Genomic DNA, 285645 nt, shown 5'->3' with positions numbered 1-285645 from the left:
CACCCACCGGCGGCCCCTTCGGGACAAGTCAAGCTGCCGGCAGGAGTGCAGCAAAGATTCCATTCCAAGTCATGCTGCTCCCACAGAAAGCATTCCTGGGCCTGACCTTCCAGCAGTAAAATGCTTTTCCAGTGGCAGACGAATCTGACCAGATGGCCAAACGGAGCTGGTGAATCTTAGGGAATGAAGACTTATTTCAGTTCAAGACAAAAAAAAAAAGATACTACCCAAAACAGACTCTGCTTCCTACCCAGTTCGTGAGCACTGATGATAGGGTTTATCTCTAACGCACTTAAGAGTAACGCGCACGGGGTGAGGGCAGGTAATGCAGACACCCACCAGGATCCCAGAGTGGGCACCAGAAACCCCCTCAACACCGCAGATGGCAGGTCAAACACATACAAGCTCACTCCAGGGCCACAACAGGCACGGGACTTTGAGGTCAGGTCCCCCTCAATGTCTTCTCCGGCCAACTTCAATCGTCAGGATGAGGGAGGGGCATCAAAACTGAACCTGCTGACTGCGGTAGCGCATGGTGTCTCTTTAAATGCCACCCCTGCTTTGTGACAACATTAGGTAACCAGAGTATAACCTCAGCTGCTTCTCTCATCCCAGCCCTCATAGAGAACCCACAGACTTGTATGGTTCAACCAACAGCATGCAGCAACATGTCTTTTTTATTTAAGTGAGAGGAGGGGAGACAGCAGGACAGACTCCCACATGCGCCCCGACCAGGATCCACCAGGCAAACCCCCATCTGGGATGGATGCTTGAATCAACCAAGCTATTTTTAGCACCTGAGGCTGACATGCTTGGACCAACCAAGCTACCCTCAGCAACCAGGACCGATGCTTGAACCAATCTAATTGTTCTGGGAGTTGCACTCCAAGAGGGAAAAATTCACCTAGAATGCAATGTGATTTGTGTACCCTGAAATTTAAGAGCTCTACTCTGGCAAGTCACAAAGGGCTTGGGGTCTTACAAAAGCTCTTTGAGAGATTACTGTGATTGCTCAGTGGGAAACACACAACCCTCCCTGGTGGGCTGAGGCTGACTTTGTGGGGAATGGGGTCAGCAAGAGATTGATGGACACACATGAAACAAACAAAGATCATATTTATCAGTCAGGACACCAAGGCAGGAGACCGTGGAAGAGTCCTCCCTCATGTCCCCTGGTCTACCCATGGTCCTGTCACCCGGCACCTGCCTGCTTGGAGACTAACCCTAGGGGCACCGAGGACGCAGGAGCCCAGAGAACCAGACACTCACTCAGGAGTTAAAGAGCAAATTCCAAGGGCTGACGTTCTCTGGCCAACAATGACTTCACATTCTTGGGAATAAACTATTGACCAGATGTGCAAAGAGAAGACCCATGTGCAAAAACAAGCCCAGAGACAGAGAGGACTCTGAACCCAGAAAGATTTTCACAGACAAGCCTGCCCTATGGGACACAGCTGCCAAGCCCTGGTCCTCCAAAGCCCACCGAAGAGCAGGAAGGGTCACACCTGGCTGATGGCGGAGGGAGGGGGTTGTGCTTTGGACACAGCCCCAAAGGCAGTGTGTCCTCAGCAGATAACTTCCAGGAAGGTAATACCTTTGGGCTCCACGTACTTGGAAGTCCAACTCAGATATAATCACTGTCTGGAAAACTGGCTTTTTCTGCCCTGGCAAGGGTCCTTTCTGTCTGTTTTAAATTTAAAAAGCAATAAGTGTCCTAGAATGTTTAGAAAATATAACTGTATATCCCCTTCCACGGGTCACAGCTTCAGCAAACCTGAAACAGTTTGACTCTACATCTTGCATTGGCAGCTGATATCTACAGAAAAAGAAACTGAGGCAGCAATTAGGGAAGAAGGTGGTGGGAGTCAAGTGTTTACCAACAAGGACTGGGATTTTCAGCTGTGAGCTCCTTGGGGGCAGGATGTGTCTTGTTCTTTTCATCAATAGCATCACGGTACCTAGCACTGAGTGGGAATTTCAATAAAGGTCTGATGAATGAATGAATGAATGAATGAATGAATGAATAGATAGATAATACGGCCCTTGATAACATCTTCTCTCCTGCAATTTCCAGCCTAGGCCTCTTCCCTGATCTCCATTCCTGCATCTCTAAATATTCTCTAGCCTTAACTCATTGGGTGAGCTGGGATTATTTTGAAATTAAATCTAAATTCATCGATATCACATCACCAAACCAGCCTCCCTGCCACAAAGTCACTACTTTCTGTAGAAGGTGCCATCCCCTTTAACAATCACCCCATAAAAAACCTTAGAAAAATCCCCTTAATCTCTGACCTCCCCTGAACCTCCACATGCAGTCCGGTACCCAGGCCTCCTGTTTTCTCAGAGCACCCCGTTTGCCCTTCCCCGTCCTGCCTTCTGGCCCGTTCCCATCTCCAGGCTGATGCTTTATCCACTGTGCCACCACAGGTCAGGCCTCGCTCCCATCTCCATCATGAACCCCTCACATAGGCATCACTGCTCTGCCACGAGCCCTGTGCCTGGCGTCCCACCTACAGAGTCCTGTTCTCAACCCGTGGAATAAAGGCCAAACAGCCTACCCCGACAGTCAACGTCCTTAAAATTCCCGTGCCAACTTACCATTCCGGTCAACCTATCTGTCCTTCTCCGGTCCTTGCAAATCTGCCCGTTACAACGATCTCATCTGTAAAAGGCACGGCCTCTCTTCTCTGTCTCTGGAGATGAAACCCTCACTGCAAAACTCAGCTCAAGCCTTGCCTCCCTCTGGGACCACTACCCTGGACGGGACCACTCCTATAGGGAACCCAGCCCCATTGCATCTTCCCCTCCATGATGGTGCCAGGGTTCTCACCTTGCATTCTTACGCTCTGCCTCATCTTTGAGCCCTTTGGTCCTCTGTGTTCACTGTGATGGTATTGGCTGGTCAGTCCTAGCTTAGGTCTGATCTCTGGGGTGCTGGCACCAACCACAGTCATTGGCATCTTGTCTTTGATGGGTTATTATCCTGTGACTACAGATGTCTCACATTCCTCGGGGATGTGATCTGTACTAGATCACTTACCACACATTTAAGTAATGTTTTTCTTCTCCGGTTGATGAGAAGCTTCTGAGTACAGTGATTCCCTCTTATCTTTTTATCCTCAGCACCTAAGCAAATAACACTTGTGAAGTAATCATCACAGATACCATTTCTTCTGCGGACAACATCCTCCGGGCAAGCTGGCTGCTAATCCTCTCAGCCCCTCGGGCATTACTGTCATTCTCTCCATTTCACAGGAATGGAAGCTGAGTCTCCTGGAGTCTAAATACCCTGCCCGCCGGGGAGGTGGGGTTCTCATCCAGGCTGTAAGTGTCTGACCCTCACTCGTCCCCCTGCACCCCCTCTTTGCTGTCCTCCACCCTCCTCCATTTCCCTCGTGCTCAAGAACAGTATTATGCTCAAGCAGAGGCACAGAAAACCATATATTCAGGTCACAGAGGCACCTGCCAACACAACGTGACTTGAGGGACACAGCAAATGCGTGGTTAGGAGCCACTGTCCCACAATCCTGTGTGTGCACTTTAACTGACAACAGGTGTCACCACCAGAGGGTGACGTTGTTGGTTAACTAACACATAGGCAGGACTTACCTGACACCTTGAACATTCACTGTCACCCGGTCATAAGAAAGACAACGAGAGGGATAAATTTCACTTCTTTAAACTTGACCTAAAGGTTAAGCTTATACCCAGACAGCTGTTGATGGATATCAATTTACTAATCTACAGACATTTTCATCTCCAATTAGAATATTAGTTTCTTATTAGTTGAGACGTGAACCTTCAGGGACAGTAGCTAGCTTCAGTTATACCTGCTTTAGTTACATAAGCCTATTGTCAAAGAGTTCATGAAAAGCAAAGGCCGGAATTACACAGAAAAATATAAAAGTAAGTGTGAAGAAAAGCTCAAATTTAAATAGCCACTTTGGATGTCTTTTTTTTAGACAAATGTCTGTTTCAAAACAGCTGAATTGTTTCTTAACCAATGGCAAAAAAAAAAAAGAGAAAATGGCTGTTTAATAATTTAGTACTTGCATACATGTTTGCCCTTTGATATTCTAAAATACATTATACTTAAGAAAAATGTGGTTTATTTCACCGGATTAACTGACCAGATATGTGGTTTAGTAATGTTTATAAACACATGCTTAAAAACCTATCTATTTCCACCAGCTTTTCAGCATACTGTATTGCTGCTATCATTGCCAAGAATTCTGTAACGTTTCTGATTTGTTTAACCAGCAGTGAAAGAAGCCATTGCTTTTTTATCCGTGAAAACGGCAGGACTCTGGAGCCCTTGTCTGTGTGGTGAGATGGTGAGGTGGTGAGGTGCAGCAGGGCTCTGGAGCCCTGTCTGTGTGGTGAGATGGTGAGGTCATGAGAACGGCCAGGACTCGGGAGCCCTGTCTGTGTGGTGAGATGGTGAGGTGGTGAGAATGGCAGGACTCTGGAGCCCTGTCCGTGTGGTGAGATGGTGAGGTGGTGAGAACGGCAGGACTCGGGAGCCCTGTCCGTGTGGTGAGATGGTGAGGTGGTGAGAACGGCAGGACTCGGGAGCCCTGTCCGTGTGGTGAGATGGCGAGGTGGTGAGAACGGCAGGACTCGGGAGCCCTGTCTGTGTGGTGAGATGGTGAGGTGGTGAGAACGGCAGGACTCGGGAGCCCTGTCCGTGTGGTGAGATGGCGAGGTGGCGAGGTCGTGAGAACGGCAGGACTCGGGAGCCCTGTCTGTGTGGTGAGATGGTGAGGTGGTGAGAACGGCAGGACTCGGGAGCCCTTGTCCGTGTGGTGAGATGGTGAGGTCGTGAAATGGCAGGACTCTGGAGCCCTTGTCCGTGTGGTGAGATGGTGAGGTCGTGAGAACGGCAGGACTCTGGAGCCCTTCCTTGTCCGTGTGGTGAGATGGTGAGGTCGTGAGAACGGCAGGACTCTGGAGCCCTTGTCCGTGTGGTGAGATGGCGAGTCCGAGTCACAGAAAGAGCGGGGTGCCTGTGCGCGGGCGCCGGCCGGCGGTGAAGACACGTTAGAAAGCAAACACAACAGGGGAAATACTGGACGCCGCCCTGCATGCTGTGATCTAGTCCGGGTAGCTTGATCCCGCTCCTGCCACCTCACTCTAAGTCAGGATCCACCTGTGCCCACTGGAGGTACCTTCCAATAAGCATCTTCTCATCCTTAAAAGACGCTCAGATTATGAAACTGTTCATGGCTTCATGACCTGCTTCTGTGTGCTGCGTGGATAGATTTCCACACTGGCTGAAGCACTGGAATAAATGCTCCTAAGATTCTTACTTAGCAGTGACACGACTTATCCAGCGATAACTCCTTAGCCGGCAAACAAGAACAAAATGCGAAGCTAAGCCTCGCCTGAGCTGGAGCTTTGTCGCAGGTTGCGACAGGAATATCACATGCTTGTCTAGAAGCTCGAAGATTTCCAAAGTACCCCTGAAAAGGTTACTCATAGAAATAAATTACTAAGCTCCCGGAACATAAGCCAGTTGTCTCAGGGTTAGCGGGACCTGTCTGGTCAGGGCTCTCTACGACCAAAGGTGCCAGCAATTCAGACAAAACTCTCAGAGAAACACAGGGATCCATGGTTTCCAGAGCATGAAAAGAAAAGAACGGAAGGGAGGCTTTAAAGCAGCCTTAAAGAACAGAGCCTAAGGGTCAGAACGGAGCCCCGTGGATTCTCCTCCTGGCTCAGAAGAAGGAAAGAGGCTGAACACCAGAGGTCTCAGGAGACTTCTTCCTGAGCTTCGAGGCTGTCCCCACAGACGACTGTCCCCCTGCTGGAGGGGATCTTCTCTTCCCAGGAGGTCCTGTCCCGGCGCAGACAGACCGGCCACCTCCGCCACGTGCTCCCGCAGAGCAAGTCTGTCAGCCCCACGTAACTGACACGAGACGGGCCGGCTCCCTGGGCCGCCCGTCGTGGGTGTTTCTGTGCCGGTGAAATGCAGACCTCTGGGCAAACCATGCCCCGTGCCCATCTTTAAGATTGGCCCTCCAGCCGAGAGAAGAGGCCTCCGCCTGCCCCGGTGCTGCCCGGGCCTGTGCCCCCGGCGGCCCTCAGAACGCAGCGCATCTGCCATGTGCCGGGCACAGAGCTGAGCCAGGTGAACGAGTTCCCAAGTGCGATGCTGTCCAGATTCACGGAGTCAACGTCCTGAGGCTGCTGTGCGACTGAATCGATACAGACCCGGGAGAGGGAAGAGGTGCATTTTCACCACACACAACATCCAACAGACAAGAACGGAGAAAATGTCATGACCGCTCATTTACCCATGATCCAGTGTCAACAACTATCGCAGTCTTTTGCTGATCATTCTTCATTTTTGCACACACTCCTCCCTCTCCCTCCCTCCCTCCCTCTCTTTCTCTCTCTCTCTCATGTGCAAGCAGGCGCGCGCGCACGCGCACACACACACACACACACTTTCTTCTGCACTATTCTAAAGCACATCTCAGACGGCATGTCATTTTGCTATAAACACTTCAGAAGTCATCTCTGAGAGCCCCGTCTGTTCCTGTGACCACCATACCAGTGTCACGCTCAACAGAATTAACAAGGGTCCCTTACTGCCAGTTGGTACTGTATCTACTTTCTATTCAGATTCCCCAGTGGTCTCACAGATGTCATTTTCCATCAGTGTGTTGGAATCGGGATCCAAAGTAGCCACGTTGCTATGGTCGCTGTGTGTTAAGTAACTTACCATTCCTCTTCCCTCAGCTTCTTCCAGTCCCACTGCTAAACCCAGAGGTCGAAGCAGCACAGGGTGCTTACTGTACTTGAGCTGGAGACTTTAACTGTTCAAAGATGAACTTGGTGTGTACCCTTCACGACATTTGGGGAATTACACGGTGTGAACAAAACTGGAGACCCGTGCTCCTCACAGCCCTTCGCCTTCCGCTCTCTGTCCATTTCCCCACGACGGACGTCCAGTGGTTCTGTCCAGCCGCCAGTCTCTGCTGGCCGGTGCCCTGGACATGTTTCCAGATTTCCTCCTTTGGGCAACGTCTCTTCACCGTGGCTTCCCACACCGACTTCAGAAAGGGATGGGGCCGATGCCCAGGACGTCTGCACGGTGGGTGGGCTGGGCAGGAAACGTCCTCCTCGTGTTCACACCGAGAACCGAGCTTCTGGAATCTCAGCGTTGCCGAACAGAGCAAGCAGCAGGAAGGCCATCTGTCCGCAGAGACCTGTGGTACGCTGACGGGGTAGGCCCCAGGCAGAGCCTTCTGTCCCCACCTAAACCGGCAGTGCAGCTCTGATCCCGAGCCCGTTGCCGCCGGCATCGCTGTCTGTCCCGTGCCTGCGCCGCTGGCTGTGTGGCAGGGCCAGGCGCCACCTCCGTGGGGCTCAGTGTCCATGGGCTTCTGGCATGGACAAACCACGCCATTTGTTGCTAAGGGGATTTATAAAGGAGTTATACTTGAGGCTCTGTTGTGACTTAACAAACCACTGAGGTTTGTTAACAAATCTCTGAGGAAAGGCCACAACCTTCCAGATGGGCTGAAGTGGCTGTCAAGTGGCTGAGGCTTCAAATGGCAGTGAATCTGGGTTTAGGATCTACTTGGTGCTATTATTAAAATAATCCCAGCGTCTGGTTTTCATTGTTTCATTTGTTTTTCTTTAAGGGAAGCATTTTGCCACATTTCCCTCTGGTCTCTTCCCTCTACGGTCGCCGGGCGGGTCCAGGGCCTCCGCCGCCTGACGCTCGTGGCCCACCCTCCGCGCCATGCCGGGCGGGTCCGGCCCGCCTGACGCTCGTGGCCCACCCACCGCGCCATGCCGGGCGGGTCCAGGGCCTCCGCCGCCTGACGCTTGCGGCCCACCCTCCGCGCCATGCCGGGCGGGTCCAGGGCCTCCGCCGCCTGACGCTCGCGGCCCACCCACCGCGCCATGCCGGGCGGGTCCAGGGCCTCCGCCGCCTGACGCTCGCGGCCCACCCACCGCGCCATGCCGGGCGGGTCCAGGACCTCCGCCACCTGACGCTCGCGGCCCACCCACCGCGCCATGCCGGGCGGGTCCAGGGCCTCCGCCACCTGACGCTCGCGGCCCACCCACCGCGCCATCTTGCAATGCCATGTCCACACGGCGAGTCCTCCCTGAGTCTCTCTGAAAATAAAGGACACTGATGTGTGGTTGTCCGCCCGGGGCTGTCACTCCCACATAGAGCAGCTTCCATTGGCCTTTCCTGGTGTCACACTGACATAACAGGATTAAGTTGAGGAAGGCTGTCCCCTCTGGAGCTGTCTGTCCCTTGGTCCTGATGCTCCTCTAGGCCTCTGAGCCACTTCCCAACAGGAAACAGAAGAAGCCCACCCTGACACCGTCCCAAATGCCAAGAAGGAAGAGCTGTTCGTAGGCGGCGAGGAAGTCGAAGGCATTATTACGCCTTTAAAACTCCATTTCCCTCCACATCCAGATCGAGCCCAGCAAATAATTTATTTTGAAGTTTTTTAAAGTTTCCAATTAAAAAATCTTGGGAAGTAGTTGACCGATATTTAGTGTAACCATGTTTTCCAAATAAAATTCCAGACTCATGGTCTGATAAGCCTTTGTGTACCTACCACGCTATTTAAAAATAAAATGTATTTTTTTTTCTGTTTAAAAATAGTAATCCCAAATGATGTGGAGATGTTTACTCAAAATCTGGGTACGCTTGTTGATCAATGTCACCCTATTAAATTGAATTTTTCAAATAAATAAAAAGTAATCCATGCTCATTTTACAGACGAAGGGAAGGTCAAAGAAAAAGCAAAGCGTCTGCAGACCCACCACCCAGAAATAACATCTGTTAACATTTTGATCCAGATTTCTCTTTGGTTTTTATCTATAACTGAAGATAATTTTTATTAAGTAATATGCTGTATCTATATAATTTTGTATCCCAAATTTTCCAATTAAAGTTGTGTCACAAGCATTTTCTCATGTCATTGAAAATTCTGTGTAAACCTTACTTTCAACAACTGTATAATAGTCTGTCTTTGCAAATACCATAATTATTTTTACCCACTATAGATACCGTTGAAAATTTAGATTGCCATCATTTTTTGCTATTAATAAAAATATGGTGATAAACATTCTTATACATATATCTTTGTTCACACTTCTGCAAATTTCCATAGCATATCCAAGCAGCAGAAATGCTACATATGGGATAAAATCTTTTTAAAATCTCTCCACAGCCTGACCAGGTGGTGGCGCAGTGGATAGAGCATCAGACAGGGATGTGGAGGACACAGGTTCGAGACCCTGAGGTCGCCAGCTTGAGCGTGGGCTCATCTGGTTTGAGCAAAGCTCACCAGCTTGGACCCAAGGTCACTGGCTTGAGCAAGGGGTTACTCGGTCTGCTGAAGGCCCGCGGTCAAGGCACATATGAGAAAGCAATCAATGAACAACTAAGGTGTCGCAACAAAAAACTGATGATTGATGCTTCTCATCTCTCTCTGTTCCTGTCTGTCTGTCCCTGTCTATTTCTCTCTCTGTCTCTGTAAAATAAATAAATATAAATAAATAAATAAATAAATAAATCTCTCCACAAACATCACCAACTTTTTCATGGAAATACCTATCAACTTATACTTAACACCTGTTCCTGACGGTACCCACAAGAAAATGTTTTAAACCAGCACTGTTACAGATAACTTGAAAAGTTGTAAAAATATATTTATCAAGCACTTACTATGTTTTACACATGCAGGAAACGGGTGACCGGCCCATATTATTCAGCCAATCCATTGTAAAGCTAAAGGTTACACCGTGCAGTCTGCTTTATTCTGACGCTGACCATTGTGCCACTCCGAAGGTTTCTTAGCAAGGGTCCCAGCTGAGGGTCTGTGAGAGGATCAGTAACCCTCAGGACAGAGCCTATGCTGCCGTGCGTCTAGGACAGACAGCTGGCCCTGGCTGAGACCCCCGTGCCACGAGGCCAGGGACACCCCTGGCCAATGCCAGGCTCTCAGCAACACTGCTGAGCTTGGGAATGGCAGAGAGAAAGGACACCATGGCGAGCCGGGTACGCGGTCATTCTGGAGGGGCCCCTGCACAGAAGTATGGGATTTCGTGGAAGGAACAGAGGACTGGGGCCTTAGAAGACATACTAGTGGACGCTGAGGTCGCTGCAATCCAGTGAACCGAAAGCCATCATGACCTACCAGAGGTCTCAAACTCGCGGCCCATGGGCCGCATGCGGCCCGCCGAACAATTTTGTGCAGCCCACAGACTAATCCACGAACTACAGTTTCTGGTCGTTTTGTGACACTGAAAAATGTTGCGTAACAGTTGCCTTTTGTAGACCTAGTGCGGCCCGCCGAACGGCTGTAATCTTGCTCTGCGGCCCACATGCTGAGTTGAGTTTGAGACCCCTGATAAACAAAGGTAACTTTCACCTTCCCCTTTAGAGGAGTGGATGTGGGGCTGCTCAGGGTACTCCAACTCTGGACGCTCTGCAGGCTGTTCAATGCTGCCGGCGTCACTCATGGCCCAGGGGGGATACGGGGCCCCAAACCCCCCCTGAGCTCCATTTGCCAGGCTGAGCATCTCTGTGCTGTATCCACCCCCCATATGTCTCAACCTCACACCCTACCCCGACTCCCCACTGCTCCCGCAGCTCAGACAACACTATCCCATTTGCCACTCCTCAAAGACCTGGTCCCCAAGTGTCTCCCTTCTCAGTGTCCACCCTGTGAACAATTACCATTCCCAATCCCCCCACTAAACCCCCCCTCAGTGCCCTCCAATGTGATTTTATCTGTTTTGTTTATTGATCAGTTCCAAGTGTCTAAAACACTCCTGGCAAACAGCTCTCAGTAAGTATCCGTTGAATTGAATGAAATCACAAAACGGGTGAACTATGGAGCTGATTAAGATGCGCTGGCTACCTTTTACAATGTGGAAGCTCAGAGCTCGAGAGGTGAAGGGACTTTATCCAAGATCACCTGCAGGTTTTCTCTCCCCTAAGTGCCCTAACTTCCATCACTGGCCCGGAAGCCCTCCCGCCCACACAAAACTCTCCACCAGTGAATCCAATGCCAGAGCGGTCCAGATCTGGCTCACATAACGGACAACAGCTATAAGAGATGACTAAGCAATCCGCTTCCAGGGTCAGCTCCAGATCAACCTCCAACTCCAACCGCGGGACAATCTCTTTCTGCGCAGCCAGCGGACTATATACCTCTCCTTTCCCACCCTCCCAAGAGCAACTATTCTGTCTAACAACCACAAAGCCTAACCCAAGAATCCACCTTGTGAATAGTTCAAACCCACCACTGACCCGTCCCCTCTTCCCTTTTGCACGTGGCTGGACACTGGAAAAAACCACGCCAAGCAATGAGACAAAGTGAGCTGCCCCCGGGGGTGTAGGGGGTGTTCAACCCACAGCTCACTGTAAATGCCCCAAGGTCATAAACACCTTCCTGAAATATTTCCCTCTTCCCTCACTGAGCACTGGCGGAGAACAAACACAGGCAATATACGATTTTGGAGCAGACTTATTTTTTTCCATGATCTCTGCTCTCTTTTAACAAGCAACTTATTGTATAGGTTAGATATATACAGTATAAAACAAAATAAAATCCTGACATTTATCAAAATTGAGAACCGCAAATGTAAAAGCTATAATATAAGTGTGTATTCTGGGATTTCAAATGTAAGGTCAATAGTCTCTAAGAGATCAGTGTGTGGAATTCAGTGGTCTGTGAACCCCATGAAATTGTATACACACGTGTGAATATATGAAGATACATAGATTTTGGGGGGGGGGTGCAAAGGGATCTTTCAAAAAAAAAATCTTTGAGAACCAGTGATTTTTGATACAGTCAAAAGTTTTAAAACCCGAATGAGTGTGGGTCAAACTTAACTTCTTAGTGTGCAATGCAAAATTTGTCATAATTATACTTACAACATTAATTCTTTCTTTTTTGAGAGGTGTCAGTATTGAGACACAATATCCTGGCTAAATACTTAGTTTGGTTAACCATAAACAGAGAGTAATAAGTCATTTCCCAACTGCAATTCCTTGTTGGTCATGGGACTCTCCTGTCAGCCTTTACCCTGGCCTGTCTCTGCTTCTCTCTCAGGCTTATGCAAAGCAACACTTTGCAGAGCAGATACGCTGAACTACGTTTTTTGGATAAAAAGCCTGAGACTCAGAGAGCTACGTAACTTATTAGGCCCTTTGGCTGGTAAATATAAGAGCCAAGATTTTTAACACAGACCTAGCAGGTCTTGAAGTTTGTGGGTTTTCTGACAAGGTAAACCATTATCTTTTGAAGTTCATATTCTGTTTTCCAAAATCAGGATTTTCAATTCAAGTTTCTCCTTTAACGGTGGGTGGTTAAACCAGAATATTTTGTACCAGCAATTCTATTCACCAACTGTATTCATGAAAGATTTTAAAACATTGCTAGTTCTGACATGGTAAAAGTCGTCGTAATATATTTTCTCTAACTTTGGCTCAGAATAATGAGTCCAGGGCGGTCTAAAAGCTGCAGGAGCCGGTTCGGAACTTCCCCTCCCGAGGACCCTCCCTTTGGAGCCACCGGAAGCGGCCTAACGCACGTGAGAACTTCTCCGAGTCCAAAGCGGCAAGCTCGGCTCGGCCGCTGGCTTTCCGGAGAGATCCAGGGGACTGGTGCAGGCTCCTGTTGCCCCTTCCACAAAACGGGAGTCCCACCCTCCCACCGGGACGTGTGGGGGCAGCAGAACTAGGGCCTCCGCCTCCCCGGGGGCAAACGGCTTAAAAGAAAAGGGAGAATCGCGTGTGCGTGACATGAGGGGAAGGCTCCCTAGGAGAAAATGATTGGGGAAGGGAAGGAGACATTATCAGTAGCTTTAAGACAGACAGTATTCGAGATGGGAAACAGCACGCTGGTGGCTCTCTCCACCCCACTGCCGTGCTCACGGTGGCTGTTCTCGGGGTGCATCTCTCTCTCGGGCCCGTGAGGCCTCAGGCATCCCTCAGGATTCATGAACTGTAAGTCACGATCACAACTTCCAAGTCGCTGGGAAGCATTTAATCCCAGACGCAGCGATCTGCTCATTTAGCAGGAGAAAGAAAGGAAGTGGGAGGCTTGGCTCCGCGGCCGGGGCTCGGGACGACCCAGCACACAGGGCTCCAGAGACGTCTGCCTTGATGGAGATGTTGGAAAGCACCGCTTGCTCTGCCGTGGCCAATCACAGTTTCCAACACGGCTTCCAAAAACCCATCTTGTGTATTCGCTGGCAGGCCCGCTGCTAAGTTATTGGATTCTAACACACTCAGGTCAAATATCAGTGTGTGTCCTTATAACTGAGTCACCAATGTCGCAGGCTGCCAGAGTGGCCCAGCCACCTCCCACCTCCTCCTACTGTGTCACTCACTACGTGGGGACAGCCTCATGAGAGTCCAGGCAAAGGCTGGCTTGCCTTAGTGTGCCCCCTCCTTAGCAAACTTGCTTCTTCACACACAAATGGGACTGTGGACATTTCCTTGCCAATGACAACTCTCACCCATGTTGATCTACCCTGGAGAAATGTCATTTCTAAATCACCACCAAGAGTTTAACCAGCGTTCTCAATGGAAGGAGACCGCCCCCTAGGGAACAGTTTGGAAATTTGTGGAACTTTTTTTTTTTTTTTTGGTAATTATGAAGATTAGGCGTTGTGGCATTTAGTGAGTGAAAGCCAGAATGCATGAGACAATTTTATTCAACTTTTCAATTTTCCACCAAACAGTTACATAGGTGAACTTGTTTATAGTTCTCTGAGCCTGGAACCCAACTCCACTTTTACATATAAATAGAAAGTATTTTGCACAGTTTTAAAAGACACTGAATTTTTCAAGAATGCAACCATCATCTAAGTCAAAGAGAAAACTGTATGTACATCTTTGAAGCATTACCAAAGGTCATTCATCATTTCAAAATATGGCATCAACAGCAAACCAGATTATAGCCCAGCAGTCGCTAATCCAACAGTCGTGTGTCTGTGTGTGTCATTAGCAGCCACATGTAATATGGAGTTAGTGTGAGCCTAATCAGTCTTTTCATGTGGCTGTGTCTAAGCACTTCCTTCCATATGGAAAACAAAACTGTATTATTTTATTATACATTTTCTTTTTATTTGTCCTTTATCACCCAGGGCACTATACTGATTCTTTAAATTAAACTGTGTAGCTGAGTGACATGGCCTATGAATATGAGATAACAAAATATTTGTTTATAAAAGAGTCTTTGTTTGAATCAGATTTCAATACTGTTGTGAACCATGAAAACTCCTTTAGGTTAAATGTTAGCTAATTCAATGGTCTTTAAGGATTTTTAGATAGAGTGTGAAATTATTCCTATTTAATGGTGCCTTATAAGGAGCAATGTTATGACTTTCTAATATTCAACCACATGTACCCATGAGAATACTATGGGAGGTTTTTTTTTTTTGGGGGGGGTGCATTTTTCTGAAGTGAGAAGCGGGGGAGGCAGAGAGACAGGCATCCACATGAGCCTGACCGGTATCTACTCAGCATAGAGGACGGTGCTCTGCCCATCTGGGGCATTGCTCCATTGCGGCCGGAGCCATTCTAGCGCCTGAGGCAGAGGCCATGGAGCCATCATCAGTGCCCGGGCCAACTTTGCTCCAATGGAGCCTTGGCTGCGAGAGGGGAAGAGAGATAAAGAGAAAGGTAAGGAGGAAGGGTGAGAAGCAGATGGGCGCTTCTTCTGTGTGCCCTGGCTGGAATAGAATCTGGGACTTCCACATGCCGGGTTGACACTACACCACCAAGCCAACCAGTCAGGGCTTTATGGGAGGTTTTTAAAATTTTTCCAATATTTGACCTGACCGGTATTGACACAGTGGACAGAGCATCAACCTGGGACACTAAGGTCCTGGGTTCAAAACTCCAACGTACCTGGCTTGGGCGCAGGCTCACCATCTTGAGCACAGGGAACATGTCTATGATCACACAGTTGCTGGCTTGGACCCAAAAGTCTTTGGCTTGAAGCCCAAGGTCGCTGGCTTGAGCAAGGGGTCACTGGCTTGGCTGGAGCTTCCCAGTCAAGAAACTGGGAAACTGATGAAAAAGCAATCAATGAATAAAGTGCTGCAACAACGAGTTGATACTTCTCATCTCTCTCCCTATCCTGTCTGCCTCTCTTTCTCACATACACATGCACACACAAATTACCAACATCTGAATCCCTACCCTGAAAAGCAAAATCAAAATTTAAGAATCAAATGCACGTGCTTGAACCTTAAGACGAAGCCTAGCGGAGTGATTCTCCCTGCTGATCACATATTGGGCGGTGCCTCCGAAGGCAGCAGCAACCCCAGTAAGAAAGTCAGAGTGAGACCCAGGCCACGTTATTTTCTCTCAGTACTTCCAGCCGATTCTAACCGATGACCAGTGTTGAGAATCACTCTTCCATACAAAACCCGGGCTCTGAGAAGGTGAGCCGGCGGTCACGGAAGCCGAGGCACTCTGGAGCTGAGTCCCCGCCCGGGCTTTGCGTCTGAGCCACCCACTCACCGCTCTGGGCCCAGCTTGCCCCGCCCCCCGGTCAGGGGAGGACCACAGCAGCACCCGCCTCATTGGATGATGGCATGCGGGGACTGAACAAGTCACTGCACGGGAAGCCTGCGAGCAGCACCAGCTGTCCTTCGCTGCCGCCCACTGGGAATCAGACACACACCGGAAGACCGCTCGCTATTGTCCCACCCTCGGAAGCAGCGTGCAGTTGTCACAGCTTATTCACATCGGCTTCCACGATGATGTCCTATTCCGACTTAAAACTGCTTTAAAGCGACAAACAACCATCTTTCAAATGTTCATTTCTGTAGCCTCGCTCTTGATTTGGTCAGACTACGACACTGTCAGGCCAGGCACCCTGCGCCCCACAGTGCTCCGCTGCCCGCCTCCGCCCAGGGCCAAGGTCCGGAGCTGGGTTAACCCCGGGAGGAGCCTGCAAGAAGAAAGTGCCCCGCAGTCCTTTTCAAGGAAGCTTCTCAAGCATTTTGTTCAGTTTCCAATACATTTTTTTTTTAAAGAGCACGTTTCAATATATATGAGGTCTGAACAAAAAATTAGGTCTTTTCGACAATAGAGAGATGGAAAAAACGAGACTGCAGGAATCTGAGGCCGCGGGGACTCCAGGACGAATCTAAAAGGGGAAGATGTCTACGCTCTGTGCCCAGCTTGCCCTCCCCTGACCGGGACGGGACGCACGGGGCTGACTGCACGGAGGAAGCCCGTCCGGCGGCCCCTACCCCGTGCATGACTCTTCAGGACGGTTTTCCTGGCACTCCGCGATCCACTCCCCGGACCTGAGGACATCATCGAAGTCCTCACTGATGCTGTAGCCACGCTCACCCGGGACAGGAAGATGAGCCAGGGCCCCTCGCATGTTTAAATCCCATATTGCAACAGGGACAGTGATTCGCATTCTCTTCTTCACTTTCTCTGTTTTAGTTCGCAGCAGCGTGTATATAATTGTGTGTGTGTGGTGTGTGTGTGTGTGTGTGTGTGTGTACAATTTTATAACCTGAGTGGTCTGCACCTCCTAAGATCATAGGAGGGTCATACACTCTGCTTTCCACCAGGTCAGCGTGACACCCCAGAGCAGGAGAGGGTCACATGCTTGCCCAGGACCCAGCACCCACCCACTCCCAGGATGGCGAAGCTGCTATTTTCTTACATGTTTGACTTTCCCTTATAATGTGACTCCATTTCTTCTAGAATAAGAGTTGGCAAACTTTTCCTATAAAGCTGGAGATAGTAAATATTTTAGGCTTTCTGTCTCACAGTCATTCTCTTTCCTTTTTTTCTTTTTAACTTAAAAATATTTCTACTTCCAGAGACATACAAAAACAGACGGCAAGCTGGATCTGGCTGCGGGCTGTAGTTTGCCAACCCAGCTCTAATGGGTCTACCACTAGAGCCCGGGACTGAGTCAGGGCTGAGGTTTGCACTGCTGGCTGAGCAGAGTATGGAAGTCATGGAGACTGAGGAGAAGGTGGAGACGGCAAGGACAGCCAGCAGGCAAGGACAGTATCTGGATTTATAGTCCGGAGGGGAAATCCACTTACTGCTTACTTTCAATCTGTCAGCTGCTGTATTTTTATTCGACTTAGAGAAGGGTGAGAGGAAGGAGGGCTGGGAGAACTGTCCGCGTACATCACACGGCGCGTACATCACACGGCCGTGGACACAGATAAGATCTGCTCTGAGAGGAAGGGCAGGCGTGCTGCCCACTGCGAAAGATCTGGGTCCTAAACTCAGGAGCCTCTCCTAAAATGCAAGCCACTGCAGTAGGGGTGTCATCCTGACACTTTGACACTGCCCTTTGAGAATGGGGCTCAGGACTAGTGCAAAAATAATGCTGATGGTCTGGCTACTGCTGTTGGTAAGAATAACAGAGTCCCATGTCTCTGACCCAGGAGGCTCGTGTCTCTCTGGGCCTGGACCTGGAACAAAGGAGTCTGCAGAAAAAGGAACTACGAGCCGGGAAGTCACTCCCCAGAGCATGCTGGGACATCTGCAGTTGTTTTTATACTGATGACAGCAATTTCATATACTTCTCAGGCTGTCCTCTTGAAAAGAATCAGAAACTGTGAGACATGTGAGAGCAGTGACTGTTTTGTTCACATTGGTGTCTGATCCTAATGTAGAGCCACACCCGGCACATTACAGCTATTTAGTAAATATCGGAGAAGGGGGGAGGAACAGAGGGAGGGAAAAAAAGAGGGAAGGAAGGGAGGGAGGAAGGGAGGGACAGAGGGGAGGGAGGGAGGAAGGAAGGAAAGGAGGGAGGGAGGGAGGGACAGAGGGGAGGGAGGGAAGAAGGAAGGAAGGGAGGAAGGAAGGAAGGAAGGAAGGAAGGAAGGAAGGAAGGAAGGAAGGAAGGACAGACGGGAGGGAGGGAAGAAGGAAGGAAGGGAGGAAGGAAACCCCTGGCCACTCTGGCTCAGCCTGGGATTCCCCCCCACTGCCCCCAGCAGAGTCACCATATCCCATCCTCGAAAGTTTGTATTTAGCTCCAGTTCAATCCACCAGGGTGAAAACTCTGTACTTACTCAGGAATATCCCTGTCTGTAAGAACAGAAACAAAGATTCGTGCTCATGCCCGTCCACATGCTGTTCCCGCACACCCACCCCAGCCTGAGCCGCCACCCACTGGGGGAGGAGTCCGTGCGCCGTCTGACCAGAGGCCACCCAATTCCAGGAGCGTGGCCCCAACCCACCTCCTGCCAGGTAAGCAGCAGCACGCATGCTCTGGGTTTTCTCCAGAAGACCAGCTCGGCTCCAGGTCACAGCAGGGACGGCCCGGTGTTAGGATCTGAGCAGAAACAGCTCCCACGGACGGGGCACGTGGACAGCCAGCAGCTCTGAGGTGGCCCGGACCCGGTTTCTCTCCTTTGTTTCCACCCCGCGCAGTCAGAGGACCTGACAGAGAGCAGCCTCCCACGGATGGGGCACGTGGACAGCCAGCAGCTCTGAGGTGGCCCGGACCCGGTTTCTCTCCTTTGTTTCCACCCCGCGCAGTCAGAGGACCTGACAGAGGGCAGCCTCCCACGGACGGGGCACGTGGACAGCCAGCAGCTCTGAGGTGGCCTGGACCCGGGTTCTCCCTCTGCTTTGTTTCCACTCCGCACAGTAAGAGGACCTGACAGAGGGCAGCCTCCCGGTTTTGCTTCGGAGAGGGGGAAGAGATGTATGAAGAGGACAAAGGGACAGAGGAACAAGAAAGTGCCACCAGGAGAAGGCTGGGCCCCAATGGGCCAGGGGCAGGACCAGGGGCAGGGCCAGCAGCAGGGCTGCTGCACGCTGAGCCCCCTCCGCCTTCTGAACTGCGGGTGTTGCTGAGAGGCCGCGCCTCCCCCTTCCGTCTCCACACTGACAGCGTCGGCAAGGTCTGCTAGGCCCACATGCCCTCAGTACATGGGGCTTGGTTCAGTTTGGTTCGGTCTGATTTGGCTTAAATGCAACCCTCTCTGTGGACTAGAGAATGTGGGAGGCCCCTGAGCCCCTCAGGGAGTCCTGACAAGCTTGTGAGGCCGCAGGGCTTCCAAAAGCAGGAGAACTGGGCATGCCGACCACCTGTACCAAGATCTCCAGCCGACGCGAGGCCACCGCTGACATTTGTATCTGTATCCACATATGAACTCAGCCATCTCCACAACAAGCAAAGCTGGAGGGGTTTCTGGCTGTGGTAAGGTTGGTTCAAAACATTCACGCGAAGGGGCGTCCTGTGGGAGGAAAGGAAGGTGGCCCCCAGACAGCAGCGGCATTTCAGGGTGGTGAACGAACACCACCTGCAAAACTCAGCGCCGGACACGGCAGCTTGGATGTGGCTGGGACTCCGCTGGGGCAGGCATGGAGGAAGGGGAGGAAGATTCTTCTTGCTGCTTCGGGTGACAGCCACCCACTGGGTGTGCCCAGACAGGTACACCCTTCTTCTGGGAGCCGTTTCCCCCCACTCCACCCCCACCGACATGCTTCCCACGGGCACGTGGGTTTCCAGTGACCCACCCGCCTGGCGCAGCAGCTGTTAGACACGGAGGTCCGCAGCCAGGTGGCCCCGGTTCCTAGAGCGCGGACGCCGACGCGCTGGCTCGCCGAGCAGAGCAGAATGTCGCGTGATGAGCAGGGAGGGGAAGGGAGTCTGCACGGGTTGAGTCTCTGGGTTCTGGTTAACCCTGCGACCCCGCCCTTTTCCTAGCCGTAGCTTTGGGACGCCCCACCTTTCTAAGTCAGGTAGCCGTTGTCTGCAGCCAAGCGGAGTGCTGTCTAGCACAGTTCATCTGAGTCCCCGAAGAAGGAAGAGGAGAGAACCCAGCACAGGCGGAGAGGCTGGCCAGGAGGCGTGTCCCAGCTGAGAGACGGCGGCCGGCACCGTGGCTGTGACGGTGAGAATGAGCAGACCCAAGTGGAGCTGGAGGAGACCAGGCCGCGGGAGTGTTAATAGAGCAGAGAGGTTCCCAGCACCAAGGCGCTCCCATGGTAACGTCTGCCCGAGGCACCTTGGTTGGCTGCAGCGCTTTTATCGCAATGATGCAATGATGGCGTAACAGCCTCAGCACCAACCCAGGGGCTCTCAGGACAGGGCTAAACCACAAAACAGAAAGCCAAGGGCATTAATGGAGACTCAGGGGACCTATAAATTAACCCAAAGGGAAGACTTGACCCAGCCTTTCCAAAAAGGAAATTAAACAATTCAGCTACCAGTTCACCAGCAGGTCCTACTTTCTCCAAGTAAAAGGACAGCTGCAACTCCACAGGGAGCACCAGGGCCTGTTCCCCAGAGGCCCGGACCAGAGCTGGAGTCTCTGGTGTCCAGCGAAAACTGACCACTGAGAGCTAAGTCCTGGGCGGCACCATGGCAACAGCAGCTGGAATGCATCGAGTCTGGAGAAACATCCCGGTCCAGCAGACTGCAGCCTCTGTTTTCTCACCGCCTGCACAAATATCTGTGTGTTCTTCCCGTCATCCGGGCTGATGATAAGCTTTTGGGAAATTCATAAAGTAATGACCTCACAAATTTCTTTGTACCCATCTTTCCTTTAATTAAGATCCTTGAAATTAAATGTTAGAAATATAAAAGGGAGGCCCTGGCCAGTTGGCTCAGTGGTAGAGCGTCGGCCTGGCGTGTGGAAGTCCCGGGTTTGATTCCCGGCCAGGGCACACAGGAGAGGCGCCCATCTGCTTCTCCACCCTTCCCTTTCTCCTTCCTCTCTGTCTCTCTCTTCCCCTCCTGCAGCCAAGGCTCCATTGGAGCAAAAGATGGCCTGGGTGCTGGGGATGGCTTCTTAGCCTCTGCCCCAGGCGCTAGAGTGGCTCTGGTCGCGACAGAGCGACACCCCGGATGGGCAGAGCATCGCCCCCTGGTGGGCATGCCAGGTGGATCCCGGTCGGGCGCATGCGGGAGTCTGTCTGACTGCCTCCCCGTTTCCAGCTTCAGAAAAATACAAAAAACAAACAAAAAAAAGAAATATAAAAGGGAGTCTCTTGAACACTGATTCCCTCGGGGCCTTTTTTTAAAAAAAAGCTTATATAGAAGCCTGTCATTTCATGACCTAAATGTCATCACTGTATTTCCCCATGTATAAGACGCTCCCATGTATAAGACACACCTTAATTTTGGGGCCCGAAATTTGACAAAGAAATGTATTACATAAAGTTATTGAACTCAAGTTTTATTCATCATAAAATTCATACAACTCCTCGTCGCTGCCAAAACTCCCATCCATTAGCTTGTCCTCATCTGTGTCTGATGATGAATCACTGTCTTCAACAATGAGTGCAAAAAGAAGCGCAAAAAAGTGGGAAATGCAAGTAAAAAAAATCTACAACTACTGTAGAAGACGCACCCAGTTTTTAGATCCCAAATTTTTTGGAAAAAGGTACGTCTTATACATGGGGAAATACGGTATCCATCAGTAACTTCAGGACCTCCAAAAGAAAACATGACTGCCCAATAAAAAGAATTCAGGCTACAGCTGAAGTAAACCCGTTAGTTCTTAGGTCTCCCAGCAATCACTCTCAAAGTACCATATAAACATTTCAGCTTCTGCACAGGGAGAGGCAGAGAGTAGCCCAGATCAGTCAGGATAGGCTATATGTAACGCTGCAGTAACAAAAGATCCGCACAGCTCAGGGGCTCACACAAAGGTTCCTTTGTTGTTGGTGTTCCGTGTCTAACACAGGCCAGCAGGGGGCGTCACTCACTACAGCCCCTCAGTGGCCGCGGCTAATAGACCAGCCACTGTCTCCTGTCTCTGACTGCCGCGCCAGAGGGAAGGAGACATGTGGAAATTATCTCACGGTCTCTTACTGCTTCCACCCAGGAATGACACATAACAATTCCACTCACAGTTCATCAGCTCAAGTAAGTCATGCGGCCACACCTCGCTCTAAGTGGGCAGAGGAGTGAAATCCTACCCTGCGTGCAGAACGGGAGAGAACCAGAAATGCTCAGTGGAAAGTGCTAATGACAACCACAGCGCCCGTTTGTGGAGACAATCTAAACACGAAACCGTCAGGGGACTGATTATACATGAAAAGGGGGTTTAGAAAAGAGCCGGGAAGAGCTGAGATTTCAGAGGAGAGCCGGACCCAGCTTGGTGTTCAGGGAGGGGCAGGAGCTGGGTCAGCTGTGAAGAAGGCAGGAGGTCAGCTGGGGAGGGCGCAGTGGCTCAGAGGGCAGCCGGGACGTGGCACCTGCAGAAGGTGGTGAGGCTTGCAGTGCTCGTGCTACCGGGACTCTCGTTCCCTAACATCTGTGGAGTACACTCTGCACCCCCGGGGTACACTGTAGAAGAAAACGTTTAGTTTAATCTGACCCATAGAACACGAGAAAAATATGCCGTCCTGTTTTGTTATGCTTATCTAGTACACAATAAAAAGGAACATGGCTCCTAGCATATGGGGTAACCCGAACATATGTTCCAGCCCCCCCCCCACTTCTGCACTGCCCCAAACCTCGCGGCGACATACTGTAAGCTGTTAGGACCCACACGGTCCAGAGATGTAAAAGGAGGAGAGCTTTCTATGTTTCTCTCCAAATACTCATCTCTTCTTGTGGGTTTGGGGACCTATTCGTTTGTAGTCTGACAATCCTAGATGTAGGGACAAGTATGCCCCCTAAATCTATTCCCTCACCGAAACCCAGCATGTATTCATCACATGAGTCAAGCAGAAATAGAAGAAAGGCGAAGAACGCCGTCCACAGTTCTTCCACTCGACCCTAATCACAAAGGGAAGCTACAGAGGGGACGTGCAGAGAACCAGCAGCCGTCCCTAACTCGAGACAAGAAACTGCAGTCTGTTCTTAGAAAGAGTTGAAAATGGCACAGTGGGAACTCGGGTTTGGGCAGATTAATCTGAGAGCAGTACGCAAGCGGATAGGGCGGCGGGAGTCATGGGGACCTCAGAGAAGGTGTGTACTTAGACAGGGAGCACAGGAAGAGAAACCAGAGAACGTCACTTAAAAATAGACAGATGGATGGGTGCACAGATAGATAGATAGATAGATAGATAGATAACAGATTTGAAGAATGAAGGCAAGTGAAAGATGACTCAAGGCTTTCCAACCTGCGAAAGTCATCTTGACCATGAGGAGATGTGCAGAAGGCAGGGGTTCCCAGTCCCGGAAGACAATTAAGATATTCTCACAAAAACAGTGCAAGCCGGGGGCAAGGAGCCATTTTTGCATGCAGGCCACTCGGAAAAAATTAAAGTATTTACACATTTTATAAAATAAAAATAATTGAGTCCAATTATAAATGTCCATAAATATATACATGTATGTTCTTCTAATTTAAGAGATTTACTTTATTGCACAGAAAACGAGTGAAGGTCAAGTTTTTGTCTGTTATTAGAGTGGGAATATCAGCAGCACCCTTGAGCAGTAATGCAGACGCACACTGCTGGCCACTCACCCAGCAGACCAGCTCAGAGACCACACCAGGAAGTCGGGTGGACAGAACATGGACCGAGAACGGTGGGAGCTGCTGATCATCAGAGGGAGTATCCATTCGGTCACGGCCTACCCTGTACTGGAAGGCTTCCGTGGACACGCCTGCACCCCGAAGGGGCTGCCACAGGCTGCACAGGAAACAGAGACACAGACTCTGGTCCCTGCCCGAGTGCTTCAGGGCCCAGTGGGACAGGGAGAGCGCTCTGAGCCCGCACCAGCCACAGGCGCCGTGGCGTACACAGGGCAGGCTGAGGAAGGAACGAAACACGCAGGGCAGGCTGGGGAAGGAACGAAACACACAGGGCAGGCTGGGGAAGGAACGAAACACGCAGGGCAGGCTGGGGAAGGAACGAAACACACAGGGCAGGCTGGGGAAGGAACGAAACACACAGGGCAGGCTGGGGGGGAACGAAACACGCAGGGCAGGCTGGGGGGGAATGAAACACACAGGGCAGGCTGGGGAAGGAACGAAACACACAGGGCAGGCTGGGGAAGGAACGAAACACGCAGGGCAGGCTGGGGGTGGAACGAAACACACAGGGCAGGCTGGGGGGGAACGAAACACACAGGGCAGGCTGGGGAAGGAACGAAACACACAGGGCAGGCTGGGGAAGGAACGAAACACACAGGGCAGGCTGGGGGGGAATGAAACACACAGGGCAGGCTGGGGAAGGAACGAAACACACAGGGCAGGCTGGGGAAGGAACGAAACACACAGGGCAGGCTGGGGAAGGAACGAAACACACAGGGCAAGCTGGGGAAGGAACGAAACACACAGGGCAGGCTGGGGAAGGAACGAAACACGCAGGGCAGGCTGGGGGTGGAGCGAAACACGCAGGGCAGGCTGGGGAAGGAACGAAACACGCAGGGCAGGCTGGGGGTGGAACGAAACACGCAGGGTAGGCTGGGGGTGGAACGAAACACGCAGGGCAGGCTGGGGGTGGAACAAGGCAACAAGCAAAGCAGCGATCAGTCCGGCCCCGGGGAGCAGGAGGAGGGCCTTAGGGAGGAAGGTCATTTCTGAGCAGGACCTTGAAGGAAAAATAGATATGACTGCAGTCCGGCCTGAAATGTCTCACCGTCATCCACTTGAACCAGCGGAAGAAATCCCCGGTAACACCATCTCAGAGCTGTTCCTGTAGGGACCAACGAAAGGGCCAGTGAAATTCTTCTTGTTGAATAAAACAGCAAAATAATTCTTATGTTGGAAGACTAATGGACATCAGATCGTTATTCAATGAGAATACTGAAACCAATATTATCTAAGTACCTGTAGACAGAGTCTTCCAGATCGAGGAATGCCAACCTGGACACTCCCTGATCCGGGCGGTATTTGCGTTGCTGAGACTTGTGTTTTCCAAGTTTTCAAGCTGAGAGCAATCACTGTGTAAAAGAACTTGGAAGCCCTTTACTAACAGAAAGAATGTGACAGTAGGTCTAAAAATTACGCTATCCCCTCCACGTTACCTTTGCTTTGCCTTTTCTTTTTCACTGGGTTATATTTACACCAGGTATTGCGACTTCATACTCTGCCCGCCTCCCCGTCTTTAACACAGAGCGTCTCTAACAAATAGACTGGCTACAGCCAACTCACTGCTCTTACGCTTAAATCGGGCTTCTTTTCCTCGACTGGTGGGTTAGACATCTAATTTTCAACGTTGACTTTCTACAGTTGGTTCCCACACGGAGTATTTCAGAGTTTAAAAAGTTTGGCCTCAGGGCAGTCTAAATTCTGCTCAAGAAGAAAAAAGGGCACAAAATAAGCCAGACAGTACATAACTATTTCTGGGTTCAGCTCGATGAAACCTTAAGTCTTACTCGATGACATTTACAGAGCAATTTCAAGAATGCTTAAAAGAACAGGCTTTGGAATGTCTTTCTTCATCTGTGGTACCCATTTATACATTATCAGTGTGTAATTATAGTTCAGTGCTAATGCTAAAAATTTGGCAAACTCCTTCTGTGGGCTCAATCAAGTTGAGTTACCCAGGAAACAGCCCTGGGGAAAGTACGAGACGGAATCCACCGAAAGTGTTTGGACCCCTCCCTCTATAAAGCTGGATCCCAGATAAAATGGACTCTATGCTACTTTTTTATAGGGTTAGGTTCTAGGAAGCAAGGGAAATCTCCAAGGACAAAATTACTTCTCTAAAAATGTCTTTGAGGCCCTGGCTGGTTAGCTCAATGAATAGCGTGTCGTCGCTGTGTGCTGACGTCGTGGGTTCAACTCCTGGTCAGGGCACATACGGGACAACCAATGAGTGCACAACCAAATGGAACAACTAGGTGGAATGATTTAATGCTTTTCTCTCTCTCTTCCCCTTTTCCTCTCTCTCTCTCTGTCTCTCAAATCAATGTGGAAAAAACGTTTAAGTCTTTGAGCTGAAATCAGAACAGGGAGCCATGAGCTTTGAACAAGGGCATCAGGCAGGGGTGACAAGAACAAGGGGTGACAGGACCCTCCTGTTACTCAGTGCACCTGTTACTCATGGGAAAGAGGAACTTGAGATCGCAGCATCAAGCCTGACAAGCTGAAGACACCACAGTGCCCTGGGTCCCCCTGGGTCCCCTGGGTCCCCCTGGGTCCGGCAGAAGCAGGAGTAGAGGCACATCTTCTCTGGAGGAACAGCCCCAACTGGACCCTCGAGACTCCCCGACGTGGAGATCAATCACATTCGGGCTCACAACCAAAGACCAAACTCATAAGGAAGACATGACCACGGGTACGAATTAACAGAAACAAATACAACACATTTCGGGCCCCACCCGAAGACTTCAGATATTAAAATCATCAGACAGAGATAAAGTTGGTCTATAGTCAGTGTTTGAAGGAATTCAATACAAAATCATTAAAATGAAAAAGCAGGAAGAGAGTATTAAAAATGACCAGACAGAAATTTTAGATATTTTAGAAATGAAAAATACAGTTGTCATAAATAAGAAATTGCAGTTCTCACAAAGATAATATAACTAGGAAAGACAGCGTCATATGAGCAAAGGGGGTGAGAGAGAGGTCCCTAAGAACAGGGTGTCAACCACATCTTGAGAATGAAGTCACAGTACAGATTAATAAGCACCTGGCCTATGTTCAGAGCTAGAATTCAGGTGATCTGGTGACAGGCTTTCAAAAACAGGTAACAAGTAAGGACTGGAGGAAATTGGGAAGTGGCAGTCACTTATTGCTGGGGGGAGGGAGTGGGGGGGGAAGGAGGAGAATGGTTTCCCCAGAAAGTTGTTTCGAGGAGCGTGCAGTGCAGTCCACCTTTCCAGAGGAGCTCGAAGCCAGAGAGCTGGCTCCTGGCGACTCCATTGTGCCCCCTGTTGGGGAAGGCTCGCATTCCAGCATCTCTCCCTTGTGGCCCGGCAGTACTTTCTTTTTTTTGTTTTGTTTTTTTTTGTTTGTTTGTTTTTTTTGCATTTTTCTGAAGCTGGAAACAGGGAGAGACAGTCAGACAGACTCCCGCATGCGCCCGACCGGGATCCACCCGGCACGCCCACCAGGGGGCGACGCTCTGCCCACCAGGGGGCGATGCTCTGCCCCTCCTGGGCGTCGCCATGTTGCAACCAGAGCCACTCTAGCGCCTGAGGCAGAGGCCAAGGAGCCATCCCCAGCGCCTGGTCCATCTTTGCTCCAATGGAGCCTTGGCTGCGGGAGGGGAAGGGAGAGACAGAGAGGAAGGCGCGGCGGAGGGGTGGAGAAGCAAATGGGCGCTTCTCTTGTGTGCCCTGGCCGGGAATCGAACCCGGGTCCTCCGCACGCTAGGCCGACGCTCTACCGCTGAGCCAACTGGCCAGGGCTCCGGCAGTACTTTCAAATAACTTTTACAGGACTTTCAACCTCACACCGGGTTGCCCTCTCTATTTGATTGGTATTTAATATATAACTTTGAGATTAATAAAGCTTCCAAACATGTTTATGACAAAAAAGAAAAAAAGAAAGAAGGAGGAGGGAGGAGGTGGGCAAGGAGGCATGTAGCTCGGGGGACTTACTCGTTGGGCTCTCAGACCTCCGCCCCTGGTCTGGCGCCCTCCACGGACGCCTGGACTACTGAGCACTGCTCCTCCTGACATTTCTGACCATCCGTCCACCACAAGAGCCTCGAGCACTGCTGAACACTGTGGCCCTTCCTTCCTCTCTCGTCTGAAAAAGGGCTGCTTCTGAAAGCTGGCTGGCTGGAGGGGAGGGGAAGAGCCACGGGCCCAGCGTGCCTTTGCCCTCTGTCCCTTTTCCTGTGACAAAGCCCTGAGAGGTGGCGGTGGATCCTCACCCAGCAACGCTGACACCTACGTGACTTCATGCCAGGAATCGAGCAGCGGGTCCCTACACTGTCTGGAGCCTCTATCTTCCAACTCTGCAGGAGGGGAGGCAATGGGAGGGGCATTTATCCAAGAGCATTTGTAGAGACGTGGTTTCATGCTGTCAATCTGCTCGTGCCCAGCACTGCCCCAGGCACCGGGGGGAGTTCGAAGGCGCAGAAGACCTGGCCTTCGCTCAGCAGGCTCCGAGTCTGTCTGGGAGCGTCGGCTAGGATGTGAGTCAAGGTCCAGTCAGGAAAACGAAGCCATGTTTCAAGGATGAGGGCTTTAATGGGGATTGGACTTCACACAAACGTGGGAGACACTAAGTGAGTGACAGCTCGGAAGGCAGAGTTGGAGTGTCACCAGCTAGTGCACTTTAAGTGGCGGCTCTGGTGGGAAGGAAGTCAGAGCTTCCAGGGAAGCCTGAGGAGCCGAGAGTGGGCAGCCCCAGGTGAGACCGCCAAGGGGCTCACGAGGAGGGGTCTGGGATGCCGTCCCTCCACGGCGTCCTCCGTTGTACGTCCACAACCTGCTGGAGGGTTTGGGAATGCCATTGGCCAATGGGGCCAGCAGCGGGAAGAGGTGCTGGACACAGAACGAAGGAGGCCCGGCACAAGCTGGGAGCCGCTGGGCAGCTCTGCATCCATCTGTCACCAGACATGCCACAATGAACTTCTGAGGGTCACGGCCACTGCTTCGCTCCTGCCTTCCAAATCTCAGGCCAAACTCTTCGGACCGACCCTAACCCAGGGAAGGAGTTCACGGAACCATAGCTCCTAGCTGGACCATGTTGGCCTGGAACAATCTAGCACAGCTGACAGTGGAGGACCGTCCCTGAGCCTGGAGAAGACAGAGAGGAGAGAAGGCGGACGGAGTTCCCGGGAAGCTTCGCCTAGGAGGCCCGGCACTCACGGAGACTCGAGGAAGACGGGATTCTGAAGATGGGGAAAGGAGTGAGCAAATGTTTTCTGTACAAATGTGGCTGCTTACTATATTCCAGTGTGGGTCCAAGTCTAGACAGCTGTCCCAGGACACTGGCTGAACTGGGAAGTGGCATGGGGACAGAGAGACAGATGAAGAGCCCTGTCCCAGGCTGGACTTTGACCTTGGGAAGAACTGAACCAAGGTCCTGCTGCCTGGACCCACCAGCTCAGCCCAAGTGGAGAAACGGGTCCATACAATGACCTCAGCTTTCCAGCCGCTGTTTCCGTGTCTCCGTGGAGACCTTTTGGCATGACTGCTCAGTTACAGAAGCCTGCTTTGAGAAGAATACATTCAGTCTGGTTGCTTTTTAAGGGCAAATTTCAAAATAAAGACAGCTTTGAAAACAACTAGTTTTGTTCTCCACTGACCCCAGGGGGCATGCCTGTCGGCACCAGTACCCAGTAGCCTGGATCGTGGGTCTGATGAGCTGGTGGCACCTGGCAAAGAGCAAGCAGTTCAGGAAAGACATGCAGGACTGGGAGCTTTCGCAGCAACAGAAGGAGGAGCTGCCGCCCAAGGGGTTCTGCCGGGGTCAGAGGTCGCGGTGGTGGTCCCGGTGCCTTGCAGGGGGAGGGGCTTGGCGAGAGAGAGGGGAGCTCCTAAAAGAGGAGGCGGCAGTCAATGAAGGACGGGCCCCCACAGAACTTCAATCCTCGTCAACTGAAATCATCCCTGTTATGACGTGTCCTGATAGCTCAGGGGCCTTGGGGTTAGGAAGCTCTTTCCAACAGCTAACCTGGCATGTAGGAATACAGGGACCCCTCCTGTTCCCATCCTGCCCTAAACTGTGCCTCTTCATTCAGGAGAGGAAGGGTTGTCCCAGGGCTTCCACAGAAACATCACAAGGTTTCTTCTAAACTCGCTTTCCATTATTTTTAGATCTCCTCTAGATCTTCAATGTCTTAATAGTTTGCTTCAACTATGGCACACAAAACTGAGAGGAGATTCTTCACCTGCTCCTCACCTCCACCTGAAAAAATTGCAAGAAATCTCTATGTTTTGGAACACGGAACTCCAACTTCTTAACCCCTGTGTTCTACAGTTAACGCCCAACATCAGCCCGGGACGGTACCCCAGCCGCCACCTCCCCAACTCTCCTGCCCTCGTTTCCTGATGAGCAAAAAAGATCCACGATGGTCACAAAGGAAGTCACTGGATAGCACTCAAGGGTTCAGACCAGGAGAGCTATATTGTGAGTGGGCAGCTCAGTCCTTCTCATACGGTCAGGGGTGTCTCCTTTCCATTCTTTGGGCCAGTGCTTGGGATCCCAGGACAGGGTTATTCTTGTTTTTCAAGCCTTGAGTCACAATGAGCTCTGACTTCAAAATGACTTCGAGATATAACAAAATATTTTTCCTTTTGATTGAATTTATTGGAGAACACTTTCAGATTTAAAGTAATAGTGATAGAGTCTGTTGACCTTAAACAAGCAGCCAGCCAGCCATTTCTCCAGCAAAATGGGTTTATTCAGGAAAAACAAACAATTGCAATTGGTGACAGGCAGCCTAATGGTGAACCACAGGGAAGCAGTACAGAGAAACAAGGGAGAGCCCTGCTCTTTTATAGACTTGGGGGAGGGCTGTTGCAAAGGAAGATTCCATTGGAGGAAACCGAAAGGTCAAAGTGTAGTGACTTCCCATTGGCCGAGTTCTGGCAGCCTCTCATTGGCTGAGCTATTACTTGGCGAGGAGGCCTCTTTCCTTCCTCCAGCTGAGGTAGTCCAGCAGCCTCACTTCCTGTCGGAGATGCAGGTGCCTCTCTTCCTGTGGGGTCAGTCTTGTGTGTTGAGTGACGCATGAGTGAGAGTTCTCTCTTCCAACCTCCTGGCTCCAATTTTATTTTATTTTTTTATTATTTTATTTTTTTTCATTTTTCTGAAGCTGGAAACAGGGAGAGACAGTCAGACAGACTCCCGCATGCACCCGACCGGGATCCACCCGGCACGCCCACCAGGGGCGAAGCTCTGCCCACCAGGGGGCGATGCTCTGCCCATCCTGGGCATCGCCATGTTGCGACCAGAGCCACTCTAGCGCCTAGGGCAGAGGCCACAGAGCCATCCCCAGCGCCCGGGCCATCTTTGCTCCAATGGAGCCTTGGCTGCGGGAGGGGAAGAGAGAGACAGAGAGGAAAGCGCGGCGGAGGGGTGGAGAAGCAAATGGGCGCTTCTCCTGTGTGCCCTGGCCGGGAATCGAACCCGGGTCCTCCGCACGCTAGGCCGACGCTCTACCGCTGAGCCAACCGGCCAGGGCATGGCTCCAATTTTAAATGAGGTTTAGTTTGCACAAGTCTAACTAGATAGTGCTTTTTCCAGATCTCTTTGTGGAAACAATGTCTTCACAATTTTCCACTCTAAAGAGTTCATTTTTGGAGCCTCAGTCCAAAAAGAAAACATTCGATTTGTTTTGTTAATAGGTGCGCCTGAACACACACTTGGACAATCTGAGTGGCTCTGGTGAGGGACTCCACCGGTCAACCGGAGGCAATTCGGTTGAGAAAGGGGGGTTCACAATGACCACAGAAAATGAGTAAATGACTTGACAGCCACAAAAGGAACAAATAGGGTTTTTTTTCATCACAAGATACAGTAAAAGAATTGTTAAAATGCACAGGGAGAGGTGGGTGATAGGATCCATTTGCAATAATAATGCTGTTCAGAAACAAAATTAATCTAACATAAGCAGCCTGAAATATTTTCATACGCAATGAAAAAAATGGAAATTATTGGCCCCTGTAACTCCTCAGGGATTATTTGTGAGCAGCATATGAAGAAACCTTTGGAACTGAATCCATATTAACAGAAAACATCTGTTTGGGCATCTTTCAATTACAATATGTTACAGGCGGGGAAAAACTGAAATTCAGAAACACCAGTCTGACATTGTAAACTGACCGTTTCTGATTTAAACACTTCAGAGACTCCCTTGGCAGAAACAGTATGACAATTCTTTAATTTGTCTCTTTGTCTTTTGCAATTCTTAAAAACCTTTGTGTCCCTGTCTTCTTGTGTGGCAAATAATGTAACCAGACATATAAACAATAAATAAGTGTGAGGTCAGGATTAAAAACATTTTCCCATTGCCCTGGCCGGTTGGCTCAGTGGTAGAGTGTCAGTCTGGCATGTGGAAGTCCCAGGTTTGATTCCCAGTCAGGGCACACAGGAGAGGTGCCCATCTGCTTCTCCAACCTTCCCCTTCTCCTTTCTCTCTGTCTCTCTCTTCCCCTCCCACAGCCAAGGCTCCATTGGAGCAAAGTTGGCCCGGGCGCTGAAGATGGCTCCATGGCCTCCACCTCAGGCACTAGAATGGCTCCAGTTGCAACGGAGCAATGTCCCAGATAGGCAGAGCATCGCCCCCTAGTGGAAATGCTGGGTGGATCCCAGTCAGGTGCATGTGGGAGTCTATCTCTCTGCCTCCCTGCTTCTCACTTCAGAAAAATTAAAAAAACATTTTCCCATTAATATGTAATAGGAAGAAAGAAATGGAACAAACTGGGTTAGTAGCTAAAAAATCTTAGTCATATGACATAAGTCACTGATGGTACTTTTTCAGGTGGGGGGGTTCAAAGAGTGATGGGGTAAAATATGGCATCCTTCAGCTCTTAAAAAGTCCGACACACACACACACACACACACACACACACACACACACACCCTGCTGAGGCCGTGCTCCCTCCTTCCTAAGCTCCCAGCCGTACTCTCACCCAATCCCAGGCACTCAGTTCCTTTTCCTTACAATCCGCAGAAACTAGACGTTTCCCTCACAACTTTCCAAAGTTACCGATGATGTCCTGGTGGCCAAATACAGTGCATGGAACACAGAACACTGTGACTTTTCCTGCTCTTCCCCGAAATTCTCTCATTTGGGCAGTTGTTTTGTCTTCTTCAGATTTGTCACTTGCCTTTCACCTTTAGCTATTGGTGTTTCCCAGAGCTATGTCCTCTGTCCCCTGCTTCCACCCTCAGGAGGTGTCTGATCGGCCCCTCCTGCTCCATTCCCAGCGTCCCCGCATTGGTTCGGGCCTCATCCTTCCGCCCGAATGGCTGCATCTGCCTCCTCAAAGGCCTTTCCCACACCAGGGTGCATCCTGGCCCCAACCCACCTCCTGACCATTCCCCAAAGTGCAGCCAGGACCATGCCTGAAGAAAAAGTCTGTTGCATCACTTCTTCCCAGCCTTAAAATCCTCCAGTGGCTCCCCTTGGCTCTCAAGATAAAGCCAAATTTGTCAGCTTCTGGTTCCCCGTTGGGACTCCCCTGGCCCGGCCTGACTCTCATCCTGCCGTTCCCTGCAGCTCCCTTCCACTCGCCTCTGTCCCCGGGACCAGCTGTAAAAGGGCCCTTAACCCCGTACCCTGAACCTTTCATCACCGTCCAACTCACTCTGTTCCTTTCAACCTCAGCCTATTGGTCCCCCTTTTCATTTCTAATACTGACATCTGTACCTTCTTTTAGTTTTTTGGTTGGTCAGTCTTGCCCAGGATTTATCGACTTTATGTATCTGTTCAAAGAACACAACTTTTGGCTTTGCTGATCTTCACTAGTCAGTTTTTTATCTCAGTATTTTCTGCCCGTTTTCCTAGTCCCTTTCCTCTACTTTCTTTGCACTTCCCTTGCCTTTCTCTTTCTAATTTCTTGAGATGGACAGGCAGTTCGTTGAGTGTTTCCTACTATAACATATCAAGGTGAAGATTTCCCTTTAAGCATTGCCTTTGTTACATCCCACCTGTTTTAGAAAAGAGTATTATTTTTATTGAATCTTTTTTTTACCTGTGTGTTATTTAGATTCTTCATTTGTATACAGGCAGTGATTTTCCAGTTATCTTTTTGCTTTTGAGCTGTGGTCTCATTGCATACTCTTGTCATCTTAATCCCTTGAAATTATTGAGACTTGCTTCACGGCCAAGTTTTCGTAACTGTTTTGTGTATAATTGAAAACTAGGCACACTCTCATGTTGACCCTTGGTGTTTCAGACTTTTCACTATGTTTTTGAAATGCTGTACAGCCTTAGAGGTACTTTTCCTGCTTGACCTACCCATGCCTGAGAGAAACCTGCTAGAAACTCCCGGGACGGCTGTGGGTTTATCATATCTCTGCTCGGTTTCCCCAGTCACTTTTTCTGTCTGAGGACATAGAGAGGCTCATAAATTCTAAATTATGTTATCTTCTTGATGAGTTCAATTTCTAATCAATAAAGAGAGATTTAAGGTTGTTTTAATTTTTATGTTAACATAGATTTACCAGCTTTCCTGTGGCTGCTATTGACAGAGTATAATTTTTTCTACTCTTATTTTCAAACATTTTTCATCCTTATATTTTATGCTTTGAAAATAGAGTATAATTTGGCTTTAATTTGTAATAAACCCAGGAATCTGTCCTTTAACTGAAATATTTAATCTATTTACACTTAATATAATTACTAATATATTTGACTTTAAATCGACTATCCTACAATACACTTTAAATTTTTCCCCCTCACTCCATGTTCTTTTCCTCTCTTTTCTTGCCTTCTTTTCCATTTTTATCATTCCATTTTATCTCTTTCTTTAAGAGAACCTTAAGAGAAAGGTTCGATTGCATCAGGCGAGTCGGAGAAAAGACGATGAATGGTGACCCATCACATGGACAGGATCTGCAGGGTAGCGTGGGGGTCTCCAGCATACACAGAGGAACAAACACCACTTAGAACGCTGACTTCTCACGTTCAAACTCACAACAATCGTGTTACTCTGCACCCTTTGTTGAGGCTTCAAGGGCCAGGCTAAAAGTTCTTAAACTTGACACTCAGTACGGAAATATACTCAGAAAATCGCCATGTCTAAGTCCTTGTTTCAAAGACCCTATACCAAGCGCTGGCCCCCCTGTAGATCAGCTCCATCTCTCATCTCCCAGGAGACACTTGTCCCCTCCCAGGGGAGCACCTGTCAGCTCCATCCTTGGTGGTGGTGGTGGGGGGACACACAAGATTGAGCTTGTTAAAGAAAAACTCCAAAGTCCCTTTATAGATACCTTCAAAGGAACCACCAGCCTTCAGTCCCACAAACTACCACCGTAGTTCCCTCCCCATCAAAACAGACATGCTTCCATTGAGAAATCTTAAAGCCCGCGGTAAAGAATAAGTCAGGTAACTTCCCACAATAGAGACACATACTTGCAAATAAAAAGACGCAACAGTAAATGTCAAGGGGCATTCATGTCCCCCATAATTTCCACCAGCATTCCCTCCAATGCCCACTGCCCTTCCTAACACCCTTCTCCCATCAATAAACAATCTAAACTAGCTGTTTGCTATGGAAACGTATTTGTGGAGAGAGAGGGAGAAAGAGAGACGAGAGCAATGTAGCAAAGATGATAAGCAAAGTAGACAAGGGATAGAAATTCTCTGTACTGTTCTTGCAGCCTGCCTATAAATCAGAGATCACTTCAAAAGCAAAAGTAAACACAAAACCCAAAGCAACAATAATAAATCCTGGGGCTTCACTTTTAAGTCATGAGCTGAATAAATACAAACCTCCACTCTCTAGCTCCTTTTAAAAGAAGACACCACAAACAACATCGTGTTTTACGGGCAAGTTACAAAACACCCACCTCCGTCTGAGCTCCCTTCCTGTCCTTCTTCTCAATCATCCTTCCCAGAACCTCCTCTTGTTGCCATGATTACACTTGGGTGCAGTCCAATCTCCATTAGTGACAGGTTGACAAATCATCTCCTTAGGTAAGGAGTTTCTGCAGATGCTTCTAAGCAAAAAGAAAAAAGAGAAGAAAAAAAAAAAGCTTGAGAATGAACAAAGTTATGTTGATGAAGAGAAACCAAATGTCCGGACAGCTCACTAGAAGATGTGTATTAGCCTGTCGTTAATGTTTAGTAGCTACAGGTCAAGTGATGAAAAGAAGAATGAGACATTGCTGTATACCAAACTGTCACAAAGCTTAGAGATGTAGCAATGAGTGTGGCTTGGATGCTGTTGTCTCTGGCCCAGTCTTGCTCAAGGTCGGGCTCTTCTACTGAGCTCTGCACCCTGATTCTGCTGTCAGGCCCCTCCCTGCTGGTCTGCATCCTTCAAACCCCAGCTTCAGAGAAGAGAGAGCTAGATTTCCTTATCCACAAATTCAACATTTCCCTCGTGAATGCACACACTCTCAGTGTCGGCGACACAGGCTTCACAAACTCTCTTTCGCTCCATTCTCTCTTCCGCACAAATTCATCAAGTGCGAGACTTGCTGGAGGTGGAACCCTCTCCAAGTCAAACCCCCTTGGCAAGGGGCCCCATGCTTGCCGAGCCCACCCCAGCGTGGTCGGGGTACCAGGCCTTCTTGGGCTCTGACGGAAGAACCATGTCCTCCATGCTGAGCCTGGCTGGGAGGTTAGCTCCTCTTCTCACACTTCCTTTCTTCTGTGGCTGCCTACTGTCTTTCCTAGGGCTGTGGGAAAACCCACTTACTTGCTAAATATTTGCCTTGTTGGACCTCTGAGCTTTCCTATTTTATTAACTCGTAATGTGGGTCATGGTCACTCAGGAAAATGTGTCAACTGTCTGCAACAGAGCTGGCACTGGGATGGAAAGGACAAGGGTCGGCCACAAACGAGACCCAGTTCCGGCTGACAGACAGCACACCTGGTCCCGGGAGTCAGCACTTCGCACACTGTGCCCACTGCGGAGGAGGCTGGGTGTGGGCTCAGGGGACCGTGAGAAACACACAGTGTCGTGGTCAGTACACCTGTCCCTCTGGAAGGGCCTGTCATCACCGACCACTCACTCCTTCCTTACGATGACGCTCTGCTAAAGACTATCCCGGTGACTCCACACCTGTCCCGAGTGACAACAGCTAAGACTCCAAAGGGACCCCCACATCGCAGGCCTGACAACGGTCTGTTTCCAGCCCCGAACCAGGAAGGGCAGCAAGCCCGGCTGGGGCAGCAGGGATGCTGACACCAAGGGCATGGTTGAGAGTGTCGGGGCAGAGACACTCCCCGAAGGGGGGCCCACGTTCCTGCTGGAGCGTCTCCTAGCCCGACTCCGTCCAAGGGCCAAAGGGCTCGCAGCTGACCGAGCTGCCCACTGCATCAGGACCACCAGCCCGCGCCAAACCCTGGAAATGACGTGAGGTGGACAATTAAATAAAGACTTCAGTGCTCCCGTCTTGGGTGGAGGGCCCCCACTGCGCGACCCAGACACCCCTGCTGGCCCAGGTCCATGGAACGGAACGTCGGAATACGCGAAGGGGCAGCAGCTGGGGCGGCTGACGCGGGCACAGGCTCTGCTTCGGGAAGTGCCACTGAGGCAGCCCCGGAACGGGCATTTGTGAGGCTGCTGCCCAGCCTACAGTCCCCTCCGGGGGCCCGCCTGACCCCGTGTGCCCAGTCAGAGCGGGGCCTGCTACAGCAGCGGGACGGTGCCAGGCTCAGGTGACGACTCTTCTCTTTCAGAGACGCAGCCTCTCTGGGACAGCAAAGCCGGCCTGAGCTCCCGCTCCGCCCGCCGGCATCTGGCTGGGCAGCCAGGCCCAGTGCCCACAGGCCTCTCTGACCAGGACCTCACCCCTGAACACCGCAGGTCAGGTCTCTCCAAGCCGGCACAGCGGGGACGGGAAGAAGTGAGAAGGAAGAGGGGAGATTTCATTCACACGGGTTCCTGTTCAAGAACAGGGCACTCTCCCTGTGAGCAACCCCCACCCTGGACGACAGCAGTCCGCCCTGTCCTGCTACACCCCTCAGGGTCAGGCTCTCCAGGAGCACCCCGCCCTGGACGACAGCAGTCCCGTCCTGTCCTGCTACACCCCTCAGGGACAGGCTCTCCCTGTGAGCAACCCCTTCCCTGGACGACAGCAGTCCCGTCCCGTCCTGCTACACCCCTCAGGGACAGGCTCTCCAGGAGCACACCCCGCCCTGGACGACAGCAGTCCCGTCCTGTCCTGTCCTGCTACACCCCTCAGGGACAGGCTCTCCAGGAGCACACCCCGCCCTGGACGACAGCAGTCCCGTCCTGTCCTGCTACATTCCTCAGGGACAGGCTCTCCAGGAGCACACCCCGCCCTGGACGACAGCAGTCCCATCCCGTCCTGCTACACCCCTCAGGGACAGGCTCTCCAGGAGCACCCCGCCCTGGACGACAGCAGTCCCGTCCTGTCCTGCTACACCCCTCAGGGACAGGCTCTCCCTGTGAGCAACCCCCTCCCTGGACGACAGCAGTCCCGTCCCGTCCTGCTACACCCCTCAGGGACAGGCTCTCCAGGAGCACCCCGCCCTGGACAACAGCACAGCTGCACCGAGATGCCACAACAGGGCCCCTGGCCTGAATGCCCCACAGCGGCTCGAAGAACATCTCCAGGATACCGATGCCCACCGTGCGGCCTGCCCTACTGAACTCTCATCTCCGGTTGACGGGGAGGGGGAGGAGGAAGTATGCCGGCTTCCTCAGAAGCCCCTCGGTGACTTTTAGAAGCTCCCACATCTTCCTGTGCACTTGCCCCTGAAAACGCACAGTGACATATAGTAGAAGCGACCATCTCTCTGTTTCATAGGGAAGGAGATGGGGCAGGGTTGAGGGGGTGGAGGGATGGGTTTGGAATGCTCAGTTGCAACAGCGTCTAAAAACATCCTCCTCATAATGGCATTAGATGAGATGGGGAGAGGGATAGACAGAAGGAGGACTTTTACAACAGAGTGACTGTTCTGCACAATACTGTGTTACCCATTTGTCAAACCATGGAACTGTCGACACAGAGAGTGCACCCCAAGGTGAACGCTGGACTTTAGTTAATAATAATGTATCAGTATGGGCTCATCAGTTGTAAAAATGTTCCATGTTAATGCAAGGTGTTAATGAAAGCGGAAACTGGGAGCAGTGGTCCACAGGAACTATACTTTCTGTTCCACTTCTCTGTAAACCTAAAAATGCTCTGAAAAATAAAGTGTAGAGCCCCAGACTGGAGTTATCCTTCGGGGAACCCCGGTGCACCAGAGCAGCCCCTCCGGACTTTATAACCAATCAGGGCGTTGGCTGGTCCACTGTGCTCAGGGGAAGCCCTCCGTTTAGATCCTGAAATGATGTGTCTGGGGCGGACACTCAGCCAACAAGGAGCATCTTCATCTACAGCGCCACGCAGAGGTGGACAGCAGAGTGAGCGAAGACTGGAGTCCAGAGATTGTCTTTGGGGACCAAAATGTTCCGCCACTACCTGAGACTGCCGCCCCGCCCCCGCCCCCGTCCCCCGGGGGCCGCTTCCCCCCAGCACAGCGGGCTCCCCGCCCAGGGCCGCTTCCCCCCAGCACAGCGGGCGCTTCCGCTCAGCGGCCCCTGGAGGACCCTGCACCACAGGGCGGCTCCTTGCACACGAACAGTCTTGCTGGGCAGGCAGCGCGCAGTGATGAGTGCAGATTCCCCACGCCGACAGCCACGTCCCGGCCGAGTGAGAGCCCACGGCGCCTGTCCGTCAAAGGCTCGAAAACAAGAGCTCTCGGGCCAGGTGAACGAGAAAGAGGAACCTTTCTGAGCCCGTGTTCTCACCTACCTGCCCACCGCAGAGGGACGTCTGCAAGGCCAGGCAGAGGCTGCGTGGGAGGTGACACTGGGAAGATGACTGCGTGCTGGGGGAGAACCTCAAAACGCTAATGCAGGTAAGGAAGGCTATGAACGTGTTATCCTCTTAACTAGATGGGGCAGATTTAGGGCCACTGCTTAATTAGTTCCCTAAAAAGAAAACAATCAATGACCATCTACCTAGAACGAGAAGCAAGTTGGGCTCATGGTTGACACACATTTCCGACATTCTCTGCCAGTAGCAGGTGGGTCTCCGGCCGCTGACGGCTCCTCCCAGCCCGGGCTCTGTGGGCACGATGTTCTTGATCGCTCTCCCCGCCCACGGCCTTCTGCAGCCACTTCTTCTGAAGGGATGTTTGCATCTCCCACCTGCTGTTTTCCCCTCTTGGCAGTCTTTGTAGATAAAGGTTTGTAGGATTTCCCTGCCTTTTTAGGAGAGTTTCGACAGAAAAGGGTATGCTCACCTAGCTCATCTGCCACGTGTAAGTACGTAGCTGAGTGGCACGTTATGCCTGACTCCTGATTCCGTGCTGCAGGTGTGGTAAGCCTGTGACTTTCCGGGGAATGCCTGCTGCTGGAAGTGAGCGTGGTCTCCGGAAATACCGAGGCACCAAGACAGGAACCATCTGCGTTCTCTACCCCGGGAGATGATGGCTCCGAACACCCCAGGCTCAGACACACAGTCAGGCCAGGACAGCAGGGCTGCAGCAGGGGAGCTCAGGGAGTGGGGCTGGGGACCCTTCCACCCCCACTAACTCCACTGCTCGGCAAAATGTCCCCACCCAGCTGTTCGCGCCTGATCACTTCCCCCATCACCACGGACTTGGGCAAGCGAGCCCCCTGGAGTCCCTTCCCCCTTCGCTGGTTGTTTCACCCACTCAGTTAACATTACCACGCACTTCCTGGGTGCCACAAACCGTGCTGTGGACGGTGCTCACAGAAATGGATAAGATTTCACCACCGTGGCACAAGTATTGTAGCTGGGGAGAGAGGTCAGCACATGGTGTTGTCCTTGTGGGAGCAGAGTGGCTGGGAAGGTTAGTTCTACCCAGAGTGGCTGAGGATTTCTTCAAGGAGAAACATCCTTGAAGAATGAGTTCAAATGAATCAGAGAGAACACAAAGGAACAGTGGGCAGAGACCACAGGTAGGAAAAACCAAGGACCCCGAGAAAAGCTGCCTGGATTACACTATAGCCCCTCAGCATGAATTATGATTAATAGTTTAATAGATAGTCTCCAGTAAACAACAGAGGACAGGGGCTTAAGAAATGAAATATCTACATGTCAGTAAATATGATGTGTAGAAACAATAAACAATAAACTCTTAACTTTATATAGTCAGCTTTGGTTAAGAGTACAGTTGACTCAGTGGATAGAGCATCAGCCTGGCATATGGATGTCCCAGGTTTGATTGCCAGTCAGGGCACACAGGAGAAGCAACCCTTTGCTTCTCTCCCCTCCCTCTCCCCCTTTTTTTTCTCTTCCCCTCCTATAGCCATTGGCTTGATTGATTCAAGTGTTGGCCTCGGGCACTGAGGATAACTCAGTTGATTCAAGCATTGACCCTAGATAGGGGTTGCTGGGTGGATCCTGGTCAGGGTCTATGCAGGAGTCTATCTCACTATCTCCCCTTCTCTCACTTAAAAAAAAAAAAAAGTACAGTTGAAAGCAAAAGCCACACTTTCAACAGACCTTAAGACAAGGAGAAAGCTACTGACACAAATATTTCGAGACTACAAAGCACTGAGCTCACAATGACATCTCATTAGAAAGTTACCACAGAAGGCGAAGGGCATTTATAAGTCAAACACCTTGAAGACGCTCAAGGGTATAAAAGGTCACCAGTATGACATATTCTTATTCTCTGTCTTGTCAAACTGAGTCTGGGCTAAGTTGTTTGCAAAAATCCTCCTGTGACCTGCATTTGTAAATGCTGAAAGCCTTGTTACTGCCCACTCGGAACGTCATGCTTCATCTCTCCACTGTGCTTGCTTTGCTCAGCTGTTTACGGAGAGCTGCGTGTCCTCGCTATTTGCTTTGTTTCAGGGAACGGTACTTGTTCTAAGATGTTTATTGTTGGACATTTCATTTACTCATCTAAATTATACTGTAACATCAGCACTGCGGTAATTCACTATCATGACCTCACTAATTTTTTTCTGGAAAGTTCATCTGTATATAAGCAGCTTAGCTTTACTTATGAATCAGAAAGTATCGAGAGTTTGTCTTGGCTTTACCCTAGGCTGGTCTGAGAAATAAACAGGCTCTGATCAGGTTCGTTCCTTTAAAAACAGTGCGGAGTGAGTTTTCCACAACACAAATACAGACAGAGTTCAGATGAGTAATGCTGGAGACCAGTTTCACAAGCCACTCGGAACTACACAGGCTTCTCCGCACCGTAACTCAGGACTCCTGCCTCCAGAGTGCAGACGCCTTTGCCCCCTTCTCCTGGGAGGTGCGCCAGGCTTTCCTTATCTGCACCAGGATTGAACTGAGCGGGAGAGAGGTCAGTTCTGCAGGTCTCTCCTCGCCCATGACCAACTGCGTGACTAGAGCTGAGAAAGTGGTACTTCTTAGCGTCACGAGGCGACACACCCACTTGTCACTGCTGGACCCCCAACAGCTGCAGCAGTGCTTGGCACATACAGGGGGTGCAATAAACACGTGCTGATTGAATGAGCTGCGTGAAGAAGCTGATTCCACCTTCACTTCCTGTGGTATGTGTTGACCTGTAGACTGCATCTCGGTTCCTTTATCGCCGTGACACGCACACCCCATCTACTGTGATGAAGAAAGCGCTGTGTAATGGAACTGCCAGGTCACACAGTCAAACAAATCTCAGTTATAACTGGTCATTGCCCTCATTTTACTGACCATGACACACAACCCACGGAGAAGAGACGGCTGCCTCGGACTTTCGTTTTCTCCACTGAACACCCGCTGGGAATGGGACACGAGGTCAAATGCTGGGACAGCACACGGGAAGGGACAAAGCTCCTCCTTCACAGAGCTTGCCGTCCAGTGAACACAGAGGTTCCCAGGTACTGGTCCTCAGACCAGGCCAGGAGAACACACCAGAATCCCCTGGAGCCTTATTAAGAGTAGAGAGTACCCATCGATGAATGCCAAGCTAGTGGAAACTCGTTTTGTCTCAAAGCCTCTCTCTACAAGACACTTACTAATTACAAAGGGTAAAAGCACTTCACAGAGGAGACACCTGGCAGGAACCTCCTTAACCAGTGACCGAAGCTCCCGGTGCCAAGAATGGAACTAATCGACTGCAGGGCCCTCGGGACTTAATTGACAGAGAAAGGCGCGCCATCACGCCTTTGCACAACAGGTGGCCCAGAGTGCACAGCCCGGGTCCAATCATAAGGAACGTGGCACACCCAGCAGGAGGGACATGTTGTAAAGTCACTGACCTGAACTCTTTAAAGATGCCGACGTCATAAAAAAGAAACCATGCTCAGGAAGTGCTCCAGGGTAAGAGAGGCTAATGAGACACGGCCATGCAATGCAAGGCCTGGTGTACTTCTTCTATAAAAACCACTGTTGGACTATTGACAAATCTGAATAAAGTTTTTAAATTCAGTAACAGTATGTTTGATGTTAACATCTTGATTTTTGATCATTATATTGTATAAGTCCTGATTTTTAGAAAATAAAGATATTTAAGGGTAAAGAGACATCATGTCTGATATCTGTAGCTTTCTCTTCAATGGTTCAGAAAACACACACTAAAAGGTGTGTGTGTGTGTGTGTGTGTGTGTGTGTGTGTGTGTGTGTGTTTGCTGAGACAGAGAATGCAAATGTAGCAAATGTTGACATTTAGGTCACCTTGGTGAGGTTATTCAAGAATTCTTTGTATGATCCTTGCATCTTTTCTGTGCCTTTTAGAACATGTCAAAAATTTTTTAAATTTAAATAGAAATGCTTGTCTCTCCCTTGGAACTTTTGATTCAGTAAACCAGGAGTGAGTCTGGGTGTTTCTGTTTTTCATAAGCACCCAGGAAATCCCACGCAGCTTGCCTAAGGAAAGGGGTTTGGGAAGCGGAGTGCCCTGACATTTGCCTCCAACCACACAGCTAGTCAGGGACCAAGCAGAAACCAGAGCATCTCTTCCCGTCCCACCCAGGGCTCCTCCGACTCATCATATTCCTATTAAAGTAAGATTGCGCACATTCTAAAGATTCTCTCCGGTCAGTAGAAATCAAAATTGCCAAACTAAAAATAGAAAAGAAAACAGCAGCAGCCACTGCCTGCAGACCGAACCCACTCGATGTCAGTGCCAGAATTCAACTTCTCATTTCCTAGCCCCAGAAAGTCTGCCCGTCTTCCCGATTCCTGCTGAGTCATCCATACAGTCATCCACCCACTCACCTGGGCCAGAAACCTAGGAGAATCTGGAGCTTCCTGCTTCTCAGTCACCCTCCAAACCCTTCTCCCGAGAGCCCAAATTCTGCTGCTCTCCCTGCCTGACCCACTCCCTCACTTCAGGGAAGGTTCTCACCAGGACAACTGCAAAACCTACTGACTGGTCCCCTACCTCCATACTCCCCTCTCCCCACCCCCCATGTACTAACAGAGCAGGATTCTCAAATGCAAATCTGGCCAGCCTAGAAGTCCTCATTCTGTCCTACCAGCAAGTAAAAAGCTAAAACAAACTAAAATGAACAAGTCTTCTTAGAGCAATCAGAGAATTGAAATCACAGGGCAAACTGTGGCCTCAACAACTGGAGAGGAAGACAGGTAGATACTGAAAATCACAGCTTTGTGGACTGGAAACCTCGGCAGGAACCACAGCTGGATGCACGATGTCAGGCTTGCAACAAAAATTACAAGGCACACTAAAGGGCAGAAAACACAATTTGAAGAGACAGAGCAAACATCAGAACCAGAAAACAGAAATGTCAGCTGGGGATTTAAAATAACTATGATTGCCCTGGCCGGTTGGCTCAGCGGTAGAGCGTCGGCCTAGCGTGCGGAGGACCCGGGTTCGATTCCCGGCCAGGGCACACAGGAGAAGCGCCCATTTGCTTCTCCACCCCTCCGCCGCGCCTTCCTCTCTGTCTCTCTCTTCCCCTCCCGCAGCCAAGGCTCCATTGGAGCAAAGATGGCCCGGGCGCTGGGGATGGCTCTGTGGCCTCTGCCTCAGGCGCTAGAGTGGCTCTGGTCGCAACATGGCGACGCCCAGGATGGGCAGAGCATCGCCCCCTGGTGGGCAGAGCGTCGCCCCTGGTGGGCGTGCCAGGTGGATCCCGGTCGGGCGCATGCGGGAGTCTGTCTGACTGTCTCTCCCTGTTTCCAAGCTTCAGAAAAATGAAAAAAGAAAAGAAAAAAATAAAATAAAATAAAATAAAATAACTATGATTGATATGGTAAGGACTTTAATAGAAAAAATAGACAATATGCAAGAAAAGACAGGTATTGTAAGCAAAGAGATGGAAATTCCCAGAAAAAAATGAAAAAGAACTGCTAGAAATCAAAAACTGTGACAGAAATGAAGAATGCCTTTGACAGGCTTGTTAGTAGACTGGACATGGCTGAGGAAAGGATGAACTATGAAGCTGATAGACACTTCCAAAACTAAAAAGCAAAGAAAAAAGACTGGAAAAAAAAACCTAACAGAATATCAAATAAATGCACATCTGAACAGGCCACTGGCCATGAACATCCACTAATGGTCCCTTGTAGCAATTTCAGAACAAATTCAAACACTAGTCCACAGAATTTCATGCTTGGACTCCTGGCCCTTTTTCTGATTTCTCCCTGTACTTCCCACTCACTGTTCACCACAACCTGATGGAATTTGGATGGCTAATGGAAAAAGCAATTGAAAAAAAAATCAATACTTTTTTTGGTTTGTATTTTATTGTATGATCCCTTCTCCCCATTAGGTCAAAGGCATTTCTAACTCAAGGTTTTCAAGCCAGCTGGAAAAACATTTGTTGAGAGAGACGAAGAGGTAGCCATTTGGACGCTTCTTCCTTATTTTGATCCTTAAGTTCACTCTTTAGCTTTTATACCCAGCCCATGTTGTTCCTGAAATACTATATTGCTACAAAGTTAAAGTTTTGTTTTGCAAATAGCTAAAGGTAAATAGAAAAATTCTGGGTGTTTGAGGGGGTTTATTTGTTGTTTCTATTATTGTTATTGTTATGGTTTGGTTGGGTTGGGTTATTTGAGAGGAAAATCTTGAAAACCATAAATATATCATCAGGTCATTTTCTCTGAGCCATCAACAGGCACCTAGAATCCAATTTTGAGGAAACATTTATCTTTGTTTTACAAAGTGTATTGTGAGTCAAAAACTCTAGGAATCTACAATAAAAACCAAACAGAATATCAGACAAAGCCCAGGACTGGTGATCATAACCTTCATCTATTGACTTCATCTCTGTTCATTTTTTCCCGTATTCCATGGTTCCGATCATTCTTCCACAATTCATAATTGCACCAACATCTTCAGAACATTCCCGAGATTCAAGTTTGTGAGCCAACTTCCCCTTCAGAATGAGCTCCATCCTGACTGTCATTGTCTCACCCAACAAAGAACTCAATTTGTTCTTGTTAAAAAATAGATATTTGGCCCTGGCCGGTTGGCTCAGCGGTAGAGCGTTGGCCTAGCGTGCGGAGGACCCGGGTTCGATTCCCGGCCAGGGCACATAGGAGAAGCGCCCATTTGCTTCTCCACCCCTCCGCCGCGCTTTCCTCTCTGTCTCTCTCTTCCCCTCCCGCAGCCGAGGCTCCATTGGAGCAAAGATGGCCCGGGCGCTGGGGATGGCTCTGTGGCCTCTGCCTCAGGCGCTAGAGTGGCTCTGGTCGCAATATGGCGACGCCCAGGATGGGCAGAGCATCGCCCCCTGGTGGGCAGAGCATTGCCCCTGGTGGGCGTGCCGGGTGGATCCCGGTCGGGCGCATGCGGGAGTCTGTCTGACTGTCTCTCCCTGTTTCCAGCTTCAGAAAAATGGAAAAAAAAAAAATAGATATTTGTTTTCAGAGCCTCTGCTCCTACTGCCTAGGAAGAGGTTACGAGAATGTCTCACTAACCTTGCTCAACGACAGTTTCCCCAGCAGCTGTTCAGTCTTTGAGGTCCATTGAGCTCTTCTATCTGCATTTACAGTTTTCACCAATTCTGGGAAAGTTTTGGTCATTATTTTTTCAACTGGTTTTTTTGTTGTTGTTGTTCTTCCCTTCTCTCCCTCAGAAACTGCAATTTCACATATAGCAGGCCACATGAAGTTGTCCCACAGCTCTTTTCCCAGTTACCTGTGGAGTAAATGTTGTGTGTGTGTGTGTGTATATATATATATATATAAGCATGTGTGTAAGCATGTGTGTGCATGCACACCAGGGATTCTTGAGTCCAGAAACATCACTATGTCTCAGCCTGTACAAAGAAAGAGCAGCCTACCAAGGAGCCTTGTCAGGGGCCCCAAACTCTGGGGTTCACAATCCATTCTAAAAAAGAAAAGATTGGGTCCTGGCCAGGTTGATCAGTAGATAAGAGTATCATCCCAACACGCTGAGGTTGCAGGTTCCAACCCTGGTCAGGGCACATGCAAGAAGCAACCAATAGGTACACAACTAAATGTAACAACTATGTGATGCTTCTTTCTCTCTCTCTCTCTCTCTCATCCCCACTCCCTCAAATCAATGGAAGGAAGGAAGGAAGGAAGGGAGGGAGGGAGGAAGGGAGGGAGGGAGGGAGGGAGGGAGGGAGGGAGGGAGGGAGGAAGGAAGGAAGGAAGGAAGGAAGGAAGGAAGGAAGGAAGGAAGGAAGGAGAAGGGGAAGGGGAAGGGGAAGGGGAAGGGGAAGGGAAGGGAAAGGGGAAAGGGAAAGGGAAAGGGAAGGAAGGAAATTAGATTGAAGTCTTGTCAACACCCGAAAGATTCTGATGTTGACTCAAAGATCATTAGAATCTTAAATTTTTACAATGAGAAGTTTTTTCTGAAAGAACCTGGCCTCAAACCTCACTAATTTTTATAAACGGATAGAGCTGTTCTGGGAATTGATAAACTTCTCAGTCACAGGGTTGAACGGAAGATGAAGGTTCCAATCTCAACCCTGCCCAATATGATCTCAAAGGCAACTTGCTGGAAAGAAAACAAACAAGCCATGGACAAACTAATAGGATGTTTTTTCACCCTTAAAAAAAAGAGAGAGAGAGAGAGGATTATGATTGTTTTTGAACTTCGGCATCCTAACCAGCCATGGTGAGTGACTGAAGTTCTGTGAAGTGGATTTACGGCTGGTGATGACAAGTGACGGAGAGGATGATGGTTGTTTGAAGAAAAAATAGGAAAACAAGGGATCTCCCTCGGGAGAAAGGGGACGATGACACGATGAGTTGTTGTTTCCTGTAACAGATGCTGCCCGTCCTGAGCCAGAGGACTCAGCAGCGGCCCCCACCCTGGCCCGTGATGGGCGGAGAGGGCACCTGCCTCTGCTCCAGGAGGCCAGGAAGCCGAGCGTCACGCTCCCGGGGCCAGAGGGAGACCGTGCAACCCCTCGAGTTTCCTCTGCCTCCTTCACTCCTCCTCTGAGCCGCAGGTCCTCCGGCCAGACAGAGAAGAGAGAGTCCAGCAGAGGACTTGCTTCACAGCCGGGGCTCTAAGTATAACGAGAAAACCTCAGCTGGGAGTGTGTGCCGTGCAGAGAACACGGGACTGAGGCCCCGACAGGAGCCCATGGGCAAACATGGCGGCCACCATGGGAGGACCGAGCAAGAAGGCCCCAGTCTGGATGACCCATCTTCCCCTGTGCCCTCGGAGCACTGGGGACCTGCATGTCCCTCTGACCTGACCTGCAGGGCCTCTCAGGCTTCAGGGAAGAGATGGCCACACTCGGGCCCCCGCTCCAAAGCCCTGCATGAAATCATCACTATCCCCGCTTTCAAAGGGAAAAGTCCCTCTCTGGAGTGGGACTTTGCCAAATCGCTTCGTTACCAAGCGCGTGTGTGCAGTTATACTTACTAACCCGGTCCTTCCCCGTCCTGTTCGAGTCGCCAGAAACCCTGTTGGTTTACTTCCCGCCCGATGGTAGGACCAGCTGCCAGAGGGGCTCCTGCCTGAGAGCTGCCGGGGTTGCGGGGACGGGGGGCTGTCCCCTGTCACAGGCCACTGTCTCCAGCAGCCCTGCGAGCCTGTCTCAGGCCGTGCTTCCGTCCCCTCTGCCCCCAGCTCTCCCACAGACGGGTCATGAGCACCCCATGTCCCAGATGCCCTCCCGTGCATTCGGGGAGCCCTAACGAGAGCTCTGACGACCTTGCAGGCTCCACTCCAGCGACATCACACGTCTTCATTGGGTTCATGCTCACAGTAATCCTACGGAGAAGATGAACGCAGTGGAGACACAGCACTTTAAGTGAGGTGACCACTGTCACACTGGTTGGCGTGCTGGAGCCAAGACTGGAGCCAGGAATTCATACTGCCCTGCCCATGCTCTCGAGCCCCACGCTGCGATCATCCCTCGGGACTCATGGGCAGAACCCGCCCTACGTCGTTAGCTCAGGACAGTCAGGTGACGTGCTAGACATGGAGTCAGGGAATGGGGGGCGGGGTGCAACGGGCTGGCTTTACCTGGGGTCCTCTGCATCGAAGAAGTGAGATCCCTCTGAGCCCTGGAGCCGTCATGGCAATGTCTAAGCCGGGGGTCTCAAACTTGCGGCCTGCGGGCCGCATGCGGCCCGCGGAACAATTTTGTGCGGCCCACAACTTCGTGGATTAGTCTGCAGGCCGCACGAAATTGTTCGTCGAGCCGCATGCGGCCCGCGGGCCGCGAGTTTGAGACCCCTGGTCTAAGCTGTGCCCCAGGGCTCAAGACCAGCTTCCAGATCACAGTTGTGAGTGACCGAGGATCGGCCTCCACTCCGTGTATGCGTGGACGTAGCCCTGATTTGGCCCCTGCTCTGTGGGCTGGCTCTGTGCCATCCCCGCTCCCTTCCTGCTGCAGCAGGGGACCCCCTGCTCTGTGGGCTGGCTCTGTGCCATCCCTGCTCCCTTCCTGCTGCAGCAGGGGACGCGTCATCGAGAAGAAATGCCATTTCTGTCATCGAGAAGAAATGCCACTTCCGGCGGCAGCCCGGACTCCCACTGCCGCGGAGGAGCCTCAGGCGGGGTTCCCTTTGCAGTTACAACTTTCCCAAGCTCCCCGGTTGTTGAGCTCCTGCTCTGGGTCCTGGCCCTGCTCCCCACCTGCCCTCTCGACCACAGCAGCCGCCGCTGTGGACACACAGCGCTCACTCGGCACACGTTTACCAACCCCTACCATGTGCCCGGCACTGACCCAGGGGCTGCCAATTCTGCAGTGCACAAAACAGGGGGAAATAACTGCCCTCCTGGCCATAGTGGACGGTGCATAATGAACAAAATAAAGTAGTGAAATACTCTCCTTGCTGTTCAAATCGGAACCCGGTTTCTAAGTTCGGAGATGGAGAATCAGATACGGGCACCGCCTGCTGCAGCGTGGTGGGCCCATCAGTGCCGGATGCAGAGATGCCAGGCAGGGGAGGGTGAGGGCGCAGGGGCGGGCGCCGTGGTAACAGGTCTGGAGAGGTTTCAATGAGAAGGGGACCCCTGAGTGCGGGAGGGAGTGACCCATGCAAATAACTACAGAAAGAGTACTCTAGGCAGAGGATCAGCAGGCGCAAAGGTCCTGAGGCAGGAGGGTGTCTGGCGTGCCGAATGTCAAAGGTTTTAGAGGACCGCACAGCGTTCCCTGTGCGCACAGAGCCGGGGACTTGAGCGGCAGGCAGCAGCGGGCTCTGCCATCTTGCTCTTTTTCTTACCAGCCATGTAAACGTGAACTAATTCCTTCACCTTCCGAGTCCCCTCCCAGTCTGCCACATGGGAAGCTGTGACAGACAAAGTCAACAGCACCACGCTGGAACGAAATTAATGCTGTCGCTGCACATGTGATTCGGGGAAAAGGAGACCCTCCCTTTATTCCGGGGCACCATTTGGCTGAGGGGGGCCAGTTTAGAAGTAGTGCTCTAGAAGTATTCCTGGCTTCCCTCACAGCCTATTAGAGACCTGCCACACCGGCTGCCTGGGGGTAACAGTAATGACAGGAACGTCACCTACTACCAGGGGAGGAGTTGCAGGCCACTAGCAAAGTCCTGCCTGCTGCCTTGTTGCAACACCTCAGCAACCTTCTCCAGCTGGGAGAGGATGACCCTGACTCCCCTCCTTGCATATGGAGATGCTTGAAATGCAGAGATAAGTGACTCAACCAGTCAGTGACTGAGCTGGCAGGTCAAGGCCACAACATGGGACTTATTTTAGGGCACCCAAAGATAACTGGCCGGCCCACCAAACAGGGGGCCTGCTTTTATGTTTTTTCCCACGCAGGCAAGAAGTGGCTGGCTGTGAGAGGGGCGGCTCCCTGATTGGGAGCGGGCAGGGACACAGATGCAGGCCCCCAGGAGGCAGAGAAGACTTGTCAGCATGAGGACGGAGCCCAGGCTCCCGTCGCCCGGTCCTGTGGGGTCCTGGGAGCCAGGGCGGGGAGCAGCGTGGGAGTCTGTGTGGGTGCTCAGGGGAGCAGCGTGGGAGTCTGTGTGGGTGTCGATGCTCAGGGGAGCAGCGTGAGAGTCTGTGTGGGTGTGGGTGCTCAGGGGAGCAGCGTGGGAGTCTGTGTGGGTGTGGGTGCTCAGGGGAGCAGCGTGGGAGTCTGTGTGGGTGTGGGTGCTCAGGGGAGCAGCGTGGGAGTCTGTGTGGGTGTCGGTGCTCAGGGGAGCAGCGTGGGAGTCTGTGTGGGTGTGGGTGCTCAGGGGAGCAGCGTGGGAGTCTGTGTGGGTGCTCAGGGGAGCAGCGTGGGAGTCTGTGTGGGTGTGGGTGCTCAGGGGAGCAGCGTGGGAGTCTGTGTGGGTGTGGGTGCTCAGGGGAGCAGCGTGGGAGTCTGTGTGGGTGTCGATGCTCAGGGGAGCAGCGTGAGAGTCTGTGTGGGTGTGGGTGCTCAGGGGAGCAGCGTGGGAGTCTGTGTGGGTGTGGGTGCTCAGGGGAGCAGCGTGGGAGTCTGTGTGGGTGCTCAGGGGAGCAGCGTGGGAGTCTGTGTGGGTGTGGGTGCTCAGGGGAGCAGCGTGGGAGTCTGTGTGGGTGCTCAGGGGAGCAGCGTGGGAGTCTGTGTGGGTGTGGGTGCTCAGGGGAGCAGCGTGGGAGTCTGTGTGGGTGCTCAGGGGAGCAGCGTGGGAGTCTGTGTGGGTGCTCAGGGGAGCAGCGTGGGAGTCTGTGTGGGTGCTCAGGGGAGCAGCGTGGGAGTCTGTGTGGGTGTGGGTGCTCAGGGGAGCAGCGTGGGAGTCTGTGTGGGTGTGGGTGCTCAGGGGAGCAGCGTGGGAGTCTGTGTGGGTGCTCAGGGGAGCAGCGTGGGAGTCTGTGTGGGTGCTCAGGGGAGCAGCGTGGGAGTCTGTGTGGGTGTCGGTGCTCAGGGGAGCAGCGTGGGAGTCTGTGTGGGTGTGGGTGCTCAGGGGAGCAGCGTGGGAGTCTGTGTGGGTGTCGATGCTCAGGGGAGCAGCGTGAGAGTCTGTGTGGGTGTGGGTGCTCAGGGGAGCAGCGTGGGAGTCTGTGTGGGTGTGGGTGCTCAGGGGAGCAGCGTGGGAGTCTGTGTGGGTGTGGGTGCTCAGGGGAGTAGCGTGGGAGTCTGTGTGGGTGTGGGTGCTCAGGGGAGCAGCGTGGGAGTCTGTGTGGGTGTGGGTGCTCAGGGGAGCAGCGTGGGAGTCTGTGTGGGTGCTCAGGGGAGCAGCGTGGGAGTCTGTGTGGGTGTCGGTGCTCAGGGGAGCAGCGTGGGAGTCTGTGTGGGTGTCGGTGCTCAGGGGAGCAGCGTGGGAGTCTGTGTGGGTGCTCAGGGGAGCAGCGTGGGAGTCTGTGTGGGTGTGGGTGCTCAGGGGAGCAGCGTGGGAGTCTGTGTGGGTGCTCAGGGGAGCAGCGTGGGAGTCTGTGTGGGTGTGGGTGCTCAGGGGAGCAGCGTGGGAGTCTGTGTGGGTGCTCAGGGGAGCAGCGTGGGAGTCTGTGTGGGTGCTCAGGGGAGCAGCGTGGGAGTCTGTGTGGGTGCTCAGGGGAGCAGCGTGGGAGTCTGTGTGGGTGCTCAGGGGAGCAGCGTGGGAGTCTGTGTGGGTGTGGGTGCTCAGGGGAGCAGCGTGGGAGTCTGTGTGGGTGCTCAGGGGAGCAGCGTGGGAGTCTGTGTGGGTGTCGGTGCTCAGGGGAGCAGCGTGGGAGTCTGTGGGTGTGGGTGCTCAGGGGAGCAGGGCTCCTGCCAGAAGTGTGAAGAGCAAACAAAATAAAATTAAAATTAACCTCTTTCCTAGTTTAGCTAAAGGTCAACCCTGTCAGTAGTCAACTGAGACTGTTCTAATTTTGTTAGCGAGCCTTGTTTTCATCTCATTTAATGTGTGTTCTCACACTGCCTGCCCAGGGCTCTGCACATCTATCTATAGAGTCAGAAGTCACAGAAGTTCCAAGTTAGGGGGAGTGTCTGAGGTCACTCAGGCCACCGCCCCCCTTTTACAGGTGACAACACCGAAGCCCAAGGAGGAAAGATTCCAGGTCACTCCCCTCTCACAGTAGAGCGGGGATTGAAATGCCTCTGCTGTTCTGCGGTCTAAACTGCCCTCTACTTCCCGAACACTTGGGGACCCGCTATTGAATGTCACGGCTATTTTTGTACTAAACATAACATGCCCAGAGATGGGTTGCTGAGACTTCTACACTTGGTTCACCATTTTTCTTCAAAATGTCCCATTTCCTTCTCCCTTCTTAATAATGGTTTCTCTATTTGCTTCTGTGATTTTCACCCTGGGGTATTTTTTATTGCCTCTTATTCCCACTCTATCATAAAAGAATTCCATCTATTTCTAAATGTGTCTTCTGTCTTTGTCGGAGTCCACTGCCAACCGTCCTGCGACCGGAGGGTCTGCAGTACCAGTCCTGGGCCACAGCGTGTGCCACGAGGGCCTGTGGCGTCAGCTGGTACAGTGAGCTGGAGACAGAGCCGAGCTGAGAGAAGACTAATGATGATTACACATTATTTACTGCCTGCCTTGTTCATTTGCTGAGAATCATGTCGAAATCTTCTCGGGTAGGAAGTTGCTTGTTACTGGAGGTTCCTCGCCCAGCATGCACAGATGTATGCAATTTTCCACCTCATTGACCGATCGTGTGCAATACACCGAGCAGGAGCCGCCCGACCAAAGAGGCGTCCAAGGACCCGAAAAGCTGCAGTCTCTCCTTCTACTTGGCCCCACTGCCGAGAACTCCAAAGGCACTGGGTCCAATCGCAGCAGCGCCTTCGTTAAGACGGACAGGAAGAGCGCCGCTTCCTTTGTAAACGGTAATCTAAGAGCAAGCTTGTCATTACTTCGAATGACTTCCAAGTATTTAACAGCTGTGTCATTTTGTTTATTGCGAAGGCTCAAAGGAGGCACAGAGAACTCAGCCAAGAGAGTCAGGATGGTGGGGGAAGGAAGGACTCTAGGAATGCATCCAATGAAAGGGAGTCTTGAGAACATGGAGGTGTTCACCAGTCAAAGAGCGGGGAGTAGGGGGTCCCAGGCCCAAGCAGCCCACTGGGCGGCCGCAGGAACATGACACAGCGCAGGGTGTGAGGGGCCCCCAAGGTTGGCGGCTGGACGGCGATGCGTGAGGCTAGGAGGGGGAGAGGAGGCGGCCGGCAGGTGCGGGCTGGGCTGTGTGGTCCTTCCCTCCCAAGGGACGGGGCTGAGCCCACAGACCAGCACGTCTCAGGGGCTCACAGAGGGAGTTAGTTCTCTGACATCCTAACAACTGTCTTCAAAATGTCTGTCTCTCCATCTTTTTCAAAAATGTTTCAAAGGCAGAGGTGACTCCCAAATACTTTTCAATCCACTGTTAGCAAGGATGAGAAGCCATGGACATGTTTTTAAGCCACCTGACCATGTTTTTCAGTTCTCCACGGGGACCGTGTGGAGAAAAGACCCCGGGAGGGAAAGGCTGGGGCAGAAGTGGGAAGAGAATGAAGAGGGCCGTCCAGGGGCCGGAGGGCGAGCGCTGAGCCGGACACAGCGGGCGGGGACAGCGGGGGTGCGGAGCCGGGCACGGTAGGCGGCCAGGGCAGAGGAGGCCGGACGCTGACCGCGTGCAGGGAGTGGGGGGACGAGAGGACTCGGACGTGAGCCCCTACGTTTCCAGCTCAGGTACAGCACTGGCAGTGTCACCGAATGAAGTAGATGTCCCGGAAGGAGAAGCTATTCTGAAGAAAAGATGATAAACGCAGCTTCAGACAGTCCACACTTGTCTCCTATGGGGAAAGACGTTCAGAGACGATTAGAATGTGTCCAGAGTTCGTGCGGCGACCAGGAAAGTGCCACTCGCATTTATTCGGGCACCGGTGAAATGACGACAGTAAATAGAGTCAGGAGAACACGCGGCAGGAGAATGGAGGAGAACAGAGCTAGGTGACAAAAGCCTGCGACAGGCCACATCAGAGAGCGGAGAGAAGGGTTGTGGAGGAAGGAGAGGAAGGACGACAATAAATAGAGTCAGGAGAACACGCGGCAGGAGAATGGAGGAGAAGAGAGCTAGGTGACAAAAGCCTGCGACAGGTCGCATCAGAGAGCAGAGAGAAGGGTCGTGGAGGAAGGAGAGGAAGGACGACAGTAAATAGAGTCAGGAGAACACGCGGCAGGAGAATGGAGGAGAAGAGAGCTAGGTGACAAAAGCCTGCGACAGGCCGCATCAGAGAGCGCAGAGAAGGGTCGTGGAGGAAGGAGAGGAAGGACGACAGTAAATAGAGTCAGGAGAACACGCGGCAGGAGAACGGAGGAGAAGAGAGCTAGGTGACAAAAGCCTGCGACAGGTCGCATCAGAGAGCGGAGAGAAGGGTCGTGGAGGAAGGAGAGGAAGGACGACAGTAAATAGAGTCAGGAGAACACGCGGCAGGAGAATGGAGGAGAAGAGAGCTAGGTGACAAAAGCCTGCGACAGGCCGCATCAGAGAGCGCAGAGAAGGGTCGTGGAGGAAGGAGAGGAAGGACGACAGTAAATAGAGTCAGGAGAACACGCGGCAGGAGAACGGAGGAGAAGAGAGCTAGGTGACAAAAGCCTGCGACAGGTCGCATCAGAGAGCGGAGAGAAGGGTCGTGGAGGAAGGAGAGGACGGAGGAAATGGCCCAGGAGGCTGAGGAAGATCACAAGACTATGAAAGCCGTCAGCTTTCCCCTGATAAGGCCTGGAAACTAGTCACGGGGTTTGGCAAGTGGAAGGTCACCGGTTACCATTCCAGCATCCTGATTGAGATGGAAGAAAAAATGGTTACGAGTTTTTTGTTTTTTGTTTGTTTGTTTTTTTCCTGAAGCTGGAAACAGGGAGGCAGTCAGACAGACTCCCTCATGCGCCTGACCGGGATCCACCCGGCACGCCCACCAGGGGGCGATGCTCTGCCCCTCCGGGGCGTTGCTCTGCTGCGACCAGAGCCACTCTAGTGCCTGGGGCAGAGGCCAAGGAGCCATCCCCAGCACCCGGGTCATCTTTTGCTCCAATGGAGCCTCGGCTGCGGGAGGGGAAGAGAGAGACAGAGAGGAAGGAGAGGGGGAGGGGTGGAGAAGCAAATGGGCGCTTCTCCTGTGTGCCCTGGCCGGGAATCGAACCCGGGACTTCCGCATGCCAGGCCGACGCTCTACCACTGAGCCAACGGACCAGAGCCGGTTACGAGTTTTAAACGTTTGAAAGGTAATCAAGAAAGATTGGGCATCTCAGTTCATTCAGGCTGCTCTAACCAAACACCAGAGACCACGCGGCTTGCAAATAATAGGAAGTTCTTCCTCACAGTTCTGGGGGCTGGAAGTCCGAGGTCAGGGCACCAGTAGGCTCAGGGTCTCGCGAGGGCCACTTCCAGATGGCAGACTGCCGGCTTCTCACTACGTCCTCACACAGTTGAGGGGGGGCACTCTAGGCTCTCTGAAGGGCACTGAGGCCATTCATGAGGGGACCACTCTCATGACCTATCACCTCCCAAAGGCCCCCTCCTAACACCATCACGTTGGGAGTCAGTTTTAAAAATATATGAATTAGGGGGGGGGGGGGGGGAACAAACATTCAACTCTCCCAGTCCCTGGCAACCACCACTCTACTCTGTTTCTATGAGTTTGGCTTTTTCAGACCCCACATTTAGTAAAATCACATGGTCTCTGTCTCTCGTGTCTGGCTATTCCCCTTAGCAGCACCCCCCCCCCAGGCGCTGGGCTGGTCTCGCTGTTGTTGTTACCGCAGAACAAGCAGTATCCTTCATACTTACTATTTGCACACTGTAAACCACTAAGTTTCTAAGACATGTTCGTTTATCATATTCACACCATACCTTTCTCTTTTTTAAAAAAATTGTGAAATGGACACAACAATTCTCCAACCTCTTTGTCCTTCTATTCTTGATCTTTCTTAAGTAGGGGATAGTTTTCATCACCGTTCATTTTATTCTCTCTCTCTTTCCTGTCTCTTTTTAGCTCAGTTAAAAACAAAAATGTGAAGTCCTAAGTCAGCTCTGACTCTCAGGAACCACACTGAAAGTGACTGTAACGGAAACGCGATTTCCCGGCTTTTGGAAGCAGGCTTCTTTTTCCATCGTTGCGTTTCTCCCCGCTGAGCCGTACCTGTTCAGTCTTTTCCTTTGTGCATACGTGGTGCTATTTTTTAAACTCATTCCTGGCAAAAGTTGTCCTTTCCATCCCCTCTGAACCATCTGTCTAACTCATCCAAGTACCTGAAGTCTGCATCTCGCTTCCAAGAAGCTATCTCCCCCGCCTCACTCGGCGACATCCCGAAGCTAGACGGGTGTGCCCCCTGCTCCTTCCCCCACGTCAGTGACAAAGAAATGAAGCCACACAGACTGTAGGGCCAGCCTCTGGCAGGCCGTGGTCTCAGCAGGGTGATCGTAAACCGTGTGTGGATAGCTCGGCTCTACATGCAGAAGTGTGTGGTCATCAGTCAACTATAGCCCCGTGAAACCCGCCACCAGCAGGTCAGGGGCTTATGCGCAGGAGCACTAGCGCCTGAGCTGAAACGGAAGCTCCCTCCCGGAGGGAAAGGCACTTCCTGAAGGAGCAGGGGATGTCTTAGTCTGTTCAGGCGGCCCAGCTGCCTGCGCTGCATCCATCAATCACAGGGCTTGGACGGTTTCTCTCGAATGTTAACCATCTCTCCAGTTTCCTAAGGAAGACGTACAATGGCCCACATCACTAATCGTCAGGGAAACGCAAATCAAAACAACAATGAGATAGCACCTCACACCTGTCAGGACGGCCATCATTTATAAAAGCAAAAGATAACATGTTGGAGCAATTCAAACTCTTGCACACTGTGGATGGGAATGTAAATTGGTACAGCCACTATGGAAAACAGTATGGAGGTTCCTCAAAAAATTAAAAATAAAACTACCATATGATCCAGCAATCTTTCTTTTGGGTATTTATCCAAAAGACTTGATCAGGATCTCAACCAGATACCTGCACTCCCGTGTTCATTCACCCAAGGCTTCAGTGCCAGGTGAATGGATAAAGAAAATGTGGTACACACACACAAGAGAAGGTTGTTCAGCCTAAAAGAAGAAAGCAAGCTGCTATTGGACAATGTGGATAGACTTGGAGGAGTCTGCAAGTTTATAAAGCTTGCAGTGAGCTCTATCAGATGCCAGAAAACTGGTAACAATAGTTGACACATGTATATATATCACCAGCCGCACTTCCCAGAAACTGAAGCTTCACAGAGGGAAATAGGTTAGAGACACCTGTGAATGCCTCATGAAAGCTCTGGACCCTCTGTCCAGGAAAACACACATTCCCATAGACACCTGGAATGTGTTTCAGAGGACGCACGGACTCCCCGCTATTGAGGCCCCCACCAGTGACTTTTAGGAAAATGCCTATGAGAGCTGCTTCCCTTTGATTTAATGATAAAGTGGAAAATTACTTCCTTCCTATTTCAGAGAATAAGCCAGGAGCTTGGCAGGAAGAAGTAGCTAAATGGCCAGCCCATCTCTTCCTTTTCATTCACGTGACATGATGGGGAGATAGATTAAAGGAGTCAGTAGAAGAATGGATGGGACCTGGAGGTGACCTCTTCATGTTAAAGATGCAGGTGCCGATTAGTTTGAATAACCAGGGGTCTCAAACTCGTGGCCCGCGGGCCACATGTGGCCTGCCAAACAATTTTGTGCGGCCCGCAGACTAATCCACAAAGTTCAAGAAAAGTGTTGCGTAACAGTTGCCTTTTGTAGACCTAGTGTGGCCCGCCGAACGGCTGTGATCTTGCTCTGCGGCCCACATGCTGAGTTGAGTTTGAGACCCCTGAAAGCATAGTGAGTAAATATCCAATTACTGAGCTGGGAGGCAGGAGTCACTGGTCGTAGGTCACAGATCCATGGACCAAGACCTGTGAAGTACCTGCACTGAGATGAAATGTTAGAACAGTTTGGATTCAGTTGTTCTCGATGACTGTTTCTCAGTGACAGCAATATAGAAGCGAATAGAGTTAGGAGTCTCTTTCTTTTAAAAGCTTACTTCATGAGATTATCTACATTTTTAGTGTTTGGATTTCTTTAGTATTGTTTTCATTTTATAAGTATGGCTTGAAAAATTCATGGGTATTTCTGGATTTCAAATAGGCATACATTCAACAGTTCAGACTGCTGTCCCCTGGTGGCCAAGTGCCAGCAGTGTAGATAGAGAAAGAGCACCTGTCAGGGTCATAGGTGACAGACGCAGCTTCAAGTTTAGAAACTACAGATAAAGAGTTAAGTGAGGGCAAAGGTCCCACACTGATTCGACACTTGTCCTTCCGACACTGTACCATGATCTTTCCACGCCTGCGAGGGTGCTCACATATCCGTGTCTCTTTACTCCGGGAGGGGCTCGCTGGACGCTGTGCCTGTGCTTGCAGCCTGGAGGGAGGCTGGCGTGCTGGACGCTGTGCCTGTGCTTGCAACCTGGAGGGAGGCTGGCGTGCTGTCGGAGCCCTCCGGAGGTTTCTGTGACAGAGAGGGAAGAGAGACACTTCTGAGAAAAGTGGTGGGAAATTGCCACACACAAATTAGTTGCCAAAGAAATACTAAGATGCACGACAAAGACCAGAGGAGACAAAAGGTGGAGAGCAGGGATCTCGGGCTGCGGGACCACCTCTCCCCTCGTTCTCCACGCCTCCCACCTGACCTTTCTCACTCCGTGGCTGCAGGCACACTCTCACGGTTCGCCTGCCTTGAAGGCGTGTGACCTGAAGTAATGACGTCACTCCACACGTGCGGCCCACCCACAAGGATGCATGATCAAGGTGACTGCGCCCCACCACGGGTCAAGGGAGTTGACTGAGGGCACTGAAGAGTCCATTCTGGGCCTGATCTCTGCAGTAGTGTGACCATGGCCCCAAGTGAACAAGGGGCCTGAGGGAAGTTCGGTGGGAGAGCAGAGGCCAGGGAGGTTAGGTGGGCTACCCACTAGAGACACAGAGGAAGTCCAACCGTTGTGCTCAGGATCAGAACTCATATGGCACAGGTGGGCATGCAGGCTGGTGGGGACAGTGCATCGTCGGGAAGTGACTCTGTCTACGGTCCCTGGCGGGCAGTGACCGTAGCTGCAGCTCATCACCCTCAGAGAACACTGGACAGGCTGCCTGGGGGGCTCTCACTCAGTCCAGAGCTCAGAGGAAAGACGGCTGGGCAGACGGCCTCGCCTGCCAGACAGAAAGGAACAAATCGTCAAACGAGGCTGATCTGGAATTGGAATTAAATGTGAAAAGAGGCCCCAGGACTCCCATAGAAATAAGACTCCTCGTAACAGGCTGACAGACAGGAGTGGAAACCTTCAGGCTGTGGGGACTCGTTGCCAGGCCCTGAATGACAACGTTAGCAGCTCACATGCACGGAGCGCCTGCTCTGGGAGCGTGACGTCGAGAATCTATCTTCTCCTCCTGTTTCCCAGAGGAGGAGGCTGAGCCTCAGAGGGGTGTCTGTGGTGACTTCGCTAATATGCCGCGGAATCAGGATCTGAACCCAGACAACCTGACTCTAGAGTCGGATGCTTTTATTTCCCAGCTTTATTGGGGTATAACTGACAAATAAAAACAACATGTATTTAAGGTGTACAACATTGTGACTTCACATGTGTGTACACTGTGAAATGATCACCACGATCAAGCTAACTATCCCATCCATCACCCCACGTACTCGCCCCGTTTTTGTGTGGTGAGAAGACTTGGCACATGTTCCCTTAGTGACGCGGTGCTGTAACTACAGTCCCCGTGCAGATCCTGGGAACCCCAGAACCTGTTCATCTCAGGACTGAAACTTCAGTGCTTTTAATAACGTCACTCTACCGCCCCCTGCAAGGGTCCTCCCCACCGCCTCCTCTCCACTTCAGTCACTTCAGAAGTGAGCCCAGGCCGCCTGCCTGGGAGAGGCGGTGTTCCGTGTTCAGTGTCAGTGGGGAAGTCGGTTTGGGCCCCGCCCTCCCCTCCAGCTCTCTCTCTGACCTGACGCTGGGTGGCACCTGCCTCTAGAAGGCACACTGCCCTTGCTGCTAATGTAGATAATCTCATGGAAGGTTAAGGGAAAGGTGAGCCATCTTACAATGGATGCGGGAAATGGACAAAAACTGTCAGGAAATTGATTTCTATGAAACTGGGAGGTCGACAGGCAAGAGTGACTGGATTTATTCTTAGCAGTTGAAGTCACTGCTTTGTCTTTTTTTTTTTTTTAATACGTGTTCATGGTCAGCTCTCAGCACCGGCGCCCAGTTCCATGAGAGGCTGTTCAGCTGCGTCCCTGAGAGCACAGGGCCTCTTGGGGGTAGGATGTTAATCTCGCCGGCCCCCACGCTGGCCCCCACACCGGGCCCCCACACCGGGCCCCACGCCGGGTCCCCACGCCGGCCCCCACGCCGGCCCCCCACGCCGGCCCCCACGCCGGGCCCCCACGCCGGCCCCCACGCCGGCCCCCATGCCGGGCCCCCACGCCGGGCCCTCCCCCCAGCCCTCCTCAGACACTGAAAATACATCACTTCTATTTCCATGTGTGGCTCGGAACACTTACTGTCATCACGCTGTCACGTCTGCTGTCAACATTGGTGTCCTGGAAAAGCAGCCGCCCACACCTCCTCAGGCCGTAGGGGGTGGGGGGCCGGCCCTGCTCTCTTCCCACCCGTGTGGTCGCCTCCCTTTCCTTGCCCCCCCCCAGAAGCTTCGGGACTGCGGGGAATCTGGACGTGAGCACATCCCTGCCTCGCCAGGGAAGTCCGGGTCACCCCAGGAAGGTGCAGAAACGGGACTCGGGGCAGCGCCTGCTGCGGCACTGCCCCTCCCATCCCGGCCGCAGCCCGTGGCCATCACACGGGAGGGTGGGGAGGCCCCCGTCTGGAGCGGGCGTGCAGGGGCACCGTCCACTCTGGAGCGGGCGCGCAGGGGCACCGTCCGCTCTGGAGCGGGCGCGCAGGGGCACCGTCCGCTCTGGAGCGGGCGCACAGGGGCACCGTCCGCCCTGCGGCTCCACACCCTCCCATTTGGTTCAGCCCGCCCGCCGGACTCCAAGTGCCCTCAGCTGTCCAGCCGCCCAGGGTGCTCCCTCCCCATGTCCTTCCTGAATGAGTGAACAGAGAGCGCTCTCGTCGTGAAGTGTTTTCAACATTCCAAAGAGAAGAAAGAATACTATAACAAACGCCATGTACCCATTGCCCAGATTTTGTAAGCGCACAGAAACGACTGGGCTGGCGGACGTTCCACGTCAGCTCTGCAAGTCACCACTGCCCCTGGCTTACTGCACTGCCTGCCTGGTGACATTGCGGGGTACGACGTCTGGGGGTGGTATCGGCCGAGACGTGTAGACAGCATGTATAATCCTTCAAGCTGGTGGGAGGCGCTGCGTCATCACGGCCTGCCTTCTCCTCACTATTAGTGAGCTCACTCCTGCTGTTCGCACCCGGAACCCACACAAAGTGCCAGGGGTTCCAGGCCCTAAAAAACTGTCACCTAGTAGCAAAGGCACCATAATGTTGCTGAGTGCGGTGATCACAATAACCCTAATTTATGAGTGAGAGTAATCCCAAGGCCCACCAATGCAACCCCTCGTTTCATGGAGAGAAATCAGGCCTGGACCCTCATCCTCCACTGCCCTGAGGCTCGTGTTTTTTCCATCGTCACAGCATTCTTTCATGAAACATGAAGTGAAATCCACGTGTACTTGCTCTAACCACGGCCGGGCTGACTTAGGAAGCAAAGGCGACGTCTGAAGCACCTGCCTGTCCTCACAGTGTGTGCGGGTTCCGAGGGCCCCAGCTCTCTCCTCGGCCCAGAGCACCGCTCTGCGGTTCCTCCCCTGGGCCGACCCCACCTACCCGTTGAACTGGGTCCCATCCCCCCGTCCTCATCTGTGCCTGGCTAGTCTGAGCAAGGAGCTTTCCCTGGCATACTGCGCTGGTCTGTCAGCCCGCCAGCGGCCCTCAGTCCCGCAGCACTACACCAGCCCTGACTGGACACCAGTCTCCTGCCCACCTCCACCAGGCCCGATCAGTCAGCTGGGCCCTCTCCCGTCTCCTTCCCTTCACCATTGAATAATGTCAGTGCACTGTCCCAGATGCAAAAACATAAAGAAAAATTAATACAGGAGACTAGAGCAGGAAAAGACTGGCCTCATCCACTAACAGAATAATCCAACACCGAAGAATAAAGCATAAGCTACGATTACCATCCTGCTCCCGAACAGATTTCCAAGTGACCAAACTTCCCGAACGAACGGTTAAGACAGTGAAACCAAACCTGACACACCAAGACTTTCCCACCCACACTTCCATGTCAGGAAGAAAGAGGCATCTGGACTTCTAGTTGCCTGGGGACTTGAACTCGACCCGAATCCAAATGGTGTTTCCCAGAGGCCTTCCTGAGCGGCCCCAATCCACAGTGACGTCAGTGCCCGGGCTCCCTGCAGCCTGGAAGACGCATAGGAACAGGGGCCTGGTCCAGAAGTTCGCCCGGGCACTTGGGGCATCCTGACTGGACCACCCCGGGGCTCCCCAGACGGCCCTGAATCTCCTGCATCTTGGAGCCTGGCTCCAGACACCTGGCTTCTGGCTTCAGGTGGACCCAGGCATGAGAGTAGCCGAATGAAACATTCCTTTTACCTTCAGAAGCCTAAGACAATGATTTCGAGGTTACTTCTCTGCAGAGCTGGGGCGACTGGCATTCCCAGAGGGGTTTCCCTGCTCTGGGCCCAGTGGGCCCTGGAGGATTCCCCAGTGGTCCCGAGAAGCCTTCCTTTCTTCGCCTCACCTTAGTTCCCAAGTCCTGGCGCTGGAGGTGAGAAAAGAAAGCACACACGTCTATAAGAAGACCTGTGAATCTGCCGGCCACTGCAGCTGCCGGCCCAGACGGCGGCCCGGAACAGACGTGGGGCCAGGCTGGTCTCTGGCCTCTCTGCGTGCCGCAGGCCGGGCACAGCGCTCCTGGTCTCTCACCCACTCGGTGCTCTTCAGAGGGGCAGATTCGGGGTTAACGCTGCCCCCAGAACCTTCTAGGGTAGTTCACAGAGAGTAAATGAGAAAATAGATTTGACGGTCTCGGCATAGCACCTAGCATACAGTAAGCAGGCAATCCCTGCCGTTATAAGGCACCGGGGCCTCAGAGAAGCACAGGACAGAACATCACTGGGAACTGGATGGTCCAGGCTCCAGGGAACGCAGGAGAAAACACACACCGGGAAAGAGCCCCGTTCCAAGTTCGTGCCGCTGGCTGGTGCAGAACACAGGTCAGAATGTGTGTCCCCAGCCGGCGTCCAGTGTGTCCCATGCCCCTCACAGCCTGAAAGCGGGTCTCTCTCTCAGCCTGTCCCTTTTCTTAACAGCCACGCAGCCATAGTGAATGTTTACTTGTCCTTCATTAAACCACAAACGGCACGCTCCTGAGTGCCCTCTGAGCCTGACACACTTTCTAGACGGACCTTCTGACTGTGCTGCATTCACACAGTATTTTTATTCGTTTCTTTCCCTCTCTCTCTCTCTCTCTCTCTCTCTTTTCTTGCCAGCCCTTTAAATATTCATCAGAGCCTCATCTAAAACATGCTTCAGAAATCCACACACTCATAATGACTCAACATCAAAGAGCTTTCCCCTCACCTCTCATGAATCACAGCATCCCTGCTGACAACTCATCTGTCCTCGAGAGGCGTGGCCGGGTCCATACACGTCATCGCAGGGACAGAAGCTACCTTGGGCCTCGGCACCTGGGCCCCGCCACAGGGAAACAACTCACACAAGGAACATTTTACAGCTGAGTGGGAGAAGTGGGTTTCTGCTCTGGAAATGAATTTGATAAATAGGCTTTCTTACTAGGCGTCCCACCCAACCACCCTGACACTTCTTGTCATAAGACACACTTGCTGTATCCGTCAATCCTGAGTCAGTTAACCCTTGGAGTAGTGAGTTTCTTTCATGCTCGCTGACCCCCGGGAGTGAGTTTTTTTCAAAAAGTGAAATTAGTTCCAGTTTCAGTTTTAGTAACTTGAAATCATGTTTGTTTGATAACCAATTTATGGAAACAAGAAGAACACACATTGCCCTTTTTTTCATGTTAGGCCTTACACATTTTTAAAATAAATCGATCGTACTCTGGAGGTCAGGAGGCACGAGGACGGACATGAACCTTCGTATTACTCAAAGGGTTAAACTCAAGGAATCCTGAAATAAGCTTGCTGAATTCTTGGGTGAAAAATGAACTAGAAGCAGTGCCACAATGTACAAAACAGAAACTCTATCTTCAAAGTCCTTTCAACTCAACACATATAAACTCGGTGCCCTCTGTGAGCCCGGCTCCCACTGGGCGTTCTCGTACACACATCTTGTTTATCCTTCACAGCTGCCCAGCGAGTAGACTTTGTCCTGTGTCGGCGAGCAGTTCACGAAGACTAAAGTGGACAGTGGCACTGCCCAGGGTTAGCAGCCAAAAAGAAAATGCCTCTGTCATCAGTTCAGTGTGGCATTCCTACACTTCCCTACTTAGATCACCTACAGAATCAGTGTTCCATCGGTGGAACTACTATCCCATCTGGTTTCAGCGGTTTCATTCTGAGCAGACTAACTTAAGTTGAACCCTTAGCTACTATTTTTATGTGCGTTGTCCTTGAGGAGGCAAGGTGAGCGGTAGACTCAGAGGGTCGACCGTTACTCACCAGAGACGTTCGGATTTTAATCGTCTGCTCAGTGTGAGCACACACAGCAGGGCCGGGAAGGGGTCTCCGGGGGATGTTAGATGTGACTGAATGCAGGGCGCACACAGATCTCTCCATTGCTCCACGGTGTCGGCATGGAGGGCTCATTGTGTCCCTGGGGTGGTGATCTCACACGGTGACACGAATTGTGAAATCCCAGATAGACCCAGTGTGGGTCGACATCTGCTCTCTCGATTGAAGTGACCCTCCTCACTGCCCGGTAGCCTGTAACTCACTGTCTGACCTCCTGCCCTGGGACCAGGTGCTGCAGACGGCTCCCATGCGACAGAAGCCCTAGGGCAGTCACCGTTCTCATGTCGCCACGTATTAGAATAGGGAGGCCCTCCCCATCCGAGCTGCTGGGTGTCAGCAGGGTTCTGTCCGCGCTGGGAAAGCTGGACCTTGGGCCTGCTGGTAAATGAGGAGGCAGCTCCGCGTCATGGGCAGTGGGCTAGCCCCTTGGTGATTGGCTGGCACACACCTGAGCCCTCTGGGCAGAGCTGAGATGTCCCCCCACAGGCTCAGTGGGGACAGAGAAGGGCACTCCGTACCCCAAGTCCGCGCTCACCCAATAACCTGCTCCCCCTGGCTCCTCCTGCCTACCTTCCTACAGGAGGAAAACGGAAGCTCTACCTCTCACCGTGAATTGGCATTTTAACCAGCGGTTTCTAGCCCACCTCCCGCGAGTGTCGTTACAGAGAGTTGGCTCCCCTGAGGTGATGGGCCAGGGCCGCACTGGGGCGCAGGCCTCAGGAGGAAGAGAACCCTTATTAGCAGCCCAGGCGGCTCTGTCTGAGCTGTTGGCCAACCCCACTCTGTGGCTGAAGCAGCCGTGCCGTGTGCCCTACAGGGCCGGCCGCTGGAGCGGACCAGCTATTGCAGAGGGCAGCCAGCACGCTCTGTCCCCCCTGCCCGACAGTTCACGCTGTCCCGGCCCCTCTTACAGACTCCACTCAAACGACCCCACATATAATGTACCAGCCAATCGGCTGGGCTCTTCATTAATCACAACTTCAGTGCTCTCATGTGTCTCTGAGTCAACCTGATCAGATTGTGTGACCCCCAGTCTCTCAGCCCTGGTCCCCAGTCTCACTGCCCTGGTCCCAGTCTCACTGCCCATGTCCCTGGTCCTCCTGCCCTGGTCCCCAGTCTCACTGCCCATGTCCCTGGTCCTCCTGCCCTGGTCCCCAGTCTCACTGCCCATGTCCCTGGTCCTCCTGCCCTGGTCCCCAGTCTCACTGCCCATGTCCCTGGTCCTCCTGCCCTGGTCCCCAGTCTCACTGCCCATGTCCCTGGTCCTCCTGCCCTGGTCCTTGTCCGTCCCAGGTGGCTGGGCACCTTGGGGAAAGTGCCCATTTATAAATTATTGGGAAATCATCCTTCCAAAGCAATCTTATTTGCAATGAAATGTGTCACAGTTAGTCAGGGGGTGGGGGAACTGAGAAAGCTCGAGGTAGGACACAGGCAGGACTTCCAAGTGAGATGATCAGTATGGACTCGCTCGCACGACGTCAGCATTCGAGTGAAGGCTGCACTTCCCCGCAGCGAGGCCGCGCCTGCGCTTAAGGAGTCTGTCCTCTAATGACGGGAAATTTCCAAGCAGACACACAACAGACTGACGTCGTAAACGACGGATGAAAAGATGTACGTAAACGGCAATGAAAGAAAGAACATGCCAACGCTAATGAGATACTATAGATAAGCAGCTCTGGTGCCCCCAGAACAAAGACAGGGCGGTGAGAAAGGAAACTTATCTACACTGGATGCGTGAGGAGGAGGCGGCGCGGCGAGCCCCCGGGGGCCAGCGTGACAGAAGGACTGTTAGAAAAGCAGACGGAAGCCCTGGGCACCCGTGCGGGACGGAGGAAGTGGGAGGAGGGCACTGTGAGAGTGGATGGAAAGAAAGCAGCTGGGGTGACGTGACAGAGGGGTCCCTGGGGAGGAGAGGGAGGAGAGACCACGGGGACATGCTGCTCTCGGGGGTGAGACGCAGCGCGTTCTCTGAGGTGCACGGGAAGCGTGACCAAAGTCAGGGTTCAGGGAAAGGCTGAGAGGGAGAGATGGGGGCTCCGTGCCCACCCCCGTTCCCTCTGGGAAGTGGGAACTAGCCACGCGCAGGAATGAGGGGTAGGAATCGGGCAGGTCAGAAGAGCTCTGGAATGAGCGCGTGGAGAACTGTGCTCGTGGGTTGAATGAGAATAAATAAGAAGGGGTATCGGCAATTAGAACCAGGAAGCCCCCATTCAGGACTTTCCCCAAGGTGCCCAGCCACCCGGGACGGACAAGGACCAGGGCAGGAGGACCAGGGACATGGGCAGTGAGAAGACAGAGTGCGCGGCAGCTCACGGGCTGCCAGGGCCACCTGGTAAACCAGTTAGGCTCAGTAGTGTCTGCAGTAAAAACCAGTACAGCATCATTAGAAAATAAATAAAATGACGGGGGAAACATGACTCAAGTTTGGCTGGAATGCCTTTCGAATCTGTTTTAGGATTTTGGCACTGGCACACCTAATTTAATTTGGCCCCGGACCACCAACATTGTAGAATAGTTCATAATCAGCTAAGCGGGAACAAGAGCAAACTGCATAGTTCTTAGGAAAATATAAACATAAGCATATAAACACTATCTCCATAAAGTACAGCATTTGACAAGTTCACCCTAAACAAATGCAAACTTGGGATTGAACCAAAGCAGCCCTCTTCACAATGCAGGCAGGGCAAACGGAGGGGCACAGCGTGACTTCGTGAAACACAGGGTTTACTCTGGTATTATTCTTGGTTCGTTACTGCATTATTTCCCATGCGAACAACTGGAAACCTACTTCTGCCGCCTGTGCATGCACCCAAGCTCTCCATTTTGAAATGTGTCAGAACCGACAGCGTATCATCTGCTCACTGAATTCTAATGGTTTATCTCCCTTAGACCATGTTTCTTACACAAAATATTTAGGGTTTCCAAAACTAATACTATTACAATGACTCATTTATGTATTTAAAATAAACTCTTCTCTGTCCCTGGGCAAAGGGGACGGACACATTGGCCAACGTTTCGCTGGCACGACTCTTGGAGTATTCCGGGCTGTGTGGAGGCAGGGGAGGTGGGAGAAGGACTCGGGCACTTCGTGGACTGGGGAGGGTGAGCCCAGGAAGAGGTGGGGAGGACGGTGGTCACGAAGAGCAGTTCCCCGCGGCAGTGGGAAGACGGGAAGACACGGGAAGTAAGAAGTATCAGAGAATGACCTGGACTGGAGGTGGAGGGCACTGGGGCCGGAAGGCTGAGTTGCTGTGGGCCCACTTCTCCTCCTGTCTATCCTTTGTAAAGTCAGCACACCAATCTTTCCAGTATCAGAACCTGAACTAATCTGTTGCATGTTCGACAAATAATAGACACTATCTAGGCCGTTTATTTCAACTGATAAAGGCTTGCCCATCCTTCCAGCCTCTGCTGACGTGCTGACCTCCTCTGAGGACCCCTCCAGGGCTCTCAGACGGAGTCTGGCGTCCATGACTCCATAATCCCACGGCTTGGTACTGAGTGTCGTCAGCACTTACTGCTGTGCTGCCAATTCCACAGCAAGTCTCTCCTAAGATACAAAATCCTTAAGGACAAAGAGGCAGACTTATTCGTGTCTGTACCCCAGTGCCTAGCACAAAAGAGGGCACATTCCAGGCAAAGAGAATGCTGCGTGCCCAAGTCATTCAAATTTAAAGTAGATGGTTTCAACAGCGGCAAATGGCTGAGTTTTCTGGGAGGACATTTTTCAAAATGCAGCATCCTATGGATTTGCTCTCAGGGGCTGCCTTTGGCAGCTGTATTTTGGAGACCCTTCCTCAGACGAGCCAGAGGCTGCCCGCGCCTGAAAGCCTCTGCCCTGGAGGTACTGCTCCAAGTTCTAGGCCAGGGGTCCCCAAACTATGGCCCACGGGCCACATGCGGCCCCCTGAGGCCATTTATCCAGCCTCCGCTGCACTTCCGGAAGGGGCACCTCTTTCACTGGTGGTCAGTGAGGAGAGCATAGTTCCCATTGAAATACTGGTCAGTTTGTTGATTTAAATTTACTTGTTCTTGCCCTGGCCGGTTGGCTCAGTGGTAGAGCGTCGGCCTAGCGTGCGGAGGACCCGGGTTCGATTCCCGGCCAGGGCACACAGGAGAAGCGCCCATTTGCTTCTCCACCCCTCCGCCGCGCTTTCCTCTCTGTCTCTCTCTTCCCCTCCCGCAGCCAAGGCTCCATTGGAGCAAAGATGGCCCGGGAGCTGGGGATGGCTCTGTGGCCTCTGCCTCAGGCGCTAGAGTGGCTCTGGTCGCAACATGGCGACGCCCAGGATGGGCAGAGCATTGACCCCTGGTGGGCAGAGCATCGCCCCATGGTGGGCATGCTGGGTGGATCCCGGTCGGGCGCATGTGGGAGTCTGTCTGACTGTCTCTCCCTGTTTCCAGCTTCAGAAAAATGAAAAAGAAAAAAATAAAAAATAAAAAATAAATAAATTTACTTGTTCTTTATTTTAAATATTGTATTTGTTCCCATTTTGTTTTTTTACTTTAAAATAAGATATGCGCAGTGTGCATAGGGATTTGTTCATAGTTTTTTTTTATAGTCCGGCCCTCCAACGGTCTGAGGGACAGTGAACTGGCCCCCTGTGTAAAAAGTTTGGGGACCCCTGCTCTAGGCAGTCGTGTTATTGACATTGCCCGTAAGGTCTGGAGGCAGAAGGTCACCACAAAGAACCCAGGTTCCGGAGTCAGATGGATCTGACTTCAATTTGTAGCCTTAGTTTGTGTGTCTGTTGCCAACCAAGCCTGGGAACTTGGGCAAGTTCCTACACCTCTCTGGGCCCTGGCTCAGCCTTTACAACTCGGAGGCTGTTCAAAATTAAAAGGGACTATGCAAAGTACAGAGCAGACATCCGAGCTGGTCCTGATTATATCTGGTAATAAATCAAAGCCTTGGGCATTCAATCCTGTTGATTATAATAACGATGACCTTTTGTATATTTGCAAAGCTTATTATTCTTCCCACAAAATATTCATGTTGTGACGTCATTTATACCCCTTAATAACTTTCTACAAAAGGGGGCAGAGAATGTCTTGTTTACTCACTTTATAGATAAAGGAATTGTATAGCACGGAAGTGTAAAGATCAGCCTTGAGCACATCCGAATGTCCCAACCGGAACAAACACCTTCCTGCTCTTCTCACTTGGACCATCAGCTCATCAGTGCAAGGCCGCCCTCTCCCCAGGTAGTCACACAGGTGTGCGGGAGTGGGAGGCTGGGAAGAAGCCCCAGGCCTACAGCCATTAGTTCAGTCCTAACCTGCTCAGGAGGAGAGGAAAGCAGCATGCCAGCAGAGGTAAAACTTCTGTCCAGAAAGACAAAACTGCAGGCAAAGAGAATTCCACATGCCAAGGGGCAGAGGCAGGAAAGAGACAGGTCTGTCCTCAGAAGCAGCTCGTGGTTCATTCTGGTGAGTAAGGGACTGTGCGGGCAGGAAGCTTTCGGCCAATCATGAGGGACCCTGGATGACATTTATTCTCTATTTGTTCGGCAATGCAGAGTCACTGAAGATTGTCAGCAGAAAAATTAATAGTCTCAACACTCTATCCCACGCTTTTGAATGGATTAACATGGGGATAATAATAATTAAATCCTAAACACACACAGGGCACTGTCCTAAATTCTTACAAAAATAAACTCGTTTAAAAAAATAAGAAAATGAAACTAAGCTCACAGATACAGAGAAAAGAAGAAAGAGATTAGTCGTCGCAGAGCTGGGCAGGAAGCAGTCCAAAGGTCCAAACCGCCAGCTCTGAAACAAGGAAGTCCTGGAGGGGTCTTCTACAGCGGGGGACCTTGGAGAGCTGCTCAGAGTGAATCTTAACAGTTCTCATCACAAGAAAAAAATCTGTATATTAACTAGACTTAATCTCAATTAAAAACATAATTAACTCATTTAATCCTCATAGACGCCCCTTAGGCAGGTCCTATCATTTTTTTCATTCTACAGATGAGGAAAAGAAGGTGAAGAGATGTTAAAGCACTTGCCAGGGTCACAGAGCAGGTGAGTGGCAGGGCTGGGATTTCCTGGTGCCCAGTTCGCGGGGCGAAGCTCTGAATTACCTCCGGGTGTCTCCCACGAAACAGAACAGCAGACAGAGCAGGTAAGAGAGGGTGGTCATCGGAATGAAAAGGAAGGGAAAGAAGACTTGACTTAGAACGAATGAGGGTAGACTTTTAAAGATTACTATTTAGTATCTGTAGAAATCTGCCTTCCAGAAAGATCACAAACGTCTCCCATTCGACATTTTTGTGAGTGGAGGGGGGTTGGTAGGAAGGGCTCATCTTCATCTTCATCCATGTTCTACAGGTAAGGAAGTGCCCAGAGGCGCTATAAGAATGCGCCTTCTATCCGCCGCGCCCAGTATTTGGTCTGGTGGGACCGATGCCTTATGCCCCAGGGACACCAAGTAACAGTCCAGCAAAGAGAACACGGGACAGACAGGAGCCCAGGCTGTGTTTGCTCTGAGCCCCCTCCGCCTTCAGAGGCCATGCTTTCTGGAAGACACTTGGCAATAGGAGACAGAAAAATATAAAGACTGTAAGAGTTAAAGAGAAGGATCAAGAGAGAAAAGAAAACCAGAACTGAAATACTTCAGTGATCTTTGAAAATGACCAGAGATCTAAAAGCATTAAACATTTCAAACTTGCAACTGCACTGGAAACAAAAAGCTAGTGCTAAGTGCAGCGTGCCCAGAGCATTGCCTCAGCCGTGCGGGTGTCCTCCCGGGTGCGCTGGGGTCTCCGTGCAAGAGATCGGTCCCAGCTGGCTCCGGGGGACGCCTCCCTAACCTCGTGCTCTCTCACTGAGCTCATCTTGGCCGGCTCCGCGGAGAAGAAATCTTGTTTTATGTACTCTGATTTATCAATGTCACTGCATTAAATTTAATAATAAAAAATTTTTTAAAAATCATGTTTGATGTGCTGCCTTTACTATCTGCCCTTGTTTCTGACTTTTCTTTGCAAAACCTCACAGTAGCTCCAGCCTCAGGCTTCCCCCAAAGGCCCTTCAGGACCCGCCTATGCTTCCATCCGTAGGTTTGCCCGAGCTCCAGGTGGAGAGTGTGGGCGGATGATGCAGCCATTTCCAGGCTGGGCCGTACCCCCTTCCAAACACAGTGTGCGTCCCGCTTCGCTCACATGGTCTGAGTGCCGGTGAGACATCCGGATCCGTGGGCCGGGAGCTCATGACACACTCTGGAGCTGTGACTGCCCAGAGACTGGGGACTGAGGGGCACCGAGGGCAGACCCCTAAGGACCACCAGCTCTTCGTAAGACTATCCCGAGAAGCTGCAGATATGCTCTGAGAAAGAAAGAGAGGAGCGGAGGAGCAGGGGGAAATGCTCACGAAAATTAAGGAAGGAGAGTTTCCAGGCGGCAGTAACTGAAAGTGGCAACTGTTACTGCAAGTTCAGTACAATGAGGAGAAATCAAGGTGTGTTAGGTCTGCCGGTGCCAAGGTCTTGGACAGCATTTGTCAGCCGCTGGTGGGCATAGGGAGAGGGGGAGGGGAGAAGGGAGACAGGAGAGGGAGGTTCGGGGTGTACAATACAGCCGGGAGAGCTGAGCTCTGAACGAGAGGGCAGAGATGCAGACAGGCTTGTAGACTCCCCATACTTACTAAGAAAAGGAAGACGAGAAAACCCAGCAACAAGACAGAAGAAACACAGCAACCGGGAAAGGCGTTTTAATGGGAAGACAAAGCAAATTAGAAAATAGATCTGCACTATCATCCTGATTTTGCAAGTGGGGAAAAGGGTGGATGGATAAAGAGAAAAGAAGAGGCAACACACGTACAAAAAACAAAAATCCAAAAAATAATAACACAAAAACGTTCAGGGTGATTCTCTTCCGCCAGTGGTAAGCCCATGTGTGGGTTTTTGTTTTCTTCTGTGTAATTTTCTGCATTTCCCAAACTTTCTGCACTGACTCCTGTACTGCACAGGTAACAGTTACAGGGGCTGGGTGTCGGCTGTTGGTGGCAGAGACTCAAGGAGGTCTGTGAGCAGGAGACCAGAGGGCAAGAGGCAAGAAGGGCAGCCGAGAAGCCCGGCTCTGAGGACGGTGGGAGCGCGGGAATCCAGGCCCGTGGGGAAAGTTCTCGTCCGATACTTTATTTTCTCAAGGCCACCGCTGAGGAAGAAGCAGGAGGCATGGGCTGGAGAGCCCAGACTCGGGAGTGGACAGAGCGTGGAAACAGGTGGTCAGCACGGTACCCGCCACCCGGCTCCCCCAGTCTCCTGCAAGCAGCTTCCAGTCTGGATGCCCGGCCTCGTTTCCTCAGCCTCAACTGACACCCTGGGGCCAGGCCCCGGGCTGCGGAGCTGAACTGCTCCCTTCCTTCTTTCAAAATGTACTGTCCCCGTCCATCCCTCTGTGACCCTCACGCTGAGCTGACATCATCACCCACCCCTGCAGGGAAAAGCACCTCATGAATTAACTCATCCCTTGAAGCTGACAGTGAAGAATGACTAATACTATTCCTTCCTACTGATGAGCAACTGCACTGAAACAGAAGACTTTTCGAGTCATGCATTTTAATCAAGAGGTGGGCATGTCCAGCACTGTGACACTTGGGCAAGAGCTTTTCCTTTGTTTGTTTGTTTGTCTGTCTGTTTGTTTGTTTGTTTGTAATGGAAAGCTTTGGTCCAGTTTCCTGTAACCCACCATGTAGGGAAAGGTGCGGCTTATCCAATGTGAGGACAGCCACACTGATGGTTGGATTCCAAATATCACCTGCTACACATCACTTTAACAGAAAGATAAATAATGGCATAAGGAAAGAAAGTCTGTATCCATCAAATAGATTTTTCAAGGCCCAGGATAAAATAAAGATATTTCAAGAAAAACAAAACCTGAAAGAGGTTCAGTAACCACAGGTCTTCACTAAAGGAAGCCTTAGGGCAGCGGTTCTCAACCTGTGGGTCGCGACCCCAGCGCATCGCCTAAAGCCATCGGAAAATACATAAAGCATATCAGACATTTACATTCCGAATCATAACTGTAGCAAAATTACAGTTATGAAGTAGCCACCAAAATTATTTTTTGGTTTGGGGTCACCGCAACATGAGGAACTGTATTGCGGGGTCACGGCATTAGAAAGGTTGAGAACCACTGATCTAAGCATTTATTTCAGGGGAAAGAAGAATATTATCCCAGATGGAAAGAATGAAATGCAAAAGAAGTTAAAAACAAAGAAAGGGGGAAATATGTCAGTCAATCTAGAAAAACATTGATATTTAAAATAAGAAGGGAAAGAATGATATGATGATAATAATGTTTTTGGGGAATGCTTTTAAAGTGGAATTAAAATACACACAATTGCACAATGTTAGAAGGGGTGATTAAAACTGAACAGCACTTGACAGATTTCAGGTTTTTTGGAAAGAGGGTTTAGTATTGATTAATTTCATATTTTGATAAACTATGCATATTAAGTTTCTATAGTAGCTATGAAAATAGAGATAGAATGCATAGCTTTTCAACTACTATAGGAAAAAATGAAATGAGAAAAACTAATCAATCAAAATGAAGATAAGAAAAAAAGAAAAATATGTGAATGGTAGAATAAGTAGAAATCACAATATAACAATAAGGGAGCTATACACAAACATTTTTGTAATTACAATAAATGTAAAGAGATTAAATTCTCTGGTTTAAAATGGCAATTAACAGATACTTTTTAAAAGAAACACATCGAGCCTAACCAGGCGGTGGCGCAGTGGATAGAGCATCGGACTGGGATGCAGAGGGCCCAGGTTCGAGACCCGAGGTTGCCAGCTTGAGTACAGGCTCGTCTGGTTTGAGCAAAAAGCCCACCAGCTTGAACCCAAGGTCTCTGGCTCCAGCAAGGGGTTACTCGGTTTGCTGAAGGCCCGCGGTCAAGGCACATATGAGAAAGCAATCAATGAACAAACTAAGGTGTTGCAACGCGCAATGAAAAACTAATGATTGATGCTTCTCGTCTCTCTCCATTCCTGTCTGTCTGTCCCTGTCTATCCCTCTCTCTGACTCACTCTCTGTCTCTGTAAAAAAATTTTTTTTTTTAAATAAAAAATAAAAGAAACACATTGAGCCTGACCAGGTGGTGGCGCAGTAGATAGAGCATTGGACTGGGATGTTGAGGGCCCAGGTTCAAGATCCCGAGGTCACCAGCTTGGACCCAAGGTCGCTGGTTTGAGCAAGGGGTTACTCGGTCTGCTGAAGGCCCATGGTCAAGGCACATATGAGGAAGCAATCAATGAACTAAGGTGTCACAATGAAAAACTAATGGTTGATGCTTCTCATCTCTCTCCATTTCTGTCTGTCTGTCCCTATCTATCCCTCTCTCTTATTCTCTCTCTGTCTCTGTAAAAAATAAACAAATAAATAAGAAAATAAAAGAAACACATTGAAAACATATGGATTCAGAAACATTGAAAGGAAAAGATAATAGAAGTGCAGGTAGATGCTAGTCAAAGAAAACTATTGTAGTTACAGTAATTTTAGAAATGATGAACTTTAAAGCAAAAGGTTTAATTTCCTAATAAGTTAAAATAATTCTAAACTATTAGGCATCTAATCACAAAGCCTCAAATTATATAAAGCAAAATGGACAGAATATGGAAAATAGATAAGTCTACCACATTGCAATAGATGTTCAGATAACACTCTCAAAATTGTAAGTCCAAGCACGCAAAAAATCAGTAAAGACATAGATCCGAAATAAAGCACTTAAAAAGTTTGACCTCATTGGCAGATAGATGACTATTACACTCAATAGCTATTCAGAATGTTTATAAAAACTGACTATATTCAAAACTGATACAAAATAATATTGAATGTAAACTGTAATTGAAAAATAAAATTTTTAAAAGATGACCATATACTGTGGCATAAAGCAAGTTTCAACTCGTTTAAAAGAATGATTATAGAACACATTTTAAGACAATGGTATCAATAAAAATAAATTAACAAAGAGATCACTAAAGTTGCCATATGTTTAAATTTTTAAACATACTTCTAAATCATTTATAAATCAAAAAAATCAAAATGAAAACTGAAAATATTTTAACTGAATGATAGTGAAAATACTACACATCAAAACTTTCATGCCCTGGCCAGCTGGCCCAGTGTATGGACATCCTGGGTTTGATTCCCAGTCAGAGCACACAGGAGAAACTACCATCTGCTTCTCTCCCCCCTTCTCTCTCTCTTCCCCTCACACAGCCAGAGGCTTGACTGGTTCGAGCATTGGCCTTAGGGGCTGAGGATAGCGAGCATCAGCCCCAGGCACTAAACAAATAGCTTGGTTGCTTTGAGCATCAGCCCCAGACAGGGGTTACTGGGTGGATCCCGACAGGGGCACATGCAGGAATCTATCTCCACTCCTCTCACTTAAAAAAAAAAAAAAAAAAAAAAAAACTTTCAGAATATAGCTATAGCAGAACTTAGATGAAAATGCATGGCCCTAAACATTTAGATTATTAAAATGAAGGGCCCAGGCCCTGGCCAGTTGGCTCAGCGGTAGAGTGTTGGCCCGGTGTGTGGAAGTCCCGGGTTCAATACCCGGCCAGGGCACACAGGAGAAGCACCACCCATCTGCTTCTCCACCTCTCCCCCTCTCCTTTCTCTCTGTCTCTCTCTTCCCCTCCCTCAGCCAAAGCGCCATTGGAGCAAAGATGGCCCGGGCGCTGGGGATGGCTCCATGGCCTCTGCCTCAGGTGCTAGAATGACTCTGGTTGCAACAGAGCAACGCCCCAGATGGGCAGAGCATCGCCCCCTGGTGGGCATGCCGGGTGGATCCCGGTCAGGTGCATGTGGGAGTCTCTCTGCCTCCCAGCTTCTCACTTCAGAAAAATACAGAAAAATAAAAGAAAAAATGAAAGTCCCAAAATAAATAATGTAAGCCTATATCTACAAAAGATAGAAAAAAGAATTGCAAAATAAATTAAAATTCAGTGTAAAGGAGGAAATTATAAAACTAAAAGAAGCATACAAGAGAGGAACAAAGTCAGTCCCTTGAAAAGACTAATAAAATGACAAGCTTTGAGTAAGACTGATGCAGAAAAAGAGAGATCACAAACACAACTGGGAACATAGCTTCAAGTATTGCCAATATTAAAAAACATAAGAGAATATCAAGAACAATATGTAGGAACAAAGTTGTACAAATTAAATATATAACATGCAATAAAATATTCAAATTCCTAGAAAAATATAACTCACCAAAACTGAGTTCAGAAAAAAACAGTCCAATAAGCATTAAAGAAATTGAGTCAATATCTCATTTAAGGAACAAATAACTACATTTTAGCAGAAATTTTCTGGAATACAAAAAAATAAGGGAATGCCTGCTAGTTTATTTACTGAGGTTGTTAGGACAGAGGTCGGTGAAAGTGAGCAGGAGGAGGAGAGAGAAGGTAAAGCATGAGTAAGATGAAGGGTTACAGCTGACCGTTAGGCACACAGGTTACAGCATTGACCTGGGATGCTGAGATCCCAGGTTCAAAACCTCGAGGTCTCTGACTGCATGTGGGATCATCGACGTGATCCCATGGTTGCTGGCTTGAGCCCAAGGTCACTGGCTTGAGCAAGGGGGTCACTGGTTCGGCTGGGACCCCCCGGGTGAAGGCATGTATGAGAAGCCATCAAAGAACAGCTAAAGTGCTACAGCTATGAGTTGATGCTTCTCATCTCTCTCTCTCTCTCAAAAAAAAAAAAATGCGGGTTCTAGAGTTAAGCACTTAACTTCAATTTTTTTATGTGTAAAATAGGTATTTGAGACTACCATACACTACAGATTTATTGTGAGGATTAGATGAATTGAAAAAGAGCATCCAATAACATATTGCTGTTATTATTGCTATTATTAGCTGTTGATAACAAAACCTGGCAAGGATTGTATGAGAAAGAAAATTACAGGTCAATCTCAAATGAAAATCGATACCAAAAAAACCCCAAAAAACTAAAGATGTTAACAAAAAGAAAACAGATGAGATAAAATAATATCATGACAAAATAATATGATCTAATTGCATTTATTCTAGAAAATCACATTGATTTCATATTAGCTCATAAATTACTATAACTCACCACATTAACAGCTTAAAGGAGAAAATCATACACTTATCTTAATAAAGTATCCTCTACAATAATCAATATCCCTTCATGATTAAAAAAATAATTCTCAGCAAACTTGGAACAAAGTACTTCCTTATTCTGCTGAAGAGAATCTAAAATAAAGCCAATGGAAACTTCATTTTAATGGTGAAACTCTGGGATTTCTTTAGGATCAAAAATGAGATCTAGATAGCACTACTGGAAAATTGATCACTGCTTCACCCACGTCACAGTGGACTTGTGGTCAGGGCCATGGTTGTTATCGGTCACTCGTCCCTGCTGGTGGCAGGCATGGAGCCAGACTCCAGAGCAGCGGGAAGAAAACTAGAAAGTTTTCAAAGCCTGGTGTGAATGGAACCGGGACTTCCGGGGCCTCACAATCTCACCACCCCCAAACAGGCAAGACTGGCCACCGCCGAGGTCTCGGGGGGCCTTGAAGGCCTGGAGCTGTGCCCTGCTTCCTCCTCATGGCCACCGTGCAGGGTGAGCTTCATTTCACTGAGGGGACACACGGAAGCAAATCATCGGGACTAAACAGCATTTCACTCAGATGTCGGGATGTAAAATGACTAAGTCTTTGTTAAGAAAGTTGAATATTTACAACTACCCAAGTAAACAAACAATCTTAGTGGATTGACTCATCGCCTGAAAGGTCCCAAGTGGGATAAAACTTGTTTGCGTCCTGGTCTCCAGCGCAAGGTTTGTTTTTATTTTTTCTATTGTATTTTGTCCTTGTTAAATTGTTCTAATATGAGGCAATGTGTTCGCCCATCTGAAATATCAACTACTTATATGTGAGTGAACATCCAGGCTAGAGCAGCTTATTTTAAAAAGTGATGTCGGAAATGGAGTAGAAGGTGGAGATCCCTGTGCTATCTGACAACCTGAGCGAGTGCCTGAGGCAGGAGCCTGTGGTCGCCCTCGGCAGGCAGGGGCCAGGGACGTCAGCCGAGTGCTTCTGACAGCCTCAGGCGCTCAGGCTGAGTGCAGATCCGTGTGGCTCCGAGGGGGCGTGGGCCCCTGGAAGGGTCCTCTGTCCCACACAAGTTATCACTAAGACAGATTTCTCCTCTGTATATGCCCTCTTCTCTTTTCTGTCACATTTAACTTCTCGTTTTTAACAAGCCTCAGCACAGCAGTCCTGTCACATCCCATCACTGTGCCTCTCTAGGGTCTCCCTGTCTTCTCAGGGTGCTGTTGGGAACTCAGAGCTCTCTCCAGGCTTCTGTTCCAGGGGACTGTCCATCTCTGTTTCTCCAAAATAAACTGCTTCTTTCCTCAACCTTTTCCCTCTCTTTGGTCTTACCACAGTAAATATTAACCATTGAATCCAGATTCTTAACCGTTAGCTGCCAAAAAAAAGAAAAAGAGTTGCCTTATCCCCAAAGGCAGAAAGAAATGAATTTTTTTAATCCCCTTAGAAGGTAGAGAGAAATACTTGTGTTCCATCCTTCTAGTGCATCAAAGAACGAACAGAAAAACAAAACTGTTCTGTGGCCTGTGAAAATGGTCTGAGCATTCATTTGCTCACTGTGATCACACTGTGTGCTCATGAACGGTTACTGCAATCAGAGGTGTGGGAGTCTTTGCCACGGCGCCCTCCTGCTGTTTGTGGGTGACTCAAGGGAGGGTGTAGTGATAATACACCTCCATCCTGTGGTTTGTGCTGCTAAGAAAGCCTGGGAGGGCATATGCGCAGGGGGTAGATTCCACAAAAATCATACTAAACAGAGTTCTATAAACTTTTTTCCACTTAAGATACATTGTTGACATTTTCTCATCATTAAATAATTTTCAGCACCTCTTTTAATGGCTGCTTAATCTGTATATGTGCAAGACTTGATTTCTTACCAAACAAGCCCTTACAGTTAGATATTTTCATTTTTCCTTATTTCTAGCTATTATATGTATTGCTTCAATTCCTTGTAAATAAACATGGTTTGCATCCTTGATATTTCATTTGGATGTGTTCCTAGAAGTAAAATTGCCCAGCCAAAGGATATAAGGACTTTCTTTTAAAAACTAACAAGCACTATCAAAATGCCCTCCAAAGGGCTTGTGCCTGTTTACATTCCACTATCAACAGAGCGCTCTGCTGTAATTCTCAAAAGGCAACGTCTTTGTGCTCATGAACTCGACCCTTGGTCTAACGAGGTTTTCCTTGCAAGCGTCTCTTAGTAGGCTGTTACCACAGCCTGTGTGCTCTCAGAAGGCACTGGTTTCTTCTGTTCCAAATTCAAAGTACTGCGTTTAAATAATTTCTAAATTTGATAAATGCTAACAAACTGATCTATACTATGCATTCTCATTCAAATGAATAATAAAAGCTAATTTGTACATATAAGACACTAATCTGAGGCACAGACTTTAAACGGCAGAGCTGAGATGAATACCCAGGCACTCGGGCTCTAGAATCCAGTCTATCCACTATATTTTATTACCTCCTTTCTGTAAATATTAGCTAGAAATCAGCCTCTTAGAAATAACACAAATAACCTTTTGGACTGGTTATTCCCTAAACATCAAGGGCACGAAAAAGCAGCCAACGGAGAAATAACACACCATGTGGATAGTCCAGCCCAAGAAGTTCCTCCCGCCAATCCATGTCCTCACAGGCAAGTGTCTACCCGGATTTAGGTTTGCTGCTCTACATCTTAAACTTTGATTTAAATATATATTCTGTCCAGATGGCTCTACACCGTAGGCAACCTTGTGAAGTCTTGCCCTTCCCCAAACGCACCAGCAATGCTTTCCAACGTGGACTCAGTTAAGGAAGGTGAAGCTTCACCCCAAGTTGCTCTGGGGCCCAGCGGGCCTGGTTCCTATCTATCCACGGAGGGCATTTCCCTGCAGGCAGACACAAGGCTGGTTCTGGAAAGGGCAGGGGGTCCTCCTCTACGGTCTTCACTCCAGAGAAAGTAAAAGCTAGCACCATGAAGTAAGGCACGCGGGTCGGGACGCAGTGTGTTTGGAGGTTCCGGGTGGGAACTGTCAAGCAGCGTCCACCCGGGACGGCCCTTCGAAATCTGACTTGGAGACTGCTGGGGGGAGGGAGGAAGTTCTGCAATCAGCACCGAACAACCGTGAGGGAACGCTCTTCCCTCTAAGAGTGACACCAAGAGCAAAGAACCTTGTGTTTTCTCATTCAAGCAGAGATTTTCCTGTTTTCTGGTGTGAGTGATTTTTGATTGTATCCTGGAGACTGCGAAGTTTATGTTGCCAAGAAGATGTGATCTCAGAAATGCCTGAAGGTGCAAAGCAGCGCCAGTGCTATGCTGCACCGGCGACGGCTCTCAGATGTCACCAGTGTCCTCAGGGTCCTCACCAGGATAGACACATCCACCTCCTGATGAAATCTTCAAGGTGGGATGATCACAGGATAAGGGTCATTTGTTCTTCCCTCTAATGAATGGCAAATATCAGAAGAAAAAACTTAAAAAAAAAAAGAACAATTTTAAATTTCCCCCAAGCTTCTCAAGTTTGAAACACATATTCCTCCCCCCACCAAAAAAAAAAAGCTGCCTGTTTCTTGTTTCCACCTCCAACCTATAAAACAGAGAAAACAGAGTCTGCCAGGCCTTTTGCTAAGAGCTATTTATTATGACAAAGCCAGTTGTCATTGTCCACATGAAGTCATCTGGGCCCGAGCATGTTAGGCGCCTGGCTTAGGAGGTCGTGTCATTCCTTGAGCTATAGAATATCGTTCTGGCAGAAAGGCAGCTGGCTGTCTGCTCCCCCCTCCGGAAACCATCCAACGCCTCCCCCTCCAGTGCATCAAAGCACGCCATCCGCCATCCGCTCAGTCACAGCCCTGGCCCCGGACATCCTCTGCGGGCAGTCTTCTTCTGCTAGGAGGGGGAGGGGCAGGAAGGGATCCAGGTGACATGGCCCCTGGAGAAGAAGCCTCCTCTCCGTGCAGGAAGACACAGGGGGGACTACAGCCCCGGTGGCAGCCCGGCGGCACCCCCCAGAAGGGCTGATGGTGAAAGCCCTGCATCCAGGGGCTCTCAGCAGGGGCCCGGGGCGCGGAACCGCCCCCAAGCAGAAGGGCTGTGTGCCTCCTGCCAGCTTGTTCTTCTGCAGCTGATTCTACTTGAGAGCGAACTTGCCAGAGAAAATGGAAAAACACATCTCAGAGATAAATCAACGTCAGCTCCAAGTTTCTGTTCCAGTTGTTTCTGCACTGTGGTCCGTCCTTGCTCGTGACTATGTGGCAATGACCTAGTGGTGAGTGTTCTCTTGGGTCAGAGGATGAGGTCTGCTCTGAGACGTAGCTGTCCACCTGGGTGGTCCGTGGTAAGATCTGTCCCCCGTTAGGGAATCGTAGGATTTTAGGGCTGGAAGGAACCCTGCCGAGCTCCTCTCCGGTACACGACTCGTACTGATGGGAAGACGAGGCCCAGAAAGGCTGGGTGACTTGCACAGGCTCCCACAGCAATCCAGTCACAGAGCCGGATCAGAGCGGAGTCTCCAGAGGGTGCGGGGCCCTTTCTGTCTCAACATGGCGACTCTCTAGACTCTGTGACTTTTGGTTGAGCCTGACTTCAAAATTGATTCCAAATATTTTAACTGTAAATGGAGCTGTTTAAAAACAATTCAAACCTCTGGGTATTCTACATTTCTTTACTTCAGGTGGAGGAATGAATACAGTTGACTCTTAACCAACCTGGGTTTGAATTGCGCAGGCCCACTTGCATGCAGATTTTTTTTTCAACAAATACTGGTATTGTTTTTATCCACAGTTGGGGGTCCACAGATGAGGAGGGCCAGATATATACACAGATCTACTCCGTTTTATATAAGGGGCTTGAACATCTGAGGATTTTTATATCCGCAGGGGGTTCTAGAACCAATTCCCCATAGATTACCAAGGGATAACTCAAGATTTTGGGGAGTCAAAATTAGGCACAGACTTTTTAACAGCATAGGGGGTTGGTGCTCCTGACCCCTGTGTTGTTCAAGGGCCAACTGTATACTATTTTAAAATTTAAGCCATCAAAATTTGATGAATGCTTAACCTAACCCTATTCAACCAAACCAGGGGTCGGGAACCTTTTTGGCTGAGAGAGCCATGAACACCACATATTTTAAAATGTAATTCCGTGAGAGCCATACAACGACCCGTGTACATTACGCATTATCCAATAAAAATTTGGTGTTGTCCTGGAGGATAGCTGTGATTGGCTCCAGCCACCCGCAACCATGAACATGAATGGTAGGAAATGAATGGATTGTAATACATGAGGATGTTTTATATTTTTAATGTTATTACTTTTTTCCTTTCGGTTTTGTTTTTTTTTTTTTTTACAGGGACAGAGAGAGAGTCAGATAGAAGGATAGATAGGGACAGACAGACAGGAACGGAGAGAGATGAGAAGCATCAATCATCAGTTTTTCGTTGCGACACCGTAGTTGTTCATTGATTGCTTTCTCATATGTGCCATGACCGCGGGCCTTCAGCAGACTGAGTAACCCCCCGCTCGAGCCAGTGATCTTGGGTCCATGCTAGTGAGCTTTTTGCTCAAGCCAGATGAGCCCGTGCTCAAGCTGGCAACCCCAGGGTCTCAAACCTGGGTCCTTCCTCATCTCAGTCCAACACTCTATCCACTGCGCCACCGCCTGGTCTGGCCGTTATTACTTTTTTTTTTTTTTTTTTTTGTATTTTTCTGAAGCTGGAAACGGGGAGAGACAGTCAGACAGACTCCCGCATGCGCCCGACCGGGATCCACCCAGCATGCCCACCAGGGGTGAAGCTCTGCCCACCAGGGGGCGATGCTCTGCCCCTTCGGGGCGTCGCTCTGTCGCGACCAGAGCCACTCTAGCGCCTGGGGCAGAGGCCAAGGAGCCATCCCCAGCGCCCGGGCCATCTTTGCTCCAATGGAGCCTTGGCTGCGGGAGGGGAAGAGAGAGACAGAGGAATGAGGGGGGGGTGGAGAAGCAAATGGGCGCTTCTCCTATGTGCCCTGGCCGAGAATCGAACCCGGGTCCCCCGCACGCCAGGCTGACGCTCTACCGCTGAGCTAACCGGCCAGGGCCCCGTTATTACTTTTTTTATTAAAGATTTGTCTGCGAGCCAGATGAAGCCATCAAAAGAGCCACATCTGGCTCACAAGCCATAGGTTCCCAACCCCTGAACAAAACCAAAGGCTTATAGACACTGAGATGTTTGGAATGGTATTTCAAGTCAATTTCTGGTTTGAGTTTAGTACAGTAAATAAACATGTTGTTTTTGTTATTTCCTGTGATGCATTTGGAGCCTGTGATTTCTATCAAACTATCCATGCTGCACCTCATCCTCTTAACAGGAATCAAACCATCATGGTAAAGACGGTACTGGCCTGTCAGATACACTGATGACATTCTAGACCAATAAGACAAAGTCAAGAAAGCAGTGACTACATAGGATATATGTTCAACCTAATCTAGAACACCACACAGGCGGTCCTGGGTCTTGTATGTTTCACATAAAGCAACAACTGGTCAATCCCTATACAAAAGGAAGGTAACTTCCTTATTTCTTAAAGAATATGTTAAGTAAAGGCCAACAGCTCATTGAATAAAATCTTTCACTGAATCTGTATTTTGGAGCCAGTACCTTTTCCAGACTTGATATTTGATATCAAAGACATTGGTACCTGAAATGGGTTGAACAATGGCCTCCAAAAGATATGTCCACCCAAGACCTGTGAGCGTGACCTTCTCTGGAAATAGGGTCTTTGCAGGTATGGTTAAAGGGTCTCCAGCTGAGGAAACAATCCTTGATCACCTGGGGTGGGCCCTAACTCTGATGTGTCCATAGGAGAAGGGAAGATGACCCTGACATGGGCGAGAAGATGCAGAAGAGAATCTCATGTGAAAACAGAGGCAGAGATTGAGTCATGTTTTCACAAGTTTATGAATGCTGAGAGCCACCAGCAGCTAAATGAGGCAAAAAAGGACTTCCCTCCTAAAACTCAAAGGGCAGTGGTCCCTGCAGACACTTTGATTTTGGCCCAGTGGTGCTGATTTCAGACTTCTGGCCTCCAGAACTGTGAGAGAATGCATTTCCTTGGTCTGTGGCCACATCATTCCAATCTCTGTCCACCATGGTCACACCTCTTCTTTTCTTTGTATGTGTCTAAGTTGTCCTCTCTCTTTCTTATGAGGACACTTACTTAGGATGGCATTTAGGATTCACCAAGATAATCTAGGATAATTTCCTCATCTCAGGATTCTTAATCCATACTTGCAAAAACCACTTTCCATTCATAGGTTCCAGTGATTAGGATTTAACAGCTTGGAGGTGGGAGGCATTAATCTGCCTGCCACAACCCCCAAATCTCATTGGCTTAACACAGGAAAGACCAGCACGGCCTCCATCTTGTAGTGAGCCCTCCAGAGCACCTGGCTGCCCAGTTCATAACAGCAAGGAAAGAAGACAGATGGGAAAGGACTCCAGGCTCTGATGACCTTAGCCTGAAGTCAGCTCACATTCATTCTGCTCACAGTCCATGGCCAGAGCTAGTCACACGGAGCTAACCTAACTACAAGGAAGGCTGTCATATAGAAAGGGGGGAAATGGATATTCGGTGGGACTAACTGCTTTGCAACATACTAAGGGAGGTAATAAAATTATATGGGATCTGTGCCATGGGAGACAACCACTGCGTCTGTCACCTACCACTGACCCCTACTTCCTCTAGGAGAATCCCATGCCATGCGGTTCCAGGCTCAAAGGTAGCAGCATTATGCGGTCTGCCTAATAAAAGTCTCCGTGTGGACTGACCAGGTGGTGGCGCAGTGAACAGAGCATTGACCTGGGACGTTGAGGACACAGGATCAAGACCCCAAGATCACCAGCTTGAGCATGGGGTCACTGGCTTGAGCATGGGATCATAGTCATGACCCCATGGTCACTGGCTTGAGCCCAAAGGTCGCTGGCTTGAGCCCAAGGTCATTGGCTTAAGCAAGGGGTCACTGGCTCAGCTGGAGCCTCCAGGTCAAGGCACAGATGAGAAAGCAATCAATGAACAACTGAAGTGAAGCAACTATAAGTTGATGCTTCTCATCTCTTTCCCTTCCTGTTTGCCTGTCTGTCTGTCTCTCTCTCTCTCTCTCTCTCTCTCTCTCACTTAAAAAATAAAAACTCTCAGTGTGGAGTTTTCCATTTTGATGCTAGGAGGCAAAGATATCTCTTCCTTTGCCAAGTTGGCGTGATGCAATTCTGACACTGCACAGAGTTAGGTCAGATTTCACAGGTAAAGGGCCCAGTTCTCTATAGATCACCTCGGCTGACAGCGGCTGCATGCTGGGGGGCCGCAGTCCATCCATATTTCTGACCAGCTGCTACAAATTCGGAAGTTCCCACCACCTTCTCAGTAGAACAACTCACAGGACTCAGGAGAACACCACACGGGGCTTTGTTAGAACAAAGGACACCAAGCGGGACCAGACCAAGGAAGAGACACAGAGGCTGATAGGTGGGAGGGTTCCAAACGCAAAGCCCCCGTGTCCTCAGGATGTGCCACTCTCCCAGCACACTGATGTGTGGTCCCCAGAACCTTGACTGGGGTTTCACTCTGTACCTATGATTGATGGCATCACCAGCCATGTGATTGGACTCAGTCCCCACCCTCCTTCCTCAGGCTGGAAGTTGGGCTGACACCGCCTGGCTTACAGCCCTAAGTCTCTAATCACACGGTTGGCCTTTCTGGAATGGCCTCATCCTGAAACCCTCTAGGGGTCCAACCGTGAGTCACCTCATTAGTATAAACTCAGGTGTAGTCCAAGCAACCCACGATGAATTACAAAGGCACTCCTACCACTCAGGAAATTTCAGGAGTTCAGAGGCTTTCCCCAAGCACCGGGGACCAAGGCCAGCCAAATCCATCATACAACAGCTGGGATAATAAAAGTATGTAGCCGTCTGCTACCGGGTCACCTGCTCTCTGCTCATTCCCTCTGCCCACCCCCGTCACCTACCACATAGAGGAAAACCCCCGTAATAGGAGAAAATGAAAGCGACACAAAGAGCAAACGAGATGAGAGAAGAACGAGCCCAACAGCACGGTGTGAGCCCCGGTGCAGCCGCCCTGCCCGCTCGCAGGAGTCGGCAAACCCCAGCCCTGCAGGGCACACAACTGCCATCGGTCCCGTGAAACCCAAAGCCACCAAACCCGGCCCTGAGGAGCACACTGCTTGACCGAGGGGTGAGAGGCACAAACGACAAATTAAACAACTGCCAGGAAATCATTTGAGAATAACCACCCAGCCGTTTCTGAGGAAGCGGCAAGGGAGGGCGGCAGACGGCTCTTCCCCAGCAGGGTTCAAGGGCTGACACCCACTCTCCTCCTGTTCCCTCTTTACTCAGCAACATGCCGAAGCTCGAGACGGCAGGACAGCCACTCTGAGACAGAGCAAAGAGCAAGAGGAGCACGAGAAAGAGTTCCCAGACACCAAGTGCTTCTCGTTGTGTTCGAGGGAGGGGAGGCGGCTGGGAATGAAGGGGTGCCACAAAATCCTGAAAATACAATGTTCGCAGGATGTGTCCCTCTCCCAGCACTTGATATAATGCTGATTTTAAAACTGAGAACCAGCATTGCCCTGGCCAGTTGGCTCAGTGGTAGAGCGTCGGCCTGGCATGTGGAAGTCCCGGGTTCGATTCCCGGCCAGGGCACACAGGAGAGGCGCCCATCTGCTTCTCCACCCCCACCCCTCCTTCCTCTCTGTCTCTCTCTTCCCCTCCCGCAGCAAGGCTCCATTGGAGCAAAGATGGCCCGGGCGCTGGGGATGGCTCCTTGGCCTCTGCCCCAGGCGCTGGAGTGGCTCTTGTCGCGACATAGCGACGCCCCGGAGGGGCAGAGCATCGCCCCCTGGTGGGCAGAGCGTCGCCCCTGGTGGGCGTGCCGGGTGGATCCCGGTCGGGCGCATGCGGGAGTCTGTCTCTCCCCGTTTCCAGCTTCAGAAAAATACAAAAAGAAAAAGAAAAAAAAAACTGAGAACCAGCATTAAGTTTCAGTCACTTTTTTAAAAATGTTATTTTATATCCTCCAAGGGACACTGAAAGGTGTTCTTCAATGAGAGAAAGGCGGAGAGCCATAATGGCAGATCACACAGGGACAGCCTCTCCCACTCTGAAGGCCCCGGAGTCACCACTTTATCCAGTGGGCATGTTGCCAAGCCGCTGGGGCGCTCCACGGTTGGGCTTCTATTGCACCGTTGGTCACCGTGGTTATTTCAGAGCGGCGGTCTGCGCCACCCCGGCCGGCCATCGGCTGCACAGGACGGCCCCACCAGCCCCAGCTGGGTCAGCAAGTGAGGCGAAAGCAAGTCCCGAACAGACATGGTTTCTCCAATAAACATGTTTCGTGACACGGCAGGCTCCTAGGTCCCCTGGGGGTGTGGCGAGTAGACACAGCCTGGCAGTCCCACTTCACACACCTCACCAAGTCACACAGAAAGCCTCCCCCCAGAGAAGGTGGCTCGGTCAGCTTCCCTGCAGATGGGTCCAGTCCGGAGGCAGGCACCACTGACAGCATCATTCACGGAGCTGTGACAAGGCGCTTTCGCTGAAGGGTGGCCCTGACCCTGAGAAAGTGGAACAGGCTTGGAAATGCCCGGAGGATGGGTAAAACGGAGTGTGGTTGTGGACAACTGATTAACTCAGAGACTAGCATGTAGCATCCAGGAAACTACCCGCTAAATGAATCCCTCCGGCTACGCGCTGGGGTGGCCTGTTACGGAGCAAGGTGTTATGGACTGTAAATGGCAAAACCTTTGTAGATTTGAGGCTTAGCAAAAGGCTAAGTTCTCCCCCCTCCCCCTCCATATTGGCTGTGATGCTGAGTATTTGCACCCACTTCACTTGCTTGCTTAAGTTGCTAGAAGCAATTTACATGCCCTTCCTCTTACTCTTTGTCCAGATGTTGGTTGATTTCGCTTATGCATGGTGGGGGGATTCCTGTTTATGCCTTGGGAGAGTTCCTGTTTTTGCTTCAGATGTGTAACTTTGTAACAAGGACTTCCTTGATTTGCATATGGCTATATAATAAAGCAAACTGGGGCTATGGGGCACTCGGATATTACCATCAGCATTGGAGAGTTCTCCCGATCCCATCCTTTATTCTTAATAAGTCTGTTTTCTTAATTCCGCACCGTTCTCACTCAAAACCCAGAATTAGGAGCCGCGCTGGTCGCTGGTCCGCGGCAGCAAGGAACTTTTTGCTAAAATGGTATTACCCCTGTGGGCCTGTAATTTGGGTAAATTCTAAATGCTGGGAATAATATACCTCTCATCTCCCCAGCTGGTATTTCAATAAGCCAGTGGTGAGTTTCCATGGTGACCAGTCTGAAGATTTTCTGGGACTTGGGAGATGTCAGAGAAAGGGGAGGAGTCAAGGCCACTGCAAGAGCTGGAGCGGAGGGAATGCGGAAGGTGCTGCGTTTCCCGAGACGGGAGCCTGGAGGGAGAGCAGGAGCGGCCAGAGAAGAGGCCCAGCGCTCTGTCTGGGTGCCTTAAGTTTAAGATGCCAGTTGGACAACCCATAATCAAGCTGGCTTTGAGGATGGAGAAGGTGGATTTACGAGTCTGAAGTTTGGTGGAAAGGTCTAAGTAGGAAGTCTAAATTTGGGGGTCTTCAGCACATAAACGAGATGCAGCCATGAGACAGAATGAGACTCCCTGGGGAGAACACGGGGTATGTCAGTGTCTGACGTCCAGGAACCCAGCAGGACCCCACAGAGAGACCGAGAGGCACCCTCAGTGTTCCGGGAGGGGGAGGAGAAGCCGAGGAAAAAACTGCTTGTAGACAAAGGAGTGGGGTCGCGAGCGCAGAAGAAACAAGAATGGGGCGTGAACATGGAGAAGCAAAAAAAAAAAAAAAAACACGGAAGATAAAACCATGAAGCAAGTATTTCATCTCAGAAATCGGAGGCTTAAAGAAAAGGATGGATTAAAATCCAAAAAGGAAGAAAAGACCCCAGTGCACTCAAGGGAAGAGAAGGGCCCCAAGAGCCTCCTGTTTATTCTTCTATGGAACACACAGCCAGACCCACCTTGCCACGTCCTGGCTGATACCAACCTTGGCAACTTTTCCTTTAAGGCCAAATGGAATTTAGTGCAGTCAGTGATGGACTGTCTCTGTGCGAGGCGTACCCTTTGTTTTTTTTGTTTTGTGGGGTTTTTTTTATTTTTCTGAAGCTGGAAACAGGGAGAGACAGACAGACTCCCGCATGCGCCCAACCGGGATCCACCCGGCACGCCCTCCGGGGCGACGCTCTGCCGCGACCAGAGCCACTCTAGCACCTGGGGCAGAGGCCAAGGAGCCATCCCCAGCGCCCGGGCCATCTTTGCTCCAATGGAGCCTTGGCTGCGGGAGGGGAAGAGAGAGACAGAGAGGAAGGGGGGGGGGTGGAGAAGCAAATGGACGCTTCTCCTATGTGCCCTGGCCGGGAATCGAACCCGGGTCCCCCGCACGCCAGGCCGACGCTCTACCGCTGAGCCAACCGGCCAGGGCCGCGAGGCATACCCTTTGTATAACTGACCCTGTAATGGCTGAAACTGAGAAGTTGGGGCAGAAATACTAAGTGCCTCTTAGGATCGTCAAGGACCCAAGATTTGAATGATTACCATGCACACACAGGAACTATGCAGATGACGGCTTAGGACTGAGAGTAACCCAGTACAAGTGTTACATTATGGCCACTGGTTGGCCATCAGGAGGACCCCTGAAGTCCTCACCGTGTCCATTTCTAACCCTGGGTACAACACTGAGTGGGTGCCTGGTGGTTCTGGAGCCCTGAGGTTCTGGTTCTTACAGGGCCGAGTCCCTCTGCTTTCTTCCCACCACCTTCCTGTGTTGCCAGTTCAGTCAGCATGCCACCGCCGAGTTAGGGTTCCACCTACCCCTCTGCTTTGTTACGAGCCGAGTCTGGGCAAACATATTCTTTTTGATGTTGTTTGGAAAAGGATCTTTTGTATTGTTTTAAAATTTGTTGCACCTTTTTATAAATCAGAGGACTGCTGACAAATTTTAAAAATAAACACAAAGGGAGTGGCCAACTCTGTCAAATGCTGATGAGTCAAGAAAGGAAAATGACCCACTGGCTCTACTGGCACGTCTGGGACTAAAGAGTCGTTTTAAGTGGAATAAGGGCATGAACACCTGCCTAGAGAAGATCAGAAGAAATCTGAAGGAATGGAAAGAGAGTCTGTGAGTCGGGGCCACCACTTAGAAGGGTTCTGCCCTAAAGGAAAGAGAAATGGCGCTTCCAGGGCGGGCGATGCCTCAGGGGGGTTGCCTGAGCAGCCTGTGTGTGTATGGGTCAGCAGACGGAAATCTGATTTTGAAGAAGGGGAAGGGTGACCATATAGGTGAAATCCTTAGGAAGTATGAGAGCGGACCAGTGAACAATTTCGAAGAGGGAAATTTGGGGAAGAACACAAACGTCTCACCCCTGATCTCTGCTATGTAAAATGGTAAGTCTTCCTGGTTAAGGCATTTTACTTGGGTTTTTTGCTATCTGTAGACGAAACAACATCTTAACTGAAACAGTTCACTAGTATACCGTAAAGGATTACCAACTGACTTTTAAGATCAGTCAAGGTACAGGCTTTAGCCCTGGCCGGATAGCTCGGTTGGCTGGCATATCATCCCCCAGTGCAGAGGTTGCCAGTTTGATCCCAGTGAGGGCACATACAGGAAGAAATTAATGTTTCTGTCTCTCTTTCTCTCCCTTCCTCTGCCTCTAAAATCAATAATTGTTTCATTGGCCAAGCATGTGGATGTCCCGGGTTCGATTTCCCATCAGGGCACAAAGGAGAAGCGCCTATCTGCTTCTCTACCCCTCCCCTTTGTCTCTCTCTTCCTTCTCCTCCTGCAGCCATGACTCAATCAAAGAGTTGGCCCCAGGAGCTGAGGATGGCTCCATGGCCTATGCCTCAGGTGCTAAGAAGTGCTCAGCTGCTAAACAACAGAGCAACACCCCAGATGGGCAGAGCACCATCTCCTAGTGAGCTTGCCAGGTGGATCCCAGTCGGGGCACATGCAGGAGTCTCTCTGCCTCCCCTTCTCTTACTGAACTAAAAAAATATATATTTGTTTATTAAGATAAAAAATGTACAGGCTTTAAAAACAAATAGACCAACAGAAAAAGCAGACTCGGGACCTTCAGAGCAGTGGGACTCTAGCTGCCCTGGGAGGAAACTAGCCTGAGGCTCCCAGCAAGAGGGTTTCAGAGGCTTTAAGAATTGACTGAACTGTTACCCACCTGTCTGAACCTAATGACCCTCCCAATTAAAACAAGGGCTGCCCCTCTCCCAGGGCACTCGTCCTGTTCTGGGGTAATTCCGTGGGAGCAGGAAGCTCCCTTGGAAGCGGGTATGCTGCTTGGCAGGATACAGTGAGGAGGAGTCCACATCCCTGACAGCAGAAGTCCCCCAACTCCTACTTAAGCCCAGTGGGGTTCCCACAGAGACACGTCAGTTTTAAGGACAGGTTTAGCATCCACAGTCTCCACAGAATTTCGGCCTCAACTCATCTTACCAGGCAATGACAGCTGGTTAGACTCCTGTCCTTGGCCCCAGGCTTTCCCCTCTCTGTCCCGAACAGCGCCTCCCACTGGCTGAGGTGAGTGAGAGAGCGGCTGCCTCTGTTGGGTGAGTGATGGGTTGTTGTGCTGGAAGGAGGGCCTTCTTTGTAAAACAACACAAAGGCATGGTTTTAAAATTCCAGTATGTGAAGAAATTTCTACAGAAAACGGACAACGGATTCTGGCACGTAGTCCCACACAGATAGAAAGTGGAGCTGGGCAGAGCGGTGGGCAGAGCTTTCAAACGTAGGGTGGAATTGTCATCTGTCTTCAAGTGGAAAAGAGAAAACCACCTGACACATATTTTGTCTTAATAATAAAGACTTTCAAAGTTAGGTTACTGAACAGATTTTATTTACATTCTGAAGTACTGCAAATATAAGGTCTACCGGAAAGTTCTGTCCGTCTTTGGAATAAAACAAAAAGCAAATTTTTCTTACCGTCAATAAACTTTATTAAATAATATATTTCCACACCAATCCTATCTTCCGAATATGGTCCGAAATGGTTTGCTGAGCTGAATTAAGCCTTTCTGCGATCTCCGATGTTGTCAGAAAAGGATCTTGCTCCAACATGGTCTTAATAACATCGTCATCAATCAAAGATGGTCGCCCAGAACGTGGCTTATCAGAAAGGTCGAAATCACCTGTTTCAAATTTTTCGAACCATCTTCTGCATGTCCTATCAGAAACTGTACCTTCACCAAACACTTTCAATAAATTTCTACATGCTTCTGTAGCATTTCTTCCTTGTTGAAATTCGTATACAATACAGTGGCGTAAATGAACTTTATCAGTAGCCATGGGTACACTATCGCTTCACACATAAGACTAACGTGAATCAACTTTGTTTTAGTTATTTTGCTACATCAGTATGTATACGTTAAGTGATAAAAATAGAGAGGCACACATGTGCCAAATAAACACGTGCTTACGTGTCGAAACTTGTTGTGATAGAAACGGACAGAACTTTCCAGTAGACCTTATAATAACCTGAATTCACAGCTACCAAGCAAACAGCGGAGATTTAAGGAACGTTCCAGAAGGGGTTATTGCTCTGAAAGACAAGTTTGAGAGTTAGATAAAGAGAGCTGAGTATGGAAACTGCACACTTTCAGTTTTAAGCATTTTGTGTGGAGAGTTCTGATAGCTCAGTGGTACACCATTTGGGGAGCACAGCCACAATAACAGGACAAGTCCTCCACGGCCTCATCACCCAGCTCCAACAACTGTCAGCACACTTGCGGTCCCGTCCTACGTGCCCTCCCCACCTTAGCCCGCTCCGGCCACACGGGGCAGATCCCAGACCCTCCGTCCATAAATCATCTAATGCATGCTCCACAATGATTAGCAGCAGTTCATTGAGATTTACGGTTTAACATAACCACAACACTACAACCACATCTAAAAATTAATATTCTTTAATACCGCAGTCACTGTTTGAATTGAGAGTGAGTCTTTTGAGAGAATTCCATACAAATAATTTAAAACACTTTGTTTTAAAATATTTTTACATTAAAAGAATATAAACATTGTGTATAGCCTGACCAGGTGATGGCACAGTGGATAGAGCGTCAGACTGGGATGCGGAGGACCCAGTTCGAGACCCCGAGGTTACCAGCTTGAGCGCGGGCTCATCTAGTTTGAGCAAGGCTCACCAGCTTGAACCCGAGGTCGCTGGCTCAAGCAAGGGGTTACTCGGTCTGCTGAAGGTCCACGGTCAAGGCACATATGAGAAAGCAATCAATGAACAACTAAGGTGTCGCAACGAAAAACTAATAACTGATGCTTCTCATCTCTCTCTGTTCCTGTCTGTCTGTCCCTATCTATCCCTCTCTCTGACTCTCTTTCTGTCTCTAAAAAAAACAAACAAACAGAGCGTCGGCCTGGCGTGTAGGGGACCTGGGTTCGATTCCCGGCCAGGGCACATAGGAGACGCGCCCATTTGCTTCTCCACCCCCCCCCTCCTTCCTCTCTGTCTCTCTCTTCCCCTCCCGCAGCCAAGGCTCCATTGGAGCAAAGATGGCCCGGGTGCTGGGGATGGCTCCTTGGCCTCTGCCCCAGACGCTAGAGTGGCTCTGGTCGCGGCAGAGGGGCAGAGCATTTCCCCCTGGTGGGCAGAGCATCGCCCCTGGTGGGCGTGCCGGGTGGATCCCGGTAGGGCGCATGCGGGAGTCTGTCTGTCTCTCCCCGTTTCCAGCTTCAGAAAAATACAAAAAACAAAAAAACAAACAAAAACTAACAAACAAAAAACATTGTGTATAAATGATGCAGAATGCAAAATTTGCATGAACTTTTTTGTTTTTATACTTTTAAAAATTTTCTTCAAACATTCATACATAGAAGTTTACATAAAACATAAAGGCAGTAATATAAAATAGGGTTTTTTTTCCTTAGACTCCTTTTAACCATATAAATACGCAATCTAGTGTCTACCTAATTGTTTTCCCCAAGTTTATACTGCTCCTCTAAGCATTGTCAATTATGTGCTATTTAAGTTTACATTCGAGAACTGCATAAACATGTATCTAAACATGTACTATGTAAATATACTGTGTACATATTAAATATGGTTTTCTGAATCTAGATTTTCTTTTTTGTGTTTTTGTGTTTGTTTTCGTTGCGGTAAAATACACGTAACATAAAATTTACCATTCTAATCATTTTTAACCATATGGCTCAGTGGTATAAAGTACTGAATCTTGACTGTCTTACTCAACACTATCAAATCACTGGTTCAGCTCTATTCATCCTCTTTAATGCTTATATAGTGCCACAAGGTATCCGATAAACTGACCATTTCTCTGATAATCACTATTCCTTTCATTCACATGTTTTGCCACTGTAGAGATCCTCACACACGTAAGTGACAGCTGCTATTTTTATTTCTATAGATTCTATTCCTAGAAGTATAATTGCTGGGTCAAAGGATATATTATTTTTATATCCAGAATATATAAAGATTTGTTTAAAAAAAAAAAAAAAGATGATGACAAAGACGGGATAATAGAGAGGCATACAAGAGCCAGTGAAAGAATTTTCACCAAGGATGGACGATCAGCTGTGTCAGATTGGCAGTCCAGGGCAGAGCTGAGTCCTTTCTAGTTCTTTCTGCTTAGAAGCATTTAAAACAAAACTTTTCCTTTTATTCTTAAAGTTCTACAATTTTACCAGGAAATTCCTGGACACATTTTTTTCTCTTCAAGTTGGCTTAGACTCTGGTTCATTCTTTTGAAAGGGAATCTCCAAGAGATAAAGACGAGCCACAGAGAGAAAGAAAATATCCATAAAACACATATCTGATAGAGGACTGTTATCCAAAACACACAAAGAACTCTTCATACTGAACACTAAGAAATGAACAACCTGATTTTAAAATGAGCCAAAGATCTGAATAGACAGACACCTCACCAAGGAAGATCTAATGATGGCAAACAAGCACATGCAACTTAAATTTAGCGATAAGATACCACTACACGGGTTAGAATGGCTGAAATGCAGAACATGGACGCCGCCGAGTGCCAACGAGGGTGCGGAGAACAAGAACTCTCACTGCTGGGGGGACCGCAAAATGGTACAGCTGCTTTGGAAGACCAGCCAGCACTTTCTTACAAGGGGAACCCTACTCCTCCCTACAATCCAGCAATTACGCTCCTTTATATTTACCCACATGAACTGAAAATTTCTCTCCACATAAAAACCTGCACCCAGATGTTCACAGCAGCTTTATTCATAATTGCCAGTACTTGAAAACAACTAAGATGTCCCTCAGTAGGTGAACGCATGAACTGTGGTCCATCCAGACAGCGGAATACTATTCAGCTCTAAAAAGAAATGAACCACTGATGTGTACACGATGAAGGGTGAAGATGGTATGAAAAGACATGGACGAACATTAGATGCGTATTACTAAGTGAAGAAAAGCCAATCTGGAAAGGCAATGGTCTATATCAGTGGTCCCCAGCCCCAGTATTGGTCCATGGGCCATTTGGTACCGGTCCGCAGAGAAAGAATAAATAATTTACATTACTTCCGTTTTATTTATATTTAAGTCTGAACGATGTTTTATTTTTAAAAAACGACCAGATTCCCTCTGTTACATCCGTCTAAGACTCACTCTTGACGCTTGTCTCAGTCACATGATACATTTATCCATCCCACCCTAAAGGCCGGTTCATGAAAATATTTTCTAACATTAAACTGGTCCATGGCCCAAAAAAGGTTGGGGACCACTGGTCTATGATTTCAACTCTGTGACATCCTGAAAAAGGCAAAACTGAGGAGACAATGAAAAGATCAGTGGCAGTAGGGAAGGGAGGGGAGGGGAGGGGAGGGGAGGGGAGACTGAGCACAGAGGATCTGGGGGCAGAGAAGCTATTCTGTTTAATACTACAGTGGTGGATAATGTCATTATACATTTGTCCAAAGCCACAGAAGGGACAACACCAACAGTGACGTCCAAAGAAACTCTGGACCCTGGGTGATAATGACAGGTCAGTGTGGGTCCATGACTGTAACCTCGGTATCACTCGGTGCCGTACTAATAGAAGGAGGCTGCGCATGGCGGTGGGGGTGCATTTATGGGAACCTGGCTCCATTTTGCTGTGAACCTTAAATTATTCTAAAAATAAACTATGTTAAATTTTTGTTGGATAAATCTATCATTTCTTACAAAACCATTCTTTTGGATTAACTGGTTATAGGGATAGCAAGATACTGTGAGTGCAGCACAGCACTCAGGAAGCACATGCTCTGCTTCCTGAACCGAAGTTTCAGTTACCTTGGATCCATCATCTACAAGGTACTTGCGGTCACTGACGCTGCAAATCCTGGTGCAGACGCCGTGGAGGGAGGAGTCGACGCTGAGGGGCAGAGCAACTGTTGATAAGACTACAAAAGTTCCTTTATGGGGCTTCATTTCTTGTCCCCTCCCCCACAAAATGACTCTACCTTAAAAGAATCAAATCGCCAAATCACTCAGCGCTGCTCTGAGTAGCAGCAGCGCCCAAGGGGCATCACACCTGGTCCCTAATAAAAGCAATGCCAGTGCTGAAGGGATCAACCCCCACGCGCACACAGGACAGAGACACCAGGGAGGCAACAGCCAGAGGGAAGGGGGTGTGGCGTAGGTGGAGGTGGGCAAAGGAGGGGGACTGGGGGGCAGAAAGAGACTGCTCGGGGCAGAGGGTGCACGATGCAGGGGAAGATGGTGTTGTATTGAGTTGCCCACTGAAAACCTGTATGGTTTTGCAAACCAGTGTCATTTCAATTTTTTTTTTTAAAGTGATACCTGTGCAATGCACGTTTTACACCACAGGTACAGGGAACAACTCTCATTTTCACTCCTGCATGAGAGTCTCCTAAAACATAAATGCGTTCATTCCATCAAGTCCTTCTAGATGGTGTTACTGCTGTATACTTGTTGGTGGGTCACTTTCTGGGTCATGTTTGCTTTTAAGGGATTTCCCAATACATCTCCAATATTGCTTTCGTATAGTGTCCTTTTCTTTAGCTAGGATTTCACATGACTCTAATGCTTTATTGAGAATGTCTTCCTTGTTGTCATATTGGTTTTCTATATAGCATATCTTCATAGATATCCACAAGACAGGCAATTAAGCAAGGGGAACAGTGACTTGATTATAAATCAAGTACAGGGAGTCCTCGGGTTACGACACAGTTCCGTTCCTACAACAGTGACGTAACCCAAACATTGGCGTAAGTCAAAACCACCCTAACCTAAGTCACCTACCTATTCTGACACTGTTGTAAAATCATAATCTAGAACATAAAAACACAACTAAGCCACAGAAAAAGGAAAAGGACATAAATATACTGTACTGTACACTGTACTGCGTATTCTTCTGTGCTGCACGCAACCAAACTAATTCGCCCACAGAGTCCGTAAGTAAGACACGAACACGCTAATGGTGTAAGCCGAAACACTCGTGTCTCAATTTCTTATGGGAGTGAGCGCTGTAAAATCGGAGCACCCTTGGCCGAGACTATAGTAACCCAAGAGCTCCCTATAAATGACTTCACAGAGTGGGACTGTATTTGGAAAGACCACAACCCTGCAAAATCCCTTTCAAACAGCTCCGTGCACCTTCATCACGCGGTGCTAGTTTGATCCTGTCCAGAGCGTACTGGACTTCTCTCTCCAATGCAGCACAGTCGCTGTAGCCAGTGGGGGTTCGGGATTATGAAGTATATTTGGTTCCAGAGTTATTTCTCACGTCCTCTTTAAGAAGTTGGTCTACATACTGCCAAACATTATCCCGAAGTTTAAGTCCTGACTAACCCACTGTCGATGTTGCTAAGCATAATTCTCTGCATTCTAAGAATATCAGCAATAAACTCAAGCTCCTGTGATGGATCTTTTAGCCATTCCATGAATACTCGCCTAGATGCCAAACTTGATAGTTTTGGGTCTGTTCTTCAATTACTGCAGTGACGAAGTTTATTTCCTCATGGAGAGCCCTTTGAAGTGGATTTAAGACAACCCTCTGAAAACGCCACCCTGTATAACTGGCTGCATTTAGCTCACTAGCATCTCTGGTTAATTTAAAAGCTCATCACTTCTTTCATCACGTTGCAGAACAGCCCGGAAATAATCATAAACAGCTCTAACTGTTTCATACAGTGACCTGGACCGGAGGCTTGGGGCCATGTCCTGCAGCACTGATCTATATTGACGCGCTGTGCTCTGTCTCTGTACAGGGCACAGGTGGGTGAGTACAGGCTGAGGGGCCCACCATCTACTGGGACGCCACCGCTTCTCCAGCCTCGGTCCCCATCACTTCTTCTTGCTGCTGCTGGAGGGGAGGGAGGTCCAGCTAGGGTGGTGGTGGCTGGGGCCTGCTGGGCTCACAGCCCTGTGTAGCCTCCCTGGCCCTCAGTGGCCACCATCCTGAATCTTTTAAAAAGGAAAGAGTCTCGCTTTCCTACAGGGCCGCGGGCAGAGTAAGTTGAGTTGGGTGCTGTGGGCCACGCGGGTCTTGCGGGCCTGGCGGCTGCATCACGGCCCATTGCCCACCTTTTCGAGATGCAGCGGAGAGCCTATGAACTGAAGATGAATGAAGGTTGGTGTCACGATGGATATTTTCCAAAAATTTATCACGGAGGATGACTAAAACCCTAGGAGCACAACTGTATGTAACAGGATACCAAAGCATGTAGGTAGCTGCAGATGAAGGAATGTTCAAGTTCCTAGCTGTGGTACTTAAGAATGTCTCATTGCCCACAGGTGTGGTATGTGACATTTTGGGAGGAAAAACAAAGACATGGTCAGGAAGATATGAATTGAAGCAAATGATGAAAATTAATATTTAACACTGATCACCTTGCAACAAATTACATAGAAAATACATGTTTGAATACTATTCATTGCTGGGTGATAAAATGTTTTCTTTAAAAAAAAAAAAGTCTCTGCCATCTTCAACAGCTGATATTCCAGTTCATGCAAGGAGTCAACATCCAATGAGCAGAAAGGAGAAAAGACCAGGCTCTTGCACAAAAGGTTTCACTGGGCCAGGCCTAGAGAGGATCCACACTGATTCCACTGTCCAGAGCTCCAGCATGTGGTCTTACCTTACTGCAAGGGAGCCTGGGAAATGTAGTCTAACTGCATAGCCAAGAAGAAAAGGAATCCAGTTTATGAACATCTGGCACATCTTCCCAGAGAGCCCTATTTGTGAAGACACTGTACATGTAACCCTCCAAGATTCTCTATTCCCAAACTGGATTAATTACCCAGACCTCCAAAATTAACAAATGATTACTCAGATGTGGGTTTTTAACAGAACACATGTGTTTTATAAGTTTCCTCGTTGTTATCAACTTCAAGGCATGTCTTGCATGTATCAAAAGGATTAATAGAACAAAAATCCTGAATAGTAAATGTTTTCAACAAGTAGGGTATTATTTATGGAACTTATTATTAAAAGTTTAATAATGTACAATGGGCCTCTGCATACGTTGCATCACTATAAAAAGAAGGAACATTAAACCAAACATAGTAAGAGTCAAAGCAGTCAACTTTTCCAAGAAAGTAAATCAGGACACTGCTTGCCAGAAAATGCCAGACCAGAGGCACAGGCTTGTGTCGTAGCCCGCAGCTTAGCAGCCTGATGTCTTTTGACCCAAGATGCATAAAAATAGCATACAGGGCCCTGCTCTGGTAGCTTGGCCAGTAGTTCCACATCCCAAGGCTGCGGGGAGGCACCTCTCTGGTCACCCTTTTCAGTGGGAGCCAGGAAGGTATCCCAATCCCTATCCCTCAACTCTGAGGTACGCATTTAGGTTTTACTTTCGAAATGGAGCTCCAGCCTGGCCTGTGGTGGTACAGTGGATAAACCTTTGGCCTGGAATGTCAAGGTTGCCGGTTTGAAACTCTGGGTTTTCCTAGTCAAGGCACATACAACAAGCAAGCAATTAACAACATGAAGCAACTATGAGTGGACACTTCCCATTCCATGCTCCCCTCTCTCTCCTGTCTCTGTAAAATCAATAAATATTTAAAAAAATGGAGCTCCAGTCCACCCACTTCTTCCCTCCTCTTCCTAGATCATCTTAATGAAAGCCATCATTATCTCATCTCTCACCTAGGCCATGCACTGGCCTTCTAAGTAGACCCTTACATTCATTCATTCCATCCCGATTAAAACACATCAACTTCCCGTTGCTCCTAGAAAGTAACTCCAAACATGGCCAGACAGCACCTGGGTGGCTTCTTCCTACACTGCAGCTCCACGGTCCCCAGCTCGCCCCGCCCCTGCGCTCAGCCATACCTCCCCCCCCCCAGCCCACCCCAACTGTGCTCAGCCACACCTCCCCCCCACAGCCCCCTCCTGCGCTCAGCCACACCTCCCCCCACAGCCCCCTCCTGCGCTCAGCCACACCTCCCCCCACAGCCCCCTCCTGCGCTCAGCCACACCTCCCCCCACAGCCCCCTCCTGCGCTCAGCCACACCTCCCCCCACAGCCCCCTCCTGCGCTCAGCCACACCTCCCCCCACAGCCCCCTCCTGCGCTCAGCCACACCTCCCCCCACAGCCCCCTCCTGCGCTCAGCCACACCTCCCCCCACAGCCCACCCCCACTGTGCTCAGCCACACCTCCCCCCCCACAGCCCCCTCCTGTGCTCAGCCACACATCCCCCCACAGCCCACCCCCACTGTGCTCAGCCACACCTCCCCCCCCACAGCCCCCTCCTGTGCTCAGCCACACATCCCCCCCCACAGCCCCCTCCTGCGCTCAGCCACACCTCCCCCCACAGCCCACCCCCACTGCGCTCAGCCACACCTCCCCCCACAGCCCCCTCCTGCGCTCAGCCACACCTCCCCCCCCACAGCCCGCCCCCACTGCGCTCAGCCACACCTCCCCCCCACAGCCACACCTCCCCCCACAGCCCCCTCCTGCGCTCAGCCACACCTCCCCCCACAGCCCACCCCCACTGCGCTCAGCCACACCTCCCCCCACAGCCCCCTCCTGCGCTCAGCCACACCTCCCCCCCACAGCCCGCCCCCACTGCGCTCAGCCACACCTCCCCCCCACAGCCCCCTCCTGCGCTCAGCCACACCTCCCCCCACAGCCCCCTCCTGCGCTCAGCCACACCTCCCCCCACAGCCCCCTCCTGCGCTCAGCCACACCTCCCCCCACAGCCCCCTCCTGCGCTCAGCCACACCTCCCCCCACAGCCCCCTCCTGCGCTCAGCCACACCTCCCCCCACAGCCCCCTCCTGCGCTCAGCCACACCTCCCCCCACAGCCCCCCTCCTGCGCTCAGCCACACCTCCCCCCACAGCCCCCTCCTGCGCTCAGCCACACCTCCCCCCACAGCCCCCTCCTGCGCTCAGCCACACCTCCCCCCACAGCCCACCCCCACTGTGCTCAGCCACACCTCCCCCCACAGCCCCCTCCTGCGCTCAGCCACACCTCCCCCCCAGCCCACCCCCACTGTGCTCAGCCACACCTCCCCCCACAGCCCCCTCCTGCGCTCAGCCACACCTCCCCCCCACAGCCCGCCCCCACTGTGCTCAGCCACACCTCCCCCCCCACAGCCCCCTCCTGCGCTCAGCCACACCTCCCCCCCAGCCCACCCCCACTGTGCTCAGCCACACCTCCCCCCACAGCCCCCTCCTGCGCTCAGCCACACCTCCCCCCACAGCCCCCTCCTGCGCTCAGCCACACCTCCCCCCCAGCCCACCCCCACTGTGCTCAGCCACACCTCCCCCCACAGCCCCCTCCTGCGCTCAGCCACACCTCCCCCCCAGCCCACCCCCACTGTGCTCAGCCACACCTCCCCCCCACAGCCCACCCCCACTGTGCTCAGCCACACCTCCCCCCCACAGCCCGCCCCCACTGTGCTCAGCCACACCTCCCCCCCACAGCCCGCCCCCACTGTGCTCAGCCACACCTCCCCCCCACAGCCCGCCCCCACTGTGCTCAGCCACACCTCCCCCCCACAGCCCGCCCCCACTGTGCTCAGCCACACCTCCCCCCCAGCCCACCCCCACTGTGCTCAGCCACACCTCCCCCCACAGCCCCCTCCTGCGCTCAGCCACACCTCCCCCCCACAGCCCGCCCCCACTGTGCTCAGCCACACCTCCCCCCCCACAGCTCGCCCCCACTGTGCTCAGCCACACCTCCCCCCACAGCCCCCTCCTGCGCTCAGCCACACCTCCCCCCCACAGCCCGCCCCCACTGTGCTCAGCCACACCTCCCCCCCCACAGCTCGCCCCCACTGTGCTCAGCCACACCTCCCCCCCCACAGCCTGCCCCTGCTGCGCTCAGCCACACCTCCCCACCCCCGAGCCCGCCCCCCCTGCACTCAGCGCCCCCCACAGCCCCCCCTGCTGCGCTCCGCCCCACCAGCCCCACTCCTGTCCCCTGCGCACACCACATGCCCTGCCCTCTGCCTGGTGCTCTCTTCTCCCTCACCCCGCCTCCTGATCCCAACATAAACCTCCTTCCCAGAAGAACCCTCCTCACAACCTGGAGCAGGTCTTACCCCTCACGTGCTCTCATCATGCAGTGCGTGTGTCCTTGCCAACACTAAGGCCGAAACAGAAAGCAGGGAAAGGAGAGAGACCCATGTACCAAAAACCCAAGTTCATGCACTTACTTTAAGTGAACGTTCAAAATCACTGTGAGCTTTCTGGTCATTTTAGCGAACAAAAAGAAACATGGTGGGGTCTGTACTCTGCAATAACTGAGAAAAGAATTCACACTCTTTCAACATGAGAGACTTTTTTCTGAGAGACAATCTCTAAAATCCCTTTGGGCAAGGGAGTTTACAGGTGCTCCAAGCAAATAGCAGTACCTCATTTCACTTGGCTAGACTCGTTCGCATCAATTACCTGTTATTGACTATGAACTTCACCTGACGCAGATATGAAACCAACCCTTGTAGCAAAAATAAGCACTACAAATATCTAAGAGATTCAAAGTAAAGCTCTGAGTCAATGCTACGTACTGCAGTGGTCAAAATTACAGGCTCTGTGGTCAGAAAGGTTGAGAATTGTTATGAATAGTAAACAGATCTAAAAAGTTTACCATAGAGCCCAGGATATAGTCAGCTCTTAATAAACCATTATTTTTAGCCTGACCTGTGGTGGCGCAGTGGATAAAACGTCGACCTGGAAATGCTGAAGTCGCCGGTTCGAAACCCTGGGCTTCCCTGGTCAAGGCACATATGGGAGTTGATGCTTCCAGCTCCTCCCCCCCTTCTCTCTGTCTCTCCTCTCTCTCTCTCTTCCTCTCTCTCTCTCTCTGTCTCTCCCTCTCCTCTCTAAAATGAATTAAAATAAATAAAACCATTATTTTTAAAGAATGGGGCACTTACATTTCCCTTTGGAATGCTGTAATACAAGTCACAGCCCACCATCCCACTAGCTGTCTCATAATCCAGGGACAGAAGGCTCTCTAGACCCAGACTTCCTGGCGACAAGCCTGGGCTCCACCAGCTACAAGCTGTGTCCGCGGGCAAGTCCTTTAACCTCTCTGGGCCTCCATCTCCTCACATGGAAAATGGAGATAATAATGGTATCCACCACATGGACTGTTGTAATGATTAAATGAGTGCATCTATGTAAAGCACTGTGGGCAGTGCCTGGCCCATCATATGGGCTATTTAAGTGTAGTCATCACCTCAGAACAACATTTAGATCAATGACAGACCACATATACAATGGCGGTCCCATAGATAATAATGGGCTAGTGATATCCTAGCGTTGTAGCATGGTAGCACAGTGCACTACTCAAGTTTGTGGTGAGGCTGGTATAAACAGACCCACTGCGCTGCCAGTAGTGTAAAAGTATAGTACATACAATTACACACAGTACATAGTACTTGATAACTATAAATGGATGTGTATTTACTACACTTTTTAACGTTATTCCGTGCTCTTTCTACTTAGTAATTTTTTAAGTGAGAGGAGGGGAAATAGTGAGACAGACACCCACATGAGCCCCAACTGGGATCCACACCAAAAACCCATATCTGGGGCTGATGTTCAAATCAACTAAGCTATCCTCAGTGCCTGAGTCCATCACTCAGACCAACTGAGTTATCATCAGTACCTGGGGCTAACACTCAAACCAACTAAGCCACTGGCTGCGGGAGGAAAAGAGCGAGAGAAAGGGAGGGGAGAGAAGCATATGGTCGTTTCTTATGTGTGCCCTGACTGGGAATCAAATCCAGGATGTCCATATGCCAGACCAATGCTCTATCCACTGAGCAAACCAACCAGGGCCAATTTTTTAAAGTTTTTTGTAAAACAGTATGCCCTCATATGCTGGCAGCAGTCTCATACATCTCATGTTTATTGTGTCTCGTGTTTGCATCATTTTCTCCTATAGTTGTTTAACCACGTTATTTTGACAGTAAAATGCCACACAGGCTTGCAGCTTAGGAGCAATAGGCTATACTGCATAGCCTAGGTGCGCAGTAGGCTGCTCCGTCTAAGTGTGTATAAATACATCTATGACGAGCACACAGAATTGCTTAAGGACACATTTCTCAGACAGAATCCCCACCACTGTTCAATGGTGCATGACTATTATGGCTGTTTTGCAACAGAAGAGAAACCAGGCCAATGAATAAAATATATATCCAAAATACTGTATATTTTGGAAGTTCTTTCCCAAGGGAAAAAGAGCCAGGAATTGAGGTAGGAGCTTAAATAATATTTGTGTTTTCAATAGAGGTTTTAGTTTTAGACCAAATAAAATGTCCATATTCCAAATGCTGAGTTTGAGTTCTGTAGCTGAAATTATTTCCATATTTGAATAATTCTTGAGACAAACTTAGAATCCTATATGAACATACAGAACTGTTTTCGGTTATTAATGAACAGAAACTTAATGTGGTCAAATGGAAGGGAACTTCATTTTCTTTTTTTTCCCCAAATACTTTACCTGCCACAGTTTCATCTACAAACCAGCCAGCCAGAGAGCCATCCTGTGGTTAGCAGTTCATCAACAAGAAGTAACCAGGCACCTTCTCGCGAGCAGACCCACCCCACTTTGTAGACCACTGGGATGCACTATGGTGTCCAACCAGCTTGTTCATCTTTCTGACTCTGGTTCTCCTGCTATGTAACTGAAACAATCATTTGTGCCTCACAGGCCACTTGCACAATGGAATGAGATTACATGTGAGTGAGACTCCTCCCTGCACAGTGCTCAAGAGTGAACACTTGAGAACTAAGTTTCCATCTCTTCCCTTTCCTACCAGTACGTGGCCTCTTCTAGGAAGTGAGCCTTGGGGAGTCAGCCAATCTGAACCCATAGGAGGCTGCGGGGCCACAGGGCAGGACTGAGCTCGGACCCCACCCAAGTGGGTCCGTGGGCCCCAGGAAGGCCCACGCCGACAGAGGAGCGTGGGGGCAGGGTCTCTGGGACACTCTCCAGAGGGACGGGAGGGACGGGGTCTGCCTCTAGGGTGGCAGGGAGGCGGGCCGAGGAGCAGAGCGTCTTCGGGGCGTTCTGAAACACTGTGGAGAGGTAAGAGCACACATCCCACTCCATCCTGGTGCTTTCTCACTAGTCCCGTGAGTCCGTCAGGGTCGCTGAGGTTACTTCGAAAGGAAGCACTGCAGAAGTGGGTGGCTTTCTGCTTTCACTGTTGGGTGACTAATAGAGCAATCTTGTTTGTCCTCAAGCAGGATGTTCTGTGAAGATTTTAAGAAAAAAAATAAGAGACTTTTTCACACAACCCAAAGCCAGAAGATCCCGAGAGAAAATCCTGCTCACACCTCACCTCTCCATTCCACCAGAGCAAGAAAACAAGGACACCACCGGCCACAGCGTCATGCAAAACGGGGACACCGACTTCATTCACGATTGTTAAAGCCTGGCCTGAAAAACCCCCAGGGGCACACGGCTCATGTGTCCACCTTGGTCAGTGGAAGAAAGCAGAAAAGCAGCGTCATGTGGTGACACGAAACCCTTCGAGACCTGTGTGCTACACAGTACGGGGGGTCTCCCGTGGTGGATTCCGCTGACGGAGCTGCAGGAAACCACCAAAACCTGGGTGGGGAACCGGCAGGCAGCAAGGCCCCGTGCTACCCGGGCACGTGTGCACCAGTCTGGGTGAACTTCCCAAAGCTAAGCAATGGCTGAGACGTGTTGCCTCTGTTCCCAGGATCTAACTCTCATGGTTGGGGGTACAAGCATAATTCATGCATCCGGAAGGGAACCCGTGTTCATGCCACAGTTAAATTTATGTTTACTCATTCAGAGCTATAATAACCTCGTGATTGCTACAAACAAGGTTCAGATCAATGAACTCACTGCTGTGGAGACCACTATCTCTTGTGGGAAACAGTCCTTTTTTGGTGGTCAGTTTCTAATTTAGTATTACTTCCTTCCATAATCACTTAAATTGGAAATTTGATTTTGAACATTCAGTAACTTCCAAAGGAAGTCTGGCCTTAATTCCTTCCCTTATTTTCCAAAAATGCCACGACATGCCCAACGTGTCATTCAATCAACAAGGGCTTCTCGCATGCATACCGAGGAGATGGAGCCAGGAACAGAGTAATGTAAACAAAACATAAACACATGGAAAGTTCAATAACAACGCGAAACCATGAGACTGGAAGTACAATAAGAAATCTCTGTTTAATTCTCGAATGCTCTGGGAAAGACAGAGCCCAGAGTTCAGTGTGGAGAATCAGTAATGCTGCCTGGAATGGGCCACGAGTCTTGTGAGAGACTTGAGCATTGATTTGAATATGAAAAGGCTGGAAAATCAGAAAGGCTTGGAGAAGACATACCAGGGCTGAAAAATCATGCAAATAAAGGTAAAAAACCTGGTCAGTGTTGCTGTGGTTTCCTAAGGAAAGCTTCATCCCCTGACACCAGGGCCCACCGCTGATGAAATTAACAAATGAAGTTCCTCTGCGTCCTCCCTCCTCTCCTCTGTGGCTTCCCTGCCCCCAGGCCCCGCCTGCAGGGCCAGCTACAGAGTTTGCAGAACCCGGTGCAAAGGAAACGTGCAGAGCTTCAGGGGAGTGGAGAAGTGAACCTCCCTTTCCTGCTGGGACCCACAGCAGTAGGTGGCCCCAGGGGAGTGCAACCTCTGGGTGGGGAGGTAGAGGGTGGCAGGGTCTGAGGATACAGTTGGGCAGGACAGGCGACCGAGAACACGTCCAGGGACACAGTGGAAGGTCCCCACGCACATGGCCTTGTCCCATTGGTCTTCACTTTGAAAACACAAACTCAGATAAAATTATGAAGAATTTCCAGAGAGCAACCACGGAGGAAGGGCCTCTGAGCGCCAAAGCCCAGGTGTCTGCCCAAGTGTCTGGTCTAGGAAACCAGCCCTGCTGCCATCCTGCAAGGACCTGCCCAACCCAGATGTGTCCCCACCCTGCAGAACTCCCTGTTCATCCCCACCCAAACGGACATTATGATCACATTCTCAACTAGTCTGGAAACCTCGTCCTAGCATTCCTTTACGAGCAGGGGCCCCCACTCGCACTTAAGCTGCGCTCACCATGTGAGTCAGACTTGTCCAAGCGTGTCTGGGCACCAGGAGCAAGGTGGCCAAGACTGTCTCCCAGAGAGAGCGCAGAGCCTGCTAGGAAGGAACTTGTGTCCAGCGGCGACACACAAAGTCCCAGGAAGAAGAGCCTGGGGATCCCCACCGTCAGGGGCCCGGCAAAGGCTCACCTGCAGCATCCACAATGACTGGTGAAGGCTGAGACAGTTTCTTCTTGTGCAAACGTGAGTCACCCTTGAAGAGTCCAAGAAGTAGCTGAGGGAAACTTTGAAAGGAGCTGGAGGTGCAACAAGTTCACTGAGTCAGAGCAACACAGTTGGTGGTGAAATGGTGATCTCAGTCTCACCTCTCTGTTTCATGTTCCCAGGGGTTTCTGGAATTCTGGGCAACCTACCTACCATTTAAATAAAGGTCTTCTGGAGGCAAAGGTTTCTTAACACAGAGTCATGATTATTGGTGGGAACTTGAGGCAATGTTGCATTTTGGTAACAAGATTCATTTTAAAAATAAGTGTTTATGCCTGACCAGGCAGTGGTGCAGTGAATAGAGCATCAGCCTGGGACACTGAGGTCCCAGGTTTGAAGCCCCAAGGTTGCCAGCTTGAGCACGGGCTCATTTGGCTTAATCACATGGTCGTTGGCTTAAGCATAGGATCATAAGCATGATCCCATGGTCGCTGGCTTGAGCAAAGGGTCACAGGCTCAGCTGGTGCCCCCCAGTCAAGGCATGTATGAGAAAGCAATCAATGAACAATTAAAGTGCTACAATTACGAGTTGATGCTTCTCATCTCTCTCCCTTCCTTTCTCTCTCCATCTCTCTTTCTCTCAAAAACAAACAAACAAATCTTTATATGCCATCAAATATATAGCAGAGGTGGCCTCCAATTACAGGAGTGTTAATGCTATGTGACACAAGGGACAACATCCTAACCCAAGTGCTCCCTCCTTTGCCGCGGTGGGAGAGTCAATTCACACATCCCCTTCCCACGTGCAAACCCTCGGCCCAGCCGCGCCCCTTGACTGTGATAAACCCCCACCCAGTCTCCTTTCTCTCTCAAGATACTTTCAGACCGGCTGGGCAGCCTGCTGGCTCTTCCTCAAGCTTCATGATGTGTGTGATACACTTTCCATACACCCTCCTGGTGTGGGTGCGGCACCATCTATCTTGATATCCAAATCGACTTAAGAGGCAAGGGGAGTCCAACCAGCTTCTTCAAAGTGGCAAAAACAAAACCCAGGAATCCATCACACAGTACTGCTCAACACTGCAACAGAAAGACTGGAAAGCAGTTTGGAGGACTGATGACGCAATGCCCGATGGAACAGCTGGACCCAGGATCGGGGAACCCCACCATCCAGGGGCCACTCAGTTAGACTCCAGCTCCCTCTTTTACAACGTGATCAACAGAAGAGCCATTGCTCACAGCGCTGCACCAGCAGTGAGGACTGAGACCGATGGCAGCTGGCCATGTCCTTGGAAAATTATTTAATAATATAAAGCGGTTCTGAATTTCAAAGAGAAATGTTAGTAAACTACAGAAATGACCTCATGTGTAGGGGGCTCAGAGGCTAATAGGGGAGGTGGAGAGGGGTTACAGAGCACTGGCCAGCGTAAGAGGTATGAACTAACATCCTCTCACTTGGCGAAATAAAATGAAGGAGTATCCACCTGGAAAGCACCTTGTTCTGTGGTTGGAATTAGTTTTCTCTGAATCACTCACAGTCTGCAGGCTCCGCCTTCTCAGAGTCAGGAACCACCACGCCCGGCTGTATCTTGACTCGACACACCATTTGGGGCTTGTTTGGAAGAAATGTGCCCCGGACTGTAGGACGGGGGCTTGGGTCTGGGGTAAGCAGCTCCGTGAAGAATGAGAAAACACACCCTTCGTGCTGGTGCAGAAAAACAGGGGGGAAGGGCCAGCAAGGAACATCAGTGACAACGAAGAAAGGACGAGGGGGCTGGCTGCAGCCCCTGCCTCATAACAGACCCCAGGAAACTCATTTAACAGATCACTTCCTCGACTTCTCCTCTGGAAAAGAGTGAGGTTAACATGAAGGATCTCTAAGTTCTGGAATTGCTGCAGGTCCATAATTCACAGTCTCTAAATCAAAAGCATCAGGCTTAAAAACTAGGAAGGGGGCAGGCGAGGGACGTGGCCAGGTTTAACTCCCTTCCAGTGCGACTTTTCTTCTTAGCCTGAGAATTCATCTCAATGCGATTCCAAGTCAGACCCTGTAAGACCCCCCAGTAGGTCCTGGGGACCAGCAGCCTGGTATTTCCAGGGCAGCAGTCCATGCCAGTCTCCAGTCTCTGCCGCACGCCCTTTGAAACCACACCAGCCAGAGGCCCCTGGGAAATAACTCAATCCTTTCGGCTCCTGTGGACGTTAGACAGGCTTTCTCCGCTGGGGCTGCCAAAGATACTACGCGGCTTTCCGCAGTCTCAGGTTGCTGGTCTACAAAGGGAGAGGGAGACGAAACAGGAGAAGGGCCGCGGCGAGGCCAGCCCGACAGGCCGCCACGGCTGGCCGGCCGGAGGCTGAGCTGAGCCCACAGAACGCGGACCAGGAAAAGGCGGGGTTCCTCTCCGTTTCTAAGGCAAGAAAGAAGCTACTGAGAACCGCGGAGGCAAGCTAAGAATGCTTCGAAGTATTCGTATTTTAATGTCTTTTACATTATGCTGTTGGCTAGCGAGCCACCTGGAACATCTGTTTCTAGCTGGAAACTTGGTGGGAAACACCCCACTCTCCCTTCAGTCCCTGTCCCTCCCTCGGGCCACCCCTCACCTCTAGGACTTCGTGTAAAGCGAGGCATAGGTGCCTGTCCTTGTGGTAAAGATGAACTGAGCTAGGTTCTAGTAACTGAATTGAAGACCCTGCAAGTAACCATTAACTCACGTCTGAGCTTCAGTTAATGCACCAGGAAATATATAAGTTAAGCTTTGCCTCCTGGACATTATGAGTCTCTCTCCTTTGTGCCCAATAGCATACACCCCGAACACAAGCCTTGACCTTCCCCGAGTAACGGACATATGGCTATAGAATTAGCTTCTCACTTCTTCCCTGTAAAGGGCAAGGTGTTCCCCAAACTGTTAACCCCCCTCCCCGCCCCTCCCCCACCTTGTCTGTGAAGGTCTTCACCCACACGGAATCGGGTGACAGGCATGGAAGCTGAAGGACATCGTGCTGGGCTGAGAGATAACCCTTTCACTTCCAACCGCAGATCCACCCCAGGATTAGTAGTATTCCTGCGTGCGTGCTCTCCACAGAACTCTATAAAACCAAATACAGAAAGAACACTCAGTCTTTGGGAGGCCAGAGTGAGAGATGTCCCTGTAAGAGGACCCCATGGTTTAGCAGCCCACCTCGAATGGGAAGCTCCCTTTCTGGCAAGACTGCCCTCCACGCACATGCCAGTCAGAAGAGCAGGCCCACGGTTTGTAGACAAAGGATAGCATCGGAACATTCAGCAAACACCACACCCCGTTCGTCCTGGGGGTGGCCAGGTGGTTGTGCTGGCCCTTCTCAGGACCAACAAGAGACAGGAAGGGGAGTGTAATGAGGCAAGGAGACCTGTGAGGAAGAGAACGAGATCAAGCTGCCCCTGAAAATAGTGATTCCTAACAACAAGACAATATGGACGGCTCTAAAAATGCCATGTGGAAGTAAATAATCCACAGGTGCTGTCATTAACCAACTCGTCTCTCGGGCCCCTCCCAGCCCTTCACCAGCAGTGGAGACACAGGCTCTGGTGGCCAGGACTCCAGAGTGTCCTCCTCTCGGCACAGTCCCCTTCCAGCTCGCCTCCTTCCACCCACACTCAGACTGCCACCTGTGGGATAACAGGAAGTATACAGGCTGGTCTCTGCCCCTGGTTCCTGGCTCAGAGCGCCCAAAGCCAGTGTAAGCTCCTAAGTGGTAAAAGCACCAGGAGCATGGCTTGTCTACAGAGGTCACTCCGCAGGGCTCCTGCTTGGCACCTGGATGGGGGCAGGGCATCAGAAAGACCAAGCCTTGGTGAGAACCTGGGAATGATCAACGTCCCCCACACACTCCTCCAGAGAGGAGGCAGGGGCTGGAAGTGGAGTTCATCACTGCTCGTGCCTGGGTGAGGAAGCCTCCATAAAACCCCCACAGGACCCGGATTAAAGCCCATCCACACTGACAGAGTGACACCCCCGGCTCTGCAGGACAGAAGCTCCTGGCTCAGACCCCTCCCAGACTTCCCCTGTGTGTCTCCTCACCTGGCTGTCCATCTGCATCTCACCGTGTCCTTGCATTTCCCTGAGTTCTGTGAGCCACTCTAGCAAGTGAGCCAAACCTGGGGGGCAGGGGGGGGGGTCCTGGGAACCTCTGGTCTGCAGCCAAATCGGACAGGAGTCGGGGGCAACCTGGGACTTGCCTTGTGATTGGCAGCTGAAGTGGGGGCAGTCTCGTGGGACTGAGCTCTGAACCCGTGGGAGCTGGTGCTATCTCCGGCTACAGTATCGGAATTGAGTTCAATTCTGTAGGACGCCCAGCTGGTGTCAGAAAGAACTGCTTGGTGTGGGGAAAAGCTCCACACGTGTGATAACCAGAAGTCAAGTGTGCGTGGGTGGTAAAGGAGACTCCCAGGAGGGAAACAGTGAAAACACTCAGTGTTTCTCAACACACTATCTCCCTAGACTCCGTCTTGACGTAGGCCCCGTGTCACCCTCCCACTTACACTAGGGTCAGTGGAGATGGCGCTGCTCTCCCACCCCCACAGGAGCACCTGTCCTGTCCCCTTGTACAAGGACTCCTGTGGGCTCTGCTGCCAGCCAACATCCCACCCCGCAGACCCCACGTCACACACTGGCAGCCCAGGCCCGCTCTGGCCGTCAGAGGTGTATACTGGACCACACACTCTGTTAACATCCTTCGTTTCCAAAACTTTCAGTCAGGAGATTTTCACACTGAATATTAACTCCCAGACTATCTTGAAAAATCGGAAGCTATGGCAACATCAGGCTGGCCTTTTTCAAAGGCGGCTCCCTTTAAATGAGCGCTCGTGCCCAAGTGGCCAGTCTCCACCTGCGGGCTGCACTCACAGAAGGTCCCCACTTGGTCCCCACAGGCGCTGACACTGCCACCTTGGCCGTGGAGAGACACCTGGGCAGGATACATAGGAGCAGACACGTTTATTTCCCACTTTGTGGATGTCACAAACACAGCACCCAAATGCAAAAATCATGCGTGAGGAAGGAAAGGTATAAAACACTTGTACTAAATGGTAAACTAGAATGACAAAGTTCACAGTTCTGCACTGAGAAATGCATTCAGCCTTCCCTATGGTCTCCTCACCTGCCCCAGTTCTCAGAACTAGGGTTCAGCCTTCTGTGCACTCTTCAGGGTTTTTCTTCTTAAAAGATTTGTTTTAAAACACATATACTGACACACAGATTGTTGGCCACAGCACTGTCCTTTTCTGCTTTTAAATCAAAATGGTATGAAAAGTACATCACAAAGAAATTTTGAACCTTAAAAAAATGAGTATTTAAACACATGTTTTCAATTATATTGGAATGAATTTAAAGCGACGGAGCCCCAGCTTGGCACACTGAACAACTGGCCTGGTGACCGTCCCCACGGCTTTAATCATGTGATACAAACAAGCCTTCCAAACAAAAGCCTTCTGGGTCAGCTTCCAAATGTCATCTGGCCCAACCCAGACCTTTTACTAAAAGAGGAAAATATGTATTATCTCTCCTTCAGGTTCTTACACCAGTGAGTAAGTCAGGACATGCAATTCGCCGTCTCGCTTGTCCTGAACGGAGCGTCTCAGGGACACCGCCTGCCTTCCTGCCATCCTGCCATCGTCCAGGTTTTACTCCCCATTTGAAACGGAAAAGCCAACTACGGTAAAACTTTGTTCTTCTCCACGTGTTGTCTGAGAGGATGGTTTGCTTTTAACACCCAGCTAGGTTGAGTGAGAGTCCTTCCTGAGTCAAAAATGGCACAGAATTATTTTATGGTTAAATGTAGCATTCTTTTAAGGTGTTATAGGCAAGAGAATTCCAGCGGCCAACACTAAACTCAAAGGACAGTTGAATAATCCAGGAGTCCAATTAGTGTGTCGCAGGTGCATTCCAGGGAGTCACTCCCGTCCACGAATGGCTTCCCAACGATCCTTTAAGAGGCCAGCAGTTCCACAGAAGTGCTCACGCACTGCATAAAGGAGGACAAGCAGGAGTGAGGGCTCAGCTCCCAGGCCAGGCTGCAGAGAGGGCAGCTACGTGAAATCTGCTTTGACCGTGGCCTACAGCGAGTGCGGTTGTATTTAAAGGAGAGTCTCCAGGCCAGGCTGCAGAGAGGGCAGCTACATGAAATCCGCTTTGACCGTGGCCTACAGCGAGTGCGGTCGTATTTAAAGGAGAGTCTCCAGGCCAGGCTGCAGAGAGGGCAGCTACGTGAAATCCGCTGTGACAGTGGCCTACAGTGAGTGCGGCCGTATTTAAAGGAGAGTCTCCAGGCCAGGCCGCAGAGAGGGCAGCTACGTGAAATCCGCTTTGACCGTGGCCTACAGCGAGTGCGGTCGTATTTAAAGGAGAGTCTGGTGGATAAAACGCTGCTTGAGGAGAAATGACATTCAGACAACTGAAATACCACCCCCCAAAAAAAACGGTTTTTTAACTTTTTTTTTTTAAACAGGTTTTTTAAATAGGTAGCACATATGACCTAATATAATTATACCTCACTATCCAAAGCTATTTGCTTCCTGAATTTAGTAACAGAAATCCAGATAAGACACACTGGCTACTTCTATTGAGTGACTGCTACCAGGCTCACAGTTCACAATGAACCTTCAATAGATTGTATAACTTCAAGCTTTTCACATTTTAATTGCTAAACTTCAATCGTGAAACTTAGGAAGGACTGATTACTGCCCTCCAGGAAAAGGGTGTAACTGAAACACTCCACACATCTGACCCACGTTCAAGTCACATCCAACACTCACACCCCAAATCACCATCCCAACAAGGAAAATGTTAACAACGTTCACGAACACTCGGATTTCTGGTCGTGCATGTAGGCAGTGATTGAAAACAAAAACAGCTGGTTACTCCTGAGTTGAAAAATTGACTTATCCATTATAAATGTGAATACCCCTGTAAGTTGACATCATTAGTCATTCTCAACCACTAGAAAGTTAGGTAATTCGGCTAAGCAAAAAGATGAGCTCAGGGTCCTAAAGGAATGGGACATCTCAGGGCAAGGGGACCCACTGTAAGCCTAACAAGCATGTTTCTCAAGTCTAAAACTAGAACTCACGATTGAAAAATTTCAACTGTGCTTTGGAGAACACTTACACTGAATACGTAAAATCAGAGTCATCTTGGCCTGACCAGGTAGTGGCGTAGTGGATAGAGTGTCAGACTGGAACGCAGAAGACCCAGGTTCGAAACCCTGAGGCCTCCAGCTTGAGCGCAGGGTCACTGGCTTGAGCGTGGGATCATAGACATGATCCCATGGTCGCTGGCTTGAGCCCAGAGGTCGCTGACTTGAGCTCAAGGTCGCAGGCTTGAGCAAGGGGTCACTCACTCTGCTGTAGCCCCCCAGTCAAGGCACATATGAGAAAGTAATCAACGAACAATGAAGGAACCGCAACAAAGAACTGATGCTTCTCGTCTCTCTCCCTTCCTTCCTTTCTGTCCCTATCTGTCCCTCTATTTCTGTCACAAAAGGAAAAAATAAAGAATTGTCTTGGAATGTTCTGATTCTACACTTGCCAAAAGCCCTGAGTCCACGTGGCAGGTGTGGAAAGCTGGGCAGGAAACGATGATGGAAGGCGGAGCCAGGACGGGCAGGCACAGCCTCCCCCACCCCCCACTCGTCCCCTGTGAGCCCTGAGCTTCACAACCGCTCGAGGTGGGGAGCCGAGGCCCACGAGGCCACTGCACAGGTGCTGCCCACGCCGAGAGCCTGCCCTGCGCTGCTCAGGACACAGTGCTGGAGCCAGTTTCTAAAACTGTCCCATAACTCAGGAGGTCCAATATACTTTTTAGAAACATCATCAATTTCTTACTTTGTTTTCTTTTTTGAAAAACATAGAGATTTCCTTTGAACATTTTCAGTCTGACCCAACACCACTTAATTCTGTAACTATTTTCAGGTCAACACGAGCAGATACTCTCCGTGAACCAAGCAGCAGCAGTCCCTTGCTCGGGGGCGGGTTGAGAAGAGGAGCTAACAGTAAGAGCAGGAGTAAGCTGAGGCCCAGAGAGTGACCTGGGCCAGGGCGACAGAAGATGGGAGGCGAGGCTATAGGCAGAGAACGCCCCACCCACATGGGCCTTTCCCCGCCTCAGCCAATCAACTGCAGCTTGTGTTTAAGGTTGTTCATGTTCTTATTACCATAAAAGACAAGTGAGGAGAATTTTGAGCTCTCTGAAGATGGATTTGAGAATTAGTTCTCCCAGCTTCTTGAGTGAGGTCTTCTGGAACAATAAACCTTCCCTTGCTCTGCCCCCCCCATAAAAATAAAAAAGATAAGGAAAGTGTACATCCTTGATTCTGGTTAACTCCACCCTCTACGATCACAGTCACCCCATCCAGGGATGGACGGACTCACACAGGCCAGCACCTACTCCTGGGACTGCAGTGTAGATATCTGCATTTAACTAGAGAATAGTCATGTGCTGTGACTTGCTCAAGTCATCACGTAGAATTATCAAAACTTTGTAGCTAAGGAAACTAAGTTTTTGGTGAAAGTCCAAAGGAGGAAAAAATATCAAGATCTAAATAATTCTATTTTTTCCTTTATTCTCCCATTTTATGAAATCACTTGTTTTCCTTCTTTTTTTTGTCTTTCATTTAATAATCATTTATTTAATCACCATGTCCCCCAGTGGGAAAGCCAGAAGACCTCAGACCCTAGAATGAGGGTGGGAGTTGACATATAATTTCCAGACACCCATCCTGGACCCAAAAGACCTGTCAAGATGTCTAATTGCCCCATAAGTCATATATATGAAGCCATGAATCCTTATTTCCTGGATCTGGAAAGTGAATTTTGTCAAGAAAGCCTTTCCAGTACGATAATTAAGTCCCTTCTCCAGTTCAGCCAAACACGAGGCTCACAGGCAAAGGGCTGAGTCTCAGGCTGCGAGTGACTGAAGGAAAAAGTTGGAAATTGGTAGTCGATTCTCAATGGCCCTGAGCTCTCGGGCCGCAGACCTTAGGTCACAAAGGGGGCACAGGTGAGTGCCCTAAACGGCCAAAGGGAAAAGACAGTAGAGAAAAAACAAAATGAAAGACCGAAGTCTCAGCACGTTATTTTATCACATCAACCTCAGGGAAATGTGCTAGATTTCTGGGGTTGGTTCAATGAAATGCTTCTGTAACTAATGTTTCAGTTGCATTCTTCATTTCCTTTTTCCTACTGGTATTTCAATTCTCTTGATTAACTTAACGGTGTGAGGCCAGTGCTATGGAACCCAATAAGCGTGCATAGTGGATGTCACAAAAGGCTGCGTATCAGTTCACGCCTTCACAAATGTTAGCATCCTCATTTTAAAATACGAAAGACAGAGACGGAGAAAAGCATGAATGAGAGCAGAGCAGAAGCTTCCCTTAGTTTCAGATGGGAAAACTCAGGGTAATGAGGGGGTGTGGAGGGGGGGCAGGGAGAGGAACTAGGGGGAGAAACCATGGGGAGGGGTGGACAGCAGGGTGAGGAACAAGGAGAACAGCTAGGGGAGGAGCCAGGTGGACAGCTGGGGGAGGAACCAGGGGGAGGGGGTGGACAGCAGGGTGAGGAACAAGGAGAACAGCTAGGGGAGGAGCCAGGTGGACAGCTGGGGGAGGAACCAGGGGGGGGGGGTGGACAGCAGGGTGAGGAACAAGGAGAACAGCTAGGGGAGGAGCCAGGTGGACAGCTGGGGGAGGAACCAGGGGGAGGGGGGTGGACAGCAGGGTGAGGAACAAGGTGGACAGCTAGGGGAGGAGCCAGGTGGACAGCTGGGGGAGGAACCAGGGAGAGGGGGTGGACAGCAGGGTGAGGAACAAGGAGAACAGCTAGGGGAGGAGCCAGGTGGACAGCTGGGGGAGGAACCAGGGGGAGGGGGTGGACAGCAGGGTGAGGAACAAGGAGAACAGCTAGGGGAGGAGCCAGGTGGACAGCTGGGGGAGGAGCCAAGTGGACAGCCAGTGAGGAACCAGGGCAAAGGGGTGGACCACCCAGGGAGGAATCAGGGTGAGGGGGTGGACAGCCCTGTGAGGAACAAGTCAAGTCATTCTTCCTGCATCCCCCCAGCCAGTGGCAGGAAGTCATATACCCATTCAGTGGGTCCCTGAACGTCCCAGGTGGGACTCGTGCATTTCATCCAGAGCACCATCTTCTCTGGGGAATAATGTCTCAGAGCAAAAAAACCAGACAATGATTGTTGATCTTTTCAAAATATGGACAAAGAAAAACAGAAGGTGGAGAAGGAGACTTTGCATATGAAAGCCAGATTTCTACATCTCCTATTAAGAGTTTTTAAAAGATGATATGGTCTTAATATGACACATTAACGAACACTTGACTGTCAGTATCACTTCCCTCTTATAACAATATCTCCAGACCTGTGAGCCTGTGATCCCAGGGAAGCTGTAGAGTTATTGCCTTCAGGCAGAAAATTTCCATGTCTAGACTAAAAAAGAATAAATAAGTCATATATGTACCACTTTTTCAAATGTCTGTAAATGCTTTATAAATAATAAAATACAACTTCATAGAAGCATTACTAAATTTATATCAGCTTTTGTATTTATATTTTTTCAATTATTTGACATAAAAAATATGTAAGTACCATAAACCAGATGAACTTGAAACGTCATGTTTCTTTATTTTCTTTCAGTCAACCTACTTCCGATTCTGAGCTCCTGTCCCTCTGGACAGGCAGGAAACCAAGCTGTCTTTCCACAGGTTCCGTCACGCACGCATGGTGCTGGGTGCTACACCGCCAGTTCTCCCCAGGGATTCTGTCGAGTGTGGAAATCTTCAGTGAGGCTGGGTGTCAAGTGCAGGGATCCAGTCCTGCAGCTACAACCCACCGCTTCTGGGGGCTGGCACCTGGCAGGGCCAGGACCACAGAACTCCCTCTCCTCTCGGCTTCAAACAAGAAGGAAGTAAAATATACACGGGAACAAACTCAGTATTTCTATCGATTACCCTACTATTAACTTGTTATCAGTGAGGGTCTAATTAAGAGACAGAAACTATGTAATAATTTTAACAGGGACATATTAATGTAAAAAAATTATTGGCCCTGGCCAGTTCCCTCAGTGGATAGAGCGTCAGCCAGTGTATGGACATCCCAGGTTTGATTCCCGGTCAGGGCACACAAGAGAAGCGACCATCTGCTTCTCCACCCCTCCCTCTCCCCCTTCTCTCTCCCTCTTCTCCTCCCGCAGCCAGTGGCTCGACTGGTTTGAGCATCAGCCCCGGGCACTGAGGATAGCTTGTTGATCCAAGCATCAATCTCAGGCACCAAAAATAGCTTGGCTGATTCGAGCATCAGCCCCAGACAGTGGCTGCTGCATGGATCCTGATTGAGATGCATGCAGGAATTTGTCTATCTCCCCTCCTCTCACTTAAAAGAAAATGAATTATCGCCCTGGCCAGATAGATCAGTTGGTTTGAGCATCACCTGGAAGCACAGAGGTTGCCAATTCAATTCCTGGTCAGGGCACATACAGGAACAGATCAACGTTTCTTTCTCTCCTTCTCTCACTTACATCAATATAAAAAAGAATTATTAACTATAACAAAAGATTAACTATAAAGGGTTAAAAAAACTTTTTTAATTACCCAAGAGATGAAGGATAAGCCTCACCAAGGCTGTGATTCAGATCTCCCTGGAAAAGGTGTGGTAGCAACCCACCAGGTGGTGGGAAATTTCTCTAGGCTGACCTGAGCCAGAGCTGGACCACAGTGTCTGCCCAACGGTGAGAAGGCAGGTAACATGGGCTGAAACTGGCAGCCTGGAAGCCTCCCACTGGGGTGACAGTCGACCAAGCTACAGCCAAGGAACCACAGCTGGGATTGGCAAGCTGGAAACAGCCCACCTCAGAGTGTGGGAGACTCAACGCTGAGAAGCCAACCAGTCGAGTGTCTACTGGACTCACTGAGGATCCACCTGCAAGGATGCTACTGAGACTCAATAGAGGTGAGAGCACCCCTGGACGTCTGCCCCTCATTCCACTGGCAAGAAAAAGAAGGAAGAAGAATAGAATGCACTAGAACTAGGAAGTGATGCCCATCCTCCTTTGCTGTCAGTCTAGCGCCCTCTGCTGACAGAGCTGAATGAACAACATGACAGCTGAGATGGGGAGATGCTCACAAGGTCCCATTCTGCCATCACAGAGCAGGCGATCCACCATCCACAGAGGAGTGGAGTTAGTGCTGAGACCGCAACGTTAAAATGGTAATAAAGCAATAACTGTCACACACATGAAGGCCTTGAAAATGTTTTATGTTATAACCAGGACCTCATGTTCACAATGTTCGGGAACTCGTGACCAACATTAAATAACAGTCTGTTGCTTTCCATCCTGTTAGGCATTTCTGAGGCCAGGGTTCCATCTCTGGTGGAGGTCATCTCTATGGACCACAGTTCCCACCTTTCCAGAAAGACCTAGAGCAGTGATTTTCGACCTTAAACTAATTACTAAAGAAAAAGGGGCCCTGACCTCTTCTCCCTTAGCAACTAATTTATTTGTGCCATGAGATGAAAATGGTTGTATTTAGTCAGGGCACTGACCTTAGTAATTAGTGTGTGTTTGTGCCATGAAAAAAAAAAAAGGTTGAAAGTCACTGACCTAGAGCAGAGGCTTCTGTTTTCTCTTCCAGGACGCAGTCCTTGTCTCACTGCCCCCAGAGACCAGCCTTGTGACCTGCCGCCGAAACCCAACACATACAACAGTTCTCCAGTGTGAGGATTAAACTTCTGCAAAGTCTGTCTGGGGATCAAAAGGCAAAGACTACAAAAATTCGTCCATATCACCTCACCAAATAATCAGTGAAATTTTTATTAAAAATTGAGTTATGTTGAACCACTGCAGGTATCCAATAAGAACACACTTCATTATTACATATGGTATTCTTATCTACCCAAATGTATTAAATTAGTTCTCATAGAAATAAAGTAAATTTTGTCACACTTTATATTTTGAATTAAGTCTCCACTGAATTACAAAATGCTTATGATTTTACTGAAAGAAATATCACGAATAAAAGAGAGAAATCATTATTTCAAACAACACAACTCTATATCATGAGCAAAAATTCAGGTTAAAAAAGTAGAATTAATGAAGGTTTTCAATAAAGTGATCAGAAGTGACAATATTTAAATAATTTTCCAACTATGGAAAATTATGAAGCAAAGGAGGAAAGGAAAAAGCAGGAAGAAGAAGGAAATAAAGAAAAAAATTGGTTTTGGGAGTCTCTTTCTGGCCAGTGGTGGGGAAGTTGTTCAAAAACATAATTGAAATATATGTATATATGTGTTCAAAAGCATAAACAGATGTTGGAAGAGGATTAATAACTTAGCAATTTGCTGTTTTGAAACTTAAGTTCTACATAGATCCCTCCTTTAAGTGAAGTAAATATATAGAGAAAAAAATAAGAAGTCAGGTCCTAATTTGCAATGGACAGCTGGGAGGTATGACCAGAACATTACGATGAAGGCAGAGTTCTTTCTAAACACACACACAAAAATGCTTAGAATTGTACATTTATACTCAGCAAAGAAGAGTCCAGCTGTTAACACTCAGATTTGAAACACACTACTGCTTTGGGATTTACTTTTTACTGAACTTTGCAAATTGCTAAAACCAGGACTAACAACCATTCCCCTTGACAATGATTTTCTTCTTTTCTTAGAAAGCAAGCCTGCAAGAGTGATGCTGACCTGGCCCCAGAGAAGCCCTCGACCCAGCGGGCAGCTTCCGGAAATGGACAACAGCATCTTCTCCCCGAGTACCATCCGGTGGATCAAGCATTTAACTAGAAAGTTCATCCAACTTTTTCCACTGATGCTGAGGAGATAATAGTACCTACCTTCTAGGGTTGTCATGAGAATTAAATGAGTTGACAGGTGTATAGCGCCCAGCTCTGGGCCTGACACACAGCAGGCACGTCACTGTGCGCCCTGACCCGACTGTGCTGGCCTGGCCAATCTATTCGAAAACTTCACAGGACTATTCTCAGCATTTCCCAATGCTCCTTCCAATGGAAATGACCCCAGCCACCAGCAGCTTCCAAAGCTCATCATCCTGCAGTGTTACATATCCCACAGGAACACTAGGAATCGGTACTAACAGAGATCTTTGAGCGACTGAGATGCACACACATCTCTAAACAAATCAGCTGGAAAGAAAATATCAGGCAACTGTCAAATCGGTTTTCCTACACCTCAGCACACCTGCCTCAAGCATCTACAGGGGAAAACCCTTGTTGCTCAAAGAAAACAGCTTTTCAAAACTCAGACCCCCTCAAAAGTCTATGGTAATTTCTAGTGAAGAAAAACAGTCAAGTCTTCTTTAAAGTCAAAGTGAGCCGTCTGAAAAAGAGTGTGGAATTTCTTTTGCATCTGCACAGTCTCTTCTACTTATTCACCCCGGGGAAATATTTTTTCCCACAGGCCATTAACATGTTTTGAAAGGATGACCAAGGGAAGAAAACAATAAATGTCTAAGTTGAAATAAGATGTATAAAATGGAAATGTAAACATGCCACCCTCCGTTGCACAAAGAGCAATACTGTATGCACATGGCAGGGGGTTCTTCACTCCTCCCCCCCCCGCCCCGGCCAGACTGGGGGTGCAATATTCTCTAGTCAAGGTCCAAAAGCAATTTGTCATCAGGTTGTCAAGTCCTGCACCAGCCTGCTGTGGTCAGTTTACTACTATACATTCCAAAGAACTTTGGGGACATCTTATAAACAAATGACAGAAGATCATGAGGAACATTGTATAGACAAGGGAACGCTGTAGACATCAAGTCACCGCTGCTCGGAGCCTCCGCCTCCTGCTGCTCTTCAAACAGTCCTTAATCTTTCTCCTCTTTGCGAATATACATCTTAATTAACTCATCCAAAAATATGAAAAACGAGCATGCATCCTTCCAGCTTTTACAGTGTTTACAATAGAAAAAAAATAAACAACTTGAATATACAAAAGTTGAGGAATGCTTAAATTATGGTATGCCAACCGAAGAGACTACTGTGAAAACATTTAAAATAATGGTGCTAAAGACTCTGGAAAATGGAAAAATCAGAGCACCTCACACCCCCTGAGCTACCGGGCAGCCACAGGTCTGGATACACAGACAAATCAACACCGCAAATGGCGTACTGGTATTACAATACATGATATGTGAAATGACACCACACGTCGTTACGTTTAATGTCTTTTCTCTCGGTACAATGCACAGGCAAACTGCAGTGGACACCAGGCATTAAGGCAGCATGTCCTGCAGCCCCTGTACCTGCAGGTGATGCGTTGCCTTCGATGATCTATGTCTCTCCGATTTTCACTGGCTAACCCTGTGCTGTTAGTAAATCCCAGAAGTAATCAGGCAGTCGCTCCAGTAAGCATGGAGCCCTCTCCCGTTGGCCACATCATCCTCTAAGGTTTAGGAATTTAACCATCTAACCACTCTGAAGTAATGGGATGACATGTTCTCCTGGTGGAAGCATTCAGTGACCTTCCCAGTCCTACAAGTGCAGGCATTAATTGTTGGTCACTTAAAAGTAGTCAAATGCGTCAGACAGTTGCCTGTGTTACCAGACTTTACGGGGCCCCTGTCTATGGACCCAAGATTCAGACATATTGGTCATGGCTTTAGCACTCTCCAGGGGTCTCTGTGCTTTACGGACCAAAAGCCTCCTGGAAGAAGACTCATCTTCAAGAAGAAAGGACTCGGTGTTTAGAAGCTTGGTTCAAAAAAAACTTTTAGGTTAGAGGAAGGTATAATTACGAATACAACCTATCTCTCTGATTATCCCCAAAAGGGCTCCTCAAAAATAGATTTTCCTGGACCTTAGAGAAGGCAGGGCTATGAATAAAATGGACCAAGTTTCTATAAAAATCCTGGAAAGCCTGACCAGGCAGTGGCACAGTGGATAGAGTGTTGGAGTGGGATGTGGAAGACCCAGGTTCAAGACCCCGAGGTCGCCAGCTTGAGCGAGGGCTCATCTGGTTTGAGCAAAAGCTCACCAGCTTGAGCCTAACATCGCTGGCTCAAGCAAGGGGTTACTCGGTCTGCTGAAGGCCCGCGGTCAAGGCACATAAAAAAAAAATTCCCAGAAAGATTATTGTCACACAGTCACGCTGTCTTACGACCACATAACAGAGTGTAGGCTGATTATAATAGTGTCAAACCCATCACACACAGGGCTATGGCCCCAAATATCCTCGGGAAACACAAACACCATTTGACTAGCAAAACCTTAGGAGGCTCATATTGAATGTCAAGAAATATTTGAGATTTGCCTACATAATTATTTATGAACTCCAAAATTACAATCACTTTCTCCCCCTTCTGATACATATTCCATCCTCATCTCAACAGATACTGCAGTGCCTGTGAAAGGGAGTGGACAGAACCTTCCAGGTAAGATTACCATAAAATTTATCACCCAAACCAGGACACTGCTGAGGATATAAAGGAGCACTCTTGGAATTACACCAGGACAACAGGTGTAAGCCAGGACTGTCCCAGGCAAACCGGTACATCCGATCACCGTATGAGTCTACAGGTTGTGGGACAGAACGTTTGTGCCTCTAACTTTAGCCTTTTGTTCAAATCGGTTTTTTATTCTGCCACATGCTCTTGCTCTTTTAGACATATCTTCCATTACCCAAAGCAAAAACCCAGGCTTTCCAAGACATCTGGATGAACGCTGGCAAACCTAAATAACAAATCCTAGATGTACATATTCTTGGCCGTTCCCACCTGCACCCTACTTCACAGAGATATTCAGGGACGCATGGTTTCTAAAAGGATGAAATTAGCCATTCAAAACCATCCTACCTTAAAGAACTGCCTCTTGTTCATTACTAACAAAAAAACAAACAAAACAGGTATTAGATGCCAAGCACCCTTCTAGGTACTGGGTGATACAGGTTTTAAAAAGACAGGACCATGGCCCTGGCCGGTTGGCTCAGTGGTAGAGCATCGGCCTGGCATGCAGGAGTACCGGGTTAATTCCTGGCCAGGGCACACAGGAGAAGCGCCCATCTGCTTCTCCACCCCTCCCCCTCTCCTTCCTCTCTGTCTCTCTCTTCCCCTCCCGCAGCCAAGGCTCCATTGGAGCAAAGTTGGCCCGGGCGCTGAGGATGGCTCTGTGGCCTCTGCCTCGGGTGCTAGAATGGCCCTGGTTGCAACAGAGCAATGCCCCAGATGGGCAGAGCATCGCCCCCTGGTGGGTGTGCCAGGTGGATCCCGGTCGGGTGCACGCGGGAGTCTGTCTGACTTGCCTCCCTGTTTCCAACTTAAGAAAAATACAAAAAAAAAAAAAAAGACAGGACCATCACCTGGCTTGCTGGACCCTACATTCAGTGAGGGAGGCCGACAATGAATGAGCAAGCAGAGAGATCACTGCGGGGCTTCCTGAGGCACTAATCTCCATCCGGGGTGGAGGGAGAGGCCACCTCAATAAGAGAGGGCAGGAAAGACATCTCTGAGAAGGCGACCTCTGATGTGACTGTATGACAGGCCCTGGCCCGTGTGACAAGCCCCTTTCACACGTCAATGTTAATCGTTTCCAGCTTTTTGTCTGCTCCCAGTTTGTGTAGTCCACACGTGTTAATACCAGTGGGCGCGACACCTTGATGTTTTCTCAGGAAATGGAATGAATACAGATGAAAAGCAAAAGAGGCTTGCTTACACACACACACACACACACACACACAGGCCAACCATGGGGAGTGGAATGATCCCCACCAGCCAGCATAAGGTCGACACAGGTACCTGAAACGAGATGTTCTTTAATGTGGCTTAACCATCAACAAGGTCCTGACGCTCCCCGAGTCGTCGTTGGTTTGGGGATCAGTAAATGGAGTCTAAACCCAGAGAAACACTCAGCACAGACAGGAGCTCGCTGGACTGAGCTGATTACAGGCCTTTCTCAGGGCCGTTTTGAGCTAATGTTTATGCTCAGGCCTGCCTGAGAGAGGCAGTTTTCTGAACCCACAATATTCCCAGCATCAGTCCTAGCTCCCGTTGGCCGCGGGTCCCACGGACCAATTCATTCTTGTGGTCAGGTCCCTCCCGGTGTTCAGTGTTTATTCCCCCTGCTGGCAGTGTTACACTGTGATTTCTTATTCCACTGTTCGGGACCAATTAGAATAATCGAAGCTTCTCTCTTCCAAACATGAGCCACAGGCTGCTAAGTCAACACCAAGCTGGTTTGGTTGCTTTATCATTAAGTTTTTCGTATTCCTCTTTTTTTCCAAACTCCAGGTCAGGACTGCTGCACTCCTCTCAACTCCATGCAACATGTGATTTTTGGAAACGTAACAAAAAGAAAGTCTGAATAGGCTTTTTTTAGCCGGGGCCCAGCAAGAGCCAAAGGAAATGGAATAATGAAGCGTGTTCTGCTGTTCAGGCCAGGTTTGTTACCATGCCCAAGTGTGGCTTTGCCTTTTATGGTATTTAGAGCCTATCATTGACTCATGTTCCATAAGAACCAATTTGATTTACCCGTTACAGCCCATTCCAACCCGCACTTTCTTTCTTCCTCCTTCTCTCTCCCCTTTCTTTCTGTGAACCTTCCTTCTACCCAAAGCCAGGTTTTTATAATGGCACATTTGATCGTACCATTGTTCACAGATAATATGCCTAATTATTTTTTAATTAATGCTCCTTTGTTTTCAGATGCTTTTGCTTACTTGTCAAGATAGGTAGTGTATTTTTCATTCCTCGTCTACATATAAAATACTATTTGCCATATTATTTGGGTACACGACAGATTTTTTTTCAGGTATTCTTACCACCTGACATGCAGGTCATGCCCCAAAATAAGAGCAAACCTTTACATAGATAGGCCTTACAATACTCCAGGCACTTGATATTTATTAACTCATCAAGCTTGATCAGTGGCAGTGCAGTGGATATAGCCTCAACCTGGAGCGCTGAGGTTGCAGAGGTCGTCAGTTCGAAACCCTGGGCTTGCTTGGTCAAGGCACGTACAAGTAAGCAATAGACACCTAAAGTGAAGCAACTATGAGTTGGAACTTCTTGCCTGACCTGTGGCGGCACAGTGGATAAGTTATCAACCTGGAATGCTGAGGTCGCTGGTTCAAAACCTCAGGCTTGCCGGGTCACACATGAGAAGAAACAGTGACAAGTTGATGCTTCCCATTCCTCCCCCCACTCCCTTTCTCTCTTTCCTCTCTCAAAATCAATAAATAAAATCATTAGTTTTGAGGGTTTTTTTCTAAGTGAGAAGCAGGGAGATAGACAGACTCTCACATGCGCCCCGACCAGAATTTACCCGGCAAGCCCCAGTAGGAGGAGATGCTCTGCCCATCTGGGCCACTGCTCCGCTGCTCAGCAATCAAGCCGTTTTAGCACCTGAGGCAGAAGCCATGGAGCAATTCTCAGTGCCCCAGGGCCAACCTGTTCCAACGGAGCCATGGCTGCAGGAGGGGAAGAGAGAGACAGAGAGAGAAGGGAAGGGGGAGGGGTGGAGAAGCAGATGGGCGCTTCTCCTCTGTGCCCTGACCAGGAATCAAACCTGGGACATCCACATGCCAGGCCAATGCTCTACTGCTGAGTAAACTGGCCAGGGCCAATAAATAAAATCTTAAAAAAAAAACAAAACAAAAGAAAACTTATTAAATCCCCAATAACTGTAAGTAGGTATAGTTAGAACACTAGCATAAAAGATAAACAATGTGCCTACCAGAAAGGGAAACTCCAGGATCAGCAAGATGTAGTGGCCAGTTTCGAGCCAGCGTGTCTCCAGTTCAGAATGGGACATATTCTGGCACAGAGGTGGTTCAGCCACTAAAATAGCCAGTTGTTTTTGGCTTTCCAGTAGCCTTCTGTGCTGCGAAGTAAAAGTAATGTTCACACTTAATCAGTAGCTTTGCAATTGGCCAAAATTACCATCTTTTAATTAAGTACTAGCATGCTTTCCTTCAAATTCTTTCTAGTTAGTGACTTCAGTCATGAGAAATTTTTGCACTATTCTGATGACACACTAATGTTTTAAGTGGCCTTATTTTACAGAAGAAATACATGTAAAAGGAAAAAGTGGAATCTCAGTAGATAAAATGGACATAATTACATACTCCCTGCCTCTCTGTTCAAATTTCCTTCCTCCAGGGGGCACTAGGGGACAAACTATTCCAGGATTGACATCTCCATTTAGTAACAGTATTCGTTAGCACTGTTCAAGACAGGCAACAGGCCCACAGTGTAGTCACTAATAATGTTCCGTAAGCCCCAACTCACTAAGCCGAGATTTAACTACAGTTTTAACTCCCTCAGAAATGGAGTGGTAAATCAATCAGGGGGTGATCAATCAGGGGGTGCTCAGCGTTAGTTAATCTGCCGGATAGACCCCTGCCATTTTCTCTAAGAAAAATAAGCTCACTATAACCAATCTGCTCTTCTGCCTAGAACAAATTCCTTGTTCCTGCACCCTTCCGCCTATAAAACCTCTTACCTTTTAACCTCTTAGAAACTCCCTTCTATCTCAGGGCTACCTGTGATGCTGCCCAATTTATGAATCTCTATATAAAGCCCGTTAAGATCATTAAAATTTACTCAGTTGAATTTTGGGCGTTGACACACTTTCTATTAAACTGAATGACCATACTTCATCTGTGGGTGAAAAGGACCAGAAATGACATCCCCTGATTATATATTGTACTTATTCCTAAAAACCATCCCTGGAAAGCTGCAGGGATTGATGTGAGCATCACTGATCACAGTCTTAAACCCCATAATACTCTCACTCATTTCCAGCATATCTGAGCTCACGTATTCAAATAAGGAAGAAATAACAAAAATCACAGTAAACGCCGCCCCTCTGTGAACGGTCCCCCGGCCCACGAAGGTGCCACCCGTGAAGGGCTGCTGAGCCAGGTTCTCTCGGAAAATAGGGGCGGCTTCTGCGGGAGAGCCCTTCAGCCCTCCGGGCGGACCGCTCAGAAACCTGGGTGACGTCACTACGTGCCACTAGATGGCCAGGCTCAAAAGCAAGAAAGGGCAAGTCCTGGGAGAAAGTCAAAGAAGGAACCCGCACAGAGAGCGGGCAGGAAGACCCCACGCCCCGTGAACGAGGAAGCCGGGGCACAGGAGGGATGCCCACAGGCAAGCAGCTGGCACCTGAGGATGGAGAGCGGACACGCGAGTGGAATCACAGCAGCACCTGGACCACGCGGCCTAATGTGCCAATTACGGGACTGAAACCTCATTTCCGGACAGGAGGCTGGAAGAGAGAACTCTGACGCATGCGTCCCCATGCGTACAGGACTGACGTCACAGGAAGAGACGTACCTGCACCTCCGACAGGAAGTGAGGCTGCTGGACTACCTCAGCCGGAGGAAGAAATGATGTGTCTTGCCCCAGTAACAGCTCAGCCAATGGGAGACTTCCAGAATTCAGCCAATGAGAAGTCACTACAGTTGACCCTTTCAGTTTCCTATGGAATCTTCCTTTACAACAGCCCCTCCCAAGTCCATAAAAAAAAAACATTGCTGTAGAGCGTCGGCCTGGCGTGTGGGGGACCCGGGTTCGATTCCCAGCCAGGGCACATAGGAGAAGCGCCCATTTGCTTCTCCACCCCCCCTCCCCTCCTTCCTCTCTGTCTCTCTCTTCCCCTCCTGCAGCCAAGGCTCCATTGGAGCAAAGATGGCCCGGGCGCTGGGGATGGCTCTTTGGCCTCTGCCCCAGGCACTAGAGTGGCTCTGGTCGCAGCAGAGCGACGCCCCGGAGGGGCAGAGCATCGCCCCCTGGTGGGCGTGCCTGGTGGATCCTGGTCGGGGGCGCATGCGGGAGTCTGTCTGTCTCTCCCCGTTTCTAGCTTCAGAAAAATACAAAAAAAAAAAAAACAACAACAACAAAAAAACATTGCTTTCGGTTGTTTCTCTGGACCTGCATGTGGTTTGCCATTAGACTGCGTGTCACCAGTTACTATTCTTTATTATTTCGAATAAATCCATTTTGCTGGAGGAATATCTAGCTGTTTGTTTAGTCAATAGTAATTACTGATACTACTTTAGCAAGAAGAACGTTTAGCCCAGAAGGGAGAAGAATGCTTGAAGCATCCATGAGCCTTAAACAATAAAAGACTTGAAGAACCTAAATAAGAAGCCATCTCAAAAATAAGGATAAGTCATTTGGAAATTACAAAAGGGGGCATTAAAATAATAGATAACAATGGGAGAGGTTAAGCAAACTCAAGAAGTTAAAGCAATCTAGAGTCACTGCCATACTGAGGAGTAGAGAGATACTCAATCATTTTAGGCATTGTTAGAAAAATTACATTAGAAATATATATATATATATATATATATATATATATATATATATATATATATATATTTCTCAGACCGATGCTCTATCCACTGCGCCACCACCTGGTCAGGCAAGAAGTGAATTCTTGATATAAACAAGTAGGGGAATCTTACAATGATTATGCTAAGTGTAATTAATTATACAAAAATATATACTGGCCTGACCAGGCAGTGGCACAGTAGATAGAGTGTCAGACTGGGATGCAGAGGACCCAGGTTCGAGACCCCAAGGTCGCCAGTTTGAGCGCGGGCTCATCTGGTTTGAGCAAAAGCTCACCGGCTTGGACCCAAGGTCGCTGGCTCGAGCAAGGGGTTACTCGGTCTGCTGAAGGCCCGCGGTCAAGGCACATATGAGAAAGCAATCAATGAACAACTAAGGTGTTGCAACACGCAATGAAAAACTAATGATTGATGCTTCTCATCTCTCCGTTCCTGTCTGTCTGTCCCTGTCTATCCCTCTCTCTGACTCTCTGTCTCTGAAAAAAATATATATATATATATCTATATATCTATATATCTATCTATATATATATATGTTATGGTTATTGTCTTGAGTGCAGTGTTGGTTTCATGAGTGTATAATTCAAATTTATGAAATTAAAAACTAAACCCATACAGTGGGTTTAGTTTATACCTCAGTAAAATCTGTGTAACAAAGTTTGATGATGCAGAACTAATAAAAATATCAATGAATATATATACTGTATTATTTCATTAATATAAAGTCCTAAGAAATGCAAACTAACCTATAGCAGTGACTTTCAATTGGTGTGCCACAAGAATATGTACCTAGGCCCTGGCTGGTTGGCTCAGTGGTAGAGCATCGGCCTGGCGTGCGGAAGTCCCAGGTTCGATTCCCGGCCAGGGCACACAGGAGAAGCGCCCATCTGCTTCTCCACTCCTCCCCCTCTCCTTCCTCTCTGTCTCTCTCTTCCCCTCCCACAGATGAGGCTCCATTGGAGCAAAGATGGCCCGGGCGCTGGGGATGGCTCCTTGGCCTCTGCCCCAGGTGCTAGAGTGGCTCTGGTTGCAACAGAGCGACGCCCCGGAGGGCAGAGCATTGCCCCCTGGTGGGCAGAGCATCGTCCCCTGGTGGGCGTGCCAGGTGGATCCCGGTCGGGCGCATGCGGGAGTCTGTCTGACTGTCTCTCCCTGTTTCCAGCTTCAGAAAAATACAAAAAAAAAAAAAAAAAAAAAAAAAGAATATGTACCTCAATAAACTGAATTAAAAAATAAAAAAGTGTTTAAAACACATAGTACCTGATTATTTAGTCAGGGACACTGACCTCTTTTCCCTTAGACTGTCCTTTTTCTTTAAAGTTTTTTTAAATTTTATTTATTGATTTCAGAGAGAGGAAGGGAGAAAGAGGGAGACAGGAACATCATTCTGTTCCTGTATGTGCCCTGACTGAGGATCAAAGTCGCAACCTTAGCCTCTCCGAATGATGCTCTAATCAACCAAGCTATCAGGCTATGGCCCCTTAGATTGTCAAAAAAAATATGACACAGCCAACACAACACTAGCTGTCTTGTGCTAATGAATCAAAAGTATACCTATTTTTTTGTCAGATCGGCAAAAAACTAGAATATATTTTTTGGTGTACAGCCAAATTTTAGTAATTAGTTTATGTGTGCCATGACATGAAAATGGTTGAAAATTGCTGATCTATAGCAATGGAAAGCAGATCAGTGATCGCCTGTGGACGAGGAGTCAAAGAAGGGCAAAGAGGAGGGATTTCCAAGGGTCACAATAAAATTTTAGGAGGGATGACCCTGGCTGGTTGGCTCAGTGGTAGAGCGTTGGCCTGGCGTGCAGGAGTCCCGGGTTCAATTCCCGGCCAGGGCACACAGGAGAAGCGCCCATCTGCTTCTCCACCCCTCCCCCTCTCCTTCCTCTCTGTCTCTCTCTTCCCCTCCTGCAGCCAAGGCTCCATTAGAGCAAAGTTGGCCCGGGCGCTGAGGATGGTTCTATGGCCTCTTCCTCAGGCGCTAGAATGACTCTGGTTGCAACAGAGCAACGCCCCAGATGGGCAGAGCATCGCCCCCTGGTGGGCATGCCGGGTGGATTCCGGTCGGGCGCATGCAGGAGTCTATCTGCCTCCCAGTTTCCAACTTCAGAAAAATACAAAAAAATAATAATAATTTAGGAGGGATGTTATGGTTATTGTCTTGAGTGCAGTGTTGGTTTCATGAGTGTATAATTCAAATTTATGAAACTGAAAACTAAACCCATACAGTGTATTATATGTTAATTATACCTCAGTAAAATCTGTGTAACAAAGTTTGATGGTGCAGAACTGATAAAAATATCAATGAATAAGAATAGAGAGCCTAGAAGTTGACCTGTATATATTTGGAAACTTGGCATATGATAATGATGGCATTACCAACCAATGGAGAACTGATAAGTCACCCAATAAATAGTATTATACCAGTTGACATTTCAAATTGAAAAGTTAAATTAGATTCATACCTCCAAATCAATACCAGATTGACCTAAGATTCAAATGTTGAAAGAAGAAAAATGGATTTAAAGTATTAGCACAAAGTATAAGAAATTTGGAAATTACAAAAGGGGGCATTAAAATAATAGGGAAGAGAATATATTTATGACTTCAAGGTAGGGAACACTCTCTTAAATAAGGCACAAGAAGCATAAATAACAAAGGATAATATTGATGTTTGACTCATCAAACATAAAACTTCAATTTTTCAAAAGATGCCAAAAACAATTAAAAGAAAAGTCACAGACTGAGAAAAGCTCTTTTCCCTTAGAACAAACTAAGAATTAATATCCAAATACATACTTCTTTAAAACTTACAAATCAATAAGAAGGGCAAGACCTAATTAAACACATAAAGGCAATGACTACGCAATCCTCAGAGGAAGGAATGCAAACTTTGAACAAACGAATGGGGGGGGGGGGTTCAACTCCACTGGTAATTAGAAAAGTGCAAATCAAAACTAGGACATAAGCCTGACCTGTGGTGGCGCAGTGGATGAGGCGTCGACCTGGAAATGCTGAGGTCTCCGGTTCAAAACCCCGGGCTTGCCTGGTCAAGGCACATATGGGAGTTGATGCTTCCAGCTCCTCCCCCTTTCTCTCTCTCCCTCTCTCTCTCCTCTCTAAAAATTAATAAATAAAAAAATTAAAAAAAAAAAACTAGGACATAGCACTTCTCATTCACAAGACTAGCAAGAATTTAAGACGTGAAAATATCAAGAGTTGAGAAGGATGTGGAGAAATGAGAGTCCTCCTACAATCCTGAGGATAAATTTTGAACAGCTGCATTGGAGAGCAGGTTGGCACTATCTAATCAAATTGAAAACATGTTCATCTTCCAACCTAGCGATTTTATTTGGTTGGGGTGGGGGAAGAGGGAGAGAGTAATGACAGCCCAGTAAGTCTGATCATCGGTGTTCCCTGAAAGATCTAGGTTATCGTCACAAGCTCCACACTGTAAGTAACTCTCTCCCTACGGGGCTAAGGAAGGAAATGGGGCCGACTGGGGGACACAGAAGGAAATGGAAAGGAAAAGGACGTTGTGGTGTTGCTCTGACTTCTGCTACTTGCTTATCCACATGGTCTCTTTGGAGTCTTGACCCAGACGTTCCCTCTTCCTGCCACTCTCTGCCCGCCCTTCTGTGTGACCAGGCTGCTTCATTTCACATCTGTGACTGCGGCCACCCCTGCTCGGCCCCATCAGACTGTATGAATCTGAGCACAAGATACAACAGCAGGCCTGGGCATTGTGGTCTGATCGGGCAAACCTAGGGGAGAGAGTCTTCATCCTCACCACCAGAACTAAACGGCCTTCCCACAAGAAAATAAACAATCCAGCTTTTTCCGTCCGTAGGACACAGCAAGGGCAGTCTTGTCGGTCGTGCTATTAAGCTTGCTGGTCTCACATGAAAATGACCTCACTGACCACCCTCATTACAGCTGGAAGTTGGAGATGTTCCCTAGTCAGGGAGATGGGCCGGGGTCAGTATACCCACACTCGTCACCCAGTGACCCCTGGTGATGCTTGATGTGGGATGGAGCAGAGACCACAGCCAGCACAGGTGGAGCCCCCAGCCCTGTCCCCACACCCTGCCATGGCCCCCAGAACTCGCCAGACCTGACAGCCCACTATTTCAAGTGGAAGGACAGCAATACTAACGTCATCCTATAATTTGCAACACAAAATTACAAATGTCCGTGTGCACCCATCACTGGCAAACAGATTGCCTTTAAATACTACTCATTGTATATTTATTTATTGAGACAAATATTTATTGATTGATTTTTCTATCACTGAAAGTCATGTGTCACATAACATAACAGCATTTTGGTCAAAGATGGTTCATAGAAACAACAGTGATTCCATAATATTGTAATAGATTCTAAGCAAAAAGTTTGTTTTCGATATTGAACGAAAAAGTTGGACCTGACTATCATGATGAATTTACTGCTAGTTCTGCGTAGTTGAACGAGCCGGGGCCCCGTGTGCTGTCCACCTGCCCTGTGCCCACACTCAGCTGGGCCCTGGGGCTGGTGAAGGAACAAGAGGAATAGGTGAGCAGGAGGGAAACCCAGGCACGGCCCCTGCCTGCCAGCCCCGCGCGCACGCACGCACTTTATACGTTTAGTTACACAAATTGTGTGTAACTAATGGTCAGACTTACTGGACTGTCATTACTCTCTCCCTCTTCCCCCACCCCAACCAAATAAAATCGCTAGGTTGGAAGATGAACATGTTTTCAATTTGATTAGATAGTGCCAACCTGCTCTCCAATGCAGCTGTTCAAAATTTATCCTCAGGATTGTAGGAGGACTCTCATTTCTCCACATCCTTCTCAACTCTTGATATTTTCACGTCTTAAATTCTTGCTAGTCTTGTGAATGAGAAGTGCTATGTCCTAGTTTTGATTTGCACTTTTCTAATTACCAGTGGAGTTGAACCCCCCCCCATTCGTTTGTTCAAAGTTTGCATTCCTTCCTCTGAGGATTGCGTAGTCATTGCCTTTATGTGTTTAATTAGGTCTTGCCCTTCTTATTGATTTGTAAGTTTTAAAGAAGTATGTATTTGGATATTAATTCTTAGTTTGTTCTAAGGGAAAAGAGCTTTTCTCAGTCTGTGACTTTTCTTTTAATTCTGTTTTTGGCATCTTTTGAAAAATTGAAGTTTTATGTTTGATGAGTCAAACATCAATATTATAACACCATTGTGTTATAATTGCCAACAGTATTCAGTACAGCGCATGCTACCTAGGCTTTACTAGACCAACTCTGTGTGCAGTAGGCTCCACCTCCTAGGTGTGTGAAGTGCTTCTGTGACGTTTACACACTGACAAAATCGCCTAAGAATGCATTTCTCAGAATGTGGCCCCATCCTTAAGTAACACATGACTGTATATAAACAGGTTCATTACCAATTCATTTCCACAGGCCAACACGGAATCAGTTTTTTGGGGGAAAATAAATTGGCAAGTTGTCCACGTGTCTGAGCTGGTGAGAAGAAACACAATCTGGAGTAGATATATTATAGAAGAAATGCAACAGAGCTTCGCGGGAACACGGTAACAACAAACTGTGTGCGCCGTGAGCTCCTAAGGGACTTGTGTCATGAGAAAAGACCACAGAGCAACCCAGATTGGTCACACGGTGCTACAGAAGGGTTCACGTAACAAGTAACTACTTAAAATTAAGTTCTTCATAAAAATGTATTCAAGCCCTGGCCGGTTGGCTCAGTGGTAGAGCGTCGGCCTGGCGTGCAGAAGTCCCGGGTTCGATTCCCGGCCAGGGCACATAGGAGAAGCGCCCATCTGCTTCTCCACCCCTCCCCCTCTCCTTCCTCTCTGTCTCTCTCTTCCCCTCCCGTAGCCAAGGCTCCATTGGAGCAAAGATAGCCCGGGCCCTGGGGATGGCTCCTTGGCCTCTGCCCCAGGCGCTAGAGTGGCTCTGGTCGCAACAGAGCGACGCCCCGGAGGGGCAGAGCATCGCCCCCTGGTGGGCAGAGCTTCGCCCGTGGTGGGCATGCCTGGTGGATCCCGGTCCGGCGCATGCGGGAGTCTGTCTGACTGTCTCTCCCCATTTCCAGCTTCGGAAAAATACAAAAAAAAAAAAAAAAGTATTCAAAATGGATCATATATCTAAATATTAAAATGCAATACTACAAAACTTCTAGAAGAAAACATAGAATAGCCTGACAAAGCAGTGGCACAGTGTCACATGAGCCAGCCAATGCCCTCATTAGTTAAGCCAGTGTGAGGAGTTTTTGTTGGGTTTTTTTTTTTTGGCAACTAAAACAGTCTAACTGATCCACCCTCATTTTGGACAAACCTTCAGTCTCACAGCTCAATATGTTTGTAACTAAAGGTTTAACTGAGTGTACCTGTTTACTGATACACCTATATAAACACCTTGAAGAATGTAAAATGTACCTGACCAGGTGGTGGCACAGTGAATAGAACGTTGACCTGGGATGCTGAGGACCCAGGTTCAAAAAGCCCCAAGATTTCCAGCTTGAGCGCAGGATCATCGGCTTGAGCTTGGGATTATAGACACAACCCCATGGTCACTGGCTTGATCCCAAAAGTTACTGGCTTGAAGCCTAAGGTTACTTGAGCCCAAGGTCGCTGGCTTGAGTAAGGGGTTACTGGCAAGGCTGGAGCCCTCTGGTCAAGCCACAGATGAGAACCAATCAATGAACAACTAAGGTGCTGCAATGAAAATTGATGCTTCTCATCTCTCTCCCTTCCTGTCTGTCTGTCTCCCTCTCTCAAAAAAAAAAAAAAGAAAAAGAAAACCATAAAATGCAAATTGAAATTTCTAACATGATTTTTAAGTGTGTATTTGTGTACTATATAATGTGTCAACAAATTAAGTAGTAGTATCCACAATCAACTCAGTATAACAGAAATATACATATACACAAATATAGCCCACTTAGGGTAACTTTAACTAAGAGGAAAAAAATCAGTGTTTAAGGGGTGACACTTTACCAAAATTACATTAATAGTATCTCCTGTGGCAGTAAAACTTAAATGCTTGGGCGGAAAGTTTTAGGGTGGGATGTTTAAAGCCCTAATAAAAATAGTGAGCAAAGCTTACAGTAAACAGGCATGACACTGAGGATATTACAATGGCAAACACTGAATATGAATCAGTGCCTATTAGCCATGTTACACCATGGCCGGGCCTACACAGTGCCAAACATCTGGTTGCAAACTAAAAACAATCCAATAACAATGGGTGTCCCAAATGATCATGGATTTGGAATATGAAACAGAAACTCGTGCTCACATATTCAAGTTTCATTTCATGGTCTGATTTTAATATACTTTTGCTATTTCTCAGAGACAAACTTAAATTTTAAAACTAAATTTTAACATTTGTATATTTTGCTAATTAATATCTAACATGTTTTAGTCATAAACCACTAGAACTGGTCTATAAATAGAAGTAGAAAATAAAACATGACATTGAAGTTGAAGTCCCTACACTTTTTGTTAATATGGTCATTGAAATATTGAGGCTGTCAAACATTTTCAAGATGTAGATTCCACATTAATTTCACAATAAATTTTGAAACACAGTTCCATTTCAAATGTTCACAGATGTTAAAGTTCAAAACCTCAAATTTAAGACAAATACATTCTTTGGCAGTAGCAAAGTATATACTGTATATTTTAAGAATTCACAGAATACTCCAGAAAACATGTATGTAAAGTCAGGAAAAAAATGATGACATTTTAACTGAAGTTTGCCTCATAACAATGACCAAAGACTAAAAACAGATAATAAACCTTTTTATTATAATATAAACAAAAGTCAGTAAGTTTTAGATAAACTGTCTAATGAATAGTCTAGAATATAAAAAAATGGCAAACACCATTTCCAAAGAAAATTTTAAAATATTTGACTTAAGTGGAAAATAAAAAGCAATAGTCTTGGAATTTGCCCAAGACATGCATTCTCAAATTCTTATATTTATTTACCAGAACTACATCTTACTTTCATCTCAAGAAGTCCAATTTAACGTTAAAAATCTTGAAAGCAACCAGAAGCAGGCATTAAGCCTGATTCTCCCCAAAGATCTCAGAGAGGTTATGTAGCCATCAAAATTTAAGGACTAGCTGAAGAAACTATTCTATTTAAAGAATAAAACCTCTCTCCTCTTCCTTTTCTTCTCTCTCTCTCTCTCTCTCTCTCTCTCTCTCTCTCACACACACACACACACACACACACACACACACAAAGAAATAATACCAAACTGATTATTTGGGTCTGAATGGATAGGCAATACATAACTATTTCTCCTAATATTTTTAAGCTACAGTCCTTTTATATATTTTTTAATGCTCTCAAGTTTTTCTACACAAATTAGTAAATTATTCATTTTTTGTTTGTTTCAGTAGTAATATAAAAATGTAATGGAAACACTGGGCAATTTGGAAGCCTGCTTTATGTCTGAGGACCCAAGGTTTCTTCACAGGGTCATTACTGATTCCGCGGCCATCGGGTAATACCACTTTAAGGCTAGTGAGCTAAGCAGACATGAATGAACAGATGAGGCATTTTTAACGCCGCAAACGTGAAAGGTATACTGCATGGCAGGTGGCAGATGGAACGCGTATTTTGCAATATTGGGAGCAGAGGAGAGTGTCAGGAGAGCTGGATCACCTCAGGGCGGGGCTTGGAAGCCCCGCAAGGGGGCGCGGGGGCTTGGATGCGGGGATAGGGGGTGCGCGTTCCAGGGAGGTGTGATTCGCATCCCTGATGCTGACCCTTTGCATTGTGTTTCCTAATTGTGTTTGTGTGAAACGATACATGTATTTGACTTTATAGTTGTACAAGATCTGTAAACATAGAGTTTTTATATAGGTTTGTTTGAATTTTTACATATTCATATTAAATACAGTAAAATCATTTTAAGTTTGGAAAAAAAACACTCAACTGAGTCTCCTAAATTCTTTCATTTACACACACACCCACAAAACACAGTTTCCTAATCTCATCTTACCGTTTCTCTGAAATCTTCTCGTCTGACTTCAACAGATTGGCAGAGCGGGAACATTTCAGACCATGGCTAAACTGTGACAAAAGCTGGGGCCCGCGGCCCACACCTGGCAGGCCTAAATTTTAGTTTTGCAATGTGTTCTTAAATAGACAGGTTTTTATTCAACAACACCATTGCCTGTGGCTCTCTGAACAGAGGTTTCACAATGTGTGGCTCTCACACCTTCACGGTAAAGAAAAGAAAAATTATCACACTGAATCAATGTATTCAATTATTCAACCAATACGTATTAGTATAAGGGCAGTATACTGTGACCTGGGGATACAACGCTTCTTTTGAAAACAGCACCATGGCCCCTGCCTTCACGGAGCCGATGGTCTAGTGGAGGAAATCGCTAGTAACCACTCAACGACGCAGCCCAGGGGGTGGTGGCCAGCTGCCATATGTGCTCTGAACGCCCGTGCAGACTACTGCTCTGGCGGTCAACACAAAGAACACAACCTTGGAAGTCACACAAGTCAGACTTTTCATAATCTTCTCTGAAAACCAACCAGTTGCTCAGGAACACAGCAGGACTGATATTGGCATTTAAGGAAAGTTTCCTGTTGATCCACCAGAAGGAGAACGGGAGGAAGAGAGGAAGAGAAAGATGAAGAAGGAAAAGAAGGGAAAAAGGTACGATGGGAGGGAGGGAGGGAGGGGAGGAAGGAGGGAGGGAAGGAAGGAAGGACGGAAGGACGGACGGAAGGCAGGAAGGGAGGGAGGGAGGGAGGGAGGGAGGGAGGGAGGAAGAGAGGAGGGAAGGAAGGAGGAGGGAGGGAGGAAGGGAGGAGGGAGGGAGGGAGGGAAGGAAGGAAGGAAGGAAGGGAGGGAGGGAGGGAGGGAGGAAGGGAAGGAAGGAAGGAAGGAAGGAAGGAAGGAAGGAAGGAAGGAAGGAGGAAGGAGGGAGGGAGGGAGGGAAGGAAGGAAGGAAGGAAGGAAGGAAGGAAGGAAGGAAGGAAGGAGGAAGGAAGGAAGGAAGGAAGGAAGGAAGGAAGAAGGAAGGAAGGGGAAGGGGAGGGAGGGAGGGAGGGAGGGACCCCTGTTCAAGCCAGCAACCTTGGGCTTCAAGCTAGCAACCTTGGGCTCAGGCCAGTGACCACCAGGTCAAGGTATTATGAGTGGATGCTTCCTGCTCCTCCTCCCCCTTTCTCTCTCTCTCTCTCCTCTCTCTAAAATTAATAAATAAAACCTTTTTTAAAAAAATGAAAAACAGTAAAATGTCTGAAAACTGAGGATGGCATGCCCATGACCTAAATAAGTCAAAACGAAGAATTTTTTAAAAGAACATGAAAAATGAGTCCTTGCCTAAAGGGAATTATTTTTTAGATGAGTAAGCAAGAGAACCAGTAAAAGTGAATGGAAATCAGCATACCATAGAAACTCACCTTTGGCAGATTTGGAAGTTTCCAGTTTGGAGATTTTACAAGACTACGCATGTAGGTTAACTACCCAGTCCAAATATACCGGAGGGACGAAACAAAGAAAGGAGTGTTTTTCCCTGTATCAGCATTGGCACACGGCCTGTGGTGAGGGGACTGTCTAACCACACCGTGGCAGCGTCTAATCCAGGGGGATTCTGGACTGGATTCTTTTGCTGTAAAGGGCATTATTGGGACAATGATTGAATAGTATCTGAGAATTACAGGATAGTACCTAATTGTTAATTTCCTGATTTTTTTTAATTGAATTCACTGGGGTGACTTTGGTTAATAAAATTACATAGGTTTTCAGGTGTACCATTTGATAATACATCACCTGTACACTGCCCTGTGTGTTCACCACCCCAAGTCAAGTCTCCCTCCCTCACCCCGTGTCCCCCCTTCCCTCTCCTCTACCACCAATTCCCTGATTATGACGGCTGTCCAGTGGCTATGTAGGAGAATGTCCTTGTTTTCAGGAGTACAAAGAGGACTTTAGTAGTGTATGATGGGGGGCCATCGATGGGTCAACGGACCTCAAAGAGTCTGAAAACACTTGGGTTTGTATACTATAATTGCTACTGTTCTGCACATTTGAGGTTTTCAAAATAAAAAGAATTAAAAGTTTAAAGTGAAAAACTGAAAGAACATCCTTTTTCTAATGAACAAAAAAGGTTCAGTAACGTGTGCCTTGAAGGTCCTCCTTGAAGTGTTCCAACACCCTGAACCATTCTGCTTCTACAGAAATCCCGTTTATAGCAGTGCCTGGAGGGAGAAAAGCATAGAAATACTGCCACCTAGTGGTTCTAGAGCAAATACAGGGTGTGGCAAAAGTAGGCTTACAATACATGAAAGTTTTTCTTGTATTATTATTTATTGTATTATTTTCCATACAAACTGTTAACCAAATTTTTCCCCACCCTGTATACTTAGGATAATAGTTGGGGGGAAAGGCAATCTTGCGTTTTCCTCTGGATGGAAGAATAGAAATTTTTATGGATTTATTTTTTATTTATTTATTTATTTATTTATTTTTAGCAAGAGACAGGAAAGGAGAGAGATAAGAAGCATTAACTCATAGTTGCAGCACTTTAGTTGTTCACTGATTACTTCTCAGACATGTCTTGACTGGGGGCTCGAGCTGAGCCAGTGACCCCTTGTTTAAGCCAGCGACCTTGGGCTCAAGCCAGCGACCATGGGATCATTTTGATCCCACATTCAAGCCGGTGACCCTGCACTCAAGCTGGTGAGCCCGCGCGCAAGCCAGCAACCCCGGAGTTTTGAACCTGGGTCTTCAGCATCCCAGGTCAATGCTCTGTCCACTGTACCAGTGCCTGGTACAGTCGAGATTAACTCTTTAGGCCAGAGAAGAAATAGGAGAACTGACCCCAAGAATGGGGTATGAGGATATAAGACCCAAAGGGAGAGAAGACTGCTAGCAAAATGTAAACCAGCTACTGGGCAGCCCTGTGGGGTCACACAGGTGCCTCTCCACACAGGGCGGGAGAAAGGCTGCATTTCGGAGCAGCCCTGGCTGTCCTGGGGACACCCTCATAAAACACAGCTAGCCAATCACGTGCAGGGGCCTGGCTACTTCCTATGGTGGGGTAAACATTTAATTATCTAAAAGTTACTTGTTAATTTTTTTCAACTCCATTTCTAGAACACTGAACATATTTGTATATGATCCAACAATCACTATCCTTGGTAATTACCCAAATGATTTAAAATCTATATCCACAAAGATGTTTATTTGTAATTGTCAAAACTTGGAAATATGAAGATGTCCTCCAGCAGGTGAATGATAAATAAGCTGTGGTTCATCCAGACAAAGGAATACTAATTCAGTGTTAAAGAAATGAGCTACCAGGCCATGAAAAGGCATGAACAAACCTTAAGTGCATGTTACTAAGTGAAAGCCAATGTAACATACCATATGATCCCACGTATATGATGCGATGCTGGTGGTCGAGGCCAGGCCAGTTCACATTGGACTTGGGCAGACGATAGAGGAACCGGAAAGGCTCAGGCCACACCCGTTTATTGGAGGCTCGCAGAGACAGGCGAGCGAATCAGCGGCGGCGGCTGAGGGAATCGTGGAACCGCACCTCCCAGAGGCAGGAGAGCGATCTGGGCAAATCGCCCCCACCAGAGGGAAAGTGGCCATAGCTTTTCATAGACACACACGTGGCTTTCTGCCACGTGCTCACGCACTAATCGTGCAACGTGCTTGCAGCCGGGACACCAGTGGGCAAGCCCAACCCGGCTGTTTTCCCCACATACGACATTCTGGAGAAAGACAAAACTATGGAGAAAACAAAAGGATCAGCGGTTTCTAGGGTGTTAGGAAGAAGGAACGAGCAGGTGGAGCGCAGAGGCTCTTTGGGGCAGTGAAGCCATTATGTCTGAGGCTTTGGTGATGGATGCATGTCACTGTGTACCTGCCAAAACCTCTGGGAGGAACAACGCCAAACGTGAGCTCCTCTGTGAACTATGGGCTTCCGGTGATTATGATGCGTCCAGGGGGGTTCCTCGGTTTGAACAAATGCACCACTCTGTTGGGGGATGTCGGTAGGGAGTTTGGGGGTTAGGCAGCAGGGTATAAATGTGAAATGTCTGTACTTTCTGCTAGTTTTGCTGTGGTTCTAAAAAAAGTCTGTTTTATAAATCCTATACCATAATGTCACCAATAACCATAATGACAACTGAATATAGCCAAACTACAGAGAATAATAGAGAATTGGGTATATAATTGCCCACATATTTCCAGCATTTAAAGTGATACAAATTTATGAGTTTGGGTTAAATTTTAACCTTCATTGGGGGAAGAGGAAACTCCTTATAAGTATTCAATTAAAACAAAATTGAAGTATTGAATTCATCTATTTCCTACTCTATAATCAAGAAATATACAAGAAATCTTATACTTGGTAAAAAAATAATAATAATAAATCTTTTAAAAAAAGTTTTCTGAGGTCGCCGGTTTGAAACCCTGGGCTTGCCTGGTCAAGGCGCATGTGGGAGTTGATGCTTCCAACTCCTCCCCCTTCTCTCTCTCTGTTTCTCTCTCTCCCTCTCTCTCTCTCCCTCTCCCTCTCTCTCTCCCCTCTAAAAATGAATAAATAAAATTAATTAAAAAAAAAAGATTCCTTTAAAAAAAAATTAAGCTTCTGCTTAGTTTAAAACTTAAAAAAACTGGAAATTCTTTGTGTTAATATTCTCTACGTGCAAACATTCCTTAAACAGGGACCAGGTGTTTGACCATGAGAAGGCTTTTAACCTCTAGACAAAAGCTAAAGATATAAATTTACTTTCTTTGCCAGGTTTCTTGCATCATTAGGACTTGACTTGTTTATGGTCATATTATGATTCGTACAAAGATCCTGGAATACTGAGGTGCTGCAGAGAGAGAGAGAGAGAGAGAGAGAGAAGAGCTTAGAGAGACTAAAGATCGCTGTGGACTGAATCGTGTTCCCCTCAAAGTCATATGTTGAAGTCCTAATGCCCAATGTGACTATGTCTAGAGATAGTACCTTTAGAAGGTTATAAGTAAGGTGAACTGGGATCTTAAGCATCAGGCCCTAATTCAATAGGACTGCGGCCTTCTAAGAAGAGGAAGGGAGAGTCTGTCTCTCTGTCTCTCCTTCTCTCTGCCATGGGAGGACACAGCAAGAAGGTGGCCTTCTGCAAACCAGAAAAAGGGCTCTCACAGGAACTGAATCAGGTAGCACTTTGATCTTAGACCTTACAAACTCCAGAACTGTAAGAAATAATTTCTGTCACTTAAGCCCCCCAGTCTGTGCTATTCTGCATGGCAGCCCAAGCCAATGACCGACACAGTATGGAACTCCTGGTGCAAAACTGACTCCATGAAGATGGCCACAGTCCTAAGTTGCCTGGCCATATGTCCCCGAATACAAGCCCAGTGGCCCGGCTCCACACTCTGTGCCATACCAATCCCCGTGAACAGACGAGAGGGGTCGCTGTGAAACAAACACTGCTTTCATTTCCCTTAAGGTGAAGGGACTTGGGTGTTTCCCTCCACATCCTCCCTGAGCCCCAGTCAAAGATGGAGCCGACCGCGAACACTACCAGCAAGTATTCTATTGGTTGGGAGAACCCTTGTTTAGAGTAATAAACTGGACACCTTTTGTAAATGACATGACCATCTAATATCAGTATGCATTTATCCGCCCTCATTTTAGTCAAAACAAAGATAAATCCTCAAAGTGCTAGAGTTGGCGTATAGTATTCTCTGTCCAAACCCATTATCGTACATGAAAGGGACAGGGACTCAAATTAGGCATGCTGACCAGTAGTATATCACACAGGTGCTGAGTAACGGCATGGGGGCCCAGGCCTCCTGTTCCTGCTGTGCCGTGTGCAAAGGCAAGCAGCAGGACAAGAGCGAGCCTAAGGCCCCTGCAGTCACAGGACCTATGCTGTCACACGTCTTTGTGGGTGTTGGTGTTAACGTCTGAGCCTCAGGGAGACCCTTTATGTTGTGATGACTACATTAAATCATATCGCTTAATAAAAATATTTGAATTTGGGTCCAGAATTCTGTGCGCGACACCAAAGACACACGAATGAACAGTAGCTCTGCCCGGGGCCGTCCTGGGGCTCCCGGGTTAGCAGGGAAGGAGACGAGGACTCATCTCTAAGCAGTGCTGTTGAGAGAGGTCCCGAGTGCGGCCATGGGCACACTAAATGTAGAACGGTAGACATGAAGCCGGAACCCGAGAGCATTCATGCCCTTTCCCTGTCAAACTGAACTGAGACAGCCAACTCTTTTCAAAACATGTTCAAAAGCATCTTGAGAGCAGAAGCACTCGCTCTCCAAAGCACACATGCAACAGCAAACAGCAGGACTTCCCCAGACACAGGTGAACGTCACTTTGCCTTCCACAAGCACTATCCTAGCAGGCCAGGGAGAGGGGCCTACGTAAGCTCACACTTTCCAACACCGGAGCGAATAAAATGTCACTTCTTACATAAAGGTCAGAACTTCATGTAAAATACACCTTGTGGTATGAATACTTCCCCCCCCCCCCCCAGAGTTTAGGCAATATTCTATGTTTGGTTAATGTTCTAAGATGTTATGACATTAACTTTGTATATAAAATACTATGCTGTTACATTATCAGATGATGTTGCCGCAGAAAGGACTGAAGAAAGAGTTCCTACGCCTTCCAGGTTTTAAAAGTAAAATTTCAACTACCAATCATTTTGTATTCTGTTCCCACAGTAACGCATTGGATTCTTAAGGTTTTGACCAACACGCAGAACACAGCCTCTTTTTGACAGTTGACAGACTCTTTTTTTTTTTTTTTTTTTTATTCATTTTAGAGAGGAGAGAGAGAGGAGAGAGAGACAGGGGGGAGGAGCTGGAAGCATCAACTCCCATATGTGCCTTGACCAGGCAAGCCCAGGGTTTCAAACCGGCGACCTCAGCATTTCCAGGTCGACGCCTTATCCACTGCGCCACCACAGGTCAGGCGACAGACTCTTTTTATTAACAATCAAAAACTTCACATTTACAATAGGAAAATAAATGTTCCTCTAATGAATAATTAAGTGAAAACTATTCAGGACCTTATAGATTTTTCATATGTACTCCATGTATCTTAGAAGACAGAGATTAGCTTGCTGGATCATCAGGTACGACCAAAACTGAGATACTAATTTTTTTTTTTTAATAAATTTTTATTAATGGTAATGGGATGACATTAATAAATCAGGGTACATATATTCAAAGAAAACATGTCTAGGTTACCTTGTCATTAAATTATGTTGCATACCCCTCGCCCAAAGTCAGATTGTCCTTCGCCACCCTCTATCTAATTCTCTGTGCCCCTCCCCCTCCCCCTAACTCTCCCCCTGTCCTCCCTCCCCCCACCCCCTGGTAACCACCACACACTTGTCCATGTCTCTTAAGTCTCATTTTTTATGTTCCACCAATGTATGGAATCATGTAGTTCTTGTTTTTTTCTGATTTACTTATTTCACTCCTTATAATGTTATCAAGATCCCACCATTTTGCTGTAAATGATCTGATGTCATCATTTCTATGGCTGAGTAGTATTCCATAGTGTATATGTGCCACATCTTCTTTATCCAGTCTTCTATTGAAGGGCTTTTTGGTTGTTTCCATGTCTTGGCCACTGTGAACAGTGCTGCAATGAACATGGGGCTACATGTGTCTTCACGTATCAATGTTTCTGAGGTTTTTGGGGTATATACCCAGTAGAGGGATTGCTGGGTCATAAGGTAGTTCTATTTGCAGTTTTTTGAGGAACCACCATACTTTCCTCCATAATGGTTGTACTACTTTACAGTCCCACCAACAGTGAATGAGGGTTCCTTTTTCTCCACAGCCTCTCCAACATTTGCTATTACCCGTCTTGTTGATAATAGCTAATCTACAGGGGTGAGGTGGTATCTCATTGTAGTTTTGATTTGCATTTCTCTAATAACTAATGAAGCTGAGCATCTTTTCAATATATCTGTTGGCCATTTGTATCTCTTCCTGGGAGAAGTGTCTGATTCATGTCTTCTTCCCATTTTTTTTTTGGATTGTTTGTTTGTTTGTTGTTGAGTTTTATGAGTTCTTTGTAAATTTTGGAAATTAGGCCCTTATCTGAGCTGTTGTTTGAGAAATATCATTTCCCATTTAGTTGGCTGTCTGTTTATTTTTATATCAGTTTCTCTTGCTGAGCAAAAACTTTTTATTCTGATGTAGTCCCATTCATTTATCTTTGCCTTCACTTCTCTTGCCATTGGAGTCAAGTTCATAAAATGTTCTTTAAAACCCAGGTCCATGAGTTTAGTACCTATGTCTTCTTCTATGTACTTTATTGTTTCAGGTCTTATATTTAGGTCTTTGATCCATTTTGAATTAATTTTAGTACACGGGGACAGGCTGTAGTCAAGTTTCATTCTTTTGCATGTGGCTTTCCAGTTTTCCCAACACCATTTGTTGAAGAGGCTTTCTTTTCTCCATTGTGTGTTGTTGGCCCCTTTATCAAAGATTATTTGACCATATATATGTGGTTTTATTTCTGGGCTTTCTATTCTGTCCATTGGTCTGAGTGTCTATTTTTCTGCCAATACCATGCTGTTTTGATTATTGTGGCCCCTATAATATAGTTTAAAGTCAGGTATTGTAATGCCCCCAGCTTCATTCTTTTTTCCTTAGGATTGTTTTGGCTATTCGGGGTTTTTTATAGTTCCATATAAATCTGATGATTTTTTGTTCCATTTCTTTAAAAAATCTCATAGGGATTTTGATGGGAATTGCATTAAATTTGTATATTGCTTTGGGTAATATGGCCATTTTGATTATATTTATTCTTCCTATCCAAGAACAAGAATATTTTTCCATCTCATTGTATCTTTTTCGATTTCCTTAACAATGTTTTGTAATTTTCATTATATAGGTCCTTTACATTCTTTGTTATGTTTATTCCTAGGTATTTTATTTTTTTTGTTGCAATCGTGAAGGGGATTATTTTTTTTAGTTCGTTTTCTAATATTTCATTGTTGGCATAGAGAAAGGCTATGGACTTATGTATGTTAATTTGTATCCTGCGACCTTACTGTATTGGTTTATTGTTTCTAATAATCTTTTTGTGGAGTCCTTGCGGGTTTTCGATGTATAGGATCATATCATCAGCAAAAAGTGATACCTTTACTTCTTCTTTTCCGATATGGATGCCTTTTATTTCTTTGTCTTGTCTGATTGCTCTGGCAGAACTTCTAGCACCACGTTAAATAAGAGTGGAGAGAGTGGACAACCCTGTCTTGTTTCGATTTAAGGTAGAAAGTCCTCAGTTTTATGCCGTTTTAAAATGATGTTGGCTGATGGTTTATCATATATGGCCTTTATCATGTTGAGATATTTTCCTTCTATACCCATTTTGTTGAGAGTCTTAAACATAAAATTGTGTTGTATTTTATCAAAAGCCTTTTCTGCATCTATTGATAAGATCATGTGGTTTTTGTTCTTTGTTTTGTTGATATGGTGTATTACGTTAACCGTTTTGCGTATGTTGAACCATCCTTGAGATTCTGGGATGAATCCCACTTGATCATGATGTATTATTTTTTTAATATGTTGTTGTATTCAGTTTGCCAGTATTTTGTTAAGAATTTTAGCATCTGTATTCATTAGAGATATTGGTTGTTTGTTTTTAAGATTTTATTTATTCATTATAGAGAGGGGAGAGAGAGAAAGAGAGAGAGGGAAGGGGGGAGGAGCAGGAAGCATCAACTCCCATATGTGCCTTGACCAGGCAAGCCCAGGGTTTTGAACCGGCAACCTCAGCGTTTCCAGGTTGACGCTTTATCCACTGCACCACCACAGGTCAGGCGATACTAATTTATAAAAGCTACCTAATAACTATCCCAAACAGCAGTTCCCGGAATTACAACAGGAAATCAAATCTGTATTTCTACCTTGTTTTAGATACGACTCACAATGCGTATCAATCTTACTTAAAATGATTTTGCTGTCATTTTTTAAAGATATTCAACAGAAATTCAAATCCATTTTAAGACCCTGAATCTGAAGTGTGCAATCAAGCTGTGATTTCTCAACAGCGAAGTTTGTGCAGTGCAAGCCGTGGATACCAAGTGATAGACAGTGTCTGCGTCCTGCTTCCGGCAGCCCAAGTCACAGGCTCGGGTTTGACGAGCACATCTAGAACAGGGCTGGTACTGCCCACGAGTCACAAAGGTCCCCCCTGGGTGACCACGTGTTTTCAGAAGAAACGGCTATTTCACCTTTTCTGCTTTTTTTCTAGTATGAAAAACAGGGCTAACCAGAATCTTAAGTCTCACTCTCTGCTGGATAATTACGATGTTTACTCTGTAAATTATCTTACTCTTGAAACCTGTGACGGAGGAACACGCAAAACCTCCATACAGCGAGCTTCCCTTCAACACAAAGCCAAAGCAAAAATGGAGCCCCGTGGAAATTAACATTGAATTTTTTTGAAATCTTAAGTTTACTGAGTCAAAGAGCTTTATATAAATCAGTAATTTCTGCGTATCTTTTTTCGTTCAACGCATACCATGATCCAGCAGAAAACTTAAGATTCAAAAGCTCATCTTTCAAAAAGGTCCTACTTTGGCCCTGGCCGGTGGGCTCAGGGTAGAGCATCAGTCTGGTGCATGGATGTCCAGGGTTCGATTCCCAGCCAGGGCACACAGGAGAAGTGCCCATCTGCTTCTCCACCCCTCCCCTTCTCCTTTCTCTCTCTTCTGCTCCCTCAGCCAAGGCTCCATGGCAGAAAGTTGGGCTAGGCCCTGAGGATGGCTCCATGGCCTCCACCTCAGGCGCTTTAATGGCTCTGTTCGCAAGGGAGCAACACCACAGATGGACAGAGTGTTGCCCCCTGGTGGGCATGCCAGGTGGTCCCGGTCAGGTGCATGCAGGAGTCTGTTTCTCTGCCTTCTCTCAGAAAAATACAAAAAAAAAACCAAAACCAGGTCTACTTTTCTAGATGGTCTGTTTAAATAGTTCCCTGCCCTGTTGCCCTGTGTATAAATATATAGGTATACAGATTATTTTATCTATATATACTTTTTACTGATTTTAGAGAGGAAGGGAGAGAGGGAGAGAGAGACAGGAACATCAATCTGCTCCTGTATGTGCCCTGACCAGGAATTGAACCAGCACCCTCTGCACTCTGGGACAATGCTCCAACCAACGGAGCCATCCAGCCAGGGTGACGTTATTTTCGTAAACAGTAGTCACAAGGTTCCATTTGTGCTCCAGGAAAGTCACTTTAATGCGGCATACAGACAACCATAGTGTCCGAAGTGTTTTCAGTCTACACACACACACACACACACACACAAACACACACACACACACACACACACACACAGTTATTAGCCTCGTCAACACTCAACAATTCAGAAAGCCTACATGCTTTTCTAACTGAATTCTGAAAAAGTGCCTTAAGTTTATTTTTAAAAAACAAACAAAAAACACTTCAGTCTTCAGTATTGAAACTTCTAAGTTACTCCATTTTTCCACGGGGGAAAAAAGGAAAAGGGGGTGGGACAAAGAAATAAAGAAAACAAACTTGGGTAAACATCCTGTTACTCAAAATAGGTTTAAGAAAAAACCCTCTATAGAGAAAATACTCCAATAGAAGGTAAAACCTACGTGGGCTGCTCAAGACAGCGTTATTTTTAATAAAACAATTAGAAACAAGTGAAGTGTTCAGTAACAGAACTGTAGAATACTTTAGGAAATGTCCAGTTGATGAAAGAGCCCACAGCCATCAAAGACAAGGAGAAGGCGCTGCGCCTGCGGAGCCAAGGACCCGAGGCCCGGGCCATGTGGGAACAGCGCCCTCTGCGACAAAACCCAAACACCATCCGAGGTGCTGTGTGCTTGTATTATGTGCAGTTTTCCCTTTATTGAGAAAAAAAACAATATAAGGCTTCTGTAGTGGCTGTACATTTTCTAAAGGAAAAACATCAAAATGACTCAAAACAGTCTCCGATAAGGAATGTTCCCACAGCGCATGCACCTGGGAGGCGGCCGGGAACCTGTCACTCACTCCTGGGAAGGGGCGAGGGGTGCTCCTGCTCAGAACAACCTGGAAGGAGGGGCGGGGCAAGCGCCAGGCCACAGGGACCGAGGCCTCCTCCCCATCATCAACCAGGCCTAATTGTATCCCTTTTGAGCACTTAACCAACACACATTTTTATGTTTGAAAACCAAATTTCACATACAAGTCTTTGTATTACACACACAAACACACACATACAATTCAGATGCACAACTATTTCCTTCTCAAAATAAAACAAACCATTCTCAATTAGCAATCACATATTTATTTATATGACAAAATGCTGTTAACTTTGTGCAACATATGACTGTAAATAATTACAGAATACTGGGTGATAACTACCAGAAGTAATACTAGACATAGGATTACTTACAAAACAAGCAATTTTTAATAGAAAACTAGTATTTCCCTTGGGAAAAAAAAATTTAATATTTTATTATTAAACAACTGGCACAAAAGACTAGATTTTTCTATCAATGCAGAACAGGATCAGAGAGGTTTCCCTAGAGGCCCCAACAGTATAGGATGCAATATTTTGGATGTCTTTATGACATTTATCACCTCCTAAGTGTTTGATCTCTCTGAAGAAGATGTTCAATCAAAAGACTAAGTCATAGGAAGCTTTTAATATTTTCAAACAGTTGCCCAACAACAAAAATTAAAACAAGATATTATTTATAGTACTAAATTATATTTATCAAATACTTGAAGAAGCCACGATCAGAAATGCTACAATAGAGCAGCTTACGGAATACTTAGGTGCTCTACTATAAAAATAGTTGTCAAGAGCCTTATATATTCAGTGTAATGCTGATGTTTCACTTTTTGCAAGCCATGTATCTCTCAGATACATTCTCCCAGTTGATTACCTTCCAAATAGCCTTTAGATAATCAGGTCTGACATTTTTATATTGAAGGTAATAAGCATGCTCCCACACATCAATCCCCAGCAGTGGAATAAGACCTATTGGAAAGGGGGGGAAAAAAGCAAAAACAATAAATGTCAACTTAAATACTGCATCTTGTCCCTTTATCCTTCATCCCACGCATCCACAATCACCCTGCACAACAGTCTCATCCATTCTCCAGTCTCTGCCATAAACAGGAAACGTGCATAAGAATAAAGACTCCGGCCCTGGCCAGTTGGCTCAGTGGGAGAGCGTCGGCCTGGCGTGCGGAAGTCCCAGGTTCGATTCCCGGCCAGGGCACACAGGAGAAGCACCCATCTGCTTCTCCACCCCTCCCCTCTCCTTCCTCTCTGTCTCTCTCTTCCCCTCCCGCAGCCAAGGCTCCACTGGAGCAAAGTTGGCCCGGGCACTGAGGATGGCTCTGTGGCCTCTGCCTCAGGTGCTAGAATGGCTCTGGTTGCAACAGAGCGACGCCCCAGATGGGCAGAGCATCGCCCCCTGGTGGATGTGCCGGGTGGATCCTGGTCGGGCACATGCGGGAGTCTGTCTGACTGCCTCCTCGTTTCCAACTTTAGAAAAATAAAAAAAAAAAAATTTTAAAAAAAGAATAAAGACTCCTATAGAAAAGATTTTAAACTTGACTCTTTTGAAGAAAATGTGGATAGTACTAAAAATAATTAAAACAGACCTGGAAAAATCAATTAACTACCGTATTTTAATAGCGGTTCTTAACAGATTTATCCAAGAACCAGGTGTCGGTCATCCTCACTGGGGGTCCCAGTAAGAGAATGTTGTTTGGGGGCTGGCTGAGGACCTTCCAACGGTCCTGAGTTCTCAGGGAGGTTGTGAGAAAGCTGCCCTGCTCCCCAAGGCTAATGTTAGTCTTGGGGAATAAAAGCACTTATGAGACACTAATAGAAAGAACAAGTGACATAAGGGAAACTGCATAGGACCAAAGAAAGGCACACAGGAGGTGCAGCCAGGATTCAGCTGGACTCACACACAGCCTTTCCAGGGGTACCTTCAGGGGCAAGCCTGCCCCCTAAGGCACTCGGTGCCCACAGCCCTTTGGCTGCTTTTACAAATCCTGTGGCATCTCAATTTCTCAAAAGAGCCATTTAGGTTCCGGGAAAGTCTGAGTACATTCGAGAAGTCATGTAACAAGCTTTCTGACGTGAGTAGAGGTGGAAAAGGTGGCTGAGAGCGGCTGTTGTTTGATGTGAAGGTGTCACTTGGGCTTCTTTACATCAAAGCTAACTGCTGGATGGCTTATGATTCTGTTTCCTAAGGAGGATCTAATTCAATCTGGTGCCACATTAAAAAAAAGACTAGGTAAGCCCAACCTGACACTTCTAAGCCAAATTCTGTCAAATATCAAACCCCCAGAAAGGCAGAAGTCTGGAAATCTGAGCTCTCCTCCCAGTTCGATCACGAGTGCTCAGTAGAGTGAGTCCAAGTTCTGAAGTCAAATGTCTTTTCCTTGCTCTTGTTGTTTATCTAATTTTAGTATTTTTACTTTAGTGAATATAATTGCACCGCTGATACAAACTCACTGTCAAATGAAGTGGTTTAAGACTTTTTTTTGGTTAATGTATTGGTAAAATCATATGTTCTTATTTTTGTAAGATTTAAGATCTCAAAAAATCAAGAACTTTTAAAGCACTTTTGCTTACATAGAGTCTAGGCATCATCTGTTAAGATTTGCTCAAGCCTGACCAGGCGGTGGCACAGTGGATAGAGCGTTGGACTGGCATGTGGAGGACCCAAGTTCAAGACCCCGAGATCGCCAGCTTGAGTGCGAGCTCATCTGGTTTGACCAAGGCTCACCAGCTTGAGCCCAAGGTTGCTGGCTCAAGCAAGGGGTCACTGGGTCTGCTGTAGCCCCCCCGGTCAAGGCACATATGAGAAATCAATCAATGAACAACTAAGGAACCGCAACGAAGAATTGATGTTTCTCATCTCTCTCCCTTCCTGTCTGTCTGTCCCTATATGTCCCTCTCTCTGACTGTCTCTGTCTCTCCCACAAGAAAAATAAAAAAGATTTGCTCAAATAAGTACAGGCTCATGATAGGTTTAAATACTGCTGGTTTTTCGTATTTCAAGTGAAGTGTTTTATAGTGAACCATCTCCCCCAAATGAATATGTAACAATATTCCAATCTAACCTGTTGTTCCTTCCAGGGGATCCTGGTTGGGACAAGCAGCAATCTGTAAGCGTCCTCGTTCCTTATTGAAACCAAGCCACCCCCAGCCTGAGCCTTGAACGCCAGCAGAAACAGTGGTCAGCTTCTCCTGAAATGCGGCGAAGGAACCAAAATCACGTTTGATGGCTTCCAGCAGTTCCCCTATTAAAAAAAAAAAAAAAGCCACAAATGAACAGATGGTAACAATTACAATATTTTATTACATACATAAAAGATTGTTATATGGCCCAAGATACAACTGGACACCACCACATAGAAGATACAAGAAAACCCAGTGAGCCTGACCAGGCGATGGCGCAGTGGATAGAGTGTCAGACTGGGATGCCGAGGACCCAGGTTCGAGACCCCAAGGTCGCCAGCTTGAGCGTAGGATCATCTGGTTTGAGCAAGTCTCATCAGCTTGGACCCAAAGTCGCTGGCTCGAGCAAGGGGTTACTTGGTCTGCTGAAGGCCCACGGTCAAGGCACATATGAGAAAGCAATCAATGAACAACTAAGGTGTCGCAACGAAAAACTGATGATTGATGCTTCTCATCTTTCCGTTTCTGTCTGTCTGTCCCTGTCTATCCCTCTCTCTGGAAAAAAAAACAAAACCACCCAGTGAGCCTCCATAACTCCGCACGACTCCAGGGCCCCGGGCCCCACGGTTCCCACTCGTGACTGAGGACTGCAGAGGGTTTCTGCCCTCGCTGAGCTACTGCCCTGGGCAAAGAAACAACCGTTCCCACTCGCTTTTTTTCCTCCACTCAGCGGAAAATTTTCCTTTGACTTCTACCCTGCCTCTCAGTTTCGGAATAAAATGTTATGGCTGTTACTTGTTTCTTCTCCAAGGTAGCCTAGAGCTGTTCTATCTCAATGATATTGTGTTAAAAAGAGTGATTTTTCTCTTATATTACTATATAATATAACAATGTGTTTTTAAAAAGAGCTATAGCCTTTTTACTGTACAGCAATAGAGAATATCTTTCTAGACTGAACACATCAACTAGGTCAAAAATATCATCTCTCCATTAAAAGTGAAATCATGTGTTATAAACACTAACAATGGACTGAAGTGATACAGGTAACACAAAATGCCAGAGTACCAACACCTGTTGATTGAATAGGGGTGTGGCTGATACTCTGCTAACTCAAAAGACCTCAGTAGTGTTAAAACATGGTCTGAAGATCTAACTCACAAAAAATAAAGTGTCCAGCTTCCCATACTTACTCCCCCATTCATCTTTGCTGCTGCTTCTTTTTTTTTTTTTTTTTTTGTGCCTTGACCAGGCAAGCCCAGGGTTTCGAACCGGCAACCTCAGCATTTCCAGGTTGACACTTTATCCACTGCACCACCACAGGTCAGGCCTCATCTTTGCTTCTTAATGAAATAGCTTATCTCTTTTATTTTTTTCCCTTCTTCTTTTCCAAGTGAGAGAAGGGGAGACAGACAGATTCCCGCCTGCGCCTCCACCGGGATCTATCCAACAACCTCTGTCTGGCACCATGCTTGCAAATGAGCTATTTTTAGTGCCTTAGCCAGAGGCTCCATGGAGCTATCCACAGTACCCAGGACCAATGTGCTCAAATCAATTGAGCCATTGCTGCAGGAGAGAAAGAGAGAGAGAGAAGGAAGAGGGGAAGGGGGGAGAAGCAGATGGTCGCGTCTCCTGTGTGCCCTGACTAGGAATCGAACCCAGGACATCCACACGCTAGGCCAACACCCTACCACTGAGCCAACTGCCCAGGGCCCAAACTGCTTATTTCAATTGCATAAGATGCCTTCTAGAACACAATTAAAAAACACACACATAGAAATTTAAGGTATATTCCTGAAGCCCAGAAATAAGGGAGGGGAGCTATATTTATGCCCTGTACTCTCCCTGGCCTGGGGAGGGGGGGGGCTATTAAAGTATTAAAGTCTCCACACGCAGCACAGTAAGTCACGTGAACGAGGAGAGTGGGCCAGACCACCAGCTCTGTTCTCCCCTCACCACCTGTGGTTGTCCTGGAAAACCTACTTTTCTGGGACAGCTGACTTCCAGTCACTTAGGAAGAGAAGTAAAATAATAGCAAAAACCACTATTCTAAACACTTTATATTGAATAACTTAATTCTCAAAACAGCCCTATTATGATCCCTGTTATCGCATAGATGAAGAAAGTAGGGTTCAGGATGGTTAAGTGTCTCACCTCAGGTCCTGTTTTTTCCTAAAAAGTGCTTCTCACTCTTTTCCTAATGTAGAGTATAGTACATTTCAACCAAAAGCTAACACCATGTGTGATACTGCATATGTGTGTGTATAAAATCTGATGACACAACCCCTGAAATGCACTCTATTCTTACATGTGTCCCTTTGAAAGTTACAACTTGATTTGTACTTCTTGCTATAAAAAAGATGCCGTTATGACGCCTCAGAGAGAATTAGGGTAACAAAAAAAAATCAACAGTCATTCCTATCATGCACAAAACGCAGCTAAGCTTGCACCAGCATATACTGACCTTTGGGCTCTCCTCCACCCTTAGGGCTCAGGTTTGTCCAGAAAATGCTGTGATTGATGTGGCCTCCACCGTTGAACTTCAGTGCAGGCTGAAGAGCTATCTGAGCTGTAACATCACCTGAAATGTTAAAATGCAAAATACATTTTTTTTTTTCATTGAGAGGAGGGGAAGCAGACAGACTCCCATATGCACCCTGACCGGGATCCACCCGGCAAGCACACTAGAGGGCAATGTTCTGCCCATCTGGGGCAACCAAGCTTTTCCTAGAGCCTTAGGAATGCATGTGTTTTATAGGGAGAGCTGGCATTGCTGGCGGATACGCTGCAATGGAGCCATGGAGCCATCCTCAGCACCCAGGACCAGCTTGCTCCAATCAAGCCATGGCTGCAGGAAGGGAAGAGAGAGAGAGAGAGAGAAGTGAGGGGGAGGGATAGAGAAGCAGATGGGCATTTCTCCTGTGTGCCCTGACTGGGAGTTGAACCCAGGACATCCACATGCCAGGCTAGTATTCTACCACTGAGCCAACTGGCCAAGACTGCAAATATATTTTTTAAAATTCTTACTTTTCCAGCCATTCTATACACTGGTTTATTCTTTGTAAAATGTCAGATAATTGGGTCAATTTATCTATAACATCCCATAGATCCTAAAATTCTACAATTTCACGATTCTACCAAAAAAAGACCTTCCCAAAATTATTATGTCCCACTGAATTTTTAGGAGATTAGTAAAATGTTGAAAAACAAGTGAGAGACCCAGCAGGCATGGCAGCTAGCAGAAAACTCACTCCTCCGCTTCAAAGAACTCAGTTTCCTTGCATAGAAAAGATCTCAGCAAATGAAATAATGAAGAACAAAAATAGAGAACAGTGGAATGCTAAAATGTATGGTTTCATAACACAGACTATGTGGGAAATTTTCATCTCTCATCTCCTAGGTAGACAACTATGCACTGAAAAATAATCTCACTGTTGCATTAACACGGAACATCACATATTCAAAGTTGAACTGATTTTCAACCCCAAACTTACTCCTACTGGGGTTTCCCCACCTCAGTAAGTGCCAGCTGTCTTTGCAGGGCATTTTTGATGGCTTGGTCATCTTTGACTCCTTTTCTCTCACCCCACATCCAACTCACCAGCGTATCCGCCAGCAATAAAACACATGCAGAATCCAACCCCTTCTTCCGACGCCTGTGCAGACCAGCAGCATCTCTCTCCCACCAGCATTCCCGCTGCCCTTGCGCGCTGACCTCCTGCTCCCACATCTGCCCCCCGCAGACTATCCTCAACACCTGCTCCCACATCTGCCCCCAGCAGCCTATCCTCAACACCTGCTCCCACATCTGCCCCCAGCAGCCTATCCTCAACACCTGCTCCCACATCTGCCCCCAGCAGACTATCCTCAACACCTGCTCCCACATCTGCCCACAGCAGCCTATCCTCAACACCTGCTCCCACATCTGCCCCCAGCAGACTATCCTCAACACCTGCTCCCACATCTGCACCCCGCAGACTATCCTCAACACCTGCTCCCACATCTGCCCCCAGCAGCCTATCCTCAACACCTGCTCCCACATCTGCCCCCCGCAGACTATCCTCAACACCTGCTCCCACATCTGCCCCCAGCAGCCTATCCTCAACACCTGCTCCCACATCTGCCCCCCGCAGCCTATCCTCAACACCTGCTCCCACATCTGCCCCCCCCAGACTATCCTCAACACCTGCTCCCACATCTGCCCCCCCGCAGACTATCCTCAACACCTGCTCCCACATCTGCCCCCCGCAGACATCCTCAACACCTGCTCCCACATCTGCCCCCCCCCCCCCCCCCGCAGACTATCCTCAACACCTGCTCCCTACATCTGCCCCCCGCAGACTCTCCTCAACACCTGCTCCCACATCTGCCCCCCCCCCCCCGCAGACTCTCCTCAACACCTGCTCCCACATCTGCCCCCCCCCCCCCCCCCCCGCAGACTCTCCTCAACACCTGCTCCCACATCTGCCCCCCGCAGACTATCCTCAACACCTGCTCCCACATCTGCCCCCCGCAGACTATCCTCAACACCTGCTCCCACATCTGCCCCCCCCCCCCCCCGCAGACTATCCTCAACACCTGCTCCCACATCTGCCCCCAGCAGACTATCCTCAACACCTGCTCCCACATCTGCCCCCCCCCCCCCCCCCCGCAGACTATCCTCAACACCTGCTCCCACATCTGCCCCCCCGCAGACTATCCTCAACACCTGCTCCCACATCTGCCCCCCGCAGACTATCCTCAACACCTGCTCCCACATCTGCCCCCCGCAGCCTATCCTCAACACCTGCTCCCACATCTGCCCCCCGCAGACTCTCCTCAACACCTGCTCCCACATCTGCCCCCCGCAGACTATCCTCAACACCTGCTCCCACATCTGCCCCCCGCAGACTCTCCTCAACACCTGCTCCCACATCTGCCCCCAGCAGCCTATCCTCAACACCTGCTCCCACATCTGCCCCCCCGCAGACTCTCCTCAACACCTGCTCCCACATCTGCCCCCCGCAGACTCTCCTCAACACCTGCTCCCACATCTGCCCCCCGCAGACTCTCCTCAACACCGTGGGCAGAGGCCCCTCTAGACCCCACACCCCTCAAGGCACTTCCCTGGTCAAGCTGCTCGGCGGGCTGCTCTTGTCAGAGTGAGCCCCGCCCCTTACACTTGGCTGCAGCCCGGCCTGCCACGTGACCCTCTGTAGCTCCTAGCTGGCCCAGCTCCAGCCACACTGGCCTCCGGGCTCTTACAACAGCTCAGCTCCCAGGGCCAGGCTTCCAGTGCAGGAACCTTCCTCCCCGAGGCGCCTCGAGCTCCGTTCCCTCCTTTCTCCTGCAGGTTGCTACTGAACCGCCAACCCAGCAGTGACGCCTTCCAGCCACAGGAAGAAGCCAGCAATCCCCCTACACTTTATTTTTTGTGAGTTAGATCTTCAGACCATGTTTTAATACTACGCATATTTACTTGTTCATCTGCCTCCCGCTAGATAATGAAAGGCCCAGGGTGGGACAAGGACTTTCATGCACTGCTCAGTCCCAGAGCCCAATACACTGCCTCATACACAGCCTTCACTCAATGAATATTTGTTGACTGACTAGATAATTGAATCTACTGAATGTAGTTTCTAAGGTTAAAAATTCTCTGATATTTCTAGTACTTAGACAAAAGGATGTCTTGTTTGAAGGCTATTTTTCTACCTTGCCTAACAAGTAACAAAATATTTTTTCTATGCCTTCCAGAAGCTACAGATGAACTGCATTACTAGGAAAAATGGAATTTCCTTGTTAAACAAATGCCGAATGTTCATTACTCACAAGCTATCAAGAGGCAACATGGGCCCTGGGCGGTTGGCTCGGTGGTAGAGCGTCGGCCTGGCGTGCATAAGTCCCGGGTTCGATTCCCGGCCAGGGCACACAGGAGAAGAGCCCATCTGCTTCTCCACCCCTCCCCCTCTCCTTCCTCTCTGTCTCTGTCTTCCCCTCCCACAGCCAAGGCTCCATTGGAGCAAAGATGGCCCAGGCACTGGGGATGGCTCCTTGGCCTCTGACCCAGGCGCTAGAGTGGCTCTGGTCGCAACACAGCGACGCCCTGAAGGGGCAGAGCATCGCCCCCTGGTGGGCGTGCCGGGTGGATCTGGTCAGGCGAATGCGGGAGTCTGACTGTCTCTCCCCGTTTCTAGCTTCAGGAAAAAAAAAAAAAAGAGGCAACATGACGGACACTAAGAACTGTGGGAGACTGCAAGCTGACAAAAGTCCTTGCAGTTTAAGGGTTAAGCCAAAGGGCTAAGCTCTTCCCCACAACCTCTAATTGTTTGAGTTGGTAAAGGCAACTTACATGCCCCTCCCACACCCCATGTTAGCTGTGATGCTGACGTTCCTACAGTCCCATCCCCCATGTCCTTCAGAAGAGACTGAAGGCAGTTTTCTTTTTACCCTTTGTGTTGTTTGCTTTGAATGGTGGGTGGTTTTCTGCACTTGGGAGTTTGCCTTAGAAATGGGACTTTGTATCTGAGCTCTCTTTATTTTGCAAATGGCTTTGCTCTCCGCTCTATAAATGAAGTGTTTGGGGTGCAGGCTCGCTCTTGCAAGCCATCAGCCTGGCAAAGAACCCTCCCAATCCCACCCTTTCTCTCTTTGCGTTTATTTCTAACCCTCCATCATTCCCACTCGAGATCTGAAAAACGAGCTGCACTGGCTTGTGACAAAGAACCACTGAGGGTGCTGCTCAAAGCTCAGAGTAACAGGAAAAGCTCTCTACTTCTGTTCTGGGGGAGCACGCTAAGAACCTATGTAAGAAATACTGTTTAAAAAAGAAAAGAAATACTATTGTCTTCTATCTTTTTTTTAGCTTTTATTCTGCCATTTACTCATTCAGCACCACCTCATGGCAGACAAGCATCGTTACTATATTAAGCACTCATACAAAGATATTTCAAAGAAGGCCCCTAACATATAAATGAGCAAAGGACATCAAAGGACAATTCAAGGGGAAAAAAAGAGAAAGAAAACCAGTTCCAATCCAATTTCATGGGAAAGAAGGTGTATCCTCATTAGCAATAAAACAAAGTACATTAGGCCCTGGCCGGTTGGCTCAGCAGTAGAGCATCGGCCTGGCGTGCAGAAGTCCCGGGTTCAATTCCCGGCCAGGGCACACAGGAGAAGCACCCATCTGCTTCTCCACCCCTCCCCCTCTCCTTCCTCTCTGTCTCTCTCTTCCCCTCCCGAAGCCAAGGCTCCACTGGAGCAAAGATGGCCCGGGCGCTGGGGATGGCTCCTTGGCCTCTGCCCCAGGCGCTAGAGTGGCTCTGGATGCAACAGAGCGATGCCCCAGAGGGGCAGAGCATCGCCCCCTGATGGGCATGCCTAGTGGATCCCAGTCAGTCACACGTGGGAGTCTGACTGCCTCCCTGTTTCCAGCTTTGGAAAAATGAAAAAAAAAAAAGTAAAAAAAAAAAAAAAAAAGCACATTAATGCTCCAGTACCATTCTGGTTTGGGTCCTACTCAATAATGAAATAGTCATTTAACATATTAACATCCAAAGCTGACAATGGTAAAGTGAGGAAGGGTACTTAAGCACTGGTGGGACTATAAATTGGTATAAGATTTCAGGAAACCATACTTATAGTACAAGAACACTGTTGTTTTCCTAAACAAAGCCAAACCTCAAGTTGGTTAGCAGTTCAGAGAGAAGGACCACCCAATAACTGAATACATAGATCTGTGAGACTTTTTTTGAAAATGTCAACTTTTTGCTGTTATGTTTATAAAATAAATTTCTCACTAATCACTGGCTCCCTTTATTAACTTTTTTGGAAAGTCACCTTAAAAATAAATGTAAATTTGCCTGACCTGTGGTGGCACAGTGGATAAAGCGTCGACATGGAAATGCTGAGGTCGCCGGTTTGAAACCCTGGGCTTGCCTGGTCAAGGCACATATGGGAGTTGATGCTTCCAGCTCCTCCCCACCTTCTCTCTCTGTCTCTCTCTCCTCTCTCTCTCCCTCTCTGTCTCTCTCTCCCCCTTTCTCTCTCCTCTCTAAAAAAATGAATAAATAAAATTTATAAAAAATAAAAAAATAATAAAAAAAAATAAATGTAAATTTATTAAATTGTGTTTTAATAAGTCAATAGTAACTATGTTTTTCTAATGGAAAAGAAACATGCTTGAGAATTACTTTAACAATTTCAATCTCTTAAGAGTTTAAACATTTTAAAATTTCAATAGAAATTTGGGGGGTTTATTATCTGCTTTTAAGAACATTTTCTGAAGTTCAACATTTTCTTTGGTTTCTCTTTCTGTTAAACACAGTAAAAGTTAAAAATGTTTGAAAAGTATGCTACTTACATGTGATGAGACTGATGATGTGATTTTACTTATACTCCTTTAATCCCAAACTTCAAACATAAAAATTTAGCTTTTTAACGATTTTTCAAATATAACCTTTTATTTCTTGTTTTTTATTATTCATTTTTTTTTTTTTTTTAGAGAGGAGAGGGAGAGACAGAGAGAGAGAGGAGAGACAGAGAGAAGGGGGGTAAGAGAGAGAGAGAGGAGAGACAGAGAGAGAGAAGGGGGGAGGAGCTGGAAGCATCAACTCCCATATGTGCCTTGACCAGGCAAGCCCAGGGTTTTGAACCTGCAACCTCAGCATTTCCAGGTCGACACTTTATCCACTTCGCCACCACAGGTCAGGCTCAAATATAACCTTTTAAATAAAAGAAAGCTCTACAGGTATTTATTTATGGGCAATATAGAATATAAGGTAAAGCTTTCTTTCAAGTGGCTCTCATTAAACAAGTAAAGCTTCGATTGCACAAGAAAAGGTGTGAAAGCAAGCTGTTTTTAAATACTGAAAAGAGAAGTTCATGGGTGTCAGATGTTGTCACGTAGGAAATACTTTCACAACTGGGATATTCCCCAGCCTCACAATTACCACATCCTTCCCGCACTTGTTATGTCCTAAATCACCAATACTTTTCCCGCCTCAGAGACTTTTGCCAGACTTGAGGTTTCTCCCACTGTCAGAAGTAAATAGTCCAGAATGTGGCAACTTCCCCTTGGTTTGGTTTAGCCATTTGCCTCATAGACAACTAGGCTGAAATACTGCATTTTCCCACTAGATGCCCCCAGCCAACAAGATGTCGCTGTCTAAAATTACTCCACTAAATTCGTAGGACTTAAATTCAATAAAAATATGAATATTTAAGGGAAAAAAAATCCATTTTTAACTCATAAAGCCAAACCTGTAAGCTGAAAACACGACTGTCAATTAGTTTCTCTGCAAACCGCTGCTTAAACTAACAGGTTAAAGTGTAATAGCTTTTTTTTTTTTTTTTTTGGCATAGTAACATTCAAACATAGTATTCCCATACACACTCCGCAGACGCAAAACGCAACAAGTCCACACGCTAATGTTTTTGACAACTGGGCTTGTTAAAAAAGAAACGGTAACTCCACATTACACTGTAACTGAATTCGAAATATTAGTAAATAAGTAACAAGCCTGTTTCCGCTTCCCATCAACGCATGTTTTCCTTATTAATTTCAAGAACACGTGGAGTGCTGGACCGCACAGAGAAGCGTTCCCGTGGAGCGCCGCCCGGCGCCCCGCTGCCCCGCTGCCCAGAGCCCCGGACCTACGCTTGTGCAGCGCCTCCTGGTACTTCTCCTCCGTGACGTTCAGGTTGCTCACGTAGGCCGCGTGGTGCTTGCTGTGGTGCAGCTTCATGATCTCGGTGTTGATGTGCGGCTCCAGGGCGTTATAGTCGTACGGCAGGTCGGGCAGGCTGTGCTTCTGCCTGGAGCCCGGAGACGCCACGGCCGGCACCAGCCTCCGGCTCGCGCTGGGGAAACAACACGCACAGGGCGGTCCGCTCGGGCTGGAGTCCGCTGCCACGCGCGCCCGTCTGCGCAGACGAGGCTGCGGCACGAGCGGCGCGCCCGGGCCTTTCGGTCGTTTCCTCGCTCGCCACGTTCTGGGAGGCATTTACCTAACGTCGCTGCGGCGCCTAGACGCGCGCATGGCACACCTGCCCGGACACCCGGGCCCCGAGGGCGCCCTCGACCCCGCCGGGTCCCGGCCCGGCAGCGGCTGAACAGGGAGGGAAGGCGGGGACCCGAGAGGCGACCAGCACGCCGTCCCCGCCGCCCGCACCCTCCACCCTTGGGGCGGGCACCGTGTCCCCGCTGCGCCTCGCGGCCCGAGCGAGCGCCTCACCTGCACGCCGCCCGGGACAACATGATGACGCCACCAGCAGGCCTCTCCGACCTCGAGCCGCCGCGCCGCGCTGACCGCTCGCAGTGAACCGGCGACCCGAGCAGCGCCGCAAGGACACCGCCGCCGGCCACAGGCTCCGCCCCCTGTCGCCGCTCCCACCCCGGGGGGTGCGCGGCCCCGGGATCTGCCCCGCCCGCCCCTGTCCGGCGCCCTGGGCCCAGACGACGCGAGAAAGGGGGTCACTGAGACCCTTCTCCAGTGTGCCGCGGGAATCAGGGTGACCACTGGCCGCGTTTCCCGGCGGGTCGTCCACGGGAAGGCCGAATCCCCCCCCCAAGGTGTCAAATGGTACGGTCCGGGGCTCCGCCCACGTTGGCACCGCCCTACGGGCCCCGGAGTAGGAGACGCGATCCCGGGGGTCTGCGAGGGTGTGCCCGCCGGTTCCCTGGGGCAGCCCCGGGGTCAGGAGAGCTTCCCGGAGGAGAGACTTCTGTTTCCCCGAACCGCCTTGGCGCGCCCCGGCGCGTCCGCGAGGAAGGGCGGGTCCCGGGTGCTGGGAAGCTGTAGGGCCAGTGGACCCAAACACTGCCCGGAACGGCCTTTCTTTCCGAGATAAGTGACCTTGGGACCTCCAACAGGCCCGAGCCAGGCCAAGGGCGGCCTGGTAATGGTGTTGCTGAACACCAAGGATAGGCCAGAGACTGCCTATCCTTTTTGCATACCTTTACCTTTATTTCATCCTGAGGATAGGTATTGTGGACTCCAGGCTACAGTTCGAGTTCACTGAAGTTAAGCAGGTTGCCCCGCTCACACTGTTAATGAGTCAAGATTAGAACTCACAGTTCATATTTTCTCGGGTACTAAGACCTGCCCGTCAAGTCTTGAGTATTTGTTAGGTGTGACGTTCTGAACTAACCACTGGGAAAACAGGAAAGCAGTACAGCAGAGTACTCTTTCCTACAACGTCTTGTAGTCTAATAAGCTTTAAGTATCAAACGCTTTCTCAACAATTAAAAAAAAAAACCTGAGTTGTGTGAATCCTCCTTATATAGAAGTTAGGAAAGCTTTACACTGTACTGGCTTGAGTTGGGCCCTTCTTGAAAAGAATAATAAAAGGAAGCAGGTAATAGGTGTTTAATAAAGAACCTCATCTCTCTTGGCAGATTGTGGGAGGCAGGGGGAGGGGGGGCGCTGGGGCGCTGGAACTACGCTGGGAAAGCCACCTTTCTCACCAGGATCTCACCACCTTAGATGTTACAAAATTGACACCGCTTTCACATGAAGTTATCAGCAGACAAGCCACAATTAACATAGATACAACTGGTCCTGTAGCTCATGGAAAGCTCCCAGTCCTGAGTTGTTTCTGAAGTTCACACTGTCAGGTTCAAAAAAGAACTAGCCTGACCTGTGGTGGTGCAGTGGATGAGGTGTTGACTGGGAATGCTGAGGTTCAAGACCCCTGGCTTGCCAGGTCTTCCTGTTCCTCCTTCCCCCAGCCTTTCTCTCTCTCTCTCCTCTCTAAATCAATAAAATAAAATCTAAACAAACAAAACTAAAGGGTGCATGCAGGAGCCTATCTCCCCTTCTCTCACTTAAAAATAATAGTAATAGTAATGGCCCTGGCCGGTTTGCTCAGTGGATAGAGCGTCGGCCCCGGGTATGAATGTCCTGGGTTCGACTCAGGTCAGGGCACACAGGAGAAGCGACCATTGACTTCCCTCCCCCTTCTCTCCCTCCTCCCCTCCTTCAGCCACTGGCTGATTGGCTCCAGCCTTGGCCCCAGACAGGGGTTGCCTAGTGGATCCCTGTGGATCCCAGTGGTGAAGCATGTGGTAGTCCGTCTCACTACCTCCCCGCCTCTCACTTAAAATAATAATAATAAATGAACTAGAAAAATATTATAATTAAGCTTAGATATGCTAATGCTAAGATTCACAAACTTGATGACCCAAGTAGTCCTGGGCCAGTATGGTACAGAGCCAGTGGAAGCAGTACACCTGAGCAGTATCCCGCAGGTCAAAGGGCACCTCAAATTAACTAGACATGTTTCCTTGTCCATTGTGCGGGCCACGACATTTTGATGGCTACTATGTTGAACGAATGTAGCTTCTGTCCCTAGCTGGTAATGAGTCTTGTCCTCAGTCTCACACTTCTGAACACCTGGCTGCTACAGAAATCATGAAACTGAAGCATATTTTCATTCTACAAAATAAAATTGATTTGGTAAAAGAAAGCCTGGCTAAAGAACAATATGAGCAGATCCTTGTTTTATTGGCACAAGGTACAGTAGCAGAAGTATCATTCCAGTTTCTGCTCAGCTGAAATACAAAACTGAAATATTAGGTCCTTTGATGTCAACAAACCTGGCTGTGAAAGTTGATAACCTTAAAGGGGTAAGGGGTGGCTGGTGATAGTATTCTAAAAGGAGTGTTTAAAAGGTGGGCCAGGAGATAGAAGTCAAATCTGGAATTATTTCCAAAGACAGTGAAGGAAATGGTATGTAAAACCAGTCTTCTCCAAAATCGATCACTGTTTGCAGAATCTTCAGTATGCTGCTTCGGGAGGACTGATTGGAGTTGGGACAGAAATGGGCCCCACTCTGTGCCGGGCTGAGAGAATGGTAGGGCGGGTATGTGCGTGATCCGCTAGGAGCTTTATCTGAGATCTTCACAGAATTGGAACTCTCCTGTGTCCTGATTAGATGGCTTCTGGCTGTTATTTTTATGTTTCAGTGATGAAAATTTAACCTCTAGTACTTAAAATAGGGTCTACAATAAATACAAAACTTGGCATAATGTTGGATTGAATCTACCAGACATTAATCATCCCCAAATGACTAATTTACACATCAATGCAGGTTTGAAATGAAACTATTCGCTACAACCAGCTTCTGCTGGAGAACATGTACCACTGAACCTGTTTAAAATATCTAGTTTTTCTTATTTTCATCATTCATGTTGGAGTAGCTCCAGGCTTGAAAGGTCTGGTATACCAGCAAAAACTTGAAAACACAAATTCTTGAAGACCAGCTTCCCTTTGCCTTATATTTTAGTTGCTTTATCTTTGCAATTTTGAGTGCAAAGAAATAGGTTCAAATAAAATTATCCAGTAGAGAGGAAAAGAATTTCTGTTTTCTTCCACCTCCTTCACAACTCCCTACTCCCCACCTTACCCCTCTCCTGCCCTCCCTCCGAGGATGACTAGGCTTTGGATTAAGGGACTAGCAAGGGGAACCACCCGGCTTGACTTCCCAGCAGGAGGGCTGGGGCTTGCTGGCAGTCAGAAGACTGTAACCAAGGGTGTGTTGGGGTGAAGGAGGAAATATGGGTTGGAAGCAGACTATGGATGTCCTCAAAACAAACATATGGTTGGTGTCAAGAAATTGAGAAGCATTTTGGCAGAAATGAAACTCATCAAAAGTAGTTTTTCAGGCAAGATGGTCTGGCATCGATATCACGAGGGGCAGGCTAGTTGGCAAACTGTTATATGAATCCTAGCATGAGGTACCAAGAGCCAGTTTTAGGGTACCCTCTATGAGAACTGGAAGAAAGAGGGATGTTGAGGACTGGAACAACAGAATTCAGTCACTGATAAAAGGGCTTGATCTAGTGAGTACAAAATATCCCTGTCAGGAGAGAGCCCAGTCAGACTGTATCCGTGGGCTCTTGTTTGGACAGATGATGATACTTTGAGATTTAAATTGACCCCCCAGGATGTGCCTTATTTATAATTGATTTTTTATTTAAGTACAGTTGGTATACAACCTTATACTGGTTCTATTAGTTTCCGGTGGACAAAATAGTGATTCGGCATTTTTATACCTTACCATGTCATCACCCCACTAATTCTAGTGATCATCTGTCACCATGTAAACTATCACAATAGTATTGGCCATATTCCCCTTCCCCTTTTGCATTTTCCTTCATTCATTTCATTTGCAGGGAGAAGGAATGTACAAACTGGGTGTTCTGTTTACTCAGGTATCAGGTGAGCTATGATGAGGCCAGGTTGAGTAGAGAGCAGGTAATTACAGTAAGGTGGGCTATGAAGTTCAGTGGAAATAGGGTGAGAGCAACAGCTTGGATGTGCCCAATTGTGTAACAGTACTGTTGAAACCGGAATGAGAGTGAGCTGGTAAAAGGTAAGAAAACACAGTGGTGATAAGTAACCACCAGGTACAGAATGTCGGTTTCCTCTCGGAGGAAATGCTGTTGAGGTGGAACAGAAGTGAAATTTATTTATTTATTTTCATTTACAGTTGACATTCTGTATTGTAGCTTCAGCATCGTAGTTGACATTTATATAATTTAAAAAGAACCCTGGCCGGTTGGCTCAGTGGTAGAGCGTCGGCCTAGCGTGCGGAGGACCCGGGTTCGATTCCTGGCCAGGGCACACAGGAGAAGCGCCCATTTGCTTCTCCACCCCTCTGCCGTGCTTTCCTCTGTCTCTCTCTTCTCCTCCCGCAGCCAAGGCTCCATTGGAGCAAAGATGGCCCGGGCGCTGGGGATGGCTCTGTGGCCTCTGCCTCAGGCGCTAGAGTGGCTCTGGTCGCAGCATGGCGACGCCCAGGATGGGCATAGCATCGCCCCCTGGTGGGCAGAGCGTCACCCCGTGGTGGGCATGCCGGGTGGATCCCGGTCGGGCGCATGCGGGAGTCTGTCTGACTGTCTCTCCCCGTTTCCAGTTTCAGAAAAATGAAAAAAAATAATAATAATTAAAAAAAAAAAAGAGATCACCTGATAGTCCTAGTACCCACCTGGCACCATACAGTTATTACAAAGGACATGCCCTTTTAAACAAGTAACAAAGATGGGGGATTGAGGAAGTGACGGTAACAGTCAAATAGGAGTGTCTCTAACATGCCATCTGTCATCAGCTACATCCTTCCAGAAGACAACCTCAACCATAAGAGTATCTGAGATTGAGACCCAGGGCTTGTAGAGTATGGGAGGTAATGAGAAGGAAGTTTCTTACCTCCTTTGCCTATCACGCCCAATAAACAGGACTCTCTCCTTTTTGTGTGGCCACGGTATGCAGTACTCATGCAATGAGCCCAAGGAGTTAGACAGATGGCAGTTGACCGGGGTCTGTCCCAGATTCCTCCAGCTCAGGATGTTGTCGGCCACATCAGGGTGCCATGATTATAGGTTTCTCTTAAATAAACTTCTGAGGGCTCCTTCACAGCCCTCCTCAGACCCACCAGCACCACCTAGGGGTCCCGAAACTTTTTACACAGTTCACTGTCCCTCAGACCGTTGGAGGGCCGCCACATACAGTGCTCCTTTCACTGACCACCAATGAAAGAGGTGGCCCTTCCGGAAGTGCGGTGGGGGGCCGGATAAATGGCCTCAGGGGGCTGCATGCGGCCTGCGGGCCGTAGTTTGGGGACGCCTGATAGACCAACATATTGGAGGAGGCCAAATGGAGGTTGAGCTGAAATCATTTGCAGCCAGCTGTTATTAATTACATTCCAGGTCTAGGAACATACAGCCACAGTGTCTCAAACACAGAAGAGTGTACTCCCTCATATAAGAGATCTGGAGCAGGGAGTCCAGGGCTGGATGACAGTGTCATCAAGAACTCAGGGTCCTCTGTCCTCAGAGTCACCTCACGACCTAGGTCAGCTTCTACAGCACCTTTCCATGAACAGGGAAGGGCAGAGGTTGGGCCCCAGCAGTCCTCCTTTTAAGGATCCTTTGTGATAGATTCACCCAACAAATTCCACTGAGAATTCAGGTGCAAAGCTACAGCCAGCTGTGGAGGAAGCTGGGAAGTGCATCATTCAGCTGTGAAGATCTCCAGTCTGAAAAAAGTGGAATTCTGTCACTAAAGGGAAAATGATTAATGGTTTGGAAAATATTCTTCTTTAAGGCAGTATTTCTACATACTAGGACATGAACTTTGAGCACTAGTGGAATGACCTTAGCTACATTTTCTTTTCTCTCTCTCTCTCTCTCTCTCTCCCTTTTTCTTTTCAACCTTTTTTTTTTTTGTACAAAAACAGAGAGTCCGAGAGAGGGATAGATAGGGACAGACAGACAGGAACAGAGAGAGATGAGAAGCATCAATCATTAGTTTTTCGTTGCGACACCTTAGCTGTTCATTGATTGCTTTCTCATATGTGCCTTGACTGCGGGCCTTCAGCAGACTGAGTAAGCCCTTGCCTGAGCCAGCGACCTTGGGTCCAAACTGGTGAGCTTTGCTCAAACCAGATAAGCCCGCTCAAGCTGGTGACCTCGGGGTCTCGAACCTGGGTCCTCCGCATCCCAGTCCAATGCTCTATCCACTGCGCCACCGCCTGGTCAGGCTCTTTTCAACCTTTGTATCATAAATCTTACCCAGATAGGAATCTATGTGAAATGCTGCACCAGCTTTCCCTTTGCATAACAGGTTGTTAATAGGACTAAGAGGAGCACTTAAATTACTAAGATAAAACCAGCGATCCAGGCTAAAAGAGAAAGTGATGATAGAGATTTAGCACCATTTACAAGGAGTTCCAAGTGAGCTGCTCCCCTGCCACATCGTCAGGCTAATTATAATTAGATTGCATCCTGGCCCTGGCCGGTTGGCTCAGTGGTAGAGCGTCGGCCTGGCGTGCAGGAGGTCCGGGTTCGACACAGGAGAAGCGCCCATCTGCTTCTCCACCCCTCCCCCTCTCCTTCCTCTCTGTCTCTCTCTTCCCCTCCCACAGCCAAGGCTCCATTGGAGCAAAGTTGGCCCAGGCGCTGAGGATGGCTTTGTGGCCTCTGCCTCAGGTGCTAGAATGGCTCTAGTTGCAACAGAGCCCCCAGATGGGCAGAGCATCACCCCCTGGTGGGCGTGCCGGGTGGATCCCGGTTGGGAGCATGCGGGAGTCTGTCTGACTGCCTCCCCGTTTCCAACTTCAGAAAAATACAAAAAAAAAAAAAAATTAGATTGCATCCTCAAAGAACACATTAAGTACTGGAAAGGAAAGGGGGAGCTTGGCTCAGAACAAGTGTTTTATTGAACAAGATGTGTCGTCTTATTCTTTATAGCCATAAAGGAATTAGAGAAGCAATGTTACTGAGCATATAGCAATATGTGCCAGGTCCTAGGTCAGATAATGTACCTCATCTCTCACTTCACACATCTCTTTGAAGTGGTTTATTATTCCTCTTCTTCCCAAAGATAGTAAGTGACCTAACCAACGTCACACACAGAACTCATACATAGTCGAGGTGGGCTTCGAATGTATTCTTCTCCCTGTAACCTAGACTTAGTTCTGTGCCTTTAACAGTTCCTTGCACATGAGTTGAGCTCAATCTGATCTTGTTTGTGTGTGGCCCAAGTTCTGAAACTTCCTTCTGTGCTGCCCCCCAACTTACCCTGTCTTCTCAACTCCTAACTGATCACTGGCCTCATCTCTTGCATACATACTGAGGCCATACTCTTGGATCTAATGCTTGATACTGCTCCTTGGCGCTCATATTGGATCATGTGGCCCTTGAATCACATTTGCTTCTTAGCCATAGTGAGGACCCAGCTTCCTGGAGCCGCCCTTGGTGATGGCCCACCGGGCTGACTCCTCCCATCCTTGTCTATGGAGAGAGTCAGAGCTGCGAGCCATGAACCTGGGAAACCAGAACAGAACGGAGGAAGGGTGGAGAGAAAGTTGTGCCATGTTTAAGAGTCCAGCGGATTCCTCCAGAAGATCCTCCGCAGAGACTGCAGCGCCTGCCCTGAACCACCACCATCATCAGTACGCCAGGCAGATTCCCGAGGGTTCTCCAGAGAAACAGAGCCAGCGAGATGTGTACAGAAAGAGAGAAAGAAGTCCTGGCAGGGTGGCTCAGTGGATAAATCATTGACCAGCACGCTAGAGGTCATGGGTTCAAAAAACAATCAATAAGTGCACAACTAAATGGAACTACTAAGTGAAACAATGATTTGCTTCTTTCTCACTCTCCCTCTCTTCCTCTCTCTGTCTTCCTCCCTTCTCTCTCTCTCTCAAATTAATGGAAAAATTAAAAAAGAAAGATGTTGATTGATTTTTAGAGCGAGAGAGAGAGAGAGAGACATAGATTTGTTATTCTACTCATTTATGCAATCATTGGTTGGTTCTTGTATGTGCCCTGACCAGGGATTGAACTTGCAACCTTGGCATACCTAGACAACGCTCTAACCAACTGAGCTACCCAGCAGGGCAACACATTTCTACGAATAACTCGCAGGAGCTACCCAAGATGAACTGAGCCAGACTACTGAGGGCAATGACAAAGCATAAGGCTCTCAAGCTGGCTGTCTCCTGGTCAGCACATGCCAGGGGCTGTACCCCACACCATGAGGTCAACTCAGAAGAACCAGAGTGGGTATGCAGGAGGCATGGCCCCATACACTACAGCAGTTCATGCCAGAACTCAGTCCACTGGGAACAGCATAGACATTGGTCCCATTCCAGGAATGTCACTACCCCATCATGGCCCTCATCACTCTACTGTGGTGCTAGCTACCTCTGCATTGGCCCTCTGGTGGGAACTGGATAAAATCATGTAAAGTAAGCCTGTGTTTTCACCCTATGAATATTAATTTTCATGTCCTATCAGTGATGTACAAACGAGCAACTCTCTTCATCTCAACACTGACCCTGAACTTTCCAGGTTCCCTTGAGCAGACATCTTAGTTTTGTCCCAGACCAGATTAGAACTTCAACCCGTTATGAGCTGAGTCATGTCCCCCAAAACCCATACATTGAAGCCCTGACCCCTGTACCGAACATGCATCACCTGCCGGACCGCAGTCTGCTCCCAGCCTGACAACCCTCAGCCCCTCCGTGGTCACGTCTACTCGGCCTGCAAACGGCCCTGCCGGGAAATGCTCTGGTGAGCTAATGAGCGGGAAGACAGGTAACCTCCACGGAGAGGAGAGCACAGTCGGTGGGACGCAGTCAGTTAGAGCACAGGCTGAATGATGACCACGGTCCGGGAAAGAACTGTGTGCCTGCAAAGAGTATACTAATAAAGGAAGCGGTGTGTGTGCCCTCACCCCAGCTTTCTGAATGAAATGTAAACGGCCCTGGCCAGAGAGTTTCATCCCAATGCTCAAAGGTTGCGGGTTTGAGCAACAAACCCAGTCAGGGCACAAACAGGAACAGATTGAGGTTTCAGTCTCTCTCTCTCCCCCTCTCTTCCTCTCTCTCTAAAATCAATCAACAAATTAAAAATTGTTAAAGGGGCCTGACCTGCAGTGGCGCAGTGGATAAGGCGTTGATCTGGAAGACTGAGGTTACTGGTTTGAAACCCAGGGCTTGTCCGGTCAAGGCACATATGGGAGTTGATGCTTCCTGCTCCTCCCCCCTTCTCTTTCTCTCTCTCTTTTCTCAAAAATGAATAAATAAAATATTTAAAAAATAAAAACAATAATTTATTTTAAAAAATGTCTAGGCCCTGGCCATTGGCTCAGAGGTAGAGCATCGGCCTGGCGTGCGGGGGACCCGGGTTCGATTTCCGGCCAGGGCACGTAGGAGAAGCGCCCATCTGCTTCTCCACCACCCCCCCTTCCTCTCTGTCTCTCTCTTCCCCTCCCGCAGCCAAGGCTCCATTGGAGCAAAGATGGCCGGGCGCTGGGGATGGCTCCTTGGCTTCTGCCCCAGGCGCTAGAGCAGCTCTGGTCGCTGCAGAGCGACGCCCCGGAGGGGCAGAGCATCGCCCCCTGGTGGGCGTGCCGGGTGGATCCCGGTCGGGCGCATGCGGGAGTCTGTCTGTCTCTCCCCGTTTCCAGCTTCAGAAAAATACAAAAAAAAAAAAATGTCTAGGTAAATGCCTGTGAACAATGACAAATGTCACTCAGCAGGCATACTGATTGAACAACTACGTGCGGAACAGTGGGGTGCTGGGCAAAAGGGGGACAGGACAGTGACCACACTTCCAACTGCAGGAAGGGCGACAGAACCACCACCGCACACAAATACTGATAACAGCCAGTGCTTCCTGAATACCCACATGCAAGAATCTATGAACCGGTTGTGTTTAATCCCCATGAATGGTTTACCAAGTTTTACAAAGAAATTGAGAAAAAGTAATTTCCCCAGTCACTGAGCTAGAAACAAATAACCCAGGACTTAAACCTAAGTCTGCTTGACCCAAAGGCCCATGTCTTTCCACTGTTCTATGCCATGCTAGGCCAAATAAATGCAGGGGTGGGCAAAAGTGGGTTTACAGTTGTGAGTACACAAAAGTTTATTCTTGTATTATTCATTAATTACTGTGGTATCTTCCATACAGATAACTGTAAATCTACTTTTGCCCCTCCCTGAATAATAGAAGCTTTTTTTATTTATTCATTTTTATTAGAGAGAGAGAGGAAAGAGAGAGAACAGAGGGAGGAGCAGGAAGCAACTCCTGTATGTGCCTTGACCAGGCAAGCCCAGGGTTTCGAACCAGCAACTTCAGCATTCCAGGTCAATGCTTTACCCAGTGTGCCACCACAGGTCAGGCTAATAGAAGCTTTTTTAAAATGCACAGTCCACCTCAACAACTTTCCAGATGATTAGACATCTTTGGTTCCTCTGTAGAGCATACAGAGAGCCATAGCCCTGGAATCATCAGGGCTAGATGACTCACTACTGCCACCAACAGGTTGGGTGCTTACCAATAGTCCGGTGTAGTTCTCCAATCACTTACGCCCAGTTTACTTATTTCCTAGTTATTGAAATTACGTACTTTAATTAAGTACTGTGTAAACTAACAGAAAATGAGTTTGAAAAGGAAACGTTTACTTTAATAGAAACTAAATGGAATGCTTTGTAAAGACTCAATAAAGGTGAGTGGCTAAAAATAATCACTGTTCAATTAGATGTGGTAAAAAAAAAATATGTATATAAGATTGGCAAAATCATTAAAAAGGTAAAAAATTAGATCACTTGGCAGGTGCCTTTAAGTTCCCATGCCATTTCTGAGAATTGAAAACGGAAATCACAGACAATGCATTACTAGGGTGGTGATGAGTAAGTCCAGCGATTTTCTGCCTCTTTATCTGAAAAGTATTCAGTGAATATGCATTGTATGTTTTAAGTTAAAACGCACTGTTTAAGGTAAGCATGTGACATTTTATTCTGATTCCAACTTTGATCCCATAGAATAAAAAGACTTTGTCTCTTAGTGTTAAACGAAGAACAGATCTATCCAAAGTGCATTCTGGAAGTTAGGTTTAAATGTCTGGTCTTTTGTCCCACACAAAGCTCTTGGCTATATGAATTCTGGGGTCCCGCGATGTCTGAGGTCTGAGACATCCTTCCACCTGGGAAATGGCGCTCGAGGGCGGACTGTGGCTACTCCCTCATTGTCTTCCCCCCAAGTTGAGGTATAATTGACAAAAACTAAGATAGTGAAAATAAATGTCTGGTCTTTGATATCATGTCTATTTTTGTTAAAATTTGACTTTCCATTGGCCTACTTTTCTTTTAGGTTTACCATAACCTTTCAAAGTCCAAGGAGAGGTTTGGTTTTCTTAAGGTTCCCTGGAGCAAACTCAGTCTCTCGGTTTTTTGTTTTTAAGATTTATTTGTTGATTTTTTTTTTATTTTTTTTTTAGCAAGAGAAATGAGAGAGAGAGAGAGAGCAAGAGAAGTGGGAAGCATCAACTCATAGTAGTTGCTTCTCATACATGACTTGACCGGGCAAGCCCAAGATTTTGAACCAGCGACCTCAGCACTCCAGGTCGATGCTCTATCCACTGCGCCATCGCAGGCCAGGCAGTCTCTCAGTTTTTGAACTGAACTCTAGGTGAGGAATTCTCAGTGATGGAGTGGTCTCCAAAATGACGAGAGAAAAGAGTCCGCTTACAACAACCGCCAGGCAAGACAAGAGGAGTCAAGTCCGAGTCCCCCACAACGGGTCCCTCGCGGCCACTGCCATGAACAGTAACCCCACTCCCTCCGTCCTGCAGCTCAGAACCTGGAGACGTCAGAAACCATGGCCAGCCTGCTGACGGAGAGCAAGGCAGGAAGCGGGGAGCCGCCGGCCCGCTGTGGGCTGCTAGCCTGCTTCAGGCCCACACCCAAGGGGGAGAAGCCTCGACTTTAAGTCAGGGTCAGGGTTTTATTCCATAGGACTGGGCACAGAAGATTGCGCCTGTGCTCTGACTTAAAGTGACTCTATGACCTTTTGTTACCTAAGAATTAAGAAAAAAAAAACCCACACACCAAAATCAAGGACCCAGCATTTTGGTTCAAGGACAAAGAAAAAACAAGCCCACCAGGCCAATGTAAATACAACATGGGTGACTAAAGGGAAGTCACATTATGATCACATCCCAGGAGTCACTTACTCAGTGTGCTAGTTACTCAATGTACTAGTAACACATCAGTAAAATGTCTACCAGAAAGTCTTCCGTAACTGTGGCACTGGAGTGTCACTGCAGATTTCCAGCAGTAATGTGGGGTTTTTCCTCATGAGTCATTTCAGTGGGGATTTTAGAGCTTACGCCACCATCTTGCCTGGGAGTACCCACCCCCAACCAAATGGGACCTTTAAATTTCGAAAAGAGTATGCAAATCTACAACTTAAATTTTTCTAGGCATTTTATGGCTTCCTTGGTTGTTTTCAAACGTGTCTTGAAATTCTTTCAGAAGAGTGTTGAGTAACAAATATGAGCTGCTCGGACAGCTAACCTCCCATCTCTTCAGGGTGTGCATCTTTATAACACGCCAGGATGCACGTTCCCCGCCTTTCTCTCCGTCAGCTGGAAGAGGGGAAAGACAATGCGAAAGCTTGTTTGGGGCCGGGCCTGCCCGTGGTGCTGCACATCCCCTCTGCCCGCCCGTGTACATTATCTGGAACTGGCCACGTGGTCATATTTGACAAGAGAACAGAGACCACGTAGCTCACCTCTATAACCAAGAAGAGGAAAAGAACTTGGTAACTATTTAACAAGTCCAGTCACCACCATATATATAGTGGGGATATGAGATATCTCTCACAAAAATTAGGGCATATTTCAAAATGAATATGAAGGGATAAAAAAAAGAAGCATTTTTTTAATTAAACAAGAACATCAGAAAAGCAAACAACTCAAAGAAAGTTGATTATGCAAATGAGACACAAACCCAACTTTCAGTTCATTGGTGAAAATGCACTATACAAAAGGCTGAAAGTACTGGAGTACCTGCATGTTCCCTGATCTTGAAAGTGCATTTTGAAATATCCTCTAATTTTTGTGAGCAGTGTATATGTATGTATGTGTGTGTGTGTATATATATGATTCTATGACTGGTGAAGATTAAGGTGTACATTAGTATTCACGGGACACCAAGAAGTGTGATGACAGCCTGACTGGGCAGTGGCGCAGTGGATAGAGCCTCGGACTAGGATGTGGAGGATTCAGGTTCGAGACCCTGAGGTCGCCAGTTTGAGCGCTGGCTCATCTGGTTTGAGCAAAGCTCACCAGCTTGCGCCCAAGGTCGCTGGCTTGAGCAAGGGGTCATTCAGTCTGCTGTAGCCCCACGGTCAAGGCACATACAAGAAAGCAATCAATGAACAACTAAGATGCCGTAATGAAGAATTGATGCTTCTCATCTCTCTCCCTTCCCTCTCTCTGACTCTCTGTCACAAAATAAATAAATTAAAAAAAAAAAAAAAGTGTGACGACATAACTTATTAGTCCTGTCGGGAGGCAATTTTTCCTCTATCCTTCCAGGTTCTTTTGACTGGTCTGATAATTAAGTAGACACAGATTAACTGAAGGAAAAAAAGCAAACTAAACTTAGTACATACAGGAACCCCAAGATACGAGACTCGAGGGCAAAGCAGGCAATTGAGGCTCAGATGCCGCCTGAGCTCAGGAATGGGAGTGAGGGCTCCTAGATCGCTACTGAGGTCATTGCTGAACCTCAGAACAACCTGACTCCAGCTTCTCCAAAGGCCAAGGCTAAAGCCACACATGCTGCGAATTTTGGAAAATACCTAGGTCAAGGGCATACCCTGATTTATACTTGAAAAACTTACTATCTTTTTTCCCTGGCCAATTGGCTGTGGAAAAGCGTTGGCCTCGCCTGTGGAAGTCCCGGGTTCGATTCCTGGTCAGGACACACAGGAGAAGTGTCCATCTGCTTCTCCACCCCTCCCCCTCTCCTTCTTCTCTACCTCTCTTCCCCTCCCACAGCCAAGGTTCCACTGGAGCAAAGTTGGCCCAAGCACTGAGGACAGCTCCACAGCCTCCGCCTCAGGCTCTAGAAGGGATCTGGCCGCAATGGAGCAACGCCCCAGATGGGCAGGGCAGAGCATCGCTCCCTAGTGGGTGTGCCGGGTGGTCGGGCGTAGGCAGGAGTTTGCGGGACATTCTCACTTCAGAAAAAAACAAACAAAAAACCACTTACCTTTTTAATGACTTCTAGTAAGATTCTTTTTTTTTTTTTTTTGTATTTTTCTGAAGCTAGAATCGGGGAGAGACCGTCAGACAGACTCCTGCATGCGCCGGACCGGGATCTACCCGGCACGCCCACCAGGGGCCAAGCTCTGCCCCTCCGGGGCGTCGCTCTGTTGCAACCAGAGCCACTCTAGCGCCTGGGGCAGAGGCCAAGGAGCCATCCCCAGCACCCGGGCCATCTTTGCTCCAATGGAGCCTTGGCTGCGGGAGGGGAAGAGAGAGACAGAGGAAGGAGGGGGGGGGGTGGAGAAACAAATGGGCGCTTCTCCTATGTGCCCTGGCCGGGAATCGAACCCGGGTCTCCCGCACGCCAGGCCGACGCTCTACTGCTGAGCCAACCAGCCAGGGCCTAGTAAGATTCTTATACAGAACAAGCTCATTCATCTGCTGGCATTTATCCTGTCTTGTTCATTCCTTGTTTTCAATGTCTGAGGCCCTGGAACTCTCCCTGGCTCTCATCAGTCCTTTCTTCCAGGGCCTGGGTCCCTTTCTCTGCAACTGGCTTTCTCCTGGGGTCCTAATTGGAATGTAACTGGCCACCACAGGGCCCTACCTCCTTCCTGCATCACCTCCTCCTCCAGGATTCCCTCACTGCTGAGCCCTGCTCAGACAATGGGCCTCTGGAAACTTCCATTCGCCTAAACACACCTAAGTTTTCCATGCCTTTGGGACACAGCCTTGACAGCCCAGTTTTCCTTATTAAGACTGTGGCCACGGCAGCCCTTGTAGCTTACCTCCTACCCAGACCTGTGCCTCTTACCATTTTGCTACTCCTCTGACTGCGCAGAAGCACTAGTCAAACATCCTGGATCATTCTGCTTAGAGGATATTTATTTATTTTCTTCTTTTCCAAGTGAGAGGAGAGACAGAGACAGACTCCTCCATGTACCCCCACCAGCATCCACTCAGCAACCCACATCTAGGGGTCTGCCCATCTGGGCCATGCTCGTAACTGAGCTAATTTTAGCACCTGAGGTAGAGGCTCCACCTCAGTGCCCGGGGCTGATGCACTTGAACCAATCAAGCCATGGCTGCAGGAGAGGAAGAGAGAGAAAAAGAGAGAGAGAGAAGAGGGAGGGGAAGGGTAGAGAAGATGGTCGCTTCCCCTGTGTGCCCTGACCAGGAATCAAACCTGGGACATCCACAAGCCAGGCCAACACTCTACCACTGAGCCAACCAGCCTGAGCCAAGGCAGTTTCTATAGATGCAAGCAGCCCAGCCTCTCCCAGCCTGCTGAGACAAGAAGGGAGGGGTAATGAAGCACTTTCTCTCCTGCACATCTCTCATCAGAGAAAATCCTTCTCAGAAACCCCAGGCGATTTCCTCTGGTACTGGCCAGAACTGGTCAACTGGCCGTCTGTCTGGAAGAAGACTGGATGCCACTCTTTGGTAAAGAAGACTCCAGTACCCACAACTGACCAGGGTTTCTCCTCAGAGAGATTCTGTGCACCCAGAGGTGTTGGAAACAGAGAGGGAGTTCTCTCAGTCATCACACAAATAGAGAGATTAACACTGATATTTAATGGCTTGGTCTAGGGATTCTAGAAGTCCTAAAATACACAGAATACTTGCACACAAAAAAACTCATCCTACCCAATATACCAATGCCACTTCTATTGAGAAACATTGGCTTAGACCAGCCATAATTCATCCCCTGGGCTGAAGATATTACGACTCAAACACAATCATGGGACCATCAGCAAGAAGAGGAACGTGGCTCCAGCAGTGTGTGTCATGTACCCTGCTGGACGTCTGAAGGAGTATAATGATGCTGAGTCATGCTGGCACACTCAATCCTCTTCGAAAAACACTGTTATTTATACTAAATGGGTGACAAGGGGAAAACTACAGAAATCAAGACTGTCTCCAAGGCGGACTTTATTTTTTGCAATGAAGGGAATTCCCAGTAACTGGAAAACCTTGTTTCAAGAAGTAACTCTAAATTCCCCACACCTCTATTGTCTCTGCTCCCTGCCCCAAACAAGGATTCAGAATGATGAAAACACAACTGGATAGCTAGATTTGGGGGATAAACATCTCCTTTGTAGACTCTGTACTTCGTAAAATGTGGCAGATATTTAGTAAATGTTTCTTCGGTATATGACAAATACATTGATTCAAAATGATACAAGGAAACAAAACTGGAAATTGTTCAGCATTGTGTTATAGGAAATAGGTACAATAAAATAAAAATTTTAAAATAGTAGTAAAAATTATGATAGAAATCTATTAATTTTAAAATACAATTTTTTTAGAGCGCCAGTGGAGTCCTTTGTGGTCTGCAAAGAAAATAAAAACTAAACATTATTAGCTTTAATTATCACTTAAAAATTTGTATGTTAGGCCCTAGCTGGTTGGCTCAGTGGTAGAGTGTCGACCCGGCATGTGGATGTCCCAGGTTCAATTCCCAGTCAGGGGACACAGGAGAAGTGTTCATCTGCTTTTCCACCCTTTCCTCTCACTTCTCTCTCTCTCTTTTCTCCTCCCATCTTGCAGCCGTGGCTTGATTAGAGTAAGTTGGCCCCAGGTGCTGAGGATGGCTCCATGGCCTCTGCCTCAGGCGCTAAGAGCTTGGTTGCTGAGCAACAGAGCAATGCCCCAGAGGGGCACAGCATCGCCCTCTAGTGGGCTTGCCAGATGGATCCCAGTCAGGGTGCATGCCGAGTCTGTCTCTGCCTTCCCTCCTCTAACTGAATATTTAAAAAAAAAGTTTTTTGGCATAGGAGGTAATAATTAATTTTGCGGGTATTATTAGATTTGAACTACAAGTCTTTCTCCTGTACAGGTACTTTCTGAAAACTGGATGTTGTTTCACTCTTACAGATTCTAAATTTGATCACTTGGTTCTAGTGGTGACCACTAGATGGCTCCACTACACAACGTGTGTTCTCTACAGTTAGATAAATCACCTATGGAGTGATATTTTGGTGCCACATAAATACTCCTATTTCTCAGCAATCTATCATCTGAACGTTTTAAAGTCCATTGATAATCCTTGCCTACATCAATTATTTTAGGATTTGCATAATGGTCATTTCCTTTTTTTATTTTATTATTATTTTTTATTGTATTTTTCTGAAGCTGTAAACCAGGAGGCAGACAGACTCCCGCATGCGCCCGACCAGGATCCACCCGGCATGCCCACCAGGGGGCGATGCTCTGCCCATCTGGGGCGTCGCTCTGTTGCAACCAGAGCCATTCTAGAGCCTGAGGCAGAAGCCAGAGAGCCATCCTCAGCTCCCGGCCAACTTTGCTCCAGTGGAGCCTTGGCTGCGGGAGGGGAAGAGAGAGACAGAGAGGAAGGAGAGGGGGAGGAGTGGAGAAGCAGATGGGCACTTCTCCTGTGTGCCCTGGCCGGGAATCAAACCCGGGACTCCTGCACACCAGGCCGACGCTCTACCACTGAGCCAACTGGCCAGGGCATAATAGTCATTTTCTAACTACATAATTTATTCCATATTTATTTGCTAGCACCCTATTGTAAAAACAGGGCAAATACTATTTTTCCTTTTCATAACTAATTTTCAGTGTATGGAGTTAGTGTAGTAATTTCTAATGATGGACAAGTCTCCTGCCCCCTTCTCTTTCAAGTATAACTACAGAGTATGGATGTTTTTTAATCTATTCAGTATTTACTATCAGCTATAGTTATTTGCTAAAATTGCCCTAAATTTGGCCTGTCGGAGATCCTTTCAAGCTTGCTTCTTTCGCTTTTAAGTTTTACTTTAAAGAAAAACAACATACAGCTTTGCCTGTGGTGGCACAGTGCAGAGTGTCTACCTGGAATGCTGAGGTCACTGGTTTGAAACCCTGCGCTTGCTTGGTCAAGACACACACATATGACAAGCAATCAATGAACAACTAAAGTGAAGCAAATTGTTTCTTTCCCCTTTCTCTCTTCTCTCTGTAATATCAATAAATAAAATATTTTCTTTTCTATAACTAAAAAATACAAATGAACCTGGGCAGACCATATATCTGACCTGCAACTTGCAGCAAAGCACCTAGGAAACCTACTCCCTTATCTCTAATAACTAGCCCAGGAAGCCAGCTTGCTAAGAGACTTAGAGGAAGTTAGACTGCTATCTCTGTAACAATGCAGAAGGCTAAACAAACCTTCTACAACAGCTCAAAATGGCCGTTGTTCATTAAAAATTGACAGCTTCCCTATTTGTCCCCACTTCCAATTTAGATCCAAACGCACCCTAACCCATACATGAATGCCCCGCCTCTAAGCCAGCTGCCTCCAGCTTCCACGCCCATCGCCCCCATCAGGGCACACCTGGGCCTACCTTTTATGCCTCTAAGAAGCTCTCCCCCTCTTCTGCCCGCCTTTGCGTCTCTGCCCAACACAAGGGTCTCTCTTGCTACAGCAAGTTCTGAATAAATAGCCCTTGTTTTTCTGTTTGTTGGTCTTAATTTATTTCCACACCTTACTGAGGTATAATTTACATATATATTAGGCTGTAACTTGTATGAGGTATAATATACATGAGTTAATTTACACTGAGTGCACCCATTTCAGTGTACAGTTGAATGAATTTTGGTAAACATATATAGCTGGGTCATACCACCCTGCCCATAATGTAGAACATTTTCCTCAATCCCAAGTTTCTTCAGGTTCCTTTCCAGTCAGTTTCTGTTCCTTTCCCCTCCCACCCACGCACAGACTTGACTTCTATAATAATGGGTTAGTTCTACCTGTTCTAAGTCCTGTTGACATATTCTCATTAGCCTCTCATTCCGGAACAACAAAATGTCTGACTTAATATAAACTTTCCCTACCCCAAAACGGGAATCAGTGCTCAAATTGCTATTTCCGATTTAAACAAATTGACAGGTTTTTTCCTGAACTTCCTTGATCTTATGTTTGTATTTCATTTTTCTTACACTGAAGGTCTTGTATAACATTAAAACATTTGTGTATCATACAATACAGTTTCAAAACCACGGCAACAATATTACCCCTCATTATAAACCATGTAACCGGGGGCTCACTTCAAACCACAAAACAATACCGTCCTAATAATGTGCTCTCCATTCTAAGTGAGGACGAACGGCCTTTTATATTTAAAGACCATTGCTCTTCTTTTCTGTCCATGTTCCTGCGCATTTTTCTCTTTGGATGTGGTCTTTTTCAGTTTTGAAGAGTCCTGTGATGGAAGCTGCAGATATTTTCTCCATATTGATCTGATTTACTGAGGATATACCCTGATCCTTTTGACCATTTGGAGTATACTTTAATCTCATCCTTATAAATCGCCTCATTCCAGGACACCTTGGGGGATAAACAGTTTTGGTAAAGCCGGATAAGGGCAGACCAATCAAAACAATTACCTGACCCCTGCAGTAACTGTAAGAAACTGCTTCTCGCTCACCGGGTAACACCATCACGCTTATGCAACGGTCCGGATGGCACCAAGTACGGCGTGAGGAAGTGGGTTCGAACTACAAAACTCATCTGATCAGGTTAACACCGCGCAGGACGCGCCTTCCCCGCGTTTCTGGGTTAGCAAGGTGCCCCTAGAGCGGCTGACAAAGGCACAAGCTCCGTCCGCTAGACAATAGCTCCCCCGTGTCGCCTCGAAATGCCAAGTCCGGGATGAACCAGGACCCAGAGGGCCGCAATTCACGCAGGAAGAGAAAGCACCCGTTGCTAACCGCTCAGGACACGCCACGGCGAGGGCGAGGGTAGCCGAAACCGACCCCACGCCGGCCCCCGGCCCCGCCCTCGAGCGCGCACCTGGCCGGCGGGCCGGCGCGCGGACGCATCACCGACAGGCTTTGTGAGCGGGTATCCAATCACGCGCCGCCCGGGCTCGGATTCCTCCGCCGGAGGCCGCGCCGCAGCCGCAGGTGGCAGGCGAGCGCGTCCACCCAGCGCCGCCGAAAGCTACCCGGCCGTCCTTCCCGTGATGCCTTGCGGCTGACCTCCGACCTCGCGGCGCCCCCCCCCACCCCCGCGCGCGCCGGCCGCATCTCTCCCCGCCCCCGCCGAGCTTGCGGCGCTCCGGCGGCTGCGGGTGGGGGCGCGCCCGGAGCACGGCTCCTCCCTCAGCGCCTCAGGCCCCCGGGTCGGGCGCCGACCCTTCGACTTCGCTCCGCGCCGCGGTGCCCGGCGGCGGCCGGGTGAATGCGGGCGCGTCGGGAGGCGACAGGTCGGCGAGTGGGCGGGACGCTGCCGGCCGGGGCCGGGCGGGGCAGGGCGGCGGGAGGAGCGGGCAGGGGGCGGGGCGGCGCGGCCTCGCTTCCTCCCTCAGCGCCATTTTGTGGCGGCGAGACCCGCAAATAAAGGGGAGCGCGGGGGCCGGCGGTAGACCGATCGGGCGGCCCGGGCGGCGATCGGGCAGCGCGGGCTCGGCCGAGGGGACAGGGCGGCGCCGGCGCGCCTCCGGAGAGGTAGGTGCGGGCCGCCGGCGGGAGCGGCCGCGCGGGGCTCTGCGGCCCGAGCGCTGAGGCGCGGCCACCCGGGCCGGGGAGCGGGGATCAGGGCTCGGCGCCCGGAGGACGACCCGGCGCTGCGGGCCCGCCGGTCTCCCGCCTGCGAGGACACCGCGCGCGCGAGGCCATTTTCTCTCCTTCCTCCTTCCCCCAGGCCCGGAGAGGTGGGCGCTCCCGCGGGCGGGCCCCGGAGTCCGCCCCCTCGGGGCGCGCTGTCCCCGCCTCGGCGTCGCCCCCTCCCGCCCCCTGGGCCGGGTCCCGGGCTGGCGGCGCGCCCCGGGGCTGCCGGGCGAGGGGAGCTGCGTCCGTCCCCCGGACGACTCCTCGCGCGGAGGCTGCTCTGCGGCCGCGCGCTCCCGGAAACTTCCATTTTTAAATGATCGGTGCATTCTGAGTTGAAAGATAATTGTTGAATTACTTCCAGATTTCCGTGAAATTTCAAAAGTCTCACCTTGGATCCTTGTAAGGTTGTTAGATGTTTTCGTTTGTTTGTTTTTTGAGTCATGTCTTTTTAGTGGGAAACCCAAGTTCAAGTTCTTGTTTTAGTAAAAATAATTGGATGTTTGATCCCAAAGGACTGTTAAAACCCTAAAAAACCGTGCTTATGTAATAGACGATTTCTTTGCTCGAGTTAGAGAATTATTTCCATGAGGGTGTTGTTGCAGTCGTGACTTGTCCGTTGAATTTTCCAGCTCGTAGAATTTAGTTTAATTCCATTGTGGGCAGATAACGTGGAAGTCAGTTTTCGCACCGCAGCCTTATGTGGATATGAGAGTGGTAACAATGACATGTGTACAATATATTACGGCTTTCAAAGTGCCTTCCAGTCTTGTGTGTATTTAGTGGAGAATCCCTTTGAAAGTACAGGGTGGGGCAAAAATAGGTTTATAGTTCATAAATTATATGGAAGATAATACAATAATAAGTAACAATAAGAGAATAAACATTGTTTCACGTATTCAGCTGTACACCTACTTCTGTCCTACCTGGCATACTTAGTAGTACTATTGACCATTTTCATTAAGTTGTATATTTTGCTTTTGAAAAAAAATTTTTTTCTTGCTCTTAAAAATGTTATGTTGGTGGGTCATTTAGCAAAACAAGTTCTAGCTAGTATTAAATTAGCTCCCACTTTTCTGTCTCTAAATAATTTTCTGTTCCTAACCTTATCAGAGAAAAACTTTTTAATATTCTCATAACAGTATTTGGCTATTAAGGTGTTGCATCAGGCAGAACTCGATGTTATAAATAAATGTTTTTCTCTCTTCAAAATGTAGGTGGTGGAAATTTAATTTTTCCTAAATGCACATCAAAATGATCTTTTATGTTAATGTTGCTATTTTATTTTTTAAATGCCCTTTTTTGTTTTCTTTTCTATGGCACTTTTATGCCACTTTAAGCCTTGAGATTTGCAGGACTTAGTGAGACAGACAATATTGGTGTCCCCTTTTTCCTGAGAAGGAGATTATAGCCCAGAGAGTTAAGTGAATTGCTCAGAATCACATGACTGAGAAGGTACAAGAGTCAGGACAAGGTGGTCTTCTAATTCCTAACTAGTACCATTTCAATTATAATGCCAAAGCTAATGTACAATGCAACAAAGTATTAATTTTTTTTAGTTATGACTTTCAATCAGGTACATGCTTCTTACTGAAGTTGTGTTGGCTGGTGCTTGCCTCACAGTTTAGAGAGAACTGAGTTGCATAACTTAGAATCGTAATGCTTAGAGCCAGGGACATACTAATACTTGGGATGCTAGGCACCTAGCCAACCATAACCAAGCCTCTCTGTCATAAGCTGTTTTTCAGTATTAAGACTTCAAGAATGGATGGTGGTCCTGACATTCTAAACTTAGACATACTATTGTATCTTTGCCCCTCCCCATTTGTTTGCTTATTTCTAATTTCTTATTTATTGATATTATGATATAAAGAGAGAGGGAAAGACAGAAACATCTATTTTTCTTGTATGTGCCCTGACCAGGGATTGAACCTGAAACCTTTGTATGTCAGGACAATGCTCTAACCCAGTGGTTTTCTGCTGCGGGTCTGCGGACTGCTGCTGGTCCGCCAGAGGTTTTGTGCCATAGACTATTATCTTCATACAACATCAGGCGGTTAAGGCTTTTGCGGACCTGCATGAAATTTTTGGCAGACTGGAGGTTGAAAACCACTGCTCTTACCAACCGAACTATCCAGCCAGGGCTAGATATATGTATTATCTTTGAATTATCCACCTGAATAACTGAAATATTTATAATTTTAAAGTTATATTTATCCAGATTTCTTAAATGTGCTAAAAGGTAACCAAGTTGCCCAGTTTTGAGTTTTATTTATTTTGCTTTTCTGCATTCTCTACTCTAGCTAGCTATAAGCTGCTGGATCATTATCGAGGCTTGGGAGAGTGGGAGAATTACCCATCTTCATTAGTTACCAGCTTTTGTCATTTCATCACCTGAAAAATGGGGACTAACTTTGAAAAGTTATTAAGTAAGTGTCTCATAGCACTGATCATATATTCACTTCTTTCTGTCAAGGTTTATCTCCAAATATTTCAGTCATTCCATTTTTCTGATGCAAGAATAGATTGTACTAAGAACCTGGAATGTCCAATGTTTTTATGACTCTAGAATTGACTTTAGATGATATTGTGCTGTCAGTTTTGCCGAAAAATTTTGCCTGGGGAAATAATAAATTTCTTAGCACATTTGTACAATGTGAAAGTCAAAATTGAGAACCAGACCCTGGCTGGTTGGCTCAGTGGTAGAGCGTCGGCCTGGCGTGCAGAAGTCCCGGGTTCGATTCCCGGCCAGGGCACATAGGAGAGGCGCCCATCTGCCTCTCCACGCCTCCCCCTCTCCTTCCTCTCTGTCTCTCTCTTCCCCTCCCGCAGCGAGGCTCCATTGGTGCAAGGATGGCCCGGGCGCTGGGGATGGCTCCTTGGCCTCTGCCCCAGGCGCTAGAGTGGCTCTGGTCGCAACAGAGCGAAGCCCCGGAGGGGCAGAGCATTGCCCACCACAGAGCGTCGCCCCCTGGTGGGTGTGCCGGGTGGATCCTGGTCGGGCGCATGCGGGAGTCTGTCTGACTGTCTCTCCCCGTTTCCAGCTTCAGAAAAATACAAAAAAAAAATTAAAAAAAAATTGAGAACCAGGATCTATTTTAACTAAATTGTTCGGTATTGAGGCTTTTCCATTTTAAACGTTTTAATTTGCCTTTTGCCAGACGGTCCATCTAACTATTGTGCAGTATCATGGGCACTCAACAAAAGACTGATTTTTCATCAATTAAAGATAAGGGAGGAGTTGCATTCTAAACGCTTATGCTTTGAATTCCTAAATTACATATCCTGTAAACATGTGGAATGACCGGTGACTGATAATCACATGTGAAATACAGAGATTTATACAGAACTTGTATTTATCCTTGACTTATTTCAAATTTAGAAATTTATTTTTATAAATAAAAAAATAGGCTATGGCCTGGTTATAGGTTGGCTCTGGTAGAGTGTTGGCCCTGCATGTGGAAATCCCAGGTTCAGTTCCCAGTCAGCGCACACAGGAGAAGCTACCATCTGGTTCTCAACCCCTCACCCTTTCTCTCTCTCTCCCTCTTTCTCTCTTTCTTCTTCTTTTTTTCTTCTTCTTCCTCCTCCTTCTCGTCCTCCTTCGTCTTTCTTCTTCCTCCTCCGCCTCCTCCTCCTCTTCTTCTTCTTCTTCTTCTCCCTCCATAGCCATGGGTGGATTGGTTCTAATGCATTGGCCAGGGTGCTGAGGATGGCTCCATGGAGCCCCACCTCAGGCACTAAAAATAGCTTGGTTCCAGGTGGCAGAGCATCAGCCCCAGACTGGTGGATCCCCATCGGGGCACATATGGCAGTCTGTCTCAATATCTCCCCTCCTCTCACTTAGAAAAGAAGAAAATAAATAAATAAATATCCTCTAAGGCAGTGGTCCCCAAACCCAGGGCTGTGGACTGGTACCGGTCCGTGGGCCATTTGGTACCAGTCCACAGAGAAAGAAGAAATAATTTACATTATTTCCATTTTATTTATATTTAAGTCTGAACGATGTTTTATTTTTTAAAAATGACCAGATTCCCTCTGTTATATCCGTCTAAGACTCTTGACGCTTGTCTTGGTCACGTGATACATTTATCTGTCCCACCCTCAAGGCCGGTCCGTGAAAATATTTTCTAACATTAAACCGGTCTGTGGCCCAAAAAAAGTTGGGGACCACTGCTCTAAGCAGTGTGCTATTAAAATCTACCCAGCACCAAACTTTTATAAAGGAAAGAGAACAGAACAAAAAACAAAAAAAAAAGGAAAGAGAACATACACCAGTGTTAGAAATCAAAATAAATTGCTATTTAAAATTCTAAGAATTAGAAATTACCAGTAATTCTGCCCTGAGGCTTAAAAACAAAGATTGTTATTTTCAACCTGTCAAGCCTCAGTTGCGTAATTTTTGAGAAATGGTGATTGAGGGTCTGGTTTTTTGATGGGGAGAAACTAATTAAATGCTTATTTTTTGCCACACTATACTAAAGTCTAACATTTATCTTTAAAAAATAGCACAGTGATTTTGAGCCTTGGTTGTGGTAATCCTTTTGGAGATGGGGAACAGAAGCTCAGACGTTATGTTGCCTTTTTTATTTTCAAACTTGCCACTGTGCTGTAGAAAAGCAGGGTTATTAGAACATTCTTCATGTATTTCTTAGTCCTTTAAATGCCATTTTAAAATAGTTTTGTGTATTTATTGCAAATTAATTTTGCAGTTAATTTTATTTGAATGGATTAGAAGTGGAATAACTATTAAGAACAGAATAATGGGCCCTGGCTGGTTGGCTCAGTGGTAGAGTGTTGGCCCAGTGTGTGGAAGTCCCAGGTTCGAATCCTAGCGAGGGCACACAGGAGAAGCGCCCATCTGCTTCTCCACCCTCCAGTAATTTAGGATATGATCGTTGATTTTTTCCTAAAATGTACTCATTTCTTCACAATGTACCTAATCTGAATATTCAGGTTTGGATTGGAGTATTTGACTTACAGACTTCCCCCTCTCCTTTCTCTCTTTCTCTCTCTTCCCCTCCAGCAGCCCAGGCTCCATTGGAGCAAAGTTGGCTGGGGTACTGAAGGTGGCTCCATGGCCTCTGCTTCAGGTGCTAGAATGGCTCCAGCCACAATGGAGCAACGCCCTCTGGTGGACATGCTAGGTGAATCACAGTCAGGCATATGTGGGAGTCTGTCTGACTGCCTCCCCGCTTCGCACTTCAGAAAAATACAAAAAAGAAAGAGAGAGAGAGAGAGAGAGAGAGAGAGAAAGAAAAGAAAGAAACAATGGAGGGCTCTGGCCGGATAACTTGTCTGGTTAAAGCATCATCCTGAAGCACAGAGGTTGCCAGTTCTATCCCTGGTCAGGGTACATACAGGAACAAATATTTCTGTCTCACTCCTCTCTCTAAAATCAATAAAATAAACACTAGAAAGGAAAAAGAACAGAATGATGGCCCTGGCCAGATAGTCATTTGGTTGCAGGTTTGATCCCTAGTCAAGGTACACACAAGAATCAACCAGTGAATGCATAAATAAGTAGAACAACAAAGCAATGTTTCTCTCTTTCCCTTCCTCTGTCTAAACAAATCAAAAACAAAAAAGTATCTTTTAAAAAAGAACAGAATGAACAAATAGATCTGGGGAAAGTGTCAGGTTGTAGAAGCATATACTATGTTATAAACTATAATTTAACCTATGTTAAATAGCACCCATAACACTGAAGTTTTATAGCTAATCTTTTGAGTACTGTGATGCCCAGTGACTAGGTAGGTAACAGGTAGACTGTCTATCTACGGAGGTAAATTTAGCTGTCTTCAAGTTGTCATTCATTGAACTCGAGGACAATACATATTCATTAAGTTCCGCATATACTGTATATTCAGAATTTTATAGGATGGACATCTTGATTGATACTGAGGAGAAACTAGATAGGCTTGTTTAGCTCACTTTTATGATTTACTAGTAACTGAAGCAAATTCATTTGTTCTTTTAGCACAGTGGTCCCCAGCCCCCCGGCCGCAGACCGGTAGCGGTCCACAGAGAAAGAATAAATAACTTACATTATTTCCGTTTTATTTATACTGAACGATGTTTTATTTTTTAATTTTATTTTTTTATTATTTTATTTATTCATTTTAGAGAGGAGAGAGAGAGAGGAGAGAGAGGGGGGAGGAGCTGGAAGCATCAACTTCCATATGTGCCTGGACCAGGCAAGCCCAGGGTTTCGAACTGGCGACCTCAGCATTTCCAGGTTGACGCTTTATCCACTGCGCCACCACAGGTCAGGCGATGTTTTATTTTTTTAAAATGACCAGATTCCCTCTGTTACATCCCTCTAAGACTCACTCTTGACGCTTGTATTGGTCACATGATACATTTATCCGTCCCACCCTAAAGGCCGGTCCGTGAAAATATTTTCTGACATTAAACCGGTCCGTGGCCCCCAAAAAGGTTGGGGACCACTGGTTTAGCATATGTTTGAGTGTCTATCATGTTTTGAGGCATCAGCAGTGAATGAAACATTTCCTCGTTTAGCTTATTTCACAACTGGGAGAAACAGTATAGAAAATATCAGGTTTATGGAGAAAAGTAAAGCCCATATGAGGGGATGGCAAGGAAGTGGCATTCACTATTTTGAGTGAGGTGGAAAGCTTTTAGTAAGATTTAACCAGAATATTGACCTACATGGGTACACATTTATATATTAGTTAAATATGTCTGAAACTTCAAATGGCTAAAATTGTGTTATAGTTTTTTTTATTTATTATTATTATTATTAAATAGACTATTGATATTTGCCTACTGTATATACTCTGGACAAATGGGAAATTCCCAGTAAATGCCAAACTTTCTGGGTTCTAAGAAGTTACAGCTAGTGGAGTGAATGCACACGGAAGCCGCGCTGAAGCGGAAGTAGTCAGACCTCTGTGGAGATATACATGGTGAGGGTTTGTTTCCCAAATGATGGGATCCCTGATGACATGTCAGGATAGCCACTGCGCAGCCATCAGCTCCGAAACAAATGATACACTCAGGCTTCTGCTAGCGACATCCACTGATAAGATTATCAAAGAGGGGAGAATTAAGCCAGTAATTTAGGAAATGATCATTGATTTTTTTCTAAAATACACTCATTTCTGCCTGACCTGTGGTGGCGCAGTGGATAAAGCGTCAACCTGGAAACCCTGAGGTTGCTGGTTCAAAACCCTGGCTTGCCTGGTCAAGGCACATATGGGAGTTGATGCTTCCTGCTCCTCCCCCTTCTCTCTCTCTCTCTCTTCCCCCCTGCTCTCTAAAAATGAATAAAAAAACAAAAAAGTAAAAAAAAAAAAAAAAGATTGCTTTAAAAAAATTAACAATAATAATAAAGTAAAAAAAATAAAAATAATAAAGTAAAAAAAAAAGATCAAAGAGGGGAGAATTAAGCCAGTAATTTAGGAAATGATCATTGATTTTTTTCTAAAATATACTCATTTCTTCACAATGTACCTAATCTGAATATTCAGGTTTGGATTGGAGTATTTGATTTACAGAGTTGGGATTGTATGTAATATAAAAAATGATATTGGAATATTTGAGATTGTATTTCAGGTTCCTTTTAAGGAACTAAGAAGTCAAGTAGCTTTTACAAACTCAGTTTTACACTATAAATTCTTTAGTTAAAATTTTTGAAGTTTAAAAGAAATTTTTATTGAGCCTGACCAGGCAGTTGTGCAGTGGACAGAGTGTCAGCCTGGGATGCTGAGGACCCAGGTTCAAAACCACAAGGTCACTGACTTGAGCATGGGATCAGAGACATGACCCCATGGTGGCTGGCTTGAACCCAAGGTTGCTGGCTTGAAGCCCAAGGTTGCTGGCTCAAAGCCCAAGGTTGCTAGCTTGAGCCCAAGGAGTGACTGGCTTGGCTGGAGCCTCCTGGTCAAGGCACATGTGAGACGCAATCAGTGAGCAACTAAGGGACCGCAACTATGACTTGATGCTTTGCATCTCTCCCTTCCTGTCTGTCTTGTGCGTGCACTCTGTCTCTATCAGTCTCTCTCTCGCTAAAAAAAAGTTTGAGTATGTTGGGGTGACATTTGTTAATACAATCACATAGGAGTCAAGTGTACAGTTCGGTAATACATCATCTGTAAATTATATTGTGTTCACCACCCCAAGTCAAGTCCCCTTCCATCACTGTTCATCGCCCCCTTTACTCTTTTCTACCCCCTCTTTATTATTGAGGTCTTAGTGGCAATACAACATAAGTTTCAGGTGTACATTTTACTATTCTATATTTGTATACATTGCAAGGTTATCACCACAGTAAATCTAGTTTGCCATCCAATTTCATACATAGTTATAAAAATTTTCCTTTTTTTTTTTCTTGTGATGATGACTTTTAATATTTACTTTCTCTGCCTTGGCCGGTGGCTGAGGGGATAGAGCATTGGCTAGTGTTCGGACATCCTGGGGTCGGTCCCGGGTAAGGAAGGTACAAAGAATCAACCAGTGAATGCATAAATAAGTGAACAGATCGATACTTTATTTCTCTTTCTCTCTTCCTCTCTCACTAAAATCAACAAATAAAATTCAAATATGCAGTACAGTATTAACTAGAGTCACCATGCTGTACATTACATTCCCATGACATTTCTATTTTGTTCAATTTTTAATAATTTAGAATTTATAGTGACTATGAGTAGGTAAAAGACAACGGTAAAGAAAGTTTTCTGTTTGTTTTTAGCAAGAGAGTGGGACAGACAGGAAGGGAGATGAGAAGCATCAACTTGTAGTTGTGGCACCGTGGTTGTTTATTGATTGCTTTCTCACATGTAATTGATGGGAATCTCCAGCCAAGCCAGCAACCATGGGGTCATGTCTGTGATCCCACGCTCAAGCTGGTGAGCCCAAATTCAAGCTGGCAACCTTGGGATTTAGAACCTGGGCCCTCAGCGTCCCAGGTCGATGCTCTATCCACTGAGTCACCACTAGGTCAGGCTAAAGAAATTTATTAAAATAGGGAACATTCATGACTGCGCTATTAGAAATGGTACCCAGAAATAAGTTTAAATTAGCTTATCTTCCTTATTAAATTTGAACATTAGGAAGTAACAAGTGTTTTCAGTAAGCAAATAATATTAATGAGCATAGTTCTTTCATTAACCTATCTTCCCTGAGAGGGTTAGGTGAATTTTGCATAAACTTACATAAAGAAGCTAATTGTGAGATACAGATTACTGTGACATGAAGGAAGTGTAGGAGTATCTATTAAGGCGTCTTGTGTTACATGAAACATCACACAGTAGGGAGTTGTGACAATGATGGGTTCTACCTCCTGTACCACCGTAATGCTGTAAAAGCAGAGGCTTGGCTGGCGCTCCCCTTCTGTATGGTTTCGGCAGGGTGCCTAGGCCTAGGGTACCGCTGAGGTCAGTATCTGACTTTCAGCACAGTGTCCATTCTGCAGCACTTGTCTTTCATAGGGCAGTTGTAAGAGTGCATTGAAAAATTATTTCTCTTGATCCTTCTTTGCAACATTTAAAAAGCAGGATCAGTCTGACCTGTGGTGGTGCAGTGGATAAAGCACCGACCTGGAATGCTAAGGTTGCTGGTTCGAAATCCGGGGCTTGCCTGGTCAAGGCACATACGGGAATTGATGCTTCCTGTTCCTCCCCTTCTCTCTCTCTCTGTCTCTCTCTTCTTTCTTTAAAAATAAATAATAGGCCTGACTTTTGGTGGCGCAGTGGATAAAGCGTCGACCTGGAAATGCTGAGGTCGCCGGTTCGAAACCCTGGGCTTGCCTGGTCAAGGCACATATGGGAGTTGATGCTTCCTGCTCCTCCCCCCTTCTCTCTCTCTGTCTCTCCCTCCTCTCCCTCTCTCTTTCCTTTCTAAAATGAATAAATTTTTAAAAATAAAATAAAATGTATTCATTTAAAAATAAATAATAGAAAGTATGATCAATTTTTTACGAAATAATTTTTTTAATAACCTCATAACAATGGTAATGTAATGTAATGGTAGTATTAATGTAAGATGTTAACTAGAGAAATTGAGTGTGGAGTATATGGGAACCCTGTAATATCTTTGCAGCTGTTCTCTAAATCTAATACTATTCCAATATAAAAGATTTATTTTAATTAAAAAGAAACCCTAATGATGTAGTCATAATTGAGTTCACTAATAAATTGGATTGAAAAGACCAGCATTTTTTGTTACTACTTTCAATGGAAAACAATCAATTGAACCTCATCTCTCTATTGCTTTTTCTAGGACTCAAGATGACCAACGAGGAACCTCTTCCCAAAAAGGTGTGTTTTTCCAGCAGTTTTTAAGCACAATTTTTGGATGGGGATAATAGAATTGAAGGGACTATTTGGATTGTTTATTGGTCATTCCCTTGCCTATGACAATAACAGCATTGTGGTGTGTAGTGTACTAGACTTTGTATGTTTTACGCAGTGTAGGTTTTTAATATTTTCAGCTTTTATTTTTTTATTTTATTTTATTTTATTTTTCATTTTTCCGAAGCTGGAAACGGGGAGGCAGTCAGACTCCCGCATGCGCCCGACCGGGATCCACCGGCATGCCCACCAGGGGGCAATGTTCTGCCCCTCTGGGGCGTTGCTCTGTTGCAACCAGAGCCATTCTAGCGCCTGAGGCAGAAGCCACAGAGCCATCCCCAGCGCCCGGGCCATCTTTGCTCCAATGGAGCCTTGGCTGCGGGAGGGGAAGAGAGAGACAGAGAGGAAGGAGAGGGGGAGGGGTGGAGAAGCAGATGGGCACTTCTCCTGTGTGCCCTGGCCGGGAATCGAACCCAGGACTCCTGCACACCAGGTCAGCGCTCTACCGCTGAGCCAACCGGCCAGGGCCAATATTTCCAGCTTTTAGAACACTTGTTATAATGTTTTCTCCATTCTCTACTGTTAGCCTTCATTATACGAATATTATACAAATTATGTCAGAAAGGGAGATTATTTACAGGTTCCTATAAGGTACTTTTTTTTTTCTTATTTAAATTCCTTTGAATGTAGTGTAAAATTACTTCAATATTTTTAAAAAGTTTACAGCTGTTTAGTCCTTAGCTTTTCCTCACCCACTTCCCCCTTCTCGTCCCACCCTCTATTGTACCCTATCTTAGTTTAGTCACTATTTTACACACACACACACACACACACACACACACACACACACACGAAGTTTGGGAAAGTAGGGTATGTGCTTACTGATGTTACTAACAGTTGAGATATGTGTTAGGGAAATTTCTGTCTTAAGTTTGGAGTCGAATTATTCATAAGTACAGTGATTTAATAAGCTGAGGGCTACTATGTGTTTTCTGTTGGACTTTTAATGTTTTCTGGTGTAAGGATGTTTCCCTCTTCCATTTTATGATAGTACTACTATATTACTGGTGAATGTTACAGTTTGAAACATTTTATAAGAAAATATCTTAAGTATTTTATGAGGAAAACTAATATAGCCGTAATTTTATACTAGAGTAGGAGAGGTACCTTCAGCTTTACAGTCTTCATTGGAAAGGAGAAAACATGCACTGTTCCTCAGTTTACAAAGCAGTTCCAGCTAGCCAGACTGGTATGCCCATTGTTTAAAACTTTATTTTGAAAAAATTACTGGTTCACAGAAAGTTGCAAAGAAATGTACAGGGAGGTTTGTGCACTCCTCCTCCGGCCTCCTTCAATGCTAACATCTTGCATAACAATCAGGCATCTTGCATAACATCAAAACCAGGAACTTGACACAGAGCTAGTGCACAGAGATCATTCAGACTTCACCAGTTAAATGTGCACAGAGAGAAAAAGCGTGTGTGTGTGTGTGTGTGTGCGCGCACGCGTGCGCAGGCGCAAGCCTTTGTGTCTGCAGTTTTATCTCGCATGACTTAGTGTAACCACAGAAAAATAGCTAACTAAACCATCACCACAAGCCTGGATCTGTTTCCATTTCTATAATTAGACTACTTTATAAATGTTATGTAAATGAAATCATGTAGTATATTTGTCCTTTGGAAATTTTTTTTTTCACTCAGTATAATTTTTCTTGAGGTTTATTCAAGTTTTTGCATATATCAAGTCTGTTTCTTTTCAGTACCCCATGGTGTAGCTGTATCCTAGTGTATTCAGCTTTTTGGTAGTTTCCAAGTTCTCGCTATTATAAATAAAGCTGTATATTCATGTATAAGTTTCTGTGTGAAAATAAATATCCATTTCTTTGGGATAGGTGCTTAAGAGTGTAACTGCTTTATGTCTAGCACATTTTTTTTCCTGCATCTACTTTTAGTTTTAAAAGGAACCACCCAGCTCTTCTAGAGCAGCTGTACCATTTTACATTCTCAGCAACAGTGGATGGAAGTTCAGGTTTTCTACATCTTCGCCTACTGTTTGGTGTTGTCACCACTATCTTTTTTTTTTTTTTTTTGCATTTTTCTGAAGCTGGAAACAGGGAGAGACAGACTCCCGCATGCGCCCGACCGGGATCCACTCGGCACGCCCACCATGGGGCGAAGCTCTGCCCACCAGGGGGTGATGCTCTGCCCATCCTGGGCATTGCTCTGCTGAGACCAGAGCCACTCTAGCGCCTGAGGCAGAGGCCACAGAGCCATCCCCAGCGCCCGGGCCATCTTTGCTCCAATGGAGCCTTGGCTGCGGGAGGGGAAGAGAGAGACAGAGAGGAAGGCGCGGCGGAGGGGTGGAGAAGCAAATGGGCGCTTCTCCTGTGTGCCCTGGCCGGGAATTGAACCTGGGTCCTCCGCACGCTAGGCCGACGCTCTACCACTGAGTCAATCAGCCAGGGCTCACCACTATCTTTTATTTAGACGTCTAATAGGTGTGTAGTGATCTAGCTCTAGCTCATTGGGGTTTTAATTTGCATTTTCCTAATGAAGCCCATTTTAAAGTTAACAAGTAGTTCACATTTTTAAAACTTACATTCCAATAAAATAAGAGAGTTTTTGTTGTTGTTTTTAAAATTATGTGTCCTGAACCATTTAAATGTCAAACTCTGTTTCAATACAGACCTTCTTTGGGGATGTGCTTTGTATCGCTTCAGTAATAAGGACTTGCTAATAAAAACGAGCAACTGGATTAGAAGTGATGCTTCTGTCTTCATAAAGTATGAATAGCACAAGTGCCAGTGGTATTTAATATTTTAAAATTTTAGGAAGAGCATTTAGTTCATATTTTAATTCTCTTTACAGGTTCGACTGAGTGAGACAGACTTCAAAGTTATGGCACGAGATGAATTAATTTTAAGGTAAGATGTTCTTTTATCAAAATAGAAAAAATTTTTATAGAATATTATATTGTGATTCTGTACTATAAAGTTTTTATCTTTGTCATTTTTAATGTGAATACATCTTCAAATTATTTAATGTACTTTCGGAATGTATTTTTTATGGCTTGTTTCTTTATTACACAAACATTAAGGAAAATATAACACTTTCGAGATCTAAAGCGCTAGGTTCGGTAACTTCCCAAATAATAGGCAGCCAGATTTATTTTCTGGCAAAGGGAAGATACTCAGAATTTTACTCTGAAAAGCAATTGTTGAGCTTTTATATTTTTCTATTCCTCTGAAGCAGATGGTTCTATAACCTCCACAAAAGACCTTATCCATCCCCAAACATTGAATGCACTCTGTTTGTATCGTAGGTTATCAGAGCCATAAATATGAGCATGTTCTTGGTTGAATAGTAGTCTTTACATAGAAGGTAGATCAGCTTGGTAGATTAAGTATTTTTGTTATGTTGTAATAATAAATCTTAAAGCAGACCTGTCAAAAGTTTTTAAGTTTATAAAAAGGTTTTCTAAAATTAAATTTTTATTAGCTGTAACTGAACAGCAGCTTGAAAATATGGCTTTTTCAGTAAGCAAGATAGCGACATTCAGGGCAGGTTACTTTTGCATTAGCAGTTGCTTAAACCTGTGACTGGGGAAAGCTTTGTTGTTTATATACAGTAATTGCAAGGGCAGCTACTATAGCCTAGATTTTTGTGGGTGGAGGAACATAATAAAGAAAGGTTCTTGTACTCGGACACGGTATGGCATTTATGCAGGTTATTTCTGCAATTTGACATGGCTTTTAAAATAGTCTTGAAAAATAGTATAGTCTCTCCCCTTTTTTCACTGGCAAAAAGAAATGTTATTTGGAGAAAGTCACATGGTATTTTCACAGAAGAGCCAAGATGAAGAACCTGTAGTCCCTTGTTAGGTGTTTTTGTGTGTGTGTGTGTATTTTGTTTGTTTTTTTACAGAGACAGAGAGAGAGTCAGAGAGAGGGATAGATAGGGACAGACAGGAACGAAGAGAGATGAGAAGCATCAATCATTAGTTTTTTGTTGCGACACCTTAGTTGTTCATTGATTGCTTTCTCCTATGTGCCTTGACTGTGGGGCTACAGCAGACTGAGTAACCCCTTGCCAGCGACCTTGGATCCAAGCTGGTGAGCTTTTTGCTCAAACCAGATGAGTCCGCCCTCAAGCTGGCGACCTCGGGGTCTCGAACCTGGGTCCTCTGCATTCTAGTCTGATGCTCTATCCACTGTGCCACTGTCTGGTCAGGGGTTAGGCGTATTTTTATAAGCTTTTTCTTTTGGTGGACAACTAGCTGACAGTAGTAGGGTTTTCTTTTCTTTTTTTTTTTTTTTTTTTAGTAGTAGGGTTTTCACTCAGCTTCCATCATCCAGCCATTATGCTGAGCGTCAGGTGATGTATACCACGTCATGTGTGGTATGCGATCTGACCTAGGGAAGCACACCGTGTGTTCTCAGGAGAGAACTCTCCTCCGTTTCCTTTTATATACCTCCTGTAAGTTAAAAAGGAATAATTAAATGACTAACTTATTATTGGTTAAGACTAGATTCATAATTATCGCAAAACAAAAGAGACCTTAAAAATCATGTCGTGGGCCCTGGCTGGGTGGGTCAGTGGATAGAGTGTTGCTTGCCCCTGCACACAGGTCGCTGGTTTGATCCCTGGTCAGATCATGCACGAGAAGCAACTAAATGGAGTGGCGAAGGGAAACCGGGAGATGCGCTTCGCTGCCCGCCCCTTTCCTTCTCTTCCCTGTCTCAAATCAGTGCGGGAGGATCTTTTAAAATTCTTTTTTCCTTAAGATTTTATTTATTAATTTTTTCAGAGTGGGGGAGGTGCCGTGAGCAAGTATCAACTCCTAGTTGCTTTACTTTAGTTGTTCACGGCTTGTCGTAAGTGTCTTGACTGGGCAAGCCCAGGTTATGAACCAGCGACCTCAGTGTTCCAGGTCGACACTTTCCACAGCGCCACCATGGGCAGGCGGGAAGTTTTAAAAAATCATGCGGTGGGTCCCTGGCATCATCATTTGGCTCTAGTGTTGTCCCTCTACAGCAGGGTTGCCGGTACAGTTCCCGGTCAGGGGACAGACAGGAGTCAACCAGTGAATGCATAAATAACTGGAATAACAAATTGATGTTTCTCTCTCTAAAAATCAATCAATAAAACCATGCAGCAGAATTCTTGGTGTTAAATTTATAAGTTATGGATGTGATTTTTCTAGTTTTTTAATAAGGCAGTTCCAGTTTAGCAGCTAACATGTATTTATTTTTGTACTAGATGGAAACAGTATGAAGCATACGTGCAAGCTCTGGAGGGCAAGTACACAGATCTGAACTGTAAGTTTTAACTTCCTAAAGACCATGTGAACATCTCCTTTTAGATTGTTGCTTTAGGCTTGGAGGCTAATTGGTTCTGCTAAGCACGTGTAATTTTTTTTAAACATTAAAGAACTATGTCCAGGTACTATATTGAGTGCTAGGACATAGCTGAATGAGAAATGATCTCTCTTCTTGGGTAGTTCCCAGTCATTGGGAAGACTGACATGCAGTAATTATATAATAGCATAGCTGTTTTAACAATTATGTACCAGGTTCTGAGATAGCATAGGTAGGAAAACTCAAAACTACTTGAAACGTTTCTTGATCTATTTCTAATCCCTTTCACAGAGGAATTTGAACTAAAGCATGATTTATTAGTCCAGAAAGGATGTAAAACAAATCACAAATTTATTTAAATTGCAACTTGTTACTAATATTGTAACAATAAGGTATGGCTATATTTTTACCAAAGTTTATAATTTCAAACCATTTTATTCTGTCATTTTTCTTTGAGAGTAATATACTATTTGTGAGTATAAAAACAAATATAGGCTCTGGTTACTTAGCTCATTTGGTTAAGAGCATCATCCTGAAATAACAAGGTTGCAGGTTTGATCTCCGGTCAGGGCACACACAGGCAGCAACCGGTGAATGCACCACTGAGCGGAACAAATGAATGAATGTTTCCCTTCCCCCTCCCCTTTCTCTCCCTGCTTCTCTCTGTCTCTTAAAAAAAAAAAAAAAATTAAGCCCTCGCCAGAGAACTCACTTGATCGGAGCGTCATCCTGGAGCGCAGAGGTTGCCAGTTTGATTCCCTGGTCAGGGTACAGCATGATGTTCCTGTCTCTCCCTGCCTCTCTCTCTCTCAAAAAAAAAAAAAAAAAAAAAAAAAAAAATATATATATATATATATATATATAGTTTTCTAAGCCCAGAAAGCGTAGTATCCAGAAATTTGTTATTCTACAACTATATTACAATCCGTAGAAGTTATGAACATTGTGAAAACATAAAATAATAATTGTCCATACAGCTATTTGGCAGGTTTATTATATCGAATAGGTTAAAAACAATACTAACCGAGACTCTGAATACTATATAATACAAACAAATGCAAGTGAAGTTTTTTGTGTTCCGTTGGAACAGATTAGACAATAATAACATAAAGTCCATCTAGTATTAGATGATTTTGGAGCACTGTAACACTACTACCTTCTAAAAGAGCACTCATGCTTGGGAAGAAATGTTCTTCTAAAAGGAGTTAGTGTAGGCCCTGGCTGGTTGGCTCAGTGGTAGAGCGTCGGCCTGGCGTGTAGAAGTCACAGGTTTTCTCCACCCCTCCCCCTCTCCTTCCTCTCTCTCTCTCTCTCTCTCTTCCCCTCCCGCAGCGAGGCTCCATTGGAGCAAAGGTGGCCCAGGCGCTGGGGATGGCTCCTTGGCCTCTGCCCCAGGCGCTAGAGTGGCTCTGGTCACGACAGAGCGACGCCCCAGAGGGGCAGAGCGTCGCCCCCTGGTGGGCGTGCCGGGTGGATCCTGGTCGGGCGCATGCGGGAGTCTGTCTATCTCTCCCCGTTTCCAGCTTGGGGGGGGGGGGGAGTTAGTGTAGAAACTAAAGACTTGGTTAATATTTTTTACCCTGGTTTATATTTCCCTTGACAAAGGTAATCAGGCTGGTTTTGGTTAGTTCAGTTTGATCTTGAAATTGTATTTCATGTTCTGAAGTTTTTTTCTTTTAATCATTAGCTAATGATGTAACTGGCTTAAGGGAGTCGGAAGAAAAGCTAAAGCAGCAACAGCAAGAGTCTGCTCGCAGAGAAAACATCCTTGTAATGCGGCTCGCAACCAAGGAGCAGGAGATGCAGGAGTGTACTGTAAGTATTTCAGGGGCTAAGTCTTTTTGAGGAATTGGTTTTTAGTCTACTTTACATGTGGTAATTAGTACTCAGCTAATTTGATACCCTTAGTACGGATTATAAATGCACATTTCGTTAAGGTAGATATGCTTTGAGCTATAAAAGCTAAATGTAAAATTTTGGTAGTCTCAAAATACGTTTTGTGTGGCCAAGGAATCCAGAATTTGAAGTTCCCTGAAATCTCGTGTTTTAGGAGAATTAGTACATTGAGTCATATATTGTTTAGTAGCTTGAGATCTGAGGATATAAGGAGCACTTGTTCTTTACTAAGTAAACCATCTGATTAGTTTCTCCTCTGAGACTGGCCTGTGGTGGCACATGGATGAAGTGTTGACCTGAGAACGCTGAGGTCACGGGTTTGAAACCCTGGGCTTGCCTGGTCAAGGTGCAAATGGGGTTAATGCTACCTGCTTCTTCCCCGCTTCTCTCTCTTCTCTAAACTGAACAAATAAATTTTAAAAAACATGAAAAAAAGAGTTTCTCCTCTGCACTCTTTACACCTTAGTGGGTAAAACTATTTTTCTTAGTATCAGCAACTTGTACCACCTTTCCTTTTTAATTATTACGGCTTACGTTGGTACCATTGGCCATGTCTACATAGATCTAAAGTGTAGTGACTTATTTGATGGTGTTTGTATATGTAAATTTTACTAAATAGAGGAAGCTCTGTCCCTGTTCCTAATTTTAAAGTCTGAACTTTTCCTAAATTATTTTGTATACTTGTCATTCAATACATATTTATTAAAATCTAATATATAAGGCAATATGCTGGTCATTGGGGACTAATGTATGGGGCATAGTCCTATTCCGATTTCTTTTCTCATCAATGAGATGTTCTTTAGGGCTCAGTCACAATTCTTTTACTTCCTGTGCCGACATCATCCACATCCACAAGAGCCTCGTCTTGTCCTTCACTTTTGCAGAATGAGTCTTGACCCGTCACTTTGTTCGAGAGAAGAGTAGCCTTTGTCATTTCTCTGCCGCCACCACTTGTTCTCCTTTTGTTTCCACCTTCACTACCACTGGCTTTTTTTTTCCCTATAAGGTCACTAATTAATACAGTAATAATTTTTTTTTCCTTAGTACTCATACGCCTTCGCTTTCTGTATTTTCAACTCTTAACCATCCTCAGCTTTAGCTATCGGTTCTGCACTACAAAGTCTTAAAAAGAGTTTTCATGTTATTTTTTTTTCTATGTAACACCCACCCTCCAATAAAAGATTTTTTCTCTATGATTTTCATGTCTAATGAAGTGGACAGTGCATCTCAGGTGCCCAGTCTCAGAACTGTTTAATTCTTTCCTCCTCTTTCTGATGTTTAGGATTCTAGATTCAACCACTTATTTAATGGTCTTCGGTCTCTGTGTTTACATGATACTGTGCTATATATACGCTTACACATGCAGAGGATGAGTGGCCTCTGAAGTGCTAGCCCCTGGTAGATAGAGGGGACGGCTGGTCCCGTGATGGCACCTCCTGACCCCAGTGTGTCCTCAACTCTGTTTCCTTGGCAGCTTTCCTCTATGCGTGATCAAAGCTTGGGTTGATGCCCCTCGCCCTTTTGTCTTCTCAGACTAGCTTCTACGGTTATCTCGACTGGACCTTTCTTTTCCAGCCACTTTGTAACGGCTCTCCCCTGCACAGGTTTCGCTGAGAATACAGTGAAGTTTACAGGAAGGACAGGATTGATGTGGCAGATGAGAGCAGTTCGCTGGCTGTCAGTGTTGGAGTGACAGTGTCCTTCAGTGACGGTGGTGTGTGGTGTAGACTGTAGACATGCTTCAGTCCTGTTCGGTTGTCTTAGCATCTGGCCTCACATTGAATTAGCAGTTGTACTTTTTTAAAATGAGTTAAAAAATTTTTTCCTAAGCTAAGTAAAAATTAGTTCTGTTTGCTCAATGAAATAGTAATTAAATGTATTTCAGCCTGACCTGTGGTGGCGCAGTGGATAAAGCGTCAACCTGGAACACTGAGGTCACCAGTTCAAGATGCCTGGCTTGCCTGGTCAAGGCACATATGGGAGTTGATACTTCCTGTTCCTCCCCCCTTCTCTCTCTCTCTCCTCTCTAAAAAAGGAATCAATAAAATCTAAATAAATGTATTCCAAATCCATTCAGTATTTTTTAGCTTTTACTAAATATATGATAGAAATTAGCTACTTATGAAATGTTAACCTAAATCCTATTTAGGACTTAGCGTGGAGCAGGATCTTGAACCATATCTTCTTTGGGTGTGAAGAAAGTGATGCATTTAATGCTGGTAAACTGTATTTCATATCTTAGAGAGGTATTTATAATGTGCTTGTAAATAGTACAACGGGAGTTGAAATGGAAGGTTTCATGTGCAGGTAGAGGGGTTCTGGTGTGGTGGAAAAGCCCTAGACCGGAAGTGTGAGAACCAGAACGCCAGTCCCAGTTCTGCCACTATGAATTTAAAAACTGCCACTGAACTCACTGTGTCCTTGGACAACTGGTTCATTTCATTTCTGAAAAATAAACAGTTTGGCCTGACCGGTGGTGGTACAGTGGATAGAGTGCCCACCTAGGATGCTTAAGTTCCAGGTTGGAAACCCCTAGCTCGCGAGCTTGAGTGCGGGATCATTGACATTAGCTCAAAGTCACTGGCTTGAGCAAAGGGATCACTGGCTCAGCCAGAGCCCCCAGTCAAGGCGTGCATGAGAAAACAATCATTGAACAACTAAAGTGCTGCAACTATGAGTTGATGCTTCTCACCCCACCCCACCCCAGCTTAAAGAAAAACAACAGTTTGGACTAGATCACTCACCTTCTAGCTTTATAATTCTATGATTGGGATCTACTCCAAAGGAGAAAAGCTAAACATAGTTTATTTTGGCTTAAGGTGCTATTTATAAAGCTACATATAAGGTGATGTTTATAAAGTAATGCTAACTCATGGAAACATAAATACTACATATTTTTTAATCTGGAAATGCAAATGGTGTATTTTAAATTATAATCTTGTACCTGGTGTATTTTTAGGGAATTTGTATTATATATAGAATAGCTTCCATAGGCACAAATTTGAATGAGTAAAACACTATACTGTTACATAGTATTTTTTTTTTTTTTTTGTATTTTTCTGAAGCTGGAAACGGGGAGAGACAGCCAGACAGACTCCCGCATGTGCCTGACCAGGATCCACCCGGCACACCCACCAGGGGGCGACGCTCTGCCGAGCCACTCTAGCGCCTGGGGCAGAGGCCAAGGAGCCATCCCCAGCGCCCGGGCCATCCTTGCTCCAATGGAGCCTTGGCTGCGGGAGGGGAAGAGAGAGACAGAGAGGAAGGAGGGGGTGGGGGTGGAGAAGCAAATGGGCGCTTCTCTTATGTGCCCTGGCCGGGAATCGAACCCGGGTCCCCCGCACGCCAGGCCGACGCTCTACCACTGAGCCAACCGGCCAGGGCCTGTTACATAGTATTTTAAACTTGGCTTTTCTCTAGTGGCTGCTAGCATTTTTAATAAATATACTTTTTTGTAATGTTTTGGTTGCAAATAAATATGGAGCCTCTTTGTTTAAAGGTTCCAAATATGGAAGTGCAATCAAATGGCCTAAGTCCTACATCAATAACCTTAGTTTTTTCATCTCTTATTTTTTCTAGAGGATGTTAAAATCAAAGGGGGTGTTAATAAATAGAATGAAAGAGATTTGACCCCCGCCTCCTTATGTATGTTTTCTTTCATTTGGTAGTAATTTTTGCTTTTGCTTTGCACAGACTCAAATCCAGTACCTCAAGCAAGTCCAGCAGCCCAGTGTTGCCCAACTGAGATCAACAATGGTAGACCCCGCGATCAACTTGTTTTTCCTAAAAATGAAAGGTGAACTGGAACAGACTAAAGACAAACTGGAACAAGCCCAAAATGAACTGAGTGCCTGGAAGTTTACGCCTGATAGGTAAACAAATCCTACTCCCCAGTCAAGACTCCCTGACAGTCCCACTGCGAGAAAGCTGTGGTGGGACAGCCACGTACTCGTTTCCACACCAAGACTCAGACTTTTTGAGCCAAAAAAAGCCACATTCTTATACTATCCAGCTTGTAATGGTTAATGTAAAACTTACCAGATGAACCTTGTGTTTCAGCTTTTTCCTCCCCTCCCCCTTGCTTCAGAGGCCTGATGGCGTCGGACTATTCCGAAGAAGTGGCCACCTCCGAAAAGTCCCCCTCTAGAACATGTAGACACTTGAGAAATGTTTCTGTTTGAAGAAAATAGAGGGAGAAACAGAAGTCTTAAGTCTGTGGCACACTGTGTCTTCAGACAGTTTGGAGGAATGAAAACCTAGAGATTTAAAATCATGAATTGAACATGTAAAATTCCAGTAAAATGTAAAAACGGAAAATGCATCGCTCTTAACCTTGAGCATAGTGACTTAGAGACACTGTGTATCAGTTTTGCCAATAAGACTGTGGACTTCGTGATCATTGTTGAACTTCTTGGTCAAAACTCAAACGAGGTGAATTTTGCCTTTAAAGGGTTTATTTGCTAAGAAACAACTGAATAGTTATAAGAGAATCAAATAATAGATAACAGTACAAGTAGTTTATATATTTAACCATTTAGTTTGGGGCTCTGTTTCTTGAATGAGCCTTGAATCAATGTGGTTTTCATCAATGGTTTGTTCTTTGAATGGTTGCTAACACTGTAGATAACCTTACTGAGGACTGTACAAACATGAAGGTGTGGTATTAAACTTCAGGTTTAAACTGTTGGAAGCATTATAAACATTCATTTCACAACTAGATTGTACAAGGACATCGGCTGTGATGAGACTCACTGCGTTATTTTTTTAGTAGTGAAATTGATTAAATCCCCGTTCCAGTCAACAGGCACGTGTTGCAAGAGCATTGTCATTGGTGTTCGTGGGGGATGTGTTCCTTCATTGTATTCGGGCCTTCTGTATCACACTTGATATTAAATTAAATATGCCTTGAAATAGTTGGGTTTTTTTAAGTTCAAGGAATATGATGATTTTGTTGTACTTTTAACATTTTGATTTGGGGGGCTGTGGAGAGCAGATTGATTTTGGAAAACTCGTTGCTGTGCTCTTCAAAGGAAAGGAAAAGGCTGTGCCTCTGTTTTCCAGCTGGTCATAAAAGACAAGGAAACTTGACACTTGTTACTTTTTGACGCCTTGTCCCAGGATATTGAAGTAGAAATTAATGTGGGACAGCTTCACAGGGTGCCTGCCAGAAGACTGGGGAAATATTGTATTGGAACTGTGGGCTGGCCTCAGTGAGACATTTTGTGAATTGAAAAAAAAAGGTATAGTGATCATTTCTGGCAAATTCATTTGATCATTTAGATAAATGAGGCATTTTCTTCATGCTTCCATCCAGTCCTGGAGGTGAATTTTTTTCTTCAGATCATTCTGTAAGTCACCAATTCGAATTTTCTCTTGGTGATAATGGAGTCTAAGATGAGTGGAAGATAAATGTTCCAGATTGTCCCAACGTTTAAGTGCAGTTTTAACAAGGGTGACTTAAGTTCTCTTAATCATTCAAATCAATTGTAAGTATTACATATGTTTACGCTCTAGGGAACTGCTTGTGGGGCAGGGGTGGGTTCAAGAAGTGGTTTGTGTGACTTTACAACAAAAAATCCGCTTCTGAAATCCCCATTCTTTATGGGGGCTAGAGGGTAAGTAACTAAATCGGTTTGAAATTAGTTTATTGTGCCCACATTAAGGCTCTTGTATATATTTATGCCGTTTAAGATCAGAGACTTGGGAGGTGAACACACAATACGGGGTACAGAAATATGGTTTAGAATTGGGCACCTCAAACCTGTATAATTATGTGATCCAGTGTCACCCCAATAACATTCAATTTTAAAAAGTCACAGTACAAATGGCCTAAATATTTTAGTAGGTCAAGAAATAATTTATAAAATGTATTATTAACATGTACTTAAAATATGGCCAGTGTCTTTCTTTGCGTTTAGGTAACAGTTACTTTGGGGTCTGTGAGTTTTTTCTTACTGTTAAACATTTTTTTACTAAATAAGATCAGTCATGCTCATGAATAAGTTGAAGCAGCATGAAGAAAGGTGAAGATGGAAAGTGAGTCCCCCTGGACGTGCCCTTGTCCCTCCCCTTGTCCCCCTCTGTTCTCCGGGCGGTGACCACTTAACAGTCCTGGGTATCATCAAGATCATTTCTGGGCTGCAGTCATTTTATAGATTGGTTTAAGCAAATGTAAGCATACATACAGGTGATGTGCTGCTTTGGTTTTTGTTTTCCACTTTATCCCTTGGACATTTTTCCTTTTTTTGTTTTTTTTTGTTTTTTGATTTGTTTTGGGTTTTTTGGTTTTGTTTTGTTTAGTTTGGTTAGCTTCATTTTTAATGGTTATGTAATATTTCCATTGTGTTAGTGCATTTTAATCACCTATAAGTGGATTTTTGTTTTCTAAAAGAAATAAGCTATAAGCCAGGGTATTCCAGGTACTAAAAATACATCATTAATCTGAAACAAGTAGTACATAATCAATACTATGTCTGAAATAATTCAAATAGAATAGGGTGTGGATTATTTTGCTTTTTTCCTATTCTGTTTTCATTTTGAGAGAGATTCCCTGAATTAATTTGTCCACTTTAGTTAAAATATTCTAGCATGTGACAGTGCCTATGTTCAGAGTATTTAGTGGGATGTAGACAGCATTTTGGCAGTTTTCAGGCTGCACTGCCTCAGTTAGGTAACTGTGTGGTGCACCTTTCTAGACACCCTGGCTCCCCTGACAGGAAACCAATGTACAGTGTCTGTTCTTTGGTATAAAATTTTCTCTCAAAGTAATTTCTATTTTATTTTCTTTGTGGGTTATTTGATTCTAGGATTGGGTTGGATTGTTTTCTGTTTTTGTTTTGGTTTTTTTTTTAGCAAAAAAAAATTTTCAGAGATAGTTTACTTATAATTAAATTCTTACCATGTTTTTTGTGATGTAATGAACACAACAGAAATTTTACATAACATAATTGGTAAAAATGACAGTTATAGATTGGTTAAAGAACAAGCAGCTTTGTTAAGATTTGTTTTAGCAGCCATTAATTTTAGAAGTGATAGAATTATCTTAGGGCATTTTATTTATGAAAAGGTGTAACTCCATAACTAGAACATTTTTTGCATTAGAATTTGTGCCACTTTATGAGATTAAGTCAGATCACAAATTAATGTATTGATTTTAGTTGTTTTTCCCTAATCTTTGTTAAATTTATATAAAAGATTTTTCAGGTTAGTTAGAAAACAGTGATGTTACTTACATACTTCGCTAGAAAAAGTTGTGAGAGGGAGGAGCACCAGAGTGTTTGACAGTGCTGCTCAATCTCAGTTCCTCAGTCGGTGTCTGACCCCTTGTTCAGTGGAGGCTTCAGCCTGAGCTGCCAGGGGCGATGGGAGCAGCAGTAGCAACAGATGAGAACAGGAGCTAATACAGTTACTAGTGACTCACCTGAGGCTTCTTTGAGCAGGAGAAGTAACCCAGGTTGAATTGACCACAGATTTGGGTAAAGAAACTTAAATTACAAATTAACTTGAATTATATTAGGTTAAAACAAATACTCAGTAAAAGAACCTTACAACACTGAGTCAAAAAATGAGAATCATTTACAAAGTGCTCCCATTTAAAAAGTTTTAATGCTTGCCTGACCTGTGGTGGCACAGTGGATAAAGCGTCGACCTGGAACGCTGAGGTCACCGGTTCAAACCCCTGGGCTTGCCTGGTCAAGGCACATATGGGAGCTGATGCTTCCTGCTCCTCCCCCTGTTCTCTCTCTATCTTTCCCTCTCTCTTCCTCTCCCCTCTCTCTCTAATAAAAAGTGAATAAAAAAAATTCATTTAAAAGTTCTAATGCTTAATAGGATCAGATGCATTTGGAAATATTATATTGGGCAAACACAAAGAAGGAAGAAATAGAAAGTGTCAGCAGGAAACATTCTTTAACCAATAAGGTCATTCTGAACTTAACCCCATCACAAGAATATCAGATTTTCTATCCCAGTCTCAAAGGTAACATCACAATTATATACTTAAACCAGATCCCTTTAAAAGTCTTTTTTTTGGCCCTGGCCAGTGGGTCAGTAGATAGAGCATTGACCTGATGTATGGACATCCCAGTTTTGATTCCCACTCAGGACATAGAGGAGAAGTGACCATCTGCTTCTCTCTTCCTCCCTCTCCCCCTTCTCGCCCTCTTTTTCTCCTGCAGCCAGTGGCTTGGTTTAATCGTGGGCCCAGGTGCTGAGGCTAGCTCTGTTAGTGCTTCAGCTTCAGGTTCTAAAAATAGCTCGGTACTGGAGCATCTTCCCCAAATGGGGTTGCCTGGTGGACCCTGGACCAGGTGTGTGCAGGAATCTGCCTCACTAACCTGCTCTCACATTTAAAAAAAAGTTATTTTTTTCTGTTATTGCTGAGGCTAAAGAAAAACCAGTCAAGTTTTATTGAGAAACTATTAGAGCTTTTGAATTGCATATTGCAGTTGCTGTAAATGTGCCTATAGTTCTATAGTATGTTGCACTAGCACTTGGTAACTGATTTGTGAAAGTGTGGCACTCCTAATTTTGCAAATATTTGTGTTATTTGTGATTAGTGGCACAAATTTTATTTTTGTGTCCAAAGTATAATCTTTTATAAAATGAATAAAATGTAACCACATGTCAACATTAAATTTTTTAGAATTTATTTTTTAGAATATATAGTTCAAAAGTGTGCATATAAAGAGAAATTAAGAGAGGGATTGATGAATAGAAATTGTCTCAAGGCTCATTTTTAAAAGCTGCTTTTTAAACAATTACTGAACACACCTCCCTTAATGCAGTTTTGTGAGAACTGCCTATTGAGACATCTTTATTAAATGCCATTCTAGCAAGAATAAATGTACTCTCATTCATTTATATTTATTTGTACTGATTTTCATATAGTAGGTATTTTAAAGAATTGTACATTTGTGATGTTGCATTTGTTCTTTCAAGAACTTTTTTGTTCCACAAAGCTAAGTGCCTTAAGTGTTTTATTACTATTGGCATATCTGAGGTATAAGTTAATTAACTGGCCTGTTTTATTTTAAATGATAATTTGGAATGAAAGTAGATTTCAGAATTATTAATGTAATAGCAGTAAAAAGTGGCCATTTGGATACTTTTTGTTTAGGGTTTATTTTTACTGCTGTATTGGCAAAATGCGGAAATGCAGAAGATGGATGTGTTCCAGAAAAGAAGATGGTAATTACTGGGAGGCATCTGCTGTGACATAGTTATGTTCTGTACCTGTTAACTGGATCACTGTAATGCTTGCAAGAAAGAAGGTTATAGAGCATTTTGTCTTCATTTTGTGATGGATGGCTCTTTCCTTTGCAGTCAAACAGGCAAAAAGTTAATGGCGAAGTGTCGAATGCTTATCCAGGAGAATCAGGAACTTGGAAGGCAGCTGTCCCAGGGGCGCATTGCACAGCTTGAAGCAGAGTTGGCCTTACAGAAGAAATATAGTGAGGAACTTAAAAGCAGTCAGGATGGTAAGGGGTTTTTTGAAAAGTTTGGTTAGTATTGCACTGGCTTTTAAAAATAACTGCCAGGTGGTCAGTGTTACAGATTTTCTGTACGTGGTAAAATCGCTGGCCAATCCTATAAAATTATGAATGAAACATTTCTAGTTAAGTCAGAAAACAAAGCTGTTTCATTTTAATGCCCCCCCCCCCTTGATTGTTGTTGTAAATTTTATAAGTTTTTGTTATTCGGGGTGGGATTTGGTGAAAGAGAAAGCCTGTTACATTACTAAGGCATTACATAGAGATACAAATTTATAATCACTGCCAAAAGGGGAGAGTATTTCCATCTAACCAATTTCTCTAATTGTAAGTCTTGGTATTTATCTATTTCCAGTGGCCTAAAAATATATCATTGACTGTACCTGTTAAGGTCCTAATATTTAAATATGCTAAGACAAACCAAACTTGCCAGCTACCATCCTTTTGTGAGGGCAAGTGTAGCTGTTTCTCCTCTTTTTGAAGAAGGTTAGTAGTAGGAAACTACAGTATCTAAATTCTGAAAATAAAATTATGATTTACTGTATCTGTGACAGTTGTTTGCAAAGATCAATAGTCAAATATATCTTTAAAACGACCTTTTCAAAGTAATAGTTCTTCACTTTTTTGGTAAACATAGTAAATAGGAGATTTTGTATTGTAGTGAGGACTTTTTTTTTCCTCCAAAAAGCTTTTAGAATTTAATGGACATTTGGTTTGTATCCTGTTTTCAAGAGTTCTTTTCTCTGATTTTTTTTTTTTTTTTTTTTTTTTTTGGATGTGGACTAGTCCCTTGGTTACAGACTAGGCACCTTTGGAGTGCTAGAATCCAGGACTACACTGTTCCCTAGGGGCTAAATCTGCCATGGGGCTAAGAACAATCACTGGCTAAGAGGAAGAGTAAGAGGACCAGGCACTTGGGCCCACAGGTTAAACAAACGTGACATGAAGCATATTTTGTGGGCTGTGATCAGTTGAATGTGGCTAGCTGGTTTGAATCAGTTTAAAGTTAGTTGTTCTAATATATTTATTTTAAGCATTTACCTCCTCTCCAAAAAAGAACTTATTCTTAAATGGCTATTTAAAATTCCAAGAAGCAAAATTTTAAAATCAATTTTAGAATTGTATTTTTTCGCTTAAACATTTGTTGACTGTCTGCTTTGCAGCAGGCATTAGGAAGTATTTTAAAACATGCTATGCAATATTAATGTAGGTTTGACTCTTCTTTGCACAGAACTGAATGACTTCATCATTCAACTTGATGAAGAAGTAGAGGGCATGCAGAGTACCATTCTAGTTCTCCAGCAGCAGCTGAAGGAGGCACGCCAACAGCTGGCTCAGTACCAGCAGCAGCAGTGTCAGGCCCCGGCCCCCAGTACCAGCAGGACGACGCCTTCTGAGCCTGCAGGACAGGCGGAGGCCCCAGGTAAAGACTGCAGTCGGCTGGCCAACGGACCGAGCAACGGCAGTTCCTCCCGCCCGAGGACGTCGGGGTCCGGATTTCTCAGGGAGGGGGACACACCCGAAGATGGCTTTCCTCCTTCTCCAGGGAGTGGCACTAAGGCCTCCGGCAGCTCAGAGGAGAGAACTGGCAGAGGAGGTGGTAGTTACGTAAACCCACTCAGTGCGGGGTATGAAAGTGTAGACTCTCCCACGGGCAGTGAAAACTCTCTCACACACCACTCAAATGACACAGACTCCAATCATGACCCTCAAGAGGAGAAAACAGTGAGCGGGAAAGGTAACCGAACTGCAGCTTCCCGCCACGTTCAGAATGGCTTGGACTCCAGTGTAAATGTGCAGGGTTCAGTTTTGTAATATTTTTCCAGCAAATTTTTATACAGTGTCATTTAATTTGGGAGAGGGTACTATCCAGAAAATTACGCATACTTTGTCACAATTTGCCTTTTTTGGTGAGTGTGTGTGTTTTTATTCTTTTTTTCCCCTTTATTTCTTTGCTTCAATACCTCTGCCACTTCGGAAATTGTAACAGTTAATTGCTTTGTTGCTAAAAGGACATTTTGTGTAGGGTCAGGTTATTTTTATATGAGTTAATGTGAAGTTGTAAATGGAAATCTTCCCTTCAAGTATAACAATGATGTCTGTGCAAATCTGTGTCTCTAGAACCCGTGCTGTGTAGGGCGTTCTGACTCATGCTGTTACTCCACTCATGCACCATTCGGACTTGTTAGAGTAGATGCGGGGTCTTGACTGCCAAGTTTGCCCAGTACAGTAGTTTTATCACTACAAGTTGGACTTGTTGATAGAGTCCTACAGTAGTTTCAGTGTTAGATACAGTTTTTTCCACCATACATCTGTGCATTTTCTCTTTAGGTGACTGAATGTTTAAGAAATTTGTGTGCATAGTTACTCAGTTTTTATGAACTGTTGTACCCTGTTAATGCATATTGCTCTGTGACTCCACTATATCTTACCTGTACTGACCAAACCTAAATAAAGATTTTTATTGTAACTGCTGCATTAGTTGTTTGTTTTTTGTGTATTTAGAACTTGTTATTTATTTTCATTGAATTCCTTAATATCTCCTCATTATCCAATAGTACCATACCACAAAAGTGCAACTTGTGTCCATGCCTGCTTCAATTTTGATTTTGCACTTAATTTTTTAAAAATTTGTGCCTTGTAAAAAAAAAAAAATTTGTGCCTTGTTCTGAAAAATACACTTGGGATTTAAGACTATACTTTAAATTTTTCTCCTAACTTGTAAAAATAAATGTTATAAAATATTCAGAAGGGCCCTGGCCGGTTGGCTCAGTGGTAGAGCGTCAGCCTGGCGTGCAGGAGTCCGGGTTCGATTCCCGACCAGGGTACACAGGAGAAGCGCCCATCTGCTTCTCCACCCCTCCCCCTTTCCTTCCTCTCTGTCTCTCTTCCCCTCCCGCAGCCAGGGCTCCATTGGAGCAAAGTTGGCCTGGGTGCTGAGGATGGCTTTGTGGCCTCTGCCTCAGGCGCTAGAATGGCTCTGGTTGCAGCAGAGCAACGCCCCAGATGGGCAGAGCATTGCCCCCTGGTGGGCATGCCAGGTGGATCCCGGTTGGGCACATGCAGGAGTCTGTCTCTCTGCCTCCCCATTAACAACTTCAGAAAAATACCAAAAAAAAAAAAAATATATATATATATATATATATACACACACACACACACATATGTATATATATATTCAGAAGTACAGAAAAGTATACCGAGGAAAATAGTCAACCTTTTGTGAGATTTTAATTGAAAAGCCATTTTGGGCGCTCTCCTCTCGGGAGCACACCTGCACCTCTCCCACCCCTCTTCTTCCCCCCCAGGCGCCTTACCTGGACCTTTCTCTCCTGAGCTCCGAGGGCCGTTCTTTGCCTGTGTAACTTGTTACTTGAGCCCGTCTTTTCTGTGGCTCAGCTCTTCTACCTTTCTGACATTCTCAATAAACTTTTGCTTGTATTTGAAAAAAAAAAAGGCAGATTTTGTTTTTGTGGAATGATTTTGGGCAATTAGAGTATCTGTGTAGTCAGTGATGTTTGGTTTAAAACATTGGCCAGGCCCTGGCCAGCTTGTTAGTTGGTTAGAGCATCATCTCATACGCCAAGGTTGCATCAATACCCAGTCAGGGCACACACAAGACTCAACCAATGAGTGCGTAAATAAGTGGAACAACAAACGATGTCTCTCAAATAAAAAAATTTAAGCATTGGCCAGATGCTACTGATTTACACTATTAACCTGTCTGCTAATATTGCATAGTAAGGCTGTGGGGTGTTAGAAGAAAATATTCATAAGACGTAAGACTCGAGTTTTGGTTTTTTTTTAATTATTGATTTGAGAGAAGGTAGGGAAGAAGAGGGGGAAGGGAGAAAACATTATCTTGTTTCATTTAGTTGGGCACTCATTGGTTGCTTCTCATGTGCCTGGACTAGGGACCAAACCCCCAATTTCTGTGGGAATTATGCTCTATCCACTGAGCAACCCAGCCAGGACTATTGCTTTGCTTTTTTGATTTAAGCATTAAGTGTCCAGGTCTAGGCTATACTGCCTGACCAGGCAGTGGCACACTGGATAGAGTGTCAGACTGGGAGGTGGAGGACCCAGGTTTGAAATCAATGAACAACTGAGGAGACTAAGGAGCCGCAACGAGGAATTGATGCTTCTCATCTCTCTCCCTGCCTGTCCCTATCTGTCCCTCCCTCTCTCTTTCTGTCACAAACATACACACAAAGGTATACCAGTTGTCGGCAAATATCAACAGTATAACGATTGAAATTTCTTTTGAGAGCCAAGTTTTTTAATTTTTTTTTTTTTTTTTTTTTTTGTGGTAAAGACAGAGTCAGAGAGGGACAGATAGGGACAGACAGGAAGGAGGGAGAGAGATGAGAGGCATCAATTCTTCGTTGCAGCTCCTTAGTTGTTCATTGATTGATTTCTCATATGTGCCTTAATCGGAGGGCTACAGCAGACTGAGCGACCCCTTGCTCGAGCCAGCGACCTTGGGATCAAGCTGGTGAGCTCGGGGTCTCGAACCTGGGTCCTCCGTGTCCCAGTCCAACGCTCTACCCACTGTGCCACCGCATGGTCAGGCTTAAACTTAAACTATATAGGTACATTCCTTATCGAGGTAGTGCCCACATGTGGTATTTTGTGGAAGAGCTACACTCAAGGGGCCAAAGAACCGCATGTGGCTCGCGAGCCACAGTTTGCCGAGGGGTCTATGCTATCAAAGGCTATAGGATCCACAGCTTTTCATATATACTGCTCACAGAAATTAGAGGATATTTTCTCACTTCATATTTTGAAATATCCCCTAATTTTTGTGAGCACTGTACGATGGAGATGATATGTGACTTGCTGAAAGCAAAGTATTTTTTATAGATATAATCCAGGAACCGGAGAAGTGGAGTTATGATACTTGAAACTGCGGTACAACTTATTTCAAAGTAACTCCTGTCTGCTTATTTCACTGGTATACAAGTATATCTGTTCTTTTTTGATTTATTTAAAGTACTGCACTTCCTGCTTTGACACGTGGATAGAGCATCTCCCCAAGGTGCCAAGTGCACCAGTTCGAGCCCCGGTCAGGACACTTAGGAGAAACAATTATTGAATGCACAACTAAGTGGAACAATGAGTTGAAGCTTCTCTCTCAACCTCCCTTACTTTCTCTAAATAAATAAAGTACTGCACTTCTTGTCTGAAACTTGTGCAGTGTTCAAGTAAATAAAAAAGCCTATGCAATGTTGTATAAATTTAGTAATGATAAACATGTTGGTATGTACTAAAACACTAAATATTCCCTTGATTTATCAAGTACTGTGGGCTTTAGTTTTTGTTTTTGTTGTGTATGTTCTTTTCACTTGCCCAATTTAAATAAAAATAAAAATTTCTCTTTTGGTGTTATGCCGTGGTGTGCAATAGGAAATTGACTGCTAATACAATTTTATGACGAAATTTAGATGTTATGTGTCGTTACCCATTTTCACACTTGTGTTGCATCTGCATTAATGGATGAACAAGTTGGACGAAGAGAAGTTAAGACTGGGCAAAGTCCACATTCCTCACTTCTGGAGCTGGCTGTTTTATCTGCTCCCAGGACTCGCGTGAGAGGTGGTAGACTGTAGTGCAGGCTGAGAGAGAACTCGAGCTGATGGCTGAATCCTAGTTTTACCGCTTACCTGCTTCATGGCTTGGGCAGACAAGGTCTCTCTGGCTAGTGTTTCCCTTTAAAGAGCTCTAAGTGAGTTGATACATGAAAAGTGCTTACCACAGTGTCCAGCACATACTGACTGCTCAGTAAAGATGAGCCATTGCTCTTTTCTCAGAGTGAAGTCCCAGCCCTGATGACAGACCATCTATCTCCCTTGGTCATATTGCTCCAAAAATGATTTACTGTTGGGTTCATTTTCACTGAAGGAAAAGATAGTGGCTTTTTTTTTTTTTTTTTAATTTTAATTTTTTATATTTTTCTGAAGTTGGAAACAGGGAGGCAGTCAGACAGACTCCTGCATGCGCCCGACTGGGATCCACCCGGCATGCCCACCAGGGGGCAATGCTCTGCCCATCTGGGGCTTCGCTCTGCTGCAACCAGAGCCATTCCAGTGCCTGAGGCAGAGGCCATAGAGCCATCCTCAGCGCCCGGGCCAACTTTGCTCCAACGGAGCCCTGGCTGCAGGAAGGGGAAGAGAGAGAGAGGAAGGAGAGGGGGAGGGGTGGAGAAGCAGATGGGCACTTCTCCTGTGTGCCCTGGCCGGGAATCAAACCTGGGACTTATGCACGCCAGGCCGACGCAAGATACTGGCTTTAATTAAATGGATTGTGGTACCTTTGATGTAAAACAAGTTACCTGCCTGTGTGTTCTTCTGTTAAAAGTGTATTACTTCTCAAGCAGGACAAGTGGGATGACAGCAAAGCATTCTTTAGATGTTTCTTGGAAACTGAGAAACCCAGAATTTGGCAAAAGCTTGATGAGGACTGCCAAAGAAGGTTAATTTTTTTTTCTTGTATTTTTCTGAAGTTGGAAACGGGGAGGCAGTCAGACAGACTCCCACATGCGCCCAACCGGGATCCACCCGGCATGCCCACCAGGAGGCAATGCTCTGCCCATCTGGGGCGTTGCTCTGTTGCAACCAGAGCCATTCTACCGCCTGAGGTAGAGGCCACAGAGCCATCCCCAACGCCCGGGCCAACTTTGCTCCAATGGAGCCTCGGCTGCGGGAGGGGAAGAGAGAGACAGAGAGGAAGGAGAGGGGGAGGAGTGGAGAAGCAGATGGGCGCTTCTCCTGTGTGCCCTGGCGGGGAATAGAACCCGGGACTCCTGCACGCCAGGCCAATGCTCTACCACTGAGCCAACCAGCTAGGGCCAGGAGGTTAATATTTAAGGGCAGCCAGCTTGAATAAATTCCAAGATACAGTAAAAAACGTTCAATGTTTAACTCTATTCCAGAGAGAGTTGAAGGTAGTAAGAAATGCCTCAGAAAAAATTTTTGACATCTATTAAGTAGGTACATGGCAGAAACTGACAGCTATTTATATGTATTATGGTCTTCACTATCACCCCATGAAATAGGCACTTGGTATGCCCATTCACAGAATAGGTAGTGGACTTTAAAAAGTGAAGGAGCCTGACCAGGCGGTGGCGCAGTGGATAGAGCGTCGGACTGGGATGCAGAAGACCCAGGTTTGAGACCCCGAGGTCGCCAGCTTGAGCGCGGGCTCATCTGGTTTGAACAAAATCCCACCAGCTTGAACCCAAGGTCGCTGGCTCCAGCAAGGGGTTACTCAGTCTGCTGAAGGCCCGCAGTCAAAGGCACATATAAGAAAGCAATCAATGAACTAAGGTGTTGCAACGTGCATGAAAAACTAATGATTGATGCTTCTCATCTTTCTCCGTTCCTGTCTGTCCCTGTCTATCCCTCTCTCTGACTCACTCTCTGTCTCTGTAAAAAAATAAAAAAATAAATTAAAAAAGGGAAAAAAAAGCATTAAAAAAATAAATAAAAAGTAAAGGAACTGGCCCTGGCCGGTTGGCTCAGTGGTAGAGCGTCGGCCTGGCGTGTGGGAGTCCTGGGTTCGATTCCTGGCCAGGGCACACAGGAGAAGTGCCCATCTGCTTCTCCACCCCTCCCCCTCTCCTTCCTCTCTGTCTCTCTCTTCCCCTCCCGCAGTCGAGGCTCCATTGGAGCAAAGTTGGCCCGGGCGCTGAGGACGACTCCATGGCCTCTGCCTCAAGCGCTAGAATGGCTCTGGTTGCAGCAGAGCAACGCCCCAGATGGGCAGAGCATTGCCCCCTGGTGGGCATGCCGGGTGGATCCCGGTCGGGCGCATGCGGGAGTCTGTCTGACTGCCTCCCCGTTTCCAGCTTCGGAAAAATACAAAAAAAAAAAAAAAAGTGAAGGAACTACCACAGGGTTGGTAAGTGTTGGAGCTGCCCTCTAGGGGACTGTCATTAAAGCTCCCTGGACAATAAATACATCAGAGCTGGCAGCTTGAACCACTTAATAACAAGAAGCCAGACTTGCCACTAGTACATGCTCTTTTTTTATTACTTGTTTTTAATTGATTTTCGAGAGAGAAACATCGATTGTTTTGTTCCATTTATCCATGCATTTATCAGTTGATTCTTGTCTGTGCCCTGACTGGGGACCAAACTTGCAACCCTGGTGTATTGGGAATGACACTAACCAACTGAGCTACCCTACCAGGGCCATAGTACATCCCCTTAAATCAGTGGTTCTCAACCTTTCTAATGCCGTGACCCCGCAATACAGTTCCTCATGTTGCAGTGACCCCAAACCAAAAAATAATTTTGGTGGCTACTTCATAACTGTAATTTTGCTACAGTTATGATTCGGAATGTAAATACATGATATGCATTATGTATTTTCCGATGGCTTCAGGCGACCCTGCCAGGGTCGCGACCCACAGGTTGAGAACCGCTGCCTTAAATGAAGCAAAGGAATGTTAGCTGAGCTTCTGAGGATGGTATCTCATGGCTGTCTGAATGATTGCTGTGCCAAATACATACAAGTTGGAAATAATCCCATGAAATGGTAAGCAATGATGGAAAAAATGCAAATCAAAGATTTTTAAGTGTATAGTTCAAGATGTTGGCGAAGGTTAGAGGATTTTGCCTCTTAGAAATGGTTAACTTGGTCCCGGAAGGCAGTGCTGTTAGTGGACAAGAGGAATAAGAACACTCCTCCAAGGTCTGGCATTGGAGGACGTACCAGTTGCCATCTCTTCACATAAGGTTTAGTGGATACAATTTCCTGTGGGAAGATTTCATGAGAACAAAATGTAAAAGTGCTTTGTTACATAGGGCTCACTAGACACTAGTTCTCTTGGCCTCTCAGCTGAATTGGATGCAACTGACCGATCTAGTTTCTGGGACACGTGTAAACATAATTTAAAAAGCCATTCTTTCTGACAGTTTTTCTCTCAGATGGTCCCTATTTTTCACTAATAGCAGTTTGTCCCTCCCTTGTACCCAGTCATTCCTTAATGCTCTTCTCTGATGTCACTTCCTTAACAGGTCATTTTTTCCTGTGGTTATAATTAGCACTCCTTACTCCCCCGGGGAATACTATTTACTACCTTTGATCTTTGATTGGGACCCATGGGAGAGGTGAGCTACACCTGTGGAAAGCAGCACACTCCAACTCTCACCTTCAGACCAACAAGAGGGTTTGCTGTGTGGGAGATTGGTGAATTCTGCCTTCTCCTAAAATCTGGTCTGGATTCCTCCCACCCTGTTTGTGAAACTTGACGGAGAAGGTCTGCAGAGCCCCATCGGGGGACACTGGTTCAGGAACACTTCTCTAACAGTGGTTCCTCCTTCGCACTCCTCACCAGCCTAAGTGGCATATGATCCTAGATCCGGGTGTAATATTTTAAATGACTTCTTGTTTTCACCTCTTCGTTATTCTTAGTCCCCATCTGGCCAGTACATAGCTTTGAGTAGATAACTGATGAGGAACTGTAATGAGGACTCCCCAGAGAACAGGTGCTGTATGGCCACACAACAACAAAAAAGCAATTATCTTCGCAATATTTGCTCTTAAGTTGGTTCTGGATACCCACATAAGAAACGAGGGAGCCCTGGCCGGTTGGCTCAGCGGTAGAGCGTCGGCCTAGCGTGCGGAGGACCCAGGTTCGATTCCTGGCCAGGGCACACAGGAGAAGCGCCCATTTGCTTCTCCACCCCTCCGCCGCGCTTTCCTCTCTGTCTCTCTCTTCCCCTCCTGCAGCCAAGGCTCCATTGGAGCAAAGATGGCCCGGGAGCTGGGGATGGCTCTGTGGCCTCTGCCTCAGGCGCTAGAGTGGCTCTGGTCGCAACATGGCGACGCCCGGAGGGGCAGAGCATCGCCCCTGGTGGGCGTGCCGGGTGGATCCCGGTCGGGCGCATGCGGGAGTCTGTCTGACTGTCTCTCCCTGTTTCCAGCTTCAGAAAAATGAAAAAAAAAAAAAGAAACGAGGTAATACTTTCCTAGCATCCAGAAAAATAGATTCATAGTCAGATACACTGGGAATAAAGACTATTATATTAGTATTCACGATCAACTCCTGTAATGCGCTAGGAGCTGTGCATAAAGCCATCTAACAAGATTGTCTTGCAAAGCTTATACAGTCTAGCAGAAGAGACAGAACTAGAAATTATAACAAATGGTAAGCAGAAATAAAGTTACAATGTCAAGGAGCTCCAAATGCAGGAGACAGACAGGACTTTGTCCAGGAAGCCATCCTAAATGGAGTGCAAAACGGTAAGTAAGTTGGTTAACAGAAGGTAGTTACAGTGCTCACTGACATTTTTAATAGAGAAGCAAAGGCTAAAAGAGGTGAATATAATGGGGTAGGTGTAGCCCCAACTTTTGTGAATTTAGGGTTTTTGGAGTGAGTGAAAAGGTGGGGTGACATCGCCACCGAGACGATGACCACGGGGTCCGAGCTTTTACTCATTCTGACACACGACCAGTCCAAGCGCAGCTGTGGACCCGATGCTGCCGCAAGCGAGGCAAAGCTTTACTCAAGCAGCCGACTGACCACTGGGGGGGGGGGCGGAGCCCAAGGCCGCCCCGCCCACCGCCTCTGAGGGCGCGCCAGTGCGCAGGCGCGGGGCTGAAGGACGGGCCGGAGGCGGGGCTCCGGGGTGGAGACCCCTGACGGAGACACGCCGCACTCTCCGCCATCATTTAGGGGATGTATTATGGCCCTGGATAGCTCAGTTGGTTAGCATTGTCCCAATACACAAAAGGTTGCCAGTTTGGTCCCTGGTGAGGGCACATACAGGAACAATTTGATGTTTCTTTTTTCTCTCTCAAATCAATAATAACAAAAAAATGAGTTAGATGTATTAAATGTGTTGTGCTTACGGGAAATTTAAATGGAGTGGGCCTATCTGCTCAGGAGACAAGTAGGTTAGAGAGATTTCAGGGCTGTCAACACAAGGGTGGTAACTGAAGCCATGGAGTGACTGGTACTACCCAAGGTGCCAGTGCCAAGTAAAACCTTCGCAGAATATATTAAGGAGCAGTGAAAGTAAGCCCACAGAGGACAAAGGAGTGGCCAGAGATGTAAGTGACACTGGGATAGAGTAGAGCATGAAGCCAAGGGACAAGTCCCTCAAATTCCTCAGACTCCATACAGTGCAGTACACACTCCAGACAGAAGTCTCCGAGTGTGCTGCCAAGTTCTCGCGGGAACTGCTGATTCTATCACTGTGTCAGACCCTAAACATTTCCCCTGGAGGAGGCACCGTTATCCAAGCTTTTCCCTCTCTACCACCTCACCTCTGGGGCTTATTCCGTAGTTATATCCTCCGGTTTGACTTATCCAACCACATCTTTTCAAAGTCTTGATGTAGGTTCCCAGGATCAAAGGAATTTCCAATCTAGCCAAAAGTTTTTCAGGAGTCCCTAGGTTTGTCAGATTTCTCCTCCATAATTCTGTGACAGTCTCTTGCTCCCGTATCCTCAACAAGCCGCGCTGCCCCTCTAGAAGCACGTTCCTTGTTCCTATGCTGGGTTTCCCCTTGATTTACCGAACATCCAGAAATCTCAACTTCCTACCAAGAAGTCAGCCTGGATAAAACAGGATGCTTTCAGGCGCTGTACGGTTGGCTCAATGGTAGAGCATCGGCCTGGCGTGCAGAAGTCCCGGGTTCGATTCCCGGCCAGGGCACACAGGAGAAGCGCCCATCTGCTTCTCCACCCCTCCCCCTCTCCTTCCTCTCTGTCTCTCTCTTCCCCTCCCGCAGCCGAGACTCCATTGGAGCAAGGATGGCCTGGGCGCTGGGGATGGCTCCTTGGACTCTGGTCGCAACAGAGCGACGCCCCGGAGGGGCAGAGCATCGCCCCCTGGTGGGCAGAGCGTCGGCCCCTGGTGGGCGTGCAGGGTGGATCCCGGTCGGGCACATGCGGGAGTCTGTCTGACTGTCTCTCCCTGTTTCCAGCTTCAGAAAAATACAAAAAAAAAACCCCACAAAAAAAACCCAGGATGCTTTCAGTTGCTTGCAACAGCGGCTTACTTAACCGAAGCTGGCTACGAGAGGGAAGATCCGTTTCCTAGTCATAGTTGGAAGACTAGAGGTTGACTGGCCTCTAGGGCTGGCTTCACAGACATCTTCAGAGGTCTAGTTCTTTGCATCTCTGCTTGGCACACCTCTTCCTCCTCAATGTGCTGGCCTTGCAGTCACGTTAGCTCCCCTCACACTCAAAAGGTGGTCCAGTTGCCCTGGCCAGATGGCTCCATTGGTTGGGGTATTGTTCTGAAGAGAAGTTGCCGATTTGATCTTTGGTCAAGCACATACAGGAACAGATCGATGTTCCTGCCTCTCCCTCTCTCTCTCTCTCTCTCCTTCTTCTCTCACTAAAATCAACAAATAAAAATGAAAAAACAAAACAAAACAAAAATTCCTTGCAATCCAAGACTATGTCCCTTTAAAAAAAAGAAAAAAGGTGGTCCAGCAGTTCCTGGCCTCACACCCAGGCACACAACCTCCGAGGGTAAAATATCTATCTTCTTTGTGTCTCGTAGAAGACAGAATGCCTTTTCCAGAGCCACCCTCCACAACCTCCCAATTTTGGTGGCAAAATATTAATTACGTGGAGTAATGAGTGTTGAAAATCAATCACCATAACTGGATTCAAGGGAAGAGGTGAAATGTATCATGTTCCTGTCCTAACCATGAAATTGCAGCCATCCCTGATTATCCTAACCGTTTACCCTTTATTCAAACACACTTTGCCAATATTGACAATTGATGGTTGTTCAATTTTATTCACATATCTATATTGACAACGTAAGAAACATCCAAACCTGTAGAGAATTTTTATGAGTTTATTTGAGCCAAACTGATAATTGTCAGGAAGCAAAATCTCAAAGGTCTGAGAAAATCTGGAGGATGGTAGTTTGCAGCTTATTTTATACATTCAATCAAAGAAGGAGGTGAAAGGTGGAGGGGGGGTTACATGAGACTCATTGGTGGTAGACTAGGGAGGCGGGAGAAAGCAAAGTGGCAAATCTCTGAGATTGGATAAAGAGGAAAACAGTCTGACCTGTGGTGGTGCAGTGGATAAAGCGTCGACCTGGAATGTTGAGGTCGCCGGTTCAAAACCCTGGGCTTGCCTGGTCAAGGCACATATGGGAGTTGATGCTTCCTGCTCCTCCCCCTGTTCTCTCTCTATCTCTCCCTCTCTCTCCCCTCTCTAATAAAAATGAATAAATAAAAAATCTAAAAAAGTAAATAAATAAAAAAAGAGGAAAACTTAGAGACAAATACTTCTTTTTACATTGGTGGGTACAGGGTAGTTAACAAGGAACAATTACAGTACATAGAGATATGTACTCCGGGAACAAGGTGACAATAGGGGGTTCTGTGGTCTTGCACTCTGGTGCAGTGGGTGAACTTTGAGGTCTGTAAAAGGGATTACTCTGATATTCCAGGGGTATGTTATCTTAGATGCAACAACAACAAAAACGACAGGTTCACTTAAGGTAAAGATTGACCCTTGTCAAGAAAGCTACAGGCCTAGAATGTGACGATCCGCCATGACCCGCTTTTAGTTAGGAACGTTTATGTTCACACCACCCTTTGTAACTATTTTCCATCTCTGGGTCTGTAAGGCCCACCATGCAGTCCCCCCCCTCCCCACCCGCCCAGCTTGTCAGGTTTAGTCCTTGTAACTCGCCACATTTGTAGCCCGATTCTAACCTCTCTCTCTCTAGGGCTTCCTGCAGCCCTGGGGTGTTGTTAAAGCTTCCAGATGATCATCATCACGAACATTCATGAACGTTTGATAAGCGTGCATTAGTCTCCATTGCGTGTCCAACGCTGTCGCAGGCGCTAGTGAGAATGAGACAAAGCAAGACCTCTGTGTGGGAGACCAGACAGGGAGGGGTGTCCAGGGGAGACAAGCCAGAGCGCTGCTGGACAATGACCGGGGCCAGGCCATCGGGTTCCTACAAAACTGTAAGACTCTGGCTTTCGTCCTGTCTGAGACAGAAAGTAGTCAAGAACATAAGAGCGACCCAACTTATCACACGTTCCTCCGCTTCCGACGGTCCACACGGCCAACCAGAGGCAATCCCTCTGTTGTGCGGGGCACGAGGCCAGCCGCTGCACGTGGTGCCAACCGGCCGGGCACGGAGTCTGCTCCCCGCGCCCCCGTCTGCCCGAGGAGAACCAGGGCAACCCGCAGTGGGAGGGAGGGTTCGGGGCGCCCAGACAGGGCGTGGGGGTGCCCTGGCGGCCAGCTGAGCAAAAGCACTCATCAGCGGGGGCTCCCGCGACGGGCAGGCCGCGCCACACTGTCACCCCACCTTTCACTCACTCCAAAAACCCTAAATTCACAAAAGGAAACCCACACCGCCTGACCTGTGGTGGCGCGGCGGAGAAGGCCTCCACCTGGCATGCTCAGGTCGCCGGTTCGAAGCCCCCGGCTTGCTACTAGTTGATGCTTCCCGCTCCTCTCCCCTGAATTTCACTGTCTCCTCTAAATAAAATGTTATAAAACAAAACAAAAGCGTCCGAACAGAAACTGCAACAGTGGGTTGTGCACGTAAAGTCGCAGGTGGCGGAGAGCGCGGCGCGTCTCCGTCAGGGGTCTCCGCCCCGCAGCCCCGCCTCCGGCCCGTCCTCCAGCCCCGCGTCTGCGCACCGGCGCCCGCAGGGGCGGTGGGCGGGGCGGCCTTGGGCTCCGCCCCCTCCTCCCGGAGTGGTCAGTCGGCTGCTTGAGTAAAGCTTTGCCTCGCTTGCGGCAGCATCGGGTCCGTAGCTGCGCTGGGACTGGTCGTGTGGCAAGATGAGTAAAAGCTCGGACCCCGTGGTCATCGTCTCGGCGGCGCGAACCATCATAGGTGAGTGGCCGGGAGCCGCCGCGCAGCGCAGGAATACGCAGGCCGGGCCCGGCTGCCGGGATCCCTGGGACGCCTGGGACCCTCGGAACGACGGTCCTCACACCACCCGGGATTGATCCGGCAGTCCCTACCCCCTCGTCCGCTGACGGTGATTCCTCCCTGCGCGCTCTGATTGGCTCCCGGGGTAGAACCACTGCACCGTCCGACTCTCGCCATTGGCTGGCAGAACGAGGCGCTCTCTCGTGAGCTTTTGATTGGCCGTCTCAGCCCCATGGCCTCAGGTGGGGCTGCTGGGTGGCACGAGCCCGGGGCAAGGGGCAGGGGTCTTGCCGGTGGCCCGAGCGATGCTGTGAATTACTTTCATGTCCTTACTGCTGTAGGGTTTTCAAAGCCTTTGGCGGCGCGGGAGGGCCGACATCTTTTGTTAGGGGAGCGTGGCCCCTCCACTCGGACTTGAGGGGCATGGACCCGCGGGCTTCCCGCGGGTCCGCGGCCCCCAGCGCACTCTGGGAGCCCCCTGCCCTGGTCTTGGCTGCTGCGAGTCACGCGTTATGAGTTCTGTCCCCACGTGAGCGGTGGTGGGCGCCTGCTCAGGGGCAAAGCCGGGTCTGTCGGCCCCCCGCCATGGGTGGCCTCTTCATCGCCCTCCCTTTTGTTTTAGGCTCCTTCAATGGTGCCCTGTCCACGGTTCCTGTCCATGACCTGGGCTCAGCCGTCATCAAAGAAGTCCTGAAGAGGGCCGCAGTGGCTCCGGAGGAGGTGTCAGAGGTCGTATTTGGACACGTTTTGACAGCAGGTACTCCTCGGTGACCCCGGCAAAGGGTCATGTTTATTTATCAGCGACCCAACTGCCCCCTGCACACTTTGCTCTCGCCCCCGTGCATGTGCTCACAGAGTTTCTGCTGTTAGCATTTTTCCTGTCGCTCCTCTGCTGAGTCCCCTGAATAGCTTCTCTCCACTCCGCATCTTTAACCTACTTTTCTTGAATGAACCAGACCACCTCTCTCCTCCACTGCCTTTTCATTCTTTAGAGGCAGGGCCAGCCTGGCACGTGGGAGAGGATGCATGACCCTAAAAGTGTCACGCATTTCAATAAAAATGTACTGCATTCTTCTTTCCTGCCCCACGCTGTGCTAGATGCTGGGAAGAGGGTCCCAACAGCACAGGTAAGATTCTCACCCCAGCGGGGCTCACTTGTGAGCTGGTAAGGCAGGTTGGCTTCATGCTCCTCACAGATAGGGAGAATCACTCCTGGGATAGGCACAGGTAGGTCACCACAGTGCTCCGATCTTCTGCCAGGTTTAATAGACTGGCGATCACTGCCAGTTCCTAATTAGTTCATTGTAACTAGTTTCATGCTCACTAACAACTGGCTTTTGTCCCTACCCTTTCTGAGACCTGGCCCAGTTTTTCTGTGTATTTACTTTGTGGTTTTGTATTCCTTTTTCTTATTTATCCACTGGTCCAAATGGGACTTCAAGTCGAAGCATGCCACTTTCTCGTGACTCTGCAAGGCTTTAAATGTATGAGAAGCACCTCAGCCCGGCTACCTCCAGTCACTGCCCCTTCTTCCTTTCCAGACCCATGACTCAGACTTCCAGTGCCCATTGGGTACTCACCTACTGGTTTCTCTGTTACCTTTTCCACATCTCACCTTTGTAGTATCTGCACATATGGTAATAAAAATATAGCTGTGTTTACAGAGGGTCTGCTTAGTGCTGGGCCTTGAAAGCACTGTGCTTAGTGCTTTCCTTTTAACTTATTTAATCTCAGTAAGTGGGTTGGATCGTATTATCTCCATTTTACTAATGACTAAATGAGATTTGGGGAGAGTAACTTACCCATGGTCACAGTTGGAAGTAGAGTTAGTCTTTGTTCCCTAAGCCCAGATACTAGCCACAATCATGTAAATATTTACTGAGCACCTGCTGTGTGTTAGGTACTGTTCTACCAGCTTGAGATAAGCACTGTTCATATAAGATAGACATCCTCGCCCTGGCTGGATAGCTCAGTTAGTTAGAACGTCATCCCGAAGCACAGAGGTTACCAGTCCAATCTCTGGTCAGGGCACATACAATAACAGATGTTCCTGTCTTTCTCCTGCTCTCTCCCTTTCTCTCCAAAATCAATAAAATAAACATTAAAAAAAAAAAGGAAACCTTATTTTCATGGAGTTCATATTCTGCTATTGCTAGACTACTAATTATGTTTACTCATTTTTTTTTTAAGCTAGAGAGAGAGATAGGAAGGGAGAGAGATGAGAAGCATCAACTTGTAGTTGTAGCACCTTAGTTGTTTGTTGATTGCTTCTCATATGTGCCTTGACTAAGGTGCTCCAGCTGAGCCAGTGACCCCTTGTTCAAGCCAGCGACCTTGGGCTTTAAGTCAGCGACTTTTGGGCTTCAAGCCAGCGACCATGGAATCATGCCAATGATCCCAAGCTCAAGCCAGCAACCGTGCTGAAGCTGGATGAGCCTGTGCCCAAGCCAGCGATCTCAGGGTTTGGGTTTTTTTTTTTTTTTTTTTTTGTTTTTTTTTAGAGAGGAGAGGGAGAGACAGAGAGAGAGAAGTGGGGGAGGAGCTGGAAGCATCAACTCCCATATGTGCCTTGACCAGGCAAGTCCAGGATTTCGAACCAGTGACCTCAGCATTTCCAGGTCGACGCTTTATCCACTGCGCCACCACAGGTCAGGCCGATCTCAGGGTTTTGTCAGAAGGAGTTACTGTTTTCTTTATTCATGATAGTCACCAGCTTCTTCTTAAAGATTAGAGAAGGGGGAGGAGCAGGAAGCATCAACTGCCGTATGTGCCTTGACCAGGCAAGCCTAGGGATTTGAACCAGCGACCTCAGCGTTTCAGGTCAACACTTTACCCACTGCGCCACCACAGGTTAGGCGCTATCTCAGGGTTTGTTTTTTTTGGGGGGGCAGAGGCAGAGTCAGAGAGAGGGACAGATAGGGACAGACAGACAGGAACGGAGAGAGATGAGAAACATCAGTTCTTCATTGCTGTTCCTTAGTGTCCATTGATTGATTTCTCATATGTGCCTTGACTGGGGAAGGGCTACAGCAGACCAAGTGATCCCTTGCTTGAGCCAGCAACCTTGGGCTCAAGCTGGTGAGCCTTGCTCAAACCCGATGAGCCTGCACTCAAGCTGGCAACCTCGAGGTCTCGAACGTGGGTCCTCCGCATCCCAGTCCAACGCTCTTTCCACTGTGCCACCGCCTGGTCAGGCGATCTCAGGGTTTTGAACCTGGGACTTCAGCATCCCAGACCCTCTATCTACTGCACCACCACCAGTCAGGCTGTTTGCTCATTTCTTAACTACCACCAGTGAGGCCAAAGTTGTTTTTTTTTGTTGTTTTTTTTTGTATTTTTCTGAAACTGGAAACGGGGAGAGACAGTCAGACAGACTCCCGCATGCGCCCGACCAGGATCCACCCGGCACGCCCACCAGGGGCCCACGCTCTGCCCACCAGGGGGCGATGCTCTGCCCCTCCGGGGGGGCCCCCTGCCGAGACCAGAGCCACTCTAGCGCCTGGGGCAGAGGCCAAGGAGCCATCCCCAGCGCCCGGGCCATCTTTGCTCCAATGGAGCCTTTGCTGCGGGAGGGGAAGAGAGAGACAGAGAGGAAGGAGGGGGGTGAGGGTGGAGAAGCAAATGGGCGCTTCTCCTATGTGCCCTGGCTGGGAATTTTTTTTTTTTTATATTTTCTTTCCTAAGCAAGAAGGCTACTCTCATTGCTGTGGGTGCCAAATGTCCACTATCATGCCCACATTCTGACCTACAATGGGTAGATGGTGAGCACTGCAAATACACTGGCACTAAGACAAGTCCTGGTAAACATGATGTAGTTTGGCCCCGTCTGGGCTAGCTGCCTCTGTGAGCGTGTTTGGAGTGTGGAAACCAGGCAGGCCGAGGGCTTAAGTCACTGGCCTGCCCTTGTGAGGGAGTGTCTGGAAACTTTTAAGACACATGTTACCATTAAAAAATTTTTAGCAATACTGCCCTTTTCTGAAATATGTACTGTGTCATAGCCCTATACCCAGTAATCGAAGACAGTGACATTCAAACCTTTTCATCCCACGGCACATGTAAACGAATGACTAAAATCCTGCAGCACACCAAAAGAATATTTTGTTTCTTGAAGAGCTGACAACAATTATGTCTAATGTTAACTCATTTACACCAGATTTATTGATTTTAGTGAGAGAGGAGGAAGGGGAATAGAGAAGAAAGAGAGAGAGAGATTGAGACAGGAACAATGAGCTGTTCCTGTGTGTGCCCTGACCGGTGATCAAAACGGTAACTTTGATGCACGTCTGACACTCTTCACAGAGTTAACCGGCAAGGGCGGGCAGGCCAAAGTTTTTATAAAGGATTTATTTACCTAAATGCATGTGCAAGTCATTGTAATTTAAAAAGTAGGAACCTTAAATAAAGTTATCTTCTTTAGTAACCAGTGTCCTGTTTAATTCAGAGAATTTTTTTTCAAGTATTGCATGCTTTATTTATTTATTTATTTATTTATTTATTTATTTATTTACAGAGAGAGAGGGATAGATAGGGACAGACAGACAGGAACGGAGAGATGAGAAGCATCAATCATAAGTTTTTTGTTGCAACAGCTTAGTTGTTCATTGATTGCTTTCTCATATGTGACTTGACTGTAGGGCTTCAGCAGACCGAGTAACCCCTTGCTCAAGCCAGTGACCTTGGGTCCAAGCTGGTGAGCTTTGCTCAAACCAGATGAGCCTACACTCAAGCTGGCGACCTCGGGGTCTTGAACCTGGGTCCTCCGCATCCCAGTCCAATGCTGTATCCACTGCACCACCGTCTGGTCAGGCCAGAGAATGTATTTTTTGTTTTGTTTTGTTTTTTGTGAAAGACAAGAGTCAGACAGAGGGACAGATAGGGACAGACAGCTAGAAAGGGAGAGAGATGAGAAGCATCAATTCTTCATTGCGGCACCTCAGTTGTTCATTGATTGTTTTCTCATATGTGCCTTGACCGGGGGGCTACAGCAGAGCGAGTGACTCCTTGCTCGAGCCAGCGACCTTGGGCTCAAGCTGGTGAGCCTTGCTCAAACCAAATGAGCCTGGGCTCAAGCTGGTGACCTTGCGGACTTGAACCTGGGTCTTGAGCATCCCAGTCTGACACTCTATCCACTGCGCCACCGCCTGGTCAGGCCAGAGAATATTTTAATACTGTCTTTTTAATGTTTTTCCTGCATCTACTCACACCATCCAGTTTAATTTCAGATTAATAACACTGTGATGCATATAATCTCTACATTTTTGTCAATGACCCATTTGCTGATTTTTTCTAATAAGCTCACCAAGGAAAGTTTCTAGGTGTGGGTATATCAGCAATTTGCATTAGAATGACCGCTGTATAGACACTTACCCATTGTTACAGATAATGGTGACTGAGGATACTTGAAACTTTTGACTCCATCCCCTTCTCTGCTACTTTGATTAAATTAAGGGTATGAGATTTTTTTTTTTTTTTCATTTTCTGTAGTAACTCCCCACAGTTGAATCCTCGAAAAGGTATTTGTCAATTCTCATGTTGTACATAACTTGTTACATAACCAATTAACCATGGTGTGCTGAATATTAAGGAAAGAAGTGCTTCTTACCAGAAATGTTCCTCTTTAAGTAGCCCTCTAATGTTATGGCTCAGGTGTCTTAGCCATGACCCCAGAAACACATAGCCTAGATAGAAACCAGCAACGCCCGTGTTCTGCCTTATGTTTATATGGGAGTATGTGCATCTTCAAGCCCTGTCTAAAGGGCAAGAAGATAGTTTGTGTTTATTTTTTTTTATGGTTTAATTTTTTAAATTGAATTTATTGGGGTGACACTGGTTAACACAATTATACAGGTTTCAGGTGCTCAGTGCTACAACACACCTCTGTACACCCCATTGTGTGTTCACTCTTAAGGTCTTAATAGCTTTGTGGAGAAGAAAGCTTGTGTTCCTGTCTGTAGAACAGCACAGATAGTATGTATTACGGGCTGAGTCTGACAGACGAGGAGGGTACACGAGCCATTTCGCTTCTGGCAGAGCTGCCCTGGCAGTGGCAGCAGACCCGGCCGCAAACTCCTGACTGCATGTGCCTCTCCCCGAAGTCTTCACCTTTCTCTCTGATGGCTGAGAGGCCTCCGTGTTCCTTCTTCCAGGCTGTGGGCAGAATCCTGTTCGACAAGCCAGTGTGGGTGCAGGGATCCCCTATTCTGTGCCAGCATGGAGCTGCCAGATGATCTGTGGGTCAGGCCTGAAAGCTGTGTGCCTGGCAGCGCAGTCCATTGGGACGGGCGACTCCAGCATTGTGGTTGCAGGAGGCATGGAAAGTATGAGCAAGGTAAGGCCTCTGACGAGACGGCCACCCCAGGTCTGTCGCCGTGAACTCACATCCGTGCCAGCAGAGTAAGTCCGTTCATATCAGAGCTGGAACCAAACAGGAAACGAATGAACAAGAAATGGATTCAACCCTGATTCCTGCCGGAATGCTGATTTTTTTTTTCAAATTAGAGGGGGGATTCAGGTTGAAGAAGAAGCTGGTCAACCTGTGGGATTAGAACAGAATGGTTTTTCTGAAATGTTAAGCATACAGTATGTTCTGAATTTAACCTATAATGTTGAGATATCTTTGGCCTTAGATTTCTTTCTTGTAGTGCAGAAAATTCAAGGACATGTTGCCACTTACCTTCCTGCACGTGACAAGGAGGACCCTAGGGACTCAATTTTGCTGACCTTTGGGGGTATGAACATAGAAAAGAGGACCACTGAGCGGTGGCTCTCTCTAAGAAGTTTGCCAGGTGGGATTTGTTCCCTCAAACTGGCACAGTGATAAAGGAAACGGGATATCCCCTGCTTCCTATCGGCAGTTCAGGGTCTCCCCTGGGGATGCCCTAGACAGGCCTGTTCAGCCCAGCGTTGCGCAGGCCCAGGGAGGCAGGCTGAAGGTGGCAAACAGACAGTGATTCTCATGGACCCTACTAATATCCTGATAGCACCATATGAGATGCTTTTCTACACACAGTCACAACAGCCCTAGGGGGCAGATGATGTCATTGTTCATTTATAGGGAGTAAGTAATAGGCCCAGAGCCAGGACTCAACTACAGATCTTCTGACTCCAAGTTCTTCTATTATTATTGTTTTATTTTATTTTTTTACAGAGACAGAGAGAGTCAGAGAGAGGGATAGATAGGGACAGACAGACAGGAATGGAGAGAAATGAGAAGCATCAATTATCAGTTTTTCGTTGCGACACCTTAGTTGCTCATTGATTGCCTTCCCACATGTGCCTTGACCGTGGGCCTTCAGCAGACCAAGTAACCCCTTGCTCAAGCCAGCGACCTTGGGTCCACACTGGTGAGCTTTTGCTCAAACCAGATGAGCCCGCGCTCAAACTGGCGACCTTGGGGTCTCGAACCTGGGTCTTTCTGCATCCCAGTCTGACGCTCTATCCACTGAGCCACCGCCTGGTCAGGCTATTATTATTTTTTTAAGATTTTATTCTTCCCACTCCTCCTCACTCCCCTTTTTTCCCCCTCTCTCCTCTCTAAAAATCAATAAATAAAACCTATTTTAGGCCCTGGCTGGTTGGCTCAGCGGTAGAGCGTCGGCCTGGAGTGTGGGGGACCCGGGTTTGATTCCCGGCCAGGGCACATGGGAGAAGCGCCCATCTGCTTCTCCACCCCCCCCTTCCTCTCTGTCTCTCTCTTCCCCTCCCGCAGCCGAGGCTCCATTGGAGCAAAGATGGCCCGGGCACTGGGGATGGCTCCTTGGCCTCTGCCCCAGGCGCTAGAGTGGCTCTGGTCGCGGCAGAGCGACGCCCCCGGAGGGGCAGAGCATCGCCCCCTGGTGGGCAGAGCATTGCCCCTGGTGGGCGTGCCGGGTGGATCCCGGTTGGGCGCATGCGGGAGTCTGTCTGACTGTCTCTCCCCGTTTCCAGCTTCAGAAAAATACAAAAAAATAAATAAATAAATAAAAATAAAACCTATTTTAACAAAAAGAAAAAGCCTGACCTGTGGTAGCGCAGTTGGTTGAAGCATTCAGCCTGGAACACTGAAGTCGCCGGTTTGAAACCCCAGGCTTGCCCGGTCCAGGCACCTATGGGAAGCTACTACTTCAAGTTGATGCTTCCCGTTCCTCTCCACCCACTTTCTCTGTCTCAAAATCAATAAATAAAATCATTAGGGGTCAGAAAACCACTTTAAAATAGATTTTATTTTATTGATTTTACAGAGACAGTATGGCGCGAGAAGTATCAACTCAGTTGCTTCAGTTCAGTTGTTCATTGCTTGCTTGTTGTATGTGCCTTGACCGGGCAAGCCCACGGTTTCAAACCCAGCAACCTCGGCATTCCAAGTCGACGCTCTATCCACTGCGCCACCACAGGCCAGGCTAAATCCTTATATTTTATTATATCTGCAGTTGAGTTAAGTAAGAGTTAAGAGTATGCCCTACCCAGAAATCCCTCTCCATCAGTTAATTAGACAACCTGATTATTCTCATGTATAGGCATTATGTCTCCTATCAAAATAGGTAACATCATTAGCATCACTTAAGCCCTTGGGTGAGCTCTTCCTTTAACAGATAACTAGTTGCCTCTTTGGAAGGAAGGAATGAGGTGTGTTTTTTTGGGGTTTTTTTTTTGTATTTTTCCGAAGCTGGAAACGGAGAGGCAGTCAGACAGACTCCCGCATGCACCCGACCAGGATCCACCTGGCATGCCCACCAGGGGACGATGCTCTGCCCATCTTGGGGCATTGCTCTGCCACAATCAGAGCCATTCTAGCACCTGAGGCAGAGACCACAGAGCCATCCTTAGCGCCCGGGCAGACTTTGCTCCAGTGGAGCCTTGGCTGCCGGAGGGGAAGAGAGAGACAGAGAGGAAGGAGAGGGGGAGGGGTGGAGAAGCAGATGGGCGCTTCTCCAGTTTGCCCTGGCCGGGAATCGAACCCATGACTCCTGCATGCCAGACCGATGCTCTACCACTGAGCCAACCGGCCAGGGCCGGAATGAGGTTTTTTTTTTTGTTTTGTTTTTTGTTTTTTGTTTTTTTTTCTGAAGCTGGAAACGGGGAGAGACAGTCGGACAGACTCCCGCATGCGCCTGACTGGGATCCACCCGGCACGCCCACCAGGGGCAACGCTTTGCCCACCAGGGAGCGATGCTCTGCCCCTCCGGGGCATCGCTCTGCTGCGACCAGAGCCACTCCAGCGCCTGGGGCAGAGGCCAAGGAGCCATCCCCAGCGCCCGGGCCATCCCTGCTCCAATGGAGCCTCGGCCGTGGGAGGGGAAGAGAGAGACAGAGAGGAAGGAGGGGCGGGGTGGAGAAGCAAATGGGCGCTTCTCCTATGTGCCCTGGCTGGGAATCGACCCGGGTCCCCCGCACGCCAGGCCGACGCTCTACTGCTGAGCCAACCGGCCAGGGCCCGGAATGAGGTTCTTAAGGAAACAGGACAGAAGGGATGGGTTTGATGGAAAACGGGTATGGGTAGGCAGGAGGGTAGGAAAACAACAGGCTCCCACGAGTGGACAGGGAGGTCTGCTGATTCCAGGGGTTTTCAGAACCTGGATCCCGAGTGGGGAGGAGGATGGGCCAGAACTGGGCAGAAGGGTTCTGAGGAGGACCAGATGAAGACTGAAGGACCACCGGACAGTTAAGAGTGGGCTCCTCGGGACAGGACTGGTTCTACCCGAGCCTCAGTTCAGTTGTATTTCTTGTCTCCAGGCTCCTCACTTGGTTCACTTGAGGACAGGAGTCAGGATTGGGGAGACACAACTGGCTGACAGCGTTCTCTGTGACGGGCTCACAGATGCATTTCACAGCTATCACATGGGCATCACAGGTGAGGCAGACGTGGCTGAGAGCATTGACTGTAAAAATGTCGCACCACTGCACAGGTGCTTTCCTCATATTGAGGTCATAATATCATTCGGTGGGATACTTGCTTTTCTGCATACTCTTTTTATTTTTTTAAATTGACATTTAGAGAGAGGGAGAAGGGGGGAGAAATATTGATTTGTTATTCCACTTATTTATGCCTTCATTGGTTGATTCTTTAAAAAGATTTTTTTCAAATTTTTATTGATTTTATAGAGAGCGGAAAGGAGAAACATTGATTAGTTGTTCCACTTATTTGTGCATTCATTGATTCTTGTGTGTGCCCTGACCAGCAAACATGCAAACTGGGTGTATTAGGACGATGCTGTAGCCAACAGAGCTACCTTCAAGGTGCATACTCTTAATTTAATCTTGAGGAAACAACAAACCCAAATCAGGGTCATATGACAAAAGAACTGGTCCCAGCTTTTCAAAAATGTCAAGATTAATAAACACAAAGATACTATAGTATGAGAAACTCTTCCAAATCAAAGAAAACTAAGGAAATGATGAAATGCAGTGCATGAGCCTGGATTGGATCCTGAACTGAGTAACTAAATTAGCGCTAAAGGACATCACTGGGACTAAAGGTGAAACTTGAAAAGGGACCAAGAATTAGTTAATTATATTGTATCGATGTTATGTTTCTTGAATTTGAAAGCTGCGGCTATATAAGAAAATGGCCTTGATTGGAGGAAATATACACTGAAGTGAAAATTTAAGGATAAAGGAGCATGATATCTATAACTTTCAAATGGTTCAGAAAGAACGATAAAAAAATTGGGGCAAAAATAAACAATTGATGCATCTGCATAAAGGAAAGTTCTGGAAGTTTAAAATTATATAAAAAGGAAAAGGTAAGAAGCAAAGAAAGAAAATGGCTTCGTAAGTCACTGCAACGTTTTCGTTTTCAGAGACAGTGGGAGGCAAGATTGCATGGGAGCGCTGTCCCTCGCCCACCCGTGAGCCTGCTCGTGTGGGCAGGCAGTGTTTGGTTAAATGGGAAAATCTTGAGCTACCAAAAGCCAGTTCCTGAAAATGATTGTTCTTTGCTTTATTTTTTTCACAGCTGAAAATGTAGCCAAAAAATGGCAAGTGACTAGAGAAGATCAGGACAAGGTTGCAGTTCTGTCCCAGAACAGGACCGAGAATGCACAGAAAGCTGGCTATTTTGACAAAGAAATTGTACCAGTTTTTGTACCTACTAGAAATGGTGGGTGTATAAATCACGATTTAAACATTAACGTGGCTGTTTACAAGTAAGGATAGTAATTAAGAGAATAACATATGGGACTGTTTATAAATGATAGTGTCTTAGCTGTGTCTTTCAGGTTGCAACTAGAAGATACTGAATAAGGGTTGGAGGAGGGGGACATTTATGGGCGAGAGCACGGGAAGCGTGTCCGCATTAACTTAGTCCCAGGGTGTCCACACTGCTGGGGAGGCAGAGCGGGTTTCATGAGGAACTGGAGCACTGGCTCAGGGCTGTGAGGGGGCAACAGCTGACCCTTTTACAGGCTACATCTCAGAAATAAACATCCCTTCCTTCCTGTTGCTTCAGTGTGCATTTCCTATTTCTTGGGTGGATCTCTTTAGATCACTTTATTATCTAACATGGAGGGCCCCAGTCCAGTTCTGTTAGTGATTGACGGCCATCTCCTATGACCAGCCCTTGTGAGGCTGGCTTTCACACTCCTGGACCCAGTTGGCTGCAACCGGCCAAGCCCTATGTCCCAGACCCCAAAGTTTTGCACAAAGAACTCCCTGTAACTGCCTTCCTCAGAAAGGGCTATGGATATGGAAGACACTGAAGCTCTCATGACAATAGTGCTCATAAAAGGTGTTACCATACAATAATTATTAGGACATACTTTTCTCTTTTTGAAGTGGAAGTATTTTTAAGTAAACCTTTCTTCCACATATTGATCTGGATGTATCAGGTCTAAAGAATCCACCATTCCTAGCGTGCTGCCTGCCATCTCTGTTCTAATGTCAAGTAATTTCCTTTTTTAAAGGTCTTACTGAAGTTAAAACAGATGAATTTCCTCGCCATGGGACCAACATAGAAGCTGTGTCTAAACTGAAGCCTTACTTCCTCAAAGATGGAACAGGAACAGTCACCCCAGCTAATGCTTCAGGTTAGATTTTCTCAAGGGCACTTGGGGGAAATCTTATTTTCTGGTAGGTCTTCCAGGTTAATACCTTTTTATACTATTTATACACGTTTTTCCATAGCATTGTTTTAGCTGTTTTAGGGGGAAATGTTGTAGTTCCGTATTTTTTTTAATTTTTTGTATTTTTCTGAAGCTGGAAATGGGGAGAGACAGACAGACTCCCGCATGCGCCCGACTGGGATCCACCCGGCACGCCCACCAGGGGGCGATGCTCTGCCCCTCCGGGGGGTTGCTCTGCTGCGACCAGAGCCACTCTAGCGCCTGGGGCAGAGGCCAAGGAGCCATCCCCAGCGCCCAGGCCATCTTTGCTCCAATGGAGCCTCGGCTGCGAGAGGGGAAGAGAGAGACAGAGAGGAAGGAGGGGGGAGGTGGAGAAGCAAATGGGCGCTTCTCCTATGTGCCCTGGCCGGAAATTGAACCCGGGTCCCCCGCACGCCAGGCCGACGCTCTACCACTGAGCCAACTGGCCAGGGCCTAGTTCCGTATATTTGATCATTAGTTTCTCCATAGCTGATTATTGACTTAACCTATATATAAGGTCTACCGGAAAATTCTGTCCGTTTCTATCAGTTTTGACACGTAAACACGTTTATTTTGGCGCATGTGTGTCTATTTTTATCACTTAATGCAGTGATTTTCAACCTTTGTTTCTCACGCACTCATAAACTAATTACTAAAGAAAAAGGGGCCCTGACCTCTTCTTCCTTAGTAACTAATTTATTTGTGCCATGAGATGAAAATGGTTGTATTTTGTCAGGGGCACTGACCTTAGTAACTAATGTGTTTGTGCCATGAAAAAAAAAAAGTTTGAAAATCACTGACTTAATGTATACATACTGACGTAGCAAATTAACTAAAACAAAGTTGATTCACGTTAGTCTTATGTGTGAAGCGATAGTGTACCCATGGCTACTGATAAAGTTCATTTACGCCACTGTAATTTTTACAAATTTCAACAAGGAAGAAATGCTACAGAAGCATGTCTGTAGCATCCACCATATTCCCTGGACTTAGCACCCTCTATCACTTGTTTTTGTCCTTACAAAATTTTTTCAAAATGAAGAAGATATCAAACAAGCACTGGTTCAGTTTTTCGCATCAAAAGATAAAACATTTTTCAAAAATGGGATATACAGCCTGACCTGTGGTGGCGCAGTGGATAAAGCGTCGACCTGGAAATGCTGAGGTCACCGGTTCAAAACCCTGGGCTTGCCTGGTCAAGGCACATATGGGAGTTGATGCTTCCTGCTCCTCCCTCCCCCTTCTCTATCTCATTCTCTCTCTTCTCTAAAAATTAATAAAAGTAAAAAAATTAAAAAAAAAGGGATATACAAATTGCCCTCACGCTGGCAAGAAATCATTAATAATGGCAATTATATTACTTAATAAAGTTTCGTTTTATTCCAAAAACGGACAGAACTTTCCAGTAGACCTTATATATAAAAGATGGGGCAAAAGTAGTTTTAGTTGCTCATATGGAAAATTCAACTAAGAAATACGAAAACTTTTGTGTACTCCCAACTGTAACCCTTTACCCACCCGGCATGCTGAATGGATTTGCTTTCCCAATATTCTGATGAGATGTGCAGGTGAAAAAGCCAATCTGTCAGTACCCTCCTGAGGCTGGAGCTGTTTCTTCCGTTTTTCATTAATCTCCCTTCCCCACTGCTTCCATCTTTCCATTCATTCTCCCATTGGAGTGTTCTGTGGTCAATTATGTCATACTGGCTAACTTAGCTTTTCTTTTTTCTTTTTTTAATGTTTTTTTTTTTTTTTGTATTTTTCTGAAGCTGGAAATGGGGAGTCAGACAGACTCCCGCATGCGCCCGACCGGGATCTACCTGGCACGCCCACCAGGGGGCGACGCTCTGCCCACCAGGGGGCGATGCTCTGCCCCTCCGGGGTGTCGCTCTGCCGCAACCAGAGCCACTCTAGCGCCTGGGGCAGAGGCCAAGGAGCCAACCCCAGGGCCCGGGCCATCTTTGCTCCAATGGAGCCTTGGCTGTGGGAGAGGAAGAGAGGGAGGAAGGAGAGGGGGAAGGGTGGAGAAGCAGATGGGCGCCTCTCTTGGGTGCCCTGGCCGGGAATCAAACCCGGGACTTCCGCATGCCAGGCTGACACTACCACTGAGCCAACCGGCTAGGGCCTGACAGCCATCTTTTGCAGGAATGAATGATGGTGCTGCAGCTGTGGTTGTTATGAAGAAGTCAGAAGCTGCCAACCGTGGCCTCAAGCCTTTAGCAGAGATAGTTTCCTGGTCACAAGCAGGTGTGGAGCCTTCCATTATGGGAACAGGACCGATTCCAGCAATAAAGCAAGCCGTGAGTTTGTGAATGTTAACTTACCTCTCGGGGACTAGACCAATGACCTGCAGCTCTGTACTCAGCTCTGCCGTTTGAACTTGGCCCGGGTCCTTTTCCACTCCAAAATGCCAATACTGAGCTTGGTTTTGCTTCCGTGTTGACTCCTCTCAGGTTTCTCTTTATAGTCTTCCTATCAACCTTAAATGAGCTTACTCATTTCCTTACCTCTATTTTCCCTCCCACAGAGGGAAGGCAGGAAAATTTAAGATCATGTGGTTTGGGGAACTGATTCTGCTATATCACCTCTTCTACACATGACAGATGTTACTGGTTCAAATTTCAAGATAGTTTAGAATTTCAAGGGCTGTTTTATCCTTAACCTCTTAGAATGTGTGATGTAGGAACCCAAAATGGGTTTTTCGAGATCCTTCAGTACTGCAGTATATTCTTTTACCTTCAATGAAGAACGATTCCACCAGAGTTCTTAGATTTTAATCTTTTTTAGGTTGCAAAAGCAGGTTGGTCCCTGGAGGATGTGGACCTATTTGAAATCAATGAAGCCTTTGCAGCCCTCTCTGTTGCCATAATTAAGGAACTTGGATTAAACCCAGAGAAGGTAAACATGAGCAAGCAGTGTTGGAGAGCTTGCAAATGAACATTCACAATGCAGTTTTATGACTGTCAACATAAAACACGTATGTAGTTAGGTACCCAGTCCTAGGTATTGGCCATATAGTGGGTGGCTTCTCGTGAAGTTCCTGCTAGAGCTTGGGTTTACTCATTTTGTTGCTTCCCGAGGCAAACTACCTTGACTGCATTGGTTTACTTCCAACACGAACAGGGTGGAATAAGGGAAGGCAGTCAGGATACATGTCAAGAGCACAGGTCAGGTTCTAGGCAGTTGAAAAGGGCGGGTTACTGAGGTAACATGAATAACCAATCTTCTCCCTGCTTAGGTCAACTGTCAAGGAGGGGCCATAGCCTTGGGCCATCCTCTCGGGGCATCGGGCTGTCGGATTCTCGTTACCCTGCTACACGCACTGGAGCGGACAGGCGGACGCCGTGGAGTTGCTGCCCTGTGTATTGGGGGTGGGATGGGGATAGCAGTGTGTGTTCAGAGAGGGTGAACCCAGCTTTAAACCTCATTTCTCTCTAAACTAGTAAGGCACTAGTGTGAAATCAGGACCAATTAGAATGGGAGCCACCTTCCACTTCACAAGAACCCAAGGCATGCCAGCTTGTACTTTAATGTGTAATACACAGGCGTAAGACAGGTGCATCTGACACTGTTATAAATAAAAGGAATCAAATCAGTCATCAAGGGCTCCTGAGTGAACAGCATCATCATAACCTCCATGCTTATCATCTCTGCTTTCTGGATGCAATTTAATAAGATCATCAATTCGAAGAATGGTAATTGCAGCTTCTGTCGCAAATTTCAAGCTTTTAACTTTAACTATAGTTGGTTCAAATACCCCTGCTTGTTTGTTGTCTCGAGGTTTGCCATTGACCAGATCAAGACCAATCCTGCAATTCAGGGAAAAAAAATTATGACGTCTTATAGAACACATACTCATTGTATCCCTTTAAGACTAAAGTAATGCTTTATGAACAACAAAATCAATGAAAGGATTGTACGTGAAAGGCCTAGATTGTAGTAAAGAAATGATTAACATCATTTAATATCTTATAAAGGGGTTGCTTAAAATGGATATGGATCAACCCAAAATAATCTCCCTGTTCCTCAACTGGACTGTCCTATAGAGTTCATTACCCAGAGAAGCAAAGAGAAGTTAGGACGCTTGAATGCTAATAAAATCAGCAGAAAACAAAATGACATACAGATGACAGTGAACAAGACGGAAACTGTAGACTTACCATTTTAGATTTTTACGTTCTGGGTTAACTTGAGCCTCATTATGAAAAGCTCTTAACTTTGCGACTAGGTCAGTCGAGTCTTGGGCAGCATTAACTGCCAGTGTATTCGGAATAACAAGAAGAGACCGTGCAAACTCTGCAATAGCGAGCTGTTCCCGAGACCCCTAAGAGGAGAGAGAATGAGGTGTCTTCACAACAGCAGCCAAGGCCTCAGATGAGGCACATGAACAGAATGCTAGGTCCGTGGCACATCAGCTCAGGTGGTCAGAGATCAGCCCAAAACACCAAGGTGTGGGTTTGCGCCCTAGTCAGGGCACGCAGGAAGCAACCAATGAGCACACAACTACGTGGAACAAAAGAATGCCCTGCCCCCTCGCAACCAGTCAATAAGTACTAGTTTTTAAAAATGCTAGATAGAGACAATCTCACACACCTCTTGAAAAGAAAATGGGTTTCTAGACATTCTTACCATGCTGGTTGCGTAGTTTTCGAGGTATATGGAAAGGGCTGCTTCTACAGCTCCCCCACCCGGAACCACAGACTTGGACTCCAACACTCTCTTCACCACACACAGAGCATCGTGTAAAGAGCGCTCCATCTCATCACACATGAAATCGTTTGCCCCACGTAAGATAATTGATGCAGATGTACGAGCCTTAGTGCTGTTAAGAAGATGAAGTGACATTCTTAACATGTTTATAAAATAAGCCTACACAGAAACTCTTAAGGGCCCTGGCCGGGTAGCACAGCTGGTTAGAGCACCATCCTGATATGCCAAGATGCAGGCTTGATCCCCGGTCAGGGCACCCAAGAGAATCAACCAATGAATGCATAAATAAACGGCACAACTTGATGTTTCCCTTTCCCAAATTAATACATTTTAAAACCTGGCCTGTGGCCTGACCTGTGGTGGCGCAGTGGATAAAGCGTCAACCTGGAAATGCTGAGGTCGCCGGTTCGAAACCCTGGGCTTGCCTGGTCAAGGCACATATGGGAGTTGATGCTTCTAGCTTCTCCCCCCTGTCTCTCTCTTCTCTCTGTCTCTCTCTCTCCCTCTCTCCTCTCTAAAATGAATAAAATAAATTAAAAAAAAAAATTATCTTATAATTCTAAAAATAAAATAAAATAAAATAAAATAAAACCTGGCCTGTGGTGGCACAGAAGAGAAAGGGTCGACCTGGAATGCTGAAGTTGCTGGTTTGAGACCCTGGGCTTGCCTGGTCAAGGCACACGCGGGAAACAACCACTACGAGATGATGCTTCCCATTTCTCCCCTCTGCTCCTTTCATTGTCTACTTTCTAAAAAAGAAACTCTTTAATAATATACATTATTAAATATATAAAATAATATATATTATAAATATATAAGAGAAAATTTTGCTTGCTGTAAGCACTTTGATTAAATCCTGCTTACCTAAGGACATATGGACAGGGGAGCAATGTCTAGGCCATATATGCAGAAGAGATTTGAAACGGTTATTCCATCTCAATTTACAATGGCCCAATGTTATTTTATCCCATGCGTATAACTGCTTATATCACTGAAAAGACTACAGCAGCAAATAAATGGGAAGGCGATTTATTTTTAATTCATTAATAAAATCTAGCTTTCTATTTTCGAAAGTAGCTCTTACTTTTTGATCAGGATCAGCTCATCATCACAGATTCTTTCCTGGACCACCTCTTCCGCTTGTCCCAACATAGAAGCTTCAAAAGTCTCTTCCCCTTCCAGATTAGCCAGGGTTGACAGAATAGTTGCTGTTAAGAGTTACAAAGATCTGTAAACACTGTTCTCCCATGAATACTTTCACAACCTGTCTTAGATTCAGAAACATTTCTGAAAAGGTGATGTATAAATACCAAGTTTAAGGTTTGAGTTAACCATCAGACAAGCAACTGTTCTTTTGTCCTAAGAACTGTCATTTTGAGGTGAAGAAATTAAGTAAATCTAAAGAACTTTTCCAGTTACATGAAACATGGCTCTGTAAATACATCTGTAGTACAAATCAAGAAAAAGTATGTTTTTGAAACTGCTTAGTGTTAACATTTCAGTGTAAAGAGACATGGTCTTGTGCAGTAACATGAAATGTCGTATCTGACAGGTGGCAGAAGACATACCTCCAGAAGCCTTAGCAATGCGTTTAAGGTCTCTCTTTAAAACTCTTCTAACTGCCATTGCACCAGTCTCCACAAAATACTTCAGACACATGTCGTCAATTCCACCAGTGGTTAGGACAACGTTGGCTCCAGTAGCCAGGATCTTCTGGATTCGCTCCTTGGTGATATCTGACTCTCTGTAAATGAAGTGTGAGTAGGAACCCAAAGTTACCTCCTGTATTTTTTTTTTTTTTGTATTTTTCTGAAGCTGGAAACGGGGAGAGACAGTCAGACAGACTCCCACATGCGCCCGACTGGGATCCACCCGGCACGCCCACCAGGGGGCAACGCTCTGCCCCTCCAGGGCGTTGGTCTGTTGCGACCAGAGCCACTCTAGCCCCTGGGGCAGAGGCCAAGGAGCCATCCCCAGCACCCGGGCCATCTTTGCTCCAATGGAGCCTCGGCTGCGGGAGGGGAAGAGAGAGACAGAGAGGAAGGAGAGAAGCGCCCATCTGCTTCTCCAATGTGCCCTGGCCGGGAATTGAACCCGGGACTTCTGCACGTCAGGCCGACACTCTACCACTGAGCCAACTGGCCAGGGCTTAAGTTACCTCCTGTATTTACATAACATAACTCTAACTTCAATTAAACGTCAAAATACAATGCTCAGAAAAATTAGGGCAGATTTCAAAATGAATATGAAGCAATGAAAAAAAGCATTTGGTTTAAAGAACATCAGAAAAGCAAACAAAGAAAATTGTTTGATTATGCAAATGAGATGCAAAGCCAACTTTCAGTTCATTGGTGAAAATGCAGTATACAAAAGGTTGAAAGTACTGGAGTATCTGCCCGTTCCCTGATCTTGAAAGTGCACACCTGCAATTTTCCATCCGTTGCAATGCTCAAGTAACACAATTTGCCTGAATGCGAAGCCTGGAGAGCCATAGACACCTTGAAGCTAGTCAGACAACAGTGGCAACAGCACTTGGAACATCCCAAAGTGTGATTAGCAGACTTTGGAATCGCTTTCAAGAGACTGGCACAGTACATAGAAGACGAGGACAGGGTCGCCCATCTGCCACAACAGCAAGAGATGACCACTACTTGACCTTATTGGCAAGAAGAAACAGGTGCAGCAGTAATGCGGCAAAGCTGCAGGGAGTTTCTTGCTGCTACTAGACGATGGATATGCACCCAGACCATATGAAATCGGCTCCATCGTGTTAGACTGCATGCCCGGCAACCAATGGTATGCATTCCGTTATCTGCTGAACACCGTAGAACCTGTAGAAGGTGAGCTGATGAGCATCGTCCTTGGCCCTGTGATGAGTGGTCAACTGTCTTCTCTGATGAGTCACGGTTCAGTCTGCAGCCTGACAATCATCATGTCCTGATCTGGCGTGAACAAGGAACACAGGAGAATCCACGTTTCATGCGAGAAAGGGACTCCTTTGGTGGTGGTGGGTGTGGGCTGGTACCAGCATTGGGGGTCGTGCTGACCTCCACATTAGAAACGATTGCTGACTGCTGTCAGATATCGAGATGAGGTCTGCACCGTATAGTGGACCCCATGCTGGAGCAGTTGGAAACAACTTTCTTTTCACAGACGATAATGCAAGGCCCCACTGTGCGCATCTCTTCAACAACATGCTTCAGGAGGCAAGAATCGAACGCATGGACTGGCCTTCACGTTCTCCAGACCTGAATCCCATTGAACATGCTCGGGATGCACTGGGAAGACGTCTGACACACTGTCCAATGCTTCCCACAACAGTTCTTGAGCTGGAAGGTGTCCTGGAGCAGGACTGGCAGAGGGTCCCATTAGAACTGCTGGATAACCTGATCCTGTCCATGCCCCATTGCAGTCACAGTGTTTCAGCAGTCTTGGGTGGCCATGCACCCTACTGAACAGTACATGTGTGGCACTCTCGTCCACCCTGACACGCTTCCGTTTACCCCCACCAATGTCACTTGCTACTCAATGACAATAATTGAGTTTGCATTTCATTTGCATAATAGAACAACCATCTTTGACTTGTCATTTGCTTTTCTGATGTTATTTAATAAAAAAGTCATATGCCTTTATTGCTTCATATTCATTTTGAAATATCCCCTAATTTTTAGTGTGCAGTATAATTGGACATGAAATTAGACCTCCCTTTTGCTTCTATGACCAAAATTTAAGCTAATCCAATTTATATAAAAGCTCCAAGGATTAAAAATTACTTGTCCCCCCACCACCAACTTGAGTCACTAACCAAGAACTATGTTAGACAGGAAAGCGTCCCTGCCTTTAATGATCTGCCTGTCAAACCACATTCCGCGGCCAATGCTAGTACAGTGGAATGCAGAGATTACGAGCACATGGCAGGCAAAATCCATCCCAGTAGAAGAGACAGAAAGCCCGAGGGTCTGGAGCCAAGAAGGTCCCTGAGTTGAACTGACAGGTAAAACCAGAAAATGGAGAACCCTGTAGGAGTGTTAAAGTCTGGACTCGGCCCTGGCCGGTTGGCTCAGTGGTAGAGTGTTGGCCTGGCGTGCAGGAGTCCCGGGTTCAATTCCCAGCCAGGGCACACAGGAGAAGCACCCATTTGCTTCACCACCCCTCCCCCTCTCCTTCCTCTCTGTCTCTCTCTTCCCCTCCCGCAGCCAAGGTTCCATTGGAGCAAAGTTGGCCCAGGTGCTGAGGATGGCTCTGTGGCCTCTGCCTCAGGTGCTAGAATGGCTCTGGTCGCAACAGAGCATCGCCCCCTGGTGGGCATGCTGGGTGGATCCCGGTCGGGCACATGCAGGAGTCTGTCTGACTGCCTCCGTTTCCAACTTCAGAAAAATACAAAAAAAAGTCTGGACTCAGTTTAATCTTTTTACATAAGAACAGCATTGTCGAATCTGTTTTCAAAAGGGTCCCGATATCAGTGTGGAAACCGCACTGGAAAGGGGATGGACCGAGGCAAGGAGGCACTATGTGGACTGACGGGCGACCAGAGCAGAGTCCCAGGTTATGACTTGGGGAACTACCTGGCGTTTCAGCCACTGACGGGGGAGTAGAACTACTAACAGGTGGGGTAGGACGAGAAAGTAGAATTCAGTTTCTAACAACTGAGGCTGAAGCCGTGTTATATTCAGGTGACGCTGCCAGGAGGCAGACAAACATATGGAAACTAAGCAAGCTATGGGAAAGAAGAATAAAGCGTCCTGGCAACCAAGGTCTCAGGCTAGATTCCTAATCAAGGCACATGAGACGCAACCAGTGAGTGCACAAAACTGGAACAAGCCGATGCTTCTCTCCACCACCCCCAACTCCGTGGAGAAATTAAAAAAACACAAAACGATAAAAAAAAAAAAGCCTGTAAAATAAATCCCTTCGTACATACTGAAAAAAATACTGTGCCAGACACTATAATAAAAACAGTTACAAAGCCAAGGAAATCATTCAGTTGTCTGTCTTAAGAGTTTATACTCTGGCCTGACCAGGCAGTGGCGCAATGGATAGAGCGTCGGACTGGGATGCCAAGGACCCAGGTTCGAGACCCCAAGGTTGATAGCTTGAGCGCAGGCTCATCTGGTTTGAGCAAAGCTCACCAGCTTGGACCCAAGGGGTTGCTCTGTCTGCTGAAGGCCCCTCAGTCAAGGCACATATGAGAAAGCAATCAATGAACAACTAAGGTGTCGCAACGCGCAACAAAAAACTAATGATTGATACTTCTCATCTCTCCGTTCCTGTCTGTCTGTCCCTGTCTATCCCCCCCCCCCCCCCGTTAAAAAAAGTTTATACTCTTAAGTCATACAAACATAATTAGAAACTGTGGTAATCACTAGGAAAACAAGGTATAGAAATTCATGGTCCTGGCCGGTTGGCTCAGCGGTAGAGCGTTGGCCTGGCGTGCGGGGGACCGGGGTTCGATTCCCGGCCAGGGCACATAGGAGAAGCGCCCATTTGCTTCTCCACCCCGCCCCCCCCTCCTTCCTCTCTGTCTCTCTCTTCCCCTCCTGCAGCCAAGGCTCCATTGGAGCAAAGATGGCCCGGGCACTGGGGATGGCTCCTTGGCCTCTGCCCCAGGCGCTAGAGTGGCTCTGGTCGCGGCAGAGCGACGCACCGGAGGGGCAGAGCATCGCCCCCTGGTGGGCGTGCCGGGTGGATCCCGGTCGGGCGCATGCGGGAGTCTGTCTGACTGTCTCTCCCTGTTTCCAGCTTCAGAAAAATGCAAAAAAGAAATTCATGATAGGGCCCTGACCAGTTGGCTCAGCAGTAGAGCATCAGCCCAGTGTGTGAAAGTCCTGGGTTCAATTCCTGGTCAGGGCACACAGGTGAAGCAACCATTTGCTTCTCCGCCCCTCTGCCCCCCATCTCTCTCTTCCCTTCTTGCAGCCATGGCTCAAATGTTTGAGAAAGTTGGCCCCAGGTGCTGAGGATGGCTCCATGGCCTTGCCTCAGGCGTTAAAACAGCTCAGTTGTCAACAGAGCAGCCCCAGATGGGCAAAACATCATCTAGTGGGCTTGCCAGGTGGATACCAGTGGGGCACATGTGAGTCTGTCTCTGCCCCCCTCTCTCATTGAATAAAAATAATTAGTAGTTGAAGACGCATATGAGAAAGAACTATCAATGAAGCAAAAATGTTAAAGCAGAAGGCAACAGGACCTGGAAGGAGGACTGGTTTTTGACTGAAGAACGCTTGCTGTTATGTCAGGAAAGAGGAAAGAAATAGTTAGATAAAAGATGACAGCATTACTGACTCCTGGGGCAAACATTTCTTATACATTTGGTTCAGTTACTTAAAACAAAACCCACAAAAAAAAAATATATATATATACTCCAAATACTAACCACCTAACCATTAAAAACTTGACTTCATGACCAGGCCTCTAGCATGCCAATCAATAACACTGGCTGTACCCTAGTACTTGCCTGGCATACAGTAGTAGGCACACAGTGTACTTGCCTTATTCCTCTACTGTTTAGTTGAGAGAATACATTAACTGATATGTAACTCCTTTTTAGTTTACTATCACCTGGTCTAACAGAAGTAGAATTTACAGACAACCTGTTTTCAAAGGTCAGAAATAGTTTACCCACTTACCTCTGTCTAATCTGGTCCAGTTTTTCAGGGTCTGTAATGACCACCTGGACACCAAGTTTCATCTTTGTTTTCTGCAGGCTGAAGTCAAGGCAGGCAATTTTTGCATTCACTATTCTCTTGGGCATGCCTATAATTGAATATAATGTTCAGTTCACAGTAATTACTTCATAGTAATTATTAAAGATGCTACATTTAATAACATCCATGGAACTATAAAGCATAATAGAATAGCACGGAGATTAAACTATGTTATATGTAAACACAAATTTCAATTTTGTTGCACATTTTTATGGCATTCAACACATACTTTCTAACTTGCATTTTTCCTAAGATGGTTCATCTTAGACATACAGTATTCAGTCCACAAAAAGCTCATTTTACCCGCCAGGCCTCTCCTCAGGTGGCGGAGATCCCAGACTTACCCTGGGACCCCACCACACAGTTGAGTGCATAGCCATTGATGAGCATGCTCTCCACCTGGCTTCTTCCATGGGCCTTCAGAACATTGATGGAATTGACGGGATAGCGAGGCTGGCCTCTTACATCTGTGTATTTAATGGCAAGAACAGCATCTACTACCATGTTAGCGAAGAAATCCCCATTTCTAAGGCAACAGTTAAGGAGAACTTGGAATGGACAGTGGGTAAACAAAGTCAAGGGTAACTCAAAGGCACATCCTATTTACAACCCCATCAAAGAAACAGGCCACTAAAATGCTAGAGAACTATCACCATTTGTAATTCATACTACCTTTACAAATACTTTATATTACCTTCCCCTTAGAAAAGCAGGGAAGGAAACAGCTGGTTTTAATACAGCGCCACCTGGCATGAAAACTAACAAATTCTTGCTTTAAAAAAAGCCTAAACTTTATCGGACCAACACAAGGATACATTCCAATGATTTTGGATGACATTGATGTCTTAGCAGCATTAATCAGGCAGTCTCTTCCAAGTTCATCTGTGTTAATAATTAGATTTTCACTAATGTAACGCACTGCTTCCCTGTTTAAAGTGTGCCGGAGAAAACATAAATTACTTCAATCTTCCATTTTATCAGTGTCAAAATATCATAGGCACCAGTTTTCTGTTTAGCCATTTCATATAGGAGGAGGACACAGAAAAACCCTCCCTCTTCAGATCATGGCAGCATTAATCTATCCCATAAGCATAGCCACTAAAATCTATTATTAGAAAATGTGGTAGTCAAATGGGAATAAAAAAAGATACCAGCCCTACTTACCTCAAAAAATTATTACTTAAATGCTAAAATACACTTTTTAAATTAAAATGCAGTCATCAACAAAAACATTTAAACAGTTTACGATTATATCAAATAATATAAAATCTTCTCTGAATGCAAACATCTTACTTGCAGGCAAGTCGATAGCCACTAATAACTGACGTGGGATGAATTTTCTGTTTGACTAGTTCATCTGCGTTTTTTAGAAGTTCTGCTGCAATAATTACCTGTTGAGAAAACATTCATTGCCCTAACATCAGTCTGACAATATATGTAATGATGCATATGTAAAAACACAAGTCAGATAGTAACCAGAATATTAAACAGAATTGTGATAGCAGTGACATGAGTAACTGATTAGAAATTTAAAAAAAGACAACTCTACATAGGGTTTCATATGCAAATGGTCAAAGCCAAGTAAGAGCCAGAAAAATGTTCTGGCTAATAAATTAGTTCTGCAGTACATTAATAAAGGACACAGCCATCACCTTTCCGGATGAAGTGTCTGCCTACTCAAATGATCTGTACCATTTCAGTTTATTGCTTGGTTTATTTCAAAAATATTTATTTATTTTTTTATTTAATTAATTTATTTATTTTTCTGAAGCTAGAAACGGAGAGAGACAGTCAGACAGACTCCCGCATGCGCCCAACCGGGATCCACCCGGCACGCCCACCAGGGGCGATGCTCTGCTGCGACCAGAGCCACTCTAGTGCCTGGGGCAAAGGCCAAGGAGCCATCCCCAGCGCCCGGGCCATCTTTGCTCCAATGGAGCCTCGGCTGCGGGAGGGGAAGAGAGAGACAGAGAGGAAGGAGAGGGGGAGGGGTGGAGAAGCAAATGGGCGCTTCTCCTATGTGCCCTGGCCGGGAATCGAACCCGGGTCCCCCACACGCCAGGCCGACGCTCTACCACTGAGCCAACCGGCCAGGGCTCAAAAATATTTAAAGCCTGACCTGTGGTGGCTCAGTGGACAGAGCGCCCACCAGGAAGGAAGTCTGAGACCGCGGGTCTGAAACCCCAGGCTTGCCCGGTCAAAGCACACACAAACAATGAACAGCTAGAGTGAAGCAACTACTTCTCATCCCCACCCTCTGCAGTCAGTAAATAAAATCTCAAAATCTCTTAAGATAACTAGAAAGGTATTTTTTTTTTAATTAAAGACTTAAAAATACCACATCATTTGGGGGAAATTATGATTTTATTTAAAAAGTCATGTTATCATAATTAAGTTACCTGTACAAAACCACTTTTATTATTTTAGAAGAGGTAAATTCCATACTTTCACGGCTTGTAGTTTGAAGAAATACAAACATTTCCCCCCTCCCACAACACACTATTTCTTTAGAACACGTTATTTGTTCTTGACCAAATAAAAGAGTTTCTACATCAACGTGCTGGATGATTTCCAATTCTTTTGTTTCTTATGAAAGAGGCAGGGAGGGACAGTACCACCCACTGTTCCTCTATGTGCCCTGACCAGGGATGAAACCCGCAACCTTGTCATTTCAGAATGATGCTCTTAACTAACTGACCTACCCAGCTAGGGTTCATTTTATTTACAGACAGAGAGGCAGGGAGAGAGGGGAGGGTAAAGGGAAACATTCGTTTGTTATTCCGCTCAGTTGTGCATTCTTTGGTTGCTTCCTGTGTGTGCCCTGACCGGGGATGGAACCCACAACCTTGTTGTTTCAAGACAACACTCTTAACTGAGTTAACTGGCCAGGGTCACCAAGGTTTTATGTTATTGATCACGTTTACTGACTTTCTCATATTTCCACTATGAACTCATGAGAATGCCTTGTCATATAAAAAATGTTGTTTTTAAGAACCAGTGAGATTTCTTTTAGATAATTATAAAGGGAAGGTCTTAGAAATTTCTAAGTCTCAGGTCATTGATGGGAAAGGAAAATAACTAAACTTAAATGAGGGAAACATATTTCTTAAAGTTTCTTTTCTATTTGAAGTGTGCAAACTAGGTATAACCATCAGTCACCCCCCCACCCCCATCCGTTTCCGAGTCACTACCCAAAAAACTTCATTTTCTCCCTGGTGACCACCTACCACAGAGGTAGTTCCATCTCCCACTTCCTTGTCTTGCAGATCAGCTAGCTCACAAAGAACTTTAGCTGCAGGGTGTTCCACCTCCAGTAACTTCAGGATGGTCGCACCATCGTTAGTAATGGTTACGTCCTAAGTAATTTGCCAGGAAGAAAAAGATAATCACAATCACCCCCAGAAACAGGGCAACTTCTAATGAACACAACTCTGTTATGACATACATTCATTCACCTTGGCAACACCTTCCAATACTAGCACTCTGATTAAAAACAACTTACAGAACAAAATAAGATCTTTTCAATTTGAAGAAACAAACAACATCTAGATGTACTTACACCAATATCATCCACCAACATTTTATCCAAGCCAACCGGTCCAAGGGAACTTTTTACGATATTGGCAATAGAAGCTGCAGCCATAACTGTAGAAATGAGATGAACAAAATTAGGAAAAGCCACTATTTCAAAGGACAATCATTTCAGCTTAAAGTAAATGACATCCAGCAGTCTCTGAATTTTACAAATCTGTTCTAATTAAATTATCTACTAGTCATAATTTCAGATTCTCCCACCTTATATGGAAAATAAAAAAAAATACATTTCAACAACCTTTTCCTTCAGAAGCCAGCAGGTATTTTTCCTTTTTTAATTCTGTAAAATCAACAGTTTTTATCTGTGAATCAAAAAACTGGGCATCCAAAGGTTCTGACTTTCATGCAAACTCATCCAAGACAAAAAACAAAAAAACTAGCAATCTATCAAATAACGATAAGACCCACAGGCATCCATGAGTTCTCATTGTAAGCACTCTCAAGAGGCTCAACAACAAACGCTTTAAGTCGTATCCATGTTTACTGGAACAAATTCACTTTAAGTATCGCTCACGCTAGCCTTCAACTAATATTTCGCCGGCTATTATTTCAAGAAGCTGTTAGCGATAGGTAGGGAACGCAGCATCTACAGCCGAGGACAACGGGAGGAGCAGGCCATCGGGATGGTGACCAGTCGGTCACTACGCAACAGAACAGCTGAAAGTAGTCTTTTCTGGTTAGGGGTCCTAAACCGAGGCCCCGAGGGGCGCTCCTCGTGGGTACGGTCGGAACAGAAGGGGCTCAGAGCAGCCAGAGCGGACCCCAGGCTCGGCCGGCCGGCACGTGTGGGCACCCGGGTCGCTCTCGCGCGCCCCGAGGCCGGGCATCCTCCCCAGCCGCCCCCGTCCGGCGCGGTTCCCCATCACGTGCGGCGCTCCTCCCTTACCTGCGGGAAGGGGGCGCTACCGCCCGCCTGGGGGCGCGAGACCCGCGTGGGTAGGACATGCACCCCGCACCAAGCCCTCTTTTGGGGAGAAAAGGAAAGCACAAGGACGGCGGCCGCGGCCCGAGCGGGGAAGCGCACCGCGCCGGCCTAACCCAGGCCCGGCCCATCCTTACCGTTCTGGGAGCGGATCGCCTCCCCACTGCTGCGGTCCCCGAATACCGGCAAAGGCCCCTCCATCTTCGCGGCAGGGTCCACTTCGGGTTTCACTCACACCGCGGACAACTGGCGTCTCGGTCCCTAGGCCGGGCGGCTGCCAGTCCAGCGGCGGCGGCGTGGAACGTGCCGGAACGATGCCGCAGGGGCTGCCGGGAACGCCGCTCCCCTCCCCACCCCGGTCGCCTGTGCCGCCGCGGGGCAGGGCGGGAACGGAAGAGGGGAGGGGCGTGCAGTGCCGGAAGTGAGGAGCCGGGAAAGGGCGGGCCAGCGCTTTCGCCCAGTTGGACAGCAAATGAGAAGGGCGCCAAGGTAGAACGGAAGTCAGGGTCTTTGACCACCGGGTGGTGCTGGGGGGCGGGTGTGCTCGGTGACGCCTGCGCAGTTACACATTCTAGTGCCTTCTAGAAGAGGGTTCGCGGCGGGGCGGAGCTGGGAGTGTGATGGGAGGGAAGGGCGGGCCCTTGTCAGGGACCGGAGCACGGGGGTCTTGGGAACCAGCTATCTACAACCTTTTTCATCTTATGACCCGACTTAATTACTAAGACTCAGTGGCACACCAGACATTTTTTTTTGCATATTTGACAAGAAAAAATAGGTATAATTTTGACACATTCACATTGGACAGCTATGGTAATCTAAGGGAAAAAGAGATCAGTGTCCCTGACTAGTCAGGTACTGCGTGTTTTAAAAAACAATTCTTTTTTTTTTTTTCTTTTTTCATTTTTCTGAAGTTTGGAAACAGGGAGAGACAGTCAGACAGACTCCCGCATGCGCCCGACCGGGATCCACCCGGCACGCCCACCAGGGGCGACGCTCTGCCCATCCTGGGCGTCGCCATGTTGCGACCAGAGCCACTCTAGCGCCTGAGGCAGAGGCCACAGAGCCATCCCCAGCGCCCGGGCCATCTTTGCTCCAATGGAGCCTTGGCTGCGGGAGGGGAAGAGAGAGACAGAGAGGAAAGCGCGGCGGAGGGGTGGAGAAGCAAATGGGCGCTTCTCCTGTGTGCCCTGGCCGGGAATCGAACCCGGGTCCTCCGCACGCTAGGCCGACGCTCTACCACTGAGCCAACCGGCCAGGGCAAAAAACAATTCTTGTGGCACACGGTACACCGGTTGAAAACCGCTTTCCCTTGTCCCCCCTCAACGTGGGACCTTGCTTGGGCAGCAAGGGCAAGCCAGCCAGTCGCAGGCTTTGTTTCCGGCGGCGGCGGGCGGGTCTTTCCACGGACCCTCAGTAAAATGACAGCCGCCCTTTCTGAAGAGAAAAACGGCATCTTGCTCTGCCCCGATCCTTCCCGGGGTCCAACGGGTGCCCTCGCGGTCGATCCGAGAGCAGAGGGACCACAAAGGGTAGCGCGAATCCACGCCTGGCTCACGCAGGGTTCCAGCCCAAAGCGTCTCCTACTCTAACGGGTCGCGCCCACCCCCAGGTGCCGTACTACGAGGTGGTTGGTCGACCTCGTTGGCTACGTGCACCCAGCGTAAGCGACGATTGGAGGGGCGGAGATAACGGGTTGCTCTCTCAGCCACTCAGCGGCAGGGGAGTTATTAGTTCCGGTAGGAAGTGTCGACAGGGAGCTTAAGACTTTTCTCTAAGTAAATATGGCTGCGGCCACGGACCCGTGGGGTTGCTAGTGAGAAAAGGAGGCAAAATTTTCCGGAGGCTTTGCCCGTGATCCCCTCAGCGATGGCGCTTCGGCCTGGGTTCTGGGCGTTGTTGTCGGTTTGTAGGAACTCCGGTAATTAACCTTGCCACTTTTCTGAGATTAGTCCCCGGGCCCTGCTCAGTAAAGTGCATGTGCAAGTCGTATTTTCTATTCGGCATTTCCCATCGAAGGGTGAATGACCTCACAGCATTGCGATGACAGCCGGCATTGAGGACGGGGTCTGAGAAGACTGCGCCCTGTGTCCAAGCATACCTTCCTTCGTCCTTCCAGGGCGCGAAGACGGGGGTAGGGGGTGGGGAGAGTGGATGGGAATAATCCAGTTTCGTCCCCGTTCGTCACTTTTAAAGATCCGTCTGGTTGTTTCCATTCATAGGGCGTAGGGTCGCCGCGCTCTCAACCAGGTCCAAGCCAAAGGTGAAGCCCGAAGTCGACCCTCTAGGAAATGAAGCTGTTGCCCCAGAGTTCACCAACCGGAACCCCCGGAATCTGGAGCTCTTGGCTGTGGCCAGGAAAGAGCGGGGCTGGGGGACAGTGTGGCCTTCCCGGGAGTTCTGGCACAGGTAATTACAGTAAGTCGGCTGGTTACTGAGCGATAGAGCCGTGCGCGGTGCCCTACACGTTGTATCCATCAGTTCATCCAACAAACGTGCCCATTAATGCTGGGGACTCTTCTAAGGAAGCTGAGGTGCCCGTGGGTGGAGGGGGGCACGTAACAAATAGGAGTTACAGAAAAATTAAAGAGGGTGATGGTTGAAGGGAACTAGGTCCTTCTGAACTATAGGAATAAGCCCAGTTATCTGCCAGGAAGAACATTGCCCGCCAAGGGAACAGCTAGGGTGGTATGAGCTTGGTGCGTTGGGGATCTCGTGGGTAAAGGGATGAAGGGTGTAAAATGAGGAGGGAGAGGTTAACGATACAGACTGTTAACTTTGTAAGCTGAAATAAGCACTTTAGACTGTTTTCACTGCATTGAGAAACTATGAGAGGATTTAAAGTTTGAGCCTGAACTAAAGAGCATTCTGGTTACTTTAGAGAGAACACGTTCTTTTCTCTTGTTCTTTTCCATGGATTTGGGAGGGGGGGCATGGGGAGAAGCATCAACTTGTTGTTGCACTTAGTTCCATTTAGTTGTGTATTTGTTGGTTGCTTCTAGTAAGTGCCCTAACCTGGATCGAACCTTGACCTCCACGTGCCAGGCTGACGCTCTATCCATTGAACCAACAGGCCAGGGCTGGGAGAACACATTTTTAAGGAGCAAGGGTAGCCCCAAGAAGACCAGTTAGGTGTCTGTTTGTTATAAAGGTGGTTATTTGTTGAACACTTTCTATTTGCCAGGAACTATAATAGTTGCTTTATATTCATTTAAGTCTTTGATCCATGGTACATTTGTTTTGGTGAAAGTGTAGAGTGAGTTTATTTTTAGCCATTGTAGGGTCAGCAACTTAGCTCTACCTCCTCAAATCCTTTTTTGAAACAGATGCTGTGTAATTATAACTCAGCTCTCAGAAATAACAAATTTCTCTTTGATATTTGAGGTTAAGTGGAAGTGTTTGGTTTATTTTTTATTTTTTACAGAGACAGAGAGAGTCAGAGAGAGGGATAGACAGGGACAGACAGACAGGAACGGAGAGATGAAAAGCATCAATCATTAGTTTTTCATTGCACGTTGCGACACCTTAGTTCTTCATTGATTGCTTTCTCATATGTGCCTTGACCGCGGGCCTTCAGCAGACCGAGGAACCCCTTGCTCAAGCCAGCAACCTTGGGTCCAAGCTGGTGAGCTTTTGCTCAAACCAGATGAGCCCACGCTCAAGCTGGTGACCTTGGGGTCTTGAACCTGGATCCTTCCACATCCCAGTCCAATGCTGTATCCACTGCACCACTGCCTGGTCAGGCAGAGGAAAAATAGCTTTGCCAAGTAAAATCCAGGTCAAGTATGTTGAAGTAAATCAACAAAGTATTTCAGCATGTATTCACCCGAGGTCATTTCTTTTACGAATTTACTCTCTTCTCACCTCTTTCAGGTTGCGAGTTATAAGGACTCAGCATCATATAGAAGCGCTTGTTGAGCATCGCAATGGCCAGGTCGTGGTTTCTGCATCCACACGTGAATGGGCTATCAGAAAGTACCTTTATAGTACCAGAAACGTGGTGGCTTGTGAGAATATTGGACGGGTACTGGCGCAGCGATGCTTAGAGGCAGGAATTAATTTCATGGTCTACCAACCCACTCCTTGGGAGGCAGCCTCAGACTCGGTATTGTTGTTTTCATGTACTTATTTAAAAGGTGTCCTGTTCATTCTTGACATTAGATACTTACATAATAATAATAGTTTCATACAGTATTTCAAGTTCTTTTCACATGTCAGACTCAGAGGTGAGTATTCTGATGTGCATGACCTTTTTTCCTTTTTTCTGATCTTTAAAACCAGATGAAAGCACTGCAGAGTGCTATGACAGAAGCGGGCGTGGTGCTGCAGGAGCCTCGGAGAATTTATGAATGAAATAGAGGCACTGTTTGGAATATGTGCATATCAATGACAACGGAGATTTTATGAACAAAATAGAGTCACCGTTTGGAATATGTGCATATCAATGACAATGGAGAATTTATGAGTGAAATAGAGGCACTGTTTGGAATATATGAATATCAATGACAACGGAGAATTTATGAACAAAATAGAGTCACTGTTTGGAATATGTGCATATCAATGACAATGGAGAATTTATGAATGAAATAGAGGCACTGTTTAGAATATGTAAAGATGAAGCTGTCAGCTATTAACATCCATCAGAAGAGAGCATCTGGAAGGACAGCCAACTTGGGAGTTTTTTGCAATAATGTAACTGCAGGTGCTGGTAGCAGTCAGGATCACCCCCTTTACCCTTGTGTGTGGGGGGCTAAAGTCTTCCCCTCTGTTGGACATGAGAGAAGTATCTGAGAAGAACGTCACCAGTTATAATTAGCTTTTGAAGGACAAATTACATGTTTATAAGTTAAAGAATAAAGGCATACAACAAAAAACAAACAAAAAAAGAATAAAGGCATATTACGAACTCTTAATTTCTGACTATATTAAATTTCTTTATTTTTTAGCTCATTTTAGCAAAAGTACACATACAAGGTTTATGCAAAGGACTCGTCACCATATATATATAGTTCTTAGTGGGGGACCTAAATTCATGTTTTTCAACCTTTTTACACTTGGGGAATAGTGAAAATATAAATATTTCGGGACTGCTGAGGCAGAAATCACCCTGAGCATAAGCAAATTCGACTAAGATTATTGGGTCTATAATCTTCATATAACATCAGGTTGGTTAACTCATTCGTGGACCAGTCTGGAGACCAGTGGTAGAAAAACACTGATCTGATCTAAATGATAGCTTTCCACTCAGTTGTGCATTCATTGGTTGCTTCTTGTGTGTGCCCTGACCATCGATCAAACCTGAAATCTTGACGTATAGGGATGATGTCCTAATGAACTGAACTAACTGGCTAGGGCTGGAGGTTTTGTGTGTTTGTTTTTTTTTTAAATATGAAATATCATTATCAATTCATTATAAAATGGTCTTAGTAATATGAAGATACAGGGTACAAATTTTAACCTCAACTTGGCCGCTGGATTCTAACAGGCAGAACCAGATTTGAAAGGAGAGATGAATGCAGTGAGGAACTGAAAATGGAGGTGGAAATGGAAGGGTTAGTGTGTTCGGAATTTGCCATGAAGTGAAAATGGATTAGGAGATTAGGCTTGAAGTGCATTCAAGTTAACCTAAAATTGAAGCTGGGGTAACTGGGAATCGGGGTAGTTGTCTCGAAGTTGATTAAAGCAAAGGAGTTAACCATTACAGCTGTTGAAGATATGAAGAGGAACCTATAAACAGTTGAGGCGGATTCTAAAGCATTTCCCCCTCGATTATTAAATGTGTGGCCAATTATATATACTTGGGGGGGTATTTTTCTATTTTTTTATTATGTATTTATTTATTTATTTAATTTATTGACTTTTAGAGGGGGGGAGAGAGCGAGAGAGAGAGAGAAAGGGGAGGAGCAGGAAGCATCAATTCCCATATGTGCCTTGACCAGGCAAGCCCAAGGTTTTGAACCGGCGACCTCAGTGTTCCAGGTCGACGCTTTATCCCACTGTGCCACCACAGGTCAGGCCAATTATATTTTTTATACAGAAGTAAAGTAACAATTACTTTTGTCAATCTAGGTATCCAGTATATTTTTTAAAGATAATAAGTAGGTATGCACCAACATTTTTTAAAAGTATAATTGGGCCTGACCTGTGATGGTGCAGTGGATAAAGCGTTGACCTGAGAACGCTCAGGTCACTGGTTCGAAACCCTGAGCTTGCCTGGTCAAGGCACATATGAGAGTTGATGCTTTCTGCTCCTCCCCCTTCTCTTTCTCTCTGTCTCTCTTCTCTCCCTAAAAAAGCTGAATAACATTTAAAAAAAATATATCTTTAAAAGTATAATTGATTCTGAGAGCCCTTTGGCATACAGTGGCTTAGTCCCCTTCTGATTAATAAATATGCCAGTGAAGATATTTTTTTTTGTTTGTTTTAAAATTTTTAAATGTACTTGTTGATTTGGGAAGGGAGAGAGAGAGAAACATTGACTTGTTGCAAACCTGCCACCCTGGCATATCTAACCTGATACCTACCCGGCCAGAGCCCCAGAGGAGACATGTTTTAAATTTTTTTTTTAATATATATTTTAATTATTTATTTATTTATTCATTTTAGAGAGGAGAGGGGGAGAGAGAGAGAGAGAGAGAGAGAGAGAGTAGAGACAGAGAGAAAGAAGGGAGGAGCTGGAAGCATCAACTCCCATATGTGCCTTGACCAGGCAAGCCCAGGGTTTCGAACCGGCGACCTCAGCATTTCCAGGTCGACGCTTTATCCACTGCACCACCACAGGTCAGGCCATGTTTTAATTTTTTAAAAAGGTTTTAGTTATTGATTTCAGAGGGGAGAGAGAGAGAGAAGAGCAGGGGGAGAAGCAGGAAACATCAACAAGTAGAAATTGCTCCTCTCATGTGTGCCCTGACCAGGCAAGTCTGGGGTTCTGAACCATGACCCCAGCATTCCAGGTCAACGCTTTATCCACTACATCATCACCATAGTCAGGCCCCAGTGGAGACATTTAAAAGTATGTATATATATCATAGCCCTGGCCAGTTCAGATGGTTAGAGCAGTGTTTTTCAACCAGTGTGCCATGATACATGATCAGGTGTACCGTGGGGAAATTAAACATGGGTCCCCAAACTACGGCCCGCCGCCAGCCGCCTCTATCCGAACATAAACATTCCCCTCACAATCCCTCCAGCTATCAGCGACAGGAAGAGTGGAGGCACAGGGAACGCTCACTGACTAATCACCTTCTAGGATTCATCCCGATCACTAGAGATGAACCAATAATAGGCCGCCTCTCATCCACACCCAGGAAGGTCCCCGCTCGGGCTGCCGCACACTTGTCATTGTGTGGCCGCAGCGAGTAGTTGAAGCTGCTACTCCTCCCCATGGTCCCGATTTCTAATCCTGGTCAGGACTGGAGGTAAATATTGCCACCACTAGATGAAGCTTCAGCCTCAGCTGGTTATGTCTATCCTGATGGTGTATATAGATATTTGACCTTTTTCTTTTTAAAAGAGGCCCCGCAGAGGATGATATACAATGCATCACAATGTTATCTATATTGTATATGGCCTCCTGAAGGGTCATCTTCTTAAAGAGCTCAAATCTCTATATACACCATCAAAACAGACAGAACCAAGGCCCCTGCACCCAGCTGACCATGGGATTTGAGCCCACAACCTCAGGGAGAACTCTAGTATTTATCAGAATACTTACCTAGAAAGCAAACTTCTCAATCTGACAGTAGAGATGCTCTGAGGACTTATGATGTTACACAAGTACCCAACGTTTTCTAAAATTGATTTTGTCCAGTCTCTATATCAGGGGACCCCAAACTACGGCCCACGGGCCACATGCGGCCCCCTGAGGCCATTTATCCGGCCCCCGCCGCACTTTTGGAAGGGTACCTCTTTCATTGGTGGTCAGTGAGAGGAGCATAGTTCCCACTGAAATATTGGTCAGTTTGTTGATTTAAATTTACTTGTTCTTTATTTTAAATATTGTATTTGTTCCCATTGTTTTTTTTTTGTTTTTTTTTTTTCTGAAGCTAGAAACGGGGAGAGACAGTCAGACAGACTCCCGCATGCGCCCGACCGGGATCCACCAGGCACGCCCACCAGGGGGCGACGCTCTGCCCACCAGGGGGCGATGCTCTGCCCCTCTGGGGCATCGCTCTGTCACGACCAGAGCCACTCTAGTGCCTGGGGCAGAGGCCAAGGAGCCATCCCCAGCGCCCGGGCCATCTTTGCTCCAATGGAGCCTCGCTGCAGGAGGGGAAGAGAGAGACAGAGAAGGAGAGGGGGAGGGGTGGAGAAGCAGATGGGCACTTCCCCTGTGTGCCCTGGCCGGGAATCGAACCCGGGACATCTGCACGCCAGGCCGACGCTCTACCACTGAGCCAACCGGCCAGGGCCTTCGTTTTGTTTTTTTTTTACTTTAAAATAAGATATGTGCAGTGTGCATAGGAATTTGTTCATAGTTTTTTTTATAGTCCGGCCCTCCAACGGTCTGAGGGACAGTGAACTGGCCCCCTGTGTAAAAAGTTTGGGGACCCCTGCTCTATATAGAGAGAGTATTTGTCAAATTGATTTGAACCCACAACCTTCCTGAGGTCACCAGCTTGAGTGCGGGCATATCTGGTTTGAGCAAAAGCTCACCAGCTTGGGCCCTGGCCGGTTGGCTCAGCGGTTAGAGTGTCGGCCTGGCGTGTGGGGGACCCGGGTTCGATTCCCGGCCAGGGCACATAGGAGAAGCGCCCATTTGCTTCTCCACCCCCTCCTTCCTCTCTGTCTCTCTCTTCCCCTCCCGCAGCCGAGGCTCCATTGGAGCAAGGATGGCCCGGGCACTGGGGATGGCTCCTTGGCCTCTGCCCCAGGCGCTAGAGTGACTCTGGTCGCGGCAGAGCGACGCCCCAGAGGGGCAGAACATTGCCCCCTGGTGGGCAGAGCGTTGTCCCTGGTGGGCGTGCCGGGTGGATCCCGGTCGGGCGCATGTGGGAGTCTGTCTGACTGTCTCTCCCCGTTTCCAGCTTCAGAAAAATACAAAAAAAAAAAGAAAAAAAAAAAGCTCACCAGCTTGGACCCAAGGTCGCTGGCTTGAGCAAGGGGTTACTCGGTCTGCTGAAGGCCCACGGTCAAGGCACATATGAGAAAAAAAGAATAAAAACCTCGAACCCACAACCTTGATGAAAGCTCCAGTATCTATTAGCGGGACTGTATATATGAGGGGATACATGGGACTGTATATATGAGGTTACATGGGACTGTATATGAGGGGATATTACGTGGGACTGTATATGAGGGGATATTACGTGGGACTGTATATGAGGGGATGTTACGTGGGACTGTATATGAGGGGATGTTACGTGGGACTGTATATGAGGGGATGTTACGTGGGACTGTATATGAGGGGATGTTACGTGGGACTGTATATGAGGGGATGTTATGTGGGACTGTATATGAGGGGATGTTATGTGGGACTGTATATGAGGGGATATTACGTGGGACTGTATATGAGGGGATGTTATGTGGGACTGTATTTATAAGGGGATGTTACATGGGACTGTGTATACAAGGGATGTTACATGGGACTGTATATATGAGGGGGTTATCCTTTTTTATTTAACTTTTTTTAATAAATAATTTATTTAAACTTTAAATAAATTCTAACAGAGAGTCATTTTGTGTCATTTTGGTAGGTGGTGCGCCCCAGGATTTTGTAAATGTAAAAAATGTGCCGCAGCTCAAAAAAGGTTGAAAATCACTGGGTTAGAGCATCCATCTGATAGGGAGTCTGTTGTTGGTTAGGGCACATACAAGAATCAACAGATGAATATGTAAATAAGTGGAACAACAAATTGATGTTTCTCTCTCTCTTCTCCTCTCCTGCAGCCATGGCTCGATTGGAGCGAATTGGCCCTGGGCACAGAGAATAGCTCCATGGCCCCAGCCTCGCGCTAAAGAAGGGCTTTGGTGCAATGGAGCAATGCCCCAGATGGGCAGAGCATCGCCCCCCTAGTGGGCACGCCGGGTGGATCCCAGTCAAGGTGCATGCTAGATTCTGTCTCTGCCTCCCCTCCTCTCACTGAACAAACAAATAAAAACAAAGGCAATGATGATGCAAAGTAAAGTGAGGAAAAGATGGGCTGGGGGCTGGGGGTGAGGGCTGGGGACAGACCAGTACTGGCAAGGACAGCGAAGTTGAGAAGTGCTGACTTAGGAAACCAGGTGTGGTCCTTAGCCAGCCCGCGTGTCACCCAGCAGGATCCGCTTACTGCACTTCCTTCAGGGGCTATGTCCTGGTTTCGCTCTAGGTTTCCGTAAACGGCAAAAAGATGTGTTGTGACTGCAGTGAAACTGCCGTGGAGCAAGGCAAAGGGCTTGGATTGCCGAGGCGAGTCTGAGCAGCCCTGACCCGAGCCCACAGGGCGTGAGCCAGGCCCGCGTGAGTGGGCAGGGGGGCGCGGACCGCAGCCCGAGCCGAGGCCCCTGGGCTGGAGGGGCGCGGGGCGGCCCGTTTACCCGCGCGCGGGCTCTTTAAGGCGGAAGCACGTGGCTGCACCGGGGGCCTCGGCTGAGCTGCGTGCCTGCGTGGCCATGGACGTGGGCGCCGACGAGTTCGAGCAGAGCCTGCCTCTGCTGCAGAAGCTTGTCATGGGCGCGGACTTCGTGGGTAAGGCGTGGGGACTGGGCTGGGAGAGCCCGTGGAGGGTCCAGCGTGGGCGGGACAGGGCGGAGAGGGGAGGCCCAGCTGGGACAGTCGCTAGGCCCGTGGGTGGCTCAGAAAGCCCCCCCCCCCCCCCGCAAGGACCGAGAGATTTCCTCTCGGCCTGGGCAGTGCGGTGTTAAGTAGCGGTCACCCCCTCGGCCCGCAGTGGCCCAGGTGGAGCCGAGTCCACGGAGCTGGGACTGGGTAGCCTGGCGTGTCCTTGGTTAGGTTTCCAACGTTTTTCCCCTAAGGTGACCAATCGTCCTCCTTTAGGGAGGACAGTCCTTCTTTTGTAAGTTCTGTCCTCCCTCGAAAAGTGTCCTCCTACATGTCCTCCTTTTTGACTTTGGAAGACTAATCTTGTAAATGTCCGTTTTCCCATGCAGAGTTGATCCATTGCATGTGATGTGACATATTTGTTCTTCTTTTTTTTTTTTTTTTGTATTTTTCTGAAGCTGGAAACGGGGAGAGACAGACAGACTCCCGCATGCGCCCGACCGGGATCCACCCGGCACGCCCACCAGGGGCGACGCTCTGCCCACCAGGGGGCGATGCTCTGCCCCTCCGGGTGTCGCTCTGTCGCGACCAGAGCCACTCTAGCGCCTGGGGCAGAGGCCAAGGAGCCATCCCCAGCGCCCGGGCCATCTTTGCTCCAATGGAGCCTTGGCTGCGGGAGGGGAAGAGAGAGACAGAGAGGAAGGAGGGGGGGGAGGGGGGGAGAAGCAAATGGGCGCTTCTCCTATGTGCCCTGGCCGGGAATCGAACCCGAGTGCCCCGCACCCCAGGCCGATGCTCTACCGCTGAGCCAACCGGCCAGGGCCGTGATGTGACATATTTGTATCTAAATGAGTACTTTTTAAAATAATTATTATTAAAAATGAATAGGCATGTAAGCATAATTACAATATAAAATATTGCAAATGTTTTTATTATGCATTTATCACATTATAGTGTATTACTATTGCAATGAAGAAAATGTTTATTTGCAATATTGTTTTCTTCAATTTATTTTTTGTCCTCCTTTTCATTGTAAAAACGTTGGTCACCTTACTTTTGAATTCACTTGGCTTCTTGAACACAAGAAAAGTGAGCCAAATAGTTTGCCACGTGCAGCCTTTATAGCATGCAGAGCGGTGGCAGTGGTCTGTCCTGGGGACTCATCGTCTTTTGCCTTCCGGCAGGTCTGGACATCGAGTTCACCGGCCTCCGTACTAACCTGTCTGAGCCCCAGCAGATTAGGTAAAGTGAAGGCTGCCTTAGAGCCGAGCTAGAGAGGCACTTACTTGTGCCCCGCTGGGGGGCATCCTGCCCAGACCTATGTTGTTTCACAGCAGGCACCTGGGGCCCTGGGAGGGCAGGGCAGGGCAGCATTTTGTGGGGGCATCTGGAGACCTGGCCTTTGTCCACTGAACCTCCCCAGCTGTAAGAAGGACCAGGGGCTGAGAGGTGTCGGTCCTCATGCCATCTCCTGGCCTGTGGGGTGAGATGTCTGTTTTTTCACAGTCTTTTTGACCTGCCATCAGAGTGGTATCTAAAGACCCGTCCCAGTGTTCAGCAGTTTACAATCTGTCAGATTGGTGAGTTTGATCTTCAGCCATTTGTCATGAGTTGCTAAGGGAGGTACTTTTATTGTCTTTGTGTTTCCTACTGACCAAAAGCTCTGACATCTTTGGAAGAGCTTGGCTGTCATTTTGTGTGCTTGTCTGGTTTTTGGTTGTGTTATGCCAGTCGGACCTCACACTTTGGATCGAGCAGAACTCAATTTAGCAGCAACAATTCCACGCCTAAATAAGTTAAGGAATTTGTACCCTCTTTCAAGGAAAAAAAAATGTATGATTTTTTGTTTAGAGAAAACATACAAACAAGATCATACGACACACATTTTGTTTTGCATCTTTTTGTTTTCGCTAATGGGGTTTAGAGATCTTTCTGTATCAGCACAAGCAGATCTCTTGATCATTTTTAACAGTTGTATTCCAAACCACGAATGTATCTATTGACTCAGTTTCCTAATGATTCGTACTTTGGTACCATTTGTGTGTAATGAAATAAGATTGCACTGTCTCTCCTATTTACACATTACTTTTGCGAGTACTTCTAGCAGTGCAGTTGCAGAGTTAAAGAGTATGTGTTAAAGTATTGCTCTCTGTTGCCCACCTCCTCCTCCTCCTCCTCCTCCTCCTAACCATCCACAAAGTTGACAGTGACTCACACTAACAGCAGTGAATGTGCCTGCTTCCCTCACTCACGCTGGTTATCACTCTTAAGTTTTTTTTGCCCTCTTAGTAGAGGAAAAATGATGTAACTATTACTCTGCTATACACTTTCAATTCAGAGTCAACAAACATTTTCTGTAAAGGGCTATAAAGTAAATATATTAGGTTTTGCAGGCCATATGGTCTGTTACAACTACTCAGCTTTGTCATTGTTTATGGGAAATCAGCCATAGATAGTACATAAATGAATGAGCATGGATGTATTCCAATAAAACTTTCTTTATAACAACAGGCCTTGGCAGATTTTAGTGATCCTTGCTTTCCTTGTGAAGGATGGTGAACATGTGTGTGTGTGTTACTCTTTTATTTTTGTTCTTTGCTATTTCTGTTGTGGTTGCTTTACCTGATTGCGAGACCTCTCTGAAAAGTATGAGAAATAGCTATGTTTCTATTGTTCTTCCCTGCCATGGAAGTCATTTCCACTTTGTGTATGGTCTTTTTATTTTTTAAACAATATAGACATTTTAAAGCAATTAAATATATAAATTGTCATGGTTTTGGGTGTTTTCTCTGGCTAGTTTTACAACTATAAAAATGTCCATTTAATTTTACTTATGTGTTTGGAAAACCATCCACCATTAACATTTTAGTAATTTCAGTGTGAATTACAATTTGACAGCACTAATGTTTTGACTCTGTCTCCTTCTCCTCATTCTCTTCCTCATTCTCATACAGCCCATATTTCTAGATGCAAAGTACTGTTCAAAATGTTTCGTTTTAGTAGTTAACTTCTGGTAGCTCTTCTGTGGTGCTCATTCCCGCTCCTGTCATTCTTCTAGGGTTGTCTGTGTTTTCCAGTATCGAAGGAGAGTCAAACAAGTATGTATAAAGACCTTTTCACACCACGTGGCTCTGGCCCCTTCATCTTCTCCACCTGCTCCTCCCAAATTCTGTTTCAGGCTCTGAACCGCTTTGGCCCTGGACGCCCCTGTTCTCCCCTGCTTCTGTGCCTTCACTTGCTCAGTCCCCTGCAGACCTTGGCTTGTCCTTCAAGCCTCTTGAAGCAACACCTGTTCTGGGGGCCTTTCCTGACACCCTGCCCTGCACCTTACGCACTCCTTGCCCTGTGTCCATCGTCTCCTGTGTGCATCTGCAGAGTAGTAATGAGCACAGGGTGACACTGAGGGGGAGGTCACTCCTCAACACCACCAGAAAGGATGCTGGGTGGCAGTCCCTCTGGGCTCTGGATGGGGGGGTAGACTCTTTCTTCCAGGGCAGGATCTCTGCCTTTTTGAATCGACTCCCCGCCCCGCCCCTGCCAGGGCCAGTCACAGTCTTGGAAATAGCTGACATTCAAATACTTCTCAAGTGCAAGAAGTGTCCACTCTAAAGCCTGTTCTGAGCCAGAGTTGTAAAAAATGATTTTGTCTTTTTCTCCTTTTGTTTGTTTGTCTGTTTTTATAGGTACGTAGCCCATTCATTTAACTTCTTTCTCTTCCCTACAACATTTGGGATTTTGGACTCAGAATTCTCTTTCCAGGCTTCTAGTGTTCAGTTTTTGAATCAGTATGGCTTCGACTATAACAAGGTACAGCACTGGGGGGGGAGGGGGGGGTGTCTGGTCCAAGCGGCCTTGAGCCCCGTTTCCTTCCCCTTTCGTGTCCCTGTGGAACCCAACGAGGAAGGTTTTTTTCACTCTGCTCCCCAGCCCAGGATGACACTACCAGGCTGCTGTTCTCTTCTGTCTTTAGTTTCTCAAGAATGGCATCCCTTACATGAATGAGGAACAGGAGAAGAAAATCAAACACAGCATCCTGACCGGGAACTGGAAAGTGCGCAGGTAGAGTGTGTTTCTCTGGGCGCGTGGTGGGTTTCCCTGGGCGCGTGGTGGGCTTCCCCGGGTGCGTGGTGGGTTTCCCTGGGCGCGTGGTGGGCTTCCCCGGGTGTGTGGTGGGTTTCTTCGGGCGCGTGGCGGGTTTCCCCGGGCGCGTGGTGGGTTTCCTCACGTGCGTGGTACATTTTCCCCGGGCGCGTGGTGGGTTTCCCCGGGTGCGTGGTGGGTTTCCTCACGTGCGTGGTACATTTTCCCCGGGCGCGTGGTGGGTTTCCCCGGGCGCGTGGTGGGTTTCCTCACGTGCGTGGTACATTTTCCCCGGGCGCGTGGTGGGTTTCCCCGGGCGCGTGGTGGGTTTCCCCGGGTGCGTGGTGGGTTTCCTCGGGTGCATGGTGGGTTTCTCCGGGCGCGTGGTGGGTTTCCCCGGGCGCGTGGTGGGCTTCCCCGGGCGCATGGCGGGTTTCCCCAGGTGCGTGGTAGGCTTCTCCAGGTGCGTGGTGGGTTTCCTCACGTGCGTGGTACATTTTCCCCGGGCGCGTGGTGGGTTTCCCCGGGCGCGTGGTGGGTTTCCCCGGGTGCGTGGTGGGTTTCCTCGGGTGCATGGTGGGTTTCTCCGGGCGCGTGGTGGGTTTCCCCGGGCGCGTGGTGGGCTTCCCCGGGCGCATGGCGGGTTTCCCCAGGTGCGTGGTAGGCTTCTCCAGGTGCATGGTGGGTTTCCCCGGGCGCGTGGTGGGCTTCCCTGGGTGCATGGTGGGTTTCCCCGGGTGCATGGTGGGTTTCCTCATGTGCGTGGTACATTTTCCCCGGGCGTGTGATGCGTTTCTCTGGGTGCGGGGTGCATTTTTCCGGGTGCGCGGTGCATTTTTTCCGGGTACCTGGTGGGTTTCCCCGGGGCCCGTGTTCTTCCACCCTTCCTGTGGGTGGGCATGCTCCCTCAAGCACATGGAGACCTGGCACTGTCCCCTCCAGCTGGGGTGGCTTCTGCGGCCTGTGCTCAGTCACACAGACAGGCTCAAATTGCTGGTGATCCCACTCTCACGCCTGAGTGGGGAAACCTCTTGCTGCACTATCCTCGATGAAGGGAAAGGAAAAAAGAAAAAGAACTGACTCTTCCATTGGTGCTCAAAGAAGCAGGGCCTCCACTCCAGGGCTGGGCTGGCGGCAGGGGAGAGGGCCCTGTTGAACTTACTTTGAGAGGGTGTGTTGGCCTTCAGAGTGGTCCTAGGGAGTTTTCAGGGGTATCACATGGGCAGCCTTGGCTCTGCCAGTTACAAGGCTCAATGTGGATGGATATGTCACCTCAGGTGCTAGATCCTGCTGTGTTCCCCGAGGGCAGGATTTCTGCCTTTTACCCTTCGGCCCCCAGGGCCAGTTGTCATGCTTGAGAATCCTGACCTACTGTGGAGCTGGGGCAGGGGTGACGGGGTGACCGGGTGGTGAACAAGTGCGCATTGTGTGCCAGAAAGGGCCAGGCCACCTGGTCCCGGCAGGCCCTGCTGTCAGATGTCTGATTTTGAACAAGTTATTTACAGGTTATTTAAGCTCTTTGGGCTTTAGATTTGTGCCTTTGTCACCAAGGGGGTTAAATCAGACAGCTTTTTTAACTCTGGAACTAAGTTATGGTTATTTGGTCCAGATCATTATCTTATGTGATGTTGGAGGCTGGTTTTTTTGTTTGTTTTCCGCCTTTGTTTGCAGTTTTTACATAAAAATGTAGCTTTTTGTAAGGGGAAAAACAGTTTGAGTTTTTAACCTCCTGTTATTTTCAAATGTTGGCAAAAGACCTTTCTGGATCTCAAAATAACGTTGTGTTCTTATGTTTCTAAGACAGGAGAAGATGTACTTAACTGAAGTTCCTGTCTTTTCCTTATTCTGCCAGATGGTGCTTTTTTTCACCTCTGAAAGCAGAATTAGGAAGACAGGCCTGACAATAACGTGTAGTGCTGGCCAGCTCCCAGTACTTTTTCCTCCGCTCGACCTCGTGATGCAGAGAGGGGTGGAGCGTCCTCCTGTGGACATATGGGAGAGGATAGACCAAGTGCTGGCTTCCCGTTGCAGAAGGAGACTTGGGGCCAAAAACGGTCCTTTTGGGGTCTGTTTTCTTGCCGGATTCGCAGTGTTTAAACGGCAGCCCTCGTAGCCACAGCCATGCTCACGCCATGTCATGGTCCTGCTGTTTTTCTCCAACATTTCCGTTCTCATGTGCCCATTTTCAGTTTTCTGGATAAAGACCGGATCAAGGTGGTGATCGACGTGGTGACGCGGTGGCTGACCCTGGCAGAGGAAGGCGACTCGATGACCCTTCCTGGTATCACTGGTAGGCAGGAGGCTCCCCGACCTGGGAGCACTGGTATGGTCACTGTCACTGTCACATACCCGCTTCTTCCACAGCTCCTGGGGCATACGCTCAGCAGATGCGTGGTCCTTGTGGTGAGATAAAGCTCTGAACTCAATTCAGATGTGGGAAGCTGATTGACCTATTCTGAGTTTTAAGGATGAGGAGGTGAAGTTCCATTCAGAGCCGTCCTTTTACCCCAGCTCTGGGTGTCCTGTGTACTTTTGTTTATTTTTGTTAATCCCTGAATATTCCTCCCACAGTGCAATGTAGAATTACAGTGATCTTGCCCTAGATTAGTGGTTCTTAGGCCTGGTCTGTGGACCCCAGGGGTCTCTGAGACCCTTTCCAACAGGTCCATGAGGTCAAAAGTATCGTCACAATATCGCTTGGCTACCAGCCATTGTCACTGTGCCTTTGGCACCAATGGTGTCAGAGCACAGGTGGGCGAACCTGTCAGCACCAGGGCACAGACTGGGGAATAGCATCAACGTGCTGGTAGTCAGTGTCATCTGCCACCAGTTACTCTCAGTTCTAAAAAAAAATTCTATTTTACTTAACTTCCTTGAAGAAGTGATAATTATTAATTTATTTTTCATTGATTGAATTTTAGAAAGAAGCTGGGGGAGCAGGTGGAAGAGAGGCATTCATTTGTTCCACTTAGCTCTGCATTCACTGGTCGCTCCCTGTATGTGCCCTGACTGGGGATGGAACCTATAACCTTGGTGTTTTGGAATGACGTTCTAACAGCCTGAGCTAACTGGCCAGGGCTGAAGTAAATTCTTATTTTTATTAAATCTCAACCTTTGCTCATCATGTTTCATATTCAGTGTGTCAACATGAGTATGTAAAACAGTAAGCAGGCATAGGGCATTGCTGCTGCGTACCAGGTTCAGTGGTGTTGAGGGAAAGCGCTTGTGTAAGTTTTTAAGTTGAGAGCTGAATTAATTCCCTTTTTCTTCATGGAATATTGCTATTATTATTTTGTATTTTTCTGAAGTGAGAAGCTGGGAGGCAGACAGACTCCCGCATGTGCCCGACCGGGATCCACCCGGTATGTCCACCAGGGGGCGATGCGCTGCCCATCTGGGGCGTTGCTCTGTTGCAACCAGGGCCATTCTAGCTCCTGAGGCGGAGACCATGGAGCCGTCCTCAGCGCTCGGGCCAACTTTGCTCCAATGGAGCCTTGGCTGCGGGAAAAGAGAGAGAGAGAGAGAAAGAAGAGGGGGAGGGGTGGAGAAGCAGATGGGTGCCTCTCCTGTGTGCCCTGGGCGGAATCAAACCCAGGACTTCCACACTCTGGGCCGATGCTCTACCACTGAGCAACTGGCCAGGACTGGAATATTATTTTTACTTAAAGGAAATGACTGGTTATTTTTGATTCGGATATTTTCAGTTATTTTCTCAAATGAAAAAAAATGAGTCTATTTCTTCAAGTATTTGCTAGTGATAACATTGGAGTTTGTAGTCAAAAGTTTGAATTTTGGAAAATTCGAGTCTGCCTCTGTAATCTTGGCAGCCCCCCAGTGCTGAGCCCTCTCTGATGAGGTCAGTGGCCATGTTTGCAAGTGTCTTTTGTTGTCGTTCTATAATGAAATGTGTGAATGTTGGAAGCTCTGTGTAACTTGGCAAACCAGTGTTTTCCAAATAACCAATGCGTAATGTTACAAAACCTGGGGCAAAAGTAAGTAGAATGGGTTTATTATTTTAAAAGAAAACTTGACAATTTAAATTTCATGTATAGTTTTCATTTCTAATGTGGTGGCTATCAAAAGCTATCATTCATGTACAAGAAGACTCTTTGGGGGGGTCCTCAGGTGAAGAGGGGGCTCAGCTTCTGGCATCTCAGCCTCTCTCAAGGAGACGGTGGGCTGCCGTCCCGGGGTCTGTGGGGGTTCTGGGTGAGCCTTGTGTTTCCCGGCTGTAGGCTTCCAGGCCTCCAAGGTCCAGCTGGTGCTGAGGAATGCCCTCCCCAACATCTGGACAGTGCCGGGGGACCAAGGGGTGAGTTCTGACCTGGAGCGGAGCGCCTTTGCCCCTCCGCGATCGCGCCCGTTCAGCCCAGTTGGCGAAAGTGTCTCTTCCTCCCTCCGTTTCCCTTCCCTGCTGAGATGAAGAACCACTTCTCTGGCCCCCATTCCCAGGACTCGGGGACCTTGTGTCCCCTTTCCCTTTCAGGTGATAGTGCAGAAAGTGAGCCAGCGGCACCGCCACTATCTTGAGAACACCTCCTGCCAGGCCGAGCCCCACTGGAAGGAGAAGATTCTTCTGTCTGCAAGGGGTTTCTCTGTGTTCTTCCAGATGCTGGTCAAAGCCCGGAAGGTAGGGGGGAAAATACCTCTTTTTCTCGGTCTGCAGCTGTCTTTTGTATCTCTGGTTCTAACACTGGTGGGACCTCCAACAATAAAATAAGATTCCTTGCAATAAATGATGATCCCTTCTGGTTGATTACTGGCTTGATGGGACGAACTTGCTTTCACCAAATCACGTTGGGTTGGTCTGAGGAGCGCCTGTCCATATGAGTTGTTACTCTTTGCTCCTTTCGGGCACAAATAGGCGTTTTTGTACTAACTGACCTAGAACTGCTTTGTGGACCTGAGAGTTCACCTGCTTCACTGTTTAGGTTCCCAGGGTGGCCCCAGCCTTCCATTCCTCCTGCTCACTGCTCTTCTTTTCTGGGATTTAAGTAATTAGGCTACTCTTCATGGGGGGGGGGGCAGAATCACCACGTGGTCATAATCACAGTGGGTTCTAAAGCTACACCCTTTGCAAGGGACTGTTAGTCTGTGGCGTCTGTTTTTATTTTTACTTTTAAAGTTCCATTTCACTCACCTGTCGATTTCCTCCAAGTAGCCCTTAGTGGGACATAATATGCTGATGGACCTGCTGCATCTCCATGAGAAGTTCTTCCGACCCCTCCCAGGTAGGGGCAGGCCTGCCATTGCTGTTTCTTTGAGCTTAGTTTGCCACCTGGCAGGGGATTGGCCCAGAATCCTGCTCCTGCAGGAGTTGCTACGTGCACAGCCCTCTCTCGGGTCCGCATGTTTCTGCAGAGGTCAGGCGCATCTGTGCCGTTACCGTTTTCCCAGAGATAAAGACCAGGGAACTCGCTGGGGTGTGTGTGTGTGTGTGAACATTTGAATTGACACGCCTTCCCCCTGACAGAAGGTGTTCAGTGTCATTGAATAAAACTTGGCAAAGTCACAACTGTGTGAGGGAGACAAGCCACCTGTAATCTCAGTTCCGGTCCTGACCCTTTGCCTTTCCTGTTGTGAGTTCTTAGGTGTTTGACCACACTGTGTATATTCGATTTTATGGGCTGTCAGGGCTGAAAACCCAGGACCTTAAGCCCCCCCCACCAAAAGCATTTACGATGTTATTAACGTAACAAATGTGATTTTAACGGCTGTGTGGCCCCATCCTATGCCTGTGCCATGCCTTTCCATGCGGGGTGTCTTGTTGGACGTACAGCCATAGAGTGTGGCAATTAGAAGCATGGACTCCAGAGCACACTTGAGTCCTTATTCCCCCCTTGTTATAGGGGTGTTCTTGAGCAGGTTATGTTAACATACCTCGTCTCAGTTTCCTTGCCTGTAAAGTGGGGGTGTTCATGGTACCAGCATCACAGGGTTGTTTGCGATTAGCTGAACTAGTAAATACATAGAAAGGGGTGGGCAGGTTCTAGGAGAGATTTCCCCCAGAGACGAATGGACAGAACCACCTCAGTTTGAACATATTGAGAGAATGGCAGGAGATGAGGGGTAGAATTAGTGATCAGCACTCACTAGAAAAACTAAGCAAACGGCCAAACAGAAGGGCTGGAAGAACAAAGAACAAAAACCGTGCCATTATCACAAAGAAAGGAAAGGAAGGAGAAGTCACCAGAGAATCGAGCCTGCACAGCGCCCGTACTGGTGGTTGCAGAGACGGGTACTGGCCGTGGGGTGGGAGGGGGCTACTATTTTACACAGTGGGAAGTGCACAGTCCAATGCCTAACACTGGGAAAGCACCGATCTCATCGATCGGTGTCAGTGTGGTTTAGAAATAAGGCAGTAACATCAGTGGAGGCTGTTGCCTTTGAGATAGGAAATGGGAAGGTAGTAAGAAGACCAGAGCACAGTGTTTTGGGTTTGTTTTTTGCAGTAAACCTCCTTGCATGCAGGTGCAATTTTGATAAACATTCATTAGTAGTTCAAAATTGTTATCAGGGCACTTTATTCTTATTATAATGGGTTTAGTTGATTTTTCTCTGAACAGTCATTTACAAATGGTGATTTCATCTCTGGTTCTGTTGGCTAGATCAACATTGCAAACCGTGTTACCCTTCATTGGCAATAACAGTGTCCTGAATTTAACGGAAAACTGTGTGGCTTTCACTGTTACAATGGCGGTGGCCGGTTGAACTGAGATTTGGAAATCCTCCACAACTAGGAATAGGGTTGTTTTCCGTTCCTACACTTGGTCTTAGCCACAAGGCCGAGAAGCCGTGGGGTGTCAGTCCCTGTTTTGTTTTATTGATTAACCAGTTGGTGACAAGTTGGGTTGGAGAACTTTCCTTCTCATGTCTGACTTATTCGCTCATGGCTCTCTGGCCTCTCCCCTCAGAAAGCTACAGTCAGTTTAAGCTGAATATCCACGACCTGTTTCCTGTCCTCATTGACACCAAGAATGTGACAAAGGACATATGGAAGGTAAGGAAGGAAATGCTTTCGGTGAAGGGGTGCTTTGTTTTTCCCGGTAACACAGCTCTCTTTTAAAAATTCTTCCTTGAACCTTTTTCTTGTATTTTACAACCAGTATCAGTTTCCTTGTCTACTTTTAGCAACTCTGGGTCCTTCAAGCTTATGTGTGATTTTCTTTCCTTGCCTCATTCAGATTCCCATGTTGGACTGACATGTGTATGTAGCTCAGGTGCTTATTTAGATGCGACAGCAGAACTTGTTCTAGAGCTTGATACATACCTAGTGTTTGCAACATGCTTAAAAAGCATGGGGGGAGGGGTCCCCTCTTGAAAAATGTTGAGGAAACATCTTTACTGAGGCTTAAGGTCCTGGGTTTTCAGCCCTGACAACCCACGAGAACCACCTGGGACACTAAATCCTGACACCCGGGCTCCGCCATCAGCTTTTCTGGTTTAGAGGGACATGGGGTGGGGCTTCTGAATCTCCTAGGTGACTTCTGTTGTGCATTTGGGGAGAAGCACCCAACTGGTTTAAATGCTGCTCAGAAGTGGAACTGAGGAACAAAGAAAGAGGAATTGGATCAGTGTTTGTAAGCCTTAAGCCGATCTCCTCAAGTTAATGATTCAGAAAGGCGCCGCAACAGTGAGAATGGGCTGCTTGGTACACCTTTGCCAGAGACGTGCGTTCTCTCGTGTTTCACGTGTTCCTACCTCTGATGCGGAGGTACCAGGCTGCGCAGTGATGCTGCTGGTCTCCATGGAGCTGTGTCCTAGGGGGGACGGGGGTGGGTGGGGCTGATCTCAGGGAACCGATGGGGCTCCTTTCCACACAAGATGAGACGAACTCTAGGACATGAAGAGCTGGCATTGCCCAGGGCCCTCTGGTCCTTAGATTGCCTGTCCTACCTAGGTGTCCTTGCTCTGGGCCTGATGCCTGGGAGTCCCGTGTTTCTAGAACCCCTCAAATACTTGTCTTTGGAAGAAGATAGTAGTATGAGTTGCATTTGTGGCAGCTTTTTCCTTGCTTAGGTCATTGGGTCCCTTATAGGAACTCAGTCCAAGGACACTAGGTTCCCTGGCATCCTAAATAAGGAATAAGGACAGGTAGGTTGGAAAAGAAAGAAGAGGGTGTGGGAGTTAACATTTCTCCAGGTCATTTTTAAAAATTGATTTAAAATTTTTTAATTTGAATTTTAGAGAGAGGAGGGGGAGAGAGAGAAACTTTAACTTGTTCCGCTTATTTGTGCCGTCATGGGTCGATGACTGCATGTACCCCGTCCAGGCCTCGAACCGGCAGCCTTGGCTTGTCGGGATGATGCTTCGACCCACTGAGCTGCCCGGCCTGGGGCCTCCAGGTCATTTTCGTGGCCATTTGTTTATTACCTGAAGCAGATAATAAACAACAGCACGAATATTTTATTCTCCCTAATTTGTTTTCCATAATGATAGGAGCTGAATTTCCCGAGGGTTTCAAATCTTTCCGAAGTCTATGAGGTCCTGACCAGGTAAGGAAGGATTGTTGGGAGCTGCTTCAGGAGCGGGTGTCTCCCTCGGGCAGTTTGTTTCCCAGGACACATTGGCAGCGGCGGGACACCTACCGCTGGGGGTGCTGCTGCCGTCTGGTGCACAGAGGCCAGGACACGGAACAGCCCCCAGCAGGGCTCTCCGGCCCAGCTAGGGGTGCTGCTGCCGTCTGGTGCACAGAGGCCAGGACACGGAACAGCCCCCAGCAGGGCTCTCCGGCCCAAGGTGTCACTGGTGCTGAGGTTGGGAAACCGCCCACAGGGGAGGGCCTGGTGAAAGCGCCTCCGTGTTCAGTGATGTGCTGTTTTCCTGTTGGCCGGGGTTTTATTTTTCTTTGCATGTGTTTCCGATAACTGGAGTAACAAGCTCTGTGAGAAGAGGGTGGGGTTTTCTGTTTGTTTTTTCTTCTGAACCCAGAGGTTTCTTTTGGCCTAACGCTGTGCCGGGCAGAGCAGATGCACAGGTAACACTTGCAGGAATGAACGATGCCGACCCCGAGGGGAGCCCTGACGTTCGGAGCGCTCTGTTCACACCTCGGGTGGCGCTCGTGTCCCAGGCGGCTGTGGCCATCGCTCCTTGCTGTTCGGACCCCGGGGCGGAGCCGGCATCAGGTTCATCTTGGTGCCCAGGCTGAGGTTAAGCATCTGCTAGATGCTCACAACCCCCGGTTCAGTCCTGAGCCCACGGTTCTCTTTCACCTGTCCTGTTGCCTAGTTACCAGGGCCTATTTGCTCAGGCCTAGCTGGTGCCTTTTTTTTTTTTTTCATCTTCTTCCTGTGAATATGTCTCGGTGTCGAGGACGTTTTTTTTTTATTTTTTTTGTATTTTTCTGAAGCTGGAAACGGGGAGAGACAGTCAGACAGACTCCCGCATGCGCCCAACCGGGATCCACCTGGCATGCCCACCAGGGGCAACGCTCTGCCCACCAGGGGCATTGCTCTGCCGTGACCAGAGCCACTCTAGCGCCTGGGGCAGAGGCCAAGGAGCCATCCCCAGCGCCCGGGCCATCTTTGCTCCAATGGAGCCTTGGCTGTGGGAGGGGAAGAGAGAGACAGAGAGGAAGGAAGGGGGGGGTGGAGAAGCAAATGTGCCCTGGCCGGGAATCGAACCCGGGTCCCCCGCACGCCAGGCCGACGCTCTACCGCTGAGCCAACCGGCCAGGGCCTCGAGGACGTTTTTAGTGACATTAACTGAAGATGAGGCAGGAAGAACCAGAGGGAATATTGTTAGTGACTAGGCTTTATCCTGTTTCTCTCCTCTCACAGTGACTTGAATCCCACCAAGAATTCTGGGCCAGTGATCACTCACTCAAGCATGTGCGGGAAATACGGTGCGTGTTTGCGCGTGCTTGCTCGCTCCCCACAGCTGACAAAGCATGGGGGTGCCAGAGCAGAGGCCAGGCCTCCCTGGGCGGCAGGGTGTGTACAGGGCGGCTGGGATCTCCACCAGCATCCTGGGCTGTGCTCCCTGTGACCCCCTCATTCGACAGGGGCCACCCTGGAGGCATCAGAGGTCCCTGGCAGGGGTGGGAGGTATCCCCTCTGCATGGTGGGTGGTCTGTCTGGAAGCTCTCAGCTCTCCGCTTCTTCCTCCTGGGGGTGCTCATGCTGCCGTGGGGAGAACCAAGGTGGTGAGGGTGGGATGGGAAGGGGAGGGTGTCCACGTCTCTGGAGGAAGGACAGTTGGAGGAGTTGGAGGTTGTGTGTGCATGGCCAATGCAGTGTGCAGCTGGGGCAGGGAGGGGGGCGTGCTCACAGCCCACAGGTGGGGGTTAGGGGGAGACTCCTTTCCTCTTGTGTTCTCATCACTGCTTGACCCTCTCTCCTGCTTCTGCAACGATGCCTCAGTCGAGACAAAGTACCCCCATGAAGCAGCGTATGATGCCTTCCTCTGCGGCTCAGGTGAGAGTCCCTGTCCTCTGGTTTGTGCTGACCCTGCCATCCCATTGACTTCCGGGCGGGTCGCACATGTAAGATGGCGCGGGCGCCTGCGTGTTTTGATAAGGTGACCAGGGGGGGCCTGGCTGTCTGTTACATTTCTGGCTCCCCCCCTCCCCCCAGTTCTTCTGAAGGTGGCGCACCTGCTCCTGTGGAGAACGCACGGGTGAGAATCCCTGCTTTCCATCCTGCGGTTCATCCTCGCCGGAAGCCAGGAGCTCCGGGCTCCCTCGGCCGTCCCAGCGAAGGGAGGACGCAGAATGTCACTGTGTGAATGCAGCCCCTGCCGGGTAGCAGCTACCTCCCCGGGGTGGCCTCGCCCCACCACGCCTGTGCTGGCCCCGGCCCCATCTCTTCCTGTCTTGGTGTTGGGGAGACCCAGTGTCAGGAGGCCTCCCACGATTCTCTGAGCCTGTCACTGTTTGTCAGCAGAGGGGTCCTCAACCACGTGGGAGCTCTGCGTTGGCTAGGGCTGTTGAGGGGCCTTTCTGAGATTGGTCCGTGGGGGCAGCACACCGACCCGAGCCCAGGACTGGTGAGGGGGTGCGGGGAGAGTTGTCCGAGGCAGCACCTCCCGTTCCGTCCCCGGAGCCCTGGCCTCTGCTGGGAACACGGGCACGACTGCCTGTGTGCTGAGTGCTCTGGGGCTCTCTCTGCCCACGCAGTGCCGGCTCGGTGCCCGTGCCCTCCTTTGCCCTGTACCTCGATGTGCTGGCTGTCTACGTGAACCAGGTGAACCTCATCCGAGCGGGGGTCCCCAAGATCGTGAGTACCCTCCATTTTGCTCCTTGCCCTGTTCAGAGGCTGTCCTGGGAAGCAGCCCGGTCCCCTGGGGTATCTTAGGGGTCCTGGTACTAGCCAGAATCAGTGTTGAAGAGGGTGCTCACACGCCACTCAACTTCCTGTTATTTTTTTTGTCTTCCTGCCACAACCAACATGGGACCCACTCTCCTTCCTTCCCACTTCCCTCTCAGCCCAGACGGAGCCTTTCCTAGTTTATATCAGGATTTCAAACCAGGTGGGTTGTCAGTCGGAGAGGTGGAACTGTTCTTCTGTTCTCCCTGCCTTTCAGAACTTTGCTGGTCCGGATTATCCCAGTATCCGACCCCCTGTCCTCATCCTCAGTGTCAGGAGGTGGCCCAGGGTCAGCGAGCAGCAAGTCTATCGCGAGTTCCATAATCTCTGCCAATTCGATGTCCAGCGGTACACGCGGAACCAGTTCCTGCTCTTGACCAATAAGTTTAAGGAGTAGGTGCCCCGGCGCGAAGCCGCCCCGCCCCCTCCCGGCCACCCGGCCTCTCGGAAGGCACCTGGCGCCGTGCCTGACCCGAGAACGCTTCTTTTGGCAGCGTTCGGAGCGTCCTGAAGGCGTACAGATGCCACCCCACCCTGCAGGTGGCCCCCTACCGGTACTGGAGGCACTCCCCGGACATCAGCTGCCTGTTACAGTGAGTGACGGGACCCAGGCTGCTTGTCGCACTGTCCCTGTGGCCCCGGCGTGGTCTGAGGCGAGCACAGCTCGGTAGCTGATGAGTATTGTGAAGGAGTCGTGGACAGGTGTGGGGCACAGAGCGTTAAACAGGAATGTTTGACAGACGGTTACTGAGCATCTGCTGTACTGGGCACTGCCGTAGGTTATAGGGCGTCAGCGAGCAAAACGGAAACTGGTTTTTTAGAGAGAGAGAGACAGACAGACAGGAAAGGAGAGAGATGAGAAGTATCAGCTCGTTATTGCGGGACTTCAGTTATCAATTGCTGCTCTTATTTGCCTTGATGGGGGGGGGAGGGCTGCAGCTGAGCCACTGACCCCTTGCTCAAGCCAGTGACCTTGGGCTCGAGCCAGCGACCTTTGGGCTCAAGCTGGTGAGCCTGCACTCAACCCGGCGACCTTGAGGTTTCAAACCTGGGTTCTCAGAGTCCCGGGTCGTTGCTCTGTTCGCTGTGCCACCGCCAGTCAGGCCAAAACCTGTTCTCCTGGAGCTCGCTCTGCAGTGGGAGGTAGCAGTAAGTAAACTAGTGAGCTGCAGATCTTTTAGGTGACAGGTGCTCACTAAAAACGAGGGCAGTTCACGAGGTGGGAGTGGGAGGTGTCAGGGTGGGGAGGTTGCTGTTGAAAAAGAATGAGAGGCCATGTGTCCGGGCACAGGCGGTGGCAGGGCATGGGCCCTCGAGTGGGGGGTGCCCAGTGCACCGAGGAGCAGAGAGAAGGCCACAGTGAGGGGGGGGACCAGTAAGGAGACGGGGCCAGAGACGTAAGCAGGTCCCCAGCACATGGAGGGCCGCGAGCAAGGGTTCTGGGAGAAACCACGGATAGTCGGAGGTGTTAGCAGAGGGATGTCCCATGGCTCTGTGTTGAGACAGACTGTGGAGGACACAGGTTGGGGAAGAGATCTGGAAGTGGTACCCAGTCACAGTCGGGTTGTGGCTTGGACTGCTTGGTGGCAGAGCGGGGGCAGTGAAGGTGGCATCACGGACAGCCCGCAGCAGAGTCGAGTCTGCATCCAGGGTGTCGGGCTGGAGCATCAGGAAGGGCGGAGGGGCCGCGAACGCACTCCGTAAGGCTTTCCGGTGCCAGCCCTGCAGACGCGGCATTGCCGAAGAACATCGGCTCCTGGGCAGCCCTTTGTCCTGTGCCAACCTCTGATGTAAATCGCGAGGAAGGTTGACAGCTCTGTGCCCCAGACCCGTGCTACCTCGGGAGGCAGAAGTTTGTTGCGGGCACTGGGGACTGCGGTGAGAGGAACTACAACATTTGTGTGCACAAAGTCGGGAGGAAAGGGGTGTGCTTGTGGGTCAGAGCTTTCAAATCTGCCCGCCCCTCATCCTGACCAGGCAGTGGCGCCGTGGACAGATCTGCCCGCCCCTCGCACACGCCGCCCGCACCACGCATACGTGGCCCGCCCCTCGCACATGCGGCCCGCACCACGCATACGTGGCCCGCCCCTCGCACACGCCGCCCGCACCACGCATACGTGGCCCGCCCCTCGCACACGCCGCCCGCACCACGCATACGTGGCCCGCCCCTCGCACACGCCGCCCGCACCACGCATACGTGGCCTGCCCCTCGCACACGCAGCCCGCTCACGCCTCTGGCCTGCTGACCCATGTTGTTGTCTTGCAGAGTCTGTGGCATAGTCACCACCTGGGCCCTGGTCGCGTTTGTCCTGGGAAGACGCAGCCCCTGACGCTGGGGGGCGGCCTGCGGTGTCTCCAGCCCGGGTCCGGTTCCTGTCAAGCGTATCCTCCTTGCAGGTGGATCTGCCTGGAATCCACGAGGAATTTTGTTATGTTTTGAACAAGAAATTCTGTAAATCTTATCAATGATAAAAAATATTTTTGGATTGGGTACCTTTGTGGCCAAAACTTTTCTATCGATGATTGGGGAGAAGTCACCCCCTCCGGGAATTGAACGTCCCAGAGTGTCACCCAAGCTGGTGAGCCCACACTCAAGCCAGCAA

The 285645-nt window shown here is 47.8% G+C and overlaps 6 protein-coding genes, 1 long non-coding RNA gene, 3 other non-coding genes and 2 pseudogenes across 16 annotated transcripts; 5 read left to right on the top strand and 7 right to left on the bottom strand.

The window, feature by feature from the left end:
- Positions 1 to 63116: 63116 nt before the first annotated feature.
- LOC136398125 (protein farnesyltransferase/geranylgeranyltransferase type-1 subunit alpha-like) lies at positions 63117 to 99888 on the bottom strand (annotated as a pseudogene).
- A 53165-nt stretch (positions 99889 to 153053) lies between these two features.
- SOD2 (superoxide dismutase 2) lies at positions 153054 to 166307 on the bottom strand. Its single transcript, XM_066372905.1, has 5 exons — positions 166150 to 166307; positions 165573 to 165775; positions 158403 to 158519; positions 155884 to 156063; positions 153054 to 153775 (listed from the first exon to the last, which is right to left on the bottom strand). Exons 1-5 carry the CDS (start codon positions 166170 to 166172, stop codon positions 153630 to 153632), a joined length of 669 nt encoding a protein of 222 aa, XP_066229002.1. The 5' UTR covers positions 166173 to 166307; the 3' UTR covers positions 153054 to 153629.
- Positions 166308 to 166494: 187 nt separating this feature from the next.
- On the top strand, positions 166495 to 168884 carry LOC136398124 (eukaryotic translation initiation factor 2 subunit 3, X-linked pseudogene; annotated as a pseudogene).
- Positions 168885 to 171571: 2687 nt separating this feature from the next.
- LOC136398674 (uncharacterized) lies at positions 171572 to 185981 on the bottom strand. Its single transcript, XR_010750027.1, has 2 exons — positions 185869 to 185981; positions 171572 to 171952 (listed from the first exon to the last, which is right to left on the bottom strand). It is a non-coding gene; the product is annotated as an uncharacterized lncRNA (long non-coding RNA).
- On the top strand, positions 185940 to 216566 carry WTAP (WT1 associated protein). Of its 6 annotated transcripts, none has more exons than XM_066372895.1 (9): positions 186613 to 186689; positions 189336 to 189461; positions 197275 to 197312; positions 200213 to 200268; positions 202604 to 202662; positions 204389 to 204516; positions 208291 to 208469; positions 213922 to 214076; positions 215320 to 216566. In XM_066372895.1, the coding sequence occupies exons 2-9, from the start codon at positions 189434 to 189436 to the stop codon at positions 215901 to 215903; spliced, it is 1227 nt and encodes a 408-aa protein (XP_066228992.1). In that variant the 5' UTR covers positions 186613 to 186689; positions 189336 to 189433; the 3' UTR covers positions 215904 to 216566. The 6 variants fall into 6 exon arrangements, with proteins under 6 accessions (XP_066228998.1, XP_066228994.1, XP_066228992.1 ...); XM_066372896.1 differs by lacking the exon at positions 186613 to 186689 and adding an exon at positions 186767 to 186930; XM_066372900.1 differs by lacking the exons at positions 186613 to 186689; positions 189336 to 189461 and adding exons at positions 186767 to 186930; positions 187397 to 187439.
- A 12203-nt stretch (positions 216567 to 228769) lies between these two features.
- ACAT2 (acetyl-CoA acetyltransferase 2) lies at positions 228770 to 244626 on the top strand. The gene is made up of 9 exons (XM_066372894.1): positions 228770 to 228929; positions 229591 to 229725; positions 235115 to 235296; positions 238680 to 238797; positions 239902 to 240045; positions 240848 to 240970; positions 243173 to 243327; positions 243815 to 243925; positions 244266 to 244626. Exons 1-9 carry the CDS (start codon positions 228875 to 228877, stop codon positions 244434 to 244436), a joined length of 1194 nt encoding a protein of 397 aa, XP_066228991.1. The 5' UTR covers positions 228770 to 228874; the 3' UTR covers positions 244437 to 244626.
- TCP1 (t-complex 1) lies at positions 244541 to 257331 on the bottom strand. Its single transcript, XM_066372893.1, has 12 exons — positions 257095 to 257331; positions 256001 to 256086; positions 255669 to 255797; positions 253735 to 253832; positions 253257 to 253367; positions 252786 to 252967; positions 252364 to 252490; positions 247306 to 247481; positions 246822 to 246945; positions 245657 to 245849; positions 245188 to 245351; positions 244541 to 244836 (listed from the first exon to the last, which is right to left on the bottom strand). The coding sequence occupies exons 1-12, from the start codon at positions 257156 to 257158 to the stop codon at positions 244620 to 244622; spliced, it is 1671 nt and encodes a 556-aa protein (XP_066228990.1). The 5' UTR covers positions 257159 to 257331; the 3' UTR covers positions 244541 to 244619.
- LOC136401573 (small nucleolar RNA SNORA20) lies at positions 246625 to 246761 on the bottom strand. Its single transcript, XR_010750598.1, has one exon. It is a non-coding gene; the product is annotated as a small nucleolar RNA SNORA20 (small nucleolar RNA).
- On the bottom strand, positions 247811 to 247886 carry TRNAV-GAC (transfer RNA valine (anticodon GAC)). The gene has a single exon. It is a non-coding gene; the product is annotated as a tRNA-Val (tRNA).
- LOC136401619 (small nucleolar RNA SNORA29) lies at positions 253444 to 253580 on the bottom strand. The gene has a single exon (XR_010750642.1). It is a non-coding gene; the product is annotated as a small nucleolar RNA SNORA29 (small nucleolar RNA).
- A 1369-nt stretch (positions 257332 to 258700) lies between the features above and the next one.
- MRPL18 (mitochondrial ribosomal protein L18) lies at positions 258701 to 261451 on the top strand. Of its 2 annotated transcripts, none has more exons than XM_066371704.1 (4): positions 258701 to 258875; positions 259177 to 259363; positions 260828 to 260910; positions 261236 to 261451. In XM_066371704.1, the coding sequence occupies exons 1-4, from the start codon at positions 258824 to 258826 to the stop codon at positions 261301 to 261303; spliced, it is 390 nt and encodes a 129-aa protein (XP_066227801.1). In that variant the 5' UTR covers positions 258701 to 258823; the 3' UTR covers positions 261304 to 261451. The 2 variants fall into 2 exon arrangements, with proteins under 2 accessions (XP_066227801.1, XP_066227800.1); XM_066371703.1 differs by having other exon boundaries at positions 260828 to 261059.
- Positions 261452 to 267547: 6096 nt separating this feature from the next.
- On the top strand, positions 267548 to 285426 carry PNLDC1 (PARN like ribonuclease domain containing exonuclease 1). Its single transcript, XM_066371701.1, has 19 exons — positions 267548 to 267623; positions 268841 to 268898; positions 269163 to 269236; positions 270715 to 270754; positions 271340 to 271463; positions 271627 to 271715; positions 273926 to 274026; positions 275972 to 276048; positions 276223 to 276366; positions 276898 to 276967; positions 278651 to 278736; positions 280176 to 280231; positions 281516 to 281580; positions 282098 to 282151; positions 282311 to 282353; positions 282853 to 282952; positions 283260 to 283435; positions 283537 to 283635; positions 285309 to 285426. Exons 1-19 carry the CDS (start codon positions 267548 to 267550, stop codon positions 285370 to 285372), a joined length of 1596 nt encoding a protein of 531 aa, XP_066227798.1. The 3' UTR covers positions 285373 to 285426.
- The last annotated feature ends 219 nt before the right edge of the window (positions 285427 to 285645 follow it).

Source organism: Saccopteryx leptura, chromosome 3, assembly GCF_036850995.1.
Source record: "Saccopteryx leptura isolate mSacLep1 chromosome 3, mSacLep1_pri_phased_curated, whole genome shotgun sequence".
NCBI lineage: Eukaryota > Metazoa > Chordata > Mammalia > Chiroptera > Emballonuridae > Saccopteryx > Saccopteryx leptura.
This window is presented reverse-complemented; position numbering and strand designations above follow the sequence as displayed.

Bases quoted from the DNA above. Each gene is read 5' to 3' on its own strand.
- TCP1 (XM_066372893.1), bottom strand. From the start codon at position 257,158: ATGGAGGGGCCTTTGCCGGTATTCGGGGACCGCAGCAGTGGGGAGGCG. The intron at 256,087-257,094 runs GTAAGGATGGGC...TCATTTCTACAG, and splicing joins GGCGATCCGCTCCCAGAACG to TTATGGCTGCAGCTTCTATT. The intron at 245,352-245,656 runs GTAAGAATGTCT...CTCTCCTCTTAG, and splicing joins AAAACTACGCAACCAGCATG to GGGTCTCGGGAACAGCTCGC.
- WTAP (XM_066372895.1), top strand. From the start codon at position 189,434: ATGGGGACTAACTTTGAAAAGTTATTAA. The intron at 197,313-200,212 runs GTGTGTTTTTCC...TTCTCTTTACAG, and splicing joins AGGAACCTCTTCCCAAAAAG to GTTCGACTGAGTGAGACAGA. The intron at 200,269-202,603 runs GTAAGATGTTCT...TTTTTGTACTAG, and splicing joins CGAGATGAATTAATTTTAAG to ATGGAAACAGTATGAAGCAT.
- PNLDC1 (XM_066371701.1), top strand. From the start codon at position 267,548: ATGGACGTGGGCGCCGACGAGTTCGAGCAGAGCCTGCCTCTGCTGCAG. The intron at 274,027-275,971 runs GTAGGCAGGAGG...TCCCGGCTGTAG, and splicing joins GACCCTTCCTGGTATCACTG to GCTTCCAGGCCTCCAAGGTC. The intron at 282,953-283,259 runs GTGAGTACCCTC...CCTGCCTTTCAG, and splicing joins GAGCGGGGGTCCCCAAGATC to AACTTTGCTGGTCCGGATTA.
- ACAT2 (XM_066372894.1), top strand. From the start codon at position 228,875: ATGAGTAAAAGCTCGGACCCCGTGGTCATCGTCTCGGCGGCGCGAACC. The intron at 240,046-240,847 runs GTGGGTGTATAA...CCTTTTTTAAAG, and splicing joins TTTTGTACCTACTAGAAATG to GTCTTACTGAAGTTAAAACA. The intron at 243,328-243,814 runs GTGAGTTTGTGA...AATCTTTTTTAG, and splicing joins TTCCAGCAATAAAGCAAGCC to GTTGCAAAAGCAGGTTGGTC.
- MRPL18 (XM_066371703.1), top strand. From the start codon at position 258,824: ATGGCGCTTCGGCCTGGGTTCTGGGCGTTGTTGTCGGTTTGTAGGAAC. The intron at 258,876-259,176 runs GTAATTAACCTT...TTCCATTCATAG, and splicing joins GTCGGTTTGTAGGAACTCCG to GGCGTAGGGTCGCCGCGCTC. The intron at 261,060-261,235 runs GTATTGTTGTTT...CTTTAAAACCAG, and splicing joins GGGAGGCAGCCTCAGACTCG to ATGAAAGCACTGCAGAGTGC.
- SOD2 (XM_066372905.1), bottom strand. From the start codon at position 166,172: ATGTTGTCCCGGGCGGCGTGCAG. The intron at 165,776-166,149 runs GTGAGGCGCTCG...TTGTTTCCCCAG, and splicing joins TTGTCCCGGGCGGCGTGCAG to CGCGAGCCGGAGGCTGGTGC. The intron at 156,064-158,402 runs GTCAGTATATGC...TTTTTTTAATAG, and splicing joins GGGTGGAGGAGAGCCCAAAG to GGGAACTGCTGGAAGCCATC.